General features: G+C 35.6%; 2 protein-coding genes and 1 non-coding gene across 6 annotated transcripts; 1 reads left to right on the plus strand and 2 right to left on the minus strand.

The window, feature by feature from the left end:
* Positions 1–36,481: 36,481 nt before the first annotated feature.
* LOC133533184 (dopamine receptor 2-like) lies at positions 36,482–206,715 on the minus strand. Of its 4 annotated transcripts, XR_009801826.1 has the most exons (6): positions 205,797–206,715; positions 157,878–157,958; positions 92,471–93,891; positions 45,329–45,413; positions 43,426–43,709; positions 36,482–40,013 (listed from the first exon to the last, which is right to left on the minus strand). XR_009801826.1 is itself a non-coding variant. In XM_061872145.1 (4 exons), the coding sequence occupies exons 3-4, from the start codon at positions 93,715–93,717 to the stop codon at positions 45,323–45,325; spliced, it is 1,338 nt and encodes a 445-aa protein (XP_061728129.1). In that variant the 5' UTR covers positions 93,718–93,891; positions 157,878–157,958; positions 205,797–206,715; the 3' UTR covers positions 45,245–45,322. The 4 variants fall into 4 exon arrangements, 2 of the variants coding, with proteins under 2 accessions (XP_061728131.1, XP_061728129.1); XR_009801828.1 differs by lacking the exon at positions 205,797–206,715 and having other exon boundaries at positions 157,878–159,148; XM_061872145.1 differs by lacking the exons at positions 36,482–40,013; positions 43,426–43,709 and having other exon boundaries at positions 45,245–45,413.
* A 13,231-nt stretch (positions 206,716–219,946) lies between these two features.
* Positions 219,947–220,018, plus strand: Trnap-agg (transfer RNA proline (anticodon AGG)). Its single transcript has one exon. It is a non-coding gene; the product is annotated as a tRNA-Pro (tRNA).
* A 3,078-nt stretch (positions 220,019–223,096) lies between these two features.
* Positions 223,097–243,368, minus strand: LOC133533105 (endochitinase). The gene is made up of 11 exons (XM_061872062.1): positions 243,304–243,368; positions 231,810–231,877; positions 230,409–230,578; positions 229,562–229,727; positions 226,925–227,147; positions 226,579–226,702; positions 225,723–225,920; positions 225,213–225,509; positions 224,687–224,917; positions 224,444–224,518; positions 223,097–224,036 (listed from the first exon to the last, which is right to left on the minus strand). Exons 2-11 carry the CDS (start codon positions 231,868–231,870, stop codon positions 223,911–223,913), a joined length of 1,671 nt encoding a protein of 556 aa, XP_061728046.1. The 5' UTR covers positions 231,871–231,877; positions 243,304–243,368; the 3' UTR covers positions 223,097–223,910.
* Between the last annotated feature and the right edge of the window lie 2,491 nt (positions 243,369–245,859).

Genomic DNA, 245,859 nt, shown 5'->3' on the forward strand with positions numbered 1-245,859 from the left:
CGCTACATGTATAAAGAAGCGCGCGAGATCGCAACTCATGCTAGCAGGACTGGTCCCACAGTAAGCTCAATAAGGCTTGTGATGTGGCTAAGTACTTATTGACGACCTATCTGGCCTGTGGGTAGTGACCCTGCCTAAAAATCCTGTTAAGGTCATTCGTGTGATGAGCACAGATTGTTTTTGAGTTATGGTTGTTTTCTAAGTATTTAAGTATTTATAATATAAATATTTATATACTATATATATCGATGATGCCTAAATAACCACAACACGAACCTTATTGAGCTTACTGTGGGACTTGGGCAATTTGAGTAATAATGTCCTATCATATTTATTTATTTATTTACTTGACGACGATATATATTATAAACACTTATATACTTAGACAACATCCATAACTCAGGAACAAATATTTGTGAAATACACACAAATTACCAGGATTCAAACCCGGGACCTCCCGCTTCGTAGGTAGGATCACTACCGATACCGACTAGGCTAGGACGCCGTGTTGGTATTATACTAATTTGTGAAATTCATTTTTCATTCTTGAATACATCTAATACTTATGGTTTTTTGGGTTCCGTAGTCAACTGGGAAGCCTTACAGTTTCGCCATATCCGTCTGTCTATCAGTCCGCGGCTTTGCTATGTGATCTTTAGTTCTAGAAAGCTGCAATTTGGTATGGCTTGGACACGTAAATCGATAAAGTGGTAAAAATAATAATAAAAAACGAATATTTTTTTAGGGTATCTCCCCTACAAAATTTGTTTTTTGTATATTTTTCCGCGTTAACCCTATGATGTGAGGTGTCTTTAGATAAGTCTTTCAAACGAATAAGGTTCTCCAATACCCATTTTTTGATAAAATGAATGTTTTCAAAATTAATCGCTCCGAAAAAACAATGCGCCCTTCCCCCCTCTAAATTGTAAACCATAGATCCAAAAAATATGAGAGATATAAAAATCGTGAGAGGAAAGCTTAATAAATAATTTCAATTAAAACTATCCAATATGATCGGGTAAGCAATTTTTGAGTAATCGCAAAAAGTCTTCCCTTCTTGGCTGTATGAGTAATACTTTAATGAACAAATCATTTTAAAAATACTATAGTTTGTTAAAATATGTATTTTTTTCATAAATATTGTAATCTACCAACCTGCATGTATTGTAGACCAAACTAAGTTGGCAGTGATTTTGACAGCACAGACTGTGCAAGTGTTATTTTAAAAGCAATCATTTCATTGAAGTTTAACGTTTAAAATAACACTTTCACAGTTGATGCTATTAAAATCGCTGCCAACTTAGCTTGATCTAACTCTAAATGTCTTTGGCTGTGGGTTACTTAACTCCAAGCATGCAAAGTCTCCGATTGCAAGTAAGTCCTAAGGAAAAAATCATGGCCATATGACTATTACTTTTATTACTGATGATTATGCAGATTTGCCTTGTTTTCTTTGGTTTCATCGCATTCGATATGAAAAGTAGAGTGTTTAACTCAGGTCAAAGGAACTATTTCATGCTTTGGTTAACAATCTACTATACTAGTAGTTTCCGTTTAGCCTATTTTGTCAGATGGGGTAACTACGGAACACTACATTGAGCATAGCCGATATGCTCCTGGCCGGTGTTTTTTTTATTTAGTTCGGAATGAGTTTTACTAAACGCTTTCACACGGCATTGCCATTAAAAACCTTTTTCAACAATTGTAGGATTAAAATATATGTCATTTATAAAAGTACAAACAAACAGAAAAATATACACTTTCTTCAAAAATATAGCCGTCTATAATCCTTGATATGTAGGGTCGATCGTTGACCTTCCGTTCCCGGGACTGTTTGCGCAAATTGCATAATATACTGATTTCATTGAATATGTAGCCACCATAAATACGACATTCGTATCGTGAATTTGTGGGACCACTTGCTACCAAAAACTGACTTGTTGTTTACTATTTATTAAAGCTGTTGACTTGTACTGATTTATTTTACTAAAAAAAATATATTTTACTAAAAAAAACTTGCCTTAAAAATGGAGGAAGCTCTCAATTCGTCGGGACCTATTTTTTTTGCTTTTTAGGGTCCCGTACTTAAATAAGAAAAAACGGAAACCTTATAGTATCACTTGGCATCTGTCTGTCTGTCCGTCTGTCACAGCCAATTTTCTCCGAAACTACCAAATGGATTGAGTTGAAATATCTCGGTGATCCAAAGACGGATGACTACCACAAATAAATGAATTTTAAATTCGGTAGCCATCAAATATACAATATATATTCTTTAATAGCTTTAAGGTTAAAGTAAGGAATGTAAAAATTGCCCATTTAGCCCGGCCCCCTCCCCTTTTTTCGCCGAAACTACTGAGTAATTTTTTTAAATACAAAAATTTGTTTAATACAATAAATAATAGGAAATTACATGCCACGTTCTGATATCTGTCTATTTCAGCACGTAAATAACAACTTTTCAGTGAATGACCCAATTTCTTATTAGTTGTCGATTTTTGGTTAGCTCGACACGACGACAAAACACGACAATAATGATTTGATTTTTTTTGATTTGTGTTTGACCATAACGAAGAATTTCCCGTACTATTTTTGCTACAATAAGGTGAACATTTCCGATTATATTGGAGAAAAAGTATATTATTTGATGATTGTGTAGTATTCCAGGATTGGAAGTCCTTTAGCTGGAAATAAGTTGTTACCTGTTACCTGATATTATGTAGTGCGTAATATGAATTTACGTCATGGCTCACGTATTTAGGTAGGAGAAACACCTAAATAATCTACAAGCCAATTAAGATTTATTAAAATGTAATTATAACGAGAAGAAGATAGAAGCGCTGGTGGCCTAGCGGTAAGAGCGTGCGACTTGCAAACCGGAGGTCGCGGGTTCAAACCCCGGCTCGTACCAATGAGTTTTTCGGAACTTATGTACGAAATGTTATTTGATATTTACCAGTCGCTTTTCGGTGAAGGAAAACATCGTGTGGAAACCGGACTAATCCCAACAAGGCCTAGTTTTACCCTATGGGTTGGAAGGTCAGGTGGCAGTCGCTTTCGTAAAAACTAGTGCCTACGCCAAATCTTGGGATTAGTTGTCAAAGCGGACCCCAGGCTCCCTTGAGCCATGGCAATATAGCTGGCTAGGAAGAAAAAAAAATGTATTTATAACGGGTTTATAACCGTTGCAAGGGTCAAAATTATATGAATGACCCATTATTTATGTATTTTAATATATGAGTCTGACGAGAGTTTAATAGTTAACATTTAATTTTGATTTTTAATATAATTATTAAGTACTTGTTGACTTGTAACAGATAATTAGTGGAATAACCTAACTTATAAAATTTTTTTATTACGACTTACAATTAGGATTTCATTTGAGTTTTTCCTTATGTGTCCGCAATTATCCCACTCTCCCCTAAATAGTCACCGTGTTACCGTCATCATTCCGTTGTCTCTCGAGAAATCATCTGCATAAAACTCATTCTTTATTTGCATACTGCATTCTCAGAAGACACCAGCGTTGTATAATATATACTCATGATCAGGTCTGAATAAGGGTGTAAAGTTGAAGACGCTAAATTAGCATAAGATGCTCAGATATAGCTATATAAAAGCGATATAAACGTAATTTTCTCTTAATAGGCGATATGAAGGTTGTATGAAGGTTGCAGTATACCTAAATCAAGTTAACGTGTCGGTAAATACGCAATACTGAAAAAAAGAAGTTTTTGGGAAAAGCTTCATTTTTCGTACAAGCTTTTCTCTCCACATGCAAGTAATACTTATCGAGACAAATCTAACACACAATTAGTGTGCCTTAATATATCACAGAGTTCCCTTGTCCACCTCCAATCCCATTGTCATCCGATTTATAGGTATATACGAGTACTTATGCAGATTTTCAGCTCAATCGGAAATCGGGAAGTGGGTTAAATTTAGCTTCCAAAATTTGACCCACACTAACATAAGTACTAACAGGGCAAGTTAACTCGACGGCTTTGACTTTTGACGACCGATCTGGCCTAGTGGGTAGTGACCTTGCCTATGAAGCCGATGGTCCCGGGTTCAAATCCTGGTAAGGGCATTTATTTGTGTGATGAGCACGGATATTTGTTTCCGAGTCATGGGTGTTTTCTATGTATTTAAGTATTTATATATAATATAATATATAAATGAATGGCTGTGGCCCTAGTGAAAAAGGGTACAAGTCTCTGGCAGCGCAGGTGTAAAGGGGTGTAAGTTCCACGTAACACTTATGCCCTTATACACCTAAACTGCCAGAGACTTGTACCCTTTTTCACTAGGGCCACAGAATTTATTTATATCGTTGTCTAAGTACCCTCAACACAAGCCTTATTGAGCTTACTGTGGGATTTAGTCAATTTGTGTAAGAATGTCCAATTATATTTATTTTTTATTTAGTAGGAAAGTAGGTTATTTTAGAGCAAATAACCTGTGACCATAGTACAAAAAGTGGGGAAGAAGATAACCTACTTCCCCACTCGTTGTACTATGGTCACAGGTTATTTGCTCCAAATCTTAACAAATACGATCGCTTCAGCATAATATACTCTAGGTTTACGTTTCGCTTATATGAAATTAAAAAAAAAGGAAAACCTAGAAACCTAGTTTTTTATTGTGTCAATAACATACTTAAAAATCATGGAGAATGGAAAATATTTCGAAGTGGAAAAACATTATCTCTTTTTGTATGGACGATCATTTGGTTCACATATGTAAGTCTGTACCTAACTCAAAGAAAGACATGTAGTATTTTGGGAGGCAAATTCGAAAATAAATAAAAATAAGAAGTGATTTAAGAAAATAAGCAAAAAATGACTATTCTCCGTCCCTTATATCTCCGACTCACTGGGCATAAAATTTGAAAAAAAAAAAAACTAAATTGTTCTAGATGACAGAAACACTTCTTAGAAATCTTATAGTCAACCGTGATTCGCACAAACATTAGTACTTGATATACATATATCAAGTACTAATGTTTGTGCGTATAGGGAGGGAATAAACGTAAGTTTACGCGATTAAGTCCCGTATTAGTTTTAAAATTATTAATGAAAATTGTGTTGGTTTAAATCAATAAATAGTTAGTTAGATATTTTAGGGTTGTAAGTTTTTATTTCCGGTTTAATAATGTCGTGAAAGTCGATTCAGGGCTCAAACACCCACAAACGAGATTAAATCGCTTCCCGCATTCTCGTTCAGCCATCCCAGTTTATGATGTTGTCACTTTATTAAGTGTGAGCTAAGATTATGCAAGCCTAGTCATTTTAGATATTACAGACCTCGTTTATAGGAGTTATTTTGTCTTATGCAGCCAGATTTGCGATAACGGGGTATAAACAATGGCTTTTGTTCTAATCGTGGATCTCATTGTCTGTGACTGGATAACAAAGATTCAACCGTGTTCTCAGAATTTTAGGAGTATGTTTCCAAACGAGGCTCTGGGTTTGTGTGATGATGAACTCAAGTCTAAATGAACGCATCTACTTAGTGTTTATAAATAATACGTATGATTTACAATTAAATACATTATACGAATAACAAATTGGAATAGCAATGAGTTTAAAATAACAGTTAAATTGAGGATGATTAATAATAATATGAATTTGAATATAATAATAATATGAATATGAATATGGAAATTACAATGTAATCTGCCGTGTCACGCGCAACTCCGTTAAATTACACGAGTTACAGATAACCAGTCTAAATCATCTTTAAAACCGTTAAAAACAGATCTACTACAAACATTTTTGAACATCTTAACTACATTATTTACTGTGCAGAATCACATGACTGAGTCATGTAACTTCATTTTCTGCCAATGGCACAACTTACTTACTTACAACTTACTTTATAAAATGTATATGTATGTTCGTCTGTAAGGTATTTGTAATATGGGCCTTGTTGCCCGAATCAAATCTTAAATAAATATTATTTAACCTGAGTTGCATGATATATGCATGACTGGCACCACCAAAATATTACCATTGTTTCTTAAGCGGGAAGAACAGCTTTGCGATGCTAGCCAAATAACGGTATTTTTTCTATGAAATTCCATTTCAGGATCTTAACAAATCACTTTGATTTTGATGTCAATCGCTTTAGCATATTCTAGGTTTATACCTAGGTTTCGTTTAAAAAAGCATTTTTATGGAAAATATTTGGAAGTGGAAAAACGTTATCACTTTTTGTATGGTCTATCGCGTGGTATACTTTCCTCTTAAGTTACTGGAGTTACGCATGACTGGCCGATAAATCATGTTTTTTTGTTTATAACGCTGGCAAACAAGCATACGGCCCGCCTGATGGTAAGCAACTCTTTTAACTCGAGTAAAATAAAAACTACTAAACCTTCCAAAACCTTCTGTGACCATATTTCCCACATCTACATTATAAAAAAAACGAACCTTCAACAATAACAGCATTTGAATCATTCATTAAACTTTTAAACGTAATTATCCCGAAAGTCATCTTTTAAAGATGCCTAAGATATGAGTTGCGCGTGATGCGGCAGTGTTGTTGATAAGACGCCGAGATTATAAATCAGGACATATCTTTGGACCAAATATATAATAACGTTGGCCTTAATATTTTCTATTAAATTAGGCATATCATAAAATACTAAAAGAAAATAGCATATTTTGGAGGCAAAATATGTACATCAATGAAACTTTGTTCATCACCTTTATCTTGGCACTGGAAATGATATTCTGCCGAGTACTACCAAAATTTAGAAATTTAGAGGTCCTACCCCCTTTTCGGGGGATTTGGGCACGTGGGCAGGGAGTTCATTTATGAAATGTAACTTTTAAGCAATATGGTTTTTGTTGGAAAAAATAAGATAAAAAATATATATTTCAAGTCAAAAGTAGAATTTAATCAGCGTAACAATTGGAGAACTTTATTTTTTTTATTTAACCTTGTTGCTTAAAAGAAAATACAATCGTACAAAAGGCGGACTTAATGCTATTAGGCATTCTCTACCAGTCAACCCACGGTTTCGGGCACATCAGATAATTTGTAGGTGGTGCATTCATTTGTGTGATGAGAATGAATGTGTGTTTCCGAGTCACATACCTACCGCTATACAGTTTTGACCTCTATAACACAAAAGCTATTTACTAGCAAACCTATTTAACTCGAAAAAGTCAATAAGACTGTACTTTACGTGTTTGTATAATTTACCTCCCTAATACGAATTTCTCATGCAGTTTTCCTCTGTATCTCGAAATTTCGTGTAGGCGAACAAAAAAAACCTCGTTAACACGAATTTTGTAGTATCGAGGTTCCATTGGTTACTTTTTTTGTGATTCACCCACAACTCCTTAGATTGACATTTATATTTTTCTGTGGTAGGTAATCAATTGAAAAGCGTCGATCGAAATTCGACCAAAAAAAAGTTAAAAAATAATATAAGTTCTAGCAACAAACCACACCCTTAATTTTGGTCGAATTTCGATCGAAGCTTTCCAATTGATTACCTTGTAAAATATATTTTTTTTTTTTAATTTATTTGAATCAAAAGAAGATTACAAAAAGCCTTAAACTACTAATCTGCCAAACTGCAGTACAGTTTGTTGGCAGAAAAAAAAACTAAATCTACCCTCCATCAGCTAGTAGGTATTGTAAATATTAATAACTATAGCCGCTTTTGCATACGTATGTATATTGAAACCTTGGTATGTTAAAACTTAAACTTCAGAGTGGTTATCACATACTGTTATTGATCACCGGTCATTGTATTATGTAATTCAAGCTAGCATTAACATTGTAAATTAAAATAACTGCTAAGTTTAAGCTAGTTATTGGTTTAGTTTAGTCGCTGTAGAACCCTTGTCAATAAATGATTTTACACATATAAGCGAAACAAGCCTGTCCATAGACCCACCACAGAACATTCCCACAGAAATTGTCGTAGTAATCTTAACTTTTTTAAATATACGTGATGCTAATGACGTTTTTAATGTGGAAAGGTTTTTAATATCAGTATTCGAATTAGGCGGGAATTTTACGGTTAAAATGTAGAAACATAAACTCCACTAGGTTTTTTCGAACAGGATCTCCTTCTTCCTTAGGTTTTATTTTTGCTTAAAAGTTTCTGACTTTAGGGTGCTTTAGGTCACGCCATGAAATACTAAACTGAACAGGAATACAGCAACTCAATTCAACTCTCAAATATATATGTAAATACTTCTATCAGAACCTGCGATCCATTCGCACGCCCTTGGCTGCTGTGGTGAAAAACAATTTTGCCAGCGAACCGAAAAGTTAATAGAATCTGCTCAGATTAAATTGGCATACCTACTTATTTATATACACGCGTATAAGCTGATGAGCTACATGATACTCGTACTTATTACTTACTTATTACATTGTACCTAGTAATCGATTAGTATCTAGGCAAACTTCGGTAGTTTATGGTATTTTAGAGAAAAATATGACCGTTAATCCTTTGCAAAAATAATAACATCATATGTATAGAGTGTAGGTAGGGGAGCGTGGGGCTAGTTGTAACAAGGGTAAGTTGTAGCACTCAATTTCGACTGTATGTCCTTCTCATAACTTGATGCATAACTTAAACAACAAGGCTGGCAACGCACTTGCAACCCCTCTGGTGTTGTAGGTGTCCATGGGCGGCGGTAATCGCTTACCATCAGGTGATTCGTCTGCTCGTTTGCCTCCTCTACCATAAAAAAAACACCGTCAGTGCCCCACAAGGGGGTCGAAATAAGAGGATATACACAGGTGCTCTTTTTTGGGCAAGTATCGTAAAAAAAACATTTATTTATTTATCTTGACTATTAAAATTAAATTATTTGTTCATTGCTTTTTCATTGTTTTAATGTGCATTTAACTGGCTTTTATTTGTTTTTTTTTTTATATTTAATTCTTCTAATATGAAAATAATAATTAGTCACTTGAGGACTTAGCAATCTGGTGCGTTAAACTGTTTAACATATATGAATACCTATTATGAGTTTGACTGGAAATAAATTGGCAAACACTTTTTCGACGAAATAGTATTTCACTTTTGTATTTTTTTTTTTTTTATATCACATTGTTTATTTATTTTCTTGCACAGTTAATATTTCGTTCCTGGATTGTAATTGTATAAGTAGCTCTAAATGTATCTCAAATCTCAAACCCTTGTGTATCTGCTCCCTCTATTCCGTTCCCTTTTCGGTGTACGAGTTTTCGATATTTTATTATAATAGGTACGTATTAACCGTGTCATAATGGGCTTGTGCTCCTGATAACTCACTCTCCCGAACGTGAACTACTTAATAGGTTTTAGATTACTTGTGAAGCGTTTTTGTCGACATAAAAAATATCAACGTTATATCGTTATGATATCCCTTATAAATAAGTCCCTTTTGTAACTTTGTATTTGTTATTTCTGTAAAGAACTGTGTTTACTAGTAAAGAAGAATAGAATTAGAATTTAGTTTTTTACTGTTTAAATATTGCATCGCATAAAGTTATTAATATGTACAACTTATATTAAATATTTATATACTTTAACCTTTTGACCGCCAAAGACGTCATATGACGCGCGCGGCTACAGCCCAATATCAACCTTCATGCGTACCGACAAGGTTAACGATTACGCGCCGCGTACGATACGCGTGGCGTTCAAAGGGTTAACATACTCGTGCATTTTTTTACCAAACTGTACACAACTATACGCAAATAGGGCTGTAATAAAGTTTTTTACCTATACCCTAATTCATAATTAAATTCCATCAAACCTATCAAGAAATGTCACTGTCACAATGACATCTGTCAACGTCAGTATGACGGACCAGATCTCACCAACCTTTTTGGAATCATAAAAAATATTATTACGAACATAATAAAACCGTTTTTGTATGGAATACAGAAATTACGTCAAAATATGTGACCGAATCCTGGTTTCGGTCACTCCATTTCCTATACCTTTAAATGTGTCGCCTATACTTCGACTCTTAGATGTTTGTTATGTATATAAGTAAATATTTATTCACTATATGTACAAAATTGCGCACTTAATCTTTAAGCACTTATAATTTATATAGTACAAGCCTTGCTCAGTTGGGGACTAGAGTATTTTTAAAGCAGGTGTCATCTCCATATAATCTATCCTAAAATGCTAAATCTCGTAAAATTGACTTACAAAGTAAGTCTTTACATGTTTTTTACCTCAATTACTCGCTATTTCGTCATCATATTTGAGTCTTAATTGCAAAAATATTTGTACAAATTACACAAAGCTCTTTTCGATTAGATATGCAGTGCTCCTCTACCAAGTTCAGGAAATGGTGCCATATTAATTTGCCTAGATGAATTCAAATTCGATGTTTTAAATTTACTTGTGGTAGGTATACTGTTTGATTTGTATATTCATGAACGACGTAAAAGACAATTAATTGACATCGACAACTACTTACATCAATATCATGACAATAGAATCATAACATCATAAGTGATGGACAGGAATAATTAAACTTGTAAGATAAGCAAATAATGAGTTTGAGACCAGGGGTCTATTACTTATTCTGTGCCGTAGGTTATACTGCAAATTTCATAAATGGAATGTCTATTCGAAAAAAAAAGTGCAAGTTGGCCTCAAGGGCTCTTTAGCGAAAACTTCGCTAACAAGAGGCGCTTTAACTAAGTTTTTTACACCTATAGGTGTAGCGGACTCGTTACTACCGAAGTCGGTCTTTAATAAAAGGCTAAAGAACTCCGCTTTTGTCTGTTTTCAGTGACCGACGCTATGGTCTACGTGCATTTTATGTCTATTTCATTAATTTTGTGTGACGCGAAAATCCTTGATTCATTATAGTTAACGCATTGTTGTTTTCCTCTCAAGTACCGTATCCGTGGACCGTGAAATGGCTAAGAGTTTGGTAATAAATTGTCCACTTCAAACAAGTAGGGATCATTTAATTTGTACGCGGAAACGGGAACCAACTTTGATTCTAGGCTTTCAATGCTGGATGGTGCTTAAGCTTAACCCAGCGTGGATTACCCTTAAGTCATTTTCTAAATATTTTTATTTTATATAGAAATCTTTTAAAGTAAATAACGAAGAAATATTACTAGCCTACGCCCGCGACCTCGTCTGTGTAGACGTCGTGAAACTGTCTTCACCCCCTCCCTTTTACTACTCTTGTCCTAAATTACAATTGCAATTGCAACCCATAGGGGTGAAATCTGACATAAGATTGTCAGTCCTATTCAGATTATAAAATTAACATGGAAATCCGAACTGTTTTGTATATTTATATTTTTAATGGAGTTATTTTAAGAGCGCACCGCTGTCTATATTATGTATTGCAGTTAGAGATGGGTAGTGAGTAAAAACTCAGTATCTACTCAACGTAACCGTATTTACTCGTTTATTCCCAAATTGGAGGGATAAACTATTTAGAGTGCTAAAAGGAGCATATACATTTGCAATATATATGTATTTTGTAAGCCGCTACTGGATTAAGTATTAAAAATTGTAAGAAATATATTTTTAAGGGGAGTACTCCATACATGTAACTATTTACCACAAACGTGTTACACATCATTAAATGGGTCTTTAAAAATAACTTGAATGTTTCTAAAAACTATTATGGATAAATTGAATATTTTTGGAAAAAAAAACCATTTGTAAAGGCAAAAATAATTATGAATATATGTCAGGAGATTAGCCGTAGAATAGAGTATTTAAAAAAAAATACTTTGAACATGATCGGTCGAGCCATTTTTGAATTTTGTTTGAAAAACCCTTTATATACAACATACAACACACACTATACATTATTATTAGCATATTAAGATTTATTTTATTGTATTACTAACAAAGGATATGGGCTTATTATATCTGAAATAAATAATTGAATTGAAAAGGTCTTACGTGCAGCGTATGTACACGTTCTTTTGCGCGAAATGAAGATATCTAGAACATAACTTAATAGATAGAACCCGTCACTATGGTCTACCGTAATGCTGAATTCGTTTTTGCCGGGATCCACTTGATTTAAGCCCGCCAGTCTGCTCCATCATGTGGTAGACAGGCCTAATCCAACTTCATTATTTTTGGAAAATTGCTATTTTAGCTACGTTAGTGTTCTTCTTTCTGAATGTATCTTTATAATACGATCAGTTATCTTTACGTCCATGTTACTCGGTAATTTATGGAAAATTGGTAAAATTAATGTTTTTCATTAACGGGGGATATATATTGGGTATAGTGTGTACCTAAGTACTTATGTTATAGATAAAGCGACGTAAACTCGAAAAAGATCCTCGATAAATTTATACCTATATATACCTGATAATAAGAACCCCTTCTGAAAAGTAGCTAATACATTAGATCCAATGTGCTGTATGTCTTATAATGTCTTAACCAAATTTCGCATTAGTAAGGAAAAATACTGCCAGAGCAAATAGCTGCAGACAGGTAGGTTGTTTTATGTTGACTAGAGAGCAATTTATTAATAAACAAATATTTTTTTTTCTAGATAGGTTAAGATTTTTGTAAGTAAATTTTAAGATTTTCATTTTGTATCTTTGATTATCATCATTATTTGTTTGTTTTATGTTTAGTGATTTGAAACTCTTAATACGCTTGAGGTTTGGCTTTCAATATGCCTACAACAGCATTGCGCCAAACTACAAATACTTTGCAACATTGCTAAATGCCGGCTGTGCTTGTTGGTTTCTAAATAGGATATTCCTTGAGTTTCCCTAATCCTTAACAATAATTCTGAATAGGAACGTGTTGATGAAATCTACTTAAATTACTTTGATATGTAGTGAATTCACCCCTTGCTCCATGGCCCTATCTATACTTAAGCTACAGGAATTCCTTTGCTGATTGACCGTATTTATCTCGGTATCGAGCTCAGACTGACTAATGCGTTACCACCCAAGTGCCCCCTGTGTATATCAGATGATTTGCTTCATACCTTTCCTTCCTTAATTTGTGTACAAGTATACCATATTAATTTATTTCCATGTATCTTTAGAGAGCACTTTAAGTGGCTTGAGTAGGTATGTGGTCGATAAATTGTAGTATGACTGGAGAAATGTTGAAATTCTCGGGCCTGTAACTACGTAACACGACTACGTCTCGTTTCGTATCTTCGGCACATGAATTTTAAGAACCCTTATTAATTATGTACCTGTTGCACGCAATAATATAATACAGATATGTAAATTCATAATTATAATTTTGTGATTGCTCTCCTAATACCTATTCTATCTCCGAAACATAAAATTGGCCATATCCGACCATTGCCGTCTTTACAAAACTATAATGAAAACATTAAAGTACTAACCAAGATACTTTCTGAATGTAATTTCTTTCTGTGGGGGTGACAATTCTAACCTAACCTGTTTTTCTGGTAGTAGTTACATTTATTTATTTATTTAAACTTTATTGCACAAACAAAGACAAATGTACAAATGGCGGACTTAATGCCAAAAGGCATGTTGGTGCAGAAGATATTCATAAATTATTTAACCGAAAAACAAAATATTATACATACATTTAAACACAATAAAAATAAACCTACAAAACTATGGCCAAATACTATTACTTATATGATATACAAAAGATAAACTAATACTTATTACTACATGCCTACATGCTTTGCTAATATCATTACATTTTTTTTTTTTTCTAGGGGGGAAAATGCATTCCGCATACCACCCGGGTGCGGGGGGTGACCCGAGTGGTTATGTGGGACTCCCGTCTAGGCTAATGAGGCCCACGGTATACCCACTAAAAACCCCCCATATGCCACCTCGCCGCCTTATTGGTGGGGTTACGGGAACACTTGCGTACTCATCCGCGACCCCACCGGCGGCAGCCGCCCGCGAGCGGCTCCTTCGCGAATGCCCGAAGGCCCTTCACGCGAGGCGCGCCAGATGGTTCGACGCGCCTTCCTCCTCGGCCTCCGTCCTGCAGTGTAGCGGACCCCCCCGAGCCCGCCACAAGGAGGCCACGGGCGCCAGAAAACTCCCCAGCGCCCGGCGGCAGATGAGGTCCATGGTTCTGCCGCAAACCACAACTCGGCTGCAGAGGACAGGGAGAACGGCACACCGTAACACCGACACTCCTCTTCCTCTGCAGCCCCACCAACGCCGCTACAGCGGAACGGCCCCGCCAAGGTCGCAGGGGATAGGGAGAGTGGCGCATCGTGATACCATCACGCCTCTTCCCCTGCGATCCCACCTCGGCCGTCGAGGATAGGGAGAACGGCTCACCGCAATACCGACACTCCTCTTCCTCGACGGTCCACCTCCAACGCGTCACAAGCGGGCTTACCAAGCCCACTTGGAGCGTCCTCCTCGGGCCAGCCCGCACCTCAAACAGGCCGGCCCTGGTTGCCTCTTCGCTTCACCGTGGGAGACCAAGCCACGGCTACTAAGCCCCTCCACCACGACATATACTATTTTGTTACAACAAATTTCTTATCTGTGATAATGTTGTAATTGCTTTATAACTACATCAAAATCGATTTGGTTATGACATTCAAATTTGGAATATCTCTGAAAAAAAAGACCACTATTTTAATATCAGTCGAGATGCCTTTTTTTTTTAAATGAAATGTCAATTGCATACAATTTTGACATATCTCGAATGTTAGTTTGTATCGAATGATAGGTATACAGAAATAGGCCCCCGTCTCTTGTTTGTCTCTGAATTAAAAATAAAAAACTACCAATGCGTGATATGCATGAAAAAAGTTTTCATCTACCGCCATTTGACGTACATTTAATATTTTAATTAGTTTTAAGTATATAATGAATATGTTTTGTTGTTTTTAAGCCACCAGGGACCATGGGAGACTGCCGTCCGAGGATGGTCCTAGTTACTGGCACCGAGAAATGTTTCGATATAAGATGCCGAGGATAATTATAATATTATTATTATCATTTGAAGATATAATATAATGAAGATATAAGTCCCTCCCGCCCTAAAACACTGATATACCTTTTGTTTCGTGCCTTCTCTAAAAATAATGAAGAGCGGAGTGGCCGCCTTACTGGCGTAAGCGGTAAGCGGCAGTCAGCGGAAGGTTACTTTGTCAATCGAAATAGTTACTCTTAACGCATTCACTGCCACCGACGCATATATGCGTTCACCGTCATACAAGTTTGTCCTAGGCCACGCCCCCTGGCAGTGAATGCGTTAAACGTGTGCGATGCTACCTGTACAATAGGAAAACTACGTGGTTAATATAAATTTATATCTTCAAATGAAGTGATCATAAATATCTGGACGACCGAGCTTTTCTCGGAAAACATATAAAAACTCAAAATTGCTCGTTTTCCCGGAGATAACCTATACACCTAGCTAGATCGTCTTTTCAGCCCCGAAAACCCCTACACAGCAAATTTCATTGAAACCGTTAGAGCCGTTTCCGAGATCCAATCATCATATATGACGACCGGTTTGGTCTAGTGGGTAGTGACCCTGCCTACGAAGCTGATGGTCCCGGGTTCAAATCCTGGTAAGGGCATTTATTCGTGTGCTGAGCATGGGTACTTAAATACATAGAAAACACCCATGAGGGTGTTTTCTATGTATTTAAGTATTTATAAATATTTATATACTATATATATATATATATATCGTTGTGTAAGTACCCTCAACACAAGCCTTATTTAGCTTACCGTGGGACTTTGTCAATTTGTGTAATAATGTCCTATAATATTTATTTATTTATTATTTATATTGACTTTTGCTTGTCACCTGACGATATACAAGAATGATTATTGCTCGTTTAAAGTAAAGGTATAAGATATCTATCGAATTTCATTTTACGAAGTTCGTTTGATCATCAATCTGAAGCAAGTTGCTGCATTTGATCTGTCCATTTACGACATTGTGCAGAGGTCCAACATTCGTCGCCGACCGTGCAGGCTGTTCACATACTGTATTAGGTTTCAAGTAAATAAAGATATTATATTTGGTTATGTTAAGTAAATTGAAATAGTTCATATGTGTATTATAATGTTATACCAAACAGCAATATGTATTTGAATATTGTATGTTATACATTACTTTTGTTCTATACTAATTGAATATATACATTTATTGATATATATACAACATGACTATGCTTTTTGAATATTTGCAAACTGAAGTTATACCAAAAGTGTGTATTCATTATGATACGCACCCGCAAGGAATAAATCAGAAATCGTTTATTGCGAACCATAACACACAATTATAAAATTACTCAATTTTTTTGACGATTTGAGTATGTTAAAGTTTATTGACAGTGATAATAATATAAGTAGTGTTGTGGTCATCACAAAGTCGGTGGTACCTAATATGTCAAATCCAGAGGCTGAAATGAAATTCGAGTATTAGTGTAATGAACAATAAATTTTGCAACTTAAATCAATATATATTTCCCTCCAGTAGACAAATTTATATTTATTTGTAGTTTCATGTGCCCAAATATTGGTGTGTTCAACATTTATGTCCGAATTTGAGCAATAATATAAAAATTCTCAGTATGATTGTTTTGCTCAAATTCCATACCTTGAGGTATGAAGGTCGCAAATTTCCATCATCGAGCGGCTCTTTAGCAAAACTCGTCAGGATCCAAATAGAAGCGTGAGTCGTTTCAGACTCTGTTGAACCCAAAAATTGACAATTGTCACTTGGGTATAATAATAATACTATTACCTAAACCATTATTTATTTATTTTATTTTATTTATTTGGCTCACAAAACAAGTTACAGACAATAGTGGAAATAACAGTATTAATATACAGTTCAGATCTAGACTATAACTCTTAACATGTGTGCACAGAAGGATAAGGACATATAATTACAATTTATCGCTAGAGAAGTGAGATGTCATTTCTACGCTAGATAATGGACAAAAAGGTAAAATAAACAGTATAGCAAGATTTTGCATTTATAGAGTTGCGTACGCTAGTAATTAAACTAAGTCTAAAACTAAATTATACTTAATATTTTAATTTGATTAAACAAAACGCGATTACGAAAATTAATTGTGAACGCACCTTATGAACACAACATTTTGCGGATTTTATTTTTCAACGTAGGTAAGCTACATTCAAATATAGGATGGATTCTCGGTAACGGTTCGTTATATAAGCGACATTGGTTTCCAATATTAGGATGGACTTATGTAAGTAGGTATAGAAAATTATCTAGCAAGGTTTTTTTGCCAAGAATATTTTATTTCCTTTCATCGTACGTCTTAAATCAGCTTTTAATATTTTAATGCGAACGAAATATAAAAATACGTATTATTACTTGGTTGAATTTACTATTCATTTGATATGTCTTTATTGACTTTCATGGAATCATAATACAATCGCTATAAAAAAGTAATTCGGCTCAATAACATTCGTCTTTGGCTTTGACTTTGACTGTTTATTGGCTCTAGAACAACTTTACGTACCTAGAGATAAACACTATTGCAGTGGGTGAAGATTTCTTTGTAACTAACCAAAATAGAAATACTCAAAGTTTTACTTGCTATTTTTACTTATAAATGGCTGTTACTATTTTCTTAGTTCTTCCTAATTGATTCTGATCTATTTAGAATTGGTTATTGGGGTTGTAGTTACATTGTAAATCATGTCCTGTAGTTAAAAGTACAAAATAAACACTTTGAGGTTTGATCGGATTTATCTCTCTCTTCAAGATGCCAAAAGAAGTAATGCAGCGACGCAGTGCAATGAGGGTAAGAACACGCAAAGGTCCCATAGGTTTGTGGTCTTCTCTCACTCGCACTGAACTTAATCGTGAGCGAGATTGATGAGTGTGCTCGGGACCGCGGATATCATGTTTTTGAATTTTAATTTGTGAAGTTGTATCAAAAAAACTAATCGATGAGATCCCTCAAAAATGATATGGCTCATAAAAAAAAACATGTCAGATATGCCAAATGCGAAGAAACATAAACCTACTAGACTACATACATATTTACTTACTAACTTTTGTCAGTTTTGGACCCAGTTGGAAGTGGAACCAATATAATCTGAGGGTTATTAACCTCATTACAAACCCCAAATTTACTTCGTATTGTAACAGAGCCTTGTAGTTATCTGCTTTGTAAACGAAGCATGACAAAACAAACATATCTACCTTTACCATACCTGATTTTTATTAAGCTAGAATAGCCAGATTGATGGAACTCAACCATGGGCTTTATAAAACAAGGCCAAAGATTAAAGTGTTTATTTTCTTCTATCCTTGAAACCTATAAAAGCTCATATATTAATAGACCCGTAGGAGGTCAATTGATAACCTCGACCTGGGACCCAAGGCTCTGAGGGTTGCTATGAATGAGAAACAGGTAGTGGATAAATCTTAAACAGAAAAATAATCGATATAGAAAATATTTAAGAAGAATTTTAACCCCTGGCCATGAATTGAACAATATTAATTACTAAACGTCTTAAAATAATTCTGTTTTAAGGGTTCCTTATCATAAATGAAAAAAAAAAACGGAACCCTTATAGGATCACTTTGTTGTCCGTCCGTTCGGACATCCGTGTGTTTGTCAAGACCGTTTATCTCGGGAACGCGTGGAGGTGTGGAGTTGACATTAAAACCATATACTCAGGTCCTACAGTTTGTTGAAGATGTGATACGATACGGCCGTTTATGCCGCAAAAACTGTATATTTCGGCACTCTTAAGGGAATCAAAATTAATACTTTTCGTTGTACATTTTGTAGAGTAAAAAATCTAAAAACTATAAATATGTAATAAAATATAAAGTTATTAAAAGATAAATAAAGTTATATTGTACGGAACCCTCTGTGGGCGAGTACGACTCCGGTTTATAAATATTGGGTTTTCCAAGTCAATATCAGCAGAGTTAATCAGTTATTTTACAAAAGAAAGGCCAACATAAACATTAGAAACAGTAAGCAAGACAGATAAGTACCTAGGTACACGTTGGGTAGAACTGCTACGTCGTCGAAGTCAAGGAAATTTTTTCTCGATCTGAATCTGTGCCGTGTTTCACTGATGTAATAAGGAGTTGTAGCTCTTGTGGTATTAAAAAATATATATTTTAGATCTTAACTAGCCCAGGGATCTGTCCTCGCGATCAGCGATAGCTCCACCGAGTTGTTTGATGAAAGAGGATATTTGTCACCTACACCGTAAATATAACGAAAATATAGGCGAACATAACGAAAAATATAAAGGTTCCAATTTCGGACATTTTTGCTACGGAACCCTAAGAAAGCTTCATAAGCGGCCTCGAATCAAAAGCAGCCCAAGACAAATGCAATTTTGATTTGTCAACATAAAGATTGAAGAGGATAACATTTAAATTTCCTTAAAATTAAACAAATTCAATTTAAACATTGTACCCATCTAATTGTGTGGACAACTTAACACACATAAAAATATCTTAAAAGTTAGGGGATATTACTTTAACGTTTATGCTTATGCATTGTATGTAGCTTCGCTTATCACAAACTAGAAACAGTTAACTAAAGCAAAACCTTTGCAACTCGTTACGTAGTTTATTTTCCCTTGTCAACTGAACTCCGGCTAACTAGTATCTCAGTGTAACCAGGCTTACTTTAACGGAGTTCCAAAGCAAACAGAAATAAGCCAACTTATGTTAAGAAGGGACTTTGATCTTTTAGTTGTTTTATGAATAGTTTTAAGCAGGGTGACATAATGCAAGTATATTTTAACGTGCTACTTAAATAAATGTTATAATTTTACAGACTTAGCCGTGTATAGCAATTTATCTCACACTGTCGTAATTAATATTTCATAGATGTTAGCGGCCTACTGATTCAGGAATCTGAATTGACATGGATTTATTTGCACTCAAGTTCCAGAAATGTCAATATACTTATCAGGACCCCTTCTTCAACCGAAGAAGTTGCATCACATTAGCATTACTTATGCCATTTCCGCTGGTAAGAAACGGAGACGTTTATATAACCGCGGGCCCAGTTGTAAGCGATAGTGCGGATTATCGGCGAGGCCCGGGATGCCCCGGCCTTAGACTTGAGTCACATATACGCTGTATGTAGGTGTCCACTGCATGAGCTACGTTAAACAAAACTATCTACTACTTATCCGTTAAAACTTCTTTCGATTAGATTAAAAATAAATGTATGTTGATCGCTTGCCAAGCAATTACGTCTTACCGAAACTTCACATGTTATCCGAATGGTTTCTATAAAATCGGTTAGATTTTATTGCGTTTTGTTATTGGTAATGCCCGATGGTACCCGTTCGTGGGTGATAGGTACTAGTTTGAAATATTTTCGTAAAGTAAAGACTGATCCCCGAGTCTAGCAACTGAGATTGGGGTTCAAATATTATTATACCATTTTGTTTCATCTTGTTTGTAGTGTTTCCAACTAGAATAGTTTGTCGTCATAAACCATTGATGTTTATTGCATCACGTTGTAGATCAGTTTATTTCCTATACGTATACCTCTTCGTACAGCATAATGTAATTCAGTTCTTTTTTAGAAAAAAATAAAACATGTTTTCTCCCAATCACAGTAACTTAGAATGTTAGGAAAGAAAACGTTTAAAGGCCCTTAAAAAACTAAGCTAACGTAAAAAGAGGTGATAAGATCGCCTGTTGTTACCTCTACCTAATTGTCTTTGTTTAAGTTTCTAGTATTGTAAACTGTGTGAAATGTTCCCGGCGTCATTCCTAGGATATGGTAGAGGAAACCCTCTAAATTCCTATAGTAAACCCCAAAAAAAAATGTGTGAAATGTGCTATAAAGAGTATTGTACTGTGATATACTCGTAAAGATTAAAGTTTACATTTATGCTAAGACATCAACTTGTGTGACTTCCCCGACAGGCATTTGGCACATTACAAGCGAACTGAGTTTTAGCAAGGTACGCTTAACTTAAGATAATTAATTAACCAATAAGTACACAACTTACGCTATGTTAACTGACACGAAGTAAATTTTGGGATACCTATTGCGTTTATACCTAGTCAGCAGCGGTTATTTGCTGGCTGTTTTGGGATAATTCCGGAAAGGCCAGGCAGCCCTGGCTTAGCCTTAAGGCGAACAATCACCGTACATATTATGTACGCTTGGATTATTTAAGCTACTTAAGTAATAATGGCGTGTCTATCTACCACATTTTAGCAAGAAATATTAGAAGTTAGAGGTTAATTTGTATCAAGAATATTATTTTATGTTACACAATATTGTTTACTTATTTTATATGGTTTATTAATACACGAACAAACAAAGGTTAACAAATAAGGATTTATAAGTAGATTTTAAGTACATTTGAACATTTGCATGTTGTTTCGGCTGAATACTGTGGCAATATTTATTTATACCACCTTGTACCTTCGGTTTCTTGCAAATAAACGTTTTTATTCTATTCTATTAAGCTCCATTTTACCTAAGAGTATTGACTATGTAAAAATCGTCAAAAAGTAGGTACAATGTACAAACCTAAATCATTTTTTTAATTTTACCTTTTTCTAACATGCTTCATGCCGCAAGGGTCCAGTTTCTTCTTCTACATAACAGATAAGCTAGCAGTCAGAAACCAGTTTAGTTTACGAATTAAATAACAACATTAAACTCGGGATGTATTCAAAGGATCCGGGTACAACGAATTTAACACTTGCAAGAAGCACTTTAGAAAGTTTCCTCTGTATTCTTGAAGGTCTTACTTAACGTGAATCTTTGTACTTTGTAGACAAGCGGTTGATAAAAAAGTTCCGCGCATACAATAAGCCCGCGCCCGCACTCAACTAAGTTTTCCGTTTGAGAGTTAATTTTTATTTAGCGTCCCTTATAATCGACTTCTGAAATTTCATCGTGTTTATTTAATATTAGATTATTAGATAGATTATTGTATTATACGTTTTACATGTTCATTTCTTATGCTCTGAAAGTGGCCCATTGTTTATCTATGAAGCGGGGTGAAAGTGATACCTACGCTTCGAACCTAGGAAGTTTTATTTTACAAATATAATTTAATTCCTAAGAAGATGGCGCGATAACACAGGAAGCGTTGAGTCACTATGTTATACTTAATCTACATGAACATAGATTAATATGCACCAAAAGGTGGCATTAGGGTAATACGGTTCGTAATTTATTGATAATTTTACAACGCACGACATTAAAATTTGTCTGTCACCCAAGCCCCTTACTGAGAATATCCTTCTCAACCCCCTTAGAAGATATTTTTCTTGTATTCCAATATAATGCATTTTATGCAGTTACGGTATCTCGTTTGGAAGATTATTGTCAATTCAATTTTAAATCCCTTATGGAATTAATTTTCAAAAACGCCGATAACTTTTTATTTCCTTCTAATTTTGTGTTTATTAAGTTTCAAATTCCTCACTTTAAGAAAAATGTTTCAACCCCTTTTTAGGGTTCCGTAGTCAACTAGGAACCCTCATAGTTTCGCCATGTCCGTCTGTCCGTCCGTCCGCGGCTTTACTCCGTGATCGTTAGTGCTAGAAAGCTGCAATTTGGCATGTATACATAAATCATGCATGGCGACAGAATAGTAAAATAAAAACTACAGAAAATCATTTTTTTAGGGTACCTCTCCAGCAAATTTTTTTTTAAATACTTTTTTCTGTTTGACGCAATGGTATCCCAGCTGCAAATAGATAAAACTAATTTATGAGCAATAAATAGTTCAGTATAAAAACACAGTATAAAACTATATGATAACATAGGTATCTGGTATCTAGCTTATAATAAATGAATATTTTGTGTAAAACCTTATACTGGACCTATTAAGATGGCCCAGTTTAACCACTGAGCTTTTGTTATAATCAAATGGTGTCTTTCGATTTTTTTTAAAGATAAGGTTTCATACAAGGGAGGTACTTAGGTTAGAACTTTTAAGTCTGTAGAAAAACTAATTAGTTATAGTTAAATAAAGTTTGTACCTAGGTCATAATTTTGTTTCATTCTTAACCTCAATACATTGTATTGTTGCTGCAGCAGATTTTCTTTGTTCATTTGTTTTTTTTTGTGATAACGTTGGTTGTGATATGCCGGAGCTTTCATTTCATTTATTATAATATAGAATACCTACTGCGATAACTTATTTATAAGTAATAAATAATTTCTTTATAAGTAAATCCATCCATCCAAGTTTAAAGATCTATGTAGGAGGAAGCCGCCACGTTATGAAACGGGAGACAAAACGAAGTTTTCTGCTTTAATGAGTTTTCTCACTAATTTAATTAAACTTTTTCAGATTCTTTGAGTCCAATCATAATCAGACAAGTGCTATCATTTTGATTATGTCCCTTCCAACAATATATAATCGAAAATATTAGGGTGAATGGGGCCTTCTGCGAGTCATTTCGGCGCTAGGGGCGCCACTTTGACGCTGGCCACTATTACTTTCAGCACTTTTCTATTTACATTTTGAAAATTTTTCAATTTTATAGTATGACAAAGATAATCGATTAAATGCAGATGTGACGTTCCGTATCGAGACGTTTGATCTATATCTGTTATATCAGAATATTATGATATCGAAGTTATTGGTATGATCATAATAAAAATTTATATCTGAGGATTTTATAGGAATCCAAAGTCTAAATAGGGTTGTTTCCAATTTTTTGAAACGCTTGTATTACGTTCTATATTAACTAAAAGTTGCCCTAAAACTCAACTTTTATACTAAAAACGGCTTTAAATATGTTAAATTAACAAAATATATTTTGACAGATGCTTTGGCGCCCAAACCGCTCTTTGAAAATTGTGTGACGTCACAGTTTACGGTTTGACACATAACTACATACACACGTAGAAGATACGAACTGTCAACTGACATTTGTCATTTGTTGTCTATCGCCTAACTGTCAACAGTGTCAATCCGAGAGTTGTGACGTCATCAGAATCTTCAATGCCGTTTCGAGTTTGGTCACGTGACGTATATTTTAAATTCAATATTTACAAAAATATGGTCATTACAGGTCCCCTAAAAGTAGTTTAACATGTTCTTATAATCCAAAAGAATTTATTGGGATACAATTCTGCCCTAAGATTTGTAGATGGAAACAACCCTATTGTATGTCTATGAATCTACTATATAGAGTTTTTGGCGAACCTAGAGTTCTCAGTTCGAGGCGAACTCCTAGTTTAATTGATTCCATTGTGTTACGAAAATTAGTTAGATGAGTATGAAATACAATGTGGATAAATTAAGACTCAATTAAGGCCTTATTAGTAACTTAAAATTCCAATTGTACCCAATATATGCCATAAAAGTCTGTACTTTTATATCATTGATTAATATCCTAAATGCCTTAAAATATGTAACAGCGTCCGCAGAAGCTTTCAAACATTTGGGGAATAAAGGCTGAGCCCATGGTCAATAGGCCGTGAAGATAAGCCAATATTGCCTCGGAATGCAATTTTAAACGTGATGACGGAAACCCTCTGATAAAATATAAAAAGGACGACGTATTTACAACGTCTTCTAAATCATAACCTATAAAATTTAGCTAGTTTAGGCAAATTTTGTTGTAGTTTAGAGAAGGTAATTGTTATGTATGTAGGTAGATATAGAAAACGTTTTGACAGTGATTCATTCAATGATCATCACCACACCTTTGATTTAACACTGGCGACGGGCTGGGATAATACAGCTTTTTTTCGAAGTGCTTCGCGTGGAAAATCATGACAACCATCGGTAAGTTAAGTGCGTTCGATTTAAGTAATGGAAATTGGCGAGTATATGTGGACAGAGTGGAAATGTTCTTCAAGGTCAACTCGGTCGCGAATGACATGAAGCTACCGATATTAATCTCGGCCATCGGCGATGCAGCATATGAGCTAAAAAACCTGGAGAATTAACATACGCAGAGGTTGTGAAAATAATGGAAAACGACGACGAGAATTTGCGTGATCAATTTGCATGCGGAATTAGTAACGATTTATTTCGGCAAAGATTATTTATCGAATTGAAATTAGACTTCGAAAAAGCTGTGTCTATCGCATCAATTCTTGAGGCGGCAGAAAGAGATACACTAGCGGTGGAGCCTAGCGGGGGCGCGGGAACGTCGGCGGAGGGGGTGCATCATGCAAGCGCGAGCACAGCCAAGCCTAGCAGATTGCAATTCGGGAGCACCTCGCGACAACAAAATCAGCAAAACATGCATTCACCAGCACGCCGCACACGCCAGCTAAGCTACCGGTCGCCTTCACCGCGGCCCCGAAACCTGGCCCCGCCCAAACGGTATCACCAGGCTAGGGGTCGTGGGGTTGGATAACGATCGGTAGCGAAGTGCTGGCCCACACCAGTCACACACACCGTCCCCCAAATGATGGCCAATTGACCTCTTCACCGGTCGGTGGGGAGCAACCCGCGACAGCCGCCGCAGCCGGAAGGCGGAAGCGGCCCCTCATACCCCCCCGGACGGGGGGTATCGAACGACATCCAGTCCAGTTCTAGCACATTGCAATTCGGGAGCACCTCGCGACAACAAAATCAGCAAAACATTAAGGCGCGTTTGCCCAAACCCGGAGGAGCAAGTCGGCGGGTCGGCGGGCAGGCGGCGTGATGGCGCTTTCACTGGCCGGGGGGCGCGGCCGCGGTGGCCGCGCGGGCGCAGCGGAGGCCCACGCCGGAGTACTAATACATATTGGCTACACAACAACGAATATCAACCTTCGGAGGAGGTGGAGGATTTATCTGAGGATGAGTGCATTAATTAGATGTCCTTAGCGGATTACAAACCGGTGAGCATAGCAATGAGTGTAAATAATGTTCGTCTTATGCTGGAGATTGACTCGGGGAGCGCTTTATCGTGTGTTAGTGACAAGGTGTATGAGAAGTTATTCCAATCCGTACCGTTACGTAGTTGTGATCTAGTTTTAACGTTATATGATTATGGTAGGATTAGACCATTAGGCCGGCGCCCCACTGCTGCGCACGCTACATCCACGGCCCACGTTTTAATACAAACCGTGGGCAAGCCCACGAAATTTTGTATAGGAACGTGGGTCGTGTACATAGCGTGCGCTGCAGTGGGGCGCCGGCCTTAGGCTATATTAATGTAACAGTGGTGTGTAATAATGTTAGAAAGAATCTCAATTTGTATGTCATCAGGGGCGGGAATAGTAATACAAATTTGTTGGGCCGGCAGTGGATGGCACATTTAGGGTTACGTGCCGAGGTGCCTTTGCCATTAAACTTTGTTGAGTCGGGAACGGAAAATGAAATTGTGAACGATATCTTTTGCAGGCATAAAGAGTTGTTTGATGGCGGCTTGGGTCGGTTCACGGGCGGGACGGCGACGCTGCGCGTGCGCCCTGGTGCCGCCGCTGTGTTCCACTGCGCGCGCCCGCTGCCCTACGCGCTGCGCGAGCACGTCGACGCGGAGCTCGACTCCATGTTGAACACCGGTGTCATTGAGCCTGTTGATGCCTCCGACTGGGCCACGCCACTCGTTCCTATACGTAAGCCTGACGGCAGCTTACGCATTTGCGCCGATTATAAGGTAACATTGAACAAAGTTTTATTAGTCGACAAATATCCCGTTCCGAGAATAGAAGATGTGTTTAGTAGTCTTAGTGGTAGTAAACGTAGTGATTAACAAACTGACAACTTTTACAATAATAATCTAAACCATTGTACCAATTTTTCAAGTTTTTGTTAGTTTTTTAAGTAACAAGTTTATTTTTCGTCTTGCTTGCGTTGTACTCTTACGTAAACCGCCGTAGGTAAGTATTGTCTGAGAACCTACGAACGCCTTATATTGGGCGAGTTTTAATCCTGCAACAAACATACGTAAGGATTAGGTAGATATTGCGAAAGAAAGGAGATATAATGAAGGTTCTTAAACGTCTTAAGATTGTTTAAAAAGCTTACCTTTGAAAATATTTAAGGACTTCTTTGGAAAATATTTATGGACGGTTTCCAGGACACAATTCGTGGTCTTATTGGATATATTTAGGCATACGTTTTATCTTCATTTAAGCTTTTTAACCCTGAAACAAAAAATAACTGCACGTTATCCTAAAAATTCTCCGGGATCTTCCAGTAGGTAATTACCATAACCTCAATTTTTTCTAATGGTTAAGATCAACGAACATGATTGTACTTACATTGTAGGCATCTTGACTTTGCTTAAGAGGCTGTCAATACCTAAAGCGCGCACACTGTCTATTTGTATCGGAGTAAATGAGATAGCACTGTCGCATGTTACTGGGCCTAAGCAAGGGAATAATAAGAAAAATATTTAAATAAAAAAAAGTGGATTATTAGTGCAATATTTAACTCGACCAAGGTTTAGATATAAATGTTTTGAAATTGTGATTTTAATTGCAGACCCATAAGTCAAAACAATAAAACCGTTTAATTGTGATTTTAAGACCAATCTTTGCAATTATTTTCTATCGAGCCGATTTCGTTCAATCGTGTATCGAGTACGACCACGGTCTTTGAAATATAATTAATATGAACATATATTTTTCTTACTTGACTAAAACAAATAGTCTTTCTTAAAAAACTGTTTAAGTAACATCAATTTCAAGGACATTGAGTGTTGACAGCCTCTTAAGTTCATCAATCGTATTGAATATATTGGTATTTATTTTAATGGTGAGAGCAGAAATTTCTCTTGAAATATCACCGATTCAGAATGTAAACAAACAAGATGGACGATCCACATTCACACGCGAGTTTTCAAAATTGCCGCGTTTTTCTACTGACAAGATTTGCTTGACCGAGTATAATTTGTCACTTTTCCCGTGTGACGGGGCACAGTCGGAAGCCGCAGGTCCAAGTAGTCCGGACGGGCGCGGTGGCACGAGCGGGGCCCTAATTTTACCGACCAACCTGTATCCGAGGTATCAGCCTCCTAGAAATCGAAAACCTCCAATAAGATACCGGTTCGAGGAAGTTTTTCATTTGTAATTATAGTTATGATCTTCCTGCATTTTTCTTTAGTTTTAGGATAATAAATGTATGTTCGTTGTTTTTCCCCTTCATATTTGCACTATATGTTTTTTTTGTAAGGCCTGCAATAGTTTCATACCTACGTTGGATAGTTATCTTGTATATCGAGGTAAACAAATTGTGTGGAAGGTAGTGGTAGTAAATCTTTTAAAATATAAGAACGCGTATGTACCTATTCAAACGGACCTTATTTGAACTGAATTGTTTACATCTTTATTTTGTCAAAAAAATTCTTTAGAATAACGGTGGAGGTGTTATGTATGTAGGTAGATATAGAAAACGTTTTGACAGTGATTCATTAAATGATCATCTACAAAACCACACTTAGTCTTTGATTTAACATTAATGACAAAGATCTGCCAACTTACGAATATGTTTTTCACGGGGGGCTTTTTAAAAACTTTTTAAGATGGTCAAGTAATCTTACGCAATAAAAAATAATAGATTAATTATTTTTTATCTATACATGCCTGCGTTACATTTTAAACTCCTTTAAATCATATGAATATACCAATAAATTTAGTCTTAGTGATATGCCACAATAATAATATCGCATGAATAGAGCTGGAGCAATTAGAAACTTTTGTATTACCTACCAAGATATTAACAGGTTATTTTTTGATTTGAGTAAGTATATATTTGTGTACTTTACATTTGAATCTCATTAAATTAAATTGGAAATTACTTGAAACATGAGTAGTAACTTGACCTAGCACACTTTAATGTCCTGGTAACGCTAACGTACATTACATAAATGGCACATGAGGGATTACTAATGTATGGGCAATAAACTTTTCCCAAAGTAGATCACATCACAAATTATTTTACTCAAATTATCATTTGGCAAAAAACATTTGTCAAAACAACTTATCGCAATTTTACAGTGAGCAAAACTCTTTTGGCAAGTTATTGTTTAACCAATAATTTCTTGGTCAAGTTTCAATTCACCATGTATTATTTAGTCAAATGTATCGCTTGGCATAACAATAACATACTCTTCCCAAGCTAATGCTCACGGTCCAAGTTTGAAAATATATATGTATATATATATATATATGTTTGTTATGTTTGTTTCGCCTTGGACAAATAATGTACAGGTTACTCACCTTAGATAAGTAAAATAATTTACCTTAACAGTTTCTAACCTACTTTCGATACTTACTGCAGTTCGTTTCTGTTGGGTTCACGGTTCTAACCTAACCTACTTTTCTGGTAACAGTTTATTTCCACAAATTAGTCCAGCTTTCGCACGTAATAGGTAACGTTTATAGTCAAAGATTATTTAACCACATTACAGATATTTTAAATTCTGACATCAAAAAAATCACTTAATTCACTCTCCGTCGTGGAATTACCCTATATAATTTTAAAATGGTCGAGTTTGTAAACGCTCGTAAAATAAGGTGATACACAGATTGATTTTAATTAATAATGATTGAATTGAGTTGGTTATCGTCGAAAGCAGATCCTAGTTTCTCATAATCGTATTAAATGCGTCCAGCCATCTGGAAAGTGGCAGATTTCTTGTTGCATAAGGCCTAAAAAGCGCTTGCTGATAATGCAGAAAGTTTAAATTGAATTAAGATTTATTTACGTCGTACGCAGGCAATTCTTTCGAGTTTGCAATTACTACGGTGTGCGAATTAGCTGTTATGCAAATATAAATTTCGCAATGGGGTATTTTTATTTCATAAATACCTCAGTGACCTCACTGTAGCCCCCAGCTACAGCCACCACAAATTGCATTACGTACATAGGTAGGCATGTAGGTACCTAGGTATGTTATGTACCACAACAATCGGTATATATTTTGTGGGCTAATTTCTCCCCATGAATTTTTACAACACCCGGTTGTGCATGCTAATGTGCAGCTCTCCCCTGCGATCATGATCAGATCGTGGGCCGCCCTTTTGAGGACCTTCCCACGCGGTGTGCACATACATTGCGTTATTTCAATTGGGTCTTCGAGATGTGCCAAGCCTATTGATACTAAGTGATGATATCCAAATTTACATATCTTTCGACCCAATTGAAACTGGTTATGCCTTTGACAAATTAAACAAAGATCTTGAGAATATTACAGCCTGGTCCGAGTCAAACTGTTTAGTATTAAACCCTAGTAAATCCAAAGTTATGTTTTTTGGTTCCAAGAAACAGATTAACCAGGTGGAAAACCATCAACCGATTATCATTATCTCGGGAAATGAGGTAGAACGTGTATCGGAGGCGCGAAATCTGGGAGTTTTGATGGATGAGTCATTGCGTTTCGAGGGTCACATAGCGCAAATTGCGAAGAACGCATTTTACAGACTTAAAGTACTTTATCGGATTCGCGATTTCCTTAGTGTTGATTTGCGAATTAAGTTTTGTCTTTCATTAGTACTCTCTAAATTTGATTATGCTGATGTCGTTTATGGCCCACGTTTATTAGCTAGTACAGACCGGATGGTGCAAAGAGTGCAAAACGCCTGCACACGTTACTGTTTTGGAGTCGCCCCGCGAGAGCACGTGACGCCATACTTGAACTCAGCACGTATTCTTAAAATGTCATTACGCAGAGAATTGCATCTTTCATCTCTGTTATTTGGTGTTTTTAAAACGTCTAAACCAGAGTATCTATTTAATAAGTTTAAATTTCGTGGTAGCAGGTCAAGCTTGTATGGAATCAGATCGGTTTGCGATGATTTGTTACTGCCTCGCTGTCACTTTGCCGTTTTCAAAGGTAGTTTTAAATACTCAGCAACAAAATGCTGGAATAACTTACCGCCACCTATCAAAAACTTAAATATAATTAGTACTTTTAAATTAAAACTCAAACAACAACTTCTAGAATTTCAAAGCAAGCTACCTCCTGGTACTAGAGTAAAACCGTCGTATCTGTAGTGGTCGAAATCGTTCTTATGCGCCGTTCAACTTTGTTAATCTCGGTACTTACTTATAGTAAAATTATTACATTCATGTTATTTATCTCCTCAATATATACTTTATTACCCAACGTATTTATTTAGCCTAAACATTAAACCTACTATCACCTATGTCAAAGTATCATACAGTATAATCTTATAAATATATCCATAAACATAAACATATATTTGCATACCTATATTATTTTTTACACAAACAGTCTTAGCCATACAGTTTCCGACAAGCAGCAAGTAAATTCGTATTGTACGAAGGGTCGGCCTGAAAACCAGCGTTGTAGTAGGTAAGCCTGCTGCAACACATGCTGAGGTTCGCTCCTTTTTAGCATCATAATTTTAAAAGTTTTTTATATCTACATGTAAACATAAATTTGTGCCTAATTAAGTTTCATTTTAAGGCTTGTAATGTTTTGTAGTATTGCCTGTAAACATGTTTCAATGTGGTGTTAAATAAAAATATTCTATGTCTATGTCTATGTCTAAGTATATTTGAGCTGCGGCGACGACCTTGGTAACATTTGGTGCGATGGGGAAACGCTTATTGCGTGATTAAAAAGTTTGCACATTTATTTATGAAGAAGTTGGGTAATCGTTTTTAAACTTTCTTTTTATAAATCAAGATAAAATGTCCTACTGATTTGCCTATAAACTTTTTCGGTGTACTTTTTTAATTTAAAAATCAATTAAGAGCTTGTATACCGTACAATCGTTTCTCTTGGATAGCCGTGTCGTTTGCACCGAGTCTGTGTCATGAAACCGATTCTGTTTTAATTATTTGATATGGGTTTAATCTTATTTTGATGCGATATGAGTCGTGTCATGAAGCATGTCACACGCAGAAATAAGTGCGAGGCATATATTTAAATATATGTATTATTAAATCTATTTTATAAATCTTAATTTAAAATATTTTTTGAAGTGAAACTTCTTATGCTACTTCCAACAAGGTTTATGGTAACAAACCATACCTCTTAATATAAACCATAATGTATTTTAGAGCATTATTTTCAACTCCACATTACGAAGTTTCACTTCTTCCGCGCGGAGGGACTCCACGCACAATTTTTAACCGACTTCAAGATTTCAAAAGGAGGAGGTTATCAATTCGGTTGTCTTTTTATTTTTATTTATATTTGTTACTCCATAACTCCGTCATTTCTGAACCGATTTTGAAAATATTTTTTTTGTTTGAATTTATATATATACAGATTGGTCCCGTTTTAGTCAAAACTCAGTTCTGATGATGGGATCCATGAGTAATCGAGGGAACTCTTCAAATGTGAAAGGCATATAGTGATTTTTGTATTTTCTTTAACAAATCAAGCATTTACATTTAAAAAAGTGTTATTTAATGAAGTGGAACTGCTGATGATGATCAGAATGGAACTCTTCAACGACGCATAGTATACGTTTGGTGATTTGTCCTCTTCGCTGTGTTTGTTAAGCAAATTAGATTTTCAAGACAAATTTTCAAGTTCGAGTTCTGACGATGGGGTCCATGAGAAATCCAGGGAACTCCTCAAATGTTAAAGGCATATATATAGTGATCTTAGTATTTTTGATCAACAAATCAAGTATTTACATTTGTAAAAGTGACATTTGATGAAGTGGAACTGCTGATGATGAACAGAACGAAACTCTTCAACGATGGTTAAAGAGTTCCGTTCTGTTATGCACCCCAATATTGTCTTGTATCTTACCAGTTAACCATAGGGCAAATCTGTAATGTGGCAAGGTGGGTGCAGTGACAAAAAGAAACATGTTACCTCCTTTTCTACATAATTAGGCGTAAGACGCTGTCATTTTAATTTCATTGTATGAAATCCAAAATCATTAATAATCGTTATTTCACCGGTCTCCCTCATTGAAGTCGGTTTTTTTTTTTAATATTAAATATGAAGCTAAACTCCGAGCGGTGGTGGCGGAGTGGATATGACGTCCGACTTTCAATCCGTACATAAAACTATGTATCAATTCCTAAAAAAAAAGTCTAAATCCCGCCTAGGTTTCTACCGTTACCCGCTCTCGTCCATATAGTCAGTGCGGGGCAAGTCGTGTTGCTAGACGGACCTGTGCTGCGTTGCGCGCGCGAGGAAGCGAAATTCTTTTTCAAACGCATAGTTCTGCGCGCTCGATCTTTTGCAGCGGGTGGCGCGGTGAGTGGTATCAGCTCCAGCAACACGCGCGAGGTCGTTGGCGTCGGGTGCAGCCTTAAGTAAGCAGAGTAAATAAAAGAACACCCCACTACCACCACCACCCAAACAAAGAAGAAGGGCTATACCGAACAGTAATTAATAGTAAACAATTTAAGCGGTAACTAATTGTCACAAAACATATGGCGCCGTATAGCGCCCACTAATTAGGTTGTCAAACTTGGGGGCACGATTTTTTATTAGACTTTACACTTTGACTGTTCGGTACCACCTTACGGTGTTTTATCTGCAATCAATATCTCTTTTTGGTTGTATAGGTACCTAATACCTATAGGTTCTCTATAAAAATTGAAAACTAAACCTCTACTAGTTCAATCGATTCTCTTGCAAACTGTCCATCGGAAGCCGTGTGATTAATTATGTACTAATCCAGTCAGACCGGCACAGCAGTTTTCTATCGCGCTCGCTTTAGGTATACATTTGTAATTACCAGGACTTATTACGTCAGAACTTTAAGGTGCCGTAGGTTCAGTGAGCGGAGTTTTTGAAAAATCGTACCGCTTTTTTTTAGATCGCAATACGATTGCCACTAATTTAATTAGCAATTTTGAGGATTTTTTCTAGTGACTTAATGGATTCGAATCCTGATTTTTTTACTTTCGCTCGATACACAAAAAATCACGAACATAGGTCTAAAACGCACTTCAATTTATTTAAACACTTATGCTCAAAAGCTATTTTTGAGGGAACTGATCCATTGCTTTTTTCAATTCAAGATTCATAAACATGCGCATTCCGCGGTCTCGAGCACGCACGTCGCATATCTATCTCACTTACGCTTATGCACAGTGAGAGTGAGAGAAGAACACGAACCTACGGAGCCTTAATGTGTTTAGAGTTTGCTTGAGTCACGTTCACATATTAAGAAAGGGCTGGAAGGCAGAGAAATATGTTTATGCTATTTAAGTAAGTATTATAATAGAATTGTCTTTTACATTTGGTATTATAATAGAGTTGTCTTTTAAACTATAATTTAGAATGATACATTTTTTATTACGTATATTTGGATTTGAATTGGTTTGATTTTGTTTTATTTCATAGTTAGTATTTTCCTCCCGTTGGTGTGATGAAAAAATTTGTGTTTCACTTGGAGGCAAAGTTTGATTCCACTTCTCGAGCCACTCGTTACGCTCGTGATTTATTTAATTTTGGAATCTTTCGCTTGCTCGGGTATCAAACAGTATCAATATTAGCACCAGCGGTTAAACAACAACTTTGCTCCCTTGTAAAACAAATAACTATTAATCTAATTCCTAATTGAATAAAACTATAGTGAAACTATGAATGCACATTATACTTGCGCACGTTCAAATACGAGTATAGGTAATGTATCTTTTTAAATATAAGATAGCTTACCTATCCTCCTATAAGGAAAACTGTGTTACTATTTATAAATATTATCCGCTCTCTTAAGTTATTTCTCGACATAAAGATATTAAGGTTCACATTAGATACTTGGCTCACGTAGTATTGGATACAGATAAAGTTCACGTTCATGTCAGGTGCCTGCCGCGGCGTCTACAAATAGAAACAGCTCCGCACGACCGCAGAACTTATTCGTGAACTTTACAATCAATTGATATCATGTCTTTTCTTTATTAAAGTTACCATACCTACCTAATACTATTTCTTAGGTTATAAACAATATCTTATTATCGTAATTGTAGTTCAGAATCGCATACATAGGCAATTACATACGTTCTTTGGAAGGGCCATATAATTTATGAAAATATAACTCTTTATAAATATTTTAAGGCATATGTCATTTATATTTCAGGATCGCTCACATTTTTAAAATTGTACGTCGAGCGTCATTTCTGACCCGATGGTGTCTTAATTTTGGCTGAGCCAATCAACAGAGCTTCAGTCCTATTTTTATATTGAAACCTAGCTCTCCTAGACTTACACTTAAAATTTGAAATTTAAGTAATTGTTGTGTAATTATTGAAGGCCCCTTGGATTTAGTTTTATTCATACGGAGCGTGAACGTAAATGTTTTGAATTTTTTGTTTTATCAAAAAAAGCATTCGATAACTTAGATACAAATTTTAAAATTGCTATTTTTTAGAAGCAATGTCTATATTTCTGCTATTGTGAAAAAATTCTTACAATTTTTTAAGGTGCGGTTCAGATCTATTTACGTATTTTTTTTCTATCGAGCGAAAGACAAGAAATCAAGTTTCGAATCGATGAAGTTACTAATAATATAAAGAAAGGCCTCTAAATTGCTAATTGAAATGTCGGCAACCGTATTGGTGCATATCAGGCGTCCATAGGCTGCGGTGACTGCTTACCATCAGGCAGGCCGTATACTTTTTTGCCACTGTCGGGCTAAAAAAAAAAACAGTCAATTCTGACATCCCTCAGTATTTCTATGATACCAGTGTATCTTGCATGAATATTTGATTAAAAAAAAACATTAGTCTCTTAATTTCCAAACAAAACCTCCGATTGCCACACAAAAAGGTCTTTGGAAGAAAAAGCCGATGCGTTTCAGGGTGATCCTATCCTATTGAAACTTTGTACGCCTGGGAGCCTAGCCAAGATAACAATCGTAGATAGAAAACGCCAATAGAAACTTAAATAATGTATGGAAATATTCACGTGAGTTTTCGTAGCATCTGTCATCCGGATACATCTTTCCTTTTCGTTTGGCGTTTATCGATGCGAACGATGCGCTCAAGTCTCTGTCGGACTAATATGGAAGAGTGATAGAGAGTGATTACCGTTTTGTTCGCTACGGCGCAAACGATTGGCATCTTGGCTAGGCCCTCTGACCTGAAAGAGTTGAAGCACCCATTTAAATAAGAAAGGAAGGCTTATTTCTATTACATATTTTATTTAGGCTCATTTCTCGATTCTATTTAAAACTTTCATTTTCAGCTACGAAGTCAGTATATTTTAACTATGGTTTGAAGATTCTCTACATTTATAAGCACAGAATAAATAATAGTACTACCGTACAGAAATGACACTTCCTACAAAACCGAAGTTTGACGTCGATTCAGGGACGAATCATGCTGGCCCTTTCTAATGTATGGCACTACCCCTTTCGGCTATTTAGGGTTGTCAGAATTCAAGTAAAAAATTATCTTATCTGTGGTCGTGCACGCATAGGGACGTTAAGTTGTGCCAACTCTAATAATTGCTCGGAACAATGCTGAGCCGAGAAGAGAATGCCCGACAGGAGGATATCTGCGTCGCCTCACGATATAAGGCACAATTTGATCAAGCGTACAAAGGTGTATGGCTTATTTAATGTCTACTGAACTTTATTCTTGGTTGGGCGAATTAGCACTTTGCGTTAGCTCCTTATTCTAGTTTGGTTAAATCGGCCAGGTGTTTTAGAGTTATTGATGTAAATAAAACAATGCATTTGAAAAAAATAATTTATATAAATCTATACGACAACCCGTTTTTTCTAGAAATGTACATAATTTAACCACACTCGCATAATAATGATTTATCGAGAAGTAGGTATACATTTACGATACTTTTATACGTGTAGCACAATGAGTACGTAACAATAACTATCTTGTTGCTAATAAAGTAGGTAAATACGTAATATAAATTGTTAAAGCTGGAAACATGTTCTTTAGTAGACATTGTTAAATTATGTTTAGGTACTAGAATTTCAATGAATTCGTTTTGGGAATCTTGCATTTATAAAATGATACTTCAGTAGGTATTTGCTTAGCAAAAAGTGGCGTAAATACATTGTCACATTATAAAGGCCAAGTAGGATGGTGGAACAATTCTAGAACTCGATTCAGAAATATTCTTATGGAATTTCAAAAGAAGTGACACTTAATTCTGTTATTTCATGTATGATTTACCAAATCTCAATCAGAGTACATTTTTTCGAATAATTAATTCCCAGTAAGCTGGAAATCGTTTTAGTACCTTCATTTGGTCGTAAACGCGTGTAATCCGAGTTTGTACAATCCCAGGAGGTGCGTGTAGCATTTAGCTTGCTGGGAATTAATTTCACAAAACGCTTGTTTTGGATCTAATTTGTTTGGTCTATTATACTCAGGATTCAGGGATGTCGCTAATGCAGAATTAGTGGCGATTAGTGATTCTGGGCCTCTTCCAATTCTTTCAAATAAATTGATTATTATTTTCAGTTTCCAGCTATATTCACAATATTTGTCGCAATGAAATTTACAACTCCTAAGTTCAAACTAACAGTAGTTTTCAAACTAGGTAAAGAAGGACCGAATCAGCTGTAGCATTCGTTTTTGTGCATGCGAATGTCAAAAATAATTCGAAACTTAATTACAAATATATCTGCATCATCCCCATAAGAATGTATATCAAGCTACCCAGAGAATTGTATCAATCTTTCAATTGAAATACTCGTAGCAGAGCGGTCTGGGCTAAGCAGAATCTTCGGTGAATAATTTCAACAAAAAATATTTAAGTACGTATATTTCTTCTGCACCGCTTAAGAAATGACAACTGCGGGTAAATATAAAATCGCTTTCTATTTTTGTAATCCTTTTAGTAAAAGTAGAGTAACATTTAGTGTTAGAATATTTTGATACAATTTGTTGGTCCACACTGGGACTGTGGACAAAGCGAATTTCGGTGCCGTGCTCAGTAGAGCACAGGGCCCATAATCGCTATCGGTTACTAAGTACAGGCGAGTGTTCGACTGGACCGAGCCATATAATGGGCTACATGCAAGGGAATATTTTATTATGTTTATACAATAGATACATTAAACAACACGATATAAATGCAAATATGAGAATTTTTTTAAAAACGTACAATTTTAACTTACTTCACACGAAACACCGCGCCAAACATTATCTGGCTTGAAAAACAGCGGTACTCTACTAAATCGCATCTATAAGGGTGACTGTTAAGAGGAATACGACATATACCACTATTTGATAGAGAATCACTCAAGACAAGCAATGTTTGGCATGGCACACAATGTTGAAGCAGTAGTTTTCGGTATTAAACACTTTTGTTAGCTTCTTTATAAGCTAGTTACAAGGCGAAAAAAAAAAACGAATTTTGTTGGCATGTATTGTCACCGCGCGCATTTTTAATATGGGACATTATTACTCGCTGTGCACTCGCCACATTTATATTCGTAATTCGAAAGATTCTGGGGCACAATAGTTAGCAGGTTTTTTAGAAACATTTGAGTCTCATGGGAAATAGAATTGAATTTTCCAAAAAAAATCATGCATGTAGCTAGTTGTGACATCTTGATAGTGATGCAGTCCCAAAAATCACAAATTGCTTTAAGCGAAGGCTCGCTCGCGATCAAATGCCAATGCGAATAACAAAGCCAGCTCGGAATCCGCGCAGTCTAGACCGCGCTGGGCTCTCTCTTAATCCTTGCTTCATTTCTGTGTGTTCCGAATATGAAATAATTTGAGCAAAAGAATATAACGAACTCGAAATTTAGGACATTAATGCTTCTATTTGGGTAAGTTATATGACTTTTTCGATTTACACTTATTACAAACAATTAACATACCTACATCATTTTTATTACTAGGTAAGGAGTTGCATCACTTGATATATGATCCATAAATAACCATAAATTACACTTCATATTTATTAAAACATATTAATTAGACCACCATTATGTTTAATAATAATATATGCATTATATAAATATGTATAAACCTTTGAGGTTAACAACAATTAAATTAACAAACATCCAATAATTGACGTATTGCTAACAAAAGTATTTGGAATGTATTTATTTATGATTATTTACATTAGGTAGGTACAGTTATATGAAAGCGTATTACTTCCCGATTTTCATTATACAGGGTGTACTTTATGGAGCCAGCTGAATCTTTGATTTCAGTTAATATTACAAAAAGTCGTCCAGGTACGCATACAGTAAAATATTAGGTACAATATATACAGGAAGTGTTATATACACAGCTAATCAGTAAATCACAGCTCCTGATTGAAAATTAATATTACCGAACTATCATCGGTCTGTTCTTATTGTGAACCACTACAATACCATACCAATTTAGGTTTAGTTGAATTTAACGGAATCAGTATAGATTTTTTTTCTGTTTAAAAATTTACTTCGTCGGTTGAATAAAATTGTTTAGGTAAAGTTGAGGTTTACGATAAGAACAAAAGATTCGATCTGAGAATGACTAGAAAGGTATACAACCATAGAATTTATTTTCATATATTACTAGACAACTAAGTTATCTTTAAAACTATAGCGTCATTTAAAAGTGGCAGATAGTAACTAATTTCATAATATAAAATCTGGTCTTGCTGTATTTTTTAAACGATATATTATTTACAATAAATAGATAATCCATCACCTTTTTAAATAAAGTGTAAGCACATTTACCCCCTTATTCATAAACGTCTACTAAAGTTACGATGCCGCTAATCATCGTTTGTCCTTTTCCATCATACCAATACGTCGGAAAGGGACAAACGATGATTAGCGGCATCGTAACTTTAGTACACGTTTATGAATAAGGGGGTTAGAGTATTCACATTCAATCAAATCACGATAATATTTTTAATTTGAGATCACTTCTGCTTTGGTTTGGTAGGTGACTTTCTTGGTCACGTTTCGTTTAAACGACTGATGCCGACTCTCACTCTCTAGGCTCACTTCACTGGACTCAGAGTCCGGACAGTAGGGCACAGTGTCCGGGCACACGTGGTGATCCACGCACGGTATGGGATTGTCGAAGGAATGTTCCAAGGTCCTCATGCGAAATGAGTCGGGGTAGTGCCTCGAGTGCCGTCTGTTGGAGCGCGGGCGCGCTTCCAACGGGTCCCGGCATCAGGAGCAGCGCGCGCGCGGCGGCCGGCAAGTGCCCGCGCGCGCCTGCCGTCACAAGCGACACATCTCGTGCTGCGACACCGACGAATACATCATTGTTGACACTGGATACTGCAACACGAAACACACATTGCTTATCAATCGTCAAAGTTATGATGCCCCCGGAGACCTTCATTCTAGATTGCGTCCAGTAGCCTAAATGAATGAATTAAAGAATGGTACACAATCCTTTTAATTCAGAGAATTTGGGAAGCGACACTCAAAACATATTACAATCATTCGCAGGTAACTTTCAAAATTATACGACATGCGCCGTCTATTAACATTGTTGAGAAATTATTATCTAAGTATTCTCCATTATTATTTTACCTCCATAATACAACGCCGCGTGCATCATGATTGTTGTAGAGCGCGCTATTAATTATAATTGCATTTCAGTTAAATATAAAAACATATTATGACAATTTCATCTAACTGCTACTAACTGTTATAATAAAATACAGCCTAAGGATTGATTGTTGATGCATTGTAAAATACCTACGTAACGAGCTACGTAAATTTCCATTGCTCATAGAAAATATAAATGAAAGAATTTTTATTCACCTATAAAATAAACAAAAGTTATGCCATTTCCAAGTGTACTAGTTTTATCACAAATCATAGGGATATATTATTGCAAGTTCAACATTTCCTCTTAAAATTCGATATATATACTTGTACCCGCAACTAGTATTTTAGATTTTGCTATGTTTATATTATTTCGATTCTAATTCAAGAAAAAAATGTCCCCAAATTACATACATTTTGTTTTTGCGCTTGGTTACGGTTGACCGCAGCGGCGGACCGCAATAGGACCAATATTTTTTTCTCGGTAAGGATGAAAAGTGCTCATGGATCTGAGTAGAAATAAAATGAAAATGAAAATGTCTAATTCTAATACAAACTTGGGGGTACAACTTTATATGGAAATGTCAAATGCCCAGATTTTACATTTAGTGATGGGCGAAATACAGTTGTCTGCATTGTGTTTTCATTTGACAGAATCGGTAAATATTTTATTTATACCAAGGTCTTTAGAACAGTGCTGTATGATAAACTATTAGGCTGCAGTTTGACTTTTGATCCTTGTAGTGATGTTCCTAGGCTCCAATAAACACCGACAAACCGATCAATTGATAAAATACTTATTCTAGATATTTTTTTTATTTTTGACTTACCAAACTTGCCACCAAGTTCAGAAGTGGTTGGGGGTGAAAAAAGATGCCACTCAATGGGGATGAAAAAAACCGATCAGGGACCGGAACAGGGAACCGATTCCAATAAGAATTATGTGCGAACAAAATCGATAGCAATGGTCGATTTTGTGGTAAGTATTAAATCAACTCGAATCTGGTCTCAAATTGTGGCAATTTTATTTTAATTTGCTTATAGAATATTTTAATTAAAAATGCATAGTTTAGGACTTATTTTGAGAATACTAAAAAATGTACGAAAATTTCGTTTTTCGAAGTTTTTCGAGTAGTGCAAAGTTAGCACAGGTCTTTCGATGCTGCAAACTTCGATTTATGATGCTGGTAGTGATCCTAACATTTAAAAAAAATCAGAACCAGTCGTTAGCTTGCAATTTTAGCGATTTTTGTGTTAAATATAAAAAAAAAAAAATTAATAGTCAATCAATATTATAGGACCTTACTTTACTACACAAATTGGCTTGTGTTGTGGGCACTCAGACAACGATATACATAATATTATACTTAAATACATAGAAAACACCTAAGACTCAGGAACAGAATCCGTACTCATCACACAAATTAATGCCCTTACCAGGGTTTGAACCCAGAATTATCAGCTTCATAGGCAAGCTCACTAACCACTAGTCAGAACGGTTGCCAGAAATATGACGGGGCTATAATAGAAAAATATTCAGCAAATACGCCATAGATTTGCAAAAACATTTGTTTGGAACAGGATCCGCGCATGTCTCCTATAAGATAAGTGATACGTCAATGATATTGACACGTTCACTGCGGGAGAGGCTCGAAAGACCATACTTAACCATTAATTGATAATTACGAGATACTGTAATTGCATTGCGTTTTTTGTTTCATGTATAATAAATCCCTAAAACACATTTATTATGCATTTATTGTAGGTTTAATTGAATGTTTTGAAGTAATACATTAGTTCCATGCTTACGCACAAATATTAAATACAAACATAGTAATTAGCGCCATCTACAACAATAATGAATGTATGAGACTTGTGGAATTGTTTGAGGTTGAGACTCTTCGTTAATTGACTTCTCTCTGATGGATGTACTTTTTTTATATGTCGAGATAAGTACCTACTATATAGTTCAGGTTGAAGTACTCCTAAGTGTAATGAAGAAGGTTCCTTTTAATTATTGATTTTTTGTTTATTTTATAGAGGTCCACATTTTTTAACTTTAGGGTAAACATTTATGTAAAAGTCGCAAGGAAGCTAGACAAATGTTTGCCATGAGCCCGGTAAACGTGTGGTGACGTAATTCACTGAAATACGAGATCCCAAAGACCTGCGGCCTTACTGCGCGTCACAATGCCGTGATCTAACAGCGCACAGGTTAAACCAACTAATTTCGTTCGGCAATCTGAGCCATAAAATACAATGCTCTCCTTTTTTGGGCCGTCGTTTAAAAATACAGCAGTATTTTTAATTGATAACTACGAGTCAGGAAAAGTCTTAAAACATATAAGACATTTTTTTCAGTACTGTTTTTGCACTCATTAATATATAAATGCGTGAAATATTTTACGATAAAAAAAACCAGGCATTGTGTTATTTGCAATGTTATGCGGAAAGCTTTTACAATAGCTTCAAATAAACTTTGCCCAAAATGTAATTTTAAATGTAAGCTTAACAATACAAAGAACATTAAGATTATTTATGAAATAAAAAGACATTGCTCGAGGAAATAGTGTTAGTTGATGTTGAATTTGTGACGAGCATGCTATGCTGAGGACAACGGTATATACATCACAATTTGAAACAGTGAATTAGTGGGAAAACATAGAATTGCAGAGGGGAATGTTGAGTTTGAAAAAAAAACCAAGTGCACAAAGGTAAAGAATACGACGTTTAAAGGTCAGGCGAGGAACACACTGTAGCAAGTCCATGCATTTATTATATCTTTTCTAAAATAATCATGAAAAGATTGAGTTGTTTGAAAATAAATAATCTAATGATCTTGCAATGCAGAGTAGGCAGGCAAAAATGCCGACGCTCTGTATTGGTATACTTCAAAGTTTAAGTAAACCGTACCTATAATACGAGTATGGTAATGAATTGCAATTTTATCGAGAATTAATTAAAATGATAATGTTGATAGTGAAATTTATGTAAAATAGTTACATTTCAGCCAGTTTCACATAACATGGAAAGTTACACGCACTGTATGCCATTGTGTTTTCACAACAAGATATAATAAATGCTGGTTCATAAGATCATAGTGCAACTTGTTAAGTTATACAAAGTCCACACGTACCTCTACAACATCTGTTATGATGAAGTTTTTCCTCAGAAAACTCATCTACTGAGAAAAGTTCATTAGATTGTCTTCAATGATTCTTTTATAGACATCTAATTTAAGCAAAGTTAGACAAAGAATAGAAAAAATCTCAACAAGGCACTTGGAAATCTGAAGGAGAAATGTAGATCGTATAGAGTGAAGCCGAGTCGCTATATGTAAGTTTGTTCGCAGGAGTTTTGTCTAATTTGCTGAATCCCGGTTAGTTCGCTCGATGAGTAATAGCGACGAGTCGAGCGGAACTGAAAGTAAAACAAAAAAATCTAAGTAAAAAGCATATGAATTTGCAACTTATCAGAAAGTTGACTAAACATACTCGTATGCTTTATCTTCGATGGCAGCAGCAGTCGTAGTTTCTGAGTGGGACTATTATAAAACGTAAATGTCACTTCAAACTATCTCTAATACTCAGATCCGAATCAGCACCCAGATCCAAAGAATAAAGTCAAATTGCCCTATTCCTGTGTACCCCTTGACTTGACAAACAATCGTTCATACTTTGTTTGTCAAATTAAGGCCTTCTAAATATATATTTTTTAATGTTACAACGATTTCCAATAATTATATAAGAACTTTTTACTGAACATTTTTGATGATTAAGGTTCCCTTAACTCTACATTAAAAAAAAAGAGCGCAATCAAAAATGAGCATTCGAAATTATTAAAAAAAACTTTTTAATAAAATTTAACTTAAACTTCAACTCCATGTCAGCTGATGTTACAAATGCAATACTGAAATCGGATTATCGTTTAATCTGCTTGTCCAGTTGACTGGTCACTTTCATCCAAGATTTAATCACGTAGTTTATATTGCATTGCAGAATTAAAAAAGAACATGTGAATAGGTATGCACATTTAAACATAAACGCTTTGAACCATGATACAAATAACCAAGGACCATGATAGGCCTGGGTTATTTGATACCGCTTGACCACTCAATCCGCGTTTAGATTTTATTGGCTTGTATAAAAAGGGAGCTTTTTTATCGTGAGGCCAAAATTACAATAAGTAGGTATGGACCAAAGAGAATTTGAAATGGAGGTGGATTGTCAAAGAAAACTTTGTAGCCACAGTAAACTTACTACCATCTTTCGACACATGATTACTCGTAAAACTTTTAGAACGCCATTTGACTTTAATCTCACTGATATGTGTAAAATTTATTAAATATCAAAAAGTGGCGCCATCTAATAGATCATCTTACCGGGCTTATTAGGCCAAAGGTTATGCCATCGCTCAAAACAATGCCGCCATACCTTTGGCCTAAGCCCGATAAGATGGCGCCACTTTTTGATATTTAGCAAATTTAATACATATCAGTGAAATAATAAGGATCAAAGTCAATGGTGTTCTAAAAGTTTTAATAATGTGTCGAAAGATTGCAGTAAATTTATTGTGGATTCATAGTTATCTTTGACAATCCACCTCAATTTCAAATTATCTTTGGTTGTACACATTCAAAATTGTATTTTAATCTTTGGAACCTTTTGCCAAATTGAAAACCAATACAATTACATCTGGAAAACAAGAGTTCTAATATTTATTTACTGACTTAAGTTATGAAAGTAATCATACAAAGTGGCCAGTACCCCTAGTGTAAATAAATTCGATTTCCAAACGTGACGTACGCGTTTGCGTTTAGTCTCATTTTGTATTGGATTTCGAAAGAGCGCGCCAAGCGGGACGTTTTGGAACCTCAAAATCCTATACAAAATGAGACTTAACGCAAACGCGTTCGTCACGTTATGATGTCGATCAAAGTTACACTAGGGGTACTGTTTATATTATCCCTGATTGTGTATAGGTTATATTTTCGAAGTGAACAAATAGGTGTGAAGTAATAAGAAGGGTATTGTTTATACCTGTGACTGTTTGGAGCGCAGCTGGGGCTGGTACTTCCGTCGTAGCTTGCGCGGGCAACACACGCATAAGATCCTTAAGAAAGCCCTGTAACAAACAAATCCTCTGTTTTTTCAAGTGATTTTATAACATTTACATATTTTTTTAAACTAATACAGTACTTAATCTCATAAACTTACGTTTATTATATGGCCTGACATTTCGAACGTGACGTTACGTTCGTGGTCACAGGCAGACGGAGTCTGAGTCTGCTAAACGTAAGTTTACGCGATTAAGTCCTGTATTAGTTTTAAAATGACGAATGAAAATCGTGTTGGTTTAAATCAATATATTTACGTATTTATATTAGTACAAAGAACAAATATTGTCGCAATTATTTTATATCGTATTTAGTATACATTTATTGTTGCTAACTTTTTGAACTTGAAATTAGAGCACAGCAGGAATCTTATTATTAGTCTTAAATAATCATAATCATTATAATACTGCGCAGTCAAACCCATGAATAGTCATTGTATTGTCCTAAGAAAGAACCGCAGATGATACTTTGTGTTGGAGGCGAGGAATCTGCTCTAGATACCGATGTTAGAACTAGGATAAATTATGTCTACTGGGTGATGTTGGCTCCCTTCCAATGTTTGGATCTTTTGACCTTAGGACTTTGAAAAATCGGCGTAAAACTGTAAATACCAGTAGCGGCGTGTCAAAAATCTTCGCTGGAGTTTTGGCTTGCTATTTCTTTGTGATTTATAGAATAAAGTTATCAGATGTCTCTGAATGGGCAAGCCGGTGGGAATCGAGTTCTATTGGCGCTCCGCCACTGATAGGTACATAAGAGTATTCATCGTGGAGTATGTATAGCGCAATGTATTTGTATCATAAACTGAAATAGATGTCATGACTGAAAAAGTAACAAAACCCTTCAGAGGCGGAGTTCGGATTCGAAGCTGCGTCATCAGCTTACGTGACTATCCCCCAGCGGTGGCAGCATGGTTCCATTTTTATCGCCTGTCTCTATGCCCGTCACTTTCGCACTTACATACTTGATAGACCGTGACAGGCTTGGTTAGAGGCCGCTGGCACTCGTGGCTACCCGGCAATTTTTCAATATTTTAAATATTTTTAAAATAAAATAATGTGAAGATTTATAAAAGTATTTTTATTTTTTCCGGTGTTCAGTAGGTAGATATAAATAAGGATTTAAACAATTAAAAAAAAAAACACGTATGAGGCTAATTGCTCGAGTACCTATACGAGTATGCAATATTCAAAAGACTATGCGTCTTTGACTAACTCTAAGGGCGAGCAGTACGTGTTTACACCTCCTATACCAATCCCTTACTAAAACACTAATCAAAAGATTTTGATAAAACAATTTGATTTGTTCCATAAGTCATATCTATCAGTTTCAAATAGTTTAAACTAATTATGTAACTTTGAAAAGTTGAAATGTTTTACAGTTAAGGAAACATCGCCCTTACTTACGTGGTCATAGTCACCGAGATTTCATAAAATTGCGGTTTCCGAGTGGCCTTAGGTGGGTAGCATTAGCTGCGAAAACTGAAGACGCCGGTTTGAATTCAGTATCAGACACTAGAGGGCGTGATTACTTATACACCCTTTAATACCTATATGACATTTATTTCAGTTTATAATTTATATCTAGTGTGGGAACGGAAATTCTATTACTGGTAATTTGTGGGGTCTATCGCCTATAGAGTAAGTGTTAAATAAATATACATAAAAATCAAAGTGTGATGATATGAAACCCTATGAGCGCGAGTCTGGCTCGCACTCAGTCGAATAATCTTAATACTATGTATGTTAGTGGAAAACAGTATGCGTACAACCCACTAAGCGTTTGTCGTACGTAATTTTCCAGCATTACTCGTTACGATTTTAGGTAGGTAGGCACTACTTGCTTGTCTAGATAGAGACATCTTATGGCTTTTGGTAATGTATCGTACAACAATTAACTAAAAAAGCTACAGTAACACGAAAAGCCTAAACCGCTTTTAAACTTGTACTTACATAGACGTTATTCATAAACTCGCTACGTCGATTTAATCGATCAATTTGACTTATGTATTTGTAAGAAAAGGATAAAACATCAATTAACTATTTGAGACTTCTAAAGTTTTGTGACTAGGAGGGTTAAACTTTAATTACAAGCTGTGACGAAATGGGCCCCATGTTCTAATTTAAAGTAGTACTTTTTATATGGCGTAAAATTGAGTAGGGAACTTGATTTGTTTTTACAATTGTACATACTTGCACGTTGTTATCATTTATTAAATATCATATAGTTGCTTGATATGAGTAATTTAAGAAATGTGATTGATTTTCGTCATTATGTTATGAAAACAAAATCAGCCAAGTTCATTATTAGATAAATAAATGGTTTATAATTCCCTTCGCGAGGCCTGGGGCGCTAACAAAGCATTTAAAAGGTTACCGTGTTGATTAGCCTTCCAAAATCACGGCGATAAGAAACTTTCCATCAGATTCATTTGGAAATATCATCAAGGAAGAAATTGACGTTGGCTGTAAGGCAAAGACTCCATTAGCATTGTAATTCCTTTTCCCTTTTCAATAGACTTTGGGAAATTCGATAAAGCTTTAATTAAGTGGCGGTGAGAGTTTCAAACAATGAGTAAGAGATACAACTTTGTGCGACTTAAACACTTATATCCGCTCGTTCCGGCCGATTGCTCCTAAAATGACGGTATTTAACCTATTAACGACTTTATTAATACAGCGGTCGAATTAAGATAAAACGATTACCGAGAGTTGAGATCAATCGGATATACCAATTAAACATATTTCATAAATGCGTATCGGAAATGAATTTTCTTGCGTTGCGAATTAAAACGATTTATAAAAGTAAGTTTTTTTTGTTTTTGTTGTGATTTAGTATTTGTTGTTGTAGCGGCAAATGTTGCATTATCTGTCTACCTATCACGGTTTATGAGATACAGCCTGGTGACAGACGGACAGACAGACACAGACAGACGGACAGCGTAGTCTTAGTAATGGGGTCTCGTTTTAGCCTTTGGGCACGAAACCCTAAAAACTAAGCTGATATGAAATTGTTTGCTTCAACTTTCCACATTATTAGGTCGAGTGTGTGGCAGAAATGGCGATAGGTGTAAAATTAACTGTGTAAAAAGGTTATTTAATAACATTTAGAATTCCGTAGTCACGAAAAATCACGTATAGTTTTGCTATGAGTCAGACTGACTTCCCTAGTGTAAATTTATTTGACAGCTAAACGTGACGTACGCGTTTGGGTTAAGTCTCATTTTGTATGGGATTTAGAAACAGCGCGCCAACCGGGACGTTTTGGAAACTTAAAATCCCATGCAAAATGACAACGCAAACGCGTACGTCACCATTCGCTATCGCATAAATTTACACTAGGGTTACTGTACGCAGCTTAGTTCCGTTCCTACACTAAAAAATTTAACACGGATACCTAGAGATCATAATATATAATTACGCCTTTGTGCATTTCTACCCTGCCAGGTACATAGTTGGAAATAGGATCAAGGTAGTGGCCACAGACGAAATAAAAATTAACAACTATCAAGATAAAGTACGCTGAACGTGTTCATGCCTACTTACTGAAAGAAAAACTACTACAGGACTCTCCCCATGAGCATACTAATGTTCTTGTCCATTTTTCATCTGGTTTATTTCTACTTAATATTATTAACTCTATTTCTTCGTAGCTATAGTATAAGAAAACGATACGATTTCATAATTCGCCCAAACATAGCTGTTATTGATTTTAGTCGGTTCGTTACCAGCGACTCGAGACAAAGTCGACACAATTTGTTTTCATTAATTTATGATTTGTTGTCGAGGTACATTAATTCTTCTTGGTTTACTCTCGCTTGATTAAATTGTCCCGAAACTCGCGACAGCCGAGCATGTTTTGTAAATGTAGGGAAGTATAATCATATCAATAAAATAAATTACATCTACACGGCTACCACCAGTTTTGACATTGACATATTCGCTCACGTCTACGTAAATTACTTTCTATGCATCTTGCTTGCACTAATATGCGAGTAAGAGCGAGATGCATAGAAAGTTAGTTACGTAGACGTGAGATGTGAGCGAATATGTCAATGTCAAAACTGGTGATAGCTGTACTAGTGGAGTTATATATGTGATTTACTTAATGTATGTGTCTGGAAGAGATCGCTTTTTAGCGATAAGACCGCCTGTTGTTTACCTTTGCTTATATTGCTGTTTTCTTTTATTTTGTGTTCTTTTATTGAGGTATTCAACTGGGCAATAAAGAGTACCTATTTGTTGCAAGGGGCTATTTTAGATTTAATTTATTTATATTTATATATTAAATGAGGTATTTTGAACAGGAAATTGTATTTTAGACGAGCGGCGCAAGAATATATGTAGAACATCACCCTGAAGGATAATTCTCATATTTTAAACGTCATAATATGGCCAGCATGTCATATGCATAAGTATCATTTTCACTCAATTTGGTTTTCTATTCTACTCCCATACAGAACAACATTCCTTGGCACATGTATCCGAATAGAGACACTATTTTCTATAATTTATAAGATTAATATTAGCCGCTTTACATAAAATAAAAACATTCAGCAAAATGCGGCCTAAAATTTAACAAGAATGTTTAAATTGTGTCAATATTTTTTTCCACCTAATCCTGTTAGCGCGGCAGGTCCGTACCTTTCGTGAAAGATGAAAAGAGAACAAGCTCGTTTATTATTTTTTGTTTCATTAAAAAAACTTGAGACAATTTTTTTACGACCCGTCTGGCCTAGTGGGTAGTGAGTGACCTTGCCTATGAAGCCGATGGTCCCGGGTTCAAATCCTGGTAAGGGCATTTATTCGTGTGATGAGCATGGATATTTGTTCCTGAGTCATGGGTGTTTTCTATATATTTAAGTATTTATTAATATTTATATATTATATATATCGTTGTCTAAGTACCCTCAACACAAGCTTTATTGAGCTTACTGTGGGATTTAGTCAATTTGTGTAATAATGTCCTGTAAAAAAAAAACAGTTTTTACTCAATATACCCGTATTTACTCGTTTATACCCAAATTGTAGTGGGAATAAACTATTTATAGTGCTGAAATGGGCATATATATTTGAAATATACTAGGTGTATTTTGTAAGCCGCTACTGGATTAAGTATTCAAAATTGTAAGAAATATATTTTTAAGGGAGGGGGGGGGGGGGGGGGCACTCCATACATGTAACTGTTAGTCTTAAAAAAGAAATCAGAAACCACGAACGTGTTGCATATCATTAAATGGATCTTTGAATGTTTCTAAAAACTTTCTGGATAAATAATACGTAATATTATTATTCGTAAGTGCAGCGTAAACATGTACTTTTACGCGAAATGCAGTTATCTTGAACATCGATAGAACTTAAGTCCTTTATTTTTGAAGTACCTAATTACCTTCTTATTTAAATTTATCACATTATCACAAATAACCTCTCACCGATGATTACCTTTTTTTTCAAAAATTAAGCATCCTATATGCTTTTTTATTATGTGAATATTGTTAACTCTTCAATAAAAAACAATTTAATTCTTAAATCTTATTTTTTTATTCTTTTTTCTTAGGGATCGCTTTTACCCACCTAAAGGAGTAAATACGGGTATTTATCGGGTGCTTTCAGTAAATACTCAGTATTTACTCAGTATTAGTACATTTAGGGATAAGTAGGGGTGAGTAAATACTCAGTATGTACTCACCCCTACCCATCTCTAAATGTACTCATAGTGTTGTGTTCCTGCCGGTGAGTAAGGTTGCCAGAGCTCATCGAGGGGGGGTGCGTGTTTAGGGTCGGCAACGCGCATGTAACTCCTCTGGAGTTACAGGCGTACATAGGCTACGGAGACTGCTTACCATCAGGCGGGTGGTATGTTTGTTTGCCACCGATTTAGTATAAAAAAGAACCTAAATTTTAAGTAGTGCAATCAAGAAAGTCCAAAGGTGGAAATGTTGAGAACAGTGTGCATACATTTCCAATAAGGGGCTAGTTGTTCTGTAATAGAGTACCTACGTATTGAAACTCCGGGTTTCAAAATTGAAGACGCCAATCGTTCGCTCCGTAGTGAACGATACCCGAATGCCTTTTTGTCGCATTCATTTGTAAGAGTGGTAAAAAAGAAAGAAATTGCCGTTTCGTTCGCTACGGCGCAAACGATCGGCATCTTGGCTAGGCACCCCGCACTGTAATCTGTAAGTGAAAGACCTGGCATACTAATTTCATAACTTTTTGTGATATGATGTCCTTAAATATTAGTAATTATTTTCAGCATTATATATTATTTTTAATTCTATAAATTACGCATGTTAGTTGTTACATTCACGGCTGAACTACGGTCGTAGCGCTACGTCGTAACCAATAACATGGATTTCCCGGTATGGAGCGGAAATGCTTCGTGTCGAAAACCACAACATCTCCTCACTGCCGGTTGGTCACCGAGGGGGGTAAGCACTGTAACCCTCCGCCTTTTAAGAGAAAAGTATACCTCGTACACAATTATACTAAAATAGAATTAAGTATGTTATTGGCACAATTAAATAGGTTTATTGGTTATCCTTTTTTCAAAATTTGCAATACAATTTTTTTTTTAATAAAAGCGAAATCTATAAGCCTACAATATATTCCTTCCCTGAGCTTCCCTCTTAAAAGATGCTGGAATTATATACCTACATGATAGCCACACGAGTATGATGATTTACAACCTTAACTATGTAGGTTTGTGCAAATTTCATAATCATGTGTACTATCAATATGGAATTAAAGGTTTAGTGATTATTTATTTGCAGGAACGATACGAACTAATTTTAATTACTTCGGCATTTTTATTGAAAGTAATACCCTGTTGTATTTTAGCTATAGGAAATTTTATATTATTTTAACACCGAATCAACAATCAACCGAATCTTTCATTCCTAATAAGAGAAAAAAAAGTGAGGAAAAATCCCTATAATTTCATACTTTTTTGTTTGTCCGTTTTGTTACGGTCATAGAAAAGTTGTATTGAAAAGGTAACAAATGGATCAAAAAATGGGGACTCAGTTTTTCTCAAAAGTTACAATTTTAAATAAAGAACTTGACATCCACTCAAAGTCACACCGAGATTGCAAAACGCTCCTTACTGAGTGGCTAAAAACGAAATCGTACGAGAAAACGGAAAAACTACTAATCTCAAAATACTAAAAAAAAAAACAAATTGCCAATCGAACAGAATAGTCTATCATACATACGTACACATACACACACACACACACACAATCTTTTTCATGTATGTACAGCTACTTTCATATTTAAGTTAGTTATATTTATAATACAATAAAATAAGTCTTCAAATTGATTACTTAATTTATAAGAATATTAAATATTTAGAAATTATATTTTTAAATTTTTAGGTTTTCATATGTTGTATAAATAATTTACTTGTTGTTTTGTTGTTAACGTAGGGAAGAGCGGTGCCGCCCAACACAGGCAATTCTTTGCTTACCGGGCGGCTCCATCCCCTAAATCATGGCCATGTGTTTTTTAAGGAAATAAAGAATTTTGTATTTGTATTTTGTATACTTAAATTTGAAGTGAAATTATGTATTTCAGGCACAAGTTTTATATTGAGTTGTACAATTTTTTTTTAGCTACATATAGCGTTAATATAAAGTTATTACCTATAATTATGTAGATATATAAATGTTAGTATAGATACATTAAACTATAAATACATAGAAAAAAAAAAAAAAAAAAAATCCCCCAGTAATAAACGTTATCTCATATCTGTTGCGATTTTATATAAATTTATTCGAATCGATCTAAATCATTTTTACCCGACTGCGTCAGACGAAGGGTAATGGTTTTCGAGCGTATGTATGTATGTCCATTTCTTTGGCACGCCCGACAGCCCAAACGGCTGGATAGTTTTTGATATATAGGGTATCGTTGAATTAATTAGAATTGTGGTAGTTACATAGGCTAAGTATATTTTTTTCTGAAGAGGCGCCCGCAAATAAAAAAGGAAGGTTTCTTACCATAGCAATATGGGTAATATTGGGTATCAACTGAAAACGAGTAAAAAGACAATTTTTCCCTTTTCAGATATTGTTTTTAAGCAGTCGGGTTTTTATTTTTATAATAATATTTTTTATTCCTACTTACCTACACTTACTTAAAAATACAAAATAGCCTAAACCTGTAGCTTCTCAATAGCGTGTTATCTACACATTATCTAATTTTATGACGGATTTGTATCAAATTTATACTTTATTACATGTAGTAAGTATTTACTACTACTACTACTACTACTACTACAACTTGTCAGAGGCCACTCTGCCACTTCACACCAGTTGGGTATTCCGAGGGCGGGTAGGTCTTTTAGGGTTTCATCACTCCAGCGGTATCTGGGACGCCCAGACGGACGTTTTCCACCCGGGTGCCCCACGTATGCTCTTCTCACAGCACGGTCCTCTCCCATCCTCTTCAGGTGATCGAGCCAGCGGAGTCGTGTGGCTTTTACTTACATCTAAGGTATTTTAGTTACATTTAAGGTATTTAAGTAAAGGTTAATTCCATAAGATTAATTACATTTAACGAATTGTCTTATTCTAATGAGACGTGATTTTAATGTATTAGAGTCGATGAGAATTCTGGTAAATTAACGACACCTCAGTAAACAGTAGAGTAATAAAGGCAAAACAAAGTAGGGTTGCCACGTAATAGTAAATACAAGGAGTTTTTTGTTTTCTGTTAACTTCGGTGTTTGACTAAGTACGTATAAATAAACTAAATGGCACAAGTAGTTAGTTTTGGAATTTCTTTTTTTTTAAAGATTAATGCAATATCTTACGCTATTGTCGGGCATCAATTACATTTCACGTTACTGTTAGGAACAACAAACTCAAAATATCAGTTTAATATTTAATTTATCTACATCTTAGGGAGATTAATCTTAAGGTTTTATTTAACAATGAACAACTTAAGATATTTTAACTGTTTTAGTTTGCAATATTCACCTCACCTAAAAATAAACCTTCATTTAATTTACTTTCTGAGTATAAATACTTGTTTGAAAACTAAATCAAAGATTTTTTTTTATTAATTCCTAATAAATGCATGTATAAATTAACAATTATCGGTTGAAAATGGAGTAATGTACAGAATTCAAAGGACAACTTTTACATTGCATGTGATTATTATAAGGCTAAGTTAATAAACCTAAATCCATATCCAATCCACACTTCCAAACTTTGTATAACTTTTGAATATATATACCGTTACAAATGAAGACTGTAACCGCATATTCCTACATTTCTCCTCATTTTTCTATTACAATATTTAAAAATTTATCACATTTCCCTGTGCAGTCTAACTGAAAGCTAAGTCTGAGGTTCCTTTTTCCTTATGATTATAACTAATAAAGTTTTTTTATATATATTAGATTTTTGATCTACGAGTACATTTTGCCTAGCAACAAACCACAAACTAAAATGTAAATTTAAATTTTATTGACTGATTGACTAAACTGATAGGTGCAGAAATTTGTAGCGGTATCTTAGACTACATCAAAGGTTGCTCAAAGGTTAACTGGAAGAGATCCCTTAAAGGGATAAGTTCGCCTTTGTACTAATGATGTATGTTTTATTTCCTGTTTTGTTTTCATTTTTGTACAATAAAGAGTTTTACTACTACTACTACATCAGTAATCTAAGGCAAGCGGTCACACTCGGAAATCCAAGCCCAAGAATCCATGACTGCCAGACTTACGTCTTATTATAAAAGCTCAACGTTTTTCTATAAATGGCCCCTTAATAGGTAAGAACGATCCCCGATTATGAAACCTGGGTCGTGTTGGCTTTGGCAGCAAGTACCCCTTAAATTAACAGAACGGAACGTAAAAAAATTAAGAATACCATAATTATCGGATGACCACAATATTAATAAATATTCACCCGTATTTATTTTTTAGTTATCGTAGTCTTATTTTATAAAATTATACTTGTCAACAAGATTACAAACATCCTAACTACATAAGTGCAGAAATGAAAAAAAAGCTTAATCAAGCTCGTAAACGGCATGAAAATTGCATGAATATTTTAATCATGTTTAGTGACAACCCTATCAACGTCGGCCTATCGCCCTGAGACGGCTCTGCTCGCTCGTGGATAATGAGTATTTACATACGACGCTTACTCGCCTAGTTACCTTCAATTCATTAGTTCTACCTCTAATGTACCTAAATAGAAATAAACTGCTCATGCAATGCCAAAATGAGTACCTACTTAACCAAAATACTTTGAATAGTTTTTTATTAGTATTTGTTTGTTGGTTGTTCGATTGGATCAAAGATGAAAGTTTACATTTTAAGACAAAAATATGATTTGTATTATCCTCTTCTGTCCCTCCATTAATTAAAAATATACTCTATAAAAAATAAAAAATGAATTAGAAAAAATATTTTGAACACGATCGACCAATAACGATTTTTTTTTCCAAAAAACTTTAACTTCTCATTTTAAAACAATTTAAGTACCGCGAACAGTCTATTGTGCGTGGTCCGACACGCACTTGGCGGAAATACATACAAATATGTATCATATTTATCTTACTTATATAATATAACTTACATTGTTTTATCTCGTATAGTTTGCGTATGCTAAGGCAAATAATCAGTTATCTAAAAAGGACTCGAATCTGTATCTTTTTCTATCGAGAAAATTTCCTCAATAGTGTTTCACATTCTGCCTGACACTAAAATAAATAGATAAACAACTTATGTCCATAAATGAATTATGTTCTTTAAATAAATAACCGTTAAGGCTTTGTACTTGAGCTTGATAAGTTTGTTTTGTTCGTTACGAAACATTTCGTACAAATGCAAACGTTTTAATTTCGTTAATTCATTCATTAAGCGCATTATGGAAATATAGTTATTTACGATAGAAGTACAGAAAATAGGAAATTCGCAACGAGTGATGGTGGGTGGAGGTGATAAATTAAAACACGACCGAAGGGAGTATTTTAAATCGACACGAGTAGCGAATTACTAATTCGCATGGTATCATACAACGTTTTACAGTACATAATTATGGCTCTTTAAAGTTTCGACATATGCACGGAAAGTGCTCATACCCGCATGGGTGTGGGAGAGTAGCACCATATGTACTGTACATATGATATCCTAAATGCGTTTTTAGGGTTCCGTAGCCAAATGGCAAAAAACGGAACCCTTATAGATTCGTCATGTCCGTCTGTCTGTCCGATTCTGTCACAGCCACTTTTTTCCGAAACTATAAAAGCTATACTGTTCAAACTTGGTAAGTAGATGTATTCTATGAACCGCATTATGATGTTCACACAAAAATAGAAAAAAAACAATAAATTTTGGGGGTTCCCCATACTCAAAAAATCTTTTTTCATCAAACTCATACGTGTGGGGTATCTATGGATAGGTCTTTAAAAATGATATTGAGGTTTCTAATATCATTTTTTTCTAAACTGAAAAGTTTGCGTGAGAGACACTTCCAAAGTGGTAAAAAGTGTGTCCCCCCCCCCCGTAACTTCTAAAATAACAGAATGAAAAATCTAAAAAAAATATATGATATACATTGCCATGCAAACTTCCACCGAAAATTGGTTCGAACGAGATCTAGTAAGTAGTTTTTTTTTAATACGTCATAAAAATTAAAAAAAAAATTTTTTTTCATCAAACCCATACGTGTGGGGTATCTATGGATAGGTCTTCAAAAATGATATTTAGGTTTCTAATATCATTTTTTTCTAAACTGAATAGTTTGCGCGAGAGACACTTCCAAAGTGAAAAAAATGTGTGTCCCCCCCCCCTGTAACTTCTAAAATAACAGAATGAAAAATCTAAAAAAAATATATGATATACATTGCCATGCAAACTTCCACCGAAAATTGGTTCGAACGAGATCTAGTAAGTAGTTTTTTTTTAATACGTCATAAAAATTAAAAAAAAAAATTTTTTTCATCAAACCCATACGTGTGGGGTATCTACGGATAGGTCTTCAAAAATGATATTTAAGTTTCTAATATCATTTTTTTCTAAACTGAATAGTTTGCGCGAGAGACACTTCCAAAGTGAAAAAATGTGTGTCCCCCCCCCTGTAACTTCTAAAATAACAGAATGAAAAATCTAAAAAAAATATATGATATACATTACCATGCAAACTTCCACCGAAAATTGGTTTGAACGAGGTCTAGTGAATAGTTTTTTTTTAATACGTCAATAAATTAAAAAAAAATTTTTTTCATCAAACCCATACGTGTGGGGTATCTATGGATAGGTCTTCAAAATGATATTTAGGTTCCTAACATCATTTTTTTCTAAACTGAATAGTTTGCGCGAGAAACAGTTCCAAAGTGGTAAAATGTGTGTCCAAAGTGGTAAAATGTTGAACAAGATTAGCAAGTAGATTTTTTTTTAATACGTCTTAAGGTGGCGACTGACTTGTAACATTTGCTTGTAATGTATCGTTCACGGCGATCGTTACAAGTCAGTCGCCACCTTTGTAACACTCAAAGGGATTCGCGTAAAAACCGACAGCCGAGTGGAGCACGCGGTGCTCGCGTCGAGCGGCTCGGCTCGCTGCACTGACTGTTGTAATGCTCGGGTTGTATCACGTTACATTACACCGAAATGTTACAAGTCAGTCGCCACCTTTAAATGGTACGGAACCCTTCATGCGCGAGTCCGACTCGCACTTGGCCGCTTTTTTTGTTTTAGAGGAATCGAGATCAGTATAAGACGTCATCAGGTCATCACCGATGGAACTCGAATTTTCAGTAAAATAGTGACGTTCTACAATGGGTTTTGAATTCATAATGTTTCCTGATAGGTATTTTTGTATAATACCTTTTCGAATAGTTTTAGGGGATATTTTGGCCTAGGACTGTCTAATTTTAAATATAGACACAGATAATCATACTGAATTATTACGCACCCAAAAGAAAGGTATGAGTGTAGTTTTCCTGGTTCTTAGTGACTGACAAGTTGTGTTTGCCAGACTATATGTATTGTAAACCAGCATTGTAAACCACGCTAACATAGATTATTATTTTATTTGTGTGCGAAATTCAAAAGACATCTATTGGTAATTTGGCTAGACATTCAACATTTTAGTCTTTGACATTAAACAGATCTTAAAGTTCATTTTCCCGCTCAGTCTTCTCCATCTGTTACGCAATCATTGCTAATCCAATTTGTTGTTACAATAAAATCATTTTTAGAAACCATTCACTCGATTTCATTTAATTATATCACGCAAGTTAGCAATGGGTTGTATTGTACTACATTTCTTCAACATTGAAAAGCAGTTTGGCAAAATGGAAACTTAGTCCACTCCGTGCCAGCTGTTGAACAGCTTACGCCGAACGCTTGTGAATTTTTTTAAATATGTTATTTTCAAGAAATGTTTAACAGAAAGTTTACTTGAATAACCAATTAATGTAGACAAGGTAGAAAAACAGGTCATTCCCAAAATATTGCTAATCTTTCTCCTTTTTGAGCAACTGTATTAAAAATGCATTTACTTATCTTAAACTACGGATTACCGACAAGTTAAGGCAAAAGAATGTAGTGCGAAATTAGTAACGCGATTCTGACCTTTGTAGGGATTGAAGGTTAGGTCAGAGGTTGCTAGGTTGGAAGCCAATTCAAATTAGAATTATTCAGGCATCTGCTTGGTCATAATGGCTACTATCTAGCTACAATCAGGGCCGAAGGATTAACGTGCTCTCGACAAAGGAGCAATTATTAAAGTTATGTGAGGCAATTATCTCGTCTTCGATAACAGTGTCGAATGGCAAAATAATCACGACAGGGAAACAGATTAGTAAGTAACACTTCATGGCATTTGTAGTATTTTTCATTAATTGATGTATAAAGGTACTCATTTTGCCACTAATTCATTAATTGTACACCTTAAAATGCTACGAGTACGTAAGTGTTTTGTTTATAAGAAATAAAATTGACAAATAATATCTACGAGTAGGTATTGTAGGAAAATTTGTATTCGCTATCCCTTATAAATGATTACGGTACGGTTTGATATTTTTGGAATCCGTATGCCTTTGCCGGTGTCGGAAAGTTTTCATTCTTTAAATGTATCTAAACCAAACTAGTCTTAAAAAAATGTAATTAAAAATTTGGTTTCAAATTCCGTAATCAATCCAATCAAGGAAAATAGCGGATTTTATCTTTAGTTACAAACTTTAAAGCTTATGTATCCCTTAGCTTTATAAACTGAAGAAATAAAGAAAATCTATCTGCTGCTTGAGTAATTATTAAACGTGGGAATAGTTGATTGCAAACAATTGTAAGATTCGATCAATCCATGAAAAAAGATTTTTAATTAACTAGGTAAATTTTTACTAGGTTTAAATTACATAATTGATAATTGTAAATTGGTAAAAATGAAGAAAATATTGAAACACTTGAGGAACTTGTAGGTACCTATTCAATATTTACAACAGAATAGTACTTATCTACATTGTTATTTATCAAACGAACGCGTATACTATTTATTGCAATTCCTTCTAGCAGTGTTCTGGGAATCGTGAAAAACTTTCAAAATGTTCTTACTAACGGAATCCGTCCACATCAATTTTATCGCGCAAAGTTGGTGTATTGTCGCGAATATTGTGGCGGTAAAATATACGCGCGTTTGCAAATTCATGTAAACTAGTTCATATAAAACTATCCATACAAAATCCGTAAATATCTGCATTGAAATAATCTACTAGTACCGGTTTATAGATTCAATTAACCAGGAAGTAGTCCTGACAAAAACGAGTGCTTCACAAAAAGAAACATCGAAAAGAAAGAAAAAAGCCCAGTAGGAATAAGTATGTCTTTTTACATTTAGAATGTTAACAAAAAAAATTTTTTTCAGACTTTGGAGCCTTGGAATTTTATATAATTTAATCTCAATATGTCTTTTTTAATTCCACTTTTCTAAAATAGATGGCTTATTTTCTATCCATTTATCTAAATTTTGTTATAATATTCAACATGTGTCAAGTACCCAATTCCACGCCCTGGCATAGACAATGCCCTGCGCTTTAGAGCAGTATATCTGGAACCAAAGGAATTCAATGCACTACCCTTCAGCTCCTTTATCCGATACATGGAGATGTTCGAAAAAGCTCTTGATTGGGCAAAAGGTTAATCTTAAGGGGGTGATTTCACAACAGATCCCGTTGGGTCGAAATGCAAGGGTCTCGAAATATTTGATAAGAAAAGATACGTTTAGAAAATCACACTTATGGAGTTTGGAGGATATTCACTTTGCGAATGCACTTCTGCTGCGCTGGCGCTGCCCCTCCACTCTCATTCTTGACCAAATGAAGTCTTGGACACAATGAAACCTGACACATTAGTCAAGCCAGCTAACAACCTCACAATTATACTCTGGTTGCTGTACAATATGCCGATTGAATAAATTAAGAAGAGAGTTATTAAGTTAGAATGCTCTACTTAAATAGTATTTCATTTCGCAAACAGTCTCTTACCCCTGTCGGTAATAAACATGTCTACGAAGTCGAAGGTCATGCGAAGGATATGTTCCTGAGTTATGGATGTTTTCCATGTATCGCACTATATGGACTCGTAATGCACCCTTAGAACACGATTGGCTTTGTTTGGAGCTAAATCGATTTGTGTATGAATGAACCCAAATATGAATTATTTATATTTAGGTACGTTTAGGTACTAAATGTAAGACGAAATAGCAACTATGTCAATTTGCATTTAATTTGCATTCTTGATGAGTCTTTGAAATTTATTGTATCCTTTTATTTATTTATCCGTCAAATGTTATAAAGCTTATTGATAAATATTAAACAAATTATCTTTTAACGTTTTATTGATAATATACAAACAGGCGATATACAGTCTTGAAAACCTCGTAAAACTTCGACTGACGTGGGCGCGTGGCTGCAGAGCTAGTTAATAATAAAACAGAACTCATTAAAACTCCATTTCCCCATTTGTTACCTATTTCTTTTCAATTTATCTCCCCCAAAATTGGGTTAATGCGACAGTAAATTTTACGAATGGATTTTAATGTCTTTACTTTTATTTCTGTCTCCTTAACCAATTTTTAGTCGACATGACAGCTTGCACGCACTTCTTTATACCGTGAACGGCCAATAACTTACCTACTCTTTTTGAAATGAAATATGCAAACTCGATAAGCCCACGCCAGGTGTTTGTCTACAGTAAAAACAAATTATAATCAATTTCTCGAGATTTCAAGTTTATAAAGAAAATTCTCTAATAGTCTTAGACTCCGAAATTCGTCACATAAGACGCATCGCATGACGTCACAATAAAGTAGTCTGTTGACTGAACGGAATGGTGTTAAGAGCAATTCCTAGCTAAGTAACTTTTAAAATCTCGAATTTTTGAAGTGAAAATTTTTTTAGCGACGCTGTGCACTTTTTGTGACGGGGAAAAAATGTTAAACTCGTATCAGGTCACGTGACCGTCAATCGCGTCAGGTCACGTGGCCTTCAGATTGAAAATTCGTAAGACAGACACGTGACATCATGGTGACGTGAAAACTGAATGTCATCGAAGCCTGGTTACTTTTGAAAAATTGTATCTCATTCAAGTGTGACATTTTATTTTGTTCATAATCAAAGTGTTGTTATAACCTGTAAAGAGGTTTAATCTTCGTTAATTGTGTTGTATTGTATCCAAAGAATACAATACTCACTAGGGGAAGAACGTTAACTCCATACAAAAAAATGTCCCTTTCAAAACGTCGTTTATACTAGTGGCGCTCTCTTTGTCTCTCAGAACTAAAATTGACAGCCGGTTTAGCCTAGCCGGGTTTGGTAGGTTGTAATTCAGTTCTAGCTAGTGGTTCTGGGTTCGAATCCCGGCGACGGAATTTCTTTTTGTATTTTTTCTTTTTTGTTTTGGTTGGGGTGAGGTTTTTAAATTAGCATTTAATTAAAATAGAAAAATATTATGTTAGATATTAATCAAAAGCACAGGGATCATAAGATAATAATTTCTATATTTTAAAGTTATTTCAAAATAAAAGGTAACAAAACAGTTATAATGAAGTTATAAATATTTTTATTCCTATATATTAGGATCAAAAGAGTTTGATTAGAAAAACATACAATAGGCAGAAAACAAGTAATTTTCTGTACGCATTTATGTATCGGACGGGGCTTGTTGAACTAACTGTGACAGTTGTATATAATATTAATTTACAAATTTAATTACACTGAAATGGTGGGCTTTTTGCATATAATATCTACATACCGATATGAATTTTATTCAATGGGACTACAGGTCGGTAATTTCGGTTCATTAATATTGTTGCTACCAAATAACCTATTCTGTACGTGTGATTATTATCTTTTGAAATTTTTAAGCATTCTTCATGTTTAGTTCGCCTATTTATTAGCGCATGTTAAAATTCCCAGATTTCTTTGATAACAATAAATAAAAGTCATTAAAAATCTTTATCATAATAACAATGCACTTATGTATATACTATTTATTGTTTTTAATATAGCTTTTTATATACCTACCTAAAACATCTATCCGATTGTCGGACACTTTCTGCTCCACGGCTCAGTGCAGCGGTCTTCATCGCTCAATCACCGGGAAAGTCGGAATTATGCGGCGGATCCGTGCCTTTTCATTTTTGAGCCTTTCCAACGAAATTATATGACGGCCAAGGATTATTTTCTCACGTTCACCCTCTAAAGCAAAACAGTCACATTTTAAACAATACTATAATCTATCTCTCAATTATTAATGTAGCTAATTGCTACCAGGGGTCTAAATTGCCAGCTAAAACAATGTTAGATTTTACATCTATGATGAATTTTGATTGTAATTTCGGACGCGATATAGGGTTCGTGGGACTTAAAATTAAATCTATGTATTTGAATAGTACGCTTATATAAAAATAAAAATATATTAAAATATTTCTTACCTTGAAATAATTGTTGTTTCTTGTTTAGTACAATCGATTAAACGTTAAAACTGAGTCTGTGCGGAGACTCTATACAAATATATTTCAAGCAAATAAATCGTAAGTTATAGTTTATATGAAAACTTTGATAGTTTCGTGACAATGACAGCATTGACATTGCAGACTTTTGTCTACATTCTAACCGGCCAGACCCAAGTGCAAGGCCTTATGGGGGGTAGACGCGACTCTGACCTCCATAGTTTATATGAACATAGTTAAAGACAAACTGAAATAGTTAATAATTTATATAAAAAAATAGTAATTTACATTTGGTAGCGTGACATAAATCAAAATATTTTATAAAAATAATTTTATTTCTTTCCAAAGTTGTATAGACAAAGCCAGATGAGAGCAATGTTGCTGTGGCAAAATATTTTTATGTTAATTACTGGCAACGTATTTCCCCAGCATCAGACCACACATGCGCAATTATTAAGTTTCATGTCTTTCTAAGGAAGCCGACAGGCCTTGATTGTATCTGTGTTGTTGGGTGTCCATGATAAGATACTCAAATTTTTCCTTACCAAAAAGTTAAATAACAGAAAAGAAGCGTGATTGTTTTACTTAATATGATGGTGAACGATTCATTAACATTTACTGATTGTGTAGACTGTAGTCCTGCTCACGTCTCATGAATTACTCTGTATATGTTATATATTAACACTAAAATTCGCACCCCCGGCGTGCGTGCGATAAGAATAACTGCAGCTCGGACTAAAATTCCTACGTAAAAAACTCAAAAATCGTAGTTTCGCTGTTTCCTCCTCCAAAACGCAACCAATCATTATGAAATTTTGGAAACTGCAAGAGAAAGAAATAATCTATGCCGGCATAGATTATTTCTTTGTTTTGATTTTTGGATATTTGTTGCCATATTTGTATACTGCGCCTTTTTTGCAGCCAATTCAATTGAGCCGTTGTTGCGATTTTTGAGGCGCTGTAAGTTTCTTCAAAATAAAATAATCCAAAAGAGCAAAACATAGCGGCACAGATATTGATGATATTGATCTTATTTGAAAAAAACATTCTCTAGGTTAAAAATTCAGGGAGAAAACAGTCAAGAGCGTTTCTATGGAAAAATGGCAACTAATATTCCTCTAAATTAATACGGAAACCTATTCTACTGGTGTTCAACGGAAATCAATTTTATAATTAGGCATTCATTTTATAAATTTTATTACCTACAAGTCAATTGTGAATTGATCAATTATCTTTCGTTAACTGACTCTCCTTTCGCCGAGTCCATGTTATATTTTATATTACTACAAATCATATTTTTTTTAGGATTAAGTTAAACTCCCTTTGGTTTTGTAGCCCGGTCGCTTGTTGTTGATGTTTTTTGTACAAAAGTACCTACATGTTTTCGGATGGTGTCCTTATTCGTGGCAACTTTTGTGTTAGAGTCAGATCAAGCTAAGTTGGCAGCGATTTTGATAGCCCAGACGGTGCAAATGTTATTTTAAACGTCAAACTTCTATGAAATTATGCCGTTTACTTAACACTTGCACCGTCTGGGATATCAAAATCGCTGCCAACTAAGTTTGGTCTGTCTGTACACCATTTACAAAATAATTTATTTTAGATAACTTTCAAAAAGTCATATCAATACATTTATTTAGAGAGAATATTTTTTAATTTTACCCAACATAATCGAAAAAATTATTAAAATATAAGCCTTTATGAGACAGCGCGTGAACACATTGATACAATCACTGTGACGTGGAGTTGCAGATAAAGCAAAAATTTTATACCGCAGTTGAATATGTTATTTGCTGAATTGATACAGATAGTTCTAATATGTTTCACTGTTCTATTTACTCCACAAAGTACCCTATTGTGACGTCATTGCGACGGGAGTCCCGAGTCTACTTAGACTAGATTCCTGGAAATTTTTGGAATTGGAACCAATTTGGCCGGTAAGGCCAAATTTCAATACCAGTTTAATGACTTATATGCGGATAAAGTTGCAGGCTGAGTTAATTTATTAGGTATGGTTAATTTATGGTTCAAGTGTACAATTTATACAGGGTGTTTATTTAGTCACCTGCAATAATTTACTGGGTGAATATAATATAAATAAGAATATAATAAATAAAAATATCGCGATTTCGGGATTGGTCCCATAGTAAAAGTTGCTCAATATGACTTATATATTCAGCCCGTAAACTATTGCGGGTGACTAAATAAACACCCGGTATTTTTTACTTTAAATCCACACGAAAATCGTGTAAAATTTCTATTTAGTGCGGTGGTTATTTTTCACGCCACAAACATGTCCTACTTGTTCCTTGGTATTTTCCACTTTTGTCGCGTGACGTCAAGGGTCTATTAAATTAATGCACAGCGTGGTAAATTTTGTATAATTGCCACGACCCAAATGTTAATTTTCGTTCAAATTGCTCCTTTTATTCATTTATTGTTCAGCGTGAATGTGTTGACGTTAACGTAACCCGAAATTTTTAGTAAATCGGACGGAGCGGAAGCCAATTCAGCCTAGTTAAACATAAACGCAATATTCTTGGGAAGATTATCTACCACAATTAGCAACGTACTTTGTTGTACCCAAATAAAGCGTTGAAAATTAATGTTGATTATAAATGACGACCAACTTGTAACTTAAAAACTATTTGATATTTTTTGAACTATTGTCAAAAACGCGAAGCTTAATAAACGCACGCATTTAATAAAATTAAACCATTTTTTTTTAATGACTCATTACGTAATTATGCAAATTTGTATGCAAATTGCAGCTCACGTATAACTTAACGCATGCGTTCAAACAACTTGACATTGTGTTATTAATTGTCACTTAAACTACAATACATTAAACTCATTGTTGTTACTGATTTATTTAAAATTATTCCAGGATTACAGCAAATGTGTCATTGATTTCAAACAAGACAAATATTACACTTTCCACCAGTAGTCTAAGACGTACGAGGGCTGTTCCAAAAGTTGTTAGTTTGCTCTGGCTCCACTCATACGATTACAATATTATTTATACCATTGTGAGGGATATTTCAATGCTAATTATGGCCATATACTTTTTTATGAATAGTTTTTTATTATATATTTTTAAATGAAAGCTGTTTTGTATGGAGTTACGAATTGTTTAGAATAAAAAGGCAATTTTAGGCATATTTCAATGAATTTCGTATTGAAATCTTTGAATATCGAACTTAAATTTACCCGGGACTAATTATTCTGTTTTTATTTTATGTGATAGTCAGCATCGAGCAGACAGCCGCCTGATGGGAAGCGGTCATCGTCGCCCGTGGACATAGGCAACATCACAGGAGCCACTTAAGCGCTGCCGAAAAAAAAACACAGCTTTTAACATACTTATCGTGAAATTAACGCGTTCAGTCAAATAATCTTCCACTGCTAATGCCGCTGTAATGTCGTTCTAAAACGTCCAACCAACCACACCAACCAACCAACCAACCAACCAACCTAAAAACATTAGTACCAACATTTTAAAATTGTAATCGCTCGATTTTTGTCTTGACTGTAGCACGCTTAATTGAAGTTATTATTTTGTAATCATTGTTTATGTTTAACCTTGAATACATTTGAAAGTGGACAATGGCGCGATGTTAGCAGCGCGGCACCGGCACCGGGGCAAACTTGCCAGTTCCGCCGACGACGAGCGCTAACGGATGCGGATGCGTCGCTATTATGGAGTACTGGAGTACATTTGTGTGTCACACAGAATAAAAAAAACCGCCAAGTTAGTAAACGTAAAAAAAATGTACACTTATTGTCAGTGCGTTTATCGTATATCTATCTAAAATACAATAAATGGAAATGTTCTTACTAGCTCCTAACGCACGAAAAAAATGTTGTCAGATGCAGAGAAAGGTGACCCTCTCTGCATACAATCAGTGTATGCGGAGAGGGGAAGGGGGGGTCACCTCTCTCTGCAGCTGACTGTACTTACGTATAACAAATATTTATGAACTTTTGAGTTCTCTAGTTCTAGTTGTATGGCACCAGTTTTTTCAGAATAAAATACTATAAAAATTATATTAAAATGTATAAGTGTGTTTAGGGTGTCTAAATTTCTTGTTATATATCCAAAGTATACACAGCTGTAAAAGTACATACCCACTTTATGTACGGAATTCCTTCATAAAGTGGGTATGAACTTGTGCAGCTCGCTGTACCTACCTATAATTTTCTGTACAGCAATTTGTCAATCTTTACTCGATTTTTACTACAATGCATTAGCCACGTGTAGCTCGTATATAAGTGTACCTACATTTAAGGAATAATTTTATTTTGTTGTATTTTCGCACGCTAATTTAGGCTTTTTTGAATATCTTCTTACTAAATTTTCACAATAATTAACTGCTTTTTACTCAAAGTAGTCAGGAAGACTAAAGTCCAAGCGCTTAAAACAAATTGAAGTAAAATAAGCAAATGGTTTGAAGTCGAATCTAACGTCCTCAGACAACAATCAGTATAAAGTCATTGTGAAACAACTATACTATGTATATTTAAACATAAAGCAGTAGTAAATACGATTGTAATTAAAATTGAATTCATGAACGTCCGCATTATATCGCGTAGTCTTTATGGTTGCGTGTTGGGGTGATGTTTATGTATGATGGTTAGAAAGAGCTTTTTACAGCTTTAAGGTATATTTATACTCGTAAAACGACATGACACACTTCATACCAACTTCATGCTACCGGATGGGACTTTATTTGCGAAGATAGTAACCCATGTCTCAAACGGAAATCACCGGAGCGCGCCTGAAAGTATTTATAAATAAATATAATTCTTCCATTTAAAATATAGTTTCGGAATTAAAACTTTGAGTCGCACGTCTTTAAACTATTGTTATGTAACTGCAAGTGCCTGTCGAAGCGGTTAAGTTTAAGTTTTCCGGTAAATAAAAGTTGTACCAGAACTTGTACCATTCTGTTCTATTAATCGGCTGAAAGTTCGAAAGTATTTGATGTAAGACTTTTAGAACTTTGACACTGTATGAATCTTATACCTTTAAACGAGCAATTCTTGTATATATATATATATATATATATATATATATATATATATTTCCGGGATCTCGGAAACGGCTCTAACGATTTTGCTGAAATTTGGTATATGGGGGTTTTTGGGGGTAAACAATCGATCTAGATTAGTCTTATGTTTGGGAAAACGCGTGTTTTTGAGTTTTCATGCGTTTTTCTTTCGACGCAGAATATGGTCGCTAATTTCGTGTTGCTGGCCACTGTTCGTCTGGTCCAGCGGGTTGAGACGCGGACTGCTAAACGAGTGTTACGGGTTCGAATCTCGCCCGGTGATTAACTTTAGTTTTTTTTTATATGTTCAATTTTATATATAATTTTTTAATTTTTATTGTTTTAGACAAGTTTAATTTAGGAAAAAAATGTAGTTAAGATTATCACCTATACACCACCATATTACAATAAATAGTTATAACCGAGCAAAGCTCGGTCGCCCAGGTACTATTACTTTATTTACTTATAGATTTTTTTATCTGAATTTCTCGGTTCTATATTTCATTGAAATATACCTTATAGTTTTCGAGTAATATGTGACATATGGACAGAAGGACATGAGGAAACTATGTTATGATAAGTATAGGGCCGAGGGGACGAGTAACACGAGCATTGGTTTATTATATATAGCACACTGCTTTATTGACGTAAAGATGGATCGTGGGCGCAGCCACACACACATGCATAGGTAATAGTTACATTCATATACAACAGGTTCCTTGTTTGCTATTTTGGCAACTGAACCCGTATAATATGCTGCATTGTAATCATCAAAACAGAAGGAGAAAGAAATGACACATGGCAGACAAATATGAAAGTTCAGCTTATTGTATTTATTTTTATCCAACTCAACAACAGCCCAGGGAGGGTTATGTTAGCCTGAGTTTATATCTACGTAAGTAAACTGATTTCAAAACTGCTTATTATTTGAACACCAACGAATCCTAAACTTTTTAATAAAGCTAAAGCAAAAAACTCGACGACCTAAATATCACTTACACCTAGCCAGCGTCCGATTAGCAAAATGAAGGGCACCAATTACACCGCCAAATGGCACGGAAAATTATCCACATCATTCGAGACTCGCGGGAAATTAAAAATTAAATGCAAAGGCCACCATTTATATATAATTTTGTGAAGTGAGTGATTAAATATATTTACAGTACATATGGTGCTACTTTATAGCACTAGTGCGAAAATGAGCATATTACGTTACTGTGTCGAACATTTAAAGGGCCATATGTACTGTAAAACATTGTACGATACATGTGCCAATAGGTAATTCGCAACACGTGTCGATTTAAAACACTCCCTTCGGTCGTGTTTTAATTTATCACCACTCGTTTCGAATCTCCTATTTTCTGCACTTGTATCGTAAATAACTATTCGCTGTTACGTTTCAACATGTCCATATGAGATTAGTTTTCAAAAAAGTTGATTAACTTACTTAAAACTAATTTTATTTTATGTTTTGTCTCGAGCCTATGAGGCGAGGACAAAAAGGAATACTCTTGTAAGGTTTATTTTTAAAACATACGAATTTAGTAATTATGATATATTCGTGTAGAAATTAGACGTCTAGAAATGTATCAGCAATCTTATTTAATACCCGTTTTGAGTGCTTTTGAAAGTGTACATTACTGACTAATTCTACAATTAACATTAATTTAATTAAGACTTTTTTCTTTCAAGACATTTCTTCGAGGTTTTTAATTTTTAAATAATCTAGTTAACACAAAGTATTTTCTTCTTTTATTCCATCTTATTTCTTGCATAGTGCTTTTTTGCATATTTAGTTTTATTAAGTACTTATATAGTTTAATACTAAAATGTGTGTTCATGAACTACCGTCGTTGCAATACCTTACCAAAACTACTAGCTCTCTATTATAAATATGTGTAATAAATGTAATATAATAATATCTATTTACAAGAGTAAATAGATGTCATTATATTTATTACAAATAAGCAAACTGGCAACGAAATATATGAAAGTAGGTAAGAACCTACTTTCATATATTTCGAATGGCAAACTTTGCTTATTTGTAAAAGGTAGCTTTAATATTACTCATCAAAATATTTCGTGAAATTCTATCAATATATATAATAATAATTTCGATTACTTTTTGATCTCAGCAATTAAAATTGTCATGGAAAACTTCTGCAAGTCTTCCAAGTAAATTATACTTTGGTCGGTCCAATGTTATTTCGATGCAGTAAATTATGTTTGCGTCACTCATTTCCACTTTGATTTATGGACCAATGAATATAGTCCCACAAAAATTTCCAGGACGCTGTCATATTTTATGTGAATTGGATTAAAAGTGGACACGTAAACTGCTGAGTACCTAACCGCTACATGTAACTGTTTACCGAGGCATTTTATGTACGTATAGTTAGTATAATTAGTATCTGTAGATACCTAGGGCCCATTTCTCGAACGGTATTAGACTAATATTATTAGTCCACAGACTGTCAAATTGTATGGGGTTCCATGACAACACACTATTAGACTAATACGGTACGATAAATAGGCCCCGTCCTGTAGGGCGAATATGGTCTGTGTTTTATTATCTGTCATCATGGCTGTCACTTTCTAACAAGTATGTAAGTGCGAAAGATGACGCATGACATGACAAGTGATAAAAATTGGACCATGATACCGCCGCTGGTCTAGTTATTTTTCGATATAAAATTGACATTGACCGAGCGGCCTTTTGCTGCACCTGTCACATCACAAGTCGTTTGCCTTTTGTCTCACCAGCTGCGTCAGTGTCATAAGAACTCTAGAGCACTATTGTCTACAAGTAGTTGGCGTCTCACAACCCTTTCCAGTGCCGCACAAAGCTTATATCGATCTCTGGAGTAGCATGGAATAAAATTCTAATTTTGATACAATGAAGATCTTAATATTATTGCACTTTTAAGTGTCAAGCTTGCATTGAGTAGGGACGGATTTACAAAATAAATCAATATTTTCTTGATAAACACTAAGTTCACTAAATATTTTAATTTGGGAATCAGTGTTTTCGGTGGAATAATCACAATTTTAGTTCTTTCTATGAATTAATGATGATACTATAACGGTTCCGTTTTGTGTTTTTTTACGAAACCCTTATAACATGGAATTTAAAACATTTGAAGTTTAATTATTCTAATATTGTTTATTTAGACACGTAAAACTCAACGAAATCACTTTATGTTTTACTGGAAACGTAATCTGGGGAATAAAAAACGTCTTACGGCTTCCCTTGGGTTGACCCGGCAAATGGAGTGCTCGGCGGGCAAACGACGGCTTTTTGTCAACCGACAATACCACAATTTGTGGACGCGGGGGCACGCGTCCGAGTGGTCGCCATATTGAGATACGAAGAATGATCTCGCCACGATATATGAGCTATGCCTCGAATTTTTACGAACCGGCTGCAAAGGAATGTGTTTTTTTTTAATCTTACAATATGTTTCCATTAGGTTTGAAAAAAGGGTCAGGAAAATAAACGGATCCGGATGGACGGAGGTGTCCAGAAAAACGATAGTTGCTTATATCGATAGCATTTGAATTAGTAATTATCTAGGAAGACGATCATTAAGTAGGTATTTACCTAGGTAGGTATGGTTGTACTTTTGCTTTAAAAGACAGGAAATTACCTAGCAAAGGCACTAAGCGTCCAAATTATACTTAGTGTAAGTTTTTTTTACTGTAGGGTGAAAAAGACATTTTTTTTTACGAGTAGTCCTTACGCTGCCCTGGAGTGAAAACGTACACGGAGCATCTGCAGGGCCTTTTTACTTAATAGTACTCGGCTGTTTTAAAAAATCCCTTGTTTTTCGTCGCCCTTAAAGTGTCTATTTATGTAAATAAGTATTTTATTTAACGCTGTATATACGTATTAACCGATAGATGTTTTCGAGGCTCTGATCTTTATTTTAAGATGAAAACATCAAAAAGGTTCTGGACAAAGGCGGGCTTTGGCCCATTAAAAACTCAATGATTATAATGTGCGAGGGCAAAGATCAAAGGCGAACCACTCGTGTCCTGATCTTTTGGCCCACTGTAGTGGCATCTTATACAATTTCTTTTGCATGACAATAACATAATTACCGGGCTCCCAATAAATGATACTAAGTACCTTGTGCTACGTTGTACCGCCTTATCCTGAACACTAGTGGCTGCCGTCTAAAATATCTACTTAATTTTTTGGACCCGGGTACGTCCTTAAACTACGTCCAAAAGAGAGGTATGGGCATTGTGAATGTCATCTCGCTTTGTGTGGTAGGGCACAGCCAGTGGATGTCATTCCAGATCTAGAGCAGAGCCCAACTGGGGAAGTACCTCCACCTTACAGAAAACAGCAGCCAAATAACACTAGACCCTACTCATAGTGTTGTGTTCCTGCTGGTGAGTAAGGTTGCCAGAGCTCAACGAGGGGGGTTGGGTTTAGGGTCGGCAACGCGCATGTAACTCTTCTGGAGTTGCAGGCGTACATAGGCTACGGAGACTGCTTACCATCAGGCGGGCCGTAAGCTTGTTTGCCACCGACGTAGTATAAAAAAAAAAAAATATTAAGTAATAATATACTCGTCGTGCCCTCCCCGTTATTGAGCCGAAACTAACGACACAAAACTTTAAGCCATTCAAGCTGTAAACTTTGCTATCCAGACAAGACACTATTATTTGGACTGACATTACCGACGCACGTTCAGAACCTCCCTAAACACTTGTCAATATTCCACATCATTAATACCTACGGGTGTTTTAAATTGTTATTTTCCTAACCGTTAGGCTTGTTGCGTTTTCATAGAAGAACAAATAAAACTTAAGTCTTAAATTAGTCCTAACACTCCTAACCCGCCGTAACCATCTCTATGCCATAAGAACCAAAATTAATGGACACACCCGACATTCGCATTGTGAGAGATAGGTAGGCAGTTAATAAAAATTACATTCATGCCTTTTCTAAAATCTTTCCACTAAAACCTGAAATCGATTATTTATTATTTATTTTATTTTTATCTATTACAGATAAATCACAATTACAGAATATTTGATCAAAAAGTATCGTTAAACCACAATGGTTTGTCTCGATACTCCATTCCGCAGTATTTAATAATTAGAAATACAATGCATATATTATAGTTCAATAAAAACAACTGTCATAAGTATTTGTTTACATTATTTGTAATTTCTATTGAACTCCACTTTAATATATTTACTTAAAAATATTATAAATTGAAATCTAACTATTTAGGGGCAAATAATTGGAATAAGCTAACATAAAAAAAGAACAATCAGTAAATCTAAACTTTAGTATTTGTTAACTTCGTTTTTTAGGGTTCCGTACCCAAAGGGTAAAACGGGACCCTATTACTAAGACTCCGCTGTCCGTCCGTCCGTCCGTCCGTCCGTCTGTCACTAAGCTGTATCTCATGAACCGTGATAGCCAGACGGTTGAAATTTTCACAGATGATGTATTTCGGTAGCCGCTATAACAACAAATACTAAAACGTACGGAACCCTCGGTGGGCGAGTCCGACTCGCACTTGTCCGGTCTTAATTGACATAAAACCTACTAAAATATTCTGTTCTTAAGTTATTACTTGATAGCAATGCATGTTGTTCAAGATTTTTTTTTAAATTTCAATTTGTTTGTTACATTGGTAGAAATTTATTTTGTTCTTAATGTAAGGCGATTATATTACAATACTAGTGCTGTTATGAGGAATATAATATAGACTATTTTTAAAGCATATTACGAGTATATATGTTTGGAGATGTATAAATGACAAATAAAACTACAGGAGTACGAAACATTTTTTATACGACGCTTAGTCGCTTTTCATATAGGTACATACAAGGTTGCAATAATAAAATATTAGGTAACGACTGGGCCTGGAATATTATTTCATCTGTACGGCTACCACCAGTTTGACACTGACATGTTCGCTAGCGTGTGCTTAACTTACTTTCTATGCATCTCGCTTGTACTCACATATTAGTGCGAGCAAGATGTATAGAAACTAAGTTACGCAGACATTAGCGAATATGTTAGTTTGAGACTGCTAAGGCAGTCGTGGTAAGGCTACATATGTTCAATGGGGTTATTTTGTCAGGTTTCTGGGTAATTAATGCATGTCATAAAAATATTTTGTTTAACTTTGAACTTTAATAGCTGTCAATAGAGTTGAATATTATAACTGCCATATATGGTTGCATATGCGGTAAAGGGTTAAACTTGCACGAATTTTACACATGACTCTTTACTAATATGTACATGATTGAATCGCTTGTCGAATCTAACTTTAAAACTGAATTATACGCGATTAAGTCCCATCTTAGTAACAAATAAGGTTTCTGCGTGTAGGTACTGAGAGGAAATATTAATGCACAGTTTACCCTCTTACAACCGATGGCGTCACTGTTATTAGTACATTGATCAATGCTAAAATTAGTTACTAGTGTTTTAAAATATGACTGGATATCTTCTTTACCCGTTTATGGAAAAATGACTGCGTGAAATTAATATTAGGCAAATACAGCTACCACGACTTTGCCACTGACATATTCGCTAGGGTGAGCGTAACTTATTTTTTGTACATCTTGCTCGAACTGGCATATTAGTGCGTTAATCAGTCTGACACTGATAAGACATCAGTCGCAGTAAGGCTGAAGTGGGGTTATTTCCATATGCCAAAAAGCAAACCTCAGTTGTCTCGGGATTTTGATTATAGAATCTGCTAGACAGGACCGAAAGGTGAGTCAGTACCGATTTGGTTGTTTAATTTGGTGTTTTCATTTCGCAATAGGTAACTCCGTTTATGAAATAACCTCATATGGTTTAGTTTTTTTCAGTCACGGAAGATATAGCTTTTTTAGCTAGATATACAATGCATCTTTTCATTTGAAGAAAATTTACTTGTATCTTAGACATACATATACTCGTATTAACTTTGCCTATTTTTGCACTTAGTATATTAATTACTTTTGACCTTATGTACCTATAAATAGATCTAGTTGAAAGAATAACAATGGAGACTATTTTTAGATTACATTGACAGATGCAAACAAACTGCAACGAACAATTTTCTCTTTGCTGCAATAGTTCACGCTTTTTAATTAAAATAATTAAAATGGCAGACGATAGTTTGCGCGGCGCTCTTTGTTATGATCATAAATTAAATCTGAAAACTACGCAAACAGCGATATAATCTACTTAAAAACCGATTGGTATTAGAATAATAATGTATTAAGATGTTCTATTATAGAGTTTCACAAGTATCGAACGATCGTACCTACATAAATCGTGCCATGACGCGTCTGACTCTAAAGACATTCCGAATTGCCTCTTTCATTGCTTGAAAGATTGATGTGATAGTGACGCCGTGGCGTCGCGCGTGTAAGTAGGTACTCGTATTCGTGGTCGCTCCATAGTCAGTGCTACACAGTTGATTGGAACCTGGCGCCGTGTTACCCCGCCTACTCGTAGTCGCTTTCGAGCGACAACACATTAGGGTGTTCCCCAGCGGGTACTAGATTACGACTGTAACAAAATCTACCGACACGTCCGTTACTTACCTACCGTTTTCTTGGCTTAAATAAATCGGGTTTCACGATAATGTATTATGTGGAAATGATTAGTACCTATTTCTTAAAAAAATATATCTTAAATTCTAATCATTAACTACAGATTATTATAGTATGGAGTGTATATCATTAACGACGACGCGTGCATTAATTAAAGGTTAGATTAGATATGACAAATCTGCGCGTCATGGTGGATTACACGAACTATGTATGTATGTATATAAACACTTTATTGTACATAAGGGACAGGTGAAGATACAATAAAAATAATAATAATGTTATCAATGTACAAAGGCGAACTCATCCCTATAAGGGATCTCTACTATTATATAATACTTAATCTAGTAGTAGCAGTGTATTCTCTAGGGACTATATAATACTTACTTGAATAGGTAATATTAATTTGTTTATTATTCTTGTTAAAACCAGTTTCAAAACTCGACTATAATAAACCTATTTATTTACATAGGTACATACGATACATTTATAATATTTTCAAAGTTTGCAGTATTACTCGTACATGTACAAAGTAAAAATATACAATAATTAAAAAAAAAATTATTAATTCAACGCAAATGTTTCATCATTATAGAATACCCGTTAAATTAAATCCTTCGCAATTCACTGACGTGAGTGCCGCAACCTCCATCAACCCTACTTAGTTAGTTAACGCAAAATTAGCGTGTTATGCGGTTTCATTTCATTATTAACTTCGTCATGAGATACCTACTATGACGAACAATTCCTAATTCCTCGTAATTGGAATAAAGACTGTTTAAATAGATAAAGAAATAAATATAATTTATTTCAAATAACTATCAGATTCATATTAGTTGTCAGGCTCATGTTAGTATATGTAAGTGTATATAGCTATGTTAGAATATGCATATCTTACAAAGAAATGTTAACTAGGGCAATGTTTCTAGAAGTACTACTTAAATAGCAAGTAGTTAATCATAATAAGTACCTACTTCTAGAAACATGCGAATCATCACAATCGGCTCGATTCGAACTGTAATATACTTACTTACGTCAAAAATTTCCTACAGATACGTCAGTTTATATGTCAGTGTCAAAAGTGGCGTTTTGTTTGAAGAACACCAGTCTTAAATCACTGTAGTCTATAGGCCTATAGACATGCTACAAAATACTTACCTATTTTTAATATTGCACGAAGCTATTGCTTAATATGAGATAAATAGCCCAATGAATAGCCATTTCACATGCACATGGACAGTCGCGCCTCAGTTTGAAACACTTAGTCGCCAAGGGGTTTAGTACTTTATATTACAATATTACGAGTATAAAATACCTACGATATATATATGTCTTAAATTAGGATACAAAGAATTATGCTATATATCATCAATTAATAATTGGCAAATTGTCCAAGTAATATTAAATAAGACTTAATTTTTTTTAGTACGGTAATTTACATTATAATGTTTTCTTAAACTACTATTAATTATGTAATTGAAAATTATAAAAAGAGATTACAATGAATACTAGAATAAAATCCGTTAATGCACTCCGAATTTCACCTGTTAAACAATTCAATCAAAAACTTTTATTTTCATTTTCAGAATAGATTTAATATGTTCGTTAAAATCTGCATTTTTTTCAGCAAAGTCCTAAAGCAGCTATTGTGTATGCTAAAAAATAAATAACTTTAACTTTTTAAGTTTTGAAGGTTTGTATGTAAAACAAAAGTGGAATAGATTTTATCTTCACAAGGCTCCCTTTATTAAATTACGGAATAGTAATCTATGTGCAAAATTTGAACTCATTTGCTAATGAATTAGTGGTCGTTATGATTTTGTGATTTGAAATATCCTCATACAAATAAAAAAATAAACAAAGTAAAAAAAAGACCGTCATATTTTTAACATACTTACCAATAGATAAAATGTACAAAGAGCCCTTAAAGTCATTTCCAAAACAGAATTATTGATAGGTCAATTTATTTTCATACAATTTTGTATGGCAGAAATTGTTTCATTTATAGCGACCTCTAAAAATGATGTTTAATTGCTGTAAATTTTGCTATGGATACTTTTTACGTATATTGGAACAGAAAAAAAACTCGCGTGGAAAAGGAATTCTCATAACTTTATATTTCTGGACCTATTATCGAACCTACCCAAAAAAAAACACGGAAAGCGGTTTAGAAATGCAACCCGTAGATTAGAACAGATGGACATATGAACCAATGTTCGCCTAACAGGCCAATTCGAACGTACACTGAAGTCATTAACATTAAAATAAAAAAGGCATATAGTTATCGTGCATTTCGTTCGTACTCCGTACATGTATTGGCGCAAGGGAGACGCATGATAACTAAATAAAATAGTTCATATATCATTCGTGCATTCTGATGTAAGTGTAACCGAGATACTTCGTGGGTGTCGGTTTGTTTGGTTTGCCAGTCTTTTCAGTATTTTTCCTCCTCGAAGTCCTCGAGTCGCAATAGAAGGAGTTTCATAGTCTTAACTTTGGCGAGGCGATCCAAATTAAAAGGCTCTAGGATATGTTATTAAGACATTAAGCCCGAGAAAGCGCAACGTATAAGCAACCTACAGCAAGTTACCCAAGGTCTACCACTGCTCTAAACAATGTAAAGGTAACTACTGCCACAGTATTGCAGCGCGACTCTACTGCCACCTGCATTAGTGCCGCTTACTAAATTATAAATTTGATGTTTCCTGTAATCATATAGCGCTGCAATACGCGGCAAAATTGCGGACTGCATTACTGCTAGAAACGTCAAAATTGGTGCTGCTGCCCGCAATTTTGACATTTGCGTCAGTCAGCAGTACTATCAGCAGTATTGTAACATTCTGCCACGACAGCCATCCCGTTACCTTGCTGCCGGGGCTGGGAAAAATGTTAGAAAACTGTTTCTCTCTTTTAGCTATGATATTAATTTTGGTTATTAAAGCAATATAATATAAACTAACGTTTAAACTTCTGTTCCTAAAATAATACCAATCTTCCAATCTACAACGACGTCCGTGTAGAAAACCAAAGTTCATAAATTAAACTACGTGCAAAAACTGCTCCGAAAAATCCATGACATGGACCCCCACGCATCGAGTCCGTTTTCGCCTGCGCAACTGTCCGTCTCCTTGAACTTTAACGGCTGAAAAAAAATTCAGACAAAAAATTGCAAACGATTGCGCTTAGCTCGCGCTCCGCGCTCGTTTAATAAATTCAGCAATAAGAAATTTAAATGCAATTTTTATTTTTATATAAAGTTGCAATTTAGAGGATAGATCCAGGGACCTGCGTATCACTGCTATAAAGCTTAGTCAATCAAAAATAGGAAATCAAAATGCTAAAAAAAAACATAAGAGAAATAATTGTTCGGGGTTGGAACCCGGAACCTCGCAATTGCAAAGCGAATGTATTCCGACTGAGCTAAATATGTAAATACCCCCTAAATAGGGATTGCAAACCGGATTGATTTTCAATCCGGCCGGATCCGGCCGGATTTTGGGCATAACCCGGCCGGATCCGGCCGGACCGGATCCGGTTTGGTATACTTAGGGATATTAAAGTTAATTAAATGGCATATTTTTCTAGTTTTTTGCATAATACGTATTCCTAAATCTATAATTTAAAGTTAATAAATAACTTCTTAACAATAAAATAAAACTTAGTAGTAAAAAGTGTGCCACTGTCAATATCACTTTAAAAACAAAATATGAAATCGGTCATTTATGGTATTTAACCATTCACAAGTGCTCAAATTTTCGTTTACAATTGTAAATTTGATTAGTTTCCAAAGCCCGGTAATGGGATGTGGGGTGGGAATTGGAACTCCTTGAAAGGACAAGTTTTCGTAACTGTTGTTTGATTAAATTCTTTGTAACGTTGACATCCATTCCAGTAAGAAAATAAGATATTTTACTATTAACCAAAATAATATTCAATTTGCCCTCATTTTTTTGTCCGGGAAAGTAGGAGACTGTATGATTTAAAAAAATTAACTTTTTCTTAATTTACAGATAAAGATAAAGATACTTTATTATTCAAGTAGGCATATTACAATGCGCTTATGAAACAGAAAACTATATTGTTCAATCGACACGCACGACACGACGATCTCATGCGAAAAATAATAGAGTGTAGGATTGAAATCCATCGCGGAAAGAGACTCCCTAATAATAGTTACATGGATCAAATAAAAATTTTGGCTAGACGTAGAGTTGCATGTACCAGGAGATGAAGGAAATTGCATAAGATTGGATGAAATTGTAAATACAAAAGATTCTCTCTTAAATTTGAATAGAAAATAATCAATATTTTATCATATATATACATAAAATCGGAGTAAACTAAAGATTATGCCTTCCATAGCATCTCCATCCTTTAATTTTTCCTTCTATAACAGTATTTATGTAATCGTCATATCGTGCCACCAACATGAAAGGCAACTTCTGTTCCCAGTCATCGTCATATATATTTTTATTTAACTAAATTTAAACTTTTTCTTTCGTTTTATGCTCTGTTCAACTATTTTGCGATTTTTACCGGATCCGGTGGCTCCTGAATAGTGCCGGATCCGGCCGAATTACCGGATCCGCCGGACCGGATTGCAATCCCTACCCCTAAACCAACGTTATAGAATATCTCATTTTTTTCACAAATCACTCTGTAAACATGTCTCATAAGGAAGAAACTCTTATGATATCGATACGGCTATTTGTTTAGGCGCCACGTACCATGAATCCGCTATTTTGAAAAATGTCTAAAAACTGGATCGACAAAACAATTCTATTTATATACAAGCCACGAAATTAGTCACTCATGGATTCAGTGAACCCATAACTAAGATACGTATGGTGCCACTTTACCCCACTATTGCTGTAAAACGTTGAACGGATCACTTCGTGTCGATTTAAAAAACTCCCTTCGGTCGTGTCTTAATTTATCGCTACTCGTTGCAAATTTCCTTCTTTCCGCTCTTGTATCGTAAATAACTATTATGAATGGCAACCACTTATGCAAGAATAAACTCTCAAATTATACTTCCCCGCCTATATCTTCCTGGTCATTTAATATCTGTGAAACGTACCCATGATAGAAATACGTAAAGCAAATTGTCTCAAGCATATTGATTCAATGGCTTAGAAGAAACGCTGACAAAACGCCGAGGATGCGAATCCCGATCTAAACAAGATTAAAGTCAGACCGTCTAGCCGCGAGATATGGCGGAGGTGCCTTAATCTGGGGACCAGCCGCACTCATGAACGAAAGATATCGCGTCAAAGATCGCAATGCTTAAACCCCTATAGCTTTTTCCGAGGATTAAGTTAAGAAAATTTTAAAGAGAGTAGAGTAATAAGTAGTTGAATTAATTTTATAGGGAAGGCGTGAAATAGGTTGATTAATCTAACTTTAACAATAGATTTTTATTAACAGCAAGTAAAGCTGTCTAAATGTATCTAATTGCTATCTAGTTATGTCTTGGACATAACTAAATCTTCTATGAGATTATTGGTCTGATTGAACTCTCGCTTGTATTAAGTTTATATACAGCGCGTTTTTAGTAAATCAGCCAAAGCGTCCATTTCAGAAATCCCACGCTTACGTCCATCACAGCCAATTACACTGAATGGTTACCATGCGATTCTGAAAACCCGCAATTATATTAAAAGTGCAGCGGCCGCTCGAATGTTAATACAATAATTTCAGTAAAATCCTCAGCTTTTGTAAAATGAAATGTTCCTGGAATTCCATTCATTATAGTTAATGGCTCAACGTGTGTAGTTCATTTGACGTGGAGCTGAATTATACAGTCTATTTTGGAGTAGATATTTATTTTTAAAATAATTATTTAACGGTAATTAAATATAAAAATTCAAAACTGTGTTAGCGTTAGTCGGGTTTAAGGAATATGATTAAAACTACAGTGGGTACCTACACCGTGTCCAATAAGTTCGAATACAAACTTTTAGCACTTGCTGTATAGACATACGGATCGCTGGATATAAAATTCTTATTTTAATTTAAAAAGTATATTGACATAAACATAGTACTATAATTTCATGAGTCACGTATTTTTAGTTTGGCTTGAATACACGATGAAGTACGTTCGTGAAGAAATTATTAGAAAATTCCTTAAAGGCGACAGGCCATGTGCTATATTCAAGGCGTTACAACCGCATGGAATTAAACGGAATCTGGTTTATACTACTATAAAAAGGTATAAAGAGATCTCTTCTACAGAGGACAGGAAAAGATCCGGTCGGCCCCGCTCAGCTAGAACTGAAAAAGTGGTAAAGGCTATGAGAGCGAATTCGGCGGAAAAAACACCGATCTATTAGAAAATTAGCTGCTGATCTGAAAATTTCCAGGGGATCTGTACATAATATATTGAAAAAAGATCTTGGATGTCATGCTTATAAAAAACGAAAAGTACATGGCATTTCAGATGCAACCAAGAAAAAGAGAGTAGAAAGATGTAGCACCATACTTTCTTGGCACGCAGGTGACGAATTTGTTTTCTCAGACGAGAAACTCTTTGTGTTAGAGCAGCCTCATAACGCCCAGAACGACCGGTTGTGGGCAGCACGGATAGAAGACATTCCAGAGTATGAAAAGAATGTGCCTAGGTTCCAGAGCTCACCATCAGTGATGGTTTGGGGTGCTCTTTGTAAGAGGGGCAAACTGCCTCTAGTTTTTATTGATAAAGGCGTCAAAATCAATGCGGCATACTATAAATCGGAGGTTTTGGAGAAAAATGTTGCCCCAAATTTAAAAAATATGTTTGCAGACGATTATTATGTTTTCCAACAAGACGGAGCTCCGTCGCATACGGCAAACGCTGTTCAAGCTTGGTGCAAGGCTAATTTGACCGATTTTTTGCCGAAAACTGAATGGCCACCAAGTTCTCCAGATTTAAACGTACTAGATTATTTCGTATGGTCATACATGCTCTCGAAACTAAATAATTATAAAGTCGCAAACCTGAGCCATTTTAAAAAGGTTATCATGCAAATTTGGGACGATATGCCGATGGATGCGGTGCGTGCCGCTTGTGACTCTTTTGAGAAACGTTTGAAACTTGTAAAAAAAGTTAAAGGTGGAGTTATTCCAAAACATTTGTTGTAAATATTGTATATAAATGTGGCTTTCATTTAATATAATTTTCATAACATAAACTACGCGTAAATTTATTTTATTAAGGATCATAACTGTATTCGAACTTATTGGACACGGTGTACATCTTTGTGCAATATTTAAGAAGCTGGATCTTACTTTTGAGACAGTGGATAGAGACGCAGCTCAAGTGTCTCCGCGCTGTGAGCTCTTGAAATAGATATACCGATGATGTCACGGTTTATAACATGAGACTCCAGACGGCAGGCTTTTCTTGTCATCTGAGGATTTAGAGTAGTTGGCCAATTAAGCGCCATGAAAATACTATCACAATTCTACTAAACAGGAATGATATCGAACTCAAATAAAGCAAGCAAATAGATTAGCATCGCAAAATGCGCCCAATGTGAAACATTAGCGAGATGTGAGCGCCGCCGCGTACGCTATTGATTTACAAAGCCTGATACCGCATTTTAACTGACGAGAACCAGTGTCAATATTATTATGTTTGAAGAAATACTACGCATCTACATACACATAGAAGAGTAGTTCAGTAGGTTAAGTGGGTGTGTCTCTTACTAAATTGTTAATGCGGTGCAATTTGTCTTACGAAACACGAATGATTGGGTCCGAGTTACTACCGTAGGTCGTTATGAAAACAGTTTATAAAATATGTAATCAATTATTTTTATGTTTTACAACAATAAAGTATTAAATGAATGGCCCAGGGCCCTTTGGGATAAGACCAGGACAATCTCCGGTTTGTAAAAGAGTTGACTAACTTATTTTGTTAATGACATAAACTCCATTTGAATACCATTTTTAGGTACCGTCAAAGAATTTTATATTTAATATAATAATAGGAATTTAATTTTTCACCGTGACAATAGTATGAGGTCCCTAGCCAAGCCTACCCAAGCAGGTAAGTAAATAAGTTTTGTTTTGGGCTAAGAATATATTATTTCCTCATAAGTTTTATGGAAAACATTGCGTTTAATGATTTTTTTTTAATTAAGTCTAAACACTCTTCTTTTTTAAACCAAAATTCTAAATAGGATAAAGTAGGGTTATATAGGTAGGACAGGTAGAAATATGTCCTATTTTTTTATGGGAATAGGTACTTAATCTCAAACATTAGTCAAGCGAACCGCAACCACCTCCATTGTTTCATGAACGGAAAAGATACACTGATACCATGGGAAAAACAAATCTTACATATCTTAAAATAGTGCTACTTTGCTCCAATATTTGCTCCACTTTGAGGAAATTTTTAATATTTTTTAAACTATTCATTATTACCTAAATATTCAGACTTATTAATATTAAGCAAAGCAAGACCATTTTATCTAACCATATTTTTTACCAGGAAACCGAAGTCATAATAGTACATTACGATACAAGTGCGAAAAATAGGAAATTCGAAACGAGTGGCGATAAATTAAAACACGACCGAAGGGAGTGTTTTAAATCGACACGAGTTGCGAATTACCTATTCGCACATGTATCGTACAACGTTTTACAGTACATATCCCTTTAAATGTTCGACACAGTAACGTAATATGCTACTTCTCGCACTAGTGCTATAAAGTAGCCCCATATGTACTGTAAAATATTATTTTATATATCTAAAGCAATTCATATGGAGCAAAAGATACCCATTGTTTGGGGATTTTTGCTCCTACCTATAGTTTACTTAGGGGCGCAAAGTTACCCCATTGTAGTTTATTTAGGGGAAAATAGCGCTTTAATTCGCTCGCAAAGATTTGGTGAACGTCAATTATATTTGGTGATCATGAATTATATTTGGTGATCATTGATTACATTTGGTGTTTGAATAATATTTTAAGTGCAGTCGTGACTTAAATAGCTACTAGTGTAATTTTAGACTTGATTTTGTTGGTGTTTAGTATATTTTTTGGCATTAAGTATATTTGTTTTGGTAACAGAGCGTAGGTTATGAAAGTATTAGTGGTCATTTTAATTCTTGCCGTTCTTAAGCTTGCCTACTTTCACTTTTGTAAGTGAATAGGTCGAAACTTCGCGGGCATGTTCGCTAATGCAGTCTTTTGATAGCTCTCCTTTCAAGCATTATCTACGCTTACTCTAATGTCAATTATAACGATTCCTTATTTAATTTAAATACCTTTAACCCTTTAATGCTTAGTTAAATATTTTCCTTTAAATTGTTCTTACGATGCAAATCCAATATTTTAATGTCGTCGTCCGGCCCAATCGACAAGATGAGCTCCGTCCGACCAACTTTAAATGGATTATCGGAGGCGTTGGAGAAACGCTCGAGGCTTCGCCGCTTTTCAACAAGATTACGATCAGAATTTGCCTGATAAATTAATAAAGAAAATGTGGTCCTCACTGGTGTCTTAAGAACCTCAAGTGTTGCCTTGTTTGTTATCGTTTCGTAGATATTAGATACCCACTCGGGGAATCGGCAGTAAAAAACTATCTCTGAAATTGTTCAGTAAAGATAGGTATTTACAAAATACGTTGACACTTTTAGAAGCTTAACTCTTGTTTGCGATACCTACCGTGCAAATCACCTTTCACACCGGATTTTAAGGGACCTTAAATCGGCAAAAGCTAATAAACTGTACTTAAGCCTAATGGTTTACCCCAGGACTCTGAACACTTTTAGGAAAACGTATCATACGTTAACATACTATCTCGCTCTTACTGTTCCGTTAAGTAAAGGATGGGACTAGCTTTATACAGAATTTGATCACTGTGAAACTTCATTGAATATACTTAGGCAATGTAGGATCAAGCTGGTTGTATTGTTGTAGTAGCTTTGTACTCTGTGCAGAAATTAGGTTCCAGAAGTTAAGTAGACCCGTATTTCAATAAACTATAAATGGAGCGGATAAGATTGGATGTGAAGATATAGGTATATTTTGCTTTGCTTAAACAAATACTTTTGCGATAAGATTGGTTAACTGTTTTCCACCACATTTAAGTTTCTCATGCAGTACGCTTGGTACATAAATACTATACATCAAACTAATAATATAACTACAATTTGGAATAATCACCCCAATTTCTTAATAAATAAATAGACATTTTGTTGTAACAACTAAAGTGCGTTAGTCAAGATTAATTGTGGATTTAGGCTAATTGTTTTTTTCCACACCATTAGCTGTAATTGAGGTTGCGTAGGAAATAACATCAATTATTTACTAAAAATACTGCCGTAAGTACCTATAAATGGTTCTAATGGAATTACATGTTACTTTTGCGATCTTAGACCGCCTTCACCAGTGCGGACCGGCGTGCTTATAGTACATTGTGCAACGAGGGGGTAAGCATTTTACTTAAAGCAAGAATTATTACTTTGCTAATCCGCGAGAAAATAACGTGTTAGTCAATCAGTGCTAACCCGTTAAAGTAAAATAGCAAAGTAATATTTCTTGCTTTAATTAGCATGGATTTCCGCAAAGTAACGCCTGATTCTATTATTATTAGCATTTTACTTATAAGCTACTTGGTTTGTATGAATTAGTGACATAATTAAAAAAGAAAGCTGTAACTCCCTAAGGGGTTATAGGTTTTTTCCCACAATCAATTACTCCCGCGGAAACAATATAGGCATTTTCCCTTCAGTACCCTTTACTTTTTTTTTAATAAGATCCTTTTCGAGCAAGTGTGATGAGATAGTTATTTACGATACAAGTGCAAAAAATACGAAATTCGCAACGAGTGGTGATAAATTAAAACACGACCGAAGGGAGTGTTTTTAATCGACACGAGTTGCGAATTACCGATTCGCACGTGTATCGTACAACGTTTTCAGTACATATGGCTCTTTAAAGTTTCGACATATGCACGAAAAATGCTCATTCCCGCACGCGTGCGGGAAAGTAGCACCATATGTACTGTAAATTAATTATAGGTACTGTAACAGGATAACAATTAACTATAGCCCAATAATTAAACAAAACCATTGCATCATCTTGTTTAGTTATCCCCTTGTATAATATTAAACAAGATAATTGCATCTTTACCTTATAATTTACTATGATGTAATTTAATAAAGAAAATAAATAAACTTCCACACTCACTCAAACAGCTTTGTTCTTCTGACTCCTTTGTACTGCTCAAGAAATTTTCTCATTTACGATATATTCGTTTATTGCCCCGTTATTTTCAATGCCTAGAGTTTACACCCTCTTTTAATTTTATCGGTTCTTGTAGTCCACGTGACAAGAATTATTTTTCCTCGACTTTAATTGCTGACTCGTATGTTATGAGATCATTGCCGTCTTATTTTCCTGCAAAAACGTATATTTATTTATTTAGGCTCACAAAACAGGTGACAGTTGTTTCGTGAGATATATTGGAGATATGTTCTTAGGCTTTTATCCTAAATATGTGTGCACAAGAAGAACAAAATTTTCCACAAATTAAATTCGTAAGAAAGCTTTGTTACAAATATATGGTAGTTATTACAAATCAATAACGATATCAGTATTATATATGTTAGTACAATGGGAGAAAAAAAGAGAAGAATAAAAAATACAAGCATAAAAACGAATTATGATATCTAATAATACTTTTATAAATCTCGTATTCAAAAAGACGTCCAGAGAAGGATGTGCAGAAACTGTGTTGTTGTATAGGTACGCGACACACTCTAGTGATCGGATTATAATAAAATGTGTTATTTTTGTAAATTTGTAGCTTTGAAATTCTGTGTGAGGGTTTGCGTTTTTTCATTCGTGTAATTAGGGTAACTCGCGATAGGAGAGGACAGTCAATATAGGGTAGGTGCGTTAGATTTCGTCCAATTATAGGACTTGCCAACTTTGAAATGCGAAAAAAATCTTTAAGTAAATTTACTTATTGTATTTTTTTGTATTACTCAATATGAGTCTATTTTAGGTTAATATTACTTGAGTATAAATAATATTCACAGTTTTTTGTATTAAAAATATATTTATTTTAGTTTGCAGTTGAAAATCGATTATATATTTAGTTTTTAGTTCTTATGTTATATGTAAATATTTTTTAGTTGGTTTTATAGCTTCTACCCACGACTTCGACCACGAATGATTATTTTCATGATAAACCTAACCTATGTCCTACCTTGCGACTCAAGGAATTTTCATAGCAAATTCAACAATCCTTAATTTCGGTCCAGAATCAATGGTACAAAATACCATTTTATTCACACACCGTTGACAAAGGAGTGGATGTAAACTAAATGCCTGCTTTAATAGGCGATCATAGTGAGAGGACAATAATTGAATGTATATTTAAATAAAATCATCATACTAAATATTCGCTTAGCTATTTGGGTTTCCGTCCGTTCGTTCACGAAAACTACATTTATCATTAAATTGGTATGTTAGTTCTCGTCCACTAAATTTCTCTAAGATATCTGTAAAGAACTTCATAAAACTGGTAATTTTTGGTTTTATTGTACTTCAAAGTATACGTGCTAAAAATATTACTTAAAATAGCTAGAATGGTAATAAACTTTCCATGAACATTTTTCCAGTCTGCCCTTTTTAGGGTTCCGTAGCCAAATGGCAAAAAACGGAACCCTTATAGATTCGTCATGTCCGTCTGTCTGTCCGATTATGTCACAGCCACTTTTTTCCGAAACTATAAGAGCTATACTGTTTAAACTTAGTAAGTGGATGTATTCTATGAACCGCATTAAGATGTTCACACAAAAATAGAAAAAAAAAACAATAAATTTTGGGGGTTCCCCATACTTAGAACTGAAACTCAAAAAATCTTTTTTCATCAAACCCATACGTGTGGGGTATCTATGGATAGGTCTTCAAAAATGATATTGAGGTTTCTAATATCATTTCTTTCTCAAATGAATAGTTTGCGCGAGAGACACTTCCAAAGTGGTAAAATGTGTCCCCCCCCCCCCGTAACTTCTAAAATAACAAAATGAAAAAACTAAAAATAATATATGATATACATTGTCATGCAAACTTCCACCGAAAATTGGTTTGAACGAGATCTAGTAAGTAGTTTTTTTTTAATACGTCAGAAAATTAAAAAAAAAAAATTTTTTCATCAAACCCATACGTGTGGGGTATCTGTGGATAGGTCTTCAAAAATGATATTTAGGTTTCCAATATCATTTTTTTCTAAACTGAATAGTTTGCGCGAGAGACACTTCCAAAATGAAAAAATGTGTCCCCCCCCCCCCCTGTAACTTCTAAAATAGCAGAATGAAAAATCTAAAAAAAATATATGATATACATTACCATGCAAACTTCCACCGAAAATTGGTTTGAACGAGATCTAGTGAGTAGTTTTTTTTAATACGTCATAAAATTAAAAAATAAATTATTTTCATTAAACCCATACGTGTGGGGTATCTACGGATAGGTCTTCAAAATGATATTGAGGTTTCTAATATCATTTTTTTTTCTAAACTGAATAGTTTGCGCGAGAGACACTTCCAAAGTGGTAAAATGTGTGTCCAAAGTGGTAAAATCTTGAACAAGATCTAGTAAGTAGATTTTTTTTTAATACGTCATAAATGGTACGGAACCCTTCATGCGCGAGTCCGACTCGCACTTGGCCGCTTTTTTTTTCTTGGTTTTATGACCACTGAAAGGCAAGAAAGCGAAGCTACAACTGATATATTTTATTTTTTATTCGCTACTTACGAAAAATATTTTTTATGTATATAGATCTATTCTTAAAACATTAAGGATTGTAATAAGTCTAAAATTGTGGGGTATGGTAGGTTAATACTCCAATTATACGCAACTTTTTGTAGCAACTACATCAAGTCGACGGAAACTAGCGCTGGGCGGTAACTATGTAGCACACTAACCCTATGAGTGGATGATTTTATAAACAATAACTCGCTGCATTGTTTCGCTCCCTTAATGCAGTTACGTTAGTATTGTAGCCGGCTAACTAGAACGGTAAATGGAAATGGTCCCTATAGTAAAAACAATTTAATAATAAAAATATGTAGGAGATCGGGACTGGCCTTTTCGTCCGTATCTTCATCCACGGAGCCGAGCTATTATTGAATATTGGCCTTGGGTGCTACTGTAAGTCCGACGTTGCAAGCTCACTAAGGCACAGGTAGAGAACAACTCAGTTAAATAAGCAGCGATAATCGTGCGTCTCGAGATTAAGAGAAAAAAATAAGGGCTGCAACATTTGTGCTTAAATGTTGGGTCGGAAGCTAAACCAAACCTCATTCATTTACAAGAACCAGTGAGTTAAATAAAAATAAGCCTTGGATTAGGTTTAAAAATACGCAAAAACTTAAAACTATTATGCATATATACAATGTTTTCTGCATAAGAGGCAAACTACTTATATGAAGTAGTACTTGTAACACAAATAAATCATGAGTAACACTAAATAAATAAAATGAGAGTTGTGCGATTTGCAGTAAAATTCTGAGAGAAAATTCGCTCGAGTAAACAAAAGACGAGCGCAAGTCTTAATTTTTTTATACCACCGGCCAGTGCGCGCGGTGATTGCACCATGCAGGTTTGCCAGGTTACTGTATTCACTGGGACTACAAAAAGTTAGTAATTATCCATCTCACAAAATCGGCGACACGGTCGGGTCGGTGCCTCAAACATGTTTCCCTAGGTACTTTATATTTACGCTCAACGAGGGGAGGGAGGGTTATTAGGGTCGGCAATGCGCATGTATCTCCTCTGGAGTTATAGGCGTACATAGGCTACGGAGACTGCTTACCACCAGGCGGGCCGTATGCTTGTTTGCCACCGACGTAGTATAAAAAATAATAATTGATATTTCTCTCTGACATGTCTATTAATAAGTCACATCGTATATTGCCTTTTTTGCGATAAAGATTGAATGCTCTTTGAATGTCAACGGATGAAAAATATGATGACACTGAAGTGACACATAGGGGAAAATTTACTGCAGTCGAAATCAAAAGTGACATAATGTGATTTATGGCGACATCGTGACTCGGTCACGATTCTCAAACACAAGAGCGCAGAGGTTCTTCCTAATTGACGGTATTAAATTTATTGTCACTACTTACTTATCATCTTGCTTGCACTTATAGATTGGTAAGAGAAGTAAGTACCTATGCACTAAGAATGTTATTGATATTATATGTGTTAATTTAAACATAGGTTAATTCGAACGTACACTGTCATTAGAACGATATTTGCATCATGTTAAGTAGCTATCATGCATTCCGCATTTGGTGCATTCAAATATCGTTCTGATCTCAGTGTACGTTCGAATTGGCCTGATTAAGTGCCAATGCGAGCTACGCGCTACGAGCGTAGCTATTAAAAGAGATCCCATCTAACAAAGCTGAAATTGTTAACATCAATTTTATACCCACAGCAGGTTGTAGTTTATAATAAAATGAATTTTAGAAAATCAACACTTAGGGGGTGAAGTGGTTGGTGAAAATTCGTGTGAAAGAATACCATCAACCTAAAACTATGCATAATATATATTTCATCACAAGGAGGCAAAGTCTCTCCAGGTTCAATGTCGCTTGTGAGTATGGGATCGTCAACGATTCGTACAGCGCGCCTTTGGACTGATTATTATTTGGATTGATTATTTTTTAGATATTACCGGGGACGCACGCTTGGGACATCATTATTAAAAGGCAAGATGAGAAGACGTGCTAATAAATAGAAAGCAATACTTGTTATTTAGATATTACGTAACAAAAGGTGTACAATTTCAACGACTAAATCTATCAATTTTACATTTTTGCTCTAAAATCGGTACCGGGCTCTTAACATTTAAAAGATATCCTGCGGCCTGATAGTATGTACTAATTAAATTCATGAAATTGATAGTCTTATAATACCTAAGTATAGTTTAAGTAAATATAGCAATTAGCTATATCTCTTAACATAAATACGTAGACGTAAACTACAAATATTAAAAATAACCTACCTTGTATTATAGTATTTGGACAATTATTTTCCTTTTTTCTCCAAAAAAGGGAGGGAATGATGTAGGGACATGGCGGTGACGCGTGTTTAGAGTCAGCGTTTTTGATATAAGTACACGTTTAACTCAGTCAGCCGCTCAGTGCAAGGCATCCAGTGCGCACATAATTAACTAACACGATCCCGCGGCACCGCCTGGTCTGGTCCCAGTTTAGCCTTGTGTAAAGCTTATTGTTGCAACTTTCAGATATATTTATGGAGTCAGAATAAATCAGTGTAAAAGCGAACTTAATTTACATCCTCTCCTAATAATTTATTAGGATAGGATGTAAACTAAGGTGATTTAATCACCTACACCTAAAGTATGATGATAGATTTGATGAATGATGTGTTGTAGAATTGAGTCGTGATTACAAATACAGGTATTTATTGGATCCCCATTACATATGTAAACTCACCTACGAAAATCTCTGCTCCAACAGGCGTAGATGACCGGGTTCATTGAAGAGTTGACCCAGCCTAGCCACGTGACAATCATGTTGACCACCTCCTCGTGCGCGATGCACGCCGAGCAAATCCCCGATAGCAGGTTCACCACGAAAAATGGCAGCCAGCACACTATAAACACTCCCATCACTATTCCCAAAGTTTTTGCTGCTTTCTTCTCTTTCGCGAATTTGGCCAGTTTACGCGACAAAGAGAAGTTTTTTGGCAAATGTTTGCCATGAGTGGCGACGTTCGTAAGGCGCGTGGAAGAACGAGAGAGGCCGTTGTTCTGCAGCGCCGTGAGCGGCTCCTGGTCCGCTTCCTCTGGCGTACATACGCCGTGGCAAGCGTCGCTGCGCTGACGTACCGTGCCACCACGGTGGATTCTTAACGTCAACTCTAACTCGCCACTCGGGCGCATTATCGACTTAGTGCCGATTTTCAACGATCGCGTCTGAATAGTCGCCGCGCGATAAATGCGATAATAAGTGAACACCATCACAAACAGAGGCAAATAAAACGATATTGTCGATGAGAATATAATGTATCCTAAGTTTTCCGTAAACGGACACTTATAATCCGGCACTTCCTCCAATCGCACGGCTCGCCACCACGCAATAGCGGGAAACGATATAGTCCCGGAACATACCCATACGGCCGCAATCAGGAAAGCGGCTTTCCGTCCGCTCATTTTCATTGGATATGTTATGGGGTCGGTAATAGCCCAGTAGCGGTCAAGAGAGATCACGCACAAGTTAAGTATGGAAGCAGTGCTAAATAAAACGTCTAATGACCGCCAAACATCACACCAATCCACTCCAAAAAACCAGGTATGCTCTAACACTTCGTACATTGCCGAAAATGGCATTACTACTAAACCGACGAGGCAATCCGCTACTGCAAGGGACGTCACAAAATAGTTAGTGGAGGTGTGTAGATACCGTTCCCGCACGACAGCTAGAATGACTAGCATGTTGCCGAACACTGTCGTCAAGGAGAATAGGAGCAAGAAGCTAACGAGTAGCGCTCGGTCTTGGAGCAGCTTAACATAGTCGTCCCATGTATCTCCGCTCGTAGAGTTCAAGCCAGTGGAGTTTTCGAAGGTGGCATTAAAGTCGAGGACAGGGTTGTAGGTAGTAGCACCGAAATCATACTCTGGTCCTTTTAGTATCTCCAGTTGGCCTCTTGCCACTAGTATATCCAGATCGCTGGCATTCATATTTTTCCAATAATTACTTCCTAGCTAGGACCATGGTAGGTGTTTATGTTTTCCTTGTTTCGCTCGCAGCCATTTCGAGATTACATTCTTGGCAGGCATTGTATTTGCGTATTCGGAATTCTGGCACATATTTCGTTGGCATATTTTTTCCGCTTCCAGCTACGTCTAGCCACACTGCAACAGAAAGAAAATATATGGTTATTTACGAAACAATTGCATTTTGATGGAGTATATCGATCGGGCGCACCTAATATCGGGGATCGTTCTTACTCCTTAAATGGAAAACAATTTGAGTGTTGATAGATATATTTATATGCAATGATCATTGTTTGAGTGCTCATGAGAGACTTTCGGTAAGAAAAAGGAACTTTCTGTATGGGAAGAATACTTACTCTAACCTTACAGTTGCGATATATGAATATCGGTAAGTAAAACAACTTTTAACAGCCTAATCGAATATACAGACTCAATAGACTCTTCATTATGTCATCAGATGTCTATCATAATAATAATATAATAATAGTTCTTTATTTACAGGTGAACACCCATTTCAAAAACATTATGTACAATGTAAAAATACAAAGTTCAATATTTAAATATAAAAATAAAATAGTAAACAATGTAAAATGTACAAAAAAATACCTAAAATTAATAAAAGTTAGGCAATCATAGTCAGGATCGTCACTTCCTGTTCCTCTCACGGTGCACGGCAATCCAGTATTTACGTATAGGATTGTCCAGATACCCGGACAGCTCACGGAGAATACTGTTGTCAGACGTTCTTAGGTTCTTAAAAAAATAACTTTGACTAACCCTGGCTTACGTGAGATTCGAAACCACATATTTGGATTGCCGGTCCAACGCGCTACCAAAACGGTGGCCATGTGTCATTAATGTAATCATGACACAACACGTCACTAGCGATATCTGTATAGTTTTGATAAAAAGGTTTATAATCTAAATATTATAATGTAACGCATCTCATCCAAAGAATCTCATCTCTCGAGCCGGCTTAACATAACAATGAGTTCGTATCCCACCTTGGCCAGAGTTGATAATGGTTCTTCTTTTCATGTGATAGACAGATGTCTATATGTTGATATACAATTTATTGATTGTAATGTTGTACGTCCCACATGAAAAAGTAAAAATCAATATGCGTATGAAAATGTATTCTATGTAATATATATTAACTTTTACTGATTTACTGTCAGTGCTACACACACGTAACACGAGTTTATCCGTTTGTAGCGAAAATCGCCAACGAAGAGAAAAACCCGCCTAGCAGCTGGCAGTGGTTGTGTTAAAAGTCATTTACTTATTCAAAATCAATAAACTTCTGAATTTGATACAGATTGTAGTCCGTCGATCAATCATTTTTAGATGGAATGCGTCAATCAAATGAATTGTTTTCGTGACCGAGCGTTCTAGGTCGTTACATTCCTTTTTGTTTGTATCTCTACAAGATAACTTAAGATTTATAATTCATATTCATATTAATAGAGTGATACGTATGTACCGATTATAATATATTTTTGATGTATTATGTGTATGTAAATGTCCTTTTTTGTTCGGATATGTAATATAAAAATATATATAAAGGCATTAAGCACAACATTGCTATTGAATTGCTAGATGCGATTTTTTCGATGACGGACATTGTGGACGTAAATTGTCATAAAAGCTCAACAAACTGCAACGAATCGATGACGCTTTTCAACAAGGTAGCCGGAGTTATTTTTAACATGATAATGAAAACTATCTATCTCTAGAGCACAGCTGTAGATGTGCGATTGCAATGCGCTTTATTGTCTTTGAATTTTATATATTGGGTTGAAATTTTCATTTTAGAATACATGCCCTGGCTACAGTCGTCGCAGCAGTCAGATACTGACAGACAGTTCACGATCACTTAAAAAGAAATTTCATTAGCGAAGTTTTCACATCGTTCCGTGAAAACTTTGATGAACCGTATTTTAGCCACTGAACGTTTCATGTCAATGAAAATAAACTAACTTTTAATGCGATTTATATTTTATGTTTGGTTTACGTAGGCTGCTAACCTGGGGCAATGTTTGACATTGATCATATTGAGAAATATTTCTGTTGCTCAAGATGCTGCTCATGGCACATTGTAGTACAATTTATTAGGCTTAAATAAAATCTATCTACCTAAAACTTGTGTCTGTGCAAATACCAAATAAGTCTATTTCCGTCTAACTACGTCATATTCCAAACTTTGTCATTACCGAAAGGGTCTCAATGCATTCGTATGCCTTATGCCGAGTAAATCGCGTCATCACAGCCATGTGTCCTTGGGCTGGGACATAAATAGCGCTTAGCGAGCAGCCGGCGAGATCAAACGAATTGTGCTCCATGGGCCGTGATCGGCCCGTGCACATGAGGGCTCCGATCCGCTATACTACGACCCAGGCAAACTTTACTCCGTTAACGTAGCTTTTCACTTGTTTCGCGTATTCACCTGAACATGGTTTTGATGGGTTTCTTTGTTTTAACCCCGCAAGCCCTGTAAATACGCTTTACATCTCTGATTTGGACTTCTCCTTTAGCAGTGTGATTTTGTGCCTAAACCATAATTACTATTATGGTTAGATGGTCCCGGTTTCGAATCTAGGCTTCTAATAATGATACCACACTATTATAAACCGCGTAGGTAGTTGAGTATTTACAGTTTTAAGTTCACGTCTTTTCTGTGAACATACTCAAAGGCCTTGAAACTTTATCCGCATATAAAAATACTCCTTTTTTTGTCTTATGTGATAAAACTAAATACTTAAATGCTTTTACAAAATATTGTCTAGAAGAGAAGAAGCTTGCCTGTGATCAAGAACGTACTCGTAACGTCACGATCAACACCTCAGGAGAAATAATAAATGTAAGTGTACCTAAATATGCGTTAAAGTCCCGTTTTAGATTCCAGTAGGTACTCATGAAACCTTATCAGCAGGCAATAAATAGTTTACTATAAATTGCTATAAGCTCATGTCTAAAAGTTTTAATCAACATTGTTTCTCAAACCTAATTAGCGGTATTAATTACGCGGTTTGTTATCGACTCAGGCCGGGACTTTGAGATCCGGGGTGACGTCATTAATCTTCCGGGATCCTTGATTGATAGCAGTCCCACGACGCCTCAAATTGAGGGACTTCCATGCATGAGACAAGCATGTGGGGATCTATTAGTCGAGTCGACCAAATTGATTGGAAGATTTCTGCAAGTCTATTGATGAAATTGGTAGGTATTATTTGGAAGCATGTAATATTTTAAAAACATATTGCTAAAAATACACATTCGATTAATTACATTAAAAAATGTACTCAATATACTGTACAAGTGTACATGTACTGTTTCGACAATACGCTGCAGAGAAAATAAACATTGTGATGCCGATTGTGATTAGTGCTGAAGAAAAATGTTTTGTGTATCTTTTATGCCTTTTATGGTATTCCATTGATTACGAATAATCATTTCGTTGCGGTTCATCATCACTTTTGGCGCCCAGACGCGGCTATGAAGGGCTTAACAATGAGAGCAATTTTTGCGTTTAAAGTTTATTTTATAAATACTAAGGTTGTGTAAGGCTGTCAAAAAGCGGACCTTGGTATCCTTTAGGATGTAACATGAATAACATGATGGAGGATGAAGTGACTAGTGAAAACTTACTGCGAGTAATAAAGATTTTTGTGGATATTAAGTCCCCATGTCGCAGTTTTGTGACTTGTTGTTTAAGTTTCTTACTAATTTTCTACCTAATGTTTTTGTTTTTTTTTGTCTATCGAAATCGGCTATCAAACAAATGTACTTAAGACTTTTTTGCTGTGATCCCTTCTAATGTATGCCTTGTTATCCGTAACTCTCATTTATCCTCCGGCGATGACACTAGGCAATCATTTTTATTATCAGCTTGAGTCATCAGATAAGTTGCGGACCGAAAAAAAAATTTGCAATTAGGAAATTGAATAATTAATAAGAAATCGAGCAGTATGTGATCGCTTTACTTTTACTCAGAGCGACCAAACGGTAGTGAGCGGTAAAACAAAAAACTGAATAAGAACATTGTTTTGTCAATCTTCAATAATATGTCACTTGTAAGTAACTATTTTATAAAATTAAATTAAAACAAAGCTACTTTTGGAGAGCGCCCTTCTCGGGGCTTCTTACCGCCCGAGGGGTTAATTAATAACAGGAATAAGTAATTAATACATTTCTAATAATGAACCTATAAATTCTGCTTATGATGATACAATGAGATTTATAAGTAAATGAATTATAACGAATTGACTTCTTTTCTTATAATATAGTCGTAAAATGTAAAATTAGTTAGTGTTTGCTTCTTTGTTATTTTATAGTCATTATTGTACATGACATAATAATAAAGTATACCTACTCGTAATTTGTTGCGATGACATCTAAATGCTAAAGCATCTGGTTTTTATACTTTTACGTGTTTCACTTTGAAACTAGACATGCACGAAGTTTTTTACTTGAATTATTAAAGCTGGATGCGGTTTTTAAAACTGACCTATTACTAGCAGGCTGACTGAGAGCGTAATAAGTAAGTGGTCAGCTCAGCAATTCCGCGGCGTACTCCGAGCTATATGAGACCTTGAACAATGTTAGTAATTAATGACGCACAGCGCGGGAAAATCACCAATCATCCCTTTAGACCAAAGATACATTGATTGAGTAAGATACGTAAAATCGAAGACAGTTTTGTGCTTGGAATTTGACAGGTAACGCTGTACAGCTCCATATATTTTGCGGTAACTCTGATTGTCAAAAGTTGACGTTTGACAATTCAGTGACCGCAAAACATGGCGCAATACAGCGTCATCAGTTTTGGATGTCAAAATAAGGAGCATGTTTTTTCTTAGACTTTACTTCTCTATTACAATCAATTCTCTTTATTTTAGACAATTTTTATGTATTATACAATGTAGTTATAACTCCTACCTAATACTAGCATAGTTAGTAAACTCTATATTAATGAAACTTACAAGCCTCTATTAGTATACTTTGTTGTGGTCATTACAAATAGAACCAGAGATTAATTTTGGTTTGTAAGACGTAAACCATTAGAAGAGATAAAAACCTATATGTTATTGTATAATTATTGTCCTAGCTTTGCGTTGTGTCTTTGATATTTTATGTTAAAACCACTTAGCGTGGGCATGCACAGGAACTCCGCGCCGTGTATCGAGTGTTATGAGCCTTGAACACCGTGCATAAAACAAATGACGCGAGGATGCCCGCCCAAATTGTCGATTTACTCTTGAACCCCGTTTTTGGCGAATTTTCACTTACAATAGTAGCATTACGGGTCTAAAGGTTTATTTACATCAGTAAAATATCATTCACTGCTCAATAAATACTTGAAGAAAATGGACACATGCAGGCAGACCAAGGATATTTTAACTTCAAGCTCACCAAAATACTACTGAAAATACCTAGACACCAACTACGTAAAATAGTAGTATCAATTACAGGACATAACACACGAAGCAAATACCTATACAATATGGGTAAAACAGACAGCCCCATGTGCAGAGCGGGCATGGAAGAAAAGGAAATAACAAAATACATTCTCCTAAATTGCAAACAGGTAGAAGTATACCTACAGGAACAAATACCTAGGGACTCCGTGCACACTCAGAGTAAGATAGCATCCTGAAAGCTTTGCTAGGCTTCGTGGAGGAGCTGGAGGTGGTTAGAGTAGCGCCACCTCGTTTCACGCAAAATAGGCACAATGGTTGTCGATTTACAATTAACTGTGCTGTGTTATGTCCAGGAGCTGCGAAATTGCATCGAGAAATTATGTTTGGATTCATTGAATAAGTAATATATTAGTACATGTCGTATTATTTGCAAGGCTCAGAAAAACGCACGTCATTTTGAAAATATAACCTGGTTTCGTACAACAGAGACTTATACCAATGTCAACGATTTAATATGTCCCGATGACGTCCGTAGACTGTGAACGAATATTTTTTACTTATAAATGGGTAAATTATGGTTATATTTTCAAAATGACGGGCGTTTTTCTGAGCCTTCATTATTTGGTGAAAGTCGGGAAAAAGCTGATGCATAGTTTAAAAATAGTTAAGCATAATTAAATAATCTTTTTCATTCGTAGAAGGTGTACATGGCTGCGAGAATGCGTAGCGCATATTTAGATACCGTAAGTCACTTTAACCAGACATAGGAAGAACGTGATCGAATTTAACTAAAATGTAAAAATGTTATTCGGGCAAAACATAAAAAATAATATATAAGGTACCTGCGCCAAAGAAGACCCGGTTCTTTAATATGCCTCATTTCCAAATTTAATAGTTTTATAAGTGTGAATGGGTTCAAATTTTGCGGCAATGTGCGCTACTACCATAGACAAAACTGCAAGTTCATATTAAACATATCAAAAATAAAATTAACGATGGGCCTGTTTGATTTGATTAAAGGCACAAAATATAGAAAAAAGAAACAAGTTGTGAACTTAGTTTTTATAAATGAAGTCTGAAAAAGACGAGATCTTAGATTTACATCAATAGGTAAAACAAACAATCGAGCGCGCTTTGGACTAAACACAAAGGAGGCTCTTTACCTACATACACGACGAAAAAATCAAAAGTAAAAATCGTACGGACAAAATAGCTTATCATCAGGAGGAAAGCTTTTCTGCGATAAACCGAATAATAAGTACCTACACAACTTTGCAGAGTTCCATGGTAGATATACCAATAATAGTGAAATGGTAAACCAATATTAGTATACCTAGTAGGGAATGCTCCTGGTTCTCAGTTCGTTTGGCGAGAACCGGTTCTATATTTATATAAAAAACCAATACCGGGAGCACTCCCTAGTATAGTCAGCATCAAAAGTAGCGGATGAAACAACGCGCCAAAAGTATCTGGTATTCCGGATAAGTTTTCCAATTATAGATAAATTTCTAAAATTCGGGTCCAAAGGTATATCTTTTACAGTCTTAGGTGTTCTATATGAAAGACATCACTTTTTGTTAAGCTGTTACGGAATGGTAGATAATTATGAAGCGTTATTTGATCCGCTACTTTTGATGCTGACTGTACCTGGTGATTAACAAAAATTGTATCGGTGTACTTAAAAAGAATGTTCACTCTACAAGGGTTTGTCTGTAAGTTGTGAGCTGCTCATCAAATATTATTTATACAATTTCAATGCTAATTATGGCCGAAAACATATACATAAACATATTTAAACAAATGCGAATAGTTTTTTTTATTATAACTTATTACTGATATAAATGATTTTATATATTTTAACACTTTTTCTGAATACCTTAAATTTATACTTTTAATGAAACGACTTACATTACAGTAAATGTTAATGGATCATTCACCATCGTATTTAAATAAAACAGTCACAAATTTTTCCTGTTTAAACGCTTTTGGTTAGGGCCAGTTTAATTATCTTTATTCATGGTCACCCTACAACATCTAATTTATAAAGATAAAAAACCTCTTTAACCGTTACGACAGCTTTGATTATGATGAAAAAAAAATTGTCACACTTGAGTGAGATACGATATTTCAAAAGTAACTTGACTCTTGTATTATCTTCAATTTGTAGGGTGACCATGGATGTCTTAAATAAAATAAAACTTTTTTGTACATCAGAAATTAAATTGTAAATTACTGTTCATAAAATGATAGAACAGATGGAATCACAATAACTGATCACCATGACTGTTAGGTTTCGACACGAAAAAAAAAATGTGTGATCGTCGTGGAACACTCTGGAACAAAGTTAAAAAATGATTGTGACAGAATGAAAACTTACACTTTTTTTCGCCTAGTCCCTATCCGCCAAGTCCGTACCGTGCGATAAAGAACTTCTTTCAAAAATATTGAAAGAAAACCTAAATGATTTCTTTATACCACTTCAATAAGTATTGAAAGTTCCCTCTCAATGGTTAATGGCTATTTATACCAATAAATAATATTAGAATGGCATAAATAGAGCTGGAAACTTCTTAGCTACTATCAGACTAACCCTCGTATTTATTGAGAACCTGCAAATACTTAAGTAATGATGTTTTTTGATTAAAGTAATAGTTTAACAACAACACGGCAGTTAATTTTATTATTGTTGACGCTGAAATGTAAGAGTATTTTCTCCGTTTCTAGAAAGTAATAAAATGGCCCGCGTAAAGAATACGTAGTTTATGGTTGTCGGCAATGTAACATGTGGCCTGATGTGGCACACATTGTGTTCTGATTGATTACTACCGGCTTCTGAGTCGATGTCGCTTGCGGCAACGCGGAGTATATTAAACACATAGTTAATCCTATTTAGTTAATACGAGCTCCTGGTGCGGAAGCTTCAGGTTGCCTAATAGAATTATTTATGATTAAGGGAATCATTTCTACACAGAAGTATTTGACTATATGTATTTTTTGGGCGTATGTGAAGGAGACATACAAGAATGATGTAATAAAATTTGCAATTTAAGGAGTTAAGCACATTGACGTTAAGGCGACGACAAGACCGCTTATCCATACAAACGTAGTCCCGATTTTCCTCTCTCGATATTGACATTATGGAAAGTATTTTAAAATGATTTGATATATATTAACCATAGCTAGAGTCAGACCAAACTAAGTTGGCAGCGATTTTGATTGCATAGACTGTGCAAGTATTAAGTAAAAGTCATGATTTCATAAAAGTTTGACGTTTAAAATAACACTTATGCTGTCTGTGCTATCAAAATCGCTGCCAACTTAGCTTGGTCTGACTCTATGCCCCATTGTTTGACTTTATTTTTAATGCTCTTAACTTTTATAATAATTAAACATTACACAGGTAATATCAACAAAAAAAATCAGAAATTGAAACGGATTAACGAATTTTGAGTTCGATATTAAATCTTTATGATGTCAAAATACCTTTATAAACTCCTAAATGAGAAACTCATTGTAGATATGCTAATAAAGCGTAAGTACCTATCGAATGGACACGTAGTTTAGTTTCCACGTGGAGCACGTGGCGGGGCGCGGTGTACGCATTGAGTTTAGATGCGAATCAGCGCCTAGTACTTCATCACCTAAAGTATCGACTTTATTCACTAAGTTTTTCGAAAAATATCACATAATTATTAAATTAAAAAAGACCAGGTATAATATTATTTTCACCAGTTAGGTACATTATTTCATCCGTTGATACCATAGTTGCTATACGACAATAGCCAACATATACAGTCAATTGCAAAAATATGTATAGAAAGAATCGTCTCACAAATATGGTACTACGCTCTTATTACACTGGAATAAGATGCTATGGGACATATTTTTGAGTAACATGTGTACACCCATATTTTTACACTTGACTGTACAACGGCCTCCCAGCCTGGTCGGTAGTGACCTTGCCTACGAAGCCGGAGGTCCCAGCGTGCGGGTTCAAAACCTGGCAAGGACATTTATTTGTGTGTTTATCGCAGATGTTTCGTATCCACAGTCGTCTAGTATCCACAACACAAGACTTATTGAGCTTCGTGTGGGGCTAGCTCGATTTGTGTAAGATTGTTCCATAATATTTATATTTATGTGTGTATTTATTTATTTATATTCATGCCTCATACGGTCTATAAGAATTAATTTTCCAGGTGCAATGAGTTCTATATTTTCATAGTCGAACCGAGCCAAACCTTATAAAGATTAGTGACTTAGACCTATATTATACACACAAATTATAATAGTGTTGTTAATAATGGAGAGCTGCCTTTATCCATACTGATAATTAAATTTTAAAAGCGTAATTGTTTGTATACACATTAATGTTTTCTCGAAGTTTGAAATTTTGCAATTATATTGTAGGGGTATAAGGAACATTTACCGGAAACTCTAAACAATAATATTTACCTAATGTGAGTAAATTTACGAGTAAGCGTTCCTTCCCCGTGTCGTATATAATAATAAATTAAATTTGGTCCCTGCGTCGAAAATATTCTTACCCCCGGTCAATTTTCAGCGATAAATTGCATGTAAATTTCAAGAAAATTGTTTTCTAAGTCGGCGATGTAAGCGTCACATCGCTAAATACATAGGCTATATTTTACAAGTATACTTAATCAAGCATTTACGTACCAGCCCAGCCAAACTTAATTGCTACAATTGTAATTAGTAGACACTCGAACCGAGCAATACGGCACTTGATGTCCCGCAACCGAAAGTAAGCTAAATTAAACACAATTAATGCCACAGCGCAAGTACTTCTTACATCAATTCGTGGTGCTGGAATTAAAAACATAATGCAAAGTGGATAATCCTATTTGCCATGTACTCTGTCGTCAAAAGCCTAAGCAACGTAATAAACTAATTTATAGGGTCAAAGCGAATGGGTGCTCCTTCAATACAATAATTTTCTTGTAGCACAAGAAAATTTCGTCTGGCTGTTCTTTTCTTTGTTTTTGTTAATCTCACTAAAAATCAACTTAGTTTAAAAAACCTTGTCACGCTTTCTTATAAGATAGCGTTCAAAGGATTGAAGGATTACACTAAGCTGTTCGTATTTTAATTAAATAGGTATTTGTACGAGTAAGTTTTAGATAATCATTCATCATGTTGGTTTCACAATAAGAGCTCTTACGTAAGTACATGCTATATATATATGCTAGAAAAGCAAGGTTAGAAGTTAAATATCTAGCAGTTTTACTAGCAGATCTGAGTCACAGATGAATTAAAGGTGGATCAATTTTCTTATACTTTAGTGGGGCACGCCCTGCGATAAATGCTACGAGTTGAACGAGTTTTCCAGTTTCCAAGAAAACTCCAGTGATTTGCTAAAGCTGACGTCAGGCGCGCACTGAAAATGAATAAATTATTTCAAAGCCAATCGATTCTTCAGCCGGATTAAAAATCTCTAGGAATTATCAGACTGGTAAACTAATTTGCGTTTAACCCATATCTTAACGAGTTTACGAAAACAGAAAGTTATTTAATCAATGCATATTAATAAACTCTTTAACTTCGAAGCATTTAAAATCAACTCGAAAAGTAATTTAAATAAGGTTTATACCGCAGAATACTAAAATTAGAGATTGTGATGGCTTAGTGGGGATAAAAAATATTTCAAAGGCCAGGTAATTAAGATGTAAATTTTATCAGAAACGAAACGTTGCTGAACTCAGGAAACAAGTGCGTTAATGAGATACAGTTGAGCGGTAAGCGGGCACGCATTCATTATGCCATGGGAAACATGGAGCGAGGCAGACTGCGCGTCGGCACCGGTCCATCAATAACGGGTTCTTGAAGGTCATGGCCGCAATCAAAAGTCGAGGAACATCAACAGCTACACAACAAAATACACCTTCAGAAGGAATGGCAGGGTTGATAATAGTCAGACAATGATTAATGACTAGAGCAAGGACGACGTTTTGATTTAATTAAATGTCATTCGTAAAGGTTTCGTGCTTAATAACGTATAAGATAGAGCGTACCAGTCTCGTTCCCTGTGCATCGAAAGTTTCAAAGTGGCTAGATTCCTCAGAACAATGCAGCCAAACTATGCTCCAGAAGGAAATATCTTATTGAATTTTATGTAAGTACAGTCAGCATCAATAGTAGCGGATGAAACAACGCGTCAAAAGTATCTGTCATGCCAGATAACTTTTCCAAATATAGATAAATGTCTAAAATTCACGTTCCAAAGTATATGTTTTACAGTCTTAGTTGTTTTATATTAAAGACATCACTTTTTGTTAAGCTGTTACAGAATGGTAAATACTTATGAAGCATTATTTGATCCGTTACTTTTGATGCTGACTGTACCTACTTACTGGGATGTACATGCGGAATGCTGCGATAAGGTGAGCGTTCTACAGTGGTGTAATTTAGAAATATAAGGGTATCATAACGTATTCAACTTCAATAAAATGAGATATTTTACTTTATTATTAATTACAAAATATTGCACTTAGTCAATAGATTATTGAATACTTTAAGTTACAAACCCTATGAACACAATGACACACCTATGACAATGTTTTTGGTTGAGCTTTTGTTACTTTTGTCGTCGATAACAAATTAACTTATGCAATAGGGTTGTTTCCATCTACAAATCTTAGGGCAGAATTGTATCCCAATAAATTGTTATGGATTATGAGAACATGTTAAACTACCTTTATTCGACCTCTAATGAGCATATTTTGAATTTAAAATATCTTTTAACACACGTCACGTGACTTAAGTCGAAACGACATTGAAGATTCTGATGACGTCACAACTCTCGGTTTGACAGTTCGATCAACCAATGCCCCCCCGTTGCCTGTTCTCAGTACAAAAGTTAATACTCAAGCCGTAGCAATTTTGGTGGTGGGCAAGCTGTGTGTGTGCGTAGAGGTAAATTTGTGTGAACAGACCTTGGTGTTACGTGTGTATGTACATAGTTATGTGTCAAACCGTAAACTGTGACGTCAACCAATTTTCATAGAGCGTTTTGGGCGCGAAAGCATCTATCAATAGATATTTTGTTAATTTTTTAGGGTATAAGTTGAATTTTAGGACAACGTTTGGTTAATATAGAATGTATTACAAGCGTTTCAAAAAATTGGAAACCACCCTATTGTTCGTGCTTAAACCTACAGTACAGGTAAACTTGACCGTGCACTGACATCAAATTATAATTGGCTGATGCCGGTTAGGTTAGGATTGATGACACTATTTTGAATTGGGTAATAGTCACGTTTCTGAAATATGTATTGCAATAAACCTATACTTATATGGTACATTAATAAAAATAAACTAACTTATCTATTAAATAAAACTAATACCGAATAAAATTAAAATACGTCTATAAAGTTTGGCCCTTTTGGCATGGTGCCGAGGATGCTGGCAGCATTTCCCCGTTATATTGCGATGCTAATAACGTTGCGAGAGAAAGCTGCCAGCTCTTTGGTTACCTGTGAAGTCGACCAGTCTTTACGATAACTCTTTAACAAGTTCCTGAGCATTAGGATCCCACGGGCCAAGCCCCAACCCCAAATAGCATAAAAATATACTCGGGGCCGAGGCCCCTATACTTTTGGACTTGAAGCTTTTCGGCAACTCTAGCTGCCGCACTTGCTTGGTTACTGGTCCCGGTGAGGTGAAAAGGGGCTAGGGGGGTATCTACACAGGTAGCGTCCCACTAGCATTCTTAACGAACCCCAAGGAACCAGGGACACACCGTCCGGTCTTTTGCCGTCGTCTCTGGCTACGTTAGTTGGCTCCAGTAGAGTTGGCACGTTGACGAATGAAAGAGACCGGTGGATTATGTCATTTCGCGCGGCGTGCCTAGAAAAGCGGCCAGCACTTTTTTGACAGGATAACCCCTGTGTAGAGCACAGATGCTAATTCCAAGCCGAAGACAGGCAGAGGGTGTCCGGCGTGAGGAGGGTTCCGATGTTTGGTGAAGGGTACGCTCGAAGCCACTCACCAGACTCCCTTGACGCCGAAGCTAAGTAGTCTACGGCTTGGGAGGGAATCAATTGAAATTTGGCACATGATGTCATCCCAGCGCCTTTGGCAATTTTGATGAGTTGGGAAATTGTTACTCGGGCCAGCTTTTGACCAAGCTTTATTGGCTTCGTCCACGGTCGCAATCTCATACTCCGTAGGATTTTTCCTATGAGACTTGCGGATCTGTCGACTGAAGACAAATTCACTAGATTTTTTTCTAATCCCTAGTCAGACCTTGACGGATGGGTAGGGATGCTTGGGTCCAGGATAAGGTTATCTAAAGGCAAAATAATATTTTATAATTTCCAAACAGAGCTAAAGCGAATGACGTATGTCAATTTACGAACAAAAAGACAATTTATGCATTGAAATTGCGTATTGCGGGTTTATTTCGAGAAGACGGTTTGAATAGTTTTCGAATTTGGAAATTTAATGTTTTTTATAATTTGGAAACAGTCTTCGAAAATTGGAGACCCTAGGAGGAGGCAAAGTAACTCCGCTATTAACTATTTTATTGTTCGGAGTTATTAAAGTGTTGAATTTTAGTTCAATGTTATTGTGATAAGGGATGGAATTTAGAATGTATAGTTCACATTTCCTACAATTTAATTCAAGACCCTAAATTCGTTCTTGATTGTGGACAGGTCGGAAAAAAATCAATATCTATGTTCCTAAGGTTCCATCATCATTGGGTAATTAAATATTTAATAAACTCTTAAACGACAACAACAACAATCGCGTGACACAAAATATAACTTAACAGTTGAGTTTGATATGTCTATATAATAATGGCAAGCTTCAACCGGTAGGACGGCCCGGTGCAATATGAACGTATGAACGGTGGCACATGCGGTGATAACAATCATAATGTACTTAAATAAGGTTTTGGAAAATTTTTATTTATGGTACAAGCTTTTATCGTTGATTGTACTTTTCTTTCCACAGGCACCTAATACTAATCGTAAAAATTCTAACAACACCAAACACAAAAAGTTATCATTGTATTGATGTAATAGGTAACAGAAAAAATATGGAATGTCCAATGTTTTTGAGCTTTTTGACCCAGGTGTTAAAGGGTCTAGCAAGCTAAGCTAAGAAGATTGGCCCCCGCAAGGGATTTGGTTGTAATTTAAGGTGCAGTAGTGGCAGGTCCTAAGAACACTGTATGCGTAATATCAGCCTTCGATCTTCTTTTGTTTCAGACTTATCCACGAAAATTTCAAAAAATCAAGGTAATTTTTAAACTGTTATTGCAGCTAAACCAAGCAAGCGAGAGCAATCAAATAAATTCAGAATTAAGGAGCATAAAATGGGGTTCATAATGCATATTTTTACAGACATTCATTTCCTTGAACTTGGATGAAAAAAATAATGTTTTTTTTTCTGCTCCATTTTTTTGCCACATTTCGCGGAGACACAACTATCAAAAAAATTACTTGATAAGGATACTTGACACTACATTTTTTTTTTTCATCCAAGTTCAAGGAAATGAATGTCTGTAAAAATATGCATTATGAACCCCATTTTATGCTCCTTAATTCTGAATTTATTTGGTTGCTCTCGCTTGCTTAGTTTAGCTGCAATAACAGTTTAAAAATTACCTTGATTTTTTGACATTTTCGTGGATAAGTCTGAAACAAAAGAAGATCGAAGGCTGATATTACGCATACAGTGTTCTTAGGACCTGCCACTACTGCACCTCAAATTACAACCAAATCCCTTGCGGGGGCCAATCTTCTTAGCTTAGCTTGCTACCCTTTCAATTTAAAGATATCTTCTAAAGTCTGCAGCCTAATGAAAACAGATTTTATTGCATCGATAACAGTTTCAAATCTACCTAATATAAACAGCAGTACAAAGTTAATCATGATTAACGGTTTACCACTAATGTAGGAACCAAACCAAAAGCTTGTTATGGAGCTTTATTTGTGACAAAGGTCAGTGAGCAGACGTGACGTACGAACGGCCTGTGGTACTTTTTTTAAATAGCTTAAAATATTAAGGAGAAGCAGACCGACTTTTCTTAACGGTACACTGCGATACTCAAAAGGATAGATATGTTTATAAAAATTTAGTTAAAATCCTTGAGGTCAAACCGCCATCATGACGCTCACCAGTTAAAACATTTTCATCGTAAGTACAAAATAAAAAAAATAAAAATGTCTTCTAGTATTAAAAAAAAATGTTACTTATCTAAAAACTAGTAGGCAGGGTAATAAATACTCCGCGGTACATAACTTTTAGAGGACGCCGAAATTACTCGTTTAGCGAATGGAAGGAAAGTTTTTTGCGTAACCACTAACGGAACTTTTGTTTGTACTTTATTTTGCTTTGGTATACGGTATATCCATGCTTATAAATATTACGGGCTATATACATATTTATATACTTTATCCTCACCTGTTATTTGATTTGACAAAATGTATATGTTGTCCAAATTTTATATTAAAGCCGTCCGTATCCGTGCGACGCACGGATTGCGGAGATTGCGGGTTCAAGTCCTGCCGGAAGCGTAACTTTTTCCATTTTTTCCCTTTACTATAAAATTTGGAGTATCGCTCGCAGACGTATCTGCTTGCAATAAATTGCTTTTGTATATGTTGTATTAAACAAACACTTATAATTTTTTTTAAAGACATGCCTGCTGACGAAACATTAGTCTGATTTTGTATAAAATCCATAATCCGTAATCCTAATCCGTTAGCTTTAAGCCACTGAACTTGCAGAGAATATAAAAAAAATGTGAAGCGATTGTACCTCCATAAAGCCTGAGAAACACGTGTACGACTAATTAGCAAAACCACATTTGTTTCAGCAAGATACTCAAATTAAATAGTAAAATAAATGAAATAGGGTTTACTAACGCGCATAAAGAATGGATGCGAATAAACTACTCGGAAAAGGCCGACCCAAAAGAAGCAGTGATGTATTAAAATAGGGGGAGTAAAGCGAATCAAGATAATGGTGTTTTAGGAGCCCAGACGCACATTACGAGGTAAAATGTATCTCGACAAATGACAAGGAGCTGTCTTTTAAAATTAAAAAAGGTCTTCCGAGCGTAAGATATCTCTTCAGTAATTTTGTTAAAATAATTATAATACTTTATCAATGTGCCTGGGCTTGTACAAATGAGGCAGTTGTTTGAGAATACCCTCAGACTGGGAAAGATTTTTTTGACTTTAATTAATTAATAAAAAAGATATAACTGGAGTTTCTATATGTAAGTGAACTGGCTTAGTTCCTTTAATAATTGTATTATTCTCGTGTTGTCATTTTTTTTAATAATAAAAATGATTTATCAAAGGAACGCTGTAAAAGCGGGATAAGTAGGTAAAATGACATATCTGTTATCACACATCAAATTACGAATTTTAAAATCCAAGGTTGTCAAGAACACATATGTAATCGAGCCTTAAGCACCCTTACTTCTGGGATATATTCAGACACATTTACCACAGTTAGTGGCGGTTGATGGATGATTTGAGACTGATTGATGTTCTCTGTTGGACGCTCCGCCTGGAACAGGTGTAACCTCGCTCCTAGACACATAAAGACGGAACGCGCTGAGTTCAATACAAATATAAGTATTAGCCACTGATGAAATTTCCCTTTTAATTCTGGATCGGTATATTTAGGACTATTAGTATTGCAGTTCGGTTGGTGCTTATATTTGATAAATACGTGTAACAGTTGTTAAACATAAAAATAGTGATCACGCCTACACTACCACGCTCAACTTTTTATAATCAAACTCAAACGGCCAAAGGGTTAAGCAAATGTAAAGTAGAAACTTTCTTTGTTAATGGGGTTACAGTCTTCTTGATATTTAACACATTTAACACATATCAGTAAAATAATAAGGATCACAGTCAAATTGCGTTCTAAAAGTTTTAATCGTGTGTCGAAAGATGGCAGTAAATTTACTGTGGCTACAAAATTTTAACAATCCACCTCTATTTCAAATTCTCTTTGGTACCTACTGACGCTTCAATAGTGCTAAGCTAAGACTCGGTACACAAGTACACTTATTTTAGTCGTTGTTAGCAACATTAAAAATAAACTAAAAGTTCTTTATTTAAAAACTATGACATTATTGATTTTTGTTACTGTAGAAACACTCTTCATAATACCTTCGAAATGCAACGTGCTCCCATTTCTGCTGGAATAAATCTTTATTTTCCTAGTACATCTTTTAACTATAAATACCTACAGTCCACTCAGCTCCACCTGACCATGGCTCCGCCAGTCGTTAGGAAAGTAGCATTCTAAATATACTTTTTTTGCACCACCCGTTAACTTCGCTTCGTTCGCCATCTCACTATCTGAAGGTTGTCGGGAAGAGATCGCTGTTTAGCGATAAGTCCGCCTGTTGTTACCTACCAATGTGTATATTTTATCAATTTCTGTATCTGTTTTTTTATGTAGTGTGCAATAAAGAATTTTATTATTATTTTATACTTTTTTTTTTCTCGGCTTTCACCGGCGTACTGCTATGCACGGGCCTAGGCCAAGTGCATATCAGGTAAGTGTTCTTACGTTTTAATTAGTTGATTGTGAATCAGTTTGAACCATCATGTCTCTGGGAGTGGTGTGTGTGTGTCTGTTTGTGGTAAGTGATTCTATAGTTTGCAAACTTGTAGGGTTTAAGTTTGCATGAGTAGTTGATTGTGCGGTTGGTCTCGTGACAGTAGGGGCTTCATGGTCAGTTTGTAAGAACTTTCTTACGACTCGGCAAGTATTAAGGATAACGGCTTTCTGAAGAAGGTGGAATGTTTTGGGTGGTAATTTTAAGGTATTTAAGGATTGGTGCAGCTGTTTAGGTATTACGCCTGTAGTGGATAAGATTATAGGTACTATTATTACTTTTTGGAGATGCCATATGCGAGTTATCTCGTCTTTCAGTTCGATGTATTTGGTAAGTTTTTCAGCTATGGTACTCTGTAAATTGTGTGTGTTAGGAACAGCTATGTCTATCAGGTATCCTGTTTTGCAAGTTTTATCTATTAGTGTGATGTCAGGTCGGTTGTGATGGGTGGTTCGGTCAGTTAGGATACTTCGGTCAAAGTACAGTTTGGCTGTAGAGTTTTCTAGTACACTTTCAGGTTTATATTTATAATATGGCTCTATTTCAGTAACAAAGTGTTGTTGGAAAGCAAGTTTTTGGTGGATAATGTTCGCAACTTGGTCATGTCTATGTTTGTAGTCTGTCTGAGCTATTGTTTTACATGCACCTGTAATATGTTGAATTGTTTCTGGGCAGCTATTGCATTTTCTACATGTGTCAACAGTTAAGGTTTTTGTTATGTGTCGTTGGTAGTTTCTTGTTTCAATTACCTGATCCTGTATGGCCATCATGAAGCCTTCAGTCTCCGGGAAAAGTTCACCTCGACTTAGCCACGCGTTCGACGCCTCTTTGTCGACATTAGGTTGGCATAAGTCTTGATGATGTCTACCATGGAGGGACTTCCTAGCCCAATCGGCGTGTTTGGTTTTATCATCTGTCAGGTTTTCATTTTTTTGTGTTGTCATATCTTGCAGATTTAATGGTGTGAGTTTGCGGTCATTGAATGCTGTTACTTTATGTAGTGTAGAGCTCTCGGACTTGGTAAAAAAATACTGTCTTAATGCTGTGATTTGTCTGTTATGCAGGTTTGATATGTCGATAAGGCCTCTCCCTCCTTCTTTCCTCGGTAGTGTCAGTCTCTGTATACATGATCTTGGGTGGTGTTTACGGAATCTGGTCATTGTCGTGTTAATTGTGCGTTGCAGTGCTTTGAGTTCAGATTTGGTCCAGTTTATTACACCGAACGAATAAGTGAGAACAGGTATGGCAAAAGTGTTAATGGCTTTAATCGTATTTCGGGCATAAAGTTGTGATTTTAAGATTGTGTTTAATCTATGTTGGAACTGTTGCCTTAGTTTTTGTTTGATGTCTCTATACTGTATTTGACGTGATTGGTTGTATCCTAAATACTTATAAGTCTCTTGTTCGTTAAGTGAATCAATAATTTCTCCGGTTCTTAATCTGTAGTCGTGTCGATATATCTGCCCAGCTTTAACAGAGTTTATTTTGCATTTGTCTATCCCGAATTCCATTTTAATGTCATTACTAAATTGTTCTGTCAAGTTAGTCAGATGATATAGATCGGTTTCGTTTTTAGCGTAAAGTTTAATGTCATCCATGTATAATAAGTGGTTTATATTCTCAGTATGTCTGTCCATGTCTGTACAATGTAACTGGTATCCTGCTGTTGTCGAGTTTAAGGTATTGGAAAGCGGGTTTAATGCTAAGCAAAACCATAAAGGGCTAAGAGAATCGCCCTGAAATATACCTCTCTGTATTCTAATTGGGCCAGTCTCTATTACAGTGGTGGGAGTGCTGAGCTTAAGGCGGGTTGTCCAGGTCGTCATCGTAGTCTTTAAAAGATTAATGATTGTCGGGTGTATTTTATATATCTCCAGTACTTGTAAGAGCCAGGAGTGAGGAACGGAGTCGTACGCTTTTTTGTAATCGATATACATCGTGTATAAGTCGGCCTTAGTTCTGGTTACATGCTTCAGGATTACAGAATCTATGGTTAGTTGCTCCTTGCAACCCTGGCTGAACTTACGGCACCCCTTCTGTTGTTCAGCCAGGATGTTATTGTTATTAAGATGGCTGTATATTAAATTAGAGATTATTATTGTCTGTCTTTTACAAATTCTCGGGACCATGGGATCCCGGACATTTGAAAGGCGTGCGTGGGGCCGAAGCCAACACGTAGAGTCCCCTTGTAATAAGACAATTTACTCTAAATGTAACGTGACACCAACCGACGATTATCCCTGTTCACACTATAGCAGTGCACCCAAGGACAAGCCCCGGTTAGTGTAGGACTATTGTAAAAAAAAGGGTACCAAAATAAACCGGGCTATTGGGTTGAGTTGCAAGTGGACTGGTAACCGAGACTATGGAGAATACTATGGCACCTGCCCTGATCATATGTTTTTAAAAACACGACAAAATGGGCAGGTGGTGACTTGCCAACTCACAATATGGGTCCCCGAAAACGGCCGCTCGCACGGAGCGACAAGGGGACAACATTGCGTGAGCGGCTCAGGGTGTGGAGAGGTGTACGCCGCTTTCTACCCAGTGGCTGTAAGCAGCCACTGTGCCAACTCGCGTCTTATGCAAATTTCACTTCCACCCTGCGAGCTTATAGCTCTGACACCCCACTCTGGACGGCCGGTAAAGGCAAGCCAGAGGTGAGAGTCCTGCGGCCCCTGCTCAGTGTTCACTCCAGCCGGCCAATCAAGGCAAGCCGGAGAGGGACCTGGCCGACTCTCGGGGGTATGGGACCCAAGGGACGTCACTTCCCATTCAGCTCGCCACAAGCTGCCCTGGGGGCTTATTATTATTATTATTATATATCTACCTGCACTTACAGCTTGCTAACGAACTAATAGAATGCTGATTGTTTTAGCCGCCCGCTTATTGTTAATTTCGATATCGATGATCCAATTCTTTTGACGTGGAAATGGGAGTGTATTCCAATAAAATGCAAATGCTTCCATTACTTTCATGGCTTCACGGCCGGTTGACTTTATGAGATGAACCTTAACTCAAAACAACATTGCCGAATCGTAATTTATTTATCATACGGCGCATTGTTTCTACGGACCAGACTAAAATTATAATTTGAAAGGGATGGCGAAATAATATTTAGATATAATTCCAATTACTCCAAAGTTTGTAATACATATATCAAAACTCAAAAATGATATTTGCGTGCTTCCGGTAAATTTCGTAAACAATGTGTGAGGTGCGCGACATTTTTTTTGTCGAAGTGGTCAAGGATATCGTATTATGTTGGTCTAAGAGCTAGCCCCGATCAATCATACATTTAAATTATCTATATATTTTTAGGAGCAGACCAGCTTCAAATCAGACAAGTAATATATTTATACAATAGCTAATTATGTAGGTAACCGGTAAAAAAGATTAGGGGATCACTCACTGAAAACCACAATCGATTTATCGACTGAGGATTTTAATTACCCAAGTATAAACAAGTCGGTCTTTTAGAACTCGAGAACTTACGAGCATTACAAAAAGTTGAATGTACAAAGCATGAGCAAGTTCGGAAAACCTCGAACCTCAGCGTTTGCATTAAGTATTATTCTTAATCTTCGATACGGAAGCCAATTCAAACTTATATTGGACCATCTAAATAATTTCAGTCGCGCATGCATTTGGCTCTTACTTGTCCGTACATGTATTAGCGCGAGCGAGACACATGGGCGACTGACATACATAACATTTTGAAGTCTTTAGCTAATTAGCTATTAGCTTTTATTTTGAAGTCACGGTGTAAATCTGAATAAACTTCCATCTCGAACCCGAAGGGCGCTTTACGTGGTTAGGCTATACCATAACATTTTCACGAATAGACAGCAGTTTTACTAAAATACACCGAAAGCATCTTTTTGTGGTTTAAATTATTTAAAAAAGGCGGCCGATTTATAATAAAAAATATACATAATATACTGTATTGTCAAAATTGTTTTGACGTTTAAAAATAATTAAACACGTTTCAGCTGAAAACCCAATACATATATGTACATACTATAGGCGTTTAATAGGCCCGGAATTTTATTGGAACGCATCAAACGAACCGATGCATGAACGCGTCGGCCATCGGAACAACACAATAATAAAATTGTTTTTATTGGCTGACGAATGTGAAAAATCTCCATGCGAACGCTAAGGTGTCGTGTCTTTGTTCGTGAAATAAGATAGTCATAAAGTAAATTTATGGTCTGCAGTAAATAAAGAGAAACATATTGCGCTTTCCAGTAGTAAAAGATACCTATCACGGCTCAAAGATACCGGCAATGTCGTTAAAGTCTTGTAACGTCGCAGCGGGAGTGTCGAACATGTCATAAGACATTACTGATGGAGGCATTACTCTGCCATATCTTGATAAACTACCACCAATTTGATCCACACCGGCAAGCGATGTAACGCAAAATGGTATATTTCTGTTCCATCACTTCTATTTGTCAATTAAATTACTGCCAGTGATATCGAAATCAATTTCATTAGAAGCGCGGCGCTTGTCTAAAGGATTATAATAAAGGCATGGATTTGTGTGATGAGCATGTTTTTGAGTCATGGATGTTTTCTATTTATTAAAGTAGTTTATTATTTATTTAATATTTAATTATAAACGTCAGTATTTTTAAAGTAAAACTCATTTATGGTATTTGGTTTTCATGAATAAGTGGCATAATAAAACGAGCTATAACTCCCTAGGGAGCTTTTTTTCACAATCCATAACTCCCACCGGAACACTATAGGCCTTTGTCCTCCTACACCTGCATGAACTAAGATCTTCTTCGAGTAAGTGCGATGAAAACTTAATTTCTTACCGCATGTGCCAGATTGTCTGATGGACTTACTTACGATAAGAAATTACATCACAGGACTTCAATGTTTATGGTATTATTGCTGTGTCGTCCTGCCATGCTAGCGGAACATTTCGGTCGAATAAGCAGATTGTATTGGACCATGCTACGAGTATACCAATATAAGCAAACAGCGTTTTAAAATGTATATGTTGCATTTAATGAGTGCGATGGGGACAAAACTGACAATTCCTGAAAGTGATAGGCTGAAAGAGACCTAACAGTTAGAAAAGGTACTTCTGGATTATTTACCGGGATGACGAGACGAGACGTTTCTGACGAGAATGCTCGCTATGTTGGTCCAAAGTGTTTGTTCTCTTTCACAAGGTCAAATTCTGTTACTTTTTTATAAGATTTTTTGATTATCATAAAAATTAGGAGCGAAAAATTGGAAAAAATAAAATAAAACGAAAAGGGATAGCTGTGTATACCTATATCAACATACAATAAACTGTATTTAATATTTTCACTTTTTATCCAGAGAGGAAAAAAAGGACTACATTTGTATGAAAAGGCGATTTCGCACGGATCCTCCAAATTCGTTCGCCTCGGAGATGTAGGCACGGATACGTCTTAGCTTACAGCGCCTGTGTAAGCGCCGCAGTAAGCGTGCCGTCCCCGCGCGGACGGCGAGAGTCTCTCTCGTGCGAGAACATTCCCCATAGTAAACGGAGGACTTTCTCGAGAACGGCACAACTATAGGCGAGACATAAGCGCGATGACAACCAGTTGAAAGGAGAGGCGAGGCGACGCCAATAAGAGTATGTTACAGTTTGGTGTGTGCCATCACCTTAAATCATTAGACATCCAAACGCAACCCTTTTAATTGTACGTATTTCAAAAGTTTGATACTGTATATTAACCGTATTATGTGACCTTTTCACAAACTGATGTTATGTTATATAAGTAATATATTGTTATTAAAGTACGACTATGACATAAAAAAATAAAAATTGTTTATTCTGTTACGTGCCAAAGAATGGGATCTATCGTATATCGTATCGTCCTTAATAAACTGTTCTAAATATCAATGGATATTAAAGTAAACATAACATAAATCACTCTAAATAGTTACTTTTTCTGCCCTTCACGCCTATAGATTGGACAATGGATTCTGCTAAAATCTTATCTTATAGCTACTAATTCCGAGTTTCTGGACGATCGCCCAAAAGTCACTGTGTTCCGACAAACTTAAGTAGTTAGTTTAATATTTCCGATGTTTTTGTTCCACTATTTAAGATAATGGCAAAAGTTTCTAAGTTTGTCGGGTAAAAATTACTCTGTAGTTAGACAAATTAGCCAGTGTGCAAAGTAAACTTGTATTGCATGATTTTTCATAGAACAAATAAAGATCAATTAAGATTGTTTAAAATTTTACTGCATAAAAAGTCTGATACCAAACCCTATCCATGTCAGTGGAGTTCCTTTTAATAATGCCACAGAGAAATAAGTAACATTAGAGTCTATATGGATAAAACCCATTTACAATAAGTTTTAGCGAGCTTTGCAAGCATTTAATTGTATGTAAAAAGATAAGCTTGATTACGATAAGCTTTGACAACCTTTGACCTAATGATTAGTGACCCTGCCTATGAAGCCGACGGTCCCGGTATAAGGACATTTATTCATGTCATGAGCACGGATATTTGTTCCTGAGTCTAAATATACATATATTATATTTATAATATCGTTGTCTAAATACCCGCAACACAATCCTTATTGAGCTTAGGTACTGTCGGACTTAGACAATTTGTGTAATAATGTCGTTTAATATTTATTATTTGCTTTATTAATTTGTCTTCCTGAGTTACGTTGTTTATAATATGAATATAAAAGTAAAATACAAAAACACGTACATAAACAATACAAAAACATATAAACATATTATGACAAACCTAACCTAGGATGCCGCTGGCAGCGGGGCAGGGCCCAATCTGCCGGTGGTCAGGGCCGAAGGGTGGGGATTTGGGGAACCGATGTCCCTAACATAAGTATCCACTTTTCTCTACAACTAGTATGGCTACTTGGTTACTTAATTTGGGTCACCGACCGTACGCGCCATGTCCGAAATTACTGCCCTTCTGCATTATTTATTATTTACCCATATTTATTATTAATAAAGTGTTAAGCGTTAAATTAGGTATATCTAATAAGTAACGGTAGCCAATGTAGCCACGTACGGAGGCAGCACTCTAAGTAAAAATTCTCTATGATAATGCTAGTTTCACAATAACAAAAGAATCTAAGTTAGTATCGGCAGTCTAAAAACGTTGTTGGTATGTATCATCGTCATTGAAAAAGACTGGATTTATAACAGTCCCCATTATATTAGAATCGGGTTATTATTATTACGATTTGGATCTTACACCAGGGAGTGTTTTGGGAGATTTCTCTCAGAATGGTTCGGAAATTAACAAAATGGGTTGGCGGGTGCGTTTGAGTTCCCCTCGACTTATAAACATAACTTAAGTAGGCATGCGATGCAGATAGTTAAATTGCGTTTTGCCACCCGCTCCCCTCCTGCTAAGGGCCGAAGTACAAGCTAAAGTTTAGCGATATTAAAGTTTGATCCCGTTCTCTATACATCAGAGTTGAGTTTTGAAATCCATCAACATTATGAGATAAGGAAGTTTGTCAAAATATCGTGTGTATGTCATATATATAGTCGTGTCCGATAACGGCGACCTTTACAAATTCCTCTGACTAGCACGTACATGGCTCGCAAAACCGACTTTGTCTTAAGTATCCGTTCGCACTGTGCACTATAAAGATGCTCTTGGTCGTTATATGTGTATGCGTAGGACCGCTTAGGTCGAGACTTCCGTTGAAGGCGCTTTTAGTCCAGCTGTTCAAGAGGAGCTTCTTCGAAAGTAGCTACACTTTCTCTTACCTTATTGCTTCGGGCAAGACTATAGCTTGCGACCTTAATATAATTTCCACTCTTTGTTTACTAGGTACATGTTAGCTTCCTCGCCCATCAAAAGACCAGGGTCGGTACAGACAGACTGCAATCCGACTGCAACTTGTATGGAAACTGCACGCTGACGTCGCAGTTGGAGTGCAGTTCCTATACCAATTGCAGTCGAGTTGCAGTCCGTTCGTATCGGTCCTAAGATCCCGCCACCACCATGATATAGGGTATTTGTATGGGAACTGCATGGCCCTTAGATCGGGCTGGATATGACATGGAACGAACAGGTTCTCGCCTTTTTCGTTTCTAGGGGTTTCCGAGTTGTTAGTAACAAATATAAGAAAATGTGTTTTAAAATCTAGAATGTACCTATTTAACCCGTAACCAGGCGCTGATTACCTATCCGTCCGAATCACATCCACTGCTTTGCATAGGTGCCTGCTATAGATTCCTACTGCATACTTAAAAAAACCTGAAGTTTAAAATAACTTAAAAAAATAAACTATAATATAATCCCGAACATTATGCAGGTGACTAAATTTACAGCCTGTTTTTTTTTTTAACATTGACTTTTTGTGTTTCTAGTTCTCTATAGTCTAAATTTATAAGATACCTATGTGATATGTATAAGTTTTGGCAATTTGTAGAAACGGTAAGTTACAAATAGGTTATTACTTGTCGAGAAAAATAACAAATCGACAAAATTGATCCTTGAAACAATTGAACTGTATATTCGCACCACAGACGGAAGGTTTAACGCTTCCAACGGATCTTGCAAAACAAATAACTATTGTCTCCATTATTGTTGTTATTTGTTTAAAACTACGTCGCTTGGCAAACAAGCATACGGCCCACCTAATAGTAAGTTGTCACCGTGGCATATGGACGCCTGCAACTCCAGAGGTGTTACATGCGCGCTGCCGACCCTAATACTCCACACCCACTTTAAGCTCTGGCAACCTTAAAGACTTACTCATCGGCAGGAACGCAACACTATGAATAGGGTCTAGTGTTATTTGGCTGCGGTTTTCTGTATGGTAAGATTTTTGTAATTCTTAAAGCAAATTTATTGATAATCAAATACAAATGCAATCCGCCTCATGCTTCGTCACAACACAAATGTAATCCGCACAAGCATCGTCACAAATTTATTGTACATACTGATTGTACTTACAATCATCATCATCATCATCTTTGCCTCCATTCGCTCACTGCTGACGGGGGTATCGAACGACATCCAGTCCAGTTTCGAATGTTATCCACCCAACGAGCCAATGGATGCCAGGCGCTTCTTTCATCCGAAAGCGGCCACCAATCCGTCAACATTTTGGTCCACTTGCCATCACTCTGCCTGGCAACATGTCCCGCCTAATTCCATTTCAGCTTGGTAATAACCTCACCTACGTCTCGCACCTTGGTACGGTGTCGGATCTCGACATTCCTCACTCGGTCTTGAAGTTTAATGCCGAGCATGGAGAGCTCCATGGCTCTCTGTGCTAGTCGTATTTTATGCACACCCTAAGCACAATAAGTAAGGTAAAGTATTCTGTAAGGTGGAGGTACAGGTTTCCCAGTTGGACTCTGCTATAGATCTGCAATGACATCCGCTGTGCTGTGCTCTGTATCATAAAGCAAGATGACATTCACAGTGCCCATACTCCTCTTTTAGGCGTAGTTTCAAGACAAACCCGCCGGATCCGGGTTTAACATATCACAGATACATTGGTGGGCTTATCCGTAATGTGCGTACGGTATGGATAGGTACGCATAAAATGAAATAAAAGCGGCACTTGGTGCCGCACCTTAACAGGGCCATTTGGAGCGTGGATAGCCCTGGAATCGTTTGCTCTCAACGACCGCGTGCCGTTTTCTTGATTTGTGATAAGACGTGAGTTTAAACGCAGCTCGTTAACAACAAGCAGTAAAACAGGGTTGATGAATTAAAATTCTGGTAGCTGAAGTCTTATCACGGTGCATAAGTAGTTCAGTTTCAAAATTATTTTCATTTGTCATGATCTGAAAGTGGGTCGTTGTTGTTCTAAAAAGTGTGTAGAAAATGATACGTTTCTGCTCTAGAGCACTGTACTTTCTATGTACGTTAGTAATTATATTAAGGTAATTGTTTTAAGGGGTGCCCTAACTATAAAGTCTTTTTTTAATATTAAAAACCAGCGTTTATGAAGTGCATTAGGAATTACGGAGTACTCCCCGGTACTCCGTAATGCACCCAGAGAGATGTATAAAAACTACTTAATACGTTTGAGCACCTAGAGTCAAACCAAGAAAAGGTTTCAGTGATTTTGATAGCCCAGACGGTGCACGGGTTATTTTAAACGTCAAACTTCTATGAAATTATGACGTTTACTTGACACTTGCACCGTCTGGGCTGTCAAAATTGCTGCCAACTTATCTTGGTCTCACTCTAGTTGTTACTTAATAAAATAAAGGATCCAAAGCTTTGTTGTTGTGTAGTAATACGATTTGAACGTCAATACTAAGACTTATCACATAGGCTAATTCGAACGTACACTGACATCAAAATATCTAAATAATGTAATTTAGTTATCGTACGTCTTACTCGCAACATGTACATGTATGGCGTATGAGCTAAATTTAGGGTTGAAGATCGTATAATTTTTACAGGCAACACCAAATTCTCTATGACCCTATATCTGAGGGCATTATGCGAAAACCGAAATTCGCAAATTGCGAGGATGTTTCTCATTTACTCCAATAAAGGCGTAAACAGTTAAAGCCCTGTTTCCGTACTTGTTTTACATCAACATGGCGCTACAATAATCTTAAATATTTTTTTTTATTATTTTAATATCTTGTGGAAATCCAATATTATCGGTTACTTAAATATATTAATATAATATGTGTATTTAATTATGGGAATGAAACTACGGTATTGATTGAACGAGATCTGCATTTTAATTACGAGGATCGAATCCACCATCTCTCATGGTGCTCCAACAAGAAGCCCTGCCTTCTATCCGTCCAATATGATGCACGATAACTATATAACATTATTTACATATTATTTTGATTTACATATTATGTACGTTCGAATCGGCCAATTGGTCAATAGCATAAGATAGATGGATTAATATAAATAGTATGTAACTGGCCATTCGCCAAGTTTAGGTATAAGCTAGCCGGATTTATGTATCCCACACCGTTGATGTGGATATACATATCATATAAAAATACTTGAATGAGATTTTTTTTAGGTTTTAAGAATTAACTACTAAAAGAATTAACTAATAATTTTCGTCAAAAGAGAATTGCAAGAGTTTTCGTTCCGGCAGCCTAAAATATGAGTTATTGCTATTTATTAACAACATTGAAGAATAAATTATATTATTTATGTACAAGTTCAGCCTATCTAGAATCCAAAGGCATAATATATAATACGCGAAAAGGTCCCATATATCACAAATTGACACTGTTCTATGAATAGCTGCAATTTACTGATCGATATCAGTGGCTGGAGCGCTTCGCGGCCGGAATGCCCGCTCACAGTCACGGCCGGCCGCTTGCTCGTGAAACCGACCAGTTACATGTGTTTAATCATAGATACTTTATTGTTATTTGTAATTTACGTTTATGATATATACTTAAGGCATACTTAAAAATGACTAAATTTTTTGGACGGTATGGTTTGCACATAATTACAATATTGACTGGTTTTTATTCGTATGGCGTACCTATTTAAGTGATTGGTAATTTAATTACCAGGGCTCGGAGAAACGCCCGTCATTTTGAAAACATAACCCTTTTCCGTACAACAGAGACTTATACCAATCTCAACGATAATAAATATGCCATAGACTGTGAATGAACATTTTCAAATCATAAATGGGTCCAAAATTATGGTTATATTTTCAAAATGACGGACGTTTTTCCGAGCCTAAGTCGATAAGTCGGTATCCAGGTTGTTACAGTCGATCACGCCGAATATTGAAGAAAAATACCCAAGTCCTTTAGCAAAGCATTTGAAAAGCATGCAGGTACTAATTTGACATTTATTCTTGCCGTTTTGGACAGTTACTAAATTTAATATACTTACCGTTATCTAATCTACGTAATAGTTTTACACTCTATCTTCAGAAACAAGGTTGTAATTTGTAATATTATCCTACAATGTGTCACGTGAGAGATTGAATTAGAATACAGTGTTAAGCCTACTTAAATGATGCGATGTTATGTTTACACCGAAAACTAGGTGGTTTGTTAAATCCGATCGGCTACAAATTATTATTGTGCATTACCCTTAGCCAAAGATATAAGTTCTGTTTTGAGAAGACAACAGAACTTATATTTTTAAGTACAAAACACAAATGCCTTAAATGCAATGTAAGTACATTGCATTTAAGGCCCAGTTTTGAATTCCGATCGCTCGATATAGCATTTATATTACGAGTATACTAATAGAATTAAAAACGAGTGGTCGAGACTACATTACAAATTTCTCTCGCTCGGATTTCAAAAATAGAATTTCGCCGTTTCCCACAGATTTTCGAGAGACGAAATCGAGCGCTGGAAATTCTAAAATCGGGCCCTTGGTCTAACTATTATATAATCTGTAGTCTAGTTGTGAGAAGTCGTGAAGTCGTGAGAGTGAGGTAGGACCTTACTGAGTGATTAGTTTTCGAACCCAAGCGAGGAGGGGCGAGCTAGGGTAAAAGTGACCAAACAGCGCTAAAACGACTTGGTAATATATTTTATAATGTTAACTTACAAAAAGATTGTATATTGTACAATATGTGCATAAAATGCAACATTTTACGCGAGGCGTTTATCCATGGATATAAAGTCGAGTGTAAAATGGCTTTTATGGGTGAGCACTCTAGTCATCCTTCGATTGCGAGGAATTTTGTATTTTTTTGGTTTATTTATTCACTTTAAATTTAAAACAAACTTTAACACAACATGCCACTATTGTAAACCTCTAGTGTTTATGTAATAGTTGGCGAGATCGCGCAGTCCGATCCGCGTTTAGTTAATACTATTATTACATTACATACTTAGTTATATTTTCCTGTCTAAGTTGTTACTGCATCTATCGTTTAAATACCAACCCTACGTATGAGTCAGTAGAATCAATTTACAACTACAGCTCTTACAGGTGATCGGTAAACTGAATTAATTATAAACATCAAATCTTTTTATTTATATTTAATACACATTAGAAAGGTAGTTTTTTTTTAGTATTGACATACATCAAATAAAATAGCAACATGTAAATAGTGTGAAATTATGGTTTCCGCCAGTTAACTTTCCGCCAGTTTTTTTCATGGGTACGTGACACCCGACTTACAATTAGTTCGTTACATAATGTTCAGTTATAAATATATTTCTTTTTTTTATATCTTTGACAACTTATTGTTACCTAACTTTTAAATAAATATATTGATTTACTGAAAAAATATATATAAATGAGACGATATAAAAATCATAAGTTTATTTTATGAAGTTGTATTGTGTACTTTAGCTGTTTGTATCCTTGCCTTGGTTTTAGAATACTAACGAAACGAAATAAAACAAAGAGTTTATTCTATGAAGTTAAAGTTGCTCGTGTGGCTTTTGCACCGATTGCCTTGATCTTCAACGAAAATTTTACTTTATGCGCGAGAGGATATAAAGCGGCTTTATGTCACCTACGCACAATAAATGGACGAATTTTGAGAACATGCCAAGTGAAAAAGACTTTTTTTGTGTTACATGTATCATCAAACTACATACCAAGTAATTTTGTGAAAACTAGTTTTGACTAAGAAAATACCAACTAAAACTAGTTTTCACCTAGGCATTACGGAAAACTAGTTTCAATTAGGGAAAACGCGTTTTCACTGAGGTGATACGGAAAAATAGTTTTAACTAGGGAAAACGCATATTAATTACAAACGGAATTTTGCGGTAACATATATTTCGTAAAACGTGTGATACTTATCGTAGGTAGTAATAAAATGTGGCCGAAATGGGCAAACAAAACGTCCCACTTTGTTGCTTACCAGATGGACGCCGTTTTTAATCGTATTAAGATACAAGCAAATCTCATCCTTATGGCAAGCGACAAAGTGGGATGTTTTGCTGGTTTCGGTCGCAAGAGTCAAAAAATGTCTTAGTAACATGTTTTTGACTTTTTGTTTCTCTGACTTTATCCAATTAGATATTTTTTTTAGTTTCATAACTTCAAAGTCTTCAAAAATTCGTAACTTTGACACAAATAATTAATTGAACCATTCACTTAAATTATAACCATTTTAAGTTATAAAAAAGTTATAATTGAATAACATCATAAGTATCATTTATTCAGTAATGATCATACATTGTCATTGATATACAAGTCACTGAAGGAGCTAAAAAAAATACAGAATTATATAAACATGAAAACCATAATTGTTATGGTAAGAAATAAGGGTGATAATAATTATGGTAAGATAAGTATAAATTGAAATGTTCAATACATCTGCTGCTGCTAATTTGCACGTTTGTAACGAGATGGTTCCAAACTCAATGGTCCCGCTTTTCCAATTTAATTTAGTTTCTCTAATCAATTTCCTATATCTAATGTAATTTAAACCCTATTCTATTGGTAATGGATTTAAGAAATTGGTATAAGTAATGAATACTCAGTCTGAACACCTAATCAGACACTGGAAATTTCACGTTAATATGATAATGTTTTAACACTTTCGCAGTGTATCTCGGTTATATACATAGGTGTGTGCGTTATATATATTTTTAAGTTTCTTTCCTCAGAACTCCATCCTTTCTCAACCGATTTTGAAAATTATTTGGTTTTATTGAAAGTAGGCTTGAAAGATCGTAGGACAGGTCTCTCGATAACGAATAAGGGCTTTCTAAAATTATTTTTGAAAAAAGTAAATATTTTCGGAAATGATCCCTCCGAAAGAAACAAATATGCGTCCCCAAATCGTGAAAGTAAACATTAATAAAGACATTCAATGAAAACTATAACAAACATGATCGGCTAAGCCGTATTTGAGTCGCAAAAGTCTTCCCTTCTTATACAGTTAAAAAGACGTACAAAGCGTTGCGAAGGTATTCCCTTTTAATACATGATACGTACTAATAGCCCTCGTTCAAGGCAGCCTATTGTGACAGAAGCGTAACTACTGAAGCCTACACTAAGCATAGCCCGTCTTGCTCTTGGTCGGTTGTTCTATTAAAAATTATGAATATTGAAGTCGGTGAAAAGTATTTTAAGCCTCAAGCTTTGCTAAAACGCTACGCCGTAGCACGTAGTCAGTGATTCCTGTATAATTATTGTAGCGGAATAATGTTACATGCCCGAACTATGTAAGCATAAATAAGATATATTTCGATTTCAAGATTAGAGGTTTATTCTAATGGTATTAACAGGTTATGAATTTGATCTGGATTGATTTATTTGGAGCATTACCAGCAATACAAAATGTAATACATAGCAAAGTAAACAGAAAACATAGCCAATAATAGATGTCCACAAAAGTACAATTAGCATACAATAACTAAGTGGAAATAAGAGATTAAAAAGAGTTAAGTACTATACACTTTATACCAAGTAAATATGGCTTCAATTGCATATTTGTTATGGATATTGGATATGATCTGTCAAAAGTTAAATTTCTGGTTAAACTCTTGATAGTTAGTAGATCATTTTAACATATATTACTATTGTGTTTAGGATTTAATTACAATTAAAACACTCGGATAGCCAAGTAACGGTCATGTATTTCACGGCAAACTGTCATTTACATATTTTTATGAGCTACCTACATTTACCAAAATACTACAATCCCTCCACCAATATTTATCCAAACAATGTACTTATTTAGATTTTAAAGTGTAATAAACAACAATAGTAAATTATTGCCAAAAAACTAACAAACAATAAGGCCATACATATCGCCTTCTATACCCTCCCCCAACAATTATAATACTAGTGGAAGTTTTTAAACCTATGTAATTTTCAACCCAATCGAATGTTAAGACATGGCTCAGATTTGGTTGGCAAGATTCTAGAAATAAATTACAAAGAAAGAAACTTCAACACTTAAAAAAAAATTAGTCATGGTACTCAAACACTAGAGAATACATTGATTACCTACTTAGTACACCCAGTTTTATAATTCAGAGGTACATTAAATTTTATAATTAACGTCCTTGTTCCTAGTACTCCTTATTGGCCGTTGCCGCCTGTTGTCTAAGACAAGGCCATGACTTTCTGTCGGAGAGCCTGGCTCAACACTGTTGTCGTCTACTTCCATAACCTCCAACGGGCAATCTGACGACATTATTCTATCTGTGTCCTCTTCTACTGATTGTCTGTTCGGCGAGCTGACAGATGAACTGACACTCTCAAAAGATGTGTCCGGAGACCTCTCGTGGGGATTTGGTACGCCGCGCTCCACCTGCTCGACAGCATCTTGCTCTTCCGACAGAGGAACGTCGATTGGCGCGTCCTCGACGTTGTCGCCATGGGGGCCGTCGTCGTTTTGTAATGTCGGAATGTCGCCCTCGCAATCTGACTCGTTGGTGGAGTCACAGCCTTTGTAATGTAACAATTGATCGACATGTTTCTTTACTTTTACTTTCAAGTCCGTTATTTTTACGATATACATTCTGGATCCCACTTTATTTTCAATAGTACCTCTTTTCCATGTATACTTCGTACCATTCTTAAAAAATGATTTTACTAAAACATCATCACCCCGTTTAAAATTACATTGTCTCTGCCCGCCGTATTGTTTACATTGTGAGATCTGTTTGGAGATAACATTGTGATTAGCCGAGGAAGCCAATGACAACGGAAGGCATGAAGTCTGGGCGTCGGCGTCGGCGCCGGCGTGAGAATCGGCGTCGGCGCCGCGCGGCGCACGCAGCAAGTCGTGTCGAGAGCGTAACGATCGGCCTAGCAACAGCTGAGCCGGTGAGAATCCAGTGGTACAATGAACCGAGTTCCTGTAGTCAAACAATAACTTGCTTAATTTAATATTGAAAATTGACTGAGAAGGATTTTGCGCAAGTATTGCCTTTATGCCTTTTTTTACGAATTTAACACTATTTTCGGCCTGACCGTTCGAATTTGGGTGATAAGGTGCAATAGTTAAATGTTTAATCTCATTTACAGTGCAAAATTCTGTAAACAACGTAGAACAAAAATTTGAGGCATTATCTGTAACCAGGGTGCGAACTAGTCCAAATCTACTAAACATGTCTGCTAATTTCATAATTACACTAGCGGTGTCCGTCTGTGTCATTACATAACACTCGACCCACTTGGAATGCGCATCTACGGCGATAAGGAACTGCCGACCCTGCACCGCGCACATGTCCAGGTGCACGCGCTCCCAGCGTGCCGGGTACGGCCACGAAACTAGTGGGGACCGCGCCGGAGCGTTTCTTAGTGTAATACACACACTACATGACCCAATTTTTTGTTCAATGTGCTGGTCTATATTAGGCCACCACATTCGTTTCCTAGCTTCAGATTTAGTTTTCACTACACCGAGATGAGAATCATGCAACTCATTCAAAAGTTGCTCCCGAAAAATTGAAGGTATGACTACTTTATGGCCGCGCAAAATACAGCCTTCTTCCAAGGTCAACTCTGTACGACAGTTAAAAAACACTTTTAAATCATTATCCTTGAATTTTCGTGGCCACCCCTTTTCTATATAGGACTTAACGCGCAACAATACTGTATCTTTATTTGTTGCTAAACAAATATCTTTCGCCGTAACTGGTTTTAATGAATCTGATATAAAGTTTATGTACGTTGCTCGATCAACTATATCTCCTTCGGGACACCCTTGCGTTTCATCAACGGTGGCCCTAGACAAGTAATCAGCAACGTTGTGTTCGCTTTTTACGTATTCGATCTGATAGTTATAAGCCGACAGAAAGATAGCATAACGCTGCAATCGATTTGCTGCTAATTCGGGAACACCTTTTTTGGATCCAAAAATTGCTACCAAAGGTTTGTGGTCCGTTCTTAAAACAAAAGGCACCGATCTGCCGTACAAATAATAATGGAATTTTTTTATTCCAAATATGAGCGATGCCGCTTCTTTTTGTATCTGAGCATAGTTCTTTTCGCTGGGCGTGAGCGAGCGGGAGGCATAAGCGACGACGCGCTCGGAGCCGTCCGGCTGTTTTTGAGCCAAAATTGCCCCTAAAGCCGCCGGTCCGGCATCCGTAGTCAAAATCGTGACATAGTCCGGGTTGTAGTGCGCTAAGACTCGCTCGCTCGCTAACTCCTCCTTTATTCTCACAAACGACTCCTCTTGCTCCACGCCCCAATACCACTTTACATCTTTTTTTAGCAACGCATACAAAGGGTTTAAAATACCCGAGGCATTAGGTACGAATGTTCGGTAGTAATTTAGCAAGCCAAGAAAAGATTGCAGCTCAGATACGTTTTTTGGACTTTTAGAATTAAGAATTGCCTGTACTTTATTTTTGGATTTATGTAATCCATGTTTATCGATTACAAACCCTAAGTATTCCACAGAATTTCTAAATAACTCGCATTTATCCTGCTTTAAACACAAACCGGCGTCACTAAGTCGACTGAGGACTTGCTCGAGCCTCTCGACGTGTATTTTTCGGGTCGGTCCAGTTATAAGCACATCGTCGAGAAAAATGCATATTCCGTCGATTCCCGACAGTAATTTTTCGATTATTTGCTGAAAAATACATGGCGCGGAGGATAAGCCAAAAACGAGGCGTGTATAGCAATAAAGCCCTTTGTGTGTGTTTATACACGTCAATTTCTTTGATGCCTCATCCAGCTCACACTGGTTGTATGCCCTAGATAAATCCAATTTCGAGAATTCTTCCCCCCCATGTAACCTAGAAAATAGGTCTTCGATACGCGGCAGTGGATAATTATCGATAAACAATGCTTTATTTAAAGTCACGGAATAGTCGCCGCAAATTCGTATATTGCCGTCGGGCCGTAAAACAGGGACAATGGGTGTCGCCATATCGGAATGACTAACCTTTTCCAAAATACCTAAATCAACCAACCTGTTCAGTTCCTCCTCGACTTTAGGTTTTAAAGCCAAGGGCACGGTTCGAGGTTTAAAAAATTTAAATTGCGCATCCTCTTTTAGTTTCAAATTTATTTTGTATTTATTGAACCGGCCTAACTCATTAGAAAAAACATTCGAATATTTATTCTTTAACGACCTAATGACGTCATCCTCGCTATTCAAATGATTACAATTCCTGCTGCACAGATGTAAATCGAACTTGCTAATAAAATCTCTTCCTAACAAAATTGGCTGATCTGCTGTATCCTCGATAATAAACATATCAATCTCCTCTGTTCTATTTTCAAAAGAAATCGGTAATAAAACTCGGCCTAAAGGAAATATTTTGCTTCCGTTATAACAGTTTAATCGTACATTGGATCTCTTTAAGGCATATTTTCCTTTAAATAACGCGTTAAAAACACTAACGGGAAGCACTGAAACAGCGCTTCCGCTATCTACCTCGCATAATACACTCTCGTTAGCCATCGACACCACCTGCTGCATAGGTTCGCCGTTATCACATCTGATACTATATAAATAAACATCTACGATACCTTCATGTATGTCATCGGTTTCCTCAGCAATGTAGTTGAACTTTTTATCACTCATTTTACACATCCTACTTAGGTGTCCTTTAGTGTTGCACTTTTTACACGAATAATTAACGTAACGGCACTTGTCCTTAGTGTGGTTTTTGTATCCGCATATTGCACAAGCTTGCCTTGTATTATTACTATTATTAGTGTTATTTGGTTGGGATGGCGAGACACTCGCGCGCACTGCGAACACCTCGCCGCCGCCGATTCCCGCCGCTGCCTGCCTAGATGAACCGGTTGCCTGCAGGCCCTGCCGGGCGCTGCGAGTTGCCTGCGCCAGATGTAATGCTTTACTAAAAGTCAGCTTGTCGACGCTCTCCGCAAACAACTTCTCTCGTTCTTTAGCGTTCTCGAGCCCGAGAACGAAACGATCCCTTAGCGCTGTGTCGAGCTCCGTCGTAAACCCGCAGAACTGTGCCAAACTTCGCACTCGCGCTGCCCACTCCCCTAGATCTTCACCGGTTCGTTGCTCCGCTTTATAAAATTTGTATCGTTCAGCAAACGAACACTTAGGTGACTCAAAATGAGCATCCAGCTTTTCTAGGAGGGTAGAATATTCAATGGTGTTCAGCGTTTTTGGAAACACCAAATCTTTTGCAACGCGGTAGGTTTCTTCCACAAACGTCGTAAGGAGTATGGAACGCCGCTTTGTGCCCGCTTTGTCGGTGGTGTCCGTCAAATCATTTGCAAAACACATTGCTTCAAACCGCTCCTTAAAAATCCTCCATTCTTGCGCGTTGTGGTCGAACGTGAGATTGCCGCCATAAATCACGTTAGAGCTCACCGCCATCGTGTTTAACAATTATTGCACTAGTTTAACACTTATTTAAACGCGTTAGGTACTTCTCGTCGCCAAATATTGTGTTTAGGATTTAATTACAATTAAAACACTCGGATAGCCAAGTAACGGTCATGTATTTCACGGCAAACTGTCATTTACATATTTTTATGAGCTACCTACATTTACCAAAATACTACAATTACGTTTGATAACAAGAAATTACTATATATTTGAAAAGACTTAAGTACCTACTACTAATTACGAGTAAAAATATTACTTCTGATGCACTGGGTCCCCGTCCGCCGCCCGCCGCGCGCCAGCGCCGCGGTCTAACCATAATGAGCCCCGTGTGGACTACTGGATAATTCGTTCAGCCGCCAATGCTCGCCATCTTAACTAATTACCCTCTGGAGATTACATCTTTAGGATTAACACACGCATTAACTAACTATCGTGAAATAGGTACTACTCGTGTGTTTATGATGAATTAATGTTTGTTAGTTTGGTTTGCTATTGTAGGTTAAAGCAAGCAACAACACAGTGAGTTAGTACAAACAGACTCTAATATCTATCTAAATTTTCTCTGAATATTAATAAACCTTATAAATTATGAGTAAAATTAAAAACGGAACCCATTTTATTTACTCAGGACAAAACACACACATACAAATATACTTCATTCGTGTTATGTTTAATATGAACTCGCAGTTTTGTCTATGGTACTAGCAAACATGGAATAAAACCCGACCAGAAATATATGATCATTGTCAAGAGGGCGCTATTTTTCTCATGTGTATGGTGACAGTTCAGTTTAGTATAAAAAATTCAGTTCCAATCAAATTCCGCAATACGGCGCATGATGGTCAGGCTTTACTTGGACGCAAAATGATGAATGATTAGACCCATTCACACTTATAAAAGTATACAATTTTGAAAGAACTCGTAGGCAAGCATAAGAAAAGGCCTACCTTGATGCAGGTACCTTAGTAAGAATTTCTCAAATATAAATACCACTATAACCAGACATGACTGTAGATATTAAGTTCCAGCGAAATGCCCAAATTGGGTTTCAATACTTTCAATCCTTTTAAGCAGGTCAGTCTTTTAACTCGCTTTTACGATCACGTATTGTACTAAAATATACTCGAATAGGCTGTAAAAGTGGGTTACCTATCAGCGATGTCGATCAAAGCATACCTTTTCGTGTTTGGAAGGCCAGAATGAGTCCGTATGGTACAGTCAGCTGCAGAAACAGCAGTAGTTGATCCTGTCTGCAAACGTTTTTTTATGGAGAGGTCAACTACATGTGCGTCGACTGTACATACACATACAAACTTGAATAGGCTTACCCATAATACGCTACATTATTAGGTAATACTTAACATAATTAGGTTTTTTATTTTATTTAACGCTGCTCCTCAAAATGAAACCTACCTTAAATCTCATTTTTTGCGATTAAACGTTACGAGTTGAATATATTTCGAAAAGCTTTGCGATAGAGATCTTAATACCAGTTTTATCGAGATATATTACTGGCTATAAAGCTGACTTGCTCATTTTATATTGCTACCTGCTTTGTCATTTGAGCTGTACCTAATGTTGTTAGATAATAAATATACATATATAATACTAACTTTGTAACGTCACAATTGCAGTAAAATCGAACATTAATAACTATGAATTATGGTATCTGTGATTCACGGATAGGTAAACCTGCTATGTCTTTAATTTAACTTTAGGAAATAAGGGTGGTTTTATTAAACGCCTTCCAGAAGCCAGGAGAAGGAGATGGTGGAGGTAGGACGAGGGGTGAGCGGTCATAACCAATAAATCTAGATATTTATTCATTGAAATATGTAGTCTACACACATCACAATAGTACCAATTTCAAAAACCCATTTGCTCGACTTATCGGGTTTGACCGCTCACCCCTCATCCTAGCCTAGTCGGTAGTGACCTTGACTACTAGCTGGATTTACTTGTATGTTGATCACGAATATATTTTATGTTCGTAAGTTATGGATTTTTGCATATATTATCTATTTTTATCTAGTTATTTAACATTATCCCCGAATATTTATTCATTTTAATATTTCCAGGTCGCGTTATGTTTCGCGTTATATGGAGGCCGAAGTGTCCGATTCTCGGATCTGGGCATTTCTAGGTAAAGTTGTAACCCGAGTATTTGTGTTGGAATTGGGAATTTAGATATTATTACTACTCAGAATTACGAGCTATTTCCAAAATTAACGAGTAGAAATAATGTTTCTAATTTTATTGATCCATTTGATTTCCTTTTCAATAACAACGACTTTTCTATTGACACTTTTTTCTCGTGTTAGGATCGAAAAAAACTCGTGATTCTTGAGTGGAAATAATATAAAAAACCTAAAAAGCAAGTGGGGGTAACAATTTTAAGTAGAAATGTACATCAGTGAAACAATACGTAATACGTTCTACGTGAAGTTTTATAAGGATGTGAGTCTTTGAGTGTGAGCAGTGTTTCGGCCAACACTGAGTGTGAGCATATATGTTAAGTAATAGGATAATCACCAACTTCAATGGGGACTGCTGCAATTAAATCCGCCGCCACTGTGGCTATGTGTATATATATATTGTATGTGATATAGTTTTGTATTACTTACTTTTGACTTGATCACCTAAACGAAAAAAGAAGCAAGAAGAATAATTTAAATTTTGTGACTAAGATCAAAAGTTGGGGAATCAGTAGGACTACAACATTAATATATACTTATTTATACGGAAATTAATTGGTTCATTAGAAAACACAATCTCTCCAACGAGGGTGCCACTGGACGGTTGCCTGACTGACAGTTAGTTAGTTAGTTAGGTAAGGGACTACACAGGCAAGGCAGGCAAAGTGGGTGTTATATCTACTAGATGCCGTATATCGTTATTTTGTTCACTAAAATCGGCATCCGATTTTTTTTTTTACAAAGACGGTGATGTACTTTTTAGGGTTTCGTACTTTTTGTAGTCACCTAATAGAAACCCTTAAAATCGTGACACAAAAGCTTAACTTTCAATAAAAACTATAGCGAATATGATCGCTCCAGCCGTTTTTGAGTGATTACAAAGAATCTTCTCTTCCTAGTAAAAAGACGTACAAAGCGCTGCGAAAGTACTCACTTAGTCCCTTATGCTTGTAATGTACCTACATGATATTTAATAATAGCCCCCGCCCGTTGGGCCTGTTCTGACAAAATGGTACTTAACTACGAACTACACTGAGCTCGGCCCGACATGCTCTTGGCCGATTTTTATCTTTAAAAATAGTCGTGTGATAATAACGTTTTATTCAACCTGTGTGCCGTAAAAGGCAGTAGATACTAACAAGTATTTTTTTGATATTCCTATCTATATTTGCCTAGTATAGCTCGAAATATTCAACAGAAGAGCAAGAACCTTTTATATCTCATCAAGTAATGAAAACATCAAACGAATTTAGAGTAGATTATGTAGTGTGTTCTATCCCAAATAATACGTTATTTGTACATTTGTAAGCAAAACACGGCAAATTTAATTGCGCCTTGACAATCAACAATACAAGCTAATGAACTCGTTGGATTTTGCCGAATGAATTCGGAACTCTTCATCAAATTGACCAATAAAATACACTTAATATGGTAACAAATAACGCACTGATAAATAACTGGTTACAAATACATTAATAGCTCTTAGAATGGGCGACTTAAGATATCACATAACAAAAAAGACACATTAATTTATGAATTTTGTGCGGTATTTTTTACTCGGTTGTCATTTGTAGTTCTTTCTTACGTATAATACGAGTAACAACACTTAAATAATGATAGTTAACCGTGCGTTGTGTTTCTTCTGAGCAACCTATTCATCTTACTGTAGGTAGCTGGCGTGGAGGCCCTAGTGGTCTATCGCGCTCTCGCAACTCGAAGTCACGTAGTGGTAACTACGGCTATAAGCGGCGTCTCTCGAGACTCGAACGACAACCTACGCGAACTCGGTTTATTTCTAGTCGTAACTTTGAATTGAATAGAACTAATGGCAGTCTGCTGAGTGTTATCTATTTGTGGGTATTTAATGTACCTACTTGATATTATAATCTTCCTTACGTTATCCCGGCATTTTTCCACGGCTCATAGGAGTCTGGGGTCTGCAACTAATCTCAAAAATCGACGTAGGCACTAGTTTTGACGAAAGCGACTGATCTCTGACCTTCCAACCCAGAGGTTAAACTAGGCCTTATAGAGATTTGTCCGGTTTTCTCACGATGTTTTCCATCACCGAAAAGCAACTGGCTAATATTATACTTGTTAATGATATTTCGCGTATAAGTTCGCACACGAAAAACTCATTGGTTGGTACAAGCCGGCGTTTGAACCCGCGACCTTCGGATTGAAAGTCGCACACGCTCTTACCACTATAGGCCCCTAGCTACCTACCCACCAATCTACTTGATATATTATATTTTATCTACTGCTATTATGCTCGACATTGTAACATTCGATTATTTATATTTTTTTGCAAAGTTTGGATATTTACCATTCATGTTAAATGTTTAGGGTCAGACTCAAAAAACGTCCCCTCAAATCCGCTAAATTATAAAATATACTTCAGCAATTCTTTAACGGGACGAAAGATAATAACATATCTGGCTTGGACTCCGGCCAGTAATCGAACCTCACGTTTTAGGAGTAGAAATACTCGCTTTTCATTGGTAGCATTTCCCCAAATTGATATACTTATATATTATATTTATTTTCAAAATGGGTATTTCCGTTTAAACTTGTTTTTCTAACCCTCTTTAGAAAATTGTGTTCATGAACTTACTCCAGTTCAGGTACACTATATGTGTGAAACTTTCGTAATTGTTTTATTAGCCTGGTAATCAATTAGGCAATTTCGTTTTAGTCTGCGCAACTTTAGCCCGCCGTTGCTAGAACATGTGTGGTACGCTAAATGCCACCTATTTTGCGGAACATTTGTAATGTTGCCGGTGTAATATCCGGTGAGAAGATCGTTCAACGTGTGGGAGGCAAATTCTGCTTTACGATGCCGTTCCCCACGCTGAAATTATATTTTGGCTCCATATTCTATTTCAATTTGTTTGACAGACTATCATGTGTGTACTTATCTAGTAATTTCAAAATAAGTTCACTATTATTAATATTATATCTAACTTATGTCTCTTAGAGTGATTCCTTCCTTGAATTAATTATAATCAGGAATTATAAACGCGTCATCATCAACTAATGTCGGAAATCTATTTTCAGAGGATTTTAATCTAATTACACTTGCGATGCGTCTAAAAATTTAATTTAGTACCTAACTATAAATGGCCTTGATAGAAAACGTATATATACTGTTAGCCATAACAATGGCAAGTTTATTGCCGATCGCTACCAACCTGAGGCAGAATTCGCAATCAAATCCCATAGCTGCCATAATTGAAAATAGCCTCTAAAATATCCACCGACATATCATCACCTACAAACTATGTAGCAGTTTGACAAGAGGCTTCGTATAATAGCTAGATACGAAATATTAAAAATTTATTTGTCGAGGTCGATAACTTACCTATTTGGTCAAGGATACAACTTAATCATTCTATCTAACCAGTGTATTTAGTATAATACACTGGTTAAACACCACTGGTGCTCGTTGATTTCTACAGGTTGATTTCCCATAAGTAATACCTAAAGCTTGTGGATTTGTTGAACAAGGGGGTGGTCCTGACAAGCAAACAGCTGTCTCAAGCTGCGCTTAATGAAGATGCTCTCAGCACTTCCTTGTTTTCACTTCAACCAAAGCTGCAACACATACCTTGTCTAATGTCTTCTGTGTGTAGTAGTTTTATGATTGTATAGTGTATCTGGGCGTCAGCCAGACTTACCTATACCCTTATTTTGTTTGCCCCCAGATAAATTATGTTATTAGGATACCCACATAACTAATATAGAAAACTAAGTACAGAACACCTACCTAATCAAAATGATTCAGGAATAAAGAAGTTAAGCAATTTAATTGGCTATATTAGGCGCGTAAAGTTAGAAAAACACAGTTTAACCGACTATCGATATGAAGAAAAGGCGCAATTAAATAACGAAGCCTGTGGGCTACAAGATAATAGATGCCTGAGTGCATTCACAGCGCATGCGAGCGGCGCGGCGCTAAGACCTGTTTCGCTTTGACTATTCGTAATTACACGTGCCGTGTTTGGGTGCAAGTTATAAATTAGATCCAAGCGAAAGACTTTCTAACAAACAACCAGCCAACGTATTTATTTGAGTCTTGAGAAATAGTGTGTGTAAACACTGACAAATAAATGATTGTTTAATTAAGTTATAATTATTATGATATTAATTATTACACTATAGAGTCTGGCTAGCCAAATATTGTTGACAGATATTTTCATGTTGTATCACCAATTGTCTATGATTTTAAAATAAGCTATTAGCCTGTTGTCAATTTATGTAATGAATGACATAAATTGACAACAGCCAACCAATTATTCGCGGTTTGTAAGCGGTTTATTTTAAATAATATTAATAATGACTTTACCGAGTGAGGCCCGCAAACTATTATTTAAGCTCATAAATAATTACGATAATGTGCGAAGTCGACGTGAAGCGTTGTATAACGAAAAACTGCAATGTTTACAAGTCGTAAACAATTTAGTAGGTTGGTGCTCTATTAATATTTTCATACTTTAAGTACTAGTTCTAACATTTACCTATAACTTTGATTAAGTACGTGAATTTATTAATACCTGAATCTCATCATACTCTGAACTCTCTACCATTTAGAAGAAATCTGTGGGATGACTTGTCAGTAGTAAATTGATATAAAAATATAAAATAAGTATACGAAAGTATCTTGGCGAAACATGTCTATATGTCTTTGTAAAGTGTACTGTACATAGAGGTAGAAATTACGTGAGCTGACTCTGAGTGCACGTCAACGTATATTAACTTATTTCCTTAGGTACCTTACTTGTGCACAGAAAATCAAAAATATTTTCTAGTATCAAAGCTATAATTCCTACTACACAAAGTGTGACCAGCCCAAGATTTTTTGAATTTCCCGCTAAAATATTGTGTAATATTTCAGTAGCCAGACTATGTATGAATACTATGTAGATATTCCAAGTAAGAATGATATGCATAGGGTAGGATGCAGCCTACGCAAAAACATCTCATTTTATGCATAATTAGATACAAACTATAGGTACATCATTATAGGTTTTTTTTTTTGTTTTAAAACAGTTGTTTAACTGGAAATTTGGAAGAAGCCAATACTTATCACAAATGTACCTTTCTGATTAAGAATTTTCTCAATCAGAAGACTTATAGCACTGATGATTTTTTTTTTTTTTTTTTTCCCAGAATTAGTAAACAATTGTAAAGAATAGGTTTTCAAATCTAATGAAATAGCGGTAATTTTTTTCAGGAAAAAAACTGTTTCCACTAACCAAAACTTAACAAATCACTTTAATTTTGATGTCGATCGCTTCAGCATAATATATTTTAGATTAATAAGTTTGGTTTTTTTTTTATTGTGTCAATAACATACAAAAAAAAACATGGAGAATGGAAAATATTTAGAAGTGGAAAAACGTTTTCTCTTTTTGTATGGACGATCACGTACACTTCCCTCTTAATAAATATAATATTTTTTTGGCAAAAATTTCATTTTTGGTATAAGCTTGTATTGCTGACTGTACTTTTCTCCACAGGCAACTAATACTCATCGAGACAATTCTAAAAACTCCAAACACAATTAGGTTGCGTTGTTTTATCATAGAGTTCATATGGCCACCTCCTGTCTCCATTATCAGAACAGCTCGATAGTACCATAATATTGCATTGTCACCCAACTTACATATGTATGCAAATTTTCAGCTTCATTAGAAGTCGGGAAGTGGGTCAAATTTAACTTGCAAGATTTGATCGTACATACATAGGTAGGTACATTGCAAGTTAATATAAAGCTTGTAAAAACCTATGGTGTGTGGTATTTTCTTTAGGTACATAAATAGACAATAAATTTAAGGTACGTTCCAATCGTCACTTTTCCTTTTAATGTACATAAGGCTATAAACCTTATGTACATATTCATGTAACCTTACGTAGGCCATTTTACGTAACTTTACGTAAGCGCTCACTTGAACTGCCGAATCACAACAGTGTTAGATTGTATATTACAAACTTGATTGTTTAGTTGTAATAACAGTAAGAATATAAGGGTTCGAGAGGAGAGGCCTACAGATAAGTAATATATGTTGAAGGTATACTGCTATTGTAAAAACTTGTTTTTAGTGAAAACGTGTTTCCCCTAGTTAAAATTAGTTTCCCTCGCCTCCTCATCATCATCATCGCCTCAGTGAAAACGCGTCTTCACTAGTTAAAACTAGTTCGATGAAAACTAGTCTTGACTACTAGTTCAAAAAATTACTTCAGTAACAACTAGTTTTGTTTATACCTAACACGCTCCTCCTCGCATCGGTCGTCGTCGAACCTATCTTTTGACTTTGGCGGCATACCGTGAAAACTAGTTTTAACTAAGTAGTAGTTTTAACCAAATTTTATTTATTTTCACCATGGTACTCCTTAGCGAAAACTAGTTTTGACTGAAAAATCTCTGTTAAAACTAGTTTTCACCAAGGCAATTCAGAAGACAAGTTTTATCTAGTGAAAACGCGTACTTACCAGGGAGTTACGGAAAACTAGTTTTAATTAAGAAAAACGCGTTTTTACTTAAAACTTAACTTACTGATAAATGGACTAGGAAGATAACAGAATGGTGCCCAATAGGTTGTGAAAGGAACCAGGGTGGCCAATGGAAACGCTGGGAAGATGACCTCAGGAAAGTGGTCGGCCCAGGATGGACGAGACTCGCAAGAGATAGGGAGAAATGGAACTCTTTAGAGGAGGCCTTTGTCGAAAGACAAGCTGTTGTTACAAAACTCAGTCGTCGGAAAAGAAAAACATAATATTGTTATCACTGTAGAACAGCAATAAAGGCTTATTTTATTTTATTTTATTACTGTAACATACACATTTAATATACCTATCGCTGCAAAGATTTATTCGTTCATATAAAATTAATTTGTAAAAAAAGGTGTCCCGTCCGTACCAGTATTATGCGGTTGCTCGGCAACGTTATGAATTCCTATTCATTTTGTTAAAAAGCCCCGAAATATTTATATAGAACGGTATTCATCTGAGCGCTGGTACCTACTGGGAGATTCTTTTACCTACATGAAAATTTATTGCTTGTATCTGTGTTCTCATTTCGGTGCTTTTATTTATTTTTATTCCCAAGCCCTATTCAGTAGACACAAACATTTTAGCGTTCCGAACCTACTGTAAAAAATCTTGTTTTTTTTCCCTGTCGTGTTCTCTAGCTACCGTAAACTAAAGAAAAAACTTAAAATGAAATCGCACGCTATTTGTTTGATTTGGTAATTTAGACATGACAATGCCATGGTCTAGCCTAGGGCTTATTTTTATCCATTTTACAGAATGTGATCGGGATACCATAAAATCTTTTGCTTTTATTTATGTACCGACGTTACTATATACCAAGTTTCAAAATAAAATACAAAATTATGAAGCAAGTAAAGTCATAAAACTAGCAGTTTACGATTTAATATCATGCATTTAGAAAATCGTATGATATACCTACCCCTAACTAACAAAGACCTATGAAAATTTCATTAAATTTTGCGTTTAATGCGTTGCTGTAAAGGCTTTCACAAAAAGGTTTCAAGTTTCATAGATATTTATTTTACGAAGGGGCAAAGTTGTTGTTAAACCCCTCATGCTAATATTGTTACCCGAGCAAGCGAAAATTGAACCACGAGCGTAGCAAGTGGTTCGAGAAATGGAATCTTCAGCATTGCGAGGTTTTCAAGGCACGAGGGTTAAACAAACTTTGCCTCCGAGTGAAACACAATATTTTTCACCACACCAACGCAAGGAGAATACTAACTATGAAATTCCAAAAAAATCAAAACAAATCAAATCCAAATGAACGTAATATAAAATGTATAATTCCAAATCATCATTTAAAATTCAATTCACCAGCTAATATAAGAAAACCATTCAAAATTAGGATCTGATCACTTTGCCCTACATGTGGATAAAATGCAACTTTCTCATTAGTTTCTAAACAAGCAAGACGGCCTTTACCAGTTGGTGTGGTGAAATCAAATATTTTACACAAATTTATTGAACACATCTGTTTAAAGATGATCTCTGTAACATACTCGTATTTATACGTACCAAAAATTCAATATGTACGTTGAAAGTTGATATAAAACATTAGGTAGCCCATAGACATTTTTAAAATCATAACCCTTCCCGAAGTCTAGTAAAAAGATACATCTGATCCAATTATTATTGCCTGCACTTTATTTTATAACGTATCGAGTATAGTATATTATTGCAGAGGCCGGGAAAGGGCAGTTCGTGGATGAGTTTCGATTTTGACAAAGAAGACGAATCCACAAATTGCTGTTCCTGCCGAGGCATATATAGTGCTTTTCTCCAAACATGCGAGGAAATCAGGTAAAATAATCATAATTTAAACATGAACCAGCACTCAAATCGAAACTTCACATCGAAATCGTCAAAAACAATTTCCCCCTTTAATTATTTTTTTAAAGTTAAAGGCACGACTATTCTGCCATTCAATATTCGCTCATTCAATATAATTGTGCAATATAAGCTGTATTTGCACGCATGAGATTTAAAAAAAATATAAAAGTTATATAGTCTTTGATTTTATTAAGTAGTATTCGCACGATCATACACGTCGGTCTTACACGACTCTATCCTATAGCTTGAAATAATGCTGACCTGGTCGTGTACGTAGCCCGCAACAATATTAATTGGCTGTATGCGCTTTCCTTAGTGGATACATGTTTTTAAAAAGTAAAAAACATTACAGTAATAACTTTCCCGTCCGCTAAAACACGACAATAATGGTTTGAATTTTTTTAATTTTTATTTGACCATAACGAAGAACTTCCCGTACTATTTTTGCTACAATAAGGTGAACATTTCGGAGCATATTCGAGAAAAAATCTTCATTAACAATATTTTCGATCAAGTATAAATTTAATATTGTATGGTTTTTAACAGCTTATTCTCTTCATAATAGGTATTGTTTTACCAACTATTTCCGTTTTCGCCATTAAATTTCGTCTTAGGACTCTGCGCGTACGACACAATAGTAGGATGTTAACTATGGGATGAAAGGCACTCATTTCTGCCAAGGTAGTTTAAGTATAATTTTTATAGCATTGTTTTAGGGTACTTTCAATTAACCATTTAGGTAAAGGTATCGTTATTTATGGAATGGGGATAGTTAGATATCAGACTGGAAATTGTATTACATATCCATTTAAAACCAAAATTCAATTGCTTATCGTAAAAAAAAACTTTATTGGAAAATAAAATGCTCTAGTGCAGAAACGTATCACTTTCTGCACACTTTTTAAAACAACAATCACCCTCTTTCAGAGCATGAGAAATGAAAACTAAATCAGATTAATTTCTGAAGGCACAAAAGTTGATTTCTGCAGAGAAAATAATCCCTTTAACTTTTCATAAATAATCCAATATTAGGAGTAGGTATATTTTTTTTTTTTTATACTACGTCGGTGGCAAACAAGCATACGGCCCACCTGATGATAAGCAGTCTCCGTAGCCTATGTACGCCTGCAACTCCAGAGGAGTTAAATGCGCGTTGCCGACCCTAAACCCGCCCCCCCTCGTTGAGCTCTGGCAACCTTACTCACCGGCAGGAACACAACACTATGAGTAGGGTCTAGTGTTATTTGGCTGTCTGTAAGGTGGAGGTACTTCCCCAGTTGGGCTCTGCTCTAGATCTGGAATGACATCCACTGGCTGTGCCCTACCACACAAAGCGAGATGACATTCACAATGCCCATACCTCTCTTATGGACGTAGTTTAAGGACGTACCCAGGTCCCATAATATTGAATATTTACAAAATGAACTCTGAACATGAACTCTCTTTAACAATTATCAAAATTTTCTAATCAGCTAATGCTTAAATTTTATACTCTTTAAATAAATGCATTGGCATTGCAGAGAGGTAATTTTTTTTATTCGGATTTTGCCGAAAATCGGCGTTATCGAATTTAAATGTCATCAAATTGAATACAGATTTTTTTTTACCAGGTCTATTGGAACAGATTTTTTGTAAAAGATTTAAAAAGTGATCCTCTAAATATTCAAGCCCCATTGACACTGAGATGAATCCGCCACAAAAACATTTCAATATTTTTAGGGTTCCATACCTCAAAAGGAAAAAACGGAACCCTTATAGGATCACTCGTGCGTCTGTCTGAAATTTCAATTTATTTGAAATTTGGTATACATATGTAAATCTGTGACCCAAAGACGGGCATGTAACTTAAATAAATGAATCTTAAACATAGGGACTATTTTTGGGGGGTAAACGAGAAAATTAAAAATAAAAGTTTTGCAAAGTATATCGTGTTCTATGTAAAATTAAAGGGCTTATCGTGAGAATTTCAAAAATATTTATTTTATAATTTAAAAAGGTTATTCAAGAAAATAGGCAATAAATGACCTTTCCCCCTCCCTTTATTTCCGAAACTACTGGGTCATTTTTTTTTTAATATACCTAATACATAGTTCTTTATCTAAAGATGACAGGAAAACCTATTAGAGATCTGTCAATCATGGGTAAGTCGGATTTAATAAATTTTAAAAAAACTTTAATATTATTTATTTCTATTTTACGTTGCGGCCACAGGATATTCCTTTTACAATAAAGGTTTAAAATCTTGATTTTAAAGCCTAAGCTTAACGATGGTCTCCACACTAGGCAAAACCTGTATCGTGGTTACCAGTTTAAAGATACTTAAATATAACAATTTTGACACCAGACATTTTTTTACATGCATGTTTTTTTTTAGATATATACACTATGTATCCATTTAAATTGCTTGAGCATAAAGGAGCACAAATTAATATGTATTTAAATATTTAATTTAGATATGAAATACAAAGGTTTGTGTGTGTGCGTGCGTGTGTGTGTGTGTGTGTGTGTGTGTGTGTGTGTGTGTGTGTGTGTGTGTGTGTGTGTGTGTGTGTGTGTGTGTGTGTGTGTGTGTGTGTGCGTGTGTGTGTGTGTGTGTGTGTGTGTGCGTTTGCGCGCACGCATTAAATCATAGCAAAAAAACACTAAAGTTACCAATAACACTAATTGCCGCTGCGAAGATGTGTACTCTCGTGAAATTTTGTAAGCAGGTATGACAGTTACATAGAACTTCTTTGTTGTTTAGTTTTTTTGGAAATTGTTAAATATAGCGATGATTGGCTCAAAGGACTTAAGCGCCTTAACTTCTATGGCACTTAAGACTAGTGTGAGTTCGCGGTGATGACTTAACGATGTAAGTATCTTTTAATATTTTAGCCGACTACAGCAAAGCAAAAGCAGTATGTATGTGGATATATATATAAGTGTGTTCATCTGTTTCCTCAAAAACTTCTAAGATAATCGGGATGGAGACAGGAGGTGGTCATTAGACCTCTGTGATAAAACAACGCAACCTCTCTTGATGAGTAATTATAATCGCATGTGGAAAGAAAAGTACAGTCAGCGATAAAAGCTTGAATCAAAAATTATTTTTTGAGAAAATCTTATTTTCAAGTAGACATATTACAAAGCTACGCTGGCTCTAATCCTCTCTCTCTCTCTCTATCTTTCACTCTAAAATAGGTACTAATTATTATTTGACAAACGAGGTGTCATTTGAAACGTCTTTATTGTAGCTAAATACTCGTAAATAACGTTATTGAACAATTTTTATCCTAAGTCTGTCATTAATAAGAAAATAAAGTCTGACCAGATAACTCCGCATGGCAAATTTTAAAGAAAATATGATGTTTAGGTATAATGACACTCCCTCTTTGTGCTATTAAAGGCGGTGCAAATTTATTTCAGATGGACTCTAATGATTAAAGAATGACACCGTGTTGTACATCATTAAGAAAAGGGTATAAGTAGCACATAGTATATAAGTAGACATTAAATGAAAACTATAGCGGACATGATCAGTTTAGCTGTTTTTGAGTTATCGCAAAAAGTTTCCCCTTCATAGTAAAAAGACTTACTTTAATTAGGTACTGATTATGCAAATTTGCCTATTTGTTTAACTCGCGTGAAAGGTACCGTTTCATCCCTTGGTTAACAATTTAATATACTTACTTTAAGCTCCAGTTTAGCTTATTGTGACGGAAGAGTAACTACGGAACCCTACACTGAGCGTGGCCCGACATGCTCTTGGCCGGTTTTTATTTATACATAATCAAGCTCATACTAAACTAGGAACCTACATTGTAAAATCTTACCATAATCGTACCTTTAAGCAATCATGATTACTTATTTCAAAATGAAGTTAAAAATTTTATACCACGTTGGTGGCAAAAACAATCATTTTAAAAAATGGCACTGTAATAAGAAATCGGTAAAGCAGTTGATTTACTTTCTATGAATAAGCTCTTATCCGTCTATATTCACAAGTGCCAACCGAAGTGGCTGACTCTAAATTCACCGTTCTGGATCGCCGCTCGCCGCTGTGTCTACAAAAATTGAATTTTTACTCCGATATTTCGTCTTCCAGACTATCACTCGTTGCAGACCATATTTTGCGGTTCCATTAAAAGTCACATTGACTGGCTTCTGTAATTTCATTTGAAAATTGAGAAAACTTCGTATACGAAATCAATTGTCAAGATCAAAGGGTTTCGGCCTTTGGATTTGTTTGCTTTCCATTGTGGTCTTAATTTTGGCTTAAGATTATTTCCCTGCAGAAATTTAGAAATGGGTTTATCTGAATCATTTTGTAAAAGTTTTGCAGTGAAATAACAATATTAATGATTTATCCTCTTTAATTTTGTAAGCAAGAATAAATAGAAAAATATATAAAATATATAATTATTGGATAATCTTACACAAATTGTTTAAGCCCCACGGTAAGCTCAAGATGGCTTGTGCTGTAGGTTTACACAAAGAAATATATTTATATACATAAAATACATAGAAAACACCCATGACTCAAGTACAAATATCCGTGTTCATTACACAAATACGAGTATACTCCCTTTACCGGGATTCGAACGCAGGACCATCGGCCTCATAGGCAGGGTCACTACCCACTAGGCCAGACCGGTCCAGAATAAACCAGTCAGAATAAGTCATATAAACTATAACAATGTTTGTGTTGACATACTTTTAATACTTATTGAACAATGGCTACGATGACAATACAAACCTTAATGGAAGTGTGGAATTGGGCCAGTGATTTAAACAACTGATAACAAAAAAAACGATATATATATGCCTGCGATACTTGAGCCGGCCGGTATAGCCCGGGACGATGGCAAGAGACCTGATGGTATGTCACTGATACCGTGGAGGATGGGACGAGTGTTGGTGTGGGACGCGACTTGCGTGGACACACTGGCACCGTCTCACCTTCACGGTACTACAAAGAAAGCGGGTGCGGCTGCCGAGGCTGCCGAGACCCTCAAAAGGAGGAAATACAGGGGTCTCGACGCCAATTATAACTTTGCTCCTTTCGGTGTCGAGACCCTCGGTCCGTGGGGCCCGGGAGCTCAGAGCATTTTTAATGATTTGGCCAAACGGCTGGTTGACGTTACAGGGGACAAAAGAGCTGGCAGCTTCCTCGCTCAACGAATAAGCGTTGCGATTCAGCGAGGAAATGCTGCCAGTATCTTTGGCACTATGCCCCAGGGGCCCTCTTTAGATATAGATTTTTAGTTTTTAATTAGTTTAAGTTTCTATTGTACTTTTATTCACATTTTATTATCGTTATTGCTAAATTGTGTTATTTAAATAAATTAATATTAAATATCAACTGATAAGTAAATTCTTCAATGACTTGAATTGACCAAATAACGATTTCATTACGTTGGCAATGTAAGTGCTTGGCTCAGAACTCAGACCTCAGACTCAAATCGATTTTGAGTTGAAGTATAGGTTATAATTGAAGTATATCTACTACACATATATTTTAAGTATATAATAAAAAAAAATAGCTGTTGGAATCTCAACAGAAATTACCTGATAGATATTTTAATTCTAGTGATATACAAATACGAAATTAAAGTACCTAAAGCACCTAAAAATAAATACGTCGTCTTTAAAAAATATATACATTGATCAATCGAATACATTGAAGGCACAATCTGATAAGAAGTTGATATTTTGTCGCGTGACTTTCTCGATACGCCGACGCCATCAATCATTTGTATGGTGAAATAGATTTATCGCGGCTAATCTCACATCTACGAATAGTAGGCTTATAATAATCTATACTTTAGGATACGTAAACTTAATAAATAAAGCCATTAGCCAAATTACCACAATAAGTGCTTACTTTTACTTTACTAATATAAATATTGGGGATGTTTGTTTTAAATTTGTAATTAATTTAGTCAGAAACTTCTGAGTTTCCTCCGGCTTTTTCTTCTATTCTTACAATGTGAATTCCAACTCGGCGTCCATTTGCACAGCCTATTGTAGTATATTGTCCACTACTTAATTGGAAATTTTCACGCCGACTGCAATTATTTCCATAACATTAAAAGATTTTAAAGTGACAACGTATTGTCTAGGGAGGTACTTTAGTTATATGAATAGATAGTTGTTTAAAGGTTAATGTTACTTATGAGAGAAGAATAGCTTTGCGATCCTAACGAAATAACGGTACTTTTTCTATGAAATTTCCATTTCGGGAGAAAACGGTTTTCACTAACTAAATCTTAACAAATCACTTTGATTTTGAAGTCGATCGCTTTAGCATATTAAATTTTAGGTTTGTAGGCTTCACCGGAAAAAAAATTGTATTGCAAATTTTGAAAAAGAATATCCTAAAAACCTAGTTTTTCATTGTGCCAATAATATACTAAAAATCACTGAGAATTTAACAATGAAAACATTGTCTCTTTTTGTATGGACGAGTTCGTGGTATCCTTCCCTGTTTCCCTCCCGACGGACACTTTTTAGAAAGCAATCGGGTTCATACATTTGCCACTAACACAATTACTAAATGTACATTGTAAAATAACTCGTAATAAACACTAATATCTGGGTAAACAAGCCCCAATATGAAGGCCACCCACACTTACCCTTACAACACACTTATCCTTATGCCACACTTACTCGTATTGACTTTATTCCGTTCCACGGAATATTAAAACGTCGTTACCAATAATTAAGTAAAACTTGAGTTTTTTTTGCCTTTATATAAAAATTCAATATTTTATAAAAAACGATTATTACTATCCATCTATGGTAACAGTGGTCTAACATTTTATGAAACCGAAAAGGGGTCTAAAAAAGAATAAATATAATAACTCCTTTAGATTAATGACTCTTAAATGTTAGGGTTTGCCATAGTACCTACACGAACATATATTTATTTTTCTATTGAACTCAGCGGACACTCGTTAAGCGGTGCTCCCTGCGTCTCCGAGGGTGTCGCCTTTCTGTCGGGAAATCCTGTCCGCCGCACGAGCTTTTTTCTCCTATTGTGTCAGCTCGTTCCCACAGACATTTAACAAAATTTATAGCTTAGCCAATTTTAGACAAGATTTAAGTACTACCCTTAATGTTCCGCCTAGCAGAGTTTAAGTGACTCACACGTTTTATGACTGCACCCAGATGGCGATACGCGTAACTTATGAACGTTAGTCTTTTTTTTGAAAATTCTGATACTCTATATCTATTCATATATTAATATTTTATTTAAATATATGTCTAAGTACCCACAACACAAGCCTTATTGAGCCCACTGTGGTACTTATTCAATTAGTGTAATAATGTCGTATAACATTTAATTTGAACTTGATTTGATATTGACCGTGTGTTAACAATTAGTTGATATGATTGCATGAATGGAGTGGTAAACGCTCTAAATTTCGACTTTAACTTTAAATCAATAACAGTTGCCTAGTAGCTTTATTATTACTTGAAGCTGGGAATATTCGGGTTGAAACTGAATTTACAATTCCTATTAGAAAACGGGCCCGGGTGCTGGCGACATTTGCAGGGCGGTTTATTGGCAATTCATGCCGAAGTCAGATGAAAAAAACCCGCGCTGACGTAGAAGCTGAATCTGATAACCCCCAGCCCTTGGCACCGCCCGGGATATATCTGATCGCCCTCTAATATTTACCTTTTTCGTAAGAACGGCCATAATATAAATACATACAATGAACGTTTTGTCGTTACAACATATTTTAAGATGGTTTAGTTATTTTATAAATGGACGCTAATGAGCTTTATTTTAATAACATTTACACAATTCCTAAAAAGATTTCAACCCGGCTGGTCTCGGCAATGTACATATCTCCATGTGCGCGATGTACAGTTTATAATAGAAGGTGAACAGTAACAAAAATAAAGTTTTAATCGTTATAAGAACATTGCTGTGCAGACAATGCTACAATAAATCTACCTAGAAAGAACAAGGTGTGCTACGGCGTAGCATTGCCACGCGTTGATCCTATTATACCTTTAAACGAGCAATTCTTGTATATTTATATATGTATTTCGGGGATCCCGGAAACGACTCCAACGATTTTTGAGTTTTATATGTTTTCCGAGCAAAGCTCGGTCTCACAGATAATTAAATTTAATCGTCGACCCTTACAGAACTTATACTGTCATCAGAATGATATCTAAATGATGTCATTTAGTTATCATGCATTTCGCTCGTACGTGTCCATACAATTATTGGCGTCCGTAAATGATATCATTTCTTAGATATAATTCGGATGGCAGGGTATATTCGAATTGGCCGTTTAGTTTAAAATAAGGGCATTACTCTTTAAAGAGCAAAGCACGGCTTTTAAAGTTTCTAATGATAATTAAAGCTGTATTATATAAAACACAGGTCTAAAACATAACCACAAATACCACAATGCATAGTGTTCCAGGATCGCTTGGGACCGGACATTTTGCCTAATATATACCCCTTGTCAATTCTTTGTAGATTTAGAGAAAAAAATATGAAAGTTAACATTTTCCGGTTCGTACTGAAAAGGAAAAAATACTAATTTTCGCTGCTTGTGGATTTATTAAATAGCACTGTTTTATCAATCGATATTGCATACAATTACGCTTCTTTGAACTTCTTAACGAGCGTTAATAGTTGATACCGTCAATACACTTACCTAAAACCTCTTTCTTAGTTTTAATTTTTTATTCGTTGTTGTGAACAGGGACGCGTTAGATTTTTGGTGATGATGATGCCGCTGTTCATATCTATCACCGTAAATAATTCATTACAGTTTTTTACAAACCTGAAAATGCCAACGTTAATATTTTTTTCTCTAAAATAAAGAATTGACAGAAGAATAAATATGTACTAGGCATGTAATAAGAATATCAAATCACATTGATCTGCAATGCCATAAAAATATGACTGGTCCCAAAGGCTATCCAAGAACACAGTGCAAACTTTTAAAAACATTATTTTTAAAATTTACTCATTCAAAAAGATTATTTGTTACTGTTTGTAAATACTCCCAAATAATTCAAGAATAGCCAAAAAGCGTGTACAAATTAATCCAACCACGAATTTAAACTGTACTGAATAAATTATAATGCATCTCTTGACCGTGACTGAGATGGGCACTGCTTAATTGCGACACGTCCAGGCAATGAAAATCCTTTTGAAAAGCTCTTCACAATTACATTTTGCTTCCCAAAATTATCGTTATAATATTTAATAAGCAAAAATAATCCAAGCAAAAATTCGCGAATAATGAAGTGAGAAACATTCAGAAGTGGCATTCTAGTAATAAATACTATTAAATTCTCTGATGTCGGACCGCCGACCAATTTTTTTTTAATAAACTTAATAGAAACAGACCTCGGGGTCCATCCTGATGAGACCTGTTGGTGATCCTTGTTCTTGCTGCGTAGACAAGATGCCAACCTTTAACGCTCCGTAGCGAACGAAACGCAACTGTCTCTGTCGCACTATTATGGAAGAATGATAGAGAGAGATAACTACGCTACGCTATGGAGCGTGAACGATTGGCTTGTTGTCTAGGCGCCCCATATGAGACGATTCTTCACGTCGAGGTATTTTGTATCGTATACAGGGGCAAAGATGATTCGATGTAGATAAATAGCATAATTCGTTTTGTTGACAGTTTTTTTAAAGAACCCCAATTTTTTTTAAAGATCTGAATAATGAAAATAAATTAAAAAGGAACGATAAAGTGGAAGTGAGAAAGGATAAAGTCGAGAAATCGTACGGCAAGCAACATCTGCGCCTGATGTCAGCAGTTGACCACGACGCTCTGTAAAGAGTACAACGACAAAGAAGAAGAAGAGAACGTCGAAGTGAAAACCCCCATACAAGGAAAGTATTTTATATTTCGTAATTATATCGCTTAAAATACTCAAATAATTCAATTTGACAATTAAGTAAAATATTATGTGTTTAAACATTGCAAAAAAATATGGGTTATAATAACTGAAAGTTACCTCAAAATAAACTTTTTCACAGTTACAGTTGCTCAAAAAGTGCTATTTTACGTAGCTGTTTAGCGTGCGGAAAGTTGGATTTCGCGAACTAGTGCTTTTTACTTTTCCACTTGTTCCAATTCATGACTACTTATTGATGAGTGTTAATGGTAGTTTCTGTTACCCACTGTTAATGTAAAAATAATAAATATAAGCATATGAAATATTGTATTACCTACTTACTTACCTCTTCATCATTATAACACGGTTATTTTTTAATATTGAATATTGAAAAACCGTTCTTAATAAGTTGTCTGAATGGAACGGAATAGCTGCCGAAACGCCTGTCAAAGCAGAGGCGTTTTTTCTTAATGCAAGAATGTTTTAAGTTTCCAAAGGCAACATTCGATATTGTTTTCATACAACTTAAATATACGATACACAAATAATCGTAAATAACGATACTTACGTAATAATAGTATAATATTTTATATTTACAATTGTTTCTGTCTTGTAGAACATGCATAAAAAAAGTACTTGTTGTTTTTCTTATTTTTTTGCAACTGTATTAAAAAACGTCGTTCGATACATGTGCGGAAATGTAATTCTTCACTCGTTCCGAGTCTTGCCACGTGGCAAGATATCTCGTTGCTCGTGAAGTAATGACATACTTTCCGCACTATCATCGAAATGAACTATTAAGTAAGTAAGTAAGTAAGTAAGTAAATATTCTTTATTGCACCAACAATTATACATTTTACATACATGTAAAACTACAGATGAATTTTAATGGAAAATAGAACCAGGTAACAACAGGCGGTCTTATCGCTAAAAAGCGATCTCTTCCAGACAACCTTTAGGTAGCAGGAAATTTCGAACTCATACAAAAGTCAACAGGTAGTGCAAGGAGCTAAATATGGAGACTTAAATACAAACACACATACTACTTATATAAGTATTAAAACAATACCTAATATACTAATAAATATACAATATAATATAATACAATATATATATATATATATATATTTATACTTACACATATACAATATATAAATGGCAACTTAAGATAGAGATAGAAAGTATAGTTTCAGCTGATTTTTGAAAATGGGGAGAGATTTAGCTAATCTTAATTCTACTGGCAGAGCATTCCATAACCGAACAGCCCGGAAGGTAAAAGAGCTATTATAAAATTTTGAAGTAGATAAGGGAGGAGCAAGAATATGAGTCTGAGAACATCTGATAGAAGAGAGATACTTGAAACGCTCTTTGAGATAAGGTGGTGTAGCGGGGTTAAAGAGAATGCCATAAAGGAGGGCAAGAACATGAGAGTCACGGCGAAGACGAATAGGAAGCCACTTGAGCTGAGAACGAAACTGAGACACATGGTCATATTTGCGCAAGCCAAATATAAACCTTATACAGAGATTCTGGAGGCGCTCAAGCTTATTCAGCTGATCCTGCGTAAGGTCAAGATAGCAAATGTCAGCATAATCTAATATGGGCAGTAAGAGAGATTGAGCTAGCGCAATTTTAGTGGCGTAAGGCAAGAAATTTCGAAGTCTGCGGAGCGATGCAATTGCAGCAAACATCCTCCTACTAACCTCACTCACCTGAGGTGCCCAAGAGAGACTCTGGTCCATCATGACACCGAGATTCCTTACCTGGAGAGAGAAGGGAATCTGAATACCGTCAAACACAATGGCAGGTAGAGAGCCAAAATCAATCCGGGCAGTAAGCTTTGAGCTACCTACTACCATAACCTGAGTTTTAGTAGGGTTTACCTTGAGACCGTAACGCTTACTCCAATCTAAGATGCTCTCCAAGTCAGTGTTCATGGCGCAGATAGTCTGTGGTAGATATTAAGGTATTAAGCAAGTTACATGTGTTTGAATACGTAAATAAAACATAAAAGGCAAACTACGACTGTTTCCCGGCGTGCCTAAAAACTGCGTAATTGATGACTGCCTACCACAAACAATATCAATTATATACCCATTTGGCAAACATTAAGGGAATAATTTGATATCTGAGCTGCTTATTGTAATTTCTGGTTAAATTCGTAAATAATTTGCGCGCTCACGTTACCTTGCGAATTTAATGGTGAATTAATTTTCTTATACAACACGGGCTGCGTCTTTTGTAAGGCATTGTTCCTTTATGTAAATTTATCAGGATATTATGCCTACAAATATTTAATTGTTTTTAGTAATGAACTACTAAAGTAGCTAGTTTTACATTGAAAACACAATATACATGAATAAATACCTAAGTATATAATTATAATACATGCAGGTAAGCCTCTGGAATATATGTCCTTACTGAAGAAAACGACAACCAAATCACAATCCCGTGTTAACAAATAGAAGTCGACTATCTAGTTGCCTGATAGGCACCTGGCCGAAGGCATTTTTAATTTTTTTTTTATATATTTGAATCGTATAAGATTAAATAATTAAAACGTGCGAAATGCTGAATAACAAAATGTAATAATTGTACAATTTATAAAAAAGTTAAGATAAAAAACACAAAATTTCATAAGAATCTGTTGAGAATTGCGGCCTGTAAAGAACATCCGGACGTACGAAAGCATTTTTGCCCAAGCTGAAACGTAGAATTCATAATAGCTGGTAAAATAAGTGGTCCTACATATGTAGTTACGAAATGTCGACTGTGTGAGAAAATTTGTTTAATATTCCCAAGCACACTAGACATTTAGACACGGATTAAAAGTTGGTCGGTGCGGCGCGGCGCCCGCGTCACGTCTTACGCGACGTAATCCCGGAAGTTAGCGATAAGTACGACACTCGAGTACAAAGTGGAAGAACCTATTAAGTACGGCGAGTGCGAGATGTTCAAGATCAGTCACTATCGCAGCAGAAATATACTGCAATAAAGTGCGGCAGTAACTTGGGCGCCACCTACATAGCTACACATCGGCACTACAATAGTAGATTGTTAATCAAGGGATGAAAGACATCCATGTCCGGCGAGGTAGTATGGCGCTCTAACGCAGTGAGAGCGTGGAAGAAAAAATATTTATGGAAGAAAATGTGAAAAAAAAATACCACACCCTCCTCCCCCCTTATCTCCGAAATTTACTGAAGAAAAGATATGAAATTTTTACTTAATATTAACATTACTATAAATTTTACAGGAAAAATATCATCAGACCTTTATCTTGGTAACTATTTAATAACGAACAAAAAACATTTCCGTATTCAGTTTGCAATTTAACAAAACGCATTTACGTGTTTATTACACTTGGAATTTCTATGAGATAAACACATAGAGATAAGGTATATGTATTAAAGTCACCTTTTTTCAAATGAAACAAAAATTATTAAATCAGTTTACATGATAGAGAATTATCCTCGAAAAACCAACATACGTGCATTACATCGCGCAAATTAGAGAATTTCCGATAGATGGCGCAGTGCACAATTATACTTAGTATAGGTACTTCTGTTCGAAAGTCTTTCGTCTTTATAGTTACACGAGATAATTCAAAGTTTGTACGAAACCCTCGGAGCGCGAGTAAAACGAACTCGCACTTGATCGGTTTTTATTTCACTAGGGCTTATATTTAATTTATTATTCATTTTTTCATGGCTACTTATTCTAAAATGGCGTAACTCCAGTTCTACGCTAGAAACTAGTCTTGACTCGATCGAAAAAAGTCATGACTTAATGAAATTAATCTGAAGTTGCCATTGTCGCCGTTTTGAATTTTATTTGTTAATAATACAGGGTTCAATTGTAAAGGTTGTCGTTTTAAACTAGTCCGTTGTCATTTTAAAACAATTTCGATAAAATATCAGATTTCTACGACAATTTTAAATATAATAGCGGATACTTATGCATGAATACGACGACTAGCTTTCAACGGATACGACGGACCGATGGATAAACACTAACGAAATGTTTGCACGATGAATACAATATTTTGGTATACTTTGGAGGAGTATATACGTCATCGATCCATACGGCTTTGTTCATTTTAAAAACGATTAGTATATAAATTTACTTACCTTTGTTTTGAATTTAAATCAATACGTCGTATTTAATTGACAATGTCATATCCAATATTATGACAGTAAATTTTTTGCTCGTGATGAAACGTGATGAAACATTATATTTATTGGTTTTAATGCATGATTTACTAGCCAATTTCAGCCAATTCCCAAAGGAACGTAGTACAAATAAACTTCTCATCATTGGCTCGTGTCATATCAAAGCCAAGTTTTATTAGATTTTTTTATTGAGGAAACTGTCCGATAGCTAAGTATTTTTACCAGTTTTGTTATTTCTTTTAATATTTACATTTTTGGTTTACGATTATTGCAAATTAGAGTATGACCAAGCTAAGTTGGCGGCCATTTTGATAGCCCAGACTATGAAAGTGTTATTTTAAACGTCCAACTTCTAATAAATCATGACGTTTAAATAAAACTTGTACAATCTGGGCTATCATAATTGCTGCCAAATCAGTTTGGTCTGAATCTATGTGCTTAGCTTGTAACATGCTTTACAGACGAATTATCTTACGCACTGACTGAAAGTACTGTACAGGTATATTTTTCATAAGAATTTATTACAAGTAGTTAAAAAGAAACACAGGGATGGCCATAGCGGCGACAAAACGTCCCACTTTGTCGTTTGCCATAAGCACGAGATTTGCTTGTATCTTTATACGAATAACCTGACAAGGCGTCCTTATGGCAAGTGACAAAGTGGGACGTGTTGCCGGCCGCAGTAACAATTATTAACATCTAACTATCATGCATAATACATACATACACACAGGTCAGCTCCCTTTTTAGCTTCAGTTCCGAATAAATGAAACATTTTTAATAAGATGAGTACTACCATAGAGAAATAAGTAAGCTTAGAATGCTCACTGCTGTATGGACATCAGCTTCCTTACTTAAATAAGTAGGTATGCTAAAACGTATTATTAATAAGTTTAAAACTCGCTTGTAACTTAGTACAGTCAGCTTAAATCTCATTAGAAATAACTTCACACAATACTCGCTTAAAATTTATTTTATCTATGTACCTATGGACTATGGAGTAAGCACTCTAAACTTACTTATTCCTCTATGGTACTACGTAGCATTTTATTCATTATTTTAATTAATAGGAGTACGAACGAAGGAGTAGCAGGCGACCCGTTAACGTTTTGCTGTTCAGTAAATATTGTTACAAGCCGTGAATTCATTACATGTACCTAAGTTGGTAGATAGGCGCCAAAATAAATATAACATTCAAGGAGTAAGTGCCCAAGTGAATTGAGATTAAATATTACAATAACCAATACCTAAATTAGCCTCCTGGTACTCCCAATGGTAAGTAGCTCTGCCTCTCTTCCCAGGAGAATCGTTAGTGGTGACGAAGAGCACTGGAACAAAAATGTAGCATGTAAGTAACCTGACACTGTAACATGGTTAATAACATTAACATATCCTCAAAAACCCCCCTGGGTAATCATTAGATACCTAGGAGCTATAATCAATTCCACGATTAATTGTAGCCCCACTACGCATGTCAGCCGTAACAGCCATGGAAAACTATTAAATTGTTCACCGTATTATATTGCATGTTAATATCACATAGCAAATTCTAAGAATAAGTATTAACTGTAGGCAGATGAGTTATTGACCGGGTGTGGTACAAATACTTAATAATAATCATAATCATTCTTTATTGCAACCATGGTACAGTATAGATGTTATACATAATATACAATGTCTCACATGGACCCATTAAAATGCATACTTTTCTAATTATTTATTTTGGATTTTGAGAAGTTCATTATCTGATTCTCAGAGATTACTTATTTTCTGAGATCTGCGAACACTATGCCAGCACGCATGGCCTAAAATTGTATAACGTGCTTAAGACCGAGATGCTCGTTTTTTAGGTCAGGGAAGGGCTCGGAGGTGATACCTACGGTGTGTATGAGTGGCGCGCCAATTCGAGTTGTAACGAGCTTCAAGTGCCTACTTGGGACATATCCTCAGTGAGTACTTGAAAGATGACGCCGATATGGAGAGGGAGCGCAGGGCTCTCGTCTCGCGGTTCGGTGCAATATGTTGGCTCGACGCTTTGCGCGTTGTTCGAGTGAGGTAAAGGTGACCCTGTTGAAGCATCTTGCAAATGATTTTATACTCGTCAGCTTTGGAATAGACAAGTACACCAGGCACTCCTTCAACGCGCTAAGGGTACAGTATAACAAACTTTTCGTATTTTTTTAAAATTACCGCTTTGCGAGAGTTCCTGACTTCTTCGCTTATCTGAGAGCCAGGAGCCCTTCCGGGCGAGACTGCTAGCTTCAAGCAATGAAATTCTGACACCAGTAGCTAAAGACTACAGTGACGACTTTAATAAACATTTGTGAAAAAACTGGTTTGAAAACGGCAATCTTTAGTGCATAAGTTTGTAAATGTTTTATTTCTTTATTTTAGGTTGTAAGTTTTATCTTTTTTCTGCTGTATTTTATTTGATTATTTTAACACCGTGTAGGTAGGTACCTATATTGTACCTTTTGGGTTTCTTGCCTACCAAATAAATAACTTGTTATTATTATACGTCTTTTCTATCAACAATGGTGTTCCGCACCTTTGGGAAGTGTGCGCGGAGCGGAAACCAACACGTAGAGTCCTCTTTGTCACTTTAATTCATCATTTTGTCTTTAATTTTAGGGGTATACTGAGCGGATGCTGTCCTTGCCCGTGTCATGGGACACATGCAGAGACAGCACCCCCAGGGTGTAAAGGCTTTTGCATGATGGAATCTAAGATAAACTAGGCTATTGAGTGAAAGCGATGGACTACGAGTAAGTACTGGGATATGGAATAAAAAACCGGACGCCTGCCTAATAAAACGGTATGCAATTTTATTTCTGGTAGACGGTGACTCGCCCCCACAAGATGGGCCTCCACAAAAAGTGACATCTAGGACAGGCTCAAGGCCAACATCGGTGTGAGGGCTAAGGCTAGAGAGGTGTCACTTGACTTTAAACACATAGCCAACTTGCCACTACTTGTAACGTTTCCACATCTACCATCGAGACCGCAACTTTCGCGACTTCACTCTTGACGGCCGGCTAACACAAGCCAGCGGCAGAGAGTTGTTATAACCTTATACCCTTGTTAACTTTGTGCTTAATAAAACTCCTGGTCTATTTGTACCATATTGTTTCTGCTGTTTCAATACATTGTGTACAAAATATGTAACATGTTTCTTATGACTGTTTGTGTTTTGAATAAATCATAAATTATTTGAGTTGTCTTATTTCTTCGTACAACACCTATATTTCGTGGGTATACAATCGTCGTCTTCTTAGTAGAGGTATCATGACTGTCAATACTAAAAGTATTAAGCGAGTTACCGCCCGCTGCCGCCTGTTCAGAAGTATACCCGACAATAGCATTAATGCGTGGCTAACCCTCAGGACCCTGTCGCCTTCACTGGCTGATCCAATTATTTCGAGTATTTCCGAGGGACTATTGACGAATACCCCTCGATGATTTTCTCTGAGGCTCGTATGAGTATGAGGGTCACCCATTTAGGTATATCGGAATTCCATTTACCACTGACGACCTACCATTGTAGGAAATTGTCTGGTTTGATTAATCGTGATTGACTATTAATAGATACTGAGCAAGGTTTTATTTATATTATGGTTCAGGATTCTGCACATGTGAGTTACTATGATTGTTTGATGTCATAGTGGTGTCAAAATTATTTTATTCTTAGAAGAATGGAGGCAATTTTACGTTTATACAATTCTACTTATATATTGTCAGGTTGACTGTAGAACTTTAATTCTCTACTGACATAAAAATAACAATTTTTGTATGTGTTTTCTACTATTTAAGGCATTGATTTTAATTTTTAAATTTAAGACTTCGTTGAATCTATGTAAATAATATCATTTTGTTATATATTATCGTCTTCTAGCAACTACCATGACGCATAGAACTCCTTTGGCTATTCCTTTCGGGTTCAGTCTGGTTCAACTCTATGCTGCCGTGATTATAAAAAGGTTCTAATTTTAAAAATAGCCTAATTCGTTAAGATGAATTATATGAAACAATATGTAGACCTACTTTTCAACCTACCCTAAACTTAAGTAGCACTCATGAAATAAATTTCGATTTACTCGTATTATTTTTGTATATTTTTCCTGTAATATTTATGATAATGTTAATGTTATGTAAAAAAAATATTTTTTTCGTTGGTAAATTTTCCGTTTATAAGTAATGTTTTGTAATGTTCAATTTGAGCTCTTTCAAATGATACCTGACCTGGTAACTAGACTTTGAAATTTTACCCCTCTTCCTATTGGTAATTTTCCAGCTTAAGTAGTTTTTGAGATATTTAGCAATGTGACAGATGGATGGACGGACATACACAGTCGCACCGCACCATAAGGGTTCCTTTTGTACCTTTTTGGTATGGAACCCTAAAAAGGGGTGTGTAATTTAAAATATAATTATAAAACAACTATCATAATTTTGCTATAATGCGTTTCATGTATTGTTACTTGTTATGATGTAATTAATTATACGTTGATTTGGTTATATTATGATTTACTCTCAACTGTAATTGATATAATGCCCATTATTTTATAATTTTTAACTAGTATAAAGTATGTTGTATATTGGATTATGTTATATTATATTTTAATATAACCTAATACTTTATTAAATCATAAACATTTTATGGGGTCATAGCACTAACCTAGCCTAACCCACTTGTGCTAGATATTCGTTTATGTGGGGTTCAGTTTTAACCTGACCTAAACTACTTTTCTGTAAGACTTTTATTTCTATTGAGACCTACATACATATAACTATATATTATCACTAGTTAGTACAAATATGTTTTAGAGTATGTAATTATTATGGCAGTGTATATTAGATGAACTTTAAATATACCATATGTATAACCATTATACCAAGAATAACATTATGTATGTCAAGTAGGTAATATAGTAGTATGCCTTTTATAACGTAATTAAAAATGAAGATATATCAAACTATAATATACATGTGAAAAGTAATTACAGAAAATGTAGCGCACCGCCTAAAAAGGTATAAGTACAATTCAAGAATTGAAAAGGCACTCCGTTTATTTCCGTTTTCGTCAACATCATACGTCTTTTGTTCCACGGTCAAAAGCCCAATCTCAGCATCGTGACGTTTCATTTTACCCAAGACTGACATTTTCTTTGTACAGTCTGTCAGGGTAACCTTGTTGATTTAGTGCATTTATTCCCATACAGCCATTAAAGTCAGGGGCGAAATTCAAGATTTAATGACATCTTATAATAAAGACGAAATTTAACCTGCTTTGTCGTTTTTTAATTTCGGGGTAGCGGCTAGTGAGTAAAGCTACCGTTGATATAAAGGTTAATTTATTCCGTTATAACTAGTCCTTGTATACAACAGTGGTATCTTAATATTACAATTATTACATCACTAATCTACAGCGATACATAACATTATCTTAACTGGATTAGAGTTTTCGCTAACTTCCATCTAGTTAACGTCACGCGCGCTGATAATATTTTGCTAACCGGCACATTCAATATATTAAAAATAAAATTGAATATAAGTATCGACATTGACGTCAAAATCGGCTTTACTAGGCACTAAAGACAGTCTTTAAGGTCAAATCTGTGTTAATAAGTAGGTAACTATACAGGTGCAGTCTGTTTTTAAATTAAAAAATATTTATTTCAGGAACAACAACAATAACCCATATGACACATTACAAAATAAAATGAATAGGTATATAGGTATATAAATAAACATGATTAAAATACATTAAATAATTCAAACACAAATTACAAAGTAACAAACATAATTAATTATGATACAGATAATTTAAATAATTATTAGCGGCACTAGGTAGAAATCATTACTTTATTTGGCCAGTGATGATTTCTACCGAGTGTTTTGTCATGGGGCAGTCCAAGCGCTCACCGAATATGCTCAGGATGGTGTTGGAGCTGCCGTGTACTCTGTTCAGCAGTGATGCTACTCTCTTCCTTCTGACGGCATGAAAGCCATGCCGGCATGAGCGCGCCTTTGGGAATATACCCGACGCCCTGCAGCGTCGCGGCAGCTTCTTCAGCATCCTGAACATCTTATGGTTCTGATCTTTGAGTATCAAGTCAAAATTTACATTTCTTCAACCAAAAACCTCACGTTCAGATCCATAAGTAGGTAATCCAGATCTAATTCATGACCCGTTATTAAAATCAGAACAAGGTTGTTAAACGTGGATCTATGAAAACACCATAAGTATTACAAAAGTGGCGTTCAAATTACTTAATGAATAATAAATTGAAGAATCGCCCACGCCTTATATACTTGGTTTACACAGTATAATGGGAGAATGATCATTAATAGGTACTTCGTATTATATTTTCTCAAAGGTTTCTTTAGGAGACCGCCTACACGTATCTTGTTATTCTTGTTGTAACAATAATTTATATTACTTTGGGTAACTAAGGCATCTAAGTTTTATTTTATTTCGGAATTATTTTTTTGTATGATACAAAAATATGACTGCCACTGAAAGTTTTGCGTAACTTTGAAATAAAACCATTTATAACAATAATACATTTACTACTTCTCAAAATATTCCCCATTACATTATTGTATAATTAGGGCCACCCCACACTAGCGTCTTTTGAGCGTTGGCGCCTAGTCAGTGCTATGGAAAATTACGTCGTTGCGCAGTTGCTTCGAACAGTAGCCATACAGTTGATTAGATGCCGACGGATGCTTGGGAGACGCTAGTGTTGGGTGGCACTTATTCATTCGCTCGAACCATTTTTGGAAGCATGAGGCCCAATCACTTGACTTCGTGTTTTGGACGTAGTGATTAAACCCCACATTAAACCCTCCATTTTGGGAAATAGAATCCAAAGGGTGCTGGACTATAAGCCAGATGAGGAAACTCCATGTTTCGGAATTCAAAAATGCTTTTGTCTTTTTTTGCGGTACGGGGGAACGTATTGTCCCCCAATGATATTGTTTTCAGTGACTGTGGGCAGACAAATGGTAATGTACGACTCAGTATTTACCGTTCTTTTATTATTTAGAAGCACGGTACCAATATGAGTGACCGACAGGTCGTACGAGGTAAGTGGGATAGCAATGGAACAGAGTTAATGAGTTGTTTTAATCTCGGACGTGGTGAGTTAATCATGTAAGGTGAGTAATAGGCACTAGCAATATAACCATGTAGGGAAGAAGGCGTGCAATATAAGCTAATGCAAGCTTAAGATAAATTATTTAATAGGTAGGTACCTAATATTTTGATTTCGACTCAGTGGAAGCGTAATGTATTCTTATCATTCACATTTAAATTGCTACGGTACCTACAGTCTAAAGCGTGTTCAATACTCTATTTCATCACCTTTATTGCTACGATCTAAAAATAAAAGTAGTCTAGGATAGTCAGGCACATTAACATTATATTTGATTAGGTACACTCGCTCTTTCTCCGTGCATAGCCGGCAAAGTTTGCAGACATTGATGTAGCAACTCCACGTCTACGGGGTCAACGGCTGGATACCGTGAGGCCAATGCCTGTTCACCTGCTTCGGTGACACACGGACAAAATTAGTATAAAAAATATACATATAGCTTAACGACATCACATTTATTTATACTTTATTGCTCATAAAATATGAAGTAGAAATGGTGGACTTAATGCCATAAGGCATTCTCTACCAGTCAACCACTGGGTCAAAAAGAGACGCAACAAACAACAAACATATAGGTAGGTTAAAAAAAGCAAACATACAGTATGTACAATACTCATACTCATCCAATTATCAGAAAATACATATATTTTAGCCCGTATTACCTTTGTTGTTTTTAAGTTCTTATTTCCTTTATTTATTTTTCTTCATTAGTTAAGTTGTGCATATTATGAATATAAAATTAAAATACAAAAAAATGTACAAAAAACATACAAACATGTTATAAAAAAACATAACCAGTTCTTTAGTTCTTAATATTAATATCAAATGAGCTTATAGACCTTATATATCACAAACAAAGTATATAATCAGGTAACGTACCTATCTATAATAAAATTTATACCTAGAGTATAATCCTATACCGAAGGATGCGATGAAATCTTTTCTTATTTAACGTATTGTTAGAACCAGCCTGTTTAATATTCGAGAAGTTTCGCCAATATATTATCACTGATTACACCATCAGGTCCCAATTCTCAGAGAAAGGGGTTCAATCGGGGTGTTAAAGAGTATTAAGGGGAAAAGGGACAGCAGCTTCTCCATACAAACGTAGTCCTCATTTACCTCTCTGCATATTGACATTATTAAATATATTTTTACACTATTTGACGTATAGCTATGCCCTACATTTGACTTTTTAGATTCTTGATTATTGTAAAAATTAGTAGCAAAAATCAGAGTTCATACAAAATGTTCAAATGCTCATAACTCTTATAATAATTAAAAATTTGAAAAAATCAAACGTAGGGGAATAGCTGCAGTTGATGTACGACAAATTGTGTCAAAATATTTTCATTAATGTCAATATCCAGAGAGGAAATTGAAGACTACGTTTGTATGAAAAGGCGATTTCGCGCGGGTCCTCTGCTTTTGTCTTGACTTTTTTGTTACAATTACTTTTTTCTTATTATCACTCTTTCTGGTCTATAAGTTAAAAAGTTGAATGCGAGTCAGACTCGCGAGCTGCGTATCACAACACTTTTTTTACATAGACAAAAGGCAAAAGCCAGTGCCTATCTTATCTTGGCACATTTCGTCGTATTATTTGCAGTGGAAATTAAAGTACACATTCGACGACGACATTTGACGACCGGTCTGGCCGAGTGGGTAGTTACCCTGCCGATGGTTCTAGGCTCGAATCCCAGTAAGGGCATTTATTTGCGTGATGAGCACAGATATTTGTTCCTGAATCATGGATGTTTTCTATGTATTTAAGTATTTGTATATTAAATATATCGTTGTCTGGGTACCCACAACACAAGCCTTCTTGGGTTACCGTGGGACTTAGTCAATTTGTGAAAGAATGTCCCTATAATACAAGTACTAAGTACATTTAACTATCTTAATAAACACCGCCAAATCAAGTTTATGTTCACCTCCGTAAAATTTTAAATAGATTATATATTTGACCTTAGCGTTCGCGATGTCATTTTGAAGGAGCCTGGCGTCAGCTTTGGCAACTTAATCCCTATAATTGGCGCAAGCAATAGTTTCTGTCATCTGACCTTCCAAGGAAATGTATACAATGGTTATGTTTTCGCTATTACCCCAAGGTCCCGAGACACAAAGACTTAATCGGAGCGATGATTTGTTGAAGTGATTACGCTGCAACCTTATTTACTTTTATAGCGTGATCCCCAGGAAAATGTTGTGGAAGCATTTCCTAAACAATTCCTTTCACGGCCGCTGGAAATCGTTAGCTTAATTTCCTTCGGGAAGTCCATGATAATACGCATCTTAGGTCCGTGACAGGTTGACGTGACTTCGTCCGTCATTTATTTACGGGAGCGGGATTTCATTCGATATGTACTAGTTACTTGTATAATATGTACTAATGACAGCGGAGATATAGCAATCATATAAGAAACACATTTTTAAACCGGAAAATTGACTGCGTCTTTTGATACACCGAGGCACTTAGACATTTCTACGGCTTAGCAAGTTGGAATTATAATGAATGTTTCACAATTCTTCTTTTCAAATACTGTAGCCGGGTAACTAGAGCAGAAAATGCAAACTTGGTCCTTATTGTAAAAAGAATTTAAAAATAAATAAAAGTGTGCAAGTGTCGTAGAACACTCTGTTGGAAAGAAGTATATTATTATTGATAAACGTAGTATATTATTCATTAACAAATACAAGAAAAAAACTTAATCGACAAAATAATAATTCAACGATTAACTGCTCACAAAATTTCACAAATCAGTTCAAAAATGTGACTTACAGGCAGGGAGAACAACTAAATATAAGAAAACATTTTTGTACAAACAAAAAAGTACAAAAACGAATACACACACGTCCGGGGACTGAACCCGGATCTTCGCTGTTACTACCTGTTTCTAAACGGCTGTTTGCCAACTGCGCCACTCTAGGATATACGTAAATCAGTGAAATTAGGCTACTTATTCTCGAGAAATTATTTAAACAAAAGGGGGTTGCAACGGAAAGATCTTACACTTTGAACCGAACGAATGTGGCTACGGATGTGTTTGTATGTCCGACTAGGTGCGCTCACCAAGGCAGAGAAAAACTCAGCAGCAAAAATCAGTTGAGTAAGCAGCGGCGGGCGTGCATCTCAGGATTAAGAGAAGAAGTAAGGGCTGCAACAATCGGGAGTGCTTCAATTTCTGTTCGGAACCTATCCCAAACCAATGACGTACAAATAAGACTTGGATTATGTTTACACATAGGCAGAAACTTAATACTATAAATACAATTTTACAAATTATACCTGCGCTAGAGACCGCCCACATAAAAACTTATAACACAAATTATAAGACTTGAGTCACATCAAATAAATAAAATTAGAGTTGTGCTATTTGCAATAAAACTCCAAGAGAAAATTCGCTAGAGAAAACAAAAGATGAGCGATAAAACCATAGTTTTTTTTACCACCAGCCAGTGCGCGGTGGCTGCACCATGCAGGTTTGCCATGTTACAAAGCAACAGAAAAAAGAAACAACCTCTTGTTTAATATTCTAACAAACACAATGAGATTGCGTTTGAGAGATTGAGTTTCAATGCCCACCTCCGGTCTCTATCCTCCGACCTCCGATCAGCTCGATGGTTGTCACCCAACTGTGAGCTGCGGTCCAGACACTATTTTAACACATTAAATGCCGGGAATCCGCTCGGCGGGCGCTCTGTTCGTAGTCGCTTTCCTCTACAAAGCGGGAAAACGCTAGAATCGGCTACGCGTGTAGCGGCACGAAAACGTTGGCGGTGAATACGTTAAGCGACTAAATCCGTCTGATCCATCTTATAACGCACGGGCAGAATATACGAAATGTTCCGCCTTTATAGCTTTAAATATGGAAGTAAAAATTGAAACCATTCTAAAGATTGATCGTCATTTATTTTAATTTAGCAGCGAAGTTGCGTTGCATGTTTAATCAAACGTTTCCACGGCTCATTCGTCATTCTGTAGTCCGCGGATAATTTGTCACTTCTTGTCGATTTGATATTCAGCGCGCGATCGGATCAATCTAGGGGATCTGTTACCGGCTGGAATGAAGCGAGGATCCTTTTTAAACGTATTGCATATGTAATTTACACATAAAATAATGGACGATCTTAACAGTTACTAATTAAGCAAATATTACTTAATTAGTAACTTTGCTACTACTACTACTAGTATCAAAATTTGAGACATATATAAGTATAAATTCTTACTTGCCATTGCCAAATGTTAAGTTAGACAAATAAATATTACTAGTGGCTCGGTGAGCTGTAGATCTCATGAGCATACCTAACTTAAAACTGAATGAATGTATCTCTCCGCCGTTTTTTTTATAATTTCCAATAACTGAAAACCTCTAAAAAAATTCACGAGAATCAATTGAGAATTGCAACCAGTAGAGGAGAACAGTCAGACACACGAATACATATTTGCCCCAGCTGAAACAGAGACCTTCGCTAACGCTCGGTCAATAAACTTTAATAAATCGTAAACTTAAATGTATAATTTGGGTAAATAATTATTTTATATCCCATTATATTAGTCAAATTAGTGGTTATAACTTTCATACTAGCTAAGTGCATATTAAGGTAGGTCATACACATTTTATAGTAAACTCGTCCGCGTCTTTCCTGTAGACATCGCTAATTTAAGGGAATCTAAAGCTATTTTTTTACATGGCACTTTTACATGGCTTTAGATACGTTTTTTCAGTACTTAAGACTGAAATAAGAAAAACGGGATATTTATGTATGTACCGGAGTCGTTAACTTTTATTATATCGTCTACAGAAGTGACCTTTTTCTAAAATGTGTTTGACCCAGGTATGTCTAGACCCACCCCTGCTAACAATGCAAGACTTAGACCGCTTTGGTAATATCTAGGTACCTTTTTTGTTAGATTAATCATATTTTCTCGTAATATAACTATTTTTGGAGAGACAGTTTTTAAATGAGGGTTCGAAGGAGGACTAGACAGGCGCCACTAACAGTGGAGGGGAACCAAATTAGAAATAAGCTTAATATGTTCAGTCCATATATGTAAATTTTGGCATAAGTGTGTTTGTCGCATAACAGTCACCTGCTGACATAGTCTCACTGTCATAGTCTCTGCAGCTGACTGTACATAATAAGGGTTTTTAAAACTCAAGGCCCGAAGTAACAAAACGAGGCGTAGTCGAGTTTTGTTAAAATAGGCCTGAGAATTTTAAGACCTAGTTATGTACCGTTGCGTACAATATTTTTTCTAAGTCAGCAAACACCTAATATGATATAGTACATTTTGATAATAGTGCGGAAAGTATGTCATTACCTCACGAGTACCGAGAAAACTTGCCACGAGCCGTAGGTGAGTGGCAAGACTCGGGACGAGTGAAGAATGACATTTCCGCACGTGTATCGAACGACGTTTTTTAATACAGTTGCGAAAAAATAAGAAAAACAATAAGTACTTTTTTATGCATGTTCTATAAGACAGAAACAATTGTAAACTTAAAATATTATACTATTATTACCTAAGTATCGTTATTTACGATTATTTGTGTATCGTATATTTAAATTGTATGAAAACAATATCGAATGTTGCCTTCTTAAAACATTCTTGCAGTAAGCTTAAAACAAAACATATTGCTTTTATTATGTTTCCAGATATTATTACAATACATTTTCATAACGCATAAAGGCATTTTCAATTTTTATATATTTTTTTAATTTTCGTTACATGTGTGGCATCTCGCCAGTAATCGGAGACGTACTAAACGCAATGAAGTGCCGGCACTTCAATGAGGTGTGGAATCATTTTATTGGAGATGTCGACTCTATACTATATCTCAATGGGTTTTATAGGCAAGAGCCAACGCGCTCCACGCGCCGCTCTTGTATTAAAGTTGTTTTAGATATCGCCGTCGGTCATTTAATTAACAGATTGAGGTGCGGGAGTAGAAAAAACCGGACAAATGCGAGTTGGACTCGCCCACCGAGGGTTCCGTACTTTTTAGTATTTGTTGTTATAGCGGCAACAGAAATATATCATCTGTGAAAATTTCAACTGTATAACTATCACGGTTCATGAGATACAGTCTGGTAACAAGCGGACAGACAGATAGACAGACGGACGGACAGCGGAGTCTTAGTAATAGGGTCCAGTGACAATAATATTTGAAATTGTAGATCCAGAGGGTAGGTATATTGTAACTATTCCAGCAACAATCACAAAAAACCTAACGAGCCGTTTAAAAGCTATTTATTTTGATTTTTAATTGTTCAGACACTGGTGTGTTACAACTTAATTTATACAGAGTAAGCAAACTAAAAGCTGCTGCTGAAGTTAGTGGTTATAATAATATCCTTACTTTCAACGTGATTTCTCATATTCCTATGATTTAATCAAAACTTATGCAGAATGTAGCAGACGCGGTGACAGCTAAGCTAGAATTAAGCTCCGCTCTTACAGAGACTAGTCGATCTCGATATCGAAGTTCTTGGAATGAGTTTTCAGGAACTTAGAAATTATCTTTCGTTCCCCAGCGACGGAAAATATTGCGAGGGAAACTGTTGTTGGCTTTCACTACTGAAAACGCAATAAAGAACTAATCGCTTTTAGGAAGTTGTGCCACTTGTCAAAACTTAGTTATCCAAGTGAGTTGAATTATTGCAATAAATTTACAAAGTCAACTGTGCATAGCTAAACCGTTTAATATATTCCGCAATTTTTTTTAGACTTATGTAGTTTTCAGGACCCAATCTTGTACGTTAAGTAGGGTGATATTTATTTGTTTTACAAAGGGGCAAGGTTTTTGTTTATCCCTAGTGTAGTGCTAATATTGACTCTTAATAAGCGAAAGATTCTAAAATTGAACCACGAGCGTAGTGTTTCCGAAAAGCGGAATCATGAGCGTTTCAAGGAACGAGGCTTAAACAAACTATGCTACCGAGTGATTTCCAAAATTAATTTATATGAGAAAATTAGTGGAAACTTGTTAAAGTGCCGTGGGTTCAACCGTTAAAAGTTTTAAAAATCGTATCTCTATATTTTAATAAATAACTGTAAACATTTATCAAATATTTAACGTTAACAAACCTAAAGTGCAAACATAGAATATCCTTAAGAAACAAACCAATACGGGCATAATATTCGGCAGTGCGCCGTCATATAAATTATGTTTCTTTCGGTGTTCTTTTTTGATGTTTTTTTAAGAAAACATAGGAAATAAAACTTACCGAAAAAAATGGAAGTCATAATATATTTTTAAGTACAGTCGGCTTCCATAAAAATGAATTCCGTCTGAATTTTATCAAGTAACCAAAAGTAATCGTTGTTATTAAATTTGTACGAGTTACATTATTGCGCTAAAAAACTATTGATCGTCAATTTTCAATACTCTGATATTAGTTAACGAGTGAGACGAAGCCTTATACAAACAACAAACAACTGGCGGCTTGCCAGCCGCTGCCTACTGGCCCGTTCAACTAACAACTTCGCAACCCTTTATGTTTTTCTTATGGGTCTAATCCAGGATAAAGTCAAAATATGATAACAAATTGTTATCGCCACATACTTATCATATCCAGAAGTTGCCTTTGCTTGTGTTTACATCATGCTTAATAAGTATAAGCAATGACGGTTAACCCAAAATGTTAGGTACGGATTCTGAAAAGGTGTCACCCTGAAAAAGACAACTATAAGTGTAGTTATAAAAAAAATTACCCTATACTGACCAACTTGTTGCCATTCACTAGGTATCAAACAATTTTCACACGTGTAAGGATCCCTTACCTACTTGCAAATAATGTTAATTGGAAGGTTAAATCTACATAGTTTGATAGGATATTCGATTGAACGGAAGAATGAGTTTCGATAAACATGAGAAACGGGTATGCAGGGACTTCATTAAAACGTATACCTAATATAAAGGAATTTTATATGAACCTGCTAAATATATATTAATATTTATTTATTCTTGTTCAAATTTATATCATAGATATTCAAAACCCCGTAGGTTTGTGTTTCATTCTCACTGAGCGTTAAATTTCAATTAATTCCAATTCAAAAGAAAACTTCCCGACTTGACTTCCTTCAAAAATTAAATTACGCATAAATACGCGATTTTATGCATAAATTGTAAAAAAATTAAGTGCATTTAGACGTAAGTATGTTCGTGATTTTTTTATCGAGCGAAAATCATAAAATCAGGATTCGAATCGCTGAAGGCTAAAGAAAAATCCTCAAGATTGCTAATTAAAAATGTTGTAACCGTATTGTTATCTAAACAAGCGGTAAGATTTATCAAAAACTCCGCTCTCTTAACCTGTGCCGTAGGCTATCATTATAACTTTATGTCATCATTCTACTGTATCTCATATCTGAACATTTGTTTTTTACTGCTTAATGCCTTTATTTATGACACGTTTGTCGGATGGCATATCATAAATTTATTATATCGAGAAAACCTGGACCGAAATAATTTAACTTTACTGTAGGACTTTCATGAAATCTTAAATATTACAATTCAGTGAGACAGTAAAATTCAATACAAAGAGGCGAGTACTTGATTTTTCTGGACTCCGTGACATTTCGTGCGCAGAGAAGTAAAGCAGATTTCTTAAATGGATGAAAGCGAATTTTACATTAACTAAGTGTAAAGTTTATTAAATTATACACATTTTCGTCATTTAATACCTAATTTTAAATTAATTAATGCATAAAATGAGAAATTATACAGTAAGGTGTATTGACCATTCTGAAGGCTATGCGGGGTTCTCAAGGCAAAGGCACAGGTTTTCCGCCATGCAGCGGCCATTCTGGTTCTAGCGGTCAAGCCGTACGGACGTGCGCAGTTTAATGAGTTCAGTAGGCCGAGTGGCCATTATGATTTATGCTAATAGTTTAGTTGATTATTAAGTCTTGATTGAGTGTGTGTCTTGAGTTGATTATTAAGTGTTGAATTGTGTGTGAGCTCGAATTGATTTTGAGACGTTATGTGTGAGCCCGAGGTAGTAAGGATCTGGGGTGTGAGCCCTTGTTAGCTGTACGTCTTGGGTGTGAGCCCTTGTTAGCTGAAGTCTTGGGTGTGAGCCCATAATTAGTGTTGGGTGTGAGCCCATATAAGTTTTGATAATGGGTGTGAGCCCATATAAGTTTTGATAATGGGTGTGAGCCCATATACATTTTGTTAACGGGTGTGAGCCCGCGATAAGTTTGGTTAGAGGTTTATAAAATTGGATGCTGCTGTGATTCCGAAATAAACATTATAAAGCTATAACGTGTGTCTTATTTACATAGTGTCTTACATAGGGTTATTTTAATTGTAATTGTAAGGTTATGAATTTGATCTGGTTTTGTTTTTGGTATGCTCTGTCAGTTGTCAACAGCGATATTTCTGATTGAAGAAAAGTATTACAAAAAATACAAAATATAATTACAAAAAATAATCGGCAAGTAGCCCTTAAAGGCTCTTTTAGTAAGCAGCATCATATCCATAACAAATTCAGATCAAATACGTAACATGTCTGCTCATAGGTAACTTAATTGTTGGAAACGAATAGTCATTTATCTTAATATTTACGAGTAATATTTGTAAATGGGAAAAGTGAGTATTACCAGATATATATATGCGCTAGGTGCTGTTGTAAATAATACTTAGATGAAATTAACTTTTTGTTAATTTCATCTAATTGTAAGTTTATAATAGTAATATCTACACGACTACGACTTTACGACTTTATCCCGGTTGCGGTGGAAACTGGTGGACCCTGGTGTTCTGAGGCAAAAACCTTTATTAAAAATCTGGGGCGGCGGTTAAGAGAGCGAGGTTTGTGTCCCCGTTCTGGCTCATACCTGGTCCAGCAAATATCATTGGCAGTACAGCGCGGTAATGCGGCCAGTATTTTTGGAACTTTTGCGCCGGGTACGTGTCGTCTTGGGGATTAACGGGGAATCGTAGGTAGTTTTAGGTTTTTGGACAAAGCTTATTTCGGATTTTATGTTGTACCTACATTAATGACGAAGCCTGTGGCGGATTTTCACTTATGTAAATTGGACGAAGTTTGTTGCGGATTCTGTTTTGTATCTATGCTTTTGACGAAGCCTGCGCTGTGGATGACATTAACTTGTGACTTTTAATTTATGTCTGGTTTCAAATTCCTGTTTTAAAAATAAATAATATCTACATATTAGTATTATAGTCACCAAAAAATAGTTAATTTCATTCTTTTATATTTTCCATATGACTATCCCACTATATTACTATAAAAAATGTGCAGCCAATTATTGTTAACATTCAGTCTATGACACACGCTGCACATAAGACTAAATCAGTACAAAGCACTCTTGTCTGCGCCGATAACCTCCAAAAACACAACGAGTGTAATCCTACGCCTAAGCTTAGTAACCCCTTATCTCCGTAACGTAACGGGCAAAGGAAATTATCACCCCCGTCGAAGCACTTTTGTTTGTAGGCCATTAACCTTGATCAGAGGAAAAGCAGATGTCGTGGCGAAACTGGCAAACTCTTGCCTCTAATGGAATTACCGTGTAAGCTTTCTTTCGAAACGAATTTGTTCTAAAACAATCCCATTTTTTCAATTTTGTACCTTTACTTCAGTTTTATTTTCACTGGTCAATTTCATTTCTACTTTGCACCGCCTGCAAGCCATAGGTACATAAAGCGTCCATATATCTTGCTTCCGGGTATCATATTCCGTATATCTTCATTTAAATTTTCACGATTTCCACACATTATTTATTATTCTTAACGTGTTAATGTTAAAGCGTAAGTATACGCGATTAAGTAAGTCCCGTTGAACTAAATAATCATTCCGTATATCCATTTTTTGGCCAACATGTGTATATAATTATGTTGTAAGTGTAGAAAACATAAAAACTTTACTCGTAACACATTACATACACAAACATAATACATTATCATCGCTTACTTTAGAAGTTCCAATACAAATGGACGTTTTTTTTTCTATTCTTGAGTAGGTATAGTTTTAAATAGCCTCATTATCATCATTTTAGCCTCCTATCGGCCACTGCTGAGCATAGGCCTCCTCTTCGTGTACGCCACTTATCCCGGTCCTGGGCTAGTCTCATCCAGAAGTGCCCCACGACCTTCCAAATGACGTCCACCCAATGAGCCAATGGACGACAGGCGGTTCTTTCATCACCAATCGCCACCAAAAGCGGCCACCAGTACGTCAACATTTAGGTCCACCTCCCATTATTCTACGTAGCAACATGTCCGGCCCAATTCTATTTAAGCTTGATAATGACGTTACCCACGTCTCGTACAGTCAGTACTATTTGCTTAGCACCTTTGCATGCAATGCTGCATGCTGACTGTACCTTAATAGGCGGGGAAAGAAACTTTAAATTGTTCGAGAACATCACACATTACATACTACATTAATTCGTTTTTGGAATTTAATAAAACTCTATTTTGTAAATGTATGTTTAAAACGTTTCCTGAAAAATATATTAAAAAGTAAGCATTCAAATTCACACTAGTTTTTTTTTATTCAAGCGGCATAACTAAACATTTTACATTTTACACAGTATTTAAAATATGTGCCACATCTTTGTGGTGTCGTCTGGAATAATATTTTTTTTATAAATACCTGAATTTAGGGCAGGCGTATTCATTCTACATTAGTTTCTTTTAATACATCATAATGCCTGTAATCAATTTTATCACAACGTCAAAGAATCTCCTATTAATACAAAGAGCGATTGGTACAATTATAAAATTAGTTATCTGTTGTGGAGTTCTGTAGGTCCCTTCCGTCACAATATAACGGGAGCTATTAATTTGAGCTCGGCATTATGAAATTTTTGGACGTTTTCTTATAATTTGTTAGACCAAGTAGTAAATATGTTATAGTATCTTATATATTTGTAATCTACTCGCAAAGTTTTTTCATTTGACACCGCACATGGTTGTTTAAAAGAAAACAAATATCTTTGTGCCGCCGACTTCATGACGTCACAATTACTACACTCACCATTTTCGCGCTATTTGTGTTTAGGACATCATATTGAATGCTAAATAAACCCATATCCGAGATGACTTGCGCGAAAACCGATTTCTAGAAGACTTTTGGACAAAACACCGACTGACTAGTTACGCTAGAATTACACTCGCCTACTGCGTGTACCTAATAGTATTTCTATGTAGTTATTTACTTACGTACATACGCATATTACTTATATTACAAGTCGTATCAACTTCACCGAGTACTTAAAGGTATTTAATTAAAACTCATATAAAGTAGATTGAAAAGTTACGTGCCCCTTTAATGAGGAATGCTAAAGTTCTCGAAATTAAGTGCGTGTAAATATTTTAGAAATATTAATGCCAGTCACTTGAGGCAGCTACTTTAAAGGAGGTGGCATGTTTTGCATTTTAATGTAAACAAATTGTCATTGATAAATTGTCTTTTACTAAGTGATAGGTACTTTTTGCGGGCGCGGCTGTGGCAGTTTGTCTTGCGGAAGGACTTTTTACTGTAAGGCATATTATATTATAAGTTAATTGATCTATGTAGGTACGTATGCATAAATAATATCTCAGTACGGAACAATATTTACTGCAAGTGCTACCTTCGTCATTATTAATAAACCGGCCTAGAGCATATCGGGCCATGCTCAGTGTAGGGATCCTTAACTAGTGAAAACGCGATTTCACTACGACGTTTCAGAAAACTAGTTTTAAGACGATTGATGCGAATGCAACTTATTATTGTATAAAAATATTCCCAATGCAGTAGCTGAACGCAACCGTCGAGCTCGGCTAGTATTCAAGGTTTTTCAAAAGCACCAATAGGAGCACTCCACATATCTTGTATCGCGGCTAATAAAAGGCACCTAAATTTAAACCACCTTTTGTACAGATCAAAATCTAGCAAATCACTGTTTCATCATCAATACAATCAATACCCACTTTCTACATTTAACCGTTTGTCAAGAATCCCTTGTTAACTAGTACCTTTTGGAGCTAGAGCTGGCAGTTTCCTCGCACAAAGAATACGTATTGCATACATACAACGATACAACGAAGAAGTTGATGTTGAAGTTGTACGAGGAAATGCTGCCAGCATGGTGCCGTAGATACGGCACCATGCCACAGGGGGGTAGTTTTTAATTATTTATTTTAAGATTAATTTTATTATTTTTTAGATTTAGATATTAAGTTATAGGTTACTTAGTTATATAATTCTGTAATATCTTTTTTTTTCTTTTTTGGAGGATTATATTAACACTTCATTACAAATAAAAGTTTTATTCAAGTCATCGAAATCCTGACCTGCATGGCGGCTACGACGATGCATTGGCGTCAGGTCTGTATCTTGTATTATCTCAGCAATTACTACAACTCATGAAAGTATTGTTTGGTGAACTGGTTATTCAAGGCATCGACTTTATTTCTGTAGTTGACGTTACACGATTGGTTAACCTTTATGACACAGAAAATGCCTCAAAAATATCAAAGATGCCTCCTTTTTAACATTTTCATGCGCGTCGTGCTCTCGAAATTTACTTACTAGAAAAAAAACATTTTCACCACACCAACTGGTATAAGGCGCTCTTGATTGTTCTAAAACTGATGGGAAAGTTGCATTTTATCCATCTTTGAGGCAAAGTAATCAAATGCAAATTTTGAGTTGTTTCCTTATGTTAGTTGGTAGAATGGACTTTTAAATTATGATTTTGAATGGTAATTTTTTATTTCATTCATTTGGCTCTGATTTGATTTGGTTATTTTAGTAGTTAAGTATTTAGTATTATTTAAACCCTCGTGCCTTGAAAACCTCGCAACGCTGAAGATTCTACTTCTCGAACCAATCGCTTCGCTCGTGATTCAATTTTGGAATCTTTTGCTTGCTCGGGTATCAATATTAGCACGAGCGGTTCAACAACAACGTTGCCCCCGTGTAAAACAAATAACTATTTATAGTTTTCAACTTTCAAACTCGCCAGCAAGGCACCCCAACGATAAATTAAGCTCTATTCATTCGTGTATTGTTCTAAAGTATTAGGCGGCGAAAGTACACAGGATACTCTTCGATTTGGTGTTGGCGAACAAGTCAAACATTTTCACGAGAAAACACCTCAATTCCCTGCCAAATTACCTGGTTTGACAAAGTTTTCACCTTTGCGGTGCCTTAGCCGGCGTGTGACTTGGTAATTTGTACAAACTGAAAGGACGGAATTTACTGTATTTTCCGCGCCATCACATATGCAAAATCAATTTATTTACAATATTTACATTCGTTTAGCTTTCATGTTACGCCACAGTTGTATACATAGGTGCATTGAAGAGGTAAAATAAAGATTACTGAAGTCAGTATAGTAGGTACCTACTAAGTACGTTCAATTTGCGAGCTTTTGATTTATAGTTAAAGTTTAAGGTATAATAAAATCAAACAAATTTTTAGGCTAACAAAAAAAATAGCTCATAGGCTAAAATAAAAATAGCTCATGTAAAAAATAGGATTACTTCCGCGGTGGACTGAACAAAGCGGAGGATTACACGCCGAGAGATTGTAATTAATGAGCTCTTTGAGCGCCGGTTAATTTAGCTAAATCAGCGCTCTCATTCGTGGCCAAAAGGCTGTGAAAATTACACACGCCATGCTAGTTTTCTGACCGGTACTTCTTTTATTTCATTCTAAATATTTTTCAATGTAAAGGTAAAATGAAATTATAAAAAATTCAAATTAAAATGTAAATAACCGGCCAGGAGCATGTCAGGTCATGCTCAGTGTAGGGTTCCGTAGTTACCCTTCTTTCTCTATAGGCTGCCTTGAACGGATAGGGGGTTATAAGTACGAGTAAGTACCTATCATGTACATTACAAGCAAAAGGGAGTACCTTCGCAGCGCTTGTAAGTACGTCTTTTTACTAAGAAGGGAAGACTTTTTGCGATAACTCAAAAACGGCTTAATTGGTCATGTTCGCTATTGGTTTTATTCAATGTCATAATTAAGCTTTGCTCTCACTTTTTTCAATTTTTTGGATCCGGTTCAAAGGTTACAAGAGAAAACCGGGGCTGGGCACACGCATATTTTTTTTGAGCGATTTTATACGTAAATGTTCACTTTATTAAAAATAGTTTTTGAATGCTATTCGTTTTTACCTAGACCTGTTTATCTAACGACACCATAAGGTTAAGACGCAAAACAAAAATTCACCACCACGTTTTTAGGGGAGTTGCTTACCTTACTTTTTTCTAGTTTTTATTTTAATATCGATCCATCGCAAATTGCAGCTTTCTGGCACTAACGATCACGGAGCGGACGGACAGATAGACAGACATAGCGAACCCTTACAGTTTAAAGGAACCTCGTTTACTACGGAACCCTAAAAATGTATGTGCTGCATTTTCGACGTCACCATGCGTGTTACTGAAAGGGAATTCAAAAGACCCACCGTTAATCAGGTAGATAAATTGCATAATCCTTTAACTTCACATGTGTCCAGCTTTGTTTTATTTTTTAATTTTGGTCACGGAACAGGGCCTCGTAAAAATATTAGATAAATATTACTTCATAATTCACTTTTCTCTTAAAGGTCAAAGGCGTTACGTAAAATTAATTGGCCGCTAAAGTATCTCCTTTTTGTATAACATAGAGAGCTTTACACATGCTTTACACGTACACACAGATAATTAATTTGCCGATGTTGCAAGACGCTCGACTATTTGCGTTGTTATAAGCTTGTTAATGGGGTACTTAGATTCGCACAGACTCAAGTACTATAAAATTTTTACTTCTATATGGATAGTCTTCCGTGGATCACTTTATATGGAAAAAATATTTATAAACTGATTCGTTTTCATTAAGAAGTACGAAGCGCTAACTAACACAATATAATATCTAGGTACTCATGCAATCGTAGTTTTTGACCAGTTTTTAAATTTTGAAAGAGAAGATTCTTCGGTTTGTGTTTTTTTACCCCCGACGCAAAAATAAGGGTGTTACAAATTTGACCGCTACGTGTATCTGTCTGTCTGTGACACCTTAGCTCTGAAACGGGTAAACCAATTTGGATGCGTTTTTATTTGAAAGCAGGTTCTAGCCCTGGTTCTTCGACATGTTTTATCAAGATCGGTTCATCCATTTCAATACGTTTGAGTTTTTAAATTTATTTACATGAAGTTGTAATAAATACATGTCATATTAGATGGTACAAATAAGAATCTTGGTCTCAATACAATGCAAAAATCTCTGTAAAAACACCACTGACCCGCTTCCGCTTTTTCTCCAAAAATTTGCTTTCACAAATCGTGGACACGCCCCAATTAATCATCCCCATGCCTTATCTAATGCATTCAAACATCGATCGATCAACGTTGGATCGCGACGCGCCGAGTTTCTTCATAGTATAATGTTGTTGTAAAGGACTGGAAACGATTACAGGAAAATGATACCGTTAGGTGAACTGAATTAGATACATATTTATAGATAAGCCAATTTTACTATAAAAACTCATATTTTAAGCTAGTACAAATATCTAGGGGAGAGTATTGTACTTATGACCAGTTTTACCTGTGGACAATACTCCATGGACAGTTCCATTAGGAAAGCAAAATAATTACTAACACGTCTAGCCTTTCGCCACATCTGGTAGGGATTCGGCGGGGCAACACACCACCGCGCACTTGAATACGACGTTTGACGATAATAAAGTAAAGTAAAAAGCAGTCAGATACATTTTACATAAATTTTGTGGGTCACACTAGGCTAAGCCTGTCCCGTGACTCCACGTTTGCGCATTCTGTTAGAAGCAATTTTTGCATATGTTTTACCTAAAGGTCAACTTTATATATATTTAGTAATCCATTTAACACAAACTTAATATTGAGTACAATTAATTAACAAATTCGCTTATAAATATGAAAATAGGTTCACAGAGTAATAATTGATGAGAACTGTGGTACCGCAGCTCCCCAGGCGGTTATACAATAGGTTATATATTGGCATATAGAAGTGTAGATGGACCGTAGAAGTTTAAGACCAACGACCTCCACACCACCACATAATGACGTTTCTATGAAACTAAAACTTTGTTGACGATACTGACCAATTGTAGCTTGTCCTGTTTGTTCAATAATCTCGCATTGTGACGTGTTAGAGCAGTGCACAACCAGTTTTAGGCATTCTATTTTCCGTTAAGCAAAGTACTTAAACATTGTCCCGCCAGATACGGCAATGTTTTCCTGGCAGCAGTGGGAATTTGCCAGCCAGAAATGTACAAAATGGCGTCTGCCAGAATAAGGGATAATAACATATAACCAAATTGAGAACTTAATCCTTTTGGAATTTTGAAGTGTGTTTTAAACGAATTATGAGTCAGTTGCTCCAAACCATCTGTTACCGTTAAGAGGGAAGAAGCTATTCGAATCTAACGAAATAACGGTAATTTTTCTATGAAATTCCATTTCGGGAGAAAACGTTTTCCACTAACTAAATCTTAAATCACTTTGATTTTGATTTCGATCGCTTCAGCATAATATTTTCTAGGCCTATAGGTTTCGCTTTTATAAGAAATGTGTCGATACTTGTCGACATTTCGGTAGGTAATGATGTTATTCACTGTCTTGCAACGTTGGTTATCATAATATGTGCCTAAAATATATGGCTTGGCCGTTTCATTACTACAAGAAAAAAAGTATTGAAAAAGTATTGATTGAAGTATTGTATAATAATTATAAATTTTTCACCTTATGCCCATGTGGCGGTAGCGAAACGGCCAAGCCATATATTTTGACTATATAAGGTGTATAATTTGTGAAGTTAGGGCTTGTAGAGTTAGAAGCTTGGCTCTACATGAGATCTGATAACTTATTGACAGTGCGAGCCATATGGTCTCATTTTGGCAACATTTTGCACGAAAATATCGCACAAAAATCGTGCTATTTCGTATATACCAATTTTATGCCATACATGTATACACTTAGTAATAAGTGTGGTAAATCACCGTAATAAGTTAATTTTCATACTTAGTAACTTGGACATTTATTAAACAATAAGAATAAATCAGCATACAATTTGTCAAGTTTCGGGCGTTACAACCATAATTCCCACTAAAATAAACATTCAAGCGCTTTCAAGTCCTTGGCGCGTTCTCCTCCATTCTAACAATTTATTACCCCGGGCGTTTCATGGTCTCCAAGATTCTGGAATAAAACAATTCTGCAACCAAGTATGCTTCAAAAGTATTTATTTATTTACTCTTGATGTGAGAAATATCGTCGCCTGCAGTTTGCTAGCAAATTTTACTACAAAATATAAATAATATCAGCGTTTTGGCTGCTGTTCAGACAAATTAAGGAAATAAGTAAGCGTAAGGCTGACCAACACAATCCTGACCTTTCACCTCTCGCATCGAATGATGGTCCTCATGATAGTTTATTTTAATATGTATTAGCTATCACGTAAAATATTCGTTGACTTTTTTATAAGCATTGCACATCAATTTATTTAGAAATGAAACATTTAAGTAATAAAAATACGGTAAAAACATATTTCTTCAATTACTTTTTAACTTAAGCCCTACTTGGCCCTACCAAAAGAGACTTGAAGGGACTGATCATTCGATGCGAGAGGTACTAGTCTATCTTGGGCTTAGATAATGGTAATAAAGAGGAAAGGGGACGGCCGCTTCTCCATACAAACGTAGTCCTCATTTTCCTCTCTGGATATTGACATAATGGAAAATATTTTTGCATAATTTGATGTATTTTAACCATATCTATGACCTTACGTTTGATTTTATTCGATTTTTTGAACATTGTAAAAATTAGGAGCGATAAACAGATTTCATACAATTTATTAAATGCTCCTAACTCATATAATAATTAATAATTCTAAAAACAAAACAAATGTATGGGCATAGCTATGGTTGATATATAACCAACTGTGTCAAAATATTTCTCATAATGTTAATATCCAGAGGGGAAAATGAGGACTACGTTTGTATGAAAAGGCGATTTCGCACGGGTCTTAATGCGGGCGGCTCAAACCGTAAACCAGTTTGAAATTTGAACTCTTACTTTTACTCATTAGTTTCTTAGAACTTTTGCACGAAATAGCATTCACTTCTCGGTGAATTAAAATATCGTGATGGAATCACATTGATAAGTAGGGCTTCCTCATCATCAATGTCAAAAACGTGTATTTTTCTTAAAACATTGCCAGTTTTAAGAAAACCTGTGAAATACATAAGATTAATACTAGGAATAAGCATAAGCTCGCAGTGCCCTTCACTAGGCTCCATAAAATTAAAAAATCATTCATGGGTAATTGTGAAAGATTTTACAATAAACTTCCTAATATTATAACTGAATTGTCTGTTAGTAAATTTAAAAAATATGTAAAATTATTTTATTAAATATTATTATTATATATATTAAGTGTGATCGTAAATAATGAATTATTTATTGTTATGTTAATAATGATTAAATTGATATTTCCATGTATATAGTTATACCGTATTTTTAGACATTTAGATTTTATTCTAGAAAGTTTCTAGACTAGTATTTTTATACAATTTTGGTGCTTGACAATCCTTTTGTGAAATTCTTATTATTAAGTTTGCCTTATCTATAATAATTCAATGTTTTTTGAGAACAATAATAACTGCATCAATAAATTGCTCTGATATTTAGATTAAGATGATATTTGTAAAATTTGACGATTTAAAAGTGCTTGTTGCTAGGCCTATTTGAATAAAGAATATATTGACTTTGACTTCGACATCGTTTTATTTTTTGTGTTTTTTTTTTTATTGAACTCTCCCAAAATTCTTCCTTCTCTCTAAAAACCTATATTAAGTAGCAACAGCAAATAGGCCTTAAAATGGGTCCTTATACCGACATATCACAGCGTCCTTGCCTCGCCCCCGCCTACAAATCTATTGTGTCCAAGCGAGCAGGGGATTCATTTATTTAAGCTATCAAGTACAAACGATAACACTGAAAAAGGAATTGCAAAGACCAAGAAAAATGTTTATGGGGTTGAAGTTTTGTACTTCGAATTAAATTGGAATTACAATAAAAGCGTGTTTAGGCTTTAAGTGTTTTGGATGGATGTACTTGCTTGTAATAGTAAGGTTTAAAAAGTTTGAATGAATTATAAAATACATAATAATATATAGTCATAGTTGTAGCTCATACAATACGGCGTTTCGTGAACAATAGTTATTTGTACAACAAGAGAACAAAGTTTGATATTTCTTCGAGTGCTTGTTTTGAGTCCCGTGCAAGCGAAAGATTCTATAATAATTAACTTAACTAATTTAGAATCTTGAGCGTAGTAAGGGACTCAAAAGCGCACGAGATGTAAATAACTTTGATCTCGTGTAGTACACAAAAATTTTCACATCAGTCAGCCATCGAAAAATAGAACCTGAAAAAATATAATCGGTCTTCATCACTATTTCACTCATGTTTTCTGAAGGTATTCTAACAATTAACTTTAATTACCGCAATAAAACAAAACGAAAGAAATTTCAATGAAATGATACGAAAATAATGAATTGACGAACATCAATTGACAGTTCAATCGTCAACTTTTTTTGTTAAAAAAAACTTTGTAAGATACGGTCCGAATTGCGGATACTACTAGTACGAGTAGTAGAGATCGTTAAAAGTCGTTAAGTAGAATTATTTACTGCGTAACAGTTGCGTAAATTTGTATAAGTATATTGTTTTGATTGTATATTAAAATACGTAAAATATGGTATTTTTATTAAATTTTAAACTTTTATTTCATTAATTAATTATTACGAATGAAAAGTCGTAGGGTGTTTTGGAACGATGGGGTCTGACTTATTTCGGGGGTCTATTATAAACCGTCAATATATCGTTGAATTACGTATGCACTTTTTTGTCTCTTTCTTTTTGCTAATGACGTGAAAGGGACAAAGACAATAGAATCCAAATACTTCGAACTTGTATTAGGCCCCGCACGTTGAAATGACATTCGAATATGAAGGTCACTTGAATGTTATTTTGTCTCACTCAGTGAGCAAAATGCGATTTTGCTCACTGTTTTTAAGCAGCAAATTACCCTTGTTCCGCTTGCTGCTGACGTGAAAAATATATATCCTTATTCTTAGGGCCCAAGGATTTAAGAAGTAGAGCCACTAAGATTTTTTTAGTAAATTTTTAGGGAGGCTCTCAATTTTTATCTTGATATCTATATACATCATTTAAGCTACGAGACCAAGTATGGTATCGTTTTCGTATAAAATCGGGGATACCAATTTTATTTATGGTGTCATATTGACAGCATTCCGAAGTAAAACATAAAAAATATGAAAAAAAAAGCTTTTTTAATTCCTCTTCACGCTAAGACCGCTAAACCAATTTAGTTAAAAATTGGTAACTATAGTTCGAGTCCCAAAAACAAAAAAGCATATTTTTATCCCAAAAATCATCCCTTAGGGGGTGAAAAGGGAGGTAGATAGTATATAGAATCAATAATCGCTGAACCGATTTAGATATTTGGTAAAGAGATAGTTTGAGTCCCGGGGAAGAATTCCTTAAAGTGAAAATTTGTATGGGGAATCAATAACCGCAGAACCGACTTAGATGAAATCTACGTCTTCATCTTTGATTTAGTTGAAAATTATACCAAATGACTTAGCTAACCTAATCTAAACAAATATTTTTTAACCTCAAACGTCGCCGACGCTGACAGTTTGAGTAGTTTTAAATAGTTTGAAATTTGAACTCTTACTTTTACTAATAAGTTTCTTAGAACTTTTGTTTGAAATGTCTCTTTGAACTACAAAGAGGTTTTTTCACACCAAAGATAATTTATAGATTAAATTATCTCGTAAATTATATTAATGAATAAACATAACATTTTATCGATTTGATCTCCATCCGTCGAATAGAAATACGAATATATTAGATTTTTACATTTTTTTTAATTGGCTGTTTGTCGATTTCGTTCGCGCCTTTGTCTTGCGCGCGCATTGGAATTGTGCGTAAAAAAAATAACGTGCCAGCCATTTTCAGTATGTGTCATTTTGAATAGTTTTGCATGTTTTTAGTTTATATATTGACGAAAATGTCATTTTCAAGCATTGAAAATGAAGAACACATAAAATTGACGCTACCGGTAATACTAATAGAGGCAAGAGCTGAGAACGGATAGCCTTTTACCATCAAAATCGGGCGAAAAATAATTGGCGGCATATGAAACTTTTGTGTGTGAAGGCCGCCAAGCTCAAATGGGATTGGGCGGGACACGTCTGTAGGATGCACCCGGACAGATGGGCCAAAATAGCGACCGAATGGGCACCACAGATCACCCGAGGCAGAGGAAGGCCAAAAACGAGATGGCGAGACGACCTGGACTCATTTCGTGGCGACTGGCGGGAGCATGCACAAAGCCGTGACGAGTGGCGGAAAACAGGGGAGGCCTTTGCCCAGCAGTGGGACACAATGTAGGCTAATAAAAAAAAAATGAAACTTTTATTCCATGGAAAATCAGCAAAAACGCCCAGTTTTTCTTGTAAAACATGTTGGTAGCTTACTTCAATGAACTGGCGAATAAGTGCCAAACCCAGCACGTTTTGGTGCCATTATTCGATGTTAAAACTGTAAGCTACCATTTTGAAAATTGTACTTTTACTGTTTTAACAAATAAAATCTTATTCATAAGTTTTATTTTTTCCTGGCAAGTGTGTTGAAAAACGTAGTATGAAACGCGTGTGCATTGGTCATTACCCACATCGGCTCGCTTACAGCTCGCACGCACAATATCGCCTCGTGTGTAATGCCCAACTTAGCACACTGGTATCATAGTGTACTATTTTTAGTTTGTTAGTAAATAATAGAATGCCCATAAATATAAAACAGAGAATGTGAATCTCAGAGTTACTGCGAATGACTGCGAGCTTTTAATTTGGAAAAATAACGACAACTGGCAGCATTGACCAGTTTTTTAACGTTTGGCCTATTTTTTCAGGAAACCGTTGAGGACGGGATCAAATAGGAATCTTATCATGCTGAAAGTAAGGTCGCATTTACAAATATAAGATTTAAAAGGACACGAATTTGGGAAAGCAAGCACTGGTAATGGTTTCTTTATTGTCGCGTTTAATTTATAGCCGATTTCATAGTCAAACAATGGATAATGGAATCGGATTTATACCACAACGGAACTCGGTTGCTGTCAGTGCAGAATCAGAACATTTTATTGAATGGGTGCGTGCTATTCGATTTATTCCTGCTTCGATTGACTGACGCTGTGTAAAAGTGGCGGGGTATCGCCATTTTTATACCGCCGGTATAGTTATAAAAAAATCTAGCCAACATTTAAGTTATCAGAAGTCATAGTTTTGTTGACCGCAGAGCGAAAAAATAAATATCCCTAAAATACTGGTTCCCAACTTTTAACCCCTTGAGCGCCCTTGCGCCTTGTACGAGTATTTCACGTATAATACTAAGGCCCACTTACACCATCCTACTAACCCGGGGTTAAGCGGTTAAACTGTTAACCCAGTGTCAAATTGTACTGGTAACCATGGTAAATTCAGGTTGAACCGGTTAACCCCAGGTTAGTGGAATGGTCCCCCCGAGGGTTGCCCACCTTGTCGTGGTGGAGGGGCTTAGTAGCCGTGGCTTGGTCTCCCACGGTGAAGCGAAGAGGCAACCAGGGCCGGCCTGTTTGAGGTGCTGGCTGGCCCGAGGAGGACGCTCCAAGTGGGCTTGATAAGCCCGCTTGTGACGCGTTGGAGGTGGACCGTCGAGGAAGAGGAGTGTCGGTATTGCGGTTAGCCGTTTTCCCTATCCTCGACGGCCGAGGTGGGATCGCAGGGGAAGAGGCGTGATGGTATCACGATGCGCCACTCTCCCTATCCCCTGCGACCTTGGCGGGGCCGTTCCGCTGTAGCGGCGTTGGTGGGGCTGCAGAGGAAGAGGAGTGTCGGTGTTACGGTGTGCCGTTCTCCCTGTCCTCTGCAGCCGAGTTGTGGTTTGCGGCAGAACCATGGACCTCATCTGCCGCCGGGCGCTGGGGAGTTTTCTGGCGCCCGTGGCCTCCTTGTGGCGGGCTCGGGGGGGTCCGCTACACTGCAGGATGGAGGCCGAGGAGGAAGGCGCGTCGAACCATCTGGCGCGCCTCGCGTGAAGGGCCTTCGGGCATCCGCGAAGGAGCCGCTCGCGGGCGGCTGCCGCCGGTGGGGTCGCGGATGAGTACGCAAGTGTTCCCGTAACCCCACCAATAAGGCGGCGAGGTGGCATATGGGGGGTTTTTAGTGGGTATACCGTGGGCCTCATTAGCCTAGACGGGAGTCCCACATAACCACTCGGGTCACCCCCCGCACCCGGGTGGTATGCGGAATGCATTTTCCCCCCTAGAAAAAAAAAAAAAAAAAAAGGTTAGTGGAATGGTGCAAGTGGGCCTAAGGGACTCCCTCTCATTGACCGCTACATTTAGAGGAACGCAACCGGCTTAGCGCTACTTGCACCATTCCACTAACCCGGTTTAACCGGTTAAACCTGGAGTTACCATGGTTAACAGTATAATTTGACACTGGGTTAACGGCTTAACCATCGGGTTAGTGGGATGGTGCAAGTGACGCTTAACCGGTTAAACACGGGGTTAGCAGTACAATTTAACCCTGGAAAACGGTTATGTTAGTAGCTAACCCAGGATTGGTGCAAGTAGCTTAGTACTCTTAATAGTGAGATGATGCAATTCAATAAAAAAATGGAAATCAAAATTGGAAAACATTTTTTATTTTTAATTTCATGTCATTTATGACAATGTATGCTTAATACTAATAAATGAATGAATATATTAATATGAACATCCACTGAGGTTAGTGGCCGGCACTTAAGATAATTGGAGAAGTAGTAAACAAACTTTTTTGGCATTCCTTTAAATTTGTTTATGAGTTTATTTTTCTGTTATACTGAAAGACACCCAACTTGTCAGTAGAAAAAGGAGCAAAATCAATTTTGCCTAACCCTTCGCATCTACATTTTTTTTTTGCCGCCTTTTTCTACTGACAAAGTGGCTGTGCCAGATTAAGGTATAGTTGCCACAGGAAAACAGATTGAGATTGTAATACTTATTCCAGTTATGCCAACATATTAAAATTGTTTTACATTTCAAGCACTCGGAGCAAAGGAAAAAGTTTGCATCCAATAATGTTTCATGATGTTTCAAAAATTACCTCGCGGGTGGATATTTAAATGAGCTATGCAGAGAAATGATTAATGTCAAGTATGTTTATTAATAAAAATCTGTAAATTTCCCATGTGTAGCAATAAACATTTTTAAACATTTTATAAACTAAAAGCATGTTAACCTATATAAATTGGTATATATTAGTTTCATTCATGCGAGCTTTGGTGAATCCATCTGTAACCGCTGTTTAAGCTATTACCAAAACAAATAATATCCTGTTGTGCCCAGTTTTGTAGAAGCTCTTTAGCAAATTCAACATCATCACTTTAAGTTGTACCTATATAAGTATTCTAATTTAGAACAAATCTAACTTTGCAATACCGTTCGTGAGCTGAAGTACTCAAAGAACATTAATATTTAAGTAAAGTTAGAGACCGCGGCGGTAAACAATGGTTAAATATTAACATGCCAATTATTAGATCGGCATTATGAAATGATGTGCATGTTTCCCGTTATTAATGTCAATTCTATTCTTTTTAAATACGTATGACCCAGACGTCCACATAAAGAGTATTTACAAATTTCAAACATGACTAATGTCTTTCGGGAATTTTTATTGCAAATCTGGATGTGTCTAATTAATAAAATGATATTGCGAATCTTTGCATATACATTAAATTGGTACTCTAGCACTACTGACAATGTTCACACAAAAATACAGTTATATGCAAAACAAGTAGGTGCATAATATAGGTATGTAATTTTTTCTAGATGCAGTCATACACTCAACTTATAACATTTTGTTTGCAAAGAACTGAATCGTGGAATATAATAAAAATAGTACCTACTTACATTACTCTGGTAATATTATATGTAATATTGAATAGAATCAGGCGCTACCTTGCGGAAATCGATATTAATTATAACGAAAATATTACTTTGCTTTTCCGCAAAATAATGACGTGCTATTAGTTAATCTGCTAACCCATTATATTTACTTGCCTTTTTTTAGATGCAATTGGACGTAGTTAAAGGAAAAGGATTCAATCCACAGCGAGATGAGCAAAAGTTATGGAGGTTTAAAGTTAGAAATGGTATTCCTCATTACTGATTCACTTTTCCCATAATACTTATTTGGGTGAAACATGAGTTTTGATGTGTTTTAAGATTTTGTACATAAACGATTTAGTTTAATGTCGTATTTCTTGAGATATTTAACTAAATGTGGGGTTGGATCCATTTTGAGAAAATACTTTTTCCATGTAACCTTTTTCATTTTAAATAGGCAATAAGGATCCATCCCAATAAATTGGAAAAAAAACGAAAAAATCACCAAGAAAAGATAAAAAACTTTATTAAAAAAACAATGTAATAGCTTATCAAAGTATTGAGTATTAACAAAATTGAGATCACTTCTGTTTAACGATAATAAAAGGATCTTATAATCACTAATCGTTTTTTTTATTAGCCTATTTGTGTGTCCCACTGCTGGGCAAAGGCCTCCCCTCTAGCTTTCCAATCCTCCCTGTGCTGAGCAAGGTCCCGCCAGTCCCGCTGAAACGCATCACTAATCGTTTACATAAAAAAAAATTTAGGACATAAATCAAAATACCATTTTTGAACAATATTTCCCATGACATACCAAATTCATCACATATTAATCTTTTGTAAAACTAATGGAAAATGAATATTTAATAGTTAATACCAAAGTAATTGTAGATTAAAAGATATATAACTATAACCATACCACTTACTTTTATGCCTATTTTCGTCATTTTTTTCATTCTTGTCATAGCATGCCTTCCTTGCAAAAAATTTAGGATCGCTATTCTCAGCTAAATAATAACATACACATATTAGAACAGAACTTTAATAATTTATCTTATACCTAAGTCGGAAGAAGTTTTGATGGACTCAACCAAAATAGCTTTTACTCACCTTTTTTGTCGTTACAAATCCACAGGCCTGTCTTTCGCGACAATGCACAGCATGACGCAATAGCAAAATCAGTTTTTTTAGTTACAAAAATGATAGGTTAAGTTTCAAAATTATAATTACTATAACATTATTAATACCAGCAACGTATAAACGAAATTAATACTAAAAGCAATTTTTTTTTTATGAACAATATAATGAACATGGATCGTTATTAAAATTTAGCATTATATTGCCATTTTAAATAAAAAAAAATCCCTATAACGTATTCATGTAAACTGGATCTTTTCCGTTGATTAATTTGCCACTATGAAACTATACCTGGAGTAAATTATCAAAAAAGATCCAAGTAACTTAAATCGACTTTGATGTTTGACGCTGAATATAAGAACAAGTTAATTTAAACCTGCAAAAATGATTCAAACAGTTTCAATGATTTCTGTTATTTTTCCTCATCTATTTAGTTTGTTTATGAATTATGATCCAAGTCGACATATATAGTAAAAAATTCAAAATTAGCCTATCATAGCAGTAAAACTGCCTTTTAGGTTAAGTATAAAGTTGTTAAAATTTAAAAAGTCAGCCTAAAGTTAATATATTTAACATGAATCGTTTTTGTTGTTTACTGATACACCAATGCTGGAATAACAAGAATTCCACAAATGTGATCCAAGTTTGCTGAATCGTTTTTGTTGTTTAGCTAAAGTATTTACACATCGTCAAATTAGTTTCTCAAAAACGATCCAAATGGGTTGGATCAGTTTTGTTGATATATATTTAGGACGAAAAGTATTCATTGCATTTTCTCAAAAAGATTCCAAGCAGTTTGGATTTTTCTTGTTGACATTTATATAAACCAGTCCTGTCACTAACCTAATTTTACAACAAGGTACCAAGAGTATTGAATACTTATTGGTGAATATCATTTTTAATCTTTCATACATGGGGGATGGTATCCGATGTCGATTAAAATATGAAAACGCTATGTGAGCTCAGTGCTTTTTTGCTGAATGAAAATATACGCATTAAAGGCCTGCCTGGTATACTTAACTCATGTTTTGGTATTTTTGTGGATTGGATCCTTTTCCTTTAACTACGTCCAATTAATGTTTGCACCATCCCACCGCGAAAATGATTAAGGCGGAGTAGGACACGTTCTGAGTACGTAACTTTCTGAGTTCGCCACTTTCTGAGTTCGTCACTTTCTGACTAGGTACCTACGTCACTTTCTGAGATTGACATTTGTTGAGTTCGTCACGTTCTGGGTACATTACTTTTTTTAGCATAGAAAGATTTTACCCTATACCTACACGAACAATGGATGCCAGGTATAATATTAGCTGTTCGGCATACGGTCGCTTTAATTTCCGACATACAGGATGTTTTTTTTTTTCAATGGCAATTGAAGGGAAACACGAATCTATAGACTATAATGGGAAACTATCTTAAGGTACCGTTCGGATTCACACTGCCTCAGCATTATGGCAGCAAGCAGTTGTAGCTCATATTTGTATGTTGTCCAAATGATTTAACGGCTTATCATTTAATTACTTCCCGTTTATTATTCAAGTAGGCATATTACAAAGCGCTTATGAACGTCAAAAAAAGCTACACCGGCTCTAACCCTACACCTCTGTTCCAAGAAGATTTTAATCCCCCCTCAATTGGCGGAGGGTATCCCAAAATGGGACTGGCAAGAAACTCAGCGGGTCACATCTTATAATTAACATGCATTAAATAAGAAAAAACACAATTTAAATGACTATAGAATTCATGCAATTATATACAGTAGGTACTATTCTTTATAGAAACTTGGTTTAAAAATAGGTATATATGTACATCAAATCACACTCTTTCTGAAAACATATCGAATTCTTACAAAATGTGGACTTTTTACAATTTGCCTTCGGCAAAAGGCGGATTCTCACAATTTGACTGCGACATATACATATCAAATATACCTACATCAACAACTGATTAAGATGAGAATTTTAATGTACGAATAGATCTCCAAATATGGCAGAGGCATTAAAAGGAATGGCTTTGATTTTTTGAACATGTTAATATATATAAACCTCAAGTATTATGGCTAAAGATTTGCACTGAAAAATCACTACAGACACAAGTTGTATGTAAAATAACATTTACCTAGCCATTCTTTCCCTATGTTTCGCATAAACAATCCTTGAACTTTTTCTTACTTGATAGTATCTGCAGATGACACCAGCTACTTGCAGCGGACCACTAGAAACGCATTTTCGAAATCAAATAAAACTCCGTACTTAGATATAAAAAAATAAAACTATAATGGAATGCACAGATAAATAGTGTTATTTATGCAGTCATTACGGGAATTTTTATTGCAAATCTGGATGTCTAATTAATAAAATGATATTGCGAATCTTTGTATATACATTAAATTGGTACTCTTACTAGTACTACTGGCAATGTTCACTAAAAATACTTATCTTCTAAAACAAAATTAAATTAATGCGATGTTATCGTTATCCAAACGTAATTAACTTATATTAAGTTGAGAAGTTTAGACTGCAAAATTAACAACATTTTACGTTTTGCTGAGATAGAATCTGTAAGTAATCCTTACGCTATCTACTCAAGTTTTAGAAATTTTTGAACTAGATAATTTAAGAAAAAGAGATTTATGGCTTATAAAATAAATAGTTGTAAATAAAGATTTTTTTTAAATTTGCAATTTTTACCAAAAGTCACACAAAAAAGGATCCATACACATCTTCTTCATGTGTGATTGATAGAACTAGTTACTTATTAATGTTATTTAAGTAAAAAATACATTTTCATTTTCAGTTACATTAAAATACTCGTGGTTCATAATTCGCAATGTTAGAAATTTAGATATTAGGACTTTATATCAAAAACATTCCATACGTATCGTCGGCTGGGAATACATTTGTGCCATATAAATTATTGAGCAAACGCAACAAAAAAATATGCTATATTGACACTAATCGGTTTAAAAAATATATATTTTTCAAAAATATTGTGCCATATTTATGTTCATGTGCTGCATTTTACTAGGATAATTTACAGTCTGTTAACAGAAAAATATCACAAAAGTTGTAAAATACACCTATCATCCAAAACTTTGTGTCATGTCATACATTGTACGCTTAACATTTACTCATCAAAAACGGATATGGCAATATAGGTAATAAAAATGCTTTTGTATCATGACTACCACTACTTTTATTCAAAATATTTGTAGAAATAGCAAACATATGTGCATATATGATAAAAAAGCTAAAAATTTCCTAAATAAAAACAAATCGTTCTTTTTTTTCGAATTCACAAACGTATTCTCACCCGACGGTATGTTAATACTTACTTGAATCAAAATTCTTAGCACTTACTGGCCGAGGAGCAGTAATTATAGGGGAGCCCTGTTCCATTATATATCCATTCCATAATATAAAGCTACAATGAATTGCCAATAAATGTAAAATTGTAATGGCACCATTACCTGTGGTGTTCTGATTTTGACAGCATAGTAAAGTTAGTAGGTATTATTGTTAAACATCTATGTAGGTAACTTAATAATTTTATTTTGCATTAAGTCCCTTATAAAGTAGTACTTAACGTAATCTAACAAATAAAAACTAACGATAACTCAGACACAAATAATTATACAGATATATTTCTCACTTTTATTAAAAAGTAAGGATAAATATTTACCCAGAACTATAAAAATATGAGTTCGGCCCCAATAGATATTAATCAAAATATTATTTAGGGTATGTTAAGATATTAGTTACAGAAAATACAAGAATGAGCGAAAGTGGCAAAGTTTGACTTATTTGGCTAGAGCCCAACGGTATTTGTCCGAAGTCGCTTACCGCCGGGCGCGGGCGGGCCACTCGGAACAATATTGATTTATACCCACACTGACTGTTCGAGCATTGCAAGTGAGGTTGGGATCTATAAAAACTATTTTTCAATGGACAGCTAAGTACAGTCCGCAGAAGATATTCTTTGTTCGCAAATTTGTGTCTAGACATCCCAACAGTTAATTTCAAATTAGGTAATGTCAATATTATAAATTGATGGATGGATGGATGGTAGGAATTGCTGAAATTTTATTATTTTTACTAAATATATGCGCATCCATTCAGGAGGCATGTTCTGATTGTAATAGCAGATTATGAATTTGATATGGATTTGTTATGGATATGATCTGTTAGTGTCAAAAGTGACGTTTCTGGTTAAAGCACATAAAATACACGTGTGTTTAAGCTTAGTTATTTTTTTCTATTCGAGTAGGACTCTCGCACGTGGATCCCGTTTATCCTATACGAATTTATCCGTTTTTCCAAACAAAATAAATCTTAATCGATCTGGTTCCATTGTTGATAAAATTCGCTATCCCATATACAAGATAAATATTTTGGGGAGGATCTTACACAGATCAACCTACGCCCAACCAAACTAAGCAAAGCATGTACTATTGGGTTCTATTCTATATACATATTTATAATATGTATATATATTTTTGATATAACCGCAAAATTAAATTAGACGTAGGTTTTAGAGCTATAATACAATTCTGAAAGTTTTTTTAACTTAGAACATAATTGATTTTTGAATTATTTTTCCACCAGCAATGTATTCCGTACATCACGGTCACTTGTGACAGTTGTGAAATCGCCTCAGTAAATGCGAAGTTTTGAGTTAAAACTAAATAGTGATATATTGCTTGCTGGTTTATTTTATATGGAAAAACAAAATGCGTCCTTTTTTTACAAAACCTATAAAAGTGTGGTAATTAAAGCCTAAACTAACTACCCTTTGATTATGCGGTCGTATCAAAAATACACGCTGTATATAATAATTATCCATAACTTGGGAACAAATATTTGTAATTATCACACAAACAAAATGCTCTTACCGGGATTCGAATCCGGAACCTCCTGCTTCATATTATTATTAAGTCCTTCATTTCAGGCAAAGCCCATAAAAGTGTTAGTATTACAGAACATACAAGACAATATTGTTAGTACATACAAAAATCACAAACACAGACGTAACCGGAAGAGCATAAAGATAATAAAATGTCAATAATTTATCTTTGGTGTAATTTAAATTGTTAATTAAATAATATAACATAATAATTACAATTAAATTAAAATATTAGGATTAAAAGCATTAAATTAAATTTGGAAAATTATAAAAATTATAGAATTAAAATTAAATTTCGTCAAATAATGAAACCCAATGAATACCAATGAATATAAATAAAAATAATTTTAAATAATAATAATTAAAACATGTCACTAATAAAAATCTACAAAAGGAGTGTGAAGGCTAATCCATCTTTTTAACATGGGCGAGTCCCACCTGTCAGCAAACACTTTCAGAAGACTACTAGTAGGGCTCCCCCGCATCCTTTCCCACAATGAGGCGCAGCGCTTCCTCATTATCGCATGAAAACTATCAACCCCCGCCTCCGTAAACATGCCCGAAGCGCTGCACCTCCGATGAAGGCCCAGCAATGTTCAAAATGCGTTATTATATTGCATACGAAGTGCGCTGTACGTCCTCTGCGCATAATTGACCCAGAGATTGCAGGTGTAAAAGCACTGGCAGTATGCCCGAAAGAGCGTTAGCTCTACTTTCCTAGTAAACTTTGTAAATCTCTGAGCCAACATATTGCAGCGGGCGGACAGCGCCCTTCTCTCCCTCTCTATGTCCATGTTATCAGAGAGGTCTTTAGTGACCCAGTGGCCCAGGTACTTAAAATGCTTAACTCGGCTTAAATGATATGTGGTACACATAGAGCAATTGGTGGCACAGCCTCGTAATTCACTCTTCTTAGCATTATACCTGATCCCATAGTCCACTGCATACCTCTCACAAACACCGAGGAAGTTTTGCAATGCGCCTAGAGATGGCGTGAGCAGCACCATGTCGTCTGCATAGCTGATATTGTTAATATAAACTCCATCAACCGAACACCCGACGTTGGTGCCGCTCAACTTCTCTATCAAAATTGATGTACAGGTTGAACAGCCGGGAAGACGGAAGCCCCCTCCCTGTCTCACCCCGCACTCTAACCTGTACTCCTCCGAGAGAACACCCGCCCATCTCACTCAGTTTCTCTGGCAATGGTACCAGTATTTCAGGAGAGAGATTACCTCTGACAGTAGCCCTGCTATTTCCTCAACTTTTTGCCATAGGATTTTAAATGAAACGAGGTTGAAGGCCTTAGATAAGTCCAGGAAATATGCAAAGACTTGCGTTTTTCTAGACGTATAATACTGGACGGTACGCTTGAGACAGAGGATAGCACGCTCAGTTGAGAGACCAGACCTAAAGCCGAATTGAGCATCATGTAGACTTAGCTGCTTTTCCAGCTGCTAATCAAGCAGAGCGTCCAGTATTTTAGCAATAATGTTAGCCAGAGAGATGGGTTTGTAATTATTGATGTCTGATGGATCTCCAGTTTTGTTTTTGACTATCGGAACTACTACTGTGTACATTAGCTCATCCGGTAGGTAACTATGGCTAATGCATAGATTATAGAACACAGCCAACACCCTCGGTAGATGACTCCCCGCGTTCTTAAGGTACTCTAAACTTAAACCGTCAAAACCAGGGGATTTGCCTCTTACCATGTTTCTAATCACAGAGGACACTTCAGCAGATAATTTAACGGAAATCCCCTCGTTTGGACTCCTCGCCAGGAACACAGGCGTAGTAGGCCCAAGAGACGACTCCACTTTAAAATTATGTTTGCAGGCGTTGGCTATGTCATACGGGTCATGTAGGCCGTGGACACTCACAGGTTGGCCGGGTTTAGGATTTAATTTATTTGTTGCCTTCCAAAATTTGCCAAAATATTTTTTTGTATGATGATCCGCAATTATGTCTAATTTAATTTGTTGTGCATTTTCTTGAAAAAAATATATATTTGGATTTAAAGAGTCAGCGAGATAAATACATACTGTATAGCATATTCCTTAGAACTCGATCTTAACTTCAGTAATAAAATGAACTCCGATACTCAACAGATTTAACCTGCTTCATTTTCCAAATCCTAAAAATCTTAAATGCATTTTTTTCTTAGATCGATCTTGGGTCTCCTAAGAACAAACATACGTATCTCTGGTTCTGCTCCCTCCCGTTCACCACTCTAATCCTCACAGATGGCGCACAGACTGTACCTAGCTATATTCAAGTAGGCAAGTACATTAGTCAGATTCCATCGACAAAGCGTGGCTCTTAAAATTTTACGACTGCAGAGGTTAGATTTATTTGAATATAATAAGAGTTGCCAGTACAGAGCGGCCGAACGTAGTGAGGTGAATACATTTTCATACAATTGAAGTTACGCTCTTATTTTATAACGACATGCTGGAATAAAATGAAACTTGAAGTGACATGCCTTCGTTACTAGAAATCGCAACACAAATTAAATATAACGATTATAATTTTTGTATGTAAATCTTCTACTCACTCTATTTTCTTTTTATTACAATTTCTAGCAATGAAAACTTAGTAGACAGACTAAGCTACGGATCTATAAGACCGTGATCCACCCCATACTGATATATAGATGTGAGACTTGGATACTGACACTCAAAGAAGAGAACAGCCTTCTTGTCACAGCACGTAAGGTCTTAAGAAAGATTCTGGGACCTATTAAAAGAGATGATGACGTTGGAGGATATAATAGGTGAGACCAAAGCACATCGTCTCCGTTGGTAGGGCCACCTCGAAAGAAGGGGTGAAGATCGTGCTGTAAAGAATGCATATTTGGGTTTCTAAGTATCAGTGGGCGGGTAGAGTGGAGGTAAATCTCCATAAGCTCGGCGTCAGTGAAAACTGGCGTGAATTCCAGGTAAAATGGCGTGCTCTTGTGTTGGAGGCCATAAAAACAATAAAAACTAATTTCAGGCATAGGAATATTTTACTTCAAATGTTCATGCCAAATTTCATGTTATTTTAGCATGTCGTTATAAAACGAGAGTGTAACTACGTTTGTATGGCGGCCGCTCGGTACTGGCGACTCTTAACGTATTGTAACTATTAGTTTATGAGACGTTTTACGCCTTGCAACTCGACCGTTCTATACTATAGTTTATTTTGAACCTCTGAAAAGACGTATTTAATCCTGAATTATAGGACACGGTGGGTATAATAATTGGACTTCGGCGCTTCGAAGGCTAAATGAATTCTGAGAAACTAACGATGTTTACAGACATGAGGACGGCTGCGGGCTCCTTAAGGCTTTTTAACTGACTTCCAAAAATGAGGAGGTTATCAATTCGATCGGACTTTTATTTTTTTGTATGTATGTTACCTCAGAACCCCGTAGTTTATGAACTGATTTTGAAAATAGATTTTTTATTTGAATGTATATGTATAGTCCCAAAGATGGTCCCGTTTTTGTCAAAACTTAGTTCTGATGATGGGATCCACGAGGAATCCAGGGAACTTCTCAAATCTTATAGGGAAAATCCTATATCATAATATAGTAATTTTAGTATAATCATCAATAAACTGAACATTTTCATACAAAACAGTACCATTTAATGAAGTGGAACTGCTGATGATGACCAGAAAGGGACTCTTTAACAACGCATATTTAATTCTTTCGATTTGTCCTCTTCGTTATGTTTGTGAAGCAAGTTAGTTCTGAAGGAATATTTGTGTTAAGGTCCAGTTCTGATGATGGGTTCCATGAGATCCATTTCCTCCAATTTTGATGGCTTCAGATCCAGACCTCGAAACTCGAAACGTACCCGAAGCGCAAAAATGCTTACAGTTTGGCCAGACAAGGAACGAGTCTTGCAGAATGATGCATCACATTAATCTTTAAAAACAAAAACTATACCGACTTATAAAAAAAACAAGTATTATCCCATTTTATATGCGCTAGCAACTAATACGGTTGAAGTCGGTGTCAAGCCAAATATTTAGTTACAATATTGGTTAATAATACCCCAAAGCAAGTAATAGGCAGCTTTATTTATTTCACCTTAAACTCCACAAGAGTTGGCATTTTGTTTGACGCTTTTAATATTTGGCTTGGTACCGACTTCACAAGTATAGTTGCTAGCGCATATAAAACGGGATAATATTTTATTTTATCCTTTGGAAGTCGGTTTTAGTTTTTTATTTATTAGAGTTACGTGTGAATAGGTTTTTTTTGTGGTCTTTTTGTAGTACCATGTTTTTTTTTAATTTCAGCAAGGTACACTCAGTGCTGCTAGGACGCCTAGAGAACACACGGCACACTAGCTAAACCAGGCCGGATGCAAATAAGACAAACAGACCATGTCCAGCATCAACGGAAGGCTCACGAAATCGCTCCTCCAGCTCAGTAAAGTACAACCTCTCATGTGGTGCTGGAATGCAGCGGTGTGGCTCAATGCAGGGCAAAAACATCTCGAGCCAGTCTTTGAGTTGCGAAAACCTGTCCGTGCTACAATACAATCTTAAAAACATTTGAGCAATAAGTGTCTAAATATTAAACAAAATTAATTGTTTGAAATGGATTTTTTTTTCTGACTGGCACTTATTTGTTCATTAAATAAATAATACATTTAGCACCCATATAACCCCTACTCCCACATCTATCCGATAGGTTAACTCTGGCATTTAATGTCTACCTGCCATCATTCTTTCATGCCTGCTTAGTCTGGTACACGATATTGTCCAATCCATTTATATTGGTAAGCCATGGAAACCATTTTGATTTTTTTTCTACTGACACATGCTTAGTTATGATTACGGCTATGATGTCTCTTGCGTGAAATTATGCATTTGGTTGATTTCTGGGCTACTTTGCACAGTGGATTTTAAAGCTGTATTTCGCTGCACGTGTGACCAGTTACAAGCCGACCCAGATTTATAATTGGTTGTACAGTCAGAGGCCACCAGCCTACTTACTGTCTGAATTCAATACTAAGCTGAAAGAGCAGACAACTTTTTTGTTATTTAGTAAGACTTTGTGCGTTGAAAACACCCGAATCGAATGTTACTTTAATATATTAATTAATGATGTGTCGAAGTAAAACCGAGGTCATACGTTAATCCCACATAAAAAAGAATAAAAGAGTATTGCAATAAATACAATACTATATGGGTTAACTCGTAATAAAAAGATTTGGATTGTTAGTCCACTAACCTTACTAGTTTTTTAGGGTTCCGTACCCAAAAGGTAAAACGGGACCCTATTACTAAGACTCCGCTGTCCGTCCATCCGTCTGTCACCAGGCTGTATCTCATGAACCGTGATAGCTAGACAGTTGAAATTTTTACAGATGATGTATTTCTGTTGCTGCTATAACAACAAATACTAAAAACTACGGAACCCTCGGTGGGGGAGTCCGTCTCGCACTTGTCCGATTTTTTTTCTATTAGGTAAGACAAGTTAATTTATTAATTATTACTGTTCCGTGACTTTTAATACAAGTGTTATAACATCGACTATATTCTCAATAGTAGGTACTATGTCATCAACACAGGCAATTTTATCCAAAATTATAATAACGTGTTTTAATAATGTTGCAAACGCAGTCATTAATTTTCAAAACCAGCTCACGCTTTCCTGGGTTACCACCCTTATCACATTATTCTACTCCCTCAACAATAGCCACCGTTTAAAAGCACGAACGCAGAAACGTCGTCACTCGACGTAATATTTTGACAGGCAACATTACTTTGACAGACATGCTGTAAGCGGAACACATAAATCTAGAGGTGCTTACTCCTGTAACGTTTCAATTTACGTGTCCACATTCTGTATCTCTAGCCCGGTTTTCAGTTACGCACATAATTTTAATAAACTAAATAAATCTCCAGAGCTGTAATACTTTCAAATATTGATATTATTTATTTACAATAACAATATACATAATGGATATATACAGATGATTACTATAACTAGCTTATATCCAAAATAGGCCTTTGAGGCATTGTACCAAGGATGCTGGCGGCATTTCCTCGTTGTATTGCAATACTGATACGTTGTGCGAGGAAGCCGCCAGCTCTTCGGTCACCAGTTACGTCAACTAGACGTTTCGCGATTTCTCCAAAAAACTTGTGCGCGCTGGGACCATGGACCTAGAGTTTCAACGCCAAATGGTACAAAATGGTCTTCTCTACCTCTTATATTTATTAGGTTTCAAAATTTCGGCGTTTTCCGCCGCTGCGCCCGCTTTTACATTAGTCCGTTGGAGGTAGGACGGTGCCAGTGTGTCTACGCAGGTAGCATCCCACACTAACATCCGTCCCAAGCTCCAAGGAACCAAGGACACCCCATCAGGCCTCTTGCCATCACCCCTGATAATGCCAGTCGGCTCAAGAAGAGCAGGCACATTGATGGTGGCAAGAGATCGACGGATTATGTCATTAAGCGACGCATGTCTTGAAAAACGACCTGCACTTTCAAATTAATTTTGCAAGCTTGAGACAACTCTAAAGTTGCAGACCATAAGCTTCATGAAACCTCTATGCTGTTCGCTGGTTTGCTACCGACGTGATGCGTCGTTTAATAAAGTACACTAGTAGATGTGAAACCTGCAGTTAACACGACAGACAGCCTTATTGTGTCCGTAACAATACCGGCCAGGTTCGCTTCCGTCGAATGTCGTTCTGTAATTTAGTTTCCTCGTATCTTATTTGTTTTGCCCTGTATAACAAAGCAAGATTGGTTTTGAAAATGTACTACATAAATTACATAATAGTTAATTATGTTATGAGGAATAGTGGTCACGAAAAAATTAAAAGAATTTCTCATGCTCTATAATTAGGTCGCTGTTGTTCTAAAAATTGTGCAGAAAATGATACGTTTCTGCTCTAGAGCACTGTACTTTCTAAGTGCGTTTTTTGTTCTCTTTTTCCGATAAGCAATTACAATTTTGGTTTAAATGGATATGTTATACAATATAATAATAATAATAATATCCATTCTGATAATTAACTCAATATTCCATAAATAACTATTTATAACTAAATTGTTAGTTGAAAGTACCCTCAATAAATTCCACTGAACTGAAGTTTATTATCAGCCGTGTTTTTTTAATGCAAATGTATTTTACTTTCCTACACTTATTCGAAATGAAAAGTAGAGTGCTTAACTTAATAAAAATTAATTAAATGCTCAGTGTAGGGTTACGTATTGTGGTACCATCGAGCTGATATGATGATGGAGATAGGAGGTGGCCATAGGAACTCTGTGATCAAAAAACGCTAACTAGGGTTGTAGAATTGTCCGGATGACTAGCCTGTGGAAAAAAAAGTGCAGTCAGCGATAAAAACTTGTAACAAAAATGAAAATTTTTCCCTAAACTTATTTTACTAAGAAGAGAAGACTTTTATCAATTACTCAAAAACGGCTGGAACGATCATGTTTATTATAGTTTTCATTAAAAGTATTGATCAAGCTTTTGGTTTAAGATTTTTTTTCATGTCTTTTGGAGGCATGGTTCAAAAGTTAGAGGAGAGGGACACATTTTTTTTTCTCTCGGAGCGATTATTTCCGAAAATACTCAGTTTATCAAAAAATAGTCCTAACCTATCCAACGATGCACCATGCCATTAGGTTAACTCGAGAATTAAAAAAAAAATGGCTTTTTAACAGAAAGTGTATATGTCTGTTTTTACCCGACTACGGCGCAATAAAAGGAGTTGATTTAATTCGGAGCGATATGTATGGGTTTCGTAAAAAACATAGCTGTACATAATATTTTGGGACGGAAGAATAGCTTTTCAAATCTAACGAAGTGACGGTAATTTTTCTATGTAATTCCATTTCGGGAGAAAACGTTTTCGACTAACAAAAACTTAAGTCAAAATGTCGATCGCTTCAGCATAATATATTCTAGGTTTACAGATTTCCTTTTTTTTATTTGTTTTGTATTGCGAAATTCTAAAAAAAAAGGAAAAAGTATAAACCTACTTTTTCATTGTGTCAATAACATAGTAAAAAATCATGGAGAATGGAAAACAGAATGGAAAATATTTAGAGGCGGAAAAACGTTTTCCCTTTTTGTTTGGACGGTCACGTGCCCCTCTTAACGAACGATGCAAATAGATAAGATAAACCTGAAGAAGTACCTACTTACACGTATGTTTTATACAAGTATGTCGTACCCCGAGGCGTGCGAAGGAAGTAAAGTAGTTGAGAAGTGAGTTATTCTCAACTCATGCACAGCTTAGCGTTGCTCTAATAAAACATATTTTAATATTCATGAACTACCCGTCAAACGCTGGAAGTTGCTAACAATATTGTTGGGCTGCTTCTTGATATACATATATACACATTAGAGATTACAGATCTGTTATTATTATTTTGTATTATTTTTTGTATATTGTAGGTAAATGATAAAGTTACGTGACTGACATTGTACATACTGTTACTTTTATAGAAAGATAATAGAGGCAAGGAACAGAAACTCCTTAGGCAGAATTGTTGCAAAAGTGTTTGAGCTGATCTGAAAAATTAACATACATACTAATAGGGCACGTTAAATAAAAGCTTGTAAAAAAATATATGGTCCAAAATTAACTTAAATATTTATGTTTAGGCGTGAGTCACGCCGCGTGGCGTATTTCTAAGGCAAGATATTTTCATAAATGAGACAAATATAAACAAAAAATACGTGTACCTAACATAGGTTTTGGTACTACATTACGTATACCATATACCTAGTTATAGTAAGGGACTACAGATGTGTTGTTTTACGATGCGTAATTAGTATGCCTACTACCCTAACCGTGCCATTAAAGCAATCTAAACATCAAATTCAGCACCATGACATGACTGATAAGCTTAATCGCATCACATACAAATCAAAAGGGTGACCTTCCCAAGAATTTATTTCTCCAAACGCTCTCGCAAAAAATTTAACAAAAAATGTATTTGGCATCTCGCCAAGCCGGAGCCTTCGCGTATATACGAGGTCAGTAAATCTTCCCATGGCATTAATACCAGGGCTCTGGGAACTATAGAGATAAGATTACCATAACTGTAACTCTTGCATATATACCTATGTATTCAATGGCGTCATTGATTTGTACAACGAGTGTTCTAAGCTGAGTTAAAAAAAAATGTTACTGATGCTCTCGAAAATGTATGAAAACAAAAAAATTAGTATATACGGCAATAATGAAAACGCCTAAGCTGCCAAAAAATAGGAAAGCCAACAACACTAGAGAAAAACAAAATATCAAATGTATTTTTCAATTTTGTGGATCTAACCAGCTAATGATTTATTATTCGTTTGATATAATAATACCTACCATGAGAAAACTCGTGGCTTTAATTATAATTATTTCACGTCTTTGTAGATGAAACACTATCAAGAACGGAGATAATTAATACAGCAATCTATTACTTAGTTAATGTGTTTCAGATTAAAAGACAGATAGCAACTAACAACACTAACTATCTAACGTGCGAACGAGAGTTGTCACGATTCTTTTGTTAGTATAATGAAAAATCGTAGTTTCAATAGTCTGAAGCCATTTCCATAATTAATTAAGGTCGATATTTAGTTTTTTTATTTTATTTTACTTAATCAATATACTTACATAGGCAGAATAACGTAATGGTTAGATACGTGGTAAGTACTTGTATAGGCATTATTTATTCGTCATTACTAAATTAGATATGAACTTCTAATTTAATTGGTGTAAGCGCAAAAGTAATTAGAAAAACATATTTTGTTTATAACTATAAAACATATTCCAAGTCAATACGTGGTAATAAATGCTAAATTATTTAATTAATTTCTAATAAAGATATAAAATATACAGTCAATACATCTGACAAGAAGTATGTGTGAAGATTATGATTTATACAGAAATATCCCAGGGTATTTACCACAAATCATATGGGTTATCATATTTATTTTAGATTTGACTTACCTCCCATACGAATAAGCACCAGAACTTTACACTTCACTTCAATGTTTTATGACACTATGATACTAAAATAGCAAAAGGGTTGACAATTACCTACTCACATCAAATATTTAATATAGTTACACACTTTAATACTTGTTCATTTCCACCTTAAACCAAAATAGTGCTCCATAGTCAAAAGATCGATCATTGTTTTAAAATTTTGTTTGTTTATTCCACGAAACAGTATAACACACATAATTTTCATCATCCATATTTTCTTATTTTCGTACCTGCATTCAAGTTTATGGTTGTTATAAGTTCGTTACTTTGCGCGGGAAACGGGGGAAAGGAAAATGGCGGCCGAGGTGACGCGGCAGCGGCGCTTTCCGAGAGGCTACTAGCGATTTTGGCGTTGGCAGATCGCTTCGCTTATGCGCCGCTCCATGCGCAATCTGTCGCCCACACTTTAGATGCACTGTAAACTGAAGACTTTCATAAAATATGCTCTGTGGATAATTCTCGTAGAAAAAAGTTAAAAGCATTTTACGTGGAATATGGTTGTGTTTTCTGTGCGGGTAAGTGTTTACAAAGTAGCGCAGTGTAAGTACCTAAGTTTTTTCTTTTCGAATATGACTCTGTTACCAACTTACCAGTAAAATACTGAGTGTTTATTTAGTCACCTGCAATAATTTACGGGGTGAATATATAGGTCACACAGAGCAACTTTTACTTTGGGACCAACTCTGAAATCGCAAAAAATATTGGCTGTTTCATACATTTTGGCTGTCTGACCTTGACATTTTTCATAGGAGAGTTTTTTTTTTTGCAAATTCGGGGTTGGTCCCATAGTAAAAGTTGCTCAATATGACCTATACATTCAGCCCATAAATTATTGCAGCTGACGAAATAAACAACCTGTATATTATCATTGTGTCTTTAGCCATCACGAAACAATGTCCCTGTGTGTTCTAGACAGGCATGGTATTTGACACCAGGTTATACTCATACATAAGGAGCACAAAATATACTTCCATATTTGTTTCTACGAAGAAATTTGTTATATTATATTTGATTAATTGTCGCATTCCATCCATCTTTGTCATACTCGTTGTTAAACATGAGCTTATCTCTTTCTCTTTCAGTGAGCGGGAGCTCGTTAGCACGTGCACATCTCTCGCTTGCCCAGATGCGACTAAAGGAAACCTGTTCAATTTGTCACAAGGTTAGCGCTTCAATCTTAGAACACCTTTTTTTTTTTTTTTTTTTTTTTTTGACCCAGGGGGAATCCGTTATGGATCCCACTGGCACGGGAGAAGCCGAGTGGGTATGTCCGACTCCCACGGACTAAACCCCCTGGGGTGTTCCACCGCGCGCTTTGTGGACGGGGTTTCGGGAACGCGATTGTAGACTTCCGATACCCCGTCGGCGTTGCCATTACGGGCTCGACTTTTGTGGCTGCTGCTGCAGCCTACTCCGCTGAAGACGCCTCGGAACACTTGAGGGCCTTCCAGCTCGGAACCTCTTTAGGCGAGTGATGGAACTCCCGGCCCATCACCCGCAGGTTCCCGTTAAGGCGGTATCATTCGGGCTGCGTATGCCCTTAGACGCCGACCTGGCCTCTTACGGCGCTGAGGGAGCGAATTCGCATCGTCCTCGCGCATTCTCTCTGCAGCCTCCTTTTGCGACAGGACGGTGACGCTAAAGGAGGCCACTGCCGCCCACGCTTCCTCACTGCTGAGCATGCGGCGTATTAGCGCCGGCAGCGAGAGGTCTCCTCCTATGGCCGAGGACAGGATAGCGCGAGGCTCCGCCCACGCAGGGCACTCTTCGCGCGTGTGTTGCGCCGTGTCCACGGCTCCTCCATCGATCAATCTTAGAACACCTATAATAACCTATCTTGATTATCATTGTTTGACACTAATGAAATGTAAAAGGTTCTTGTTACCTATTGTTATTTTTATACTTAATTGTTTTTTTTATTGTTATTACTATTAAATAAAAACAAAAGACTCATGCCCCTTATGACATACGTCGGTACGGTCGTAATATTTATGTTGCCGCATCATTTATGTACCTTATATAATACTTCAATCAGAAGGGATGTTTTTAGGGTTCCGTAGTCAACTAGGAACCCTTATAGTTTCGCCATGTCCGTCTGTCTGTCCGTCCGCGGCTTTGCTCCGCGGTCGTTAGTGCTAAAAAGATGCAATTTGGCATGAATACATAAATCATGGTAAAATAAGAAATATAAATAAAAACCGGCCAAGAGCATGTCGGGCCACGCTCAGTGTAGGGTTCCGTAGTTACTCTTCCGTCACAATAAGCTAAACTGGAGCTTAAAGTATAGTAAATTGTTAACCAAGGGATGAAACGGTACCTTTCACCCGAGTTAAACAAATAGGCAAATTTGCATAATCAGTACCTAATTAAAGTAAGTCTTTTTACTATGAAGGGAAAACTTTTTGCGATAACTCAAAAACAGCTAAACTGATCATATCCGCTATAGTTTTCATTTAATGTCTTTCTTAAGCTCTACTTCCACGATTTTTTTCATATTTTTTGGACCTATGGTTCAAAAGTTAGAGGGGGGGGGACACATTTTTTTTTTTCTTTCGAAGCGATTATCTCCGAATATATTCACTTTATCAAAAAATGTTTTTGAAAACCCCTATTAGTTTTGAAAGACCTTTCCAACGATACCCCACACTCTAGGGTTGAAGCGAAAAAAAAAATTCACCCCCAATTTACGTGTAGGGGAGGTACCCTAAAAAAAATTAAATTTTTAGATTTTATTGTACGACTTAGTCGGCTTCATTGATTTATATATCCATGCCAAATTTCAGCTTTCTAGCACTAACGACCACGGAGCAAAGCCTCGGACAGACAGACAGACAGACAGACAGACAGACAGACAGACAGACAGACAGACGGACATGGCGAAACTATAAGGGTTCCTAGTTGACTACGGAACCCTAAAAAGGGGTACCTGACTCCCATACGAAATGTTTTTTTTTTCGCTTTAACCCAATGGTGTGGGATATCTTTCAAAACATTTCTCTTTCAAAACAGTCTCCAACAAACATTTTTTTTTAATAAAAGGAATATTTTCGGCAATAAATAATTACAATGAAAGAAATAAAATGAGAGAGGCTCTAACTTTTAACCATGGGTTTGAAAAAACAGAAAAAAAAATCGTAGAATAAAAGCTTAATAAATACTTTCAATTAAAACTATAGCGAACATGATCGAGCCCTAGACTAGTCTAGAAACGTTTTTGAGTTACTGGAAAAAGTCTTCTCTTCTTAGTAAAAATTATGCTTGTAATGTACAGTCAGCGTCAAATACTTTGTAGCAACCAAAGTAGCCAAATAGTTCGGTACACCATATATTTAGTATGGTGTACCGAACTATTTGGCCACTTTGACTGCTACGAAGTATTTGACGCTGACTGTACATGATACTTACTAATAGTCCCCGCCCCGTTTAGCCTATTCTGAGAGAACGGTAACTACGGAAACCTACACTGAGCATGACCTGACATGCTCTTGGTTGATTGTTTTACTATAATTCTTAGTCTTGGTATAACAGCTAGGTACAAGTTTTTTTCCTGCAGCGGTTTCTGTTTTATGCGCCTTTGCGGCACGTAATTTTGTTTTATTACCTACGAGTTTTATTCATTCAAAATAAGATTGGGTTATTAAAATAGAAAATTTAGTTTAATGCCCTTTTAAAGGTTTTTATCTACACACATAAACCCTCTATGATGCCTTCAAAATCCGTAAATAATGGCCAACATTACGATAAACTGTTTAGTTACAACAAATTTCTTATCTGTGATAATGTTCTAATTGCTTCATAAATACATCAAAATCTATTTGATAATGATATTCACATTTGGAACATCTCTGAAAGAAAAGCAATTCGATTTGACCTCTATTCCTATATCAGTTGAGATGCCTTTTAGTTCGAAATGAAATGTCAATTGCATACAATTTTGACAAATCTCGCATGTAAGTTTGTATCGAATGATACGGAAATAGGTCCCCGACTCTAGTTTGTCTCTGAATTAAAACAAAGGCACGGATGCGTGACATGCGTGAAAAAAGATTTCATTTACCGCCATTTGATGTACAGTTAATCATTTAATTAGATTAAGTATACAATGAATTTGTTTTATTGTTTTTAAAGTAACTGTATCAAAAGTTTCGTGTAAAATGAGCGATACAAATATTTCGGTGACGCCACCACATATCCGCGAGTTCCGCCAAGAGAGCAACGTTGCCCCAACGTTGGCTGTAATTTGGGTTAGCGAATATATGATAAAAAGTTTATAATTTGTGTGTAGATAAAATAGTGTACGTAACTGTACATAATTAGGCATTAAAACACTCGTGTGATCCTTTTAAGAAACTCACTTCGTTCGTGTCTTAAACCCACACTCGTTTATTTTAATGCCTTTTATTTTGTAGCAGTCACATATACTACTATTATCGCAGTGTAATAACAGAGACAATGTGTTAAATTTAAATTTAGCGTCCAATTATATGTTATCATTTGCATTATTTCCTGAGTGTTGCATTATCCGTTGCTAAAAATGTTAAAGTGAGAAAGGGTAAGACGAACACCGGGGCAAAAATAAACAATTTATGTAATCGTCATAGAGTTTGTCTTGCCTCGAGCAAAAAAAACTGTGTTATTCTTACCCCATCTCACCTTATACAAAAAAAGCGTTTGTATGTAAAACTTCTACTCGCTCTAATTTATTTATCAAAATTTCTACCTTATCATATATCTACCTTATCTAATTTCTACCTTCTCAAATTTCTACCTTATCAAATTCAAGGTTTTAATTAAAATTCAGAAAAAGTTCACATGGAATTCAACAATTCTTAGGTATTTAAGGGCATTGCGGAAAACTTGCACCATACCTATTTCGAAATCAAATTGATACGTTGCGCTAATAACTATGACAATCTTTGCTCAGGGATGACCGTATTGAGTGATTCAAAATTCATGTTATTTCAGGATGTCATTTTAGAATGAGAGAATAATTTCGATTGTATGGATGCGGCTAGGTTCAGGTGACTCTTAAGAGGATACACCACGACCGCTTCTCCATACAATCGTAGTCCCCATTTTCTGTCAATATTTTAACATATTTTGATGTACATATATGTATTAATCATAACTGTGTTTCACTTTTATTGTTTTTTTTATGTAACGAGATGCCCGTAATTCTTATAATAATTAAAGATTCGAAAAAAATTAAACTTAGGGGCATGTGTTGGATATACAAAAAACTGTCAAAATATTTGTAATAATTTTAATATCCAGAAAGGAAAATGAGGACTATACGTTTGTATGAAAAGGTGATTTCGCGCGGCCATGGTGTATCCTCTTAGCATTTTGAAACAGTTCTCACGGTTCGCTAGCATATTATATGGTGATAAATCTTTATTAAAAGAAAAGGTTACATACAAAAATAGGTAGCTAACAAAATAACATCTATTTTCTGATCGCTATATATTACGTAAGGGCTGAGTATGTAAAAGCCGCTTACTTAAAGGCACGTGTAATGTTGTACTATTATGAGCATTCCCCGCGTAGGCAGTGGGGTATTAATAGACTTCCTGTCTACTTTTTTTGTGTTTTCGGGTTTCGTTGTCACCTAAAAACCCTTATTATAGTTTCGCCATGTCTGTCTGTCCGTCCCTCCGTGGCTTTGGTCCGTGATCGTTAGTGCTAGAAAGCAGCAATTTGGCATGGATATTGGATACATAAATCATGCATGGCGACAGAATGGTTTTATTTTACCATTAGCTACAAAAAAATTGTTAGAGTACCTCCCGAACAAATTTTTTTTTATCCCCAATATAGTATGTACCATTGTACCTATCCACAGAACACTACGATGTTAATATTTTCCTAACCGTATTAACATCTTTCTGTGATTATGCCTTTGGATGTAATTATAGGTTTAGATCTAGTAATATGTATATGCTATTATAACGTAGTAATTAGTTAATTACGCTTAAAAAACATTGTTTTTCGGTCCACTAAAGCTTATTAATGTTTTGTTAACTAGTGCGTTAAAAAGAGTCCTCTTATCCCATGAGATATTAATTTCATAATGGCTAAACTCATATAGACACTGGCCAGGTTAGGATTTGACAGTTTAAAGCTTTACGTATATGACGGGCGGGAGCGGGCGTGAACGTGACCGTGCGTTGAGCTTAATAGTCTTGAGATCGCAACTTACTAGGTACATACTATAAAAAAGACTAATAAATAAATATATGTGTATTATTATAGGTATACTCAAAAATATCCGTTCTCATCACACAAATATTTTTAACGGGATTCGAAACCAGGGCCGCTTTCACAGTCAAGGTTACAATCGACAAGGCTACTGAGGCCTTAATACGAGTATGTCTATGAAACTTTTAGCTTGGGGAGTTTTAGAATGTTTCTCTCGTGATATATTAACAACAGAAATAGTACTCAATTCTGAAACTCATTCATTTATCTTATCTGTATACTGCCATAGATAACACTTGAGGATTAAGGTCAATGAAAACATTATTCCTGTCTGTAGCTTTAGTATGGATTAAAAATACTCTAATAACATGAGGAGGGCTCCCGCAAAATTGTAGTTTTTATTTTGAATTTTTACACGTTTTAATGAAAAGTAAATGCAATTAAAAATGCATATGAAAACTAGACTATATTTCAGAGGGCAGATTCCAAGAAAAAACCTTAAAAATTTAAAAGTTGGCTCGGTAGAAAAAAATCAAGAAAACATGTCTATCTTTCATTAATTTTCAATCGTATACCGTTACCCTGCATTCAATAGCAGTATAATTTTAGTACAGAATAGCTAGTGATGAGCGAGATGTATAGAAAGTTAGTTACGCAGACGTTAGCGAAAATGTCAGTTTCAGGTCAGCAACAAGCTCGTGGTAGCCGTTTAGAAGTGGCTATCGCAAATAGCGTTCGTCATTTTGAAAATTCAATTGTTAGGTTTTCGGCACTATTCATATTGTGTTAATTTTGTGCATTTTTTTGTCTAAAAGTAATACAATATGTATTGTATTTAATAACATGCATCCTCTTGACAAGTAATTCCCGAATACAATAGCAAAACTTCATATTTAGCTACTTAATCAATAAGGTGCATATGATTAACTTCAAAAGCGAGGTAATTATAAAAACAGTAAATATCGACTAAACATTATATTATATACATTAACTTACAATGATAAATAAATAACCAAAGGAGGTCCTTTTTATGGCCCGTGCCTTCCTTCCTCTCCTGAGAAATCACAAAGCATAAATCATACTGGCATAAAGTACGGCTTCATGAACTTTATACACAAACTTTAAGTGGAGCTGAGCACCTGAGCACTCGTACAATTTTTAAAGAAACCACTATTCTAATTTTAAATTAAACAATGTACTAGACACGTCTTTTACAAATATAGTTATGTTTATTTTAAAATAGACACTCCTATTTTTTGTGTATTTTTAAGTACAAAAGCTTAATAAATAACTTATTAGGTATTATTAATAAATAGGTATTTACTTTAACTTCATAAATATGATAAATTGAACTAAACATCAATAATTGATTATTTACAGTCCATAATAATACTCTCCGAATAGAACTCGACGGCTGTACCTATCAGGACCTAATGATAGTAATGATCTTGGCTATAATACATATAATGTAATAATTTGGCTATAAATTAACAGATTTTCAACAAAAACTATTTGTTTTTATGAAGCATTTAATTGTCACTTGATTTACAAGGGGGCAAAGTTGTTGTTTAATATGTCGTGGTAATACAATTAGACAAAATAGACTTGATAACAAATATAAGATCACAATAAATACAAACTTACCACGCCAAACACGTCTCCGTTGCATCCACTGCATCTTAAAGCTGTGGTCGCGACAAAACTATCTTCTGTGTCACCTAGGTATGTTTTAAACTCGTTATAATATAATTCGACTTGGTCATAGGTTCTTTTCAAACCAATGCAGAATACTTAAGAAAGTTTGGCGCCGTGACAAATTCGTAATGAGGTAGATTCCACCCACGCGACGTGTCCCTCGGTCAAACTTCCCCAGTGGAACTCGTCAGATATATTCTCATTTGAAGTTATTCCGGCCATTGGGATCTCATATTTAAACCTTAAATAAAGTAGATAGGTATTGAGTTTAAGTTATTGATGTTTAAACCTAATAAGTAATCAGACAAATTTGTTTCACTTAAAGAGGTATTCAACTGTCTCAGATAGCCGTGTATGAATAAATATTTGTTTCAAAGTTCCATTAATAGAGGAGAGAAAAGAGGTCATTTCAGTTATAGAGGTACGATTATTATAGTATTGTATGCAACAGTTGTATAAGAAGGGTCAAAAAAGGCGAGTGGCGTGAGTTACAATGGGAGCCAGAGCCGAAGGCGTAGGCGAACATTGTAAAGGAATACGCCACGAGCATTTTTTGACCTACTTATACAACGTTGCATACAATATTTTTCCTACGAGTCAACAAAAATAAATCTTAATTTAGGTAAACAAAGCAAAAGTATATAGCCAAGACGCGCGAGCATACCTTGTTACGCGCCCAGCCCGCCCCGGGCCGCGGCCGGCCGGTCAGCGACACCTCGTAACTCATGAGGCCCTGGAGGCCTACCGCGAAAATCGAAATTCGTCAATTGCGGGCATTTTTCTCAGTCACTCTAACACTTAGTCGCTTTTTAGCGATAAGACCGCCTGTTGTTACCTGGTTCTATTTTCCTTTAAAATTCATTTGTAGTTTTACATGTATGTAAAATGTATAATTGTTGGTGCAATAAAGAATATTTACTTCCTTACTTACGTCTTAGTGAGAGTAAAAGAGAAAGATCCCCGCAATTTGCGAATGTCGATTTTCCCGGTAGTCCCCCTGGTACTTGCTACTTACTAAATTAAATTTTTGGACAGTTTTTTCTCAATTTTGGCCACCGTAGCCTACGGAGACTAACAAGCAACGCTAAGCGGTCTTCGTAGTCTATGGGTGTTGCTATATTACGGGTGTCACATGCGTGTTTCTGACTTATGAAGTAATTATTTTTACTATGCAACCAAATGAATATTTTGTAAGTTGGGAGCAATGCACTTAGTTTAAAACTGTATTCGTTTTGGTTTTGTTAGGTTGGTAGCCATTAATCGCAGTAACGTTATAGCGATTAAAAGCACAAGAGCTTTTATGAGGAATAGACAATATAGACTTTTCTTGAAACCTTTTATGTATGTTCTTATATTCGTGTTAATGAATGCATAAATGACAGATAACAGTAGAGGAGTAGGAAAAATAAATTAAAGTATTTTGTAAACATTATACATAACTTGTAATCTTTAATGTTAACAATATAAAGATAATTTAGCCTTTTCATTCAGAAAATGAAGACCGAATTTTATATTTATTGCGCGCAAAGGTGGCATCCCACTTCTTAAGCTGATATCATCTTAAATAAAGGTTATTCACGTATTAATGATGAATTTAACATAAATAAAAGTCTGAATGATAGCAAAACCAAACTAAAACCCTAAAATCATTACGGCAGAATTAACTCGATTAGATAGATTAAAATTACTAACGAAAACGTATCGTAATTCAATTGACATTATCTAACCCGGATACAGAGGTCAACAACACTTAAAAAATTCAAACAAAACGATTGCATTTAATATTCATTACAAAATAGTATCAGCAAAAGAGGTGAAAATCATTCGCAATCCCAATGATACTCGTAGAAGTAATTATAACGTTAAAATCGAAAGAATGAATCCCAGATATATACGTTTGTTTTGTCCCACTAACAGAGGTAAATCAGTATTAATAAAGCGTCTGGAACTCGGCAGTGACAGCATGGTTCCATTTTTATCACCTGTCACTATGTCCGTCACTTTCGCACTTCCATAAAATGTTACAAATTTTGAAAGTGCGCTTTTGACCTATGTTCGTGATATTCTTCTATCGAGCTTCAAGGTTGCTAATTACGTTTTTGGCAAGCGTATTAAAATCTAAAAAAGCGGTACTATTTTCGAAAACTCCGCTCTGTGAACCTACGGCACCTTAAGGTGCTAAGCCGTTACTTTTTAACTAATTAAATAAACCTCGGCATTAAAAGTTTCTTAGTATAAATTAAGAACCAAGACAGCATAGTATTTATGAAAATTTGCACACAGTTTTAAGGAATTTATTTTAGATATTTTGGGAATCTTCAAGCTGTGAATTCGACATGGAAACCAATTAGTCAATTGTCAAAAAACTGTAATTAATATGTACATAAGGCTCGTAAGGAAGGGATCTCTAGGAAAAAGAGGGAAAGGAAGACACACCTTGAGGTGGCAAGATGAGATCACCAAAAAATTGCCGAGCCTAATTGGATACAAGTGGCCAAGGATCGAGATACACGGAGGGCTTTGGAGGAGGCCTTCACCTGTGAAAGCAGGGTTCTTGAATAATTTACCAAAAACATAACAAATACGTAAGGCTTTTTATTTTTTCATTTTATTTATTTATAAGGCTCGTAATCAGTTTATAAAGTAGGTACCTGAATGGAATGAGAATGGACCCGGGTACGTCCTTAAACTACGTCCAAAAGAGAGGTATGGGCATTGTGAATGTCATCCCGCTTTGTGTGGTAGGGCAAGCACAACGGATGTTATTCCAGCCCAGAACCCATCAACTGTGGAAGTACCTCCACCTTACAGAAAACCGCAGCCTAATACTACTAGACCCTACTCATAGTGTTGTGTTCCTGCCGGTGAGTATGGTTGCCAGAGCTCAACGAGGGTGCGGTGTGTTAGGGTCGGCAACGCGCATGTAACTCCCCTGGAGATGCAGGCGTACATAGGCTACAGAGACTGCTCACCATCAGGCGGGCCGTATGCTTGTTTGCCACCGGCGTAGTATTTAAAAAAAAGAACCTTATCTTAGTGCTTAACCTAAACCTAATTTTGCCGATTTCTCTGATAAACGAGGGCGGAAGACACGAAGGTGGATATAATAATTAATAAGTTACAACTTGGCTGGGATAGCCTTCATTATTCATAACCAATTTTAATATTTCTAAACTGGTTAAAATATTTAAAAAAATTGAAATAAACGGAAACATTTGCACAGCGTTTCATTTCATCAACGGATACGCGACAACATCTCCATCTTCACCACTTAGATGTGTGGCAGTCCTCAACTGTAGGTTTCTTCAGAAACTTTCTGGTTCGCACTGTACTGTACTGTAGAATGAACTGTCGCTTGCGGTATTTCTGGACCGATACGACCTTCAAACCTCCAAGAAAGCGTACTTACAACCCCTCTGGTGTTGCAGACACCCGCAATGACCCACGGTAATCGCTTACCATCAGGCGATTTGTCTGCTCGTTTGCTTCCTATTACAAAAAAAAACGGCCATGAGCATGTCGGGCCATGCTCAGTGTAGGTGTCCGTAGTTACCGTTCTGTCAGAAAAGGTCAAACGAGGGCTATTAATTAGTAAGTATCATGTACATTACAAGCATAAGGAAGTAACCTTCGCAACGCTTTGTACGTCTTTTTAGTAAGAAGAGAAGATTTTTGCAATAACTCAAAAGCGGCTAGACCGATCATGTTCGCTATAGTTTTAATTGCAAGTATTTGCTAAGTTTTTTTTAAGATTTTTTTTCATATTTTTGAACCCATTGTTCAAAAATTAGAGGAAGGGGCACAAATTTTTGTTTCTTAATATTAACTTTAACAAAAAATGGCTTTTGGAGACCCTTATTCGTTTTAACAGACCTATCCAATGATACCCCACACTATTGGTCCCAGAAAAAAATAGTTTTGTATGTGACGTGCGATAACAAATTTTTTGATGTTTTTATTTAACCGTTCTGTTGCCATGCATGCTCTATGAATCCATGCCAAATTGCAGCTTTCTAGCACTAACTGTCACGGAGCAAAGCCGAGGACGGACGGAGAGACGAACATGCCGAAACTATAAGGGTTTCTAGGTGACCACAAAACCCTAAAAAGCTTTGAAAATTTAACCGATATATATCATTGTTTATAAAGATGTACAATTGAATGGGTAACTAAGTATATGAATAAAATATATTCGACAGAAATCGTTAGCAGCCGGGAAACACCCGCGGTTCTATGCTCAAACGAAACTTATGCAAATGTAAAGCCTAAAATCTTTCAAAAAGGGCATAATTATACTCGTAAACACGCTAGTTTTAGCCTCTTGCCTCGTGTTGTGAAAAAACCATAGGACACGAGTAAAAAGTATTTCAAAATTTCTATAAATGTATTTCTAATAATTTGTTGTGATACATAGGATAAACATGAATTAAGTATATAAAATTACAGATTAGTTAAGTACAATAAATATATTGGCGGTGGCGGCAAGAAATCCAAGCCAGGGTAGCCAAATCTTGTGTTGCCTTCATCCCCATTAATAGGGGATGCAGGTTGAAAGTTACAGCTTTCTTAATTATTTTATATACATCCTAGGCTTACCAAATATTAGCTCTCTAGGTCATGGGAAGTGTCCTAGGTTCATTACTTTTGTATACCGAAATTCACCCCCCCCCCCCCCCCTTTATATACTGGGGGTGAAAGTTAAAGCTTTGTATGTAGATCCTAGGCTTCATACCAAATTTCAGCTAACAAAAGTAGGACATCTCGAAGTGCCCTAGTTTTACTTACTTGTTATGTATTGAGAAGTGCACCCCCTTTTAAAGGGGCCGGAGGGTGAAAGTTACAGACTTTTTTTAGTTTTCTGTACTATCTAAATTTTTGGCTCCATGTTAAATTTTAGAATAGAACAGAGTAGAATATAATAATTTTTATTCGTAAACACAAACAAGACACATTACATTACAAAATATAACAAAAACTAAGAAAGTTTTTGTGGCACTAAATTTAGCTTTCTAGGACATCGGGAAGTACCCTTGAGGTTTATGTCAGTGAGAGAGTAAGAGGCCAAATGGTCGTATTTTGGCTGATAAAATCTAAAGTATTAAAACCATACTTGATATGTTCCCTAACTACATCTTATCCTGTGAATTTAAGATCTCTGGTAATATCTGGGACGAGGGTTTGCAAAGAAGACGAGTACTTCGAGAAAAGTGCCCCGCCTTTATTTTGTTCATCTTGATGGGGCCACCCACTGCCGTACCCCCAGATGAGGCTATAAGACTTGAATTATGGATTGTTTAGTATTTATCAGGTATATCAAAGGTATAACAAGGTAAGGTAAGGTAAGGTATATACAATACAATACATGTAATGTAGGTATTCGTACGTATAATATTTCTATAATATCTATAGTATCATATAAATAATAAATAAATATTTAGGACATTATTATGTGTTGTATAATGTCATTCGCTTTAGAGTCCGCAGCAAGCTCGGCTGAATTTCACCTTCTCATACAACCGCAATTTCGATCTATGCCTCTAATTAGTTTATCTCCAGCTTATAAAACAAACGAAAGAGAGCAAAAATAAGTTTTTTTTTTATAAAAACTTAAATTGGCTGTATTTTTTTGACTATGGTACAGTCACGTCTGAACATAGCGGTACGAAAAAAGTGCCAAAAATATGTATACACGACCTTATTGCCCATATATTAAGTTAGTTGCCCACATATTATTGCCACTTTGTCCGTATCGATATTTTCAGTGTCCGTACCTGAAGCTTCATAAACTAATTCCAGGCACAGATATACCTTATCCTATTGTAGAACTTAGTAAAGTTTCAGAGCAATCTAGCTAGTCATTTTAAAATGAGAGCGTAACTACGTTTGTATGGAGAACCGAGCTTACTGCGGACTCTTAAAATTGTTGTTTTCGTAACGCATTTTAAGAATCATTCTGTACCAACTACCAATTTCCATCAGTCTCCTCAATATAAAAATATATAATACTCGTATGTGGTGGATACTTCTAGGTAGGTACATATTTGCTTTATTATGCAGATTACGCTCCCCGACGGCATCAGCAAGGCAACGTGTCAATTTGTAAGAGATAAAAAAATGTGGGGCGCGTGAGCGGCAATGGCAATGTAAAGTCAATAATTATAGAAAGGTATGTTGTACGAACATTCACCAAGTCGGTTATTTCGACCGCTTCTACAACCGGCTCGTTGGTCTAGGGGTATGATTTTCGCTTAGGGTGCGAGAGGTCCCGGGTTCAAATCCCGGACGAGCCCAATTCTTTTTTTTTTCTTTTTTCCACCTATGTGCTTTTATTTTGTAAAAAATTTCTACCGCCAGGAATCTAAACGTTTGTGTAAGCCTTTATATTTGTGTAATTTAATGGTTCCACGTAAGCCAGAAAATATGCAGGATAATTGAGCAACATAAGTATCATTAAGCTACGATCTTCCTTATATTTTAAACATCCTCGAGCGAGTGGGATAATGCCACACATCAATTTTAGTTGAAATGCTCAGCAAAATGTTCCTTTTGTTTTCTCAGATAATACAGACAGTCATGTATGAAATTCATAATGGCAAAGGTTAGGCCAACGTACCATAATCTGTGAAAATAGCTTCAAATCGTGTTACAGTTTAAATCGTAAATGACAATATTTATTTCAAATGCAAATACTATTACCTATCTTGATTATCACGACATGTATGTCACGTAATCTAATAAGGTGTTAAAAACTATTCCTTAACTAGGTATTAAAAAGTGTATAAATACTTTTTAATACCTAGTTAAGGAGCTAATTCATATTGAGCTAACCTGTGCGCCGTGTCAACTTTAAAAGATTTAATGAAGATTTGCCGGAAAATTGAAGTATCATTCATTAACGACTTAATAATCGATCTTTATATATGCAAAACTCACAAATTAACTAATTTGTTGTGTACGTAATACGTTATTACAGGAAAATACAATTTAACTGTTAAATTATTTTTAATTCAAATTATTACTTAGTAAAGGTCAGATCATACCCGCCACTTGGTGGTTATTCTAATATAGGCAGTTGTAACTACATATTTTTTTTCGTCTGATATAATATTTAATGGTGAAATAATTAAAAATATAAGTAAGTATCATATTGGTGACACTTCATCATAACTAGTCAAGAATGATTGTATGATGATCTATTCTTGGGAGATATGTATCTACGAAATATCAAGTTTACTTGCATGAATCTCAAATAAACATCATCTCAATCGGGCCCGAGAAACGGCCCGGCCCACCGGGTATACGTGAGTCGAGTCGACTCGACGCGTGTATTACTTTACCAAAGTGCGAACAAAATACACGACATGTCGCTCTAAGTTGATAAGACTTTATTTCTGAGTCTTGTTCATGCCAAGAGGATCCGCTTCTTTTAATAAACGTAGGGAAAGGTCAAAGAATATATTAAGAGTTTTTATTTTACTTTCTAAGTTTATCTAACTGTATCGTTATTATAACGAGGAATCGAGACGTGTCTGGACCAGACTACATCATTTCTCATCCACTTAATTAGAGAATAATGCAATTTTTCAGTGCTCTTTCTACCTCCCGCTATAACATATAATTATGCAACAAATTATAACATAAAATTAGAAAAAAATAAGTAGGTATGTAAATAGAAACTCATGTGAACAGTTAGTTGATTGTAGCCATAACGTCTTGTACGCTTATCAATTGATAAGATGTTTGCACTTATCTTATTAATCTTATTACCTTATTTAAGTAGTCAATATAATATTATACATATACGTAATTAACCACTGTGAAACAATTTAATTGATCTATTGGATACAACCCTAATCCGTTGGTGTTTATTATTTATTTATTTATTTAACCTTCATTGCACAATACAAAAAAGTACAAATGGCGGACTTAATTCCTTTTACAAGTAAAGATGATTTATTATCAAATACTTATCGTAAATAAATTTAAAAAATCGTACTTAGAAAGTTAAAAACTCTATTATAGAAATGTATCACTTTCAGCACACTTTTTTGAAACAACAATAACCCTCTTTCAGAGCATGAGAAACGAAAAAAGTTTTTTTTTTAGCTTATTCAGAAACCAAACAGTCATATAAACACATTAAAAAGGCAATACAAATGTACTGCGACAAAAGAACAAGGCATTAAAAAGACCTGGAGGTTCATACTTATAATAAGATTTAATGTAGATGCGGTAGTAAACGGTGTGTAATGTGTACCTACCCGTAGGCCTCGGCTAATTTAATAATATACCTACCTACGAACCCGGATTCGAAAGGCCTTTGAGAAAAATGTAAGATTTTTTAATTTTATTTGCATACCTATACATTACGTTACACGGCTTGGGCTTACATTTTGGTTGACACTTTTATAATTGTCCTTTGGTCGAAGCAGGTGACGTATTTCCCTCTCTCTGTATAGGTATGTATCAAATCTCTGGCGCCTCGGTCTTACAGCCCGTTGGTAATAATGGGTGGTACAATAATATTAAAGAGTTGGCACTGTGGTCAAAATTGGATTTAGACGATTTGGAACTGTACTCAAAATAGTAATGTGGAGTTAGGAAGGTGACGAAATAGGATTGTGGACGAAGCGGTCCTGAGCCATCTAATAACAGCGACTTTATTGTCATTCACCCGTACCGTACGTTATGCAAGAAATATAAAGTTAAAAAGAAAGTACAGCCTTTTGGTTTTTTTTAGCATTTGAAAGAAGGTAAGCGATCTTGACGTGTATCTTTTATTAAAAATCACTTTTGAGAAATAAGTCACAGCAAATATTTAACAATTGTAAATCATATACAATCTTTTACATTCTTTTGCTCTATAATTAATATAAACTAATTTTCAAAGCGTTTTTTAATACTTTTAATAAAAAAACACGTCAAGATTGTTTACCTTTTTTCTAATGTAAAAAAAACGTACTTATAGTGCCTCATCTTTCTCGAAGCCTGTGTTTAAGTTAAAAGCAACACATTTAATTCCATTTAACGACATCAAGAGAGAAAACTACCAGGCGTTCCGTTCATTTAGGTACCAATAGTTAGCATTTAGTGGGATATTTTGAATTCCTTAATAAATAAGATAACACAAACGCATTATAAATATTTGAGGAGCTTCCGCGTAAAACCGAAATAGAAATTTCGTTCTATCTCTATAGCTTGAAGTTCAAAAGTGATACTGATAGAGAGGCAGATAACTTCTATACCTAATTAATGTATAACCAGACGCTCAATTATATATGATTTTATTTACTTCCAAAACTAACACAAATACAGTTTTTAAATAGTTACCTACTAACCTAGGAAAGGAATTAATAAAACATCAAAAATACATTTGGTAATGTTTATTTTATGATAAATTTCGATTAATAAATATTGTATAACTTAAACCTACTCTTTTGAACACATCGAAAAGACAATTTTCGATCCCTATAAATATTTTAGAGTATTAACATAAACACAATCGAGTATATTTCTAAACTGTACCTACGAATAATAACATTAGCGTATTAAGTTCCAAAAAAACGAAATACGACAATATTATAAGAGACCTTTACGGCAACCTAACTTAAACTAACATCTATATAACAAGTCTCGCATATTTCAAGACTGCTTTCGTGCCAGAATTCAGTCGCACAAAAATAACAAAGGAGAAACGATGGGCCTATCTTCCAAATAAATTACGCTAATCAGATAAATTGACGACAACATTGTTTAAATTAGCCATGATTAAACACCACTTTCACAAAACATAAATACTGAATGGGACTTAGAGGTTTCAGTCGTGATAATAAAATCTGTATCTTTAAATAATTGACAGTATCCGTTTTGTGAATCACATGAATGTTTAAAAATCAGTACATAACAAGCTTTATAAAGTCTAATTGTATAACATGCTTACATAAAACATGTTACATTTTAAAGATTCGCTGGTAATTAAGCTTAGTTTGTTCAAGTCATCCGAACACTTTAATGTGTACCGTTTAATTCTTAATCTAAATAATAGAAATGCCACTTGATTTTAATTTCAACAAACAAGAATAGTGTTTATTCTAAGATTAACCCCATGCAACTCTGAGGTATAATTTCAGATTAAGCCCTAACTCCAGTTTCTTTTAATCGGACTTACACACGTAGTCTTTTTCACGCAGCCTGACAATCGTTTCGGTTGGCGCTATCTGGCCAGTCACACACGTTCAGTTTGACATTGAACACAGTGCCCGGCTGGCATGTAAACTGCACCCCCTCTCCATTGACACATCGCCAGTACTGAAAAAAATAGTATAGGTAGTGTTATTAGGGTTAAATCGAGGCAGAGATTTCAATAAAAAACGATATTAATGTTGACTGATTCATTCATAAAAACATTAAACTTTTATGTATATATTATTTTTAATGTGAAATGTGCAGATAAAAAACAGATAAAAGAGAAAAAGTTGCGAATAATCGGACTTTGTAACGTATCATCTTAATTTGCCTAATTTGCGCCGCGGGATATAATAATAGGCATTACATGTACATTTTATGTGAAACATTGCGCTTTAGATAATAATTATAAGTTTTAACGCTGGCTGTATTTTCTTAAAAGAGTCAACTAATTCATTTTTTAACGAGCCTAACCTCAATCAAGTTGCGTTGCTCTGTTTGTTGCAAAAAAAAAGGATATCTTTGCGTACCTTATCACACTTCTTTTTATCGGGAATATAGTCCTCTTCATTGTCGCATACGTTATGGTTGTCAACTTCATTATCCTGTAATATTTAAATATTTTAATAAAATATCATTCACCAGTTCTATATAAGGAACGTTACGATAACTTAAGTATTATTTTTTCATGTTAAATGTATATGAATGTTATCACAATAAATGTGTCGATCTAAAAGAAACGAAAAACTGAAGTTATAGTATATATTAAATACCGTTGGGGGTTCTTCAATATCCGGTTTCTCCGGCGCGATACTAGCTGGTGCTTCGGGTTCCTTCACAGGTGCTGACGTGGTAGTGGTGGGAGCAGCAGTAGCGACTGGTTTCGAAACAGGTCGGGCGGTGGTCGCGGGCTTGGCCGGTGCGGGTCTTGAGGTTGTTGTTGTGACGATGGGAGCGCCTTCTGACGGGTTAGCGGCGGTTGATGGAGGGCGGGCCCATTCCGGCTGCGAAATGTTGTTTATATTGTTCTGATACCTCTTAACAAAACTTTCGTGTCTAATTGACAAACAAGTATGGCAAAAAGTATTTTTTTTTAAATTGTAAGACTCATTCTGCAGCGCAGCACAAGAAATAAAAAAATATGTATTTTTTTTATATTTCATGAATACAATTTACACGGTTACCGTTTTTCGTGATCCTTTCCTACGCAATTGTCCCATTTTAACTAAAAAAAGAGCTAACGAAATGTAAAATAGCCCTTTTAATGCCTACCACTGTAAACTAATATCGGATACTTACAGTAGGTGTAGTATGTCCAGTACGAGGAGGCGGCACAATGTAAGAGCTCATGTGTTGATGCAAAAGCTTCATCAAAGGATTTTCGTCACCACAAAGCCCCTTGAAATCGTCCATGTCTATAGCCCAAGTCATGGCGCCGAGGTAGCCTTTCTCCTTGATCCAGTTCATCTTAATCTCCACACTGCGAGGGTCTTCGTATCCCACCCATTGGGTGCCTTTGTACGCGTAGGGGCATTTTCCGGCTTCATCCCACTTTTTGGTCCAGCCCGAGTCTTTAACGTCTACTTCTGTGCAAATCTACAAGAATGCGCTTTATATTAATATTTAAGTACTTAATGGTTTTAGCTACAGCAAGTGTTAAGTATTCTACACCAATAACAAAAGATGGTACACATAAATTAAGACAACTTTTGGTTAGTTTTTTTTTTTTTCATTCTAATCAACATGTTGTTGAAGGGACTATAAATAATTGGTGTGTATGGTAGGGGCAGTGTGTTAAAGTGTAATTACCTCATAATAGGCCCAGAATCCAGTAGCATTTGTGTATGGGGCAGGGTCTCCACCGCCGGCCTCCTTGTTGATGTAGGTGCCGAGGTTATAGTTGTTGTTCCCGGCGGAGAGGGTGAACGAGCGTCCGTAGAACGGAATGCCGACAACCAGCTTGTTGGAAGGGCAACCTTTTTCTTCCCAGAGGGTCAGCCCATCATTCTGAAGTTACGATATATATATTATTAATTGAATACTTACCATAAATATATCGTAGTATCAGGCCTGTGCCCGAGACTTATTCTGCGTACTTTAAACTGCCTTCCCCGTCTATATGTTAAATGTATTTTTTTTTAATGAAATAAATGTTTATTCAAAAACAATCCTTAAAACTAAATCACAACTTCCGCTAAACCAGAGTATGGTTTGTTGGCAGACTCATTTCCGATGTGCTATTGTCATACAATTTCCCAATTGGAGTATTTTCTATACAAATCACGAACACGGCAGTCCACTTCCATTAATAAAAAAATATATTTATTATCCAAACACATAATTGAACACGTTTAGGACTGTTTTTATTTATTACGCCTCAACGAAGATAGCAAGGAAATTTTTGTTCTCATTTTTCCAACCCACGCTCACACGCGCAGGTGAGTGAAATGTTCGGCGTGGCGTCACAACTTCTTAGGTGTAGCTAATGTATTATGACGCCTACTCTTTTATGCCAGCAAAGTTGAGCTCCTACATTTATCAGAACAGAAAGATGTGATTTATAACATAAGACTTGGATGGATACATAACTCAACCTGCATATATGATCATTGTTTCAATTCTTAAAGAGGTTTTATATTGCAAGATTTTACTACAATAATCTTACCACATTGAGTTTTTCATACGCCCATTGGTCGTGCGGACGCTTGTACAAAGGGGAATGCACGTCGGCGAAGCCGGCCCAGTTGCCGCGGAGGTCGTACGACATCACGTGGATCGCGTCCAGCTCCCTGAGATAAGTAAATAATTATTATGTCGTAAGAATTCGTGCCTTGTCGAGATAAAAACGAAATCTATACGAAAATGGACAAGCGATTTCATTGCGTCTATCAGAATTTTAAATATTCCAAATAATGACAAAATTGGACGATTTGAATAATTTTGTTTAGGTACTTATTTTTGAGCAAAACCTTATCAGTATACTTGTAAGGGAAAAATGTAGTTGAGCTCACTGGCACAGATCGGGCACGTGGTAGCCCTCCATGAGCCTGAAGTTGGCGAGTGGCACGGCGGCGGTGAGCTCCCAGCCCTTGCCGGCGCGGGTGAAGGCGCGCCGCAGCTCCTGGACCAGGTACAGGAAGCGGTCCTTGTCCGAGAACGAGCCGCCGCGGTCCGCCGCGCCGGGGTACTCCCAGTCCAAGTCCAGACCATCAAACTCGTATTTGTTGAGGAAGTCTAAAACAATACTAGTGATTATATCATGATCATCATTCTGCATTTTGCAAGACAACTGCAAAACGTGTTAGAGAGTCATGCATGAGTGCCTCCATGTCCTAAGTGAAGTTTACAAAGTAATGTTGTGACTAAAAGATTTTTTTTTCTTTAATAGTTATATAGGTATCTAGTTCTTATACTATCCTGTGCTAGTTTTTATTAGTTTCTATTAAGATAAAAGAAAATACGTTTTCCATGAAACGTAAAATCATTTTCTTTCTCGTGTAAATTAAGCAATTTCCTTGTTCTCACGTTGATACTTTTTCTTTTTGAATCGCATAAAAGACAACAGAACATAATATAACATCAGATAAATACACTATCTCATGATCACGTAAATCCTATTTTCAATCGTCAAAAGGTGTGGAGATCGTCGGCGTGTAGACTACGGCTTACAGGGAGCATGATATAATATCTCTGGAATATGACATTTATTCGACTCGAGTCAAAGCAAAACGGGCTAACGTAGAACAATATAAAAATTCCCGCTGTCGTGGCACAGTCGTGATGAGAATGTTTACGTAGGTTTTATATATTTTTAATCACGCTCGCGGTTCGCCCACCACTGCCTATTATTATAATGAGTTTATGTGAAAGTGGCAGAGTTCTCATGTTCTCGTAAATTATTCATTTAAACAGGATGCTTCGGTTTCTATGATAGAGAAACAACAACATAAAGTAAACAACCCAGGGAACTAACATTTGTTTACAAACGCTATGCACGATGGCACGCGTCTTGATGTTTGCAAAATGTTGTGTTGTGAAATGCCTGTGTCCGATTTTAGCAGATAGCAATGTACTAGTACTTGTCCTCACATTCGAATTCGATAACAATGTTAACTGGAACAGACTGACGACTAAACAAAGCACGGGGAAGTAAAACTATATTTTCTTTTCGCATATTGTCGCATCTGCCGGCACCCGGAAAAATTTATTTCTTTGTAAGCACTTAGCGTAACATGAATATTTCCGTGAGGAATAGTTTATGTAAGTAATTCCAACTTAATTTATAATAGCACAACAACAATGAAGTATTGTTTAGCAAAAAGTAGTCCTATATGAGAAAGCCTTTATCTTATACATTTTACTGAAGTAGGTGCGAGTATCGTTGCTAAATAAAAATAAATCATTTTATATATTTTGTGTTGAATCATTATTAACACTAAAATGTCGTAATAGTTTCTGAATTTGACGTTGATCACTAATCTTGTGTACCATAATATTAATGAAAGGAATCTCTCCACAACAGTAACAAACTCAATAAACAACAACACGATTAGCATACCTACTCGCGTAATCGTTTAGTTGTCTTAAAGGTTTTATACAATACCCTATTAACCCGATTTAATCCTCGAGCAATTAAGCCACTGACCGCAATCATTCATCAAATTGTTATAAAATGGTAACCTCAAATATACTCTGTTATGAAGTCTTAAAACCTTTGTGTCACGTAAGTTTCTGTAATATGACGTACTATTTTATACATGACTGAACCAAACAATTATGTACCTAACTCATTAAGGAACTCGTTAAATTAAATACAAAGGATAACATCCTTTGTGTATCGTAGTATTATACTACTTACTTATTTAATTTCAGATTTAGAAATTTACTGTAAGCTTCATAATATTCACTTTGTGTAGAGCTATATGAAGAGTTTGTGTTGCTTACAAGGGGAACCGAAATGAAAATTGTTTTTCATTTCTCATGCTCTGAAAGTGCGTCATTGTTGTTCTATGAAGTATGCAGAAATTGTTACGTTTCTGCATTAGAGCATTTTACATTCCAAGTACGCTTTTTTAACGATAGGCAAATGACATTTGATTTTAAATGGAATTGTTGAACGATTTCCATTCTGATATTTACCTCCCCATTCCATAAATAACGATACTTTTACCTAAGTTGTTAATTGAAAGTACCCTTAAGAAGTACTATGTAAGTTTATACATACTTATTAATATTTTTAATACACCTGTATTTTACTTTCCTCGTATTCGATATGAAAAGTAGAGGGTTAAACTAAACTCGTGTGAAACGCACGATTTCAGACTCGGACGCCAAACTACCTACCTTGACAGAAAAGAGTCCCTTTCATCCTCTGGTTAACAATCTACTTTAATTTGATTCAGTGTGAGATAAAAATTACATCCCAGCTAGTTTATATAAATCCATTACGAATTACTACATATTCGTCCTATCGTAGGATTGTAGAGAATTGTTTGTGAATACAGCGTGGTGTGTTGTCAGAATATTTACGAGTATTTGTTGCTCGAATAGCCGTACGAGTCAGGTAAAAATGTTGATAATACGTTTTAGGATTTTTAATCGCTATCCAGCGTGTGATCTAAGCTAAACAAATATTAGCCCGAACTTACCAACCACGCTCCTTACAAAGGTTAGCCTCGAGCTGGTCTGCGCGACCATGTGCGAGTACTTGGAGCCGCCCTCGGCCCAGCCGCCCACGGCTACCATGAACTTCACGTTGGGGTGCGACGCGCGCAGTGATGTGAAATTGCGGAACCCACTCTTGTCCACGTCAAGCTGGAAATGTATGCAGATTATATTAACATTTATTATCAACCTAGTCAATCATAGAAAAATAAGTAGGTACTTATACAATTCTTATGACGTTTAGCGTTTTACCTTAGTATCTACTTGTTAATCAAAAATTATGAGTGGATGTCAAAGAAGCCCATCCGCTCATATGCGGAAGTATACTATTTATGTTAACAACTAACCAGTGGTCTATCAGATTATTTAAATGATAATATTATAACGTTAATATTACATACAGTTCGATTTGAGTACCATTCAATAATCCAATAATAAATGCTCATAATTCGTGGAATAATATAGCTGAGTGGAACAGGAGCTCTGATACCATGAAACTACTATAATGCTTCGACCAAAGAATAGAATGTGTATGGCTTCAAGAATAGTTGTATATGGCGTCGACTATGAATAAAACAGTCCCTAAGAATCGGCTTGATGCCGATGCCGTGTACAGTGTCTTCATTCATTCATTTATTCCTTTATAAAACATAGTTTTACATGTCAATACAAATTTTCATATTTAGAACTATTTATAGCTTCCGTAGTACATTTGGTTTTCTTTCCAATTCTTTCACGTTACTCGACGGTGGCATTTTTTCGTTATGTATAACTTTATTTTCGTAATATTTTAGCGTTTACGTTTAGCTTAGGTAGCAGTTTTAATGTTACCTCAGGGTCTATAACGAGGACCTCGTGTGTTTTCTCGGTGACGCCGATGAAGGAGTAGATGATGTGCGTGCACAGGTCGACGGGGATGTCCTCGATGCCGTACCGGCCGACGCCGGGCCGGTACACCGCCCAGTTGCTGAAGTAGCATACGATGCGCGCTCTGCCATCCGCTATTATACCATAAAACAACGGTTATAAACGAAAAACAAAAAAAACTGGTTACATGGTCAAAAAATTGACTTCAAATTATAAATTGATCGTAAATACTTATGGTAAGCTTATTTTCTAAGGTCGCGCGTTTATACCCCGGCTCCTACAGAAGGCCAAAAAAGTTTACGAGAGTTAAAAAAATCCGCCGAAGAACGAAGAGTTTCTAATTTGCGTCTACAATTCGCCCGTGGTACAAACAAAGTCACACGCCTACAAAAAACACATTTCTAGATTTAAATAATAACTAATCCAACTTTGGTCTATAATTTTTCAAAAAGACCCTTTCGGTATGCATATATTGCCGGCGGCCGATCGTAATATCAGGTAAATCGTCACACGTGAAAATCTTTGTCTCGTTCCCTGAGTCGACGGGCAGTTTGCCCTTCGGGCATCTAAAGCAACCTAACGAACCTATCTTACCGAATCTATTCGTTTAATGTGACTACTGTCACAAGATTACACAGGAACATTACGATCTTCTTGATCTTACGATCGGCCGCCGATACATATATGTACAACTAAGATAGTGTAAAAAGAGTCAAACAAGTAATAGCTGTAATTTTTATAAGAATATAAATTTAAAAATTATAGATTACTACCTACTACCAGTAAACCTTATTCACTTCCATTTACAAAATAATGTTTGGTGATATTTTTATAAAATATGCTCCCTTGGATAAACCTGACCTGTGTCAATAAAACGTACTTTGCGAGTACCTTAATCTAGATCGTGTCATTCACGACAACGCATGCCTTGACTCGTTTTGTCAATTAAAGGTTAACGAGCTATATGATGAAAATCAGTTATGCTTTTTCGAATCCCATGTATTCTTAATTACTGGGCCGTACGTTGTTTTAATGCATTCAATGACCCTTTTTATGGGAGGCGAAGATAAACCGACGGTTCAATAAGTAAACTGTCTTTGTTGCGGAGCCGGGGAGCGCATTACTGTCCCGGAGTTATCACCACAGCTTTATTCCGTTAAGCTTACTTATTTAGGTCGAAAACGTTCGAGAAAACGCTATCTTCTCTGTGGACGTTACAAAAATTAACGGTTTGGATACATTTTTCTAAGACTCATCATACGTACTTGTAAAAAGTAGAAGGTTTTGTTTTAACATGCGTAAAAGGATAAAGTAAGAAAACTAAGCTTTAAAGTCCTTTTATATTATACCTATATTAGTACTCACATTCTGATACCGCAGTCATGGCGGCTGCCAGGAAGGCCAACGACGCTAAGATCGCACGCATGTTGCACCTGGAACCAAATGTTTTTGTTGACAATAGGTAAATCTTACAAGTATTACTGAATTTGTTTGTGCTATGTATTGTAGATGGTTTTGTAAGGTTTTAATTCATTACACAAGCCTCAAAAAAACATAATGATTTGATAAGCATATGATTATTTGCGTTATAATTCATTGCAATATGGTAAAAATAAAACCAAAAATATAAGAAAACTATCTGTCAAACACGTCATAAAGATAAGCATTGTATAAAGCTCGCTGGCCGGTAAATGACAATTTTAGGTAAACTCATCTCTGCCTGTTAAATACCTATCTATAAAGTTAATCGGATATATTTTGTAATAGGTACTAGCATGTTATGGAAAATTTGATTTAATTTCACAGCCTCATTTATAATGTATTTATAAGGTCATTGGTATGACAATACCAATACCTATACCTACGAGTATATACCTATGAACTGCTGTAAAAAGTAATGAAATAAACGTATTTGTATTTTTGTATTTGTAATATTGGATAGGGTAGGCATACTAGGAAATTGTTAAATACCATTTTAGTTACGTATCCCTTTAGGATTCTATGTTTTGCAAAACATTCGCTTGCTCACAATCCACATAACTAGAATTAAATTAAAAACAAGTCTCGGAATGTGTATGTAGATATACATTCTTAACATGTTGTTACATCAATTATTTCGATAACTATGTTGTTTTTGTCTCACTGTCCTTTGAAGCAGAATCTTGCAACCAGTCTTAAGACGAAAATGGAGGACCCGCGCGAAATCACCTTTTCATACACACGTATAGGTAAAAAACTTAAGTAAGTCACCTGTTGTATGTAGTTGTGACGTGTTCGAATAGATAATACATGTTTAAAAGACACACACAAACAAAACAAATGTCTATTCGAACACGTCACAACTACATACAACAGGTGACTTACTTAAGTTTTTTACATATAGAAATGTTTCCATTTTCCTCTTTGCATATCAATATTATCGAAAATATTTGGACACAATTTGTTGTATATGCCCCTACGTTTGATTTTTTCGAATTATTTAAGTCAATATCCGGAGAAGAAAATGGGGACTACTTTTGTATGGAGAAGCGGCCGTCCGTCCCCTTTCCTCTTAATACAAAAGCTTATCTATTAGGTACCTGCTAACTGCTTATCCATATAAAACACATAAAGTAAGGCACCTGCAATATGGCGTGCAACGAAATTAAACTGATTTCAACATTACACAAAAGTGTATTGTTGACAAAAACCGTCTTAAAATGGCTCTATCACCAAATTACCTATACTTGCCACCCCTTCAGTGCCTGGTGGCGAATAAGCATTTTGCGAATACCACATCTAAAATGTAATTTTCGTTCATCTAAGTAAATATAAGTAGATGTTAGTCAGCAATCGGTAGTAATACTGCAAAACACGTTGCCTGTTTAATAATGTTAGGTTTATAACGTGGGCAAATTGGGTAAATAAAAAAAAATTACAGTTTAAAATTATTACAGTTGAAATCTCTTCATGACTGTGAAAGATGGGAAGAAAGGATATCTTTATTCCCATCTACTTCATCTTTATTACTTCTACAATAATGAACTAGGTACCTTCATAGGATTTTCTACGAATTATGTAATATTATTTTTTGCTTTAGGTACAATTAATAACAAATAAAATAAATAATATTACAGCGATTCCAACTGTACCTTGCCCACGTGCTTCATTCGCACATTAGGCGGAACAAATTAACATTGCTACCCGAACAGAGCATGGAACAAGGGAATTACTTAAATAAAACTTAGACCAATAGCATGGCCGAATATTAAATATTTGAGAAAATCACATTTTCCCCAGAAACTTAGCTAAAATTAGTTCTACATTTACGTTCTTAACTATGAATAATTTCAGTGATACAACTTTAGTAATTTTCAGGAAAAGCTCATAACTCATTAGAAAATAATACGAGCAGTTTTGCCAGATTTAACTGCATTCTATACTTTTTATAACATTATCGTAACTAAACAAAATAAAACATGACTTTAAACTACAAAGGCATTTATAATTAGTTTTTTTAATGAATTAAGCCCTATTTAAACGGCGCGAGAACTTTCATGCAATATTCGATACATTGCTAACTACAGAGTACAATGACTTTATATCGATCGACCAAATCCCGCAATGTAACGAAAATCGCATACAAGTTCTCAATCCGTCTAAATGGGGCGTTACTCGTAGAATTGAATCTCTTATTCTATGGAAGTAAATAGTTAAATACGTGTGTCTATTATATTGTTCACGTCGTCTACACAGAGAGAAGAGACGCCGATCCTTAATTGAATACAATAATACAATGCATGCAATTCTATCCTACTTCTCACGTCGAAATGACAACAGTGTTGAACAATGATGACAGGCGTTTAGTTAACGGTCTCATTTGTCACTTAACGGTGCATACTGCTCCAGTTAACGACGCCTACTGACCCAGCGTCTACCTTCTTTTGTGATCTTGTGCGACAAAGTATTTATTAACTGGACAAACTTAAGCTAAGCGTTGACATAATCTCGTTAAGAAAATGGTTTTATTGAATGTCAATAAATAGATGTAAAAGTGATATATGAATGACCTAACATATTCGGGATGGGACTTATGTGATTGATATACATATATAATATGCTTATTCGCTTCAGTCTGTCACAAGGGTTTTGTCAGTTAAAATAAAATACAAAGCTTTAAATAAAAATATATCAGTAGACATGTTTAAAAAAAATATTTTATTAATTTAATTTATATGTATATCATTAAGGTGCCTTCATTCATTCATCATTAAGGTTCAGCCACCAGTTTTTATGCAAAATGTAACGCTTTTTTAGATCATAATGCTTGATAATACTGCTGCCAAAAAATATGAATAGCATCTCTAGTACCTAATTTTATCAATTACAAATCTGATCAAACAATTTTGTTTCTCTGTAGGTATGACATATACATTCACATCGCAAAATATAGCCGATAATTAAAAAAACACCATGTATGCAACTTCTATCATATATGAAACACGTCTCAACTTTACCTACTGGATACAAAGAAATATTATATGATATCCCGGCATTCGGTTAGCGGTTAAAATTCTTACAATTCAAAAATAGATCCCTTTGTAGGGTTCCGTAGTCAACTAGTATAGTTTCGCCATGTCATTCCGTCCGCAGCTTTGCTCAGTGATCCCCCCCCCCCCCTCCCATTTAACTTTTCAACCATAGATCCAAAAAAAATTGAAAAATATTACAACAAAAGCTCAACAAGTACTTACGTACGTTATTTAACTTGCAAGACTGAAGCTTCTTCAAAAGTAAGTAATTAAAATAAATTGGGTAGTAAAGAAAAATCAACTTAAGCAGGGGGCGTAAATTTTATGTGTTTTTTATGATCTCTTCCGAATATTAAATAGAATTGTGTAAAGCAACAGCAACAACAATTTTCATTTATCTAGATGATATCATTTATATCTATAAATATTGTAGCTGAATCCTAAAAAAATAAGCTTTTAAATTGTACATGAATACTAAAGCATGACTACCTATAATCCGATCAGTAAAACCCCTGCAACAGAACGTATGATCCGAATTATAAGTACCTAGTACCATAATAACCTAGATTTTTTAAAGATGTGCGAATTTTGCTTATTTATCAGCTCGCCCTAAAATTCGGACTTCAGGAAAATTCTAAATATAAGTACTGAACTTTATATTTATATATGCATTTTCTGGAAACCAATCGAAAATATACGAGTATGACTGTATTTCTTTGTTTAAAACTATCTACAGGATGGACAAATCATTTTACTTTTTAGAAGTTAGGTTTTAGGATTTATTTTTTAGTTAGGTCTTAATTTTTGTATATAATTATACTTTGTTAAACTTAACTTTATTTCAGTTAATAAATGATTTTACTGTTAGATATTGTTGATAATTTTCTCAAATGTGTGCGTTTGTGCAGCAAAGCTTAAGGAGGATATTTTGAAGATAATTCCTTTTTTTTTAGTTAAGTGAATTTAATTTTATATTATAATACCATTTTGTAAAATAGTAAGAAAAAGAATCCTAAAACTTTTCAGGTTTTCTAATTTAGCAACGGTCAATAGTAGATTCTTAACCAAGGGATGAAAGGCACTCTTTTCTGTCGAGGTAGTTTAACATTAAAATAGTGCCTTTCTCCCGGGTTAAATACTTTACTTTCCATTTTGAATACGAGGAAATTTAAATACATGTGTGTAACAGGGCTTAGTATAAACTGCAGTAGATTTCTTAAGATTATTACTGGGATTTAATTGTCAGAATGGATATTGTACACAAAAACCATTTAAAACCAAAATTTTAACGATAAAATAAAACGTACTTAGAATGCAATGTACATTGCTCTAGAGCAGAAACGTTTTATTTTCTGCACACTTTTTAGAACAACAACGACCCACTTTCAGAGCGTGAGAAATAAAAAGGTCGTTACAAATTTTCCGGAAAATTCAATCATTGTTTTTAGCTCCGCTCGTTTTATCAAAATAATGATTAAATAAGTATATAGGTTACACAGAAGGCCCGGAACAAGTTAAACATTAACATAAAACAACGTTGCCTTAAGGGAATACTTGTACTCGAACAAACGGTTCATCAGATACGAACCCATTTAAGCAGCGACTATAACTTTAATTCGTGATTTTGTGGTGCCATTTCAATGTAGTTTAGGATGTGCAAAATGCCATTTGCGCAACGCAAGGAGGTTGGGTTAACTAGGCATCTGCACGATTATTAGGATTTAGATTAACTGTAGGTCAGAGTCAGCTCCTAATAAGATTGCATTACAGGATGAAACCTTGATACTTTTTTTTCTACGACTAGAAATGCTAAATAAAGCCTGACCAGTAATACATGATCCCGCGCCATATTGCGGAATTTCATTGGAACTAAATTTTTCATACTAAACTGAACTGTCACCCTATACATGAGACTAACAGCGCCCTCTTGACAATGATCATATATTTCTGGTCGGGCTTTACATACATTCCATTCACATAGCCAGTTTTGAGATATCAATGTTTAGTATCACAATGAATTCTTATTAAGTACCTACTCATAGTATGGACCATCATTGCCTCGTTTTTATTTCCCCCCGCTATGCACTCCGTAATCCGCAGATACAAAGTGCCCATGAGGAACCCGAGAGATCTTATCAAGCCATTTCTGAGGTCAAAAGAAGGAAAAAATGTTATATGAATTTAGGTAAATCTTACAAAAAGAAATGTTGTTCGTTATTTTTATTAATTTTGAACACAAAAACAATTTGAACTTTTTTTTGTAAAACCAATTTTTTCTAAAGTGTTACTTGTCACTTTTTGACATCTGTCAATAAGGATATTTGGACTAGGTCCCATAGTGGCAACATCGCCATCAAAAAGGCGTTCTGTACTATGTAACAATAAAAATATGTTTTATGTTTGTAAGTGGCTTCAAACTCTGAAATTAGGCGAATTCCAAATGGTTTATAGGTCATTTTAGTCTTTAAACAGGAATATACTGCTAAAATCTCTCGCAATGCTCACAGGCACCGTGTATAAACGAATAGGCATTTTTTTCTCGCTCCGAAGCTGTTTACACAAAACCAACATGTGTTATGGAATTTTGGATACAAATATGGAATTTTTGCTGAGCGATGCAAACCGGTCGGGATGTCGAACATCTGTAGAAACGCAGCGGGTCAGCGGTCCAGAATGCAAATTTTATTCGCAAACACTGACTCACTTATCGGATTAGTGGACTTATGTTTTCTCGTGCTAAATTGACTCCGGTTCATGTTACGTATGTAAAAGTGTTTATGTACCTACGTACAGACGATAGTCTAGACATATAGTTATTCAATATTTTATGTTAGTATTCTCTCATATAGGTCGTTATGATATATAATAGATGTTTAATGGCCGTTATTTGTTTATTTGATAATAAGTAATTGAAAGCTAAGTATATGTTTTATTACATATTACGCCTAATTCTTGTACCTATTAGGTATAAGAATTTATATAGGCAAATACTCTGTAAGGTCAAATAGATAGATTAGCCAACTAAGCTGGAACTTAGGTAGATGTTGCAATATACCAGGGAATTCGATAAATCACGAAGTTTTACGATACCTCCCTGAAGCTAATAAATAACTCCTGTTTATATCGTTAACAAAGAAGCTTATTCGCAATTTAATTATACGTCACTAGTAAGGACCGGGTAAAGTAAAGAGCTGCATTTCGCTCCAACATTGTATTATTTCACTCCACTGAAATAAGCCTATTTTTACTCGTCTTTTGAAACACTAAAGTTCGAATTCTGTTTTAACACTGATCTGGTTACAATTATGAGCTGAGAGACTCAACAGACATATATTTAAGCAGAAAATTTTATTGTAAACCCTGCAAACTAGCAAAGTATGTAAATTAATATTTCCCCACACTGAAGTAAACCACTACGCGAATAAACTTCGTTTAAATTTATATTTGCATTCAAAATTAAAAGTTTTAGTTGTTGATAAATAATTGACGATGGATCAATTTATAACATTTAATCAATATTTTCTATTATAACTTCTCGAAAAACTAACCATGCCTTCAAGAAACAACAACGAACAGAAGATACATTTTCATGCCCATCTCATCAAACTGCTGTCACTTTTATCTACAATGTAAATACTCGTACGCCTTTGGAAGAAAGTCTCACGCACTGCATGTTCGTGCTGCTAGAGTCAACTGTTTACGCGATTGATTTATAGAAGCAATGAACTGTCAAAGGCTTGAAATGGGCCTGAAAGACTATAAATGCCAACACTCAGCAAAAGACATAAAACACGCCCCTAGGAGTGAAATATGTGAAAAATTCACAGACGGTAATATGTCCAGACTGTATAAGACGTATGTGCAGATATTGTTAGTACGCCAAGGACTTTTTGTTTCTGACGGTTTGATGACAGTTTGATATTTTGATCCCTTACAGTCTCTTTAGAAGGTTGATTATGGGCGTTATAGAATGCATGGCACTCGAGGATTAAAATATCAATGTCTTTGATACTAACTAGTACGATATCTATTAAATAATATCATATTTAGATATATGTAAATTATATCTTTTATGAAGTGAAAACTTCTTTAGCGGCGCTGTGCACTTTTTGTGATGGGGAAAAAATGTTAAACTCGTGACAGGTCACGTGACCGACAGATTCGTCAGATTGAAAATTCGTAAGACGGAAACGTGACCTGATCGAAAACTTTTTTCAACATTTAAATAGGTTCGAATCAAAATTGTTCGTTTTTTATTTAAGCTACCATAAACCTATCGTATCAGTTTTAGAGATTGGCGATGATGGTTATAGTAATGATGATGGTGTAAGAGTCGTTGAAACTATGGATGGAAGTTGATTTTTCTGAGAGATAATCTTTTTAATATTTAATAATTATAATAGTTCTGAAGTGTTCAATTTTTAATGTAATATAAATTGTCATGTTTGTCTACGATAGCGCAATAAATGAATATTGTATTTTACCACATAAATTTTATACTGATAATTAAAGCAATTCGTGCAAAATTATTTCCTAACCATTCCAAAATATCAAAAATGCACAACGTTAATATTCAAGTTTTCAGTTCTGCCGGCACTCCCGGAGTGCAACCCGTTGTTTTTTTTTTACAAGCCTATTACGGTGTCCCACTGCTAAATTATATATTAAATCAAATTATATATATATTTGTTATAAATACAGTGTTAAGTAGGACCAACATCTAATCAAGTAATAGGCTAAATATGTAGTAATAATTAATTAGGTACCTATATTAATTTTTATATTGGACGAAAAATTCGAATGCGTAAAAAAATTGACAGGTAAACATAATTTCGACTATAACTAGGTAAATAAAATGTATCGAAGCAATTGCTATTGGACACAATTATGTTAAAGTAAGTACTTAACGTATTGCTATAGTGCATAAAATTATATTATAGGGTTCGAACAAGATAACTCTGCAGCGATTTTGGTATAACAGACTGTGCATTTGCAAGTGTTATTTTACTCATTTTAAATCTTCTTCTATGAAATTATGACATGCAAATAACACTTTCTCAGTCTGTGCTTATAAAAAATCGTTGCAGAGTTCTCTTTGTCTAACTCTATAAAATAATTTTATGCACTATAGCACTACGTATAATAAGTAAATGTTTCTGCCTGCAAATATAATCAGGCGCACGGCGCACGTCTCTATCGCCGCTTACGCATAGCCTACCAATACGCAGCAGCCTATCCTATTCACAACTTCTTTTAGTGTCTAGTGTTACTTGACCTCAGGACCCATCAAAGCTGTATCTAATCAAATATAACATGTAAACCGGATAGCTTGTATTATGCTTTTGGTCAACATTGTGAATTAGCGCCCTGCACATCATAAATGAGGAATGCGCCGGCACCCAGAATATTAACTACCTCCCTATCCTTATTCAGAGACGTTGCCAACGACCATTGTGCAATAATAACATTATGTCTCTTTCACACATATATGCTTTTAAAGAGACATCAACAGCCGATACGGCGCGGTTTTATGGATTTGTTCCGAATAGGGAGTCAAATGAGTTCACGGGTGTCGATATCCTTTGTCATCAAAGGTCACCGGCCGAAAGTGAAACTTCTTCCTTCTATTAATAATAATTTTCACCACATAAACTGGTAAATGCCCTCATGATCAAAAAACTAATGAGAAAGTTGCATTTTATCCACATGTGGGGGTCAAAGTAAGAAGATGCACATTTTGAGTTGTTTTCTTATTTTAGCTGGTAGAATTGACTTTTAATTGATTTATTTTTACATTTCGGTTGCATTTGGTTTGAGCTTTTTTTGGTATTTCATAGTTAGTATTTTCCACTCGCTACACTCGTGGTTCCATTTTGGAGTTTTTCGCTTGCTCGGGTATCAATATTAGCACGAGTGGTTAAACCATAACTTTGCCCTCTTGTAAAACAAATAACTGTTAGTGTATACATAATCAGTAACCACAGCACATACATACACCCAATCTCCCACACTGCTAGAGTTAGAGACTACTGAAATAAAAAGACGTTATCCATCTTTTTTTTATGTGCCCTTGTTTTATTTCTCTGTGTTTAAATATTATCCCAATATAAAATATTATGACACTAGATTAGTAGAATAAACAGCCGCAATATCACTTGCGTGTGGCTCTCGCGTGCTAGGTTCATTCACGCGCCGCGTATATAAGTACAATATGTACATCACTTTTCAAACAAAAATTAAAACAAATGAACGTGCATTTTTTAACAGTTATAAACTGAACTCAGAGATACTCGGTAAACAGTGTGTAAATTCAATACGGGCGATAAATTAAACCAGACAGAATTAATTGAAAAATCATTAATTATACTCGACGCGGCCAATGATGAGGTATGGAGTAACTGTCAATGTCAAATGGTTTTGGAGTTTTTTTGATACTTTAACACATTTTTGTATTGAGAAATGTAACAATTAAGTAATAAAAATACGGAAAACCCCTATTTCTTCAATTATTTCTTAAATTAAGTCTATTCAAAAGCGAATTCGAGGAACTGTCATACGGATCATCATTGGCCGCGTCAAGTATAAGAGGGAAGTGTACCACGTGATCGTCCATACAAAAAGAGAAAACGTTTTTCCACTTCTAAATATTTTCCTTTCTCCATGATTTTTAAGTATGTTATGGATACAACGAAAAACTAGGCTTATAGGTTTTCCTTATTTTTTTATTTGCAAAACAAAAGATTTTTTTTAGTGAAACCTATAAACCTAGAATAGAGCATGCTGAAGCGACCGACATCAAAATAGAAGTGATTTGTTAAGATTTAATTAGTGGAAAAATTTTCGTGAAAAATGGCCGTTATTTCGTTTGATTCGAAAAGCTATTCTTCCCTCTTAAGAAGTTTTTCTAAGTTTTAGGGACTTTATTATGACCCCTTAATTCTTTTTTGAAATTTTACCGTCCAGCAATGTACCTACTGTTAACATTACAAGCTTTTTATACTAACTGACAATTACTACACTAATCTCGTATCTCGAAACTTATGTGTTGCTTTTACAATGCGGGCCGAATTATTTTGTATGATTATTATTTTCATAGTATTTCTATGCAAAATATAACTCAATAGACGTCTTAGGTCCTTTGCTAACCACCATTTAAAGATTCGCCCGTATTAACACACTGTATGATGAACTTCCCATAGCCACGAATTTGATTCAGATCACTTTAGTTGTGTATCAATATTAACAACAGAATAGGCCACATTACTTACATACAAATGAAACATAGTAATATAAGTAAAAAAAAATTAAGCAAAATTTATTACCAATTCTAGCACATTTATGAGCCATTTGTGCAGTCACCCCAGGATCTTGGAGAAACTTGGCTATCGATTTTCCCTTTTATTTGTGACCAAAGGACTTTGAAAGCCGTTAGAATTATCATAATCGGAGTGGATAGCGGGAACTTTCACTCAGAGTCAAGTTCACTAATGTCCGTTTCGATGGCAATATTATTATTTGCACAGATTCGCTTGTAAACAATCAACAAAGGCAGTTGTGTTAGCAAACTAAACCGGTCAAGTGAACAGGGTAATTCTCTCTCTCCGCAGCATTATTATTCCCATCTGATTATGGGGTCTGCTTTCTTTATCTTTTCTTTCCACTTTGGTCGGACAGGGTAATTGCGTAAATATATACATTTATATGTAAATAACTCTTCCATTTCAGGAGTAAATACTTTTCTTTACTTCCCGGAAAATGTCGGTTATGAATTGTTTAAACTTCTGTCAAGGTGCTTATACATTTGTTTACAGGCATGTGGAATCGTGTATGTGCTTATATATAAGTAGACGTGTAAATAATATCCATGATAATATATATTAAATGTTAATGTGAAAGCATTTGTCTCTCTGTCTATTGTTTGTTACCTCTTCACACTTATAGCGATCAAGCAATTTATATTAAATTTGGTTTGGAGACAACAGTTTAGTTTCCGAGAACGAACACACATACATGTTCACTTATTCGAGTCACGGGCAGTATGAAGTAGGTAACTAATAAGTGTAACAATATTATGTTTAAACGATTAGTTGAGATTGGATATTTATATAAGTATGTACCATTAAAAAATCTCATTAATGTTTTGTTATATCTTAGCAAAAAGAGAAAACAGATGACGTTTATTTATTTGATAATCATGAATTTATGACTAAATGCGCTTACATTTTAAGGGAAAAAAGTCGAGGCGATTTTTTTAGAGTCCTCTAATATGAAAACACTGCGTAACACACTCACTATTTTCATTGGATTTGTCGCATGATTAGTATTAACGATGTGATGCGTGTACTTACGGTTGTGTAGTCGACGGCGTGCGCACGAGTGCGGCGCGCTGGGGCTGCAGCGCGGTTATATGTGAGCGCCGAAAGAAGCGAAAAGCTGCTGCATAGGGTGCCACAAATTATCCTTTAACTGGGCTTTGTAAATTATCCATATTTTTATACTGAACTGATACTTCAGTGAAAGAGTTTAATAATCCATCTGGATATCTACATTCATTTTTGAACCTGAAATAGGTATGTTTATACACAATACATTACCAATCGGTTTCCAATACTTCGAGCTAAATATGCTTAATTCTAAATCGACGGTCGGTTATTTGTTGTTGTTTATTCGTTCATTAAATAGTACTTTCCTATAGTTTAGTAAGTCTTTGCTCATTCTCTTACAATACCTACGTTATGGATTTTTCCCATATGGAACACGAGTTAATAGCCAATGGCAGTCACTCTCATAGCGAGCGAGATAATTAACCGCAATCAATATATCTTGCCAGGAACCTTATTTTGTTCCCATTTGCCCAGCGCCAGTGACCTGCCGTAATATTAATGCTGTTATATCTAGGTAGTTGTAGTATGTAAGACTACGGGATGTAAAATTACCCAGTATATCGTTGTGCATTATTATTGTGTATTATTATTTTTCTCAGAGCGTGGGGACCTTATACATCTCCAAACTTAATGTATTAACCGTGGAGACTATACGTCTCTGTCATATTGTATAATATACTTGACTTGGTACATACTAGTTATGTATTCTGTAGCATTAGTTTATGAGACTGCTAGTTTAACAGTCCAGACGCGGTTTATTTATATAGTATAAATTTTATTTTGACACTTGGAGAGATTTACACCTCCAAATTTTATTAGTATTAGTACTCTGACATTGGGGACCTTTTACATCTCCAGATTTAATGTGTTTTTAACCATAGAGACTTTACATCTCTATTGTATTGTAGTAATTATTTATTTTAAGATTATTATAATGTAATGTTTACCCAGGTATTGGCTGTTGTATTTATAAATGTTGTCATGTATTTTTCATGTCACTATATGATGTTACTATAAATGTTGTATTGACTTGTAAAAGAGCCCTTGAGGCCTACTTGCAGAATTTTAAATTTATCATGTACATATCTGCTAAATATACTATGTTTCCCCCAAATATAATATAATATGATAATTGTTTAACTTTTCTTCATTAACTCGGTGGTGAGGGAATTATTTCCACCTGTTTCCACCCCACGTGACTTTACAAAACTGTATTAACGGATTTGCGGCACCAGCTTTTCTATTCTTACAATGTTTTCTTTATAAACGTTGCCTATATATGTCAAGTCAAAACATGTTGTTTATAATATTTATGAGGAATAGGTAGGTACATATATATATATATAAAGAATCGCCAGGATTAGGGGGGAAACAGTTGCTTTTGAACAATCTTTTCGTATTAATAAGCTTAAATTGGAGAAATAAATGGTGTTAACAAAAAAAACAAAGTTCTTGTACACCCTAGCACATGATAGAATAGATGCATTTTCCTGACACAGTTCCTAAATATGCTAAATATAACTCTAGTATGATCACCTTAAATCTGCCAAGGTTCGGTTTCTCACGAACTACAACGTTAGTAAGGTTTACAATTAGTAATTTACAAGTTAGTAAGGTTTGATGTTTTGTATGTATTGTGTCACAGCCTTGATAGAAAGGATCGTCGACACTTATAAATGCATCAGTTTATTAACATCAGCCTGCATTGGTACACTTTTCTGTGAATGGCATTTAATGTATGACAATTCGAAAAATGCGATGCATCAAACAATGAGATCAATACCGCGGCGTGGGTCGAGCAACGGTCCTCAAACCAGTTGTTATCCAGGGAAAGGAACCAAATTTTGGCTTGCTCTCCCAACTTAGTATCTTACGAAGTTATTCACTTGCAAATATAATTTTATTGCGAATAAAATAAAGTCAACATTGCAAAACAACATAACGCAGACCCGCACGGATACAATGCGTACAATAAACGGTCGAATTGTTTACTTTCATATGTGTCGCGTCTTAATTCACGCCACATTAAGTGCCTCTCTGTGACCTGCCCTTATCGTATTACTTTAAAAAAATACACTCAATAAAAAAGTGTAATTTCTCATGGAAGCTTTCACATCGATCAACTGTCCAGGGACTTGCCCTGAAAATAATCATCAATATAATTGCCATACTTACATTTCGGAGTTATTTCTACTTAAATTTTAAAAGGTCTATGTATAAGTGTAGGTACATTCTGTATTATACTGAAAACGTTAAATACTTAGAAGTTTGAAGTTTTGGAACTTTGGAACTGAAGGACAAAATCAAATTAGTGGATAATGTTAGAAACCTTTAGTTTCCCGCTGTGTAATAATTATGAATATACTGCAAGCTTATGCTTGGTGTTGAACTTATCAAGAAAATAAATAAATATTGTATAGACAATCATACACAAATCAACCCAGTAGTAGTAAGCTCAACAAAGCTTGTGTTGTGGTTACTAGACGATGATAAAGTAATCTTATATATATATTATACATA

This window comes from Cydia pomonella, chromosome 2 (assembly GCF_033807575.1).
Source record: "Cydia pomonella isolate Wapato2018A chromosome 2, ilCydPomo1, whole genome shotgun sequence".
Lineage (NCBI taxonomy): Eukaryota > Metazoa > Arthropoda > Insecta > Lepidoptera > Tortricidae > Cydia > Cydia pomonella.

Coding starts and splice junctions, on each gene's coding strand:
- LOC133533105 (XM_061872062.1), bottom strand. CDS start 231,870: ATGCGTGCGATCTTAGCGTCGTTGGCCTTCCTGGCAGCCGCCATGACT. Junction 229,728..230,408: donor TCCTCGTTATAGACCCTGAG/GTAACATTAAAA, acceptor ATACATTTCCAG/CTTGACGTGGACAAGAGTGG. Junction 225,510..225,722: donor GATTCTGGGCCTATTATGAG/GTAATTACACTT, acceptor GCATTCTTGTAG/ATTTGCACAGAAGTAGACGT.
- LOC133533184 (XM_061872147.1), bottom strand. CDS start 93,717: ATGAATGCCAGCGATCTGGATATACTAGTGGCAAGAGGCCAACTGGAG. Junction 45,414..92,470: donor TGGAGCAGAGATTTTCGTAG/GTGAGTTTACAT, acceptor TGTTTGTTACAG/GGCTTTCTTAAGGATCTTAT. Junction 40,014..45,328: donor TGCGCTCCAAACAGTCACAG/GTATAAACAATA, acceptor TTCGTGTTGCAG/TATCCAGTGTCAACAATGAT.